The sequence below is a fragment of the Oryctolagus cuniculus genome, chromosome 1 (assembly GCF_964237555.1).
Source record: "Oryctolagus cuniculus chromosome 1, mOryCun1.1, whole genome shotgun sequence".
Classification (NCBI taxonomy): domain Eukaryota; kingdom Metazoa; phylum Chordata; class Mammalia; order Lagomorpha; family Leporidae; genus Oryctolagus; species Oryctolagus cuniculus.
The window spans coordinates 165,281,704-165,570,061 of record NC_091432.1 but is presented as its reverse complement, the minus strand read 5'-3'; the positions used below and the strand labels follow the sequence as shown (position 1 = coordinate 165,570,061).

The 288,358-nt window shown below is 40.6% G+C and overlaps 2 protein-coding genes across 13 annotated transcripts in view; both read left to right on the top strand.

Annotated features, from left to right (window-relative positions):
• Positions 1-78,798, top strand: part of RFX3 (regulatory factor X3) — a 340,088-nt gene extending 261,290 nt beyond the window's left edge. For 8 of the 12 annotated variants that reach the window (XM_051846162.2, XM_051846178.2, XM_051846183.2 and 5 more), the window contains 12 exons: positions 1-64; positions 6,314-6,433; positions 20,177-20,298; positions 21,874-21,986; positions 26,768-26,883; positions 27,364-27,518; positions 31,362-31,459; positions 34,662-34,811; positions 41,568-41,776; positions 53,945-54,098; positions 73,276-73,318; positions 76,742-77,709. The exon at positions 1-64 is cut by the window's left edge and continues 118 nt beyond it. In XM_051846162.2, the coding sequence (XP_051702122.1) occupies positions 1-64; positions 6,314-6,433; positions 20,177-20,298; positions 21,874-21,986; positions 26,768-26,883; positions 27,364-27,518; positions 31,362-31,459; positions 34,662-34,811; positions 41,568-41,776; positions 53,945-54,098; positions 73,276-73,318; positions 76,742-76,980 (1,583 nt within the window). In that variant the 3' untranslated portion in view covers positions 76,981-77,709. Of the gene's footprint in view, positions 65-6,313; positions 6,434-20,176; positions 20,299-21,873; positions 21,987-26,767; positions 26,884-27,363; positions 27,519-31,361; positions 31,460-34,661; positions 34,812-41,567; positions 41,777-53,944; positions 54,099-73,275; positions 73,319-76,741 lie in introns of all 12 variants that reach the window. The other 4 variants (XM_051846155.2, XM_051846152.2, XM_070051492.1 and 1 more) reach the window with 2 other exon arrangements.
• A 26,330-nt stretch (positions 78,799-105,128) lies between these two features.
• Positions 105,129-253,707, top strand: LOC138844224 (histone-arginine methyltransferase CARM1-like). Its single transcript, XM_070051464.1, has 2 exons — positions 105,129-105,335; positions 253,488-253,707. The coding sequence occupies exons 1-2, from the start codon at positions 105,158-105,160 to the stop codon at positions 253,673-253,675; spliced, it is 366 nt and encodes a 121-aa protein (XP_069907565.1). The 5' UTR covers positions 105,129-105,157; the 3' UTR covers positions 253,676-253,707.
• The last annotated feature ends 34,651 nt before the right edge of the window (positions 253,708-288,358 follow it).

Below are 288,358 nucleotides of genomic sequence, written 5' to 3'. Positions count from 1 at the left end.
CCTCTTTTGGAAAACTTATAAGGTCAATTTTTATGGGGCTACGAACCAGAAGATTGGGCACTAGGTTGGTACTGAAAATAAACTATTCTCTCTTTTTCAAATTTTCAGCAACTCAATACATTGCATAAGCAAAAATACTTGATTACATATAATATAGAAGGGCAAAAGAGAGAATGAGCTAAATTTATAAAACCATCAGGAGAAGGAAAGTTCACTATTCGGTGCACACTACTGAGCAAGACAGACGTGTTGTCCTAAACATTAACTGAGCAAAACTTTGAGAAGAGCTCATTCTCACACTACCTAGAAATTAGGAGACCAACCTGTTAATGCAAATTTACATATGGTTCTTTAAAATTTAGATATCACCATATTTGCTGATTGAAAATAGCCATACTAAAGATGATGAGTAAAATGACATAGTAAAAGGAAATCTGTTTTCTCTTGACTCTTATGAAGTTGTATTTAATTGTCTTTATAAATAACAATCTTAATTTGAATAGAGTAAGAAATTAAAGCTGAGTTTCTCATTTCCTTCTGGAGACCAATTAAAAATCCTTTGGTAAACTTGCAAAATACAAGTACTAGAAGTTCTTTGTGATGACTTGGTCTCATTTTACTTCTCATTATCGTTTTACTTTTTTTATTCTTGATTATAAAACCATACATGTAAGAAGGTAAAAATATAGAGTTCCATTGCATAGAAATCAACAATATGCAGAAATAACTTTTAGTTTATTTGTTTTTCTTCCTTTGGAAATAAAGTAGTATTTTAATATTCAAAATATGATGAAAAGAAAATGAAGAATTATGAGGCTCCATTTTTGTCTTTTCATGATTTTTTTAAAGATTATTTGATAGGTAGAGTTACAGACAGCGAGAGGGAGAGACAGAGGTCTTCCTTCTGTTGGTTCACTCCCCAAATGGCCGCAACGGCTGGAACTGCACCAATCAGAAGCCAGGAGCCAGGTGCCTCCTCCTGGTCTCCCATGTGGCTGCAGGGGCCCAGGGACTTGGGCCATCCTTTGCTGCTTTCCCAGGCCATAGCAGAGAGCTGGATTGGAAAAGGAGCCCATATGGGATGCTGGCGCTGCAGGCAATGGATTAACCTACTGCGCCATGGTGCCAGCCCATGTCTTTTCATGATTTTTGCAAATTGTCCTAACAAATATTTTAGATTGCTGGGCAGAAGGATATAAATACTTTTTGATATCCTAAATCTTACAGAAATCAAATAAAATATTAAAATAGAAATAGTATACTACGTGATCATTAGGTGATATACCTTTAATTAGTTATAAATCACATCTTTCAAGTATTTCAGTGAAGAGATTTCATTCCTCATATAGTAAACAGAGCCTTAGTAATTAATTCATTATATTTTTATGGTGAAAAGCAAAGTGAGTGTTGTAGGGGGGAAGAGACTGATCTTTTCCCCTCATTAAAAAAATAATTAGCAAGCAAAAAACATATAAATTTATTTAGTGGAAGCCTTCAGAAATAAAGACCCAAAGAAGCAGAGAAAACTGTATGTATGTTATGCTAATTCCCGTGAAGAAGAGTGTGCTCCGATGGCAGTCACCTGGGAGGAGCTGGCCAGGCCCTTAGGTTCCATTCCACTTCTCTGTGTCTCTGTGTCTGCAGAGGTAAGGACATTCCTTTCCTCCAGGTAAAGGGAGGCTGCCTTTAGAATGAGGATCCCAGACCTATTTTCAGAGTGAAATCAAGGTTTTATGGCCCTTTTCAAAAGGAGAGAAGAAGCATAGGAAATTTCTAGTTTTCACAGCCTGCTTCTGCTGTTAGTCAAATGCCAGAGTGCCATGTTTTGGTGTAGCATGTCCTGAACCCCATTACTGCATCTGATTTATGAGATTTGCAAGGTCTGTGTGAATTCAGAGTGTGAATTATTCCTTTCGGTTGCATTATAAGTGATTGTACAGCTTTCAGATTTGCTGGAGGTTTACTTCTCTCCTAAATATCTTTTCTCTGTATTTAAAAAGATAGTGTGTTTTAAATGGAAGAATATGATTGTCCATTGAGACTAAAGAAACTAGTTTTCATTCCCTCAAAAAATTCTTTATGTTTCTCTACTATTTTCCCCAAAAACCACAAAAAATTCATTATTTGGGGACCTAACCTACTATCTTCTTTGCTGATGGCTCATAGTCTGCTGGTGGAGCCAATATTTTGAAGTTCTGGGCTTTATTCAACATTCTGATAGCTGTATTGTCATGCTGCTTTTGTTACTGAAAGAGATTTCAGTGGGCTCTACTCAGAGGCTCCATTCAAACCTTGAAACATATAGTTAAAATAGAAAGGGACAAAATGGGGGTTGTTGAGTTTGTGAATGAGTAGAATGGCTACTCTCTTAAGTATATTTTGCAATATTACAGCTTTTACTTTCTGATCTCCCCACCCCTTCTCACTAGGTAACAATTATATCTCCTGTTCCTTTTAAAATTTTGGATAATACTTTAAGTTACAGTGGAAAAGCAAAGCCTAGAAGAAAAAGGAGAAAAGAAATGCTATGGGAGGGGTCAAGGGATAAACAAGTGAAATACTGTGAAAATAGAACTTTAGAGGAGAAATGTTGGCAGTGGCAAGATGAGTTCCCAGAGATTTCTACGATGAAAACAATTTAGGAATGACTTTCTAAACTTCAACTTTAGAACAGAAGCCAAATTGGTTATCAGTTATGATGTAAACTAAATCCTAATTTTTTTTTTAAAGTTAATATCCATCAGTAAAATTATCTGGTGAAACCATTCAAACCAGAGCCAGAATGTTTGTAAAGTTTTGGACTAAAGTAAGCAAAAATTATATAAAATCACGTTTCTTAAAGGCAAATCCAAAGATACTTTTCTTAGATCCCATCTCCAAATTATTTGCTCGAAGACCACATCCTTCTCTCCCCACCATTACTGGTGGCATAAAAAGGATCACTCCCTTCTAACCCATCCAGAATGCTAGTTGGTGAGAAACTAGAAAGAAACTGATCTCTCCCTCTATTTAAGATCTCACCAGAGAGACATCATTTTACTTTGTACTCTTGTCCCGTGATAAATGCTGCCTACTTCCCACCCCCTCTCTTCCCTACTGTCCTCCAGTTTGTATGGGAAAGCAATATAAATACATTGGTTTTGGGTTTGGGCTGTATTTTGTAGTGGGTTTTGAATACAAAATGTAATTGTACCTGTGGAAGACCCTTCCTTATAGGCATTAACTTTTCACACCTGCTTTCTTTTGTTAAAAACGTGTAGATATTCAGATGCTCTCTATTTTTGAAAGCTAGTTATGTAATATATTTTAATGTCTTTTCAAATATATAAGCTAATATGTTTTTCAATCTAGAAAGTAAAATTCTCTATTTTTACAAAACAATTAAATTTATATTTCCCATGAATTTCTTTTTTTAAACTTTTTAAAAAGATTTATTTATTTATTTGAAAGTCAGAGTTACACAGAGAGAAGGAGAGGCAGAGAGAGAGAGAGAGAGAGAGAGAGGTGTCTTCCATCCACTGGTTCACTCCCCAAATGGCCACAACGACCGGAGCTGTGCCGATCCAAAGCCAGAAGCCAGGAGCTTCTTCTGGGTCTCCCACATGGGTGCCAGGGGCCCAAGGAGTTGGGTCATCTTTTACTGCTTTTCACAGGCCATAGCAGAGACTGGATGGGAAGTGGAGCAGCTGGGACTGGAACCGGCACCCATATGGGATGCCGGCACTGTAGGCAGAAGCTTTACCCGCTATGCCACAGTGCTGGTCCCTCCCATGCATTTCTTTTTGTAAATGAAAGGAAAAAAAGCATGGAAAATGCCTTCTTGAAAAAATCTATCTTTAATTTATTATTTTCCCAATAATTTGCAAATTGTATTGTGAATATACTTTTGTTATTTCTAAGAACAAATGTGACTTAATACCATTGGTTGAACTCTTTAACACACAATTATTCTTAGGTGTTTAAATTTAACTGAAAAGTGATCCCTGTTAAATATAAGAGTGGGAATAAGAGAGGGAGGAGATGTAAAGTTTGGCACATACTCACTCAGACTTACCCCTAATGGTAGAGCTAGAAACGTGCCAGGGGATTCCAAATCAATGCCATCAAGGTGGCATGTACTAATGCCATATTACTAATCAAACTGATCAGTTTCAGTTCATAATTGATCATAATGATAGGATTTAGTGTCTACGGGATCATATAAACAAGACTAGTATCTGCTAATACTAACTGATAAAATGAAAAAGGAGAGAATGATCCAACATGGGAAGCGGGATACACAGCAGACTCATAGAATGGCAGATGCCCTAAACAGCACTCTGGCCTCAGAATCAGCCCTTAAGGCATTTGGATCTGGCTAAAAAGCCCATGAGAGTGTCTCAGGCATGGAAAGCCAAGATACTGTGGCAAAAAATAACCTAATTGGGGCTGGCGCTGTGGCTCACTTGGTTAATCCTCCACCTGCGGTGCCAGCATCCCATATGGGCGCCGGGTTCTAGTCCTGATTGCTTCTCTTCCAGTCCAGCTCTCTGCTGTGGCCCAGGAAGGCAATGGAGGATGACCCAAGTCCTTGGGCCCCTACACCCTCATGGGAGACCAGGAGGAAGCACCTAGCTCCTGGCTTTGGATTGGCGCAGCGCCAGCCATTGCGACCATTTAGGGAGTGAACCAACAGAAGGAAGACCTTTCTCTCTGTCTCCCTCTCTCTCACTGTCTAACTCTATCTGTCAAAAAAAAAAAAAAAAGATCTAAATGAAAGATCTCTGTGAGTGAGATGCCAGCAGAAAGAATGGACCATCAAAGAAGGAGGTACCTTTCTCTGAAGGGAGGAGAGTAGTTCCACTTTGACTATGGCCTTGTGTAAATAAACTTGGAGTTTGGGAACTCAGGAGGCTTCCATAGCTTTGGCAGCTCGTGACAAGAGCCTCGGGTGATTATTGACGTCATAAATAAGAGTGTCAATTGTTAAATCAACAACGGGAGTCACTGTACACTTGCTCCCCATGTAGGATCTCTGTCCATAATGTGTTGTACTATGTGAATTAATGATAAACTACTACTCAAATAGTACTTTATACTTTGTGTATCTGTGTGGGTGCAAACTGTTGAAGTATTTACTTAGTATATACCAAGTTGATCTTCTATATATAAAGATAATTGAAAATGAAAATAAATAAATAAATAAATAATTAAAAAAAGAAATTAGAGAAAAAAAGAACAAATGTGGCCTTTCTCATGGATAGGGAGGAATTGTGACAATTTTATTCCAGTTAGAAACTTGCCATTTTCAGAGTAATTTTTCCATATCTGTTTGATGTATTTTACTCAGCTTGCAAAGTGGATATAAATCATAAAAATAGAGTCTAATAAAATGTATTTCAAAGTCAATAAATACCTACTTTCTTTTGTGTTTTCAAAATATTAAATAATAAACTTCACACAGTAACTTATAATAAAGAAGTCATTTTATTTTGTCATCCCTAAAGAGAAAAATGTAGATCTGATCCCAGATATAAAATTAGTATTTTCCTTTTTCTCTATGTTGCTTTTTAATAAATTTATGTTAAATGTGCCACATTTTATCCTTGTATTGAATTTCTGTTGGCCTTAAACATTTTCCTACCATTATCCCTTCTAATTTAAATTTATAGTAAAGATTTGAGAATCAAATGTAACTCAAGTAGAATAAATAGACAATTTGCCTGATATTTAAGTATTTGTAAAAGTTTCTTAAATGGATTATATTTCACTTATTTGTTTCTCTTATTTGGAAGATAGAGAAACAGAGAGAAAGGGAGAAAGATGGATTGACAGAGATAGCCCATCTAGTGGTTTACTCCCCAAATGCCTAAAACAGCTAGCACTTGACCAGGCCAAGACTTGGAGTCAGAAATTCAGTGAATATCTCCCACCTGTGTCCCTGGGTGGCAGGCACCCATTTCTTGAGACTGCTGCTTCCCAAGCTGTGCATTAGCAGGAAGCTGGAATAGGGAGTAGAGCTGGGACTTGAGCCCATACTCTCCAAAAGGGATCTTAACTGTCGTACCAAATGCCTACCCATGTTTGGCCAATATTTAATGGAAAATTTATAGGGAAATGTTTTTCCTAGGTCCTTGAGCTGATTGATCCAGAATCTTATTTTGATTTTTCAAATGTTTTCACAATAAGTATATAGAAAAAGTAAATCATAAATATGTAACATTAATATGCTGCTATTACCTAATTTTTGGAAATGAGAAATTTAGTGAACATATTGTGTGATTAATGCTGGTTTTTTGTGTGTGTTTCCAATGTTTGTTGTTATTTTATGAAGAGGAAACTCCAAGTACCATTACTATGGGATTCGTGTCAAGCCAGATTCCCCTCTTAATCGTCTGCAAGAAGATATGCAGTATATGGCTATGAGACAACAACCCATGCAACAGAAACAAAGGTAGACTCTGGAATTATCACTGATATGTCAAACCTGTGTATTTCTTAGTTGTTCAGGGCTCCATTTTTCTGGGAAAAAAAAAAGTACCAGAATTCACAGTTGCGTTGCTGTCGTTGGCATGCTTCCACTATGGATCATTCTTAAATGTGATTTAGAATTTCAATGATCCTGTCTGTTTTCCAAATTTTAAAAAATTCTTCATCTCTCAGCCTGTTTGGCCCCTTTTAAGTTAAGTGTGACATCTCAGTCTGTTCAGACAGGAAAATAAAACATAGGGTGCATTCTCAAGCAAATACCAACTGGAGAAACTTGTTTCAGTATTCATGAGCTTCTGACTTGCTATTCTGTACATCTTTCAATTCATTCTTTCTGATACAATATGAATTCTTGCAGAATGTTTGGGACTTCTTAGATTTTCTTTGAATCCAGCTTTTATAGACATAGAATTGAGAAAATAGAGTGTAAGATATCTCACACATTCATGGATGGATGGATGGATGGATGGATGGAATTATAGTTCTTAGAAATAAAAAATACCCATGTCTAGTGTGGCTTCACAGCCAATGACAAAGTATTAATAGCCACCCTGTTTTCTATATAAGTCTTAGAGAGGTTAAATGATTTGGGCCTTCTGATGCCATGTAACTTATGTTACAATTTTAGAATAAAGAAAATGAAAAATCCCTCCTTCTTTACCAGCACAGCTCAGCCATGGCAGCAGTTATGATTTTCTCTTTCCACTGAACATACAGAGCTGGGAGAAAGAAGGTTCTAGCCATTGATCTGGAATGGTAGTTGACCTGACCAGATTGCACATCCATACCACTTTAGTCAGAGGCATTAGTTCTGATTCACCACGGGGCAAAGAACAAATCACACATAGTCCTTCATCTGTCATGGGCAGGGAAATACCTGGTTTGTGGGCCATATAAGGCCCACAAAATTATTTAGTCTGGTCTTGTAAAGGCAACCACAGGTTGGACTCAAAATTCAGTAAATTTATAGCAGGCTAATTTTTAAGTTGAATATTTTGTATAGCCTACAGATGATGTTATAAATATCCATATGCCCCTTGAACGAAAAAAGGTTACCTATTCCTGATTTAGTCGGCAAACACTGTTAGAAGGTGGGGGGGAACACGTGAGGAATTGCAACAACAACAACAACAACTAGGAATGCAATTGGGTAAGTGCTAAAATAAAGTTTTGATCAAGGAACTGTCCAAATACTGAGGAATTTTCAGCAAGCTTTGGGAGAGAGAGGATTGTGAATCTACACGGGGAAAGTGCTATTTGTGTTGGGATTTGGAGGAGTTAGAAAAATATTCAGGTAGAGGGAAAGCGTCCCCCAACCCCCGCACGGAGGTGAAGTCAGTCCATGATGGCTTTGATAAATAGTCCATGATTTGGTGAGGTAGGTGTTGCAGAAGAATTGAGGAGATGATCAAGTAGTTTAGTGACAGATGAGTTTTAAAAAGTAGTTTGGATTGTATATTAAAGGATTTGGTTGTATGTGAAGTTTGTAAATTTGTTCTTTGTGCAGAACATAGCTTTGAAGCTATGTAAGGCTATGAAGCAAAACAAAAAAACTTTGATTTTTTTCTAGAGAGATGACTTTTTGATTTTGGGCAAGACATATTTAATGGGAAGAGACTGGAGGTAAGGAAACTTGCTAAGTGGTTTTAATGCAGTCATAATTTCCAGTGTATGTGTTCCAGACTGAAGACTCACTTCAAGACTGGCTATTTTATAAAGGTATCTCTAGGGTTTTAGGTTTTTTTAATTTAAAGATACTCAGTTTTTTCTTTATAATTGCTGATCCTTATTTTTTGATGTATAGCCAGTGAAACATATTAAGAGTAGGACCTTGTATGGTAGGAGACAAAGTTTGTATGAGTGGTAATAAACTGCTAGTATCTTGGGTTATGATTATTTTTCTGTTTGTTGTAGCAACAGTAAAATAGCTATTACTTTCTGGTGTGAACTGTGCACTCATTTGTAGCAGTACCACACAAGGGAGATGATGCTGATATCAGGAAAAAGAAAACATTTTTATTAGGAATAGCTATATAGTCAGGCTTAATTATGAAGGGAAATTTGAGAAATTGGACCTACCACAGCTGAGGCCTACTTCTTCCTGTGATTTAACCCCTAAGGAACTCCAGCAAGTTTTCATTGAAATGTCAGCTTTCAGGGGACTATACTTTATTTAAAAAAAAAAAAAAAAAAAAAAAAAAAACTGAGTTAGGTAAATACACCCTTTTGCTTTCTGTGATCTCCTATGAGATTCTGGAGCTATAAAGGTTGATGATTCATGAAAACTTCTGCAGTCTCTATATAGCAGTGGTAATTGCTTTAGAAACAGGTACAGGCGGGGCCGGCACTGTGGCGTAGCGGGTAAAGTCACTGCATGCAGTGCCGCCATCCCATATGGGTGCCAGTTCGAGATCCAGAGGCCACTTCGGCCATCTGGAGAGTGAACCAATGGATGGAAGACCTCTCTTTCTCTCTGCCTCTCCTTCTCTCTGTGTGTAACTGTGACTTTTAAGTAATAAATAAATAAATCTTAAAAAAAAAAAAAAAAAAACAGATACAAGGGCCCAGTGCTGCAGCGTAGTAGGCTAACTCTCCGCCTGTGGTGCCAGCATCCCAGATGGGCGCCAGTTTGTGTCCTGGCTGCTCCTCTTCTGATCCACCTCTATTAATGGCCTGGGAAAGCAGTGGAAGATGGCCTGAGTGCTTCGACCCCTGCATCCATGTGGGAGACCTGGAAGAAGCTCCTGCCTCCTGGTTTCATGTCGGCCCAGCTGCAGCTGTTGCAGCCATTTGGGAAGTGAACCAGTGGATGGAAGACTCTCTCACTCTCTGTCTCTAACTCCCTCTGTCTTTAACTCTACCTCTCAAATAAGTAAATACATTTTTTAAAAAAACAGAAACATATAATATGGGTACATTTTAGAAATGACAAACTTCTTTGCAATATTAATAAAGTCTCCTGGCCGGCGCCGCGGCTCACTAGGCTAATCCTCCGCCTAGCGGCGCCGGCACACCGGGTTCTAGTCCCGGTCGGGGCGCCGGATTCTGTCCCGGTTGCCCCTCTTCCAGGCCAGCCCTCTGCTGTGGCCAGGGAGTGCAGTGGAGGATGGCCCAGGTGCTTGGGCCCTGCACCCCATGGGAGACCAGGATAAGCACCTGGCTCCTGGCTCCTGCCATCGGATCAGCGCGGTGCGCCGGCCGCAGCGCGCCGGCCGCGGCGGCCATTGGAGGGTGAACCAACGGCAAAGGAAGACCTTTCTCTCTGTCTCTCTCTCTCACTGTCCACTCTGCCTGTCAAAAAAAAAAAAAAAAAAAAAAAAAAAGTCTCCTTACATTATTTTCTTGGAGAGTTTACTTTCATTTTTAATTTTTTTTGAATTTATTTATTTAAAAGGCAGAGAGGTACAGAAATCTTCCATCCACTGGTTCACTCCCCAGATGCCTGCAACAGCTGGGGTTGGGCCAGGCTGAAACCAGGAGCCTAGAACTAAATCCAGGTGTCCTACGTGGGTGGCAGAAACCCAACTAACTGCTTGGGCCATCATTTGCTGCCTACCAGCGTGTTCATTAGTAGGAATCTGCATTGGAGTGTGGGTGTTCGAAGTATTGTCTTAACTACTGCACCAGATACCTGCCACAAGTTTGCAAATTTGCTTTATTATGAAATAGGAATCACAGAGAAAGAGAGACAGACAGAGAAATATATCTTCCACCTGCTGGTTCATTACCCAAATGGCTGCAGCATCTGAGGCTATGCAAAGCTGAAACTAGGAGCCTGGAACTCCATCTGGGTCCCCCACATGGGTGGCAGGGACCCAAGTACTTGCGCCTTCTTCCCCTGCTTCCCAAGCCCATTAGCAGGGGCCTGGATTGGAAGTAGAGCAGCTGGGACTCAAACTGCCACTCACATAGGATGGTATCACAGGTGTCAGTTTAACTTACTGTGCCACAAAGCCAGCACCAATTTGTTGATTTTTAAATAGTGATACAACTTTTTGCTTATGGATGGTGCTCTTGATGTGGTGCATTGTTAAGTGGTTAGGATCTTCCTTAGTATTAGTCAAGCAGCAAGAGGGTTGTGTTTCTTTGGGGCAGTCTTTCCACTGACTGCACTGATAGGCCTAACCTGAAGCCAGTTGCCACATCAGGACAAACCACTTGGATAGGAGAGAAACTTTCTTTCCATAAGTACAAATGTAAGGATCCTGGTCAGGTGCTGAAAAAGATGGCAAAAGAACTCATTATGTGATTTATTTTATGCTTCAAAAATTAGAAGATGATGATTTCAGAACTCAAATGATTCTACTTGAATATACACAAAGAAGAGACTGCTATTCTGTTGAAATGCAAGTAACCTGTGAAGGATTTAAAAGATTTTATTTCAGGATAATTGGATTGTTTAAATACCTCAAAGTTTATATTATGCCACCTCTCTGTGTGCATGTTCCATAGTGTAACTTTACATGTGTTACCATTTCTCACAGTGAAAAAAAATTCAAGAATAGGCACTAATTATTTTGTCAATTGAATTTAAGCTTTAGTAGTCACTGTATAAATATGTGTGATAAATTTGGACTTATAATAGTTGCAGGATCTATAGTTATTATTGTTTTATATAGATTTGCAATTTCTTATGTTCCTTTGTGTAAGGTTTTTTATTTGAAAATATGACAAGGCAGTAAAGGAAATTTCCACTTATCTACAAATTAGATTCCCAGTAACATTACCATATGGAGCATAGCTATGAGTCTAGAAATAAATGGAAATGGCTTCTAATGGAAAAGCGCCTATCAGGGAGCCTGTCGTTTCACTTAATTGAAAAGATGAAGCCATCCGAAGCCGTTTACCTACAATAAAGGAGCAGATTAGCCCTCACTTGATTCTGAGGCAATCATGGGCTATGACAGCTGGCAACAGGAAATATAAGTAGACAGACACAGTCTTTTCTTTATTTCTGGGTTATTCAGTACAGCAATGTGTGGCTATCCCGTTGAGGGACAATGTGCCTACAAGCCGTTGGGTGCTGAGTGTCACTCTCATGGCTGGACTGTAGTCTAACACAGTGTTATAACTGTTTCACAGGCTGATGGCAGTATGGTCAGTCAAAAAGAGGTCAAATAGCCTGGGTAAGAAAGCTGGAGAAGTTATAATTGTTTTATTGGTTTTATTTTTGTTTGTTTTGAGTGTCTACTATTGAACATATTTCATATTAAAGGAGTATTTGTGCTTAAATGAAGTAATATTCACTTTTCAAGGAAATTTCACATATGGACTAATATGCTATTTTAAACCACAAATCAGTTATTAAAGAGCAAATAGGAGATCAGTAGTTTACAGCTTGACAAATTAAATAAAAATGTTTGCTGCAATTTATTTTTAATATTTAAAATAAGAACATGGAAAGTGTTGGCACATATATTTTAGTTGTTCTTCCAAATCCCAGTAGCAAAAGTAATGGAATAGAGCCAAATGTTTTTGACAGTGTGCTTGGCTGTGTTTGGTCCCAGTAGCCATTCTGAAAATATTAAACTGCATTTATTATTTCTGAAATAAATACTGATACATATCAACAGTCAATTACGTACAGAATATGTCATGTCTTGCAGAAATATCACAGGATCATAGAATGTGAAAGCCAGAAGGACACTTAGAACCTATCTTCCATCTTCTTTTTAAACAATCTTTTTGAAAATTCATTTTCATTGGTTTGAAATGCAGAAAGACAGAGACAGACAGATCTTCGATCCATTTACTAGTCCCTCCCAAGTGCCAGCATCAATCAGAAGTGGGCCAGGCCATAACCAGGACCCTGGAACTCAACCTGGGTCTCCCACTTGAGTGGCAGGGACCCAAATACTTGAGCCATCACTTGCTGCCTACCAGGAGAAAACTAAAGATAACTTATGCACAGTCATGTATCACCCATTTTTGTCTTTAGTCTAAAAATTCTATCCTCAGAGACAATAACATTTTTGCAAATGAAATAAAGGGAGAAATTACATTTTAATGAGTATGTGTCAATTAAATGGATGGATGTTCCATTTTCTGCCTATTTGCATGATCTCCTCTCAGGAACTAGATTCTGTGAAAGAATCTTTGTGGGCACCAGGGGAAGGGAAAGAAGGATCGGAATAGGAAGGCTACTTTTGCTTTATGGTAGGCAAACCTGAAAACATGTATGTTCATAAGTAGCAAGGCATGAACTCTAAGAACCTTTGTTATCAGAAGACCTTTCTTAATGAAGAGTTCACAAGCTAGTGAAAGAATCCCGAGTTCAGAATTGGAAATAGGAATTAGAGCACAGCCTGCTTCAGTACTTGTGCAGAGTATGTGCCTTGACCTCATTGAGCCTCAGCCTTTCTTCTGCAAAATGGAAATTATTAGTTGACTTTTTCCCAAATTGTTTTCAAGATTAAATGGAAAAAAATGTGTAAAAGGCTTTGATTTTGTTTTTTAAGGACAAGCAAGGTCTCTCATGAAGGACCTTACAAGTATGTGTCTGTGTGTGTTTAATTTGTTCTCAGTTTATTAGAAAGACAGAGAGACATAGAATGACAGAGAGAGATCTTCCATCTGCCGCTTTATCCCCCAAATGCCTATAAGAGCTCTAACTTTACCTGTGTCTCCCTTGTGGGTGGGAGGGACCCAAGTACTTGAGCTGTCATCCACTGCCTCCCAGGGGCACATTAGCAAGAAGCTACATCAGAAGTTGAGCAACTGGAACTTAAACAAGGCACTTAGATGTTAAATGTGGACATCCCAAGAAGCGACTTAAGAAACTATGCCAAATTCCTGACCTGAAAATATTTTTTAAATATTTATTTATTTATTATTTGAAAGGCAGGGTTACAGAGAGGCAGAGGCAGAGAGAGAGAGAGAGAGAGCGAGGTCTTTCATCCTCTTGTTTACTCCACAAATGGCCACAATGACTGGAGCTGGGCTAATCCAAAGCCAAGAGCCTGGATCTTCTTCCAGGTCTCCCATGCAATTGCAGGGAATCTTCTACTGCTTTCCTAGGCCATTACAGAGAGCTAGATTGGAAGTGGAGCAGCCAGGACTTGAACTGGCACCCATTTGGGATGTCGGCGCTGCAGGTAGCAGCTTTACTTGCTATGCCACAGTGGCAGCCCCCAATTTTTTTTTTTTACAATTAAAAACATTGAAGTGTTAGATAATTATTATGGTTGTTATTATTAGACTGTGGACACTAGAGAAAAATCTTTAGGAATATTCTGGTGTTTTGGAGGTTTGGCTGTTTTTGTGTTCTTTGGGCTAGTGGTTTCCAACTTTGATTGTTGTTAATAGTTTTCATTCCTTTCCTAGACTGTACATTCTCTGGGGTCATTACAGAGCCATGCATCTAGTGCTGGTGGGTCCCTCAGGTACTGCTGAGAGTAGCAGGAGTCTAGTGAAAAGGTGATCAGGTGCCTGTGCACTTGGCTTTTGGAGACAAATAAGGAATCTGGGCACTGAGATATTTAATGTTCACTATGCCATTGCACTATGCCCTGATGTAATAATCATATTTCTCTTTGAAGACATGAGGATCATAAATAATCACAGCTCACTCATGATAAAACTAGTAATGTATGTAATGCTTGGTAATGACAATCATCACTTTTCCTCCTTGTGGTTATTTATTGGGCATGCAGATGTTCTCTAGCAAGCACTTTCTGAGGACACTTTAAGAAGTTAATGGAAAAATTGAATTAAAGAATAATGAGCACTTCCATGAACTTTTTGAAGACATCCTCATACATGGATGATCTCTTTTGGCAATTATTATTTACTGATAAGGAAACTGAGGCCCACTTAAAATTGTGGCATGCATGAACCTCACTATTTTTTCCTAGAAAACGCTTCAAATGCCTTTTTTTAAAAAAATTTTTGTTGATGTCCTGGCATCTGGTGGAACCAGATTGTCATCCTTCAACTAAAAGAAGGTAGGGAGGGATGTCCCTCTTAAATCTGTTTAACACAGAGGGCCAACTGTACATAAAATATCATGCATATTTGTAGCAAAAATATAACAGTTCTATTTATTCAAGCAAAAATCACTTCTAAGACAAGAAATTCATGAGATCAGGGAATCATGTATGCCTCTTTCATGTTTGCATCTGCAGCACGTAGTAGAGCACAGAGCACACTGTAAGTACTGTGTAAATTTTGATCAAGTGATTCAATCTGTAGCTCTCACTTTAGCCAACACCTTCAACTTCCTCCTTTCTCAGCTGCAACTACCTCATAGAGTTAATTTTTGTCCTTTGTTTACTCAATTTTAAGTGAGCACTAATGAAGAGATAAATATTCAGAGAGCCACCAACAGTAAGGGGAAAAATACAGAATACTTATCAATTAACCCTGGGGGTGGATGTTTGGAAGGCATTTAAATGTATTAAATGCTGTGTGATAGTCAAAGAGTGAGTTGCTATTCTTAAGAATGGAACTCTTCCCATTCACCATTTCCTTGGGATCCATCAGTGTTTCTATCACTTGATGCTTTTCAGACACCTAGTCATCTAAAGACTTTCTGGGATAATTTTTCCAAAGAGGATTGTAAGATACCAGTTTAAAGTTAGTAGCCTTCCGCCCTGATTTTGAGCTCAACATCTTGCTTCATTCAGGCTAGTTAAATGATTGTGTAGTTTCTGGAATTACAAACATGATAATTACTTTATTTAGTTGTGCAGTTTAGATTTTGCATTTTACATATGCATTTTTCAGCTGATTTGAAGGGCCTTATCCAAATGTTTGACTCCTTCCACTAGGTATTACCAGTTGAATGTGAAGGTAAATATATACCATTCTTTGCCTTCCATTGGATTGTTTTAGTATCTGTGCCTGTGGGATTATTGATAGGATATTACTTTTACAGGAGAGTTACAACTGCCCAAATCCTAAATACCAGCTATGACTAACACCACAGGGTAAGATTCCTAATAATTTTCCAAGTTTTCTGTATTAGTGACAGGTTTCATGTGTACACTCAGCTATTAAAGCACTAGAGTTTCTTTCATTTCTTAATCATTAACAACTTTAGCTCTGATTGCCCATGGAGTTGCAAGCTGTTAAAATTATCATTTGCTTCTTACTAATTTTGAAACCAAGAACTGTTTCTTTGCTTGATGCTGTGCAGGTCTTTCCCAGAGCACACACAATTCAAGAGCACCAAGAATCTACCATAAGAAAACCTAATCTAAAATAATGAATTTGTAAAATAAGTGGGAGTTAAGGAAGGGTAATACTCTTAAATACTAAAGAGTTTAGTTTTTTAAAGGATTCAACATGGAAGGGTTTTGTTAGTTTGCTTTTTTTTTTTTCAGTGGAAAGCTCCCCTAGTTTTTATGATTTAGAGTTTATGATGCTTATTTAATGAAGAATATAGAGAGGTAGAAAACCTCTAAGTTATGTTTCAGTGCAAAAAGGTCAGTTGAAATTCAAGCGGAGTTAAAATAATGTGGAATTTCATGTAAGTAAAATATAAAAAGCATTTTGGAAAAATTACGTTGGTATCTCACCTTTTAGAAACTGTACACCTACATTACCTGACCTATGGTAAATACTCAATAGATAAGTTGTGAATTTATTTACTGATGTTAAGAAAAATTGATGGTATGATAAAATGAAATATGTTAGTTTGAGCATTCATCCATCCATTTCAAGATATTTATTTATAGTACTTTCTAAATTTAGTGTATTGTAAAAGGCTTATTAAAAATTAATTTTCTCTAATTTAGTCTGTATATTTTAAGGAAATAGAATTTGTATCATAGTGAAATACTCCTGTGATTAGAAATTTATTAAAATAATTGGTTAAGTCTCATTTTTCAAAATATTATTGGATAGATCTAGGGTGAGCCTCAGCATTTGAATGTTTTGGAAGCCTACAAAGATAATGATAGGCAGTAGTTAGGTTCCTAAACTATGGATCTGTTACCTAGAGTCATTTATTCCAAAAAGAATCAGCTGACACAGGTATTTGTTTAGTCTATTTTTAAATGTGAATATTCTTGACTTCCTATTAAACTGCTTTTCTTTTTCTGGGAAGACCCATACCTCTGAAGTACTGGTAGAGATAGGATGCTTTCTTTAGGCAGAGGTTCAGGAGGATGAACATTTATCCTTTCTCAGTGCAGTGTTTTTGGTTTCTGGGGATTCCTTCCAAGCACCAACCCAGTGCCAGGTACTACTACTGTATGGATATGCAATTACATGATTTGTTACTAAAAGCAAGAAAAGAAAAAGTTAGCACTACTTGGAAGCTCTCGTATATACAGATTCAGACCATCAGTTTGGTCCTTAAGCAATATTCCTGATGCCATTCTTTGTGGCACAAATCCATTACTTTTCCCCCAGGCTTTTCTGTCAGGGGCACAAGATAACTTTCCAATTTGTAGGGGCTTTAATGCCAGAACAACCAAGAAGTGATACAGATGATTCATCATTACCCATCTTTTACCTTGCTACCCTTACTTTAATTCTTAGAATGAGAACAGTTTTCCAGTTCTGACTATACAGTATCTCCTTTTTTTTTTTTATCTCTACTTTGTAGGACAGCACTGACTTGTACAATTTCTCCAGAACGTCAGAAATTTTTATAGATTTACTAATTCACCAATACTTTATATAAATATTTTATTACTAATTTTAAATTTACATGACAAAATTGGGAGGTGGTAATATCAGTTCCCATAGACACCTTCCCTCAATTCCCCATTGACATCCCTTGGTAGTGTATTTGTCAAAATTAGTGCACCATACCCAGCTTCCTCCATTTTTTAAATCCAAGTTCCATTTATCCCTCCCTACCTCTAATAATCAACATTCTATATTCAAATTGAGGGGTTTCTTTAATTATTAATTTTAGTTCCCACAGTAAGGGAGAACATGTGGCTTACTTCATTTGACATGATGTCCTCCATTTCCATCCATTTCACTGCGAATGACAGGATTTCATTCTCTTTTTTTATAGTTGGATAGTACTCCATTATATAGACCATGTTTTCTTTATTCATTCATCTCATGATGGACACCTTGGTTGGTTTCATATTTTGGCTGTTTGTGAACAGTGCTGCTATAAACTTGGTGAAACAGCTATTTCTTTGATTAAGAGAGATCATGTCTTTTGAGTATATACCCCACAGTGGGATTGCTAGATCATATGGCGGTTCCATTTCTAGTGTTTTAAGAAATCTCCATATTGTTTTGTACAGTGGATGCACTAACTTAAATTCCCACCAACAATATCTAAGAGTTTTCCTTTTTCTACATTTTTTTCCTGCCTGCTGCTCTTGGTGAATTTTCCACCTCGAATGTAATATAGTATACCTCTAAATAGTGCTTCCCACTCAAAATCATTATTAGTAAGCACAATAATACATTCATGTCTGCATCTTGATTTTGATTTCTTACAGAAAATATAATATTTTCTTCCTTTAGGAATGTCTATGTTTGATGCTAACAGCTTTCTCCACTTGCTAAGGAATTAGATAATTTTGCTTATGGAGTTTAGGCTTGCACTTTGTGCAGGGAGACTGTAGTAGCTTCTGCCCTCTGAAAGTTTAAATTCTAAGAATATGTATCATTTTCTTTTTGGATTAAATTCCACCTGCCCTTCATATTCCTTCCTAGTAAGCACCCACAGCATTCTAGAGGCTGTGTACAACAAAGGAAACACAGTAAAATGTAGCTGGGCAAAGCCTCATCATTACTTCATAATCCCATATGCAAACTTAATATGATTGAAATCTATGGGAAGTATTTTCATTTTTCTCTTCTCCAGGGTAAGTAATCCCAGTTCCTTTAACTGCTTTGGTTTGAAGTCCATGCATCCAAACTTCATTGACGTAAATGAAGGAACGTGGTTAAACAATTTTATGCTATGTAATTAGTGATATAAAATTTCATAGTTGAAAACAAGGGAAGCTAAAATCAGATGAAACCTGGAATATATTGAGGAGGACAAGAAACTTCCTAAGTGAAGTAAGGATAAAATTGTTCAAGTCTGCTGGAACAGAGTACTGTCTTACACAAGAAGACAAAGCACTTGCCTCCCCACGTTTTTGTTTCGTTCTGTAAGGTAGAACAAAATCAAATACATTTAACTTTTCCTAAATGGCACTTTTAGTACATCCCAATACTTGCTCTTCTGTTGCCTCTTGGTATGGCCTCAACTGAAAAGTTTTTTTTTTTTTCATTAAATATAAAGAGCAGGCTTAACTTCTTGTTTATTATTACAAAACAGCAACCAGTATTTTGGTGATAAATGCCGTTACTAAAACTAAAAGCGTGATGAAGAGTGTTGTACACTTTTTTTGCTTCATCATCCTCTGGCTTTATCTTTGTTTTTCTGTAGTTGTAACATGGAATTATTATTACATGGAAATATTTCTAAATGTCACTATAAAGAACTTGCTAATAATTTTCTTTTCAGTTTCAGTTATCTGTTATAATTGATAAGGCTCAAGATTGAATCATTTTCTAAGGCAACCTGAGCATTGACCTGTGGGTTATTTTACCAGGCCTATTCATTGCATGTCTGTTGTCAGAATGCAGGCATCTTTGTGAATGTCCTGTTCACATACTAGGGACATTATAATTAACAATAGCTTCATGTTAATAATACAGTTGGATTACAGTGTTAGTGTAGGAATCAATAAGTGGTTAGGAGTTTAGGATCTTTTATATATAGATCTAATGAGAAATAAGAAAAGAGGGAAGAAAATAGAAGGACAAACACCATAATGTCAATGATAGAATTGCTACGTAATAAGCTTATTGTAGATTTTAATCCTTTTCATGCTGCTCTGTTATTTCCCAATTTCAAAAACGATGATAAATAAGTGCAATCTGAACAAAATAAGATATTGTAGTTGCTGGTTACTTATTTTGCATTTGCTTGTCCTAGGAGAGTTGCCCAGACTTTTTTTTCATACATTATTTCTCTCCCAAGAATTCCCTACTTCTTGCCCATGTGCTGAAACACATTTTCTCTATTTAGAGGTATGAGAAATACATAAGTTAGTATAACTAGGATAACTAGCTATTTTGATACCTTTTTTTTTCACTTTGGTAAACTAAATTAGTGGGTGGATTCTTGCATGCCCAAGTATTTCACTGCAAGGTGGTTTCTAGAGCTGGTGTATTTCCAGATGGGATAATAATCGAGAGAGGCAGTTACACTGAGGTGCGTGGGAAGTGTTTGAGACGTGAAAAACTAGATTATAGGATTTATAGGCTGATGGTATTGTAGAGATATAAATTAATTGAATACCATTGGTCAATATTTCTGATGCTGAGCTCTTAGATCTTGATTCAGATGAGAGTTCCAATGTGTTTCAGTTGTTTCTATCCTGATCCATTGGCCATTAAAACTTACTTACAAAATGTACATTAGAAGTGTAATTATGGGCATCTTTGCTGCTGTTGTCCCTAGAAATATACTGTAATTCTCTCATTCTTAGGTAAATTTATGAATTTTCAAAAATGGGTCCCTTTTCTGTGTCTCCTTTTTTTTTCTCTTTTCCTGATTGAAAAAAATTCTGCATCCTAACTTTATGAGAGTATCAAGAAAAAAATAAAATTTTCAAACTCTCATGAGACATTAAAAGACAGAAGAAAAAATTTGAATGCCTGGGGACTTTTGGGTAGTGCAAAATAGCAAGGAATAATTTGGTTTATTTGTTTTTTCCCCATCTAATGTTTTTAGGTACAAGCCTATGCAGAAAGTGGATGGGGTTGCAGATGGTTTCACAGGAAGTGGTCAACAGACAGGCACATCTGTTGAGCAAACTGTAATTGCCCAAAGTCAACATCATCAGCAGTTTTTAGGTATGTTAAGGTGTAATGCATTTTAGTTGCCATAGGATTTTTAAGAAAATAATCATAGTCATTTCTCCAAGTGCAATGTTATTATAGATGTTAATTACATAGAAAGGTTTTATTTTTTGGGGGGTGCTAAAACTATTCACATCATGTGATAGTTCTAATATGGAGCATATTTTTAAAAATCTCAAGTTACTTAGGCCTTTCTAATGCATATGAATTAAAGGCTCAGCTATGAAATTGTTTTCCAAGACTTATATTAATTGGCTTTTGTAAGCTAAATTGTGTTGTGTTTACTTGCATTACTAACTTCAAGTGCCAAAAAGAATTCTCATTTCCTGTGTATGAAGCACTTACACAAAGTCTTGGACTGGAAAAAATTATATTATAAAGAAGTAATTAATTATTTTACCTAGTTCACAGAATTTCCCGTTTTTGTGATTTTGTAGATGGTATACACATTTCTTATGGACACAGGAAGTATAACTTGGACATTGTGCATATTCCTGCCACAACCAAAGGGGCAAAAATGGCAGTTTAATTTAACTGGAAATTCTCTGAGCAATGAGCATGCATAATTTCTGTAACTAGATCAACATGAGAGAGAGAGAGAGAGGGAGTATTTTCTGTCAAAGAAAACTCAAGTTGAATTAGCTACTGAAGTTTAAAACATTATGGCATCATTTTCCAAACTAAAGACCTCATGTGTATCCATGTGGAAACTTAAGCTTTCAACAAAAATTTTAATTTCAATTTTGTTTTTATTTCCTTTATAATCTTAAAAAACATTCTGGATTATCTGGAGAACTAGAACTAAATACTGTTGTGCACTTTTAGTTTCTACATTTATGTTTGAATTTATGATAAGGCAGGCACCAAAGTGTAGTCTACTGATTATCCAGAGCTCATAAGAACAGAGCCTTAACTTGGTAAATTATGCTTTCATCCCTATGCTCTGTGTGGAGGAAAGTTTCATGGTCATTTGAATGTAGAAGAGTTAAGGGAGTAGCAGCTACCAGGAAGTGATGTGTAGGCCTGTCAGACCCAGCAGATTGTGTGCCGGCAGTCAATGTCATGTTCATGGTGTAAGAGAGAATTTAGTCACTGGACAACAGAGTCATCCCCATCACAGCAAATTAGTTGTTGTTAAATTTAATGTTGTTTTTGTAGTTTCCTTTGTATATATTCTGTAGCCCTTTAGGTTTATAGTTACATAAGAAGTATGAACATATTCAAGCTATATTTATTTTTATGTAGCTAAGTGATATAATAATAATAAAAGTAACTAAAATGGTATCAGCAAACTCAAGACATAAATAGGGGCTTGTGGTACCCTATTTCCAGTCGAACTGTAGTGAAAAGTTTGTTTATATACATTTCTTGAATGTATTCCCTCTATTGTTTTGTACTATTGAGGTTGCTAACTTTTGCTTGTAAAGTATTAATATGAAAAGCTTTTGCTCTTTGGACCTTTTATCTCTAATTTTTTTTTCTACGTAGTCTTCTTAAATTTTCTCTCATTAATCTGTAATTGGCAGTATCTGAAGTAGCTTTTTTTCTGTTGTGTTGTCATGGTAACAGATGCATCTCGAGCCCTTCCAGAGTTTGGAGAAGTTGAAATCTCTTCCCTGCCAGATGGTACTACCTTTGAGGATATCAAGTCACTGCAGAGTCTTTATCGAGAGCACTGTGAGGTAAGTCTTTTCAAACATAGTATGAACACATGCTAACTTTTGCCAGACAACTTGTTAAAACAAAATAATCAAGCTTATTCCTACAGGACAGAGGAAGTTAGCACTAATTCTTTTGAGCATTTCTATGAGCTAATGAATTCATTTTTCTTCTTTTCTTGTCTCAAAGTGAGAAATACAGCACAGTGAGAATAAATTTTAATCTCCATTTATTAAGCCTATCCTAATATTAATCCTTTGATGTAGCAATTCTTCTAGCTATTTATTGTACAGAAGTACTTACATGTGAGAGATGAAAAAAGTATACAAGGGAATTGGTTGCATTATTTGTTGTAATGCAAAAGATTGATTGTAATGTCAGTGTCTAATAAAGAAATGGATAAATAAAATATGGTACAGTTTATAAATTGGAAAACTATACAGCCATTAAAAAGAATAGCCAACTCTCAATCTATTGAAATAGAACAAGCTCCAGGATTTAATATAAAAGAACCAGCAAGATGCAAAATGCTGTGTGTAGCACATGGTCAGTCATTTGAGTGAAAGAAAGCATGTATGTACCTGTCTCCAAAAGGAAGAACACAGAAGTGTTAAAAACAGATGCTTTTTTTTTTTTAAGATTTATTTATTTTTTTTATTTGAAAGGAAGAGTTAGAGAAAAAGAGAGGGAGGAAGACACAGAAAGAGAGAGATCTTCCATCAGGTGGTTCACTCCCCAAATGGCCACAATGGCTAGGGCTGGGCCAGGTCAATGCCAGGAGCCCGGAGCCTCTTCCGGGCCTCCCATGTAGAGGCAGGGGCCCAAGCACTTGGACCATCTTCCACTGCTTTCTTAGGCACATTAGCAGGGAGCTGCATTGGAAGTGGAGGGGCTGGGACTGGAACTGGCGCCTATGTGGGATGCTGACACTGCAGGCAGCAGCTTAACCTGCTGCACCACAGCGCCGTTCCAAGTCTTAATTTTTCATCAAGCACCTTTTACCCTTTTGAATTCTACATCAGAAATTTGTATTTCTGTCACAGATAATTTCTAGAAATGTTTAATAAAGCACATTAGGTATTCCTTGGAAGATCATGTGAGGCTCTAGTGTAATTTCATTTTTGTTGTTAATTCAGGTTTCTTTTGGTGTTTTCTCTCCTGACTCTAACTCACCTTCTTGGTATGCTACTTTGAAATTGTCTGCATCCTCTAGGAGGTAGGCTCTCTCCAAGCCAGCATGTTAATATACCTGCAGCTCACCTGGTGGAGAGGGGATAATGGATTACAATAAGAGTTTCTTAAGTGCCTCTCCTTTTGAAAGAAGATTCTATTTAGAATTTAAGTGGCTTTATTCCAGGGGTATTTGTGATCTACTTAGGAGTAAAAGCTAATCCGTTGGATTTCCTGGGCAGTCCTCCCGACTGCTGACAATGCACTCTGCACTAAGAAGTCTCAGCTCATAGCATTCACAGATTTTTTCCCCCACTTCAGAACTAAGAATTGCTTTAGTGAACCTGAGTGCCTGTCAAGAGTGCTAGATTATTAACAACCAAGGGCAAGTTCTTTCCTTATTAACATAGCATGTGTCAAAAGTGTTTTTCTTCAGGTCCTGCCAGTTCCTAACATTTCCTGGAGGAATGAAAGCCACTCAGTGTTCTTTTCCCTTTGACTACTGTGCTTTTCCCAATATTAGAGAATTTCTGGTTTATACTTACAGGTACAGCTAAAAAAAATTCAATATATATTGTCATGATCATACTAAATAAAGATTTGTATACAGATTCTCTATAAACAGCTTTTCATTTCTGTGTGTTCAGCTGAACATTGCTTTAAGCAAACCAGCCTATGCAAATATAATTTTGATTTTTTAAGTTTCTCATATGTATGTGACGTATAATATAGAGCATGATTATTTATACTGTCAAGTATATGTATACAGCAGGATTATTTTAAGTAACAAATGCCACTGATAAGATGGAAATATTCTTTGGATTACAAAATTTTCACTAATGTACTGATTTTCAGTTATCAACATGTTCTGTATGGGGAGCTAGGGAAATGTAATTTGTGTTGGAAATGACAGTACATATTAAGGACCTGCTTTTGTTTTAGAGCCATTAGTGTCCATGATGTCTTTGTATGCGGTAGCATATACATGAAAGAATTCTAATAATTTTTTCTATCACACTTCCAAACTATTGAAATATACAGCCTGAATGACATATCCAGTCCTATAAAAAGTCATTTGCCCAAAGCTGGTTGAATATGGATTATTTTCATTTGTTTTTGCTTATATATTTAATCTGAAAATAATGGAAAGTATGTTTTATTCATTTGTAAAATTGACTCAAATGTGGCTTATGTGAAATGTCCCCCCCCCCCAGATTTATTTATTGATTTGAAAGGCAGAGTTACAGAGAGGCAGAGGCAAAGAGAGATCTTCCATCCGTGGGTTCACTCCCCGAATAGCTGCAATGGCTGGAACTGGGCCAATCTGAAGCCAGGAGCCAGGAGCTTCCTCCAGGTCTCCCACATGGGTGCAGGGTCCCAAGGACTTGAGCCATCTTTTACTGCTTTCCCAGGCCATTGCAGAGAGCTGGATGGGAAGTGGAGCAGCGGGACTTGAACTGGCGCCCATGTAGGATGCCAGGCACTGCAGGTGGCAGCTTTACCTGCTATGCCAAAGCACCAGCTCCAAAAAGTCCTTTTTAAAGCAGTTATTTGAGATAATTTAATTTGAAGAGATGCCAGATTTAAGATACATTGAAATTCCTTACATGCCTTATTATCTGTTTTTAGAGAAAGATTAATAGACTTACTTTGCCTATTATTTGGAATTCTTAAAATAAGTTTGTCAAAGCTATTTTATAACTAGTGCTAGTTTTGTAATATAAGGAACAAATGTAATTTTTCATGCAAGTTACTACTGCTTTTTTTTTTTAAAGGTGAGCATAATTTTCATCTGGCAGACTCAAAGGTTGAGATGTGCAGGTATTATGGAAGGTGTTAGTAGCTGCTTACCACTTTTGGAGGTGATTTCTTAGGATGGGCCTATACCACAATTAAGAAAACGCTATAATAATTTGCCTCTTGAGAAGGTTCTGGATTTGCCTGGGATGAGGGATAACTGTCTGTATATGCCATACTTCTATGGCTTGCAGTTGGTATTTTTATTATGGTGATTAATCTGACCCCTTCCCTCCATTATCCTTGTCCAATGACTTGTAACATTTTACACAGACTGTTGTTTAATATTAGTAATGTTTAGAGTGTTTTTAACATTAGTTATTCACTACAAGAGTGACATTATGAAGTTATCATTTTTATCATTTTTTTTTTGCCTGAAGTACTCAGATGCACTCTCCAGATAGCCCATATTTTCTGTCTTATGTGGATTCAGTAGCTCTTGTTGAGGCTGGTTTACCTATCCTGTCCTCAATGCTAATGACAGCAAACACATTATACTCTTTACTTCTCTCTCTCTTTTTTTTTTTTTTTTAATTTGAAACAGCTAGATAGATCTCTTATCCATTGGTTTTATACAGATGCCCACAATATCTAGGGCTGTGCCACACGAAAACCAGGAGCCTCAGTTCAGGTCTCTGACATAGGTGGCAGGGGCCCAAGTACTTAAGCCATCACCAACTGCCTCCCAGGGTGCACATTAGCAGAAAGCTGGAATGAGGAATGGAGCAGGCACTCAAAATGTTAGATGTGGATGCCCCAGCTGGTATCGTAATCATCATGCCAAACATGCACCCCCTTTTAAAAACTATTTTATTTACTTCAAAGGCAGAGAAACAATGCTTCTATCTCCTAGTACTCAAAATAATCACTGAGTCGTATGTTCTTTGCACAAGAAAGTTAGCCTTTGATTTTATGCCTACTTTCATCTGAAAGCCAGTTTACAAATTAATTGTGATGGCTGGATGAAGTTAAATATGCTCATCAAAACTTAATAAGGAAAGTGACAGATTTTAGTATCATAAAAAAAAGTGCCCTTGATATGCCTGGAATATGGTTCTAGAAGATAAAACTAAGGAGTAAGAGTTGATGAGGCCCCCAAAGTTAGATAAAGGGATAGTCTTAAAGCTGCTCTCTAAAGGAAGTGTGCACAGGTAAGATCAATTCTGTGATTTCAAATGGAATCCCCTGTGTAACCAATGCTTGATGCCTGGCTTGCCTTTTTTTCTGCCCAGAGGTGTGTCTGTCCTCTGAAGCCTGCTAACTTCATAGTTTCTATCCTAGCCTCTGCTTACCTGGGAACACCCTGCAACCAACCTGTGGTTAGAAGCCTTAGAGTTAATTCAACTGCAGCTCCATCTGCCACACATAAGCACCTCCACACCCTTCACTTCTACACTCCATGGTGGCTCACAGTCAGTTAACCCAGAGAGGACTGGTAGGCACCGAATCTGTGCTCTGTGCCCTTTTGGGTCTAAGAATAGGTAGAGTGGCAGCAGCCACGCAGACAAAACAAAGCAGTGGTTAAGGAAGAAAGAGAGAGAAAAGCAAGCATTGGAAGTGGTGGAGAAAAGCAAAGTGAGAATGGGCTATGAGACCATAGTGGATGGAATACAAGTTATCCTGCTTAATCTTTCACTGGGGAGTGATTTTTTTCCCCTTTTTTTTCCTTAGTGAGCCTCTATTTCCTCCTGTTGCAAATTTTAGTTGCATTTCACTGTATTGTTAACTTATGAGCCCACAGGAGGCCTTTGCCAGGTAAAGTCTCGTCATAGCAGGCTCCCTTCACTTATCTCCATAAGTCATTGTAAGGCAGTATGAATATTATTTTGTCTTGTAGGCAATATTGGACGTTGTTGTGAATCTCCAGTTTAGCCTGATAGAAAAATTGTGGCAAACATTCTGGCGCTATTCTCCCACGACTCCAGCTGACGGCACTACCATTACTGAACCAAGGTCAGAATCAATATGCTTTTCCAATTCATTTTCATGGCTGAGTAGATGCCACAGCTAATACATTAGAGATATGTATACCAGTTGTGAACCTTACTTGATAACATTAGTGATTTGATTGATGCTTTGGCCGTTCTAGAAATAAACCACAAATTGCTCTCTTGAGGTTTCAGCGTGCGTATATTGTTCCCATTTTTATTGACGTGGGGGACTGCGGTAGAGTTATTTCATCCTCATAGAATTACTATCATACCTGCGTTTCATACCTTCAGAAGATCTTAATGTGCATAGGCAGCTATGGGGGAGTGTTTTATGTATGTAGATATATATATATATATATATATTTATATCCAGCTGCTAAGGCGCCAGTGCAATAGTGGTGTAGTTATAACCTCAGTAATATTTGATAAACTATTTTTAAAGTCCATTTTCTTTTTTATCCTCATTTGCCATCTATTCATTTGCTACATTTATTCACACCAGCAATCTGAGTGAAATAGAAAGTCGACTTCCGAAAGCAAAGCTGATAACTCTGTGCAAACATGAGTCTATCCTGAAATGGATGTGTAACTGTGACCATGGGATGTACCAGGCTTTGGTGGAGATTCTCATCCCCGACGTCCTTAGACCTATTCCTAGTAAGTTAAATGCAGACAAGTATGGATGCTTTTGTTCTCATACATTCCACTTAGGAAGTTTTGGGAGATGACGTTGCAACCTAGAATGATTCTAATTTCATTTAGATTTGCCAAACAGGAAAACATGCAACATAGAATAGTGCATGAAAGCAGCCTAGAGCAAAACTGTAAAAGGGGAAAAAATATCTGTTTTCCAGTCTTCTATTTTCCTTTTGATAAAAAGGTCAAGCTGTAGATTTGACAGCCTGAATAAACCAATTGCAGGAATACTCCCAGGCCAGTCAGCCATGAAAAAATTATTCTACCACGGACACAGTCCCCTGTGAAAAGCCAAAAATTTTTGAAATCTCTAATTACCACATTTGCCCCTTACATGGTCACTTTTGATTTGAGATGAATTTATCTTGGTTTCCAGGAAAGTTGAGTACCTTCATAAAAGCATTTACTTTGTCCCTTATATAACTTTAAGGACTAGAAGTGCAGTTTCCTTTAACAATAATGGTTAAATGGCATTTCAAGAGAAAAATATAGGTAACTACACAAGCACTGTACACCATGAAGCAAGTGGGAATTACCTAGATAGGTTAGATTTTAACTGATGATGCTTTTTTAACTACCTTGTAGCAAGCAAAGCTATTTTCTGCAGTTATTTCTGGAACTTACAGATACCGTTGGAAACAGTTGAAACTATTCTACACAAATATTCTCATAAGCACACACTAGCCACTTTTAAAGAAAAAAATCACTCTATGCTGATATTAATGGAGTGATAGCGATCTTTTGGCCTGTGAAATTGGCAATCGTGTATTTCAGTACACTGTTCACAAGATGATTTGTGTCCAATTTTCTAAAAATATATAAACAAGGATTTACAAGGGGAATATGTTAACGTTTGTAAGCTTATAGTTTCTTGTTTCTCTAAATTCGATAGAGAACAGTGAAAGATGGATCCTTTCTTTTATTCTCCATGACCATGAATTAGATGCTTTAGATACTATATCAGTGCACACACATTTACATTTATGTAGGAATGAGTAAAAAGCAGTCCAGCTGACCTTGCCTTACAATATAAATTACTAATGTGTTGCACTCTGTGTGTACCAAGTTTCCTGACTAAGGATTGATTAAAAGTGACGTTGCCATCGAAAATTTCACTATATAAATTCTGTGCTGATTTATGTTCCTTAGTCTGATTTTCCTTGTTTTGCTCTTGCTCCTGGTATTCTGAGTGATGATGATTTCCAGAGATGTTAGAAGAAGTTGCATATGGTAGCTCATTAGCCTATGACACCTTACCACCAGCGTGCAATTTCTCTCGTGAGACATAAGAAAGGATGTCAGGGAGTGCTTTCTTTTTTGAGGCAAGTCAGCATCAGTATTCATTAACCAGTTCTGATTTTGCTTCTCTAATAGCATCACCAGAAGTTAACCTGGGAACATAGCAGTTCCCTAATTTAAATCATGTATCAATTTTAGTTCACTTTAAACTGCATAATTTTCACTACAGAGTACACTTGACCTTTGTCTTTAGTACATTTTGATTTGAAAACCAGTTTATTCTGTCAAATGATTTGTCTTTACATTCAGCAGACAACTGAACAGTTTTATTTCTGTGAAATTACCAGATGCATCAATGTACCACCCAACCAAGGACATCTGGAAATTTAATTCCCATTCCACAGTGAGACTTAACAAAACAAAACTAAAAATATGATTTAGATAGCTGTCTTCTGATTGTATGCATTTTTAATATTAATCTTGAGCAGGTTAAGACAAGTCAGCTTTAGAATAGATTTTAAATTCCAGGATTTCCATGGATGAGCCCTTAAAAGTGGTCAGAGTCGATCTACACAATTTTGATCTCACATGAATCCCTGTAGAGAAAGAAAACTTAATTGTATTTTTAAAAATCGTGTTTTCCTGGCTACTAGTACTTCACTCTACCATTTTCTATCCAGATGGAATTTCTTTTTTTAGCCAAAAAAAGTCTGTACATCACACTAATTTAAAGTCAGCTTAAAGCTACTGTATTCTAAAATACATTTATCTGAGGATGAAAAAAATTAAGTGTAAAGTATTGTATAAGAACTCAACTGGTAACAAATGTACAATTACAAGTATAATTAAAGATGACCTAGATTATCATTTAGTAGAAAAAAGTAAAAACTTACAATTATTTAGTGTGCAAAATACCTTTTTGTTTTATAATTTCCTTTGCATCAAACTAGTCAGGACAAAGTTCATATTAATTTTTTTAATAAAAGGAACATACATAAACAGGTTCTTGGGTTTTTTTTTCAGATTAAGTAATTGTTATTTATTAGCTACAGGAAAAATGGAATATGCAGATTACCTAAGTTTAACCTGGAACAAAATTTTACCTAGTTTCAAAAAGGTTATTAATTTTTTTTCACTCTTTCATTTCCATTCATGCCTGCCCTTCATGGTTCTAGTACATAATATAACAGAAAGATATTTTTCTTTCTTTTTTTCTTTATTGACTAACATAGGAAACTGTGGAGATTTCAAGATTAGTTCTCAAGAAATTTCTGATTCAGTGTTTCCAATAAATGATTCTCATGGTTAATAGTCTGTGTTTCTTGAATGCTTTTCCTATTCAAAATTTAGGTCATTTCAATCTTTTCTATCATTTTACCAGTGAGATATAGCTTTTTTTTTAAATGTTTTTGTTAATGGAATAGTAAATTTTCTATCTTTTGCAAATAACTTGATGGGCTAAATTATTTCTAACACCTGCTTTCATAAAGTAATAGAGAAGCAGGTCAGATACATTTGAGCATCAAAATAAATACCAAAAAATTTAATACTATCATTAACATTATTATTCTTTGGAGCCTTGGTCAAAAATACAGTTTCTCTGTTTCTTATTGTAGACTACAGGTTTTGGTACCACAGTAAAGGTAACCTACAGAGGTTAGTTTTGTGTTTTGGTTACTTCAACACTGATTAAATATCTAAAACTACTCGTTACACTGTGGAGCCTTGGGCACAGAGGAAATAAAATCCTGTGGCCTGAATTGCTTTTAACAACCTCAGTAAGAAAAACCCTTTTTGTAAAGTAGTAATAGTTATCCCTGATAACTAAAAATGCTTCTAGTCATTTTATGACCACCATAAAATCTTCTGTTATGGGACCTTTCACTAGTTCAAGTTTTAACTGATGTGCAGAGTTTGGCATGAAATATTTTAGGAATATATTATAAAAGATTGGCCTCTGTGACGAAAATTTCCTTGCATCGATCTTTTTGTCTCTACCTGCCAAGTGAAATGGAAAATAGTTATCCAGAATTTTCAAGTCAGAGAATTTTAATATTTACCTCACTTTTCAACTAGATAGTGATAACTACTCCAGTTCATAGGTTCTGTTTAGAATAGATGCAGACAGAGAAAGCTTTGTATTTGTTTTATTTTTAACCAAAGATGTAAAAATGGGCTTAAAAGTTTGAAAAATAATCAAGATGAAGAATTTATAAAGAAAAAGACTTAACCTTTGAGCAAAAAAATCTGTTAATGAAAAGAGTGCTTTTTCCATGCTAGGAAATATTCACAACTGGTATATGTTGCTTTAAGCAAAAATGTTTGAATGTTTTCACTTCCTAACAAAGTGTCATAAGTATCTGGGAACAAAATGCCTTTCAAGGAATTTTTAAAAAGCTCAGAGTATAACTCTTGAATGCTTTAAAAAGTTAGGAATAATGTTACAGCTTTGTTGATGAGGACACTATAATATTGAATGCTGTGTATGCATGTTTTCCCTTATTCTAGCATAGATTAATATTCTTTGTTATCCATTTTCTTCTGCTTTTATTCTTTCACATCCAGGTGCCTTGACCCAAGCCATTCGAAATTTTGCAAAAAGCCTTGAAGGTTGGCTTTCCAATGCCATGAACAATATTCCACAGAGAATGATACAAACCAAGGTACATTTTTATATCTTTGGTTTTTCTTTTGTGTTTAGGAAAGCAGTTCTTCAAATGGAGAATTATCTCAGACTCGCTCAGTGCGATGATGAGGATTGTGGAGTATTTAGCTAGAAATGGGAGTTCTAGTTGCCATGCTGTCCCCTGCTGGCCAGGTTGCTTTGTGGCAAGACTGGACAGATTCTCAATTTTGATACCCAAAATCACATTCATGGCTTTTTGTCAGTGACATATCCACTATGCAGCTCCAACAATATACTTGGTATTTCAGCTTAGGGGCAAAGCTAATAGTTTGAAATTCTTGTAGTTGGCAAGTCTCTTTGGAAACAGGTAGCTCCTGCATTGCCTTAAAGTCTGCTTCAGAGTATTCTCTCAGTAGCGCTTACAGAGGAAGGCAGTGTTTCATTGATTTGCCTGCCATGATTGTTGCTCTAGGCCATGCTGTCAATATATTAAGACTGTTTAAATTTGACTTTTAGTTAAAATTAAGTCAGATGAAAATTGAAGCTGCTCACACTAGCTGCGCTTGAAGTACTCAGCTTTTTTGTTGTCTGGTGATCGCTCTGTTGGGCAGCACAGATGCAGAGCGTTTTCATGGCTGCAGGAAGTTCTGTTTGGCGGGGCTGTTGTAGGGTATTACATGAAGGTGGATACACATACGAGAAAAAGTGCTGCTTGCCAGAGAGGAATCCTTTCTAATTTGCAAAATCAGTCATAATTGTAACAATACATCCAACAGCTAAAAACACTTCCCCTCCCAATGTCATGAAAGTGAATAAGGTAGCAGTACAAAAACCACATAGACCATCTCACTGACCACCACAGTTGATTTGGATGATTTGCTATGGCAGAAGGTGTTCTCTTCTCTTCTGCTCCTCCTGATACCCGTTTTCAGCTCAGCATGCAATCAATTAAGACAGTTTAACCTGACAGAAGAAATAGTATTCCAGTGTGGCCTCTGTAGTTGTAGGGTTCAAAATGCCTGGGTTTCTATCCCACACTTTAATGGAGTGGAGTTTCCATGCAAGCTTGAGCAGCTACTTAACCTCTTGAAAACAGAGTATGTGTGAAGTAGGGTGGTTTTGAGAACTGAGCAAGGTAATATATGTGAGGCACTTAACCCAGTGCCTTGCAAATAGCATGTACTTGATTAATATAAACCACAAAAATGGAAAAGCGCTCAAGACTCTTCCAAGGATATGTGAGCTTCCCCTACGAGTCCCATGTAGTCCCAAGACATCTCACTGCTATTGCAGAACAACCCCTCATACTAGTTGGAGGTCTTGATATAGGACCTCCAAACAAACATGCAGAAAACTATCACTGACATCAGGGTGGTGGAATAAAGTAGGTATTTATTGCAAAGCACAGAGCAAGCAGCCTGGCAGCTAGTGCTTAATTCCTGGGCTCTCCAAGAAGTTGGGGTGAAGGTTCTAATAGATTGTATTTGGATCTGAGAGGTGTGTGTTCACTTCTTCCCTAAGTTCCAGGTTGGTCAGTGGTGCTAGAGAGCTTCCTCTGATTGATTGGTGATGCTTGGTCTCCAGGGCATTTATGATGGGCTGCTGGGCCTCAGTTGGTCTGGTGTTTCCATGTAAGTGTTAATTACCTTCTGCCTCACACCTGGAATTTTTCTGCCTGGACCTGGAATTCTACTAAACCGCTCCAGACAATACTAGCCAACAGGGTTTTATCTCTTGGAAAAATATGTCTTGTTGAGTCCAGTGATTAGAACCTTGTTGGCATAGGTATACAACTTTCAAAGTTAAGTGAATTCCTTCTGATAAAGGACAGGCAAGGACACCTTGGGCTTAGGGAGACTGATGAGATTCTGGGTCCTGCCTTTACATTACAGGGGTGTGGTCTCACTGTCAGGGTGGAGCACCCTGTGCCCTGTGGCTATCCACTACTGCTCGGCCAAAACATTGTCCAATTACTTGTTTCAGGAATACCTGTGATGACTTAATGCAAAACGTACATTCCTGTAAATGTGGTAAAATGGTTAACATTTTTAAAATGTTGGAATCATTGGATCTACTGTGCATGTAACAGATTTCCATGAAATTAGGTATTTATCTAGACTTTGTCTTTCTTTCTTGCATTATCCTTGATATCTTCCACCATAAACTATTTCCTGGAGGGTCCCAGCAGGAAAGAAATGGTACATCCAAAGCAGAGGTAGATTGGGGTGGGAGGAAAAGATAACTAAAGAGATTTTAAGAAGAGTTGATTTCCAGAGGTGCCCATGCTAAAGCACCCCAATTGAAATTAGACTTAACCAGCCCTAAGTCTGAAAGGTTAAGAGATGAAAACCTTATCTTTAGAAAATCCCTTCCTTTTTTTCTCAAGGGCCGTGGTAGCCATAAGATAGGAAAGCAGACTCTGTCCAAAAAGAGAGAGCAGAGGTTTCAAGAAACAAATAATCTCTTTCCTCCCCTACCGTCTCTTACCATTACCTGTTGTTGGTCATACCCGGCTGGAAGCCAGAGGGCAAGAAAAGATATTACTGAATTTGGTTTAGCCTTTACGGACACAGCACAGGGTGGAGAAGATTGAAAAATAGCTTTTGAAGGGCAGATGGAGGTTTCCTGAATAGCCCCTTTCATGAAATTCAAATTAATTATAAAGAGTTGCTTGTCTCTGATACATTTATTAACAGTATAGTTGCTGATAAAGGTTATGAGCTCTTATTTCCTCTCAGAATTATCCAGGTTTTTATTAAATAAGGTAGTAAGAGTGAATCTGAATGGTATTAGTCTGAAAAGTATTTTATAATCCAGTTAAAAAGGTATGTTTGTGTATTTTGGTTTTCCAGATGTAAAAAAAAAGTTTTTATTTGCCTACTTTCTAATAGAGTGAAAAGAATGAAAAATAGTATTTTTTTCTACTCCCCTAGACAAAGTCATTTCTTGCTATGGATGAGTAGTTACTTACAAGATTGGTTTAATTAATGCTGCACTCAAATGTCAAAGAATGTGGGAGTTTGTTTTAATCTTGACCTCAACCTACTCAAAAGAAAAATAATACTTGGTTTAAGAGATTTAAATGCTGTAATTTACAAGTAAACTCGAACCAAATGAATTTCAAGTAAGTGTCAAAGAGAAGCATTTAAAATTTGGCAAGGGAAAAAAGTTTGAAGATTATGGTGGTTTCTTATACTGGAAGGAAAAAAAAACCCCAGCTTAATTGGGTTTCTTTGCAGGTTGCCGCTGTAAGTGCCTTTGCCCAGACTCTGCGAAGATACACGTCTCTCAATCACCTGGCCCAGGCAGCTCGCGCAGTGCTTCAGAACACTTCCCAAATCAACCAGATGCTCAACGACCTCAACCGTGTGGACTTCGCCAACGTCCAGGTACTCTGTCTCTTTGCAAAACGTATTTTTAAGTAAAGATATTCAATTTGTGCTTCTTAACTTGGATCATCTCATCTGTATGCAGGCATTTGTATTCACAGTGTCCTGAAAGAGAGGAGTTTTACTCAGATAGGACTGTGGTTTGTAGGTAGTCTACTGAGAGTTATAGTTCTAGAAGGTAGTGTATTATCTTACCTGGCTTTGCTGAATAATGCATGAGTAATGAAGATCACAGTCATTGAAATCAGGCCAAAAATTACACACCTCCATCTATCAGTGGGACTTTGGGCAAGTTACATAACTACTATGAACTTTCTTCACCTTACAGAATCCTATCTTGGATAGTTGTTTACATGTTTAGTAATTTTTACCATGACAAACACAAAGATATTTATGTTTTTATAGTATCCAGCTTTTCAAGAACTAAAAGAAACTCTATTTCAGAGTTTACTATAGGTTTCTATTAAACATTTATTCACCTGAAAAGAACTAGATATAGTCAGATTGTTTATTTTGATAGTTGCAAGTGAAAAAAAATTTAACTTTATAATCAAACTACTCACTACAACTTTATAGCTTTAAAAATAAAAGATCTAATGATGTTATTATAGAATTCCAGCAAATACTTTATTTCTGTTACTAAGGAAATGAAACTTATTGTTACTGCATAAAACAATGCTATTGCGCACCAGAAGCATAGGCAACACAACAATAAAATACATACACCAAACATAACTACAAATTTCAAACTTTTGGTCTTCAAAAGACAGCATTAAGAAAGTAAAATGGGGGAAGGCATTTGGTGTAGCATTTAAGAAACTCCTTGGCATGCCCACATCCCATATCTGAAATCCCAAATTAAGGTCCAACTCCACTTCTTATTCCAGCTTCCTGCTACTGTATACCCTGGGAAGCAGCAGCAATAACTCAAGTGGTTGGGTCCCTAACCCCCACAGGGGAGATCCTGGCCCCTGGCTTCAGCCTAGCCCAGCCTTAACTATTGCAGGCATTTGGGGAGTGAACCAGGAGATGGGGTATCTGTCTCTCTCTATCTCTGTTTCAGTGTTTCAAATAAATAAAGACAAACATTTAAAAAAGTGAAATGACAACTCACAGAATATGAGGATTTTTTTTGCAAATCATTTATTTTTTATTTCTTTTAAAGATTTATTTATTCAAGAGGCAGAGTTCCAGACAGAGAGAGGGAGAGATAGAGAGAGAGGTCTTCCATCTGCTGGTCTACTTCCCAAATGACCACAATGGTCAGAGCTGGGCTGATCCAAAGCCAGGAGCCAGGAGCTTCTTCTGGGTCTCCCATGTGAGTGCAGGGGCCCAAGCAGTTGGACCATCTTCCACTGCTTTCCCAGGCCATCAGCAGGGAGCTGGGACTTGAACCATGTGGGATGCCGGCACCATAGGTGGAAGCTTAACCTTCTACACCACAGCTGCAGCCTCAAATTATCTATCTTATAAATGACTTCTGTCAAGAATATGTAAAGAACTATTATGTATACCACAATAATAAAAAGATGACCTGATTAAAAAATGGACAAAAATCTAAGAGATGCTTCTCCAAAGAAACTATACAGATGGTAAATAAGTGTGTGAAGAGTTGCTCAACATCATTAGCCACGTTAAATTAAAGCCACAATAAAGGGCCAGCGTTGTGGCATAGAAGTAAAGCCTCCTCCTCCTGCAGTGCCGGCATCCTTGCAACTGCATGGGAGACCTGGAAGAAGCTCCTGGCCCCTGGCTTCAAATCGGTCCAGCTCTGGCCATTGCAGCCATTTGGGGAGTGAGCCAATAGATGGAAGACCTCTCTCTCTCTCTCTCTCTCTCTGCCTCTGCTTCTCTGTAACTCTGCCTTTCAAATAAATAAATAAATCTTAAAAAAAAAAATAATGAAGTCCCACTTCATATATGAGGGTTTTTTTTGTTTTGTTTTGTTTTGTTTTTTGACAGGCAGAGTGGACAGTGAGAGAGAGAGACAGAGAGAAAGGTCTTCCTTCCGTTGGTTCACCCTCCAATGGCTGCTGTGGCCAGCACACCGCGCTGATCCGAAGCCAGGAGCCAGGTACTTATCCTGGTCTCCCATGGGGTGCAGGGCCCAAGCACTTGGGCCATCCTCCACTGCACTCCCGGGCCACAGCAGAGAGCTGGCCTGGAAGAGGGGCAACCGGGACAGAATCCGGCACCCCGACCAGGACTAGAACCCCGGGGTGCCGGCACTGCAGGTGGAGAATTAGCCAAGTGAGCCACGGCGCTGGCCCTGAGAGGGGTCTTCAAAAAGTTGACAATAGGATGCATAGTATGAACAAACTGCATGAATTTAAAATTCTTTTGCACTGAGATAAATTTATCTTCTGATTCCAGTTTATCCACAAACTTTTTGAAGTGTCCTTTTACACTAACATTAGTTAATCATCCTTGTTTCTTTTCCTTTTCTGTTCCAAGTTTTACCATGTTTTCACAATGTCTTCTGTTTCCCATTCCGTCTTTATCACCCTCTCCTATTAATTTGGAAATGGTGCCTACTCCTACAACATTTATCTCAGTAAGACTGACAAATATAAGGCTGATGTTCTTAGAATAAAGTATAGCTTAACCTAGTGAAATTACATGTAAATGTCAGTATTACAGTACTCTAAGAGTTTGAAACTCCTTACTACTTCATTCTCTAAATCAATCTTTTCCTCATGCATTGAAGATAATTTTTTTTTAGTGTGTAGTTGGTCTTCTGCTCTCTTTAACTGATAGCGTTACAAATACATCATTCTCCAATCATGTACATGTACTGTTGTTCTTCTGCAGTGTTGACTAAATACTTTGGGTGACCTGAACTTACAACCTAGCTATTGTATATACTTGCTTTTTAAAATTTTTTTTTAAATTTTTTGCCAGGCAGAGTTAGACAGTGAGAAAGAGAGACAGGGAGAGAGTTATAGACAGTGAGAGAGACAGAGAGAAAGGTCTTCCTTCTGTTGGTTCACCCCCCAAATGGCCGCTACAGCCGGCACTGTGCCGATCCGAAGCCAGTTGCTTCCTCCTGGTCTCCCATGTGAGTGCAGAGACCCAAGCACTTGGGCCATCCTCCGCTGCCCTTCTGGGCCACAGCAGAGAGCTGGACTGGAAGAGGAGCAACTTGGACTAGTATCCGACACCCCAGCTGGGACTAGAACCCCAGAGTGCCGGCGCTGCAGGCGGAGGATTAGCCAAGTGAGCCACGGCGCCACGCCGGCCTATTGTATGTACTTGTTTGTGTATTTAAAAGGCATTCATATTTGAAAGTTCCTGACTACTTGTCATTTTGTATATAATTTTTTTGTAAGTTAAGAACACCTTTAAAGATCATTCTTAGGTTTTATTATAAAATTGAAATAACCAAATTCCTATCATGAGGAAAATATTTACATTGAACTCTATCATTAGTTTATTTTCAGTTTAGCCCCTACAACATTACCTTCCATAAGAATGCATAAGGGTGATACTGACAAATATGCTTAAAAAAAGGTTTATTAGAGTTTGATAAACCAAAATAATGTGCCATAGTTTTTTTTTTTTTTTTAAAGATGTATTTATTTATTTGAAAGTTGAGTTACAGACAGTGAGAGGGAGAGACAGAGAGTGGTCTTCCGTCTGCTGGTTCACTCCCCACGTGGCTGTGATGGCTGGAGCTGTGCTGATTCGAAGCCAGGAACTTGGAGCTTCTTCCAGGTCTCCCACATGGGTGCAGGGGCTCAAGCATCTGGGCCATCTTCTACTGCTTTCCCGGGCCATAGCAGAGAGCTGAATTGGAAGAGGGGCAGCCAGGACTAGAACCCAGCGCCCAATGGGATGCCGGCACCGCAGGTGGAAACTTAACTCACTGAGCCACAACACCGCCCCTCTGTGCCATAATTTTATTTCTCTGAGTTACATTTTAGGTCAAAAATGTTTCTTGGCAAAAATCTAACTCCCAAGTAAATAATGAGTCTGAACTTATGGTAAGAAATAAAACTAAATTCTTCCACAGATGCCTGTAAGGTTCTCCTTCCTGTTATCAATATACAAACCCAGAACAACCTCCCCTACAGTGGGTATAGAGTTTCCATTTTTTTAGTTGAAGAACTTCTAGAGATCTCTTGCATAGCAAAGAGTGCTGTGCTCTTAAAAATGGTGGAAGTGGTGAGTATCAAGTATTTTTTTATCAAATAAAAAGAATGCTTAGATGTTAATGAAAGAATAAAACACTACCTCCTATCGCTTTCTTGATGCTCAGAAATGTCCCCTGGGGGCCGGTGCCTGGGCTCACTAGGCTAATCCGCCTGCAGCGCCAGCACCCCGGGTTCTAGTCCCAGTCAGGGCGCCGGATTCTGTCCCAGTTGCTCCTCTTCCAGTCCAGCTCTCTGCTGTGGCCGGGGAGTGCAGTGGAGGATGGCCCAAGTGCTTGGGCCCTGCACCTGCATGGGAGACCAGGAGGAAGCACCTGGCTCCTGGCTTCGGATTGGCACAGCGCCGGCTGTAGTGGCCATTTGGTGGGTGAACCAACGGAAGGAAGACCTTTCTCTCTGTCTCTCTCTCTCTCACTGTCTAACTCTGCCTGTCAAAAAAAAGAAAGAAGGAAAAAAGAAAAAAGAAGTGTCTTCTGGGAGTCCTCAGGGACCCTTAAATTGATATGAAAAATATTAGAGTCATTTGACAGTGTATATTAAAAGATCTTAGCTATTCTTCTTATATAAATCTATCATAATAAGTGTGAATATAACAAAGATAAAGTTACAAGATTACTAATTCTAGCTTTATTCATAATAATAAAATGTAGGAGTCAACAAATGTCTAACTGTATGAAATTGGTGATATAATTATATATTAATGTAATGAAACAAATTAATTCACTGAAAACAGATACAACTCCACATTTGCCTCAGTAGAAAAATAGTTAAAATCTTTAAGCAGAGTATGTAGTTTCATATAATATAATTCTCTTTTATGTTAATATTTACATATGGATAAGGATAAATATATAAGCAAGTATAGTGTTGCATATATTACATATGAAGTTACATTTGTGTTAAAACAAAAAGTTTGTGTTAAAATGGAATTAAGAGGTAAGTTTATTTTGATACAAGAAAATTTTGAAATATATGCACATTTTTTCATTATACTATTTTACATGTTCTTTTTAAAGTACTTTGTATGAATAAATACATGTATTTTTATATGAATGTGAGAGCCTGAAGGGTTATATACATCAAGTAGCATTCTTTATTGTTGCAATTTTAAATATTCTAAATATTTTGTTCCTTTGACTTGCTTGTACTCTCAGTTTTTTCTAGCATTACATTTTCATGTACTTACAATATGTGAAAGTGATGTTTAGATGGTAACAGCTGAAAGAATTTATGATTCGCTAGACAAAAGAAACCAGACTAGTGGATCTCAGCCCCTGAGATGCAGTCAGAACCATGGATTTCCCTGGGGAAATCAGATAACCTGAGGGTGAGGCATTTTGCATTTGAAGTGCCTCCAAGTTGAAATGACCCTGAATAGATAAAAGTCTGTAGGATCAGGAGAGATGTGGAAACTCGGGATTGGAGATTTGAGATTTATTCAGTTGAAATTGGTAATTGGAATGAACTGACAACCATATAGAATAAAAGTTGTAGATACTTTTGTTTCCAGAAAAACACATACATACTCACAATATTCTACAGACAGACTTAAGACTTTTACAGACACATCACCAGAGAAGCCCATCTTGACAAAATTATCCAAACACATCTTAAAAATTCTTGTTAACTTTTATTTGTCAAATGTTATGCTTAGGGGAACTAAGGCCCACATAGATGGAATTAATTGCCAGAGGTCAGTTTGGTTGATCAAGACCTAGTTTATAATCCATATCTTCTGGCTCTCAGTCAAATATTATATTACCAAATAGTTGCATTTTGACCTTGAGAGAATATATTTTTAATCCTCACATGCATTGTAGGACTAGAATCATTATAAAATTTATGGCAACCACTGGAGAGTAGCTTTAAAAGTACCAGTTTGCATTGCAGCTGCTAACCATGAAGCCCCCCAGTCAGAATCAGGAGGAAAATTGCAAGAATCAAATTTCTTGGCAGGTAGCAATCTACATTTTTCTCAGAAGAGTTTTTGTTGTTGTTTTAAGTCCTGTGAATTAATTTGCATTTATAGCCTTGCCTTGAAAGCCCTTGAGATTTTTGTTCCCAATCCATAAGCTCCTACAGCATATGCTTCTACCTAGTACCATTCAGAATATTTGTTTCTGTTCTGCTCTTAAGAGATCGTTTTTTGGCTGATTGGACTTATTTATCCATCTGACTTACCTCAGGAATCTTCTCATGTGAATTTGGAAGTTTGGCCTCACAGGGTGGGGATTGAGGGTTAGGGGGAGACGGTATGAAAACTGAAGAAAATGAAAGGCTGCATACTGTAGGTTTGGGCTTCTAGTTTTGTTAAGTAATCACGTATTTTAGTCTTTTGCACAGTCTAGCTAATGTAGAAAAACCAGGTCATGCTTTTAATCCCACCACATCTCATGTACCAGAGTAAACAAAGAGAGGTAGTACAGCCCTACAACTGCCAAAGGTTTTTCCTTAACAACTGACAGGTAGGTGTTTATTTTCTCAGTTCGTTTATACTGTTTGATGCTTTTATTATAATTTCCCCCTTGTGCATTTCTTCTTCGTGCTGACATTCCGTGAGAAGATGCTGAGTTGAGTTTTGCTTTGCTTTCTGTGTTGTGTCCAGGAGCAGGCTTCCTGGGTGTGTCAGTGTGATGACAACATGGTTCAAAGACTAGAAACAGACTTCAAGATGACGCTACAGCAGCAGAGCACTCTGGAGCAGTGGGCCGCGTGGCTTGACAATGTGATGATGCAAGCCCTGAAACCCTACGAAGGAAGGCCCAGTTTCCCAAAAGCCGCCCGGCAATTTCTGCTAAAATGGTCTTTCTACAGGTAACGTCTTAGCTGTTCTGGAGATTTCTTCTCCTTAGTCTGTCAATAGGAGAGAGCCTCTCGGACAAAAGAGATAAGTGAAGACTTTAACTTGTGAGGACTCCTTGTTAGAACTGTCCTCAACCGAGCTCAGTGATTATGACAGCACGGAAACAAACCAAGAGATTTATAGAAGTAAACTTGGCTAGAATTGGAAATGTTCTTGCTAAAAGCTCTATGTATTCTCAGGTGTGAACATCTAGGATTCCAGTGTGGATAGTGCGCTCAGCAGTACTGTAGAGGCCACACTCCTTACTCTGGCAGCTTCCATAGTTTAAACTTCTCTCTTGAGGTCTTCATACCACGTTTCTTTGGTTCTGTTGTTCATTGATCTTCAAATTGTGCTCTCTACCCCACTAGCATCACTGTCACTTGGAAATGTATAAGAAATGCAGTCTTGGGCCCCCATCCAAAATCTGCACGAATCAGAATCTGTAAAGATCTAGCAGTCTGTATTTTTCTTTAAAGATTTATTTATTTATTTGAAAGAGTTACAGTGTGTGTGTGTGTGTGTGTGTGTGTGTGTGTGTGTGGAGGGGGGTTGGGGTGTGGCAGGGAGAGACTGAAAGAGAGATCTTCCATCCACTGGTTCATTCTCTGAATGCTGCAGTGGCTGGAGCTGAGCCTGTTAAAAGTAAGGAGCCAGGAACTTTGTTGAGGTCTCCCACATGAGTGCAGGGACCCAAGGACTTGGGCCATCCCTTGCTGCTTTCCCAGGTGCATTAGCAGGGACCTGAATTGGAAGTGGAGCAGCCAGGTCTCAAACCATTGCCTATATGAGATACCAGCATTGCAGGTGGCAGTTTTATCCAGTCCACCACAGCCCAACCCCAGCAATCTGTATTTTGAAGTGCTCCAGGTCATTCTAAGGTGTGCACATAACCATCTAGTTATTTTCTTAATTGTATTAATTCCAACTGTTTGATAGCCTTGCTGTACATGTTAAAAAAATTCCTTCCTGCTTCCTGAGACATATGAAATCAGAATCTTGGTAGACCAGAAGGGAATGGGGAGAGGGGGAAGAGAAATGGGTGAGTTGTTTCTTTGTTTTCCAAGGAACTATGCTGGTGATTCTAATGTACAGTCAATAATGTAACATAGCTTATTAATAATGTGAATCACCATTTGACTAACATAGTATAGAGAAAATTTATGTTTTTATAGACATAGAAGAAATCCAGGAGAGAGAGGCTTTCTGATTACATAATAGATGATGTAAAAAATTATTTATTGACCTTAATACTGCTGCAAGGTTTAAAAACGGCATTTATTAGCAGTGGAGGTCAGCATTGATAATATGCACACAGAAACACACATGATGGAATTGGCTGATGGAATTTTATTTTCCTAAGTTATATAAGTTCTGTTTTTTAAATGATATATATTTATTTATTCATTTATTTGAAAGACAGATATCTTCCATTCTCTGATTCAGTCCCCTATTGGCTACAACAGCCAGGTCTGGCCCAAGCTGAAGCCAGCAGCCAGGAACTCCACCTGGGTCCCTCATGTGGGTGGTGGGTACATGGGCCATTTTCTGCTAGTTTCCCAGGTGCATTAGCAGAGAGCTGGATCAAAAGTAGAGCAACAGGCACTGCAACATGGGATGCCAGCATCAAAAGCAACAGCGTAACCTGCTGTACCACAGTGCCAGCCTGGGAGTTCACCTTTTTAACACTGGCATTTGTTCTTGTAGAGTTTATTTTGATTCTTTAGTGAAAGAAAGCCCCACTGACTTGGGCTGAAAAGCCAATGCTATTTAAATGAATAGGTAATTCCTAGTTTATAACCCATGCTGCCATGCAAATATGAGAAAGTCATGACCACAGGGCATATCCATGACTGTCACTGTGGTTGCCATGTGAATGTCAATGGTGAGTCCAAAGGTGACTGTTAGAAGAGATGGTAGAATAAATTTATGAATTGGGCCGGCACCACAGCTCACTAGGCTAATCCTCTGCCTTGCGGCGCCGGCACACCGGGTTCTAGTCCCGGTCGGGGCGCCGGATTCTGTCCTGGTGGCCCCTCTTCCAGGCCAGCTCTATGCTGTCCAGGGAGTGCAGTGGAGGATGGCCCAGGTGCTTGGGCCCTGCACCCCATGGGAGACCAGGATAAGTACCTGGCTCATGCCATCGGATCAGCACGGTGCACTGGCCACGGTGGCCATTGGAGGGTGAACCAACGGCAAAGGAAGACCTTTCTCTCTGTCTCTCTCTCTCACTGTCCACTCTGCCTGTCAGAAAATAAATAAATAAATAAATAAAAATAAATTTATGAATTGGAAGTACTTGTGACCCCAGTAGGACCAGGATATAAGATTCCCACCTTGTTTTCATCGCTTTTGTAAAGATGGCACCAGAGCTCTTTGAATCATGATGACAGTTGCTTTGATTTTTACTATAAATGACTTATGTCTCCTCTGACTTGGCCTGATTTTTCTTTCTTTTTTATAATTCTCTGAAATTATTTTTTAAAGATTTATTTATTTGTTTGAAAGACAGACCTACAGAGGCAGGATGAGACAGAGAGAGAGAAGAGAGAGGAAGAGAGAGAGATTTCATCTGCTGTTTCACTTCCCAAATGGTCCTGGCCAGGCCAAAGCTAGGAGCCTGGAACTTCACCTGGGTCTCCCGCGTGGGTGCAGGGCCCCAAGCACTTGGACCATCTTTCATAGCTTTCCCAGGCCCATTACCAGGGAGCTGGATTGGAAGTGAAATAGCCAGGACATGAACTGGCAACTCTATGGGATGCCAGCATTACAGGCAGTGGCTTTATTTGCTATACTCTAACACCGATGAAGTGAAGGTAATAGATAAGCCACTTCTGTGTAATTGAGTTAAATTATCCCTGTGTCCTAATGCTTTCCAGTGTTTATCCCAGAGTCACATGCAGTGAAAGAAAGCCTGCTACCATTTTATTGTTGCTTTGTTTTGGTTTTTATACTGGTGTAATTCCATATTTCTGCTTCTCATCTATTTAATTCTTTGAGCTCACGTGAATTGAGAAGTTCACTACTAAGGTCTTTGACTCTGCCCAGCTGGTAGTCTACAGTGATGTCAGTGCTGGGTTTTGATCTAGGTGTTGATGAGAAATTTCATTTGCTCCTTGATACTTCAGGAAGGTTTGGAAAGCATTGTCATGGTGTCCTCAGAGTGTCTGTAGTAACAGTGCTAATAATGGTGGAGTTCAAAATTTTAATTTGAGAGCAGATCTCAGATGTTTTCCCATTCACTTGAAAGTTGGTATTTTATTCATCAGTTTTTTCCCCAGAAAATAATGACCATGGCCTGACATACATGTTCCATGAGTGAAGGGTAGAAGCAGGAATAACACTGTCCTAAAACGTGTCTGACCGAAGACACAGACATCCTCTGCATCAGAGAAAGCAAGGCTTTTGCTTTTTCCCTTCCGCTGTTTTCTTACATTGTTGATGTCAACCTTGCCCTTACTCCTTCCTGTGGTTTTTCTCTTTCTATATTTGGTTGATATCATTTTAGAAATACACCCCTGCAGCCTTCTTTCCACAGAGATCTGTTGCAGGTATCTTGAAAGGAGAGAAAATTACTTACTTGTGTTTCTTGTTCTCTGCAGATACACAAACCCAGTAGATCATCACTTGCCTGCCCTCTGTCCTCCCTGAGTTGGGGATAATTGGCTTGTTATTATTAGACACCATTATGGCTATTATTTTCATTTCAAAAAGACTCAAAGGCATACACTTCAGGGCCACAGAAGGAAAGGCACATTCAGACAAATGTGTCCCTCCTGCTGGTAGACCAAGTCAATAGCAGAGAGACTTAAGACCCTTTAATATATGAGCTGGTTTTCACTGAGGCATAAGAACATATTGAGTACTGAAAACTGCATTCACAGACTATCAGAAAAGCAGAAATACATTATTTTAAAAATGTTTTTGGCATCATAATTGCCAAAAATTTATGAGTCTATAAGTGCCATTGTAAATTCGGCAGTCACATTCATAGATCCTGCATCTTTTAGTTAATCTCCTAATTTCTAAAGTTCTGTGTATAAATTTACATGCACAGAAATCTAGAAATCTACTGGCAAAGGATCTTGGAGGTTGCATTTGGTATACTGCTGCACACACACACTCTGTGCCGAACAGGGGTCTCTCCTTGCTGAACCTGGCTTTTGAATGGCTAATGTTGGCTTCCTGGGAAGTAGGAAAAACAAGTGACTGCCTTTCCCAGATAGAAATAGCAAAGTATATGGGCCATTTCTCAGGTTGTGCATTGTGCATTGTGCATTGAGCATTCCTCAGGGTCACCCTGACAGTCATCCAAATATTCCATTTGTAAAAATGCCTGGAAAGGAGGGGAAGAGAACCACATTTGCTTGTACCCTGACAATATATAAATGTTCCAGAAACCAATACCTTGAACTCTGAGCACTGCTCAAAGACAGAGTTCACGTGGGGGTCACAGGTGTGATGTTTTCACCTGTCTTCTTAGGAAGAGTCTGATGCATGCTCCAATGTACAGAGGTGGATTGAGCATTAGTATGTATGTTTAGAGTTAGTGTATGTTTCAGTTTCCACACTGTAAGTTAGAAAGATAAATACACAAATGCATTTCTCATCCATTATAAAATAATTGATGTTTACAACTCTGATTTTAAAAGGAGTTGAATTCATGGTAACCTAGCAACATGAAATTAAGTGGAGTCAATTTTGCAACAGTCATACAGAAGTCTGAATCGGACAATAGGGTTCCAATTAAACTGTTAATTGTGTCATTTAATACTTGGTGTGTAGGGCAGAGGTCCAATACAGTGTGAATAAAGTACACACAGCATTGATAATGCAATTGAACTGCTTCTTTTCCAAACATATGACAATAATTTTGTGATACATTTATCAGTACTTTTAAAAAATAGCTATTATAATTGAAAACCAACAGATTTTTAGAAAAATTTCTAATAGAATTTGCTAGTGCATATTCATGTTATACTGAAATACAGTGGTTGCCTAATCATCCAAAGGTTTCTGAAACACCTTAATGAAATGCACAGGTCTTTTTGTGGCATTCAAGGCACTGCACAGTCCAGCTGCTAGTGACTTCCAGGCCCTGTCATGTGTCCCTCTCTGCTCACTGTCCTCCAGCCACATGGGCCTCCTGGCTGCTCTCTGAATACATTGGCAACCACAGCTCTTCACCACGTGTTCCCCAGGTTCATTTCCTCGCTTCAGCCCAGTGCCTGCCTAGCTATGAACCCCTCAGGATTTTCCCGATACCTAACTTACACTGCCTGCCCTCGGCACTCTCCGGCCTCACCCTAACCCATGGGATTTGTAACTACCTGACTTTGTATTTCCAATCTGCTTGTGCATTTACTGACTGTCCTTCTTGCTGCAGGTAAGCTTTTTTTTTTTTTTTTTTTTTTTTTTGACAGGCAGAGTTAGACAGTGAGAGAGAGAGAGACAGGTCTTCCTTTTTTCCATTGGTTCACCCCCCAAGTGGCCGCTATGGCCGGCTGCGCTGATCGAAGCCAGGAGCCAGGCACTTCCTCCTGGTCTCCCATGGGGTGCAGGGACCAAGCACTTGGGCCATCCTCCACTGCACTCCCGGGCCACAGCAGAGAGCTGGACTGGTAGAGGAGCAACCAGGACAGAACCAGCGCCCCAACCAGGACTAGAACCCGGGGTGCTGGCGCCACAGGCAGAGGATTAGCTTAGTGAGCGGTGGCGCCGGCCCTCTTTTTTTTTTTTTTTTTAACCAAACTTTTGCATGACTTACTCTAAAGCAAGACCCTGGAACACAATAAATATCTATTAAATGAGTAAAAAGATAATTGACTTTGCATTTCAGTAATTATATCAGAAAACTCCTCATTAGGAACATTTTTCTTAGTAATCTATGTGATTCAGGGTTATTATATTTTAAGATAAATAGAAAGCCCTAATATATGAGTCAGTAAATATATAAAGAATTTATTCTATGTCTATGATAGTTACCCTTGCAAAGGTTTGTTGGTATTCAACTGATCCAAGATTGGTTTCCTATATTATAATGAATGTCAGGTTTTAAAACAAATGTGCTATTTACTGAAGTTAATGTGTACTAACAGAAGAAAAACCTGTGATATACAGAAACTATACAAGAAATAAACTTAGCTCATTCATAATTTTACTATCCAGAGATAATCCCTGGTAAAATGTTTTCTTTTAGTGTTAATTGGAATCCAGTTGTCTGCCATAGAATATTAGCTTTCCTTTATATAATATATATAATATTATATAATTATATATTATATATATACTTTGCTTACATTTGGAAATCTTATATATATATTTTATATATAAAATATAATATGTATAGATTCCCTTAACATTTTTTATTAACATTACATCTTAAGGATTCCTCTCATTAAATATCCTCAGAAACAACTTTAATGACATCAAAATACTCCATTATATGTACTCCATATATATTTAAAGATTTACCTACTCATTACCATTTAGATGGTTTTCAGTTTTCTGATAAAATTTATAAAAACACTGTAATGATTACCTTTGTACACAGTTATATCTTCAGATAAATATGACAAGTAGTTTATGAATCTTTTAAAGAGACTAACAGCAGGGCTGGCATCATGGCATAGCAGGTAAGGCCACTCTCTGTTATACCAGCATCCTTGTATAAGTGCCAGTTCGTGTCCCAGCTGCTCCACTTCCCATTCATCTCCCTGCTAATGGCCTGGGAAAATGAGCAGAAGAGGGCCCAAGTGTTTAAGCCCCTGCCATCCATGTGGGAGAACCAAATGGAGCTCCTAGCACCTGAATTTGGCTTGACCCAGCACTAGACATTTCGGGCATTTGAGGAGTGAACCAGCAGACAGAAGGTCTCTCTCTTTCTGTTTCTCCCTCTCTGTAACTCTGAATTTCAAAATAAATAAATCTTTAAAAAAAATAAAGTGACTAATGAGGATTTGCATTGTAGCACAATGTGATAAACCACTTCTTGGAATACCCACATCCCTGGTCAAGTCCCATTTCTATCTCTGCTTCTGATCCAGCTGCCTGCCAATGGGCCTCTGAGGCAGCAAATGATGGCTCAGGTACTGAGTCCCTGCCACCTGTGTGGGAGACCCAGATGGAGTTCTCATATCTGGCTGTGGCTTGGCTCAGCTAGCATTGGCTGTTGCAAACATTTCAGTAGTGAGACCGCAAATGGAAAATACCTCTCTCTTCTCCCCCCTTCTCTCTCTCTCTCTCTCTCTCTCTCTCTCTCTCTCTTTCTCCTCCCTTCCTCACCTGCCTTTCAAATAAATAATAGTACTAATAGATTTTTAAATATTTCCATTTACTTAAGGGTAGGGATTTTTTAATTGTGTAGAGATTTTATATAAATGCACTCATATATTTTGTTTCTTTAGCTTAATATATCCTGCACATTTTTCCATATTATAACTTGTATGTTTACCTCATTTTTAAAAACTATTGCTTAGGGGGCCTGTTTTGTGGCACATCTGGTTGAGCCATAGCTTAGAATACTGCCATCGCATATCAGAGCGCAGGTTCTAGTTTGGGCTGATCCCCTTTCAATCTAGCATTCTTGCTCATGCGCCTGGAAAGGCAGCAGATGGCCCAAGTACTTGGGTTCCTGCCACCCCGTGGGAGACCCAGTTGGAGTTCCTGACTCCTGCTTTTGCCCTGGCCAGGACATACCTGTTGTGACCATCTGGGGAGTGAACCAGGAGAGGGAAGCTCACTCTCTGTCTCTCCTTATCTGTCACTTTGCTTTTCAAATAAATAAATCTTTAATTAAAAGAACAAACAGCTGCATAAAATCCCACATATAAATGGGCCATAATTTGTTTTGCATCTCACTAGTGGATATTTAGTTTTTCTACTTAGTTTCTCACTGATACAAATATTGCTGCAACCAAAACTGTCTTTGCACATATGTATAAATTTCTAGATTTGAAATTTCTGGATCAAAGGATTTGACATTTTACATTTATACAAATATTGTCAAATTCCCCTCCACCAAAGTTTCTTGATGATATTCTTACAGAGATGAGACAGTTGGAAAGTTCTATTCCCAGAACACACTAGGTATTTTAATCTTTTATGGTACCCTGTGTAACATGTGGTATCTTGCTTGACTTTGCTTTTTTCAATTCCAAATATGATTAATCATATTTTTTGCATATTTGTTAGCCATTTTTTCTTCAGGCTTCTTATTAAGTATTTTTTTGCTTTCTTCAGCAATACAGATGCAGGTAGGAGCAAATATTCTTCTGCATACATGGAAAATTACTTCAAGTTTGTATTAGTATGGGGTAAAATGTCGCATAGCATTTATTATGTTTGTATTTTTGTGTTTTATTGCACGGGGGCTACATTTTAATATTTTTCTGTAGATAGAAAACATTAAATAGCTGGTTTTTTAAAAAGATTTATTTATTTATTTGAAAGTCAGAGTTACACAGAGAGAGGAGAGGCAGAGAGAGAGAGAGAGGTCTTCCGTCCAGTGGTTCACTCCCCAGGTGGCTGCAACGGCTGGAGCTGCACCGATCCGAAGCCAGGAGCCAGGAGCTTCTTCTGGGTCCCCCACGTGGGTGCAGGGGCCCAACGACTTGGGCCATCTTCCTCTGCTTTCCCAGGCCACAGCAGAGAGCTGGACTGGAAGAGGAGAAGCTGGGACTAGAACCAGCACCCATTTGGGATGCTGGTGCTTCAGGCCAGGGCGTTAACCCACTGCACCACAGCGCCGGCCCCAAATAGCTGTTTTTTTTTTCTTATAAATTGTTTTTACAAATGTGTCACTGAACTTTAGGAAAGGCATGGATAAAATTATAAGCAGAATTTTGTCATATATCTTTGGCACATAAGTGAAGGCATTCATCTATTTTAGTGACTCATCAAGTTATAAACTTAAAGAATGTAATAAGATATTTAAGAAACAATTCACTAGAAATGCTGTTTAAGATCATGAAAATATCATTATGTGGCAGTGCAGTGGTGTGAGTAGTTTTCTTAAGATCACACAGTAGTCTTGCTTATCTGCAGGAGATTCATTCTGATAACCGCAGTGGGTGTCTGAATCCACAGAGTACAGAACCCTAAAGTGTACTGTTTTCTCCATCTTAAGCACTTATTTTTCACTGTGAGAATAACTTTTGCTATTTGGGGTATGACTGCCGAACTAGCTTGAATTTCTTTTTGCTTCTTCACAATTCCACATATAAAAAGTTTGTTCCTACTACACCTTGGCAATCTTAGCACACAATTTGCTTTCTTCCCTTAAACCCAAGAAGTTTCACCTTTTCACTTGAAGTACTTTATGGCTGCTCTTTAGGGTATCTAAATTGCTAGCATCACTACTCTTGCAATTAAAGACCATTGTTAAGTAGAATTAAGACTGCTGGACACAAGATCTGGAGTAGTTGATCAGATAACCAAGATGGCTGCTGAGTCTTCAAGGTCAGGTAGTGTATACAGCCTGCAGTACACGGGACAGAGGGACGGTTCACAGCCTGCTGCTTTGGGGGATGGAGCGGGGCAGCATGAGACTTCATCAAGCTGCTCAGAACAGCATTCTATTTAAAACTTAGGATTTATATATTTCTAGAATTTTCAGTTTAATATTTTTAGACTGCAGTTGAGACTAGGTGACTGAAACCTTGAAGGCTGAAACTTGAATAACCTATAACTACTACCCTTTACCTAACCTGGCCCCCTTGCTAATCCTTGAGCCTTAAACATTTTTATGCGGTCATTAAGACCACATGGTGGCCGGCGCCACGGCTCACTAAGCTAATCCTCCGTCTTGCGGCGCCGGCACACCGGATTCTAGTCCCGGTCGGGGCGCTGGATTCTGTCCCAGTTGCCCCTCTTCCAGGCCAGCTCTCTGCTGTGGCCAGGGAGTGCAGTGGAGGATGGCCCAAGTGCTTGGGCCCTGCACCCCATGGGAGACCAGGATAAGTACCTCGCTCCTGCCATCGGATCAGCGCAGTGTGCCGGCCACGAAGGCCATTGGAGGGTGAACCAACGGCAAAGGAAGACCTTTCTCTCTGTCTCTCTCTCTCACACTGTCCACTCTGCCTGTCAAAAAAAAATAAAAAAAAAATAAAAAAAAAGAAATAGGTCCAACAAATTGGAAGTTTTCTACCATCATCCTATAGTAATCCCCATTCTTGTTGCCATAAACAAAGAACAATGGAAGCATACTTTCTCTTACTTTGTATTTTTTTTTAACTTTTATTTAATGAATATGTTTCCAAAGTACAGCTTATGGATTACAATGGCTCCCCCCCATAACTTCCCTCCCACCCCCAACCCTCCCCTTCCCCTCTCCCTCCCCCCTTCCATTCACATCAAGATTCATTTTCAATTCTCTTTATATACAGAAGATCAGTTTAGCATATATTAAGTAAAGATTTCAACAGTTTGCACCCACATAGAAACACAAAGTGAAAAATACTGTTTGAGTACTAGTTATAGCGTTAAATCACAATGTACAGCACATTAAGTACAGAGATCCTACATGAGGAATAAGTGCATAGTGACTCCTGTTGTTGACTTAACAAATTGACACTCTTGTTTATGGCATCAGTAATCACCCTAGACTCTTGTCATGAGTCGCCAAGGCTATGGAAGCCTTTTGAGTTCACCAACTCTGATCATATTTAGACAAGGTCGCAGTCAAAGTGGAAGTTCTCTCCTCCCTTCAGAGAAAGGTACCTCCTTCTTTAATGACCTGTTCTTTTCACTGGGATCTCACTCGCGGAGATCTTTCATGTAGGGTTTTTTTGTTTTGTTTTGTTTTGTTTTGTTTTTGCCAGAGTGTTTTGGCTTTCCATGCCTGTAATACTCTCATGGGCTTTTCAGCCAGATCAGCGTGCCTTAAGGGCTGATTCTGAGGCCAGAGTGCTGGTTAGGACATCTGCCATTCTATGGGTCTGCTGTGTATCTCGCTTCCCATGTTGGATCGTTCTCTCCCTTTTTTATTCTATCAGCTAGTATTTGCAGACACTAGTCCTGTTTATGTGATCCCTTTGGTTCTTAGTCCTATCATTATGATCAATTGTGAACAGAAATTGATCACTGGGACTAGTGAGATGGCATTGGTACATGCCACCTTGATGGCATTGAATTGGAATCCCCTGGTATGTTTCTAACTCTTCCATTTGAGATTACTTTGTATATTAAAATCACAGTCACTTGTATTTAAGTAGTGTTCTATTCATTCATAAATTGATTTCATATCCCTTAATTCATTTTATCCTTGAAATAACAAAGAAAGCTAAAATGTTGCTTTAATTTTCACCTAAAAGAAATGCAATTTCAGGGAAATAGTCTGTTGGGGGTTAGAAATCAATTAACAAAGAGCCAGAGTCAGACTCCAGGGCCTCTGAGTTTCAAATGTACAGTGATGATCTGTCACCAGCCAAATTAAGCATAGAAAATTTGATATATTAGTTGCTTGCATTTGAACAAGGCTGAAAATGAAATAGAAAGCAAAATATAGTCTTCTTTTTTTTCCAGTTGCCTGATATTTTACAATTATGTGTTGCAAAACAAGTCTTCAGAATATCAACCTATATATTTGTAAATGTATGTCTCTTCTTTCTGCAAATCTAATGAGTAATTTAGTGTTCATAATTAGTCCTGATATCTTTTGAAAGAGACCACTATTTCAGCCGGCGCCGTGGCTCAATAGGCTAATCCTCCACCTTGCGGCGCCGGCACACCGGGTTCTAGTCCCGGTTGGGGCGCCGGATTCTGTCCCGGTTGCCCCTCTTCCAGGCCAGCTCTCTGCTATGGCCAGGGAGTGCAGTGGAGGATGGCCCAGGTGCTTGGGCCCTGCACCCCATGGGAGACCAGGAAAAGCACCTGGCTCCTGGCTCCTGCCAGGATCAGCGCGGTGCGCCGGCTGCAGCGGCGGCCATTGGAGGGTGAACCAACGGCAAAGGAAGACCTTTCTCTCTCTGTCTCTCTCTCTCACTGTCCACTCTGCCTGTCAAAAAAAAAAAAAAAAAAAAAAAAAAAAAAAAAAAAAAAGAAAGAGACCACTATTTTAAACATATTTTAAGAGGGAATATAGGTTGAACTCTGACCCTTGCCACTAATTGTCTACCTATATGTCTTTTGTCTTGGAACAGCTCAATGGTTATTCGGGACTTAACCTTACGCAGTGCTGCTAGCTTTGGCTCCTTCCACCTGATCCGTCTACTCTACGATGAGTATATGTTCTACCTGGTGGAGCACCGTGTTGCTCAGGCAACGGGAGAGACACCCATAGCAGTCATGGGTGAGGTAAGAGAGGCTAGATACACCATGGCCTACTGGAACTTTTTAAAAAGAAGCTGAGTCAAGCTTCAGTCTGAAGCTGTTACTAATTAAAATAGCAAATGAGACTCAGAGTCAGGTGGGGCTGTGGAGGTATTACAAGGTGTCCTTAAATCCCTCAGTACATAATACTTAAACGATTTTAAAATTGAAGATTGTTTCCTGTGAAACTTCATGGAATGTTTCTATATTTTATAGAGGAGTCTATGTAAAAGAAAATCTGGAGAATCACTAGGTGACAAAATTCCTGTTGAGTAGGAAATAAGCAAAAGTATTGCTTCTGATAAGGCTGAGGGATAGGAATGAAAAGGAAAATGTTAAATATGTATTTTGTAGATTGTTTCTCACAGTCCCCTAAAATAAAATGATTGCTTCTATTGTAGAAGGCTAATGATGATGAATGACAGTAACATGTTTTGGATGTTTGTATGTGCCAGGCACAGGTCTAAGTCCTTAATATGTGATAAGGCATTTAATAATTGCAGCTTTTCGAGATATTCTCTGCTTTACCCTGTTATATAGATGGTAGAGACATGAGATTGTTGCATAGCTAATAAATGATGAAGACTTTTTTCAAACTCAGTGTGACTTTCAAACCCATGCTTGAACCCATTTAACCACGTGATAAAAAAATTCTCCAGAATTCCTGGATAGTAGTCAAAATGTCATGTCTTCAAGCAGTGTCAAAAAGCTGAAATTCTGGTTAATACAGTGAGGAGTAGATGCAAATGTGTAAATGATTTAACACTGCATCATTTTGCTGTGTTGGGCTCACTTTATACCCTGCTGGATTATAACAGGTTAGACAATATCACACATGACCCAAAATAGTAAGAAGGGCATGTTCATTATTAAGCTATATATATGGACTTAAACTTTAAAAACAGTAAAAGTAAATATTATTAGATGCTTTCTGTAGTTTAATAAGTGGAAACATCAAAGTTTAAATAAAATATGTTAAAAAATATATCAAGAGCCTCCATAAGTTTTCAGTTATAAGTAAAATGTATGTTGAACTTACCCAGAATGTCAGTTGAAATATTTCTTTTTCTTCAAAACTCCTTTGCTGTATACTGATCTATATGTCTCTGCATGATGTTCTGCCTTGGTGATGGTCCTTAAATGTTGCCAAATGTGTGACATTAAGGAAAAATCATTGTAGCTTTTTAATTATAGATAGTACCTCTTGTGACCAAAACAATTTGGATATTCTAGATTTGATTTCCTCTTGCTGCCTGGTTGTTTAGTTGTCCTACTATCTTACTATTTTATTTGTTGTTGCAAAATATCCAGTTGGCCTGTAATTAAGAGACTGTAAAATTCTCAACCCAGGGTTAAAAACTTCTGAAGTGGACATGCCGTTTAGTATTTTTAACACAGTTGCCATCAATTTCAGATTATGCTTCAGAGTTTATGTGCTAGAATGAACAGGATAATTTTAACAGGGATTCTCATTAACACCATACAGCTGATCCAGATGCTTGGCCTTTGCTTCCCTTGCATCTCTAGGGAACAAAGGCAGCGGACAAGAGCCAGTCACACAGTGCAAAGGCTTAGTTTCACCTTGTGTGCTTGTGTAGGCAGTACTGGTTCAGAATTAAAATTGGCTGTGTAATCAATACTGCCAACTTAGTATCCTAATAGGTGTTCTTTTTTAGTACTACATGTAAAAATGTAAATGAATATGACAGAATACCAGGAGATAAAGAAATATGAATAACAATCTAAATGAAAATATGAGTTTTAAGATGCCAACTGTAAGATCAAAGCTCTAACACAATTCTTAACCCAATTTATAGGAAAATCCTTTGAGTTGTTGTGCTCACTCACTGTTAACCCAGAATGCCAATTAAGTCTAATTGTATGAGTTTGATCTCCCCATGAAGCGTTCATGCCTCATACACCTTTTGGCTGTCATAGACCTACTGGCAATGATTATGTTATCATATCTAAAATTCCTTGATTCTTGGGAAAATAAGGAAATCCAAGAAAAACAAAGAAAATTTTCCCATGTCCCCCTTATATGTTATACTAAGGTTGCCCTCTCTTGGCCCCTTAAACAGTTTCCATTTCCAAACACCGAATCCAGAAGTGCCTGGAAGCAACATATCACATCAAAAATCCATTGAAATCCATAAAAATCACCATCACCCTCAATTGTAACAAGTCGTTTTCAATCATCAGTTATAACAAATACTAAAGAAGTTGTAATTGTGGGCCGGCGCCGCGGCTCACTAAGCTAATCCTCTGCCTTGCGGCGCCGGCACACTGGGTTCTAGTTCCGGTCAGGGCGCCGGCTTCTGTCCCGGTTGCCCCTCTTCCAGGCCAGCTCTCTGCTGTGGCCAGGGAGTGCAGTGGAGGATGGCCCAAGTACTTGGGCCCTGCACCCCATGGGAGACCAGGAGAAGTATCTGGCTCCTGCCATCAGATCAGCGCAGTGCGCCGGCCGTGGTGGCCATTGGAGGGTGAACCAACAGCAAAAAGGAAGACCTTTCTCTCTGTCTCTCTCTCTCATTGTCCACTCTGCCTGTCAAAAAAAAAAAAAAAAAAAAGTAGTAATTGTGACTAATTATGGAGAGTTTATTAAGTACTTAATGAAATTAAACTTTGGATCCATCCCATAATGGATCTCTCTCAGCAGATGACTCCATGTTCCTCCCTGCTGATCATTCTACACACCTGAACATCATGTTGTCACCATAGTAGGTCCTTCTACTTCGACTCCCTGTCTCCAACAAATTACTGACCTTTTCCCAGAATTTCTTACAGTGCAGTTTATATTGTCTTATGAAAGTTCAACACTGACTGTGTTATTCCCCACTTAAACCTATCAGTGTTTTTTTTCCTTCCATTAGCTAAGGGACAATATTCTTCCCTTGGTGCACAAGGTCTTGGATGTTCTGGCCCTGCCTCTTCAATCAGCTTCATTCTCCAACTTCCTACTTCTTATGTTGCATTCAGAGTGACCTTTTTGCTGTTCTTATTCACCAGGTCTTTGTCATCTTTGGACCACTGGATGTGTAAATGGTCCTTTGTATCTGAAACTCTCTGCCCACCTTTCCTTGCCCATTCTAACTTCTACTTTATATCTTAAATGTCAGCTCCTCAGGGAGACCCAGTTCCTCCAAACAACTTTAAGATAGTCCTGTTCTTTCCAATTTGTGTTTTCACATTTCATTTTAGAACCTACCCAACACTAATTTCATGATTCTTTGTATGATTTGTATAATTGAAGATTTAATACCTAGAAATAATACGGAATTTTATGTTAGAAAAACTGAGTTCTACTTCTGGTTCTGCCATTTATAGTGGCATCATCTTGGGCAAATCATGTGTACTTGGGAGAATCTCATCTCTGAAATTAATTTATTATATATTTAACAAGTGCTTCTTGGGTATCTACTCCAGGCCAAACACTTATAATGCTTGGAATATAATTTTAAATGAACAAAATGGACTTGACCCTGCCTTCAAAGAACTTTCATTTTAGTGGGGGTTGCATACTCATTAATTAATACATAGCAACAAGTTCTGTTGGTGCCATAAAGGAAAAGGTCAGGAAGATAGAGGAATGCTTAAGGCATGAAGCACTTAATCTCACTTGGAAAAATCAGAGGAGGCCTCACCAATTAAATGAGGTTTGAGGTGAGAACTAAAGCATGAGTTCAGACAAAGATAACCTGGAGGTAAGGGGTGCAGACCAGCCAAGGCACAAGGAAACAGGCACAGGTCTTCTCTGAGATGGAGGGTGCACTACCAAGGGGAAGTTTTTCTGAGATATATTGGCTTCAAGCACTGGGGTGACCAAATAAGCACTGTCAAAGTAAACAAAGTAAACGGTTAGGAGGAAGAGTTAGATTAGAATAATACATCCAATATTTCACGTAGAACTGACACCCCACAGAGTCAGTGTGCCAGGCATTGTTCTGAGTAGATATAGATATAGATAGATATAGATAAATATTAAACTTACATATATACATATATTTATATATATTCAGAGTTTATATTTACATATTGTCATATGCATATATATTTATATATATTGAAAGTTTATATATACATATATTTAATAACTGACAACAACCCTATGAATGGATACTATTAAACCTGTTTTACCTATGTTGAAATGGGATACAGGGCCATCAATAACTTCTCTAAGTTCATAAAACTTAGAAGCTCTGAAATCAAGCTTTGGAGCCAAGCAACTGGCACTGAAATCTAAACTGTTGCTCTGCCATCTTATTACCTGTGACAGGCCCGAGTAAGATTGCTTCAGTAGTCAATGAACACAAACCTGCAAATAAGCATTTGTTTTGCCTTTATAGGTTTCCTTTGAGAGTGCTGTCAGACAGCTAAACAGGTCTAGAAGAAGGAAAAGGACTTTCTTTTTTTTTTTTTTTTTTCAGGCAGAGTTAGAGAGAGAGAGAGAGACAGAGAGAAAGGTCTTCCTTTTCCGTTGGTTCACTCCCGAAATGGCCACTACGGCTGGCGCTGCGCTGATCAGAAGCCAGGAGCCAAGCACTTGGGCCATCCTCCACTGCCTTCCTGGGCCACAGCAGAGAACTGGACTGGAAGAGGAGCAACCGGGACAGAATCTGGTGCCCCAACAGGGACTAGAACCCGGTGTGCCGGTGGCGCTGGCTAGGACTTTCCTTTTAAAGTAATATAAGTACCATTCATATGTCTTTTCATTAATATCATGCAATAAATAAACCTTAAAATTAATATTACTTATATTATTTGAGCAGGCTGAAGTGACTAGTACATGTTTTACATATAAATGAAATATATAGGCATGCAAAATATCCTTTTTGCATCCACTGTAACTCTTATCATTTCAGTTGTTGAAATGAAGACTACTGCATACAAGTACTAGAGCCCCCAACCTGGAAACAGCACCGTGCATGCCCCACTAAGTTTGCTTCTAAATTTCAGTGGTGTGTTACACTAATACCAACTAGTAAGCTCCCTAAAGCATCTCCAGTTCCAGACTTTCTTTTTTTCCCTAGGTTGTGGAAAAGGAGCAGAATTTATTTACTGCTAACATGTAATTTTCAAATTTTGATTAAAATATAATAAACATGCCTATAGGCTATCTGGAGAAATTTTATAAGAATAAAATATACAAGTTACATCTGTTTGCATACCTGTTAAATAAAAATTTTAAAGATCATAAGGCTTTCTGTGCACCCCTGACAAGAAAAATTAGCAGGAAAAAAATCCTTTTATTGAAACTTTTTGGCGCTTTAGAATCTATCTGGAAGTTTGTGGTTTATTTGCTCCCTCCAATTAAAATATACATAACCTATTAATATATTCACTGAATCTATAAAATTTTGATTGTTTTGTAAAAATCTGTGAAAAACATTTTGATATCTAAGCTATTAAATATATTTGTTATTTTATCATAATTTAATTATACTTATTAAATAGTAAACCATCTATATCATATGTTTTTTGAAATAAAAAATAAAAACCAAAAAGATAGATACTTGAATTTTTTAACTGTGAATATCAATGTATAAAAGATACTATTGCAGTAATACTTTTAGGGAAGAAAATTTAATAACAGGCGAGGAAGATCAACAGTAAAATGCCTTGGATTCATTGAAACTGATGTACTCAAAATAGAAGAAAAAATATCTTCAAAACCAAAAACCTGGGAAAAGGCAGTAACAATTCAGCAGGAAAGATTTTGGGATAAAAGCTAAGTGAAGGAGTTATATCCTGTAGAAGTACAGTCATTGTAAATAAGCATGCATGCTTAAAATAAAATCAAACCAAAGAAAAACACATTTCAGTGAGTGTTATTCTAGTACAGCTAGGGAATATGCTAGAATTACAATGAAAATGTACCTGTGCAACAATAGGCTGGTTACAATAGAACATTTTAAAAGGAATGAATTGTATTACACGTTGAGATAGTTTGCAGGATAAAAGCCATGTTGAAACAGTAATAGCGTGGCAAATTTAAAGAATACTTACCAAGGTTATATTGTGGATTGTTGTTTATAATAAAGCTTATGAATTTATTAATATTTTTCTAAATGAAGACAGACCTTATGATAATCCCTGAACTAGGTATTTTATATTCTTATTTAATATTCATTAAAACCTTGTAAAATATATGCTATTATCCTTATTTCACCAGTAAGGAAAACAGAGGTCAGAAGTTACCCCAAATCCAAGCTTAGCAAGTAGTAGAGCTCATTTTAAAAAGCAAGACTGTCTCACTCCAAATAGCCAAAGGGCCTACTCCACATTTTAATCATTTATTGAAAAGTTATCTGTATGGGGTTTCAGAATAGGGAGTATTTATTGTGTTAGTTTATTTTTACCTGTACTGTACAACTCCCCTTAACACACATACACACACAGATTCATTCTGTTTCTCAGTAGTGATAAGCAAGTCAAATGCCTAGGATGTAAGCTTTCATCATTTTGTTCAGGATTTCTTCTCTGCCATCCAGGAGGTCTCCTGATAGTCCCACCACCCTCCCTCCTTCTACTTTTGTTAAAGATGTTGAGAATATGCAAACTGCATGGGGTGTTAGTCCAGGAAAATTACAATTGGAAAGCTAAATCTGACATAAGACGACAACAAACGACACCCTTTAGCTCCCCTGTACCCACTCACAAAGCAGACTGAAATCAAAATTATTTTTCTGCACTTTGTAGTTTGGTTTTAGCTTTAAATCTGTTCCTCTGTATTAGCACAGTTTCTGACAATGTGAAAATAAGAGTGACATAGACTGCTTTTCTACATCTCATCATCCAAGTTGAAGAATTGCCTCTGTAGAAGTTGCCCCGTTTTTCCTCTCTTTTCTTGGCTTGTCATTCTGTTCGTTTCTTCCCTTACTCTGGGGGAAAGAATGTATTGACTTCGCAACCCAGGGCTATATGCCCTTTCCCTCTGGGATCTCTTCTCATTAGTCTCCTATACTTGGTTCTCTTCCCTGCTGGCTAAGGATTGTAACCTCTTGCTCATCCTCTTTAGGGAATGGAGTGCATTTTGATCATAATTGTGTAAACACAATCTACAATAAGTGCTCAAAAAGTACTCACTCACAGAAGGAAATACAAGAGCGTGAAGGAAGGACAGACTACCAACTTGTAGGACTTCTTGCCATGTTTAATCATTAATATAATGGGCCGGCGCCGCGGCTCACTAGGCTAATCCTCCGCCTTGCAGCGCCGGCACACCGGGTTCTAGTCCCGGTCAGGGCGCCGGATTCTGTCCCGGTTGCCCCTCTTCCAGGCCAGCTCTCTGCTGTGGCCAGGGAGTGCAGTGGAGGATGGCCCAAGTGCTTGGGCCCTGCACCCCATGGGAGACCAGGAAAAGCACCTGGCTCCTGCCATTGGATCAGTTTAGTGCACTGGCCGCAGCACACCCTGCCGCAGCGGCCATTGGAGGGTGAACCAACAGCAAAAAGGAAGACCTTTCTCTCTGTCTCTCTCTCTCACTATCCACTCTGCCTGTCAAAAAAAAAAAAAAAAAATCATTAATATAATGGATTTCTTCGGAAAACAAAGCTCCTAGACCAAGAAGTGCACCTTCTGCCTAGAGTGTGCCTGTCACTGTTTCAGAAAACCACTGTACCAAGTTGAGTTTTTCTAAGTGTTTAGAAGACAGAAGTTTCCCTGAAGAGCTTGAAATTGGAAAAAGAAACGAAGTTTAAGATTTCATAAGACATTTCAGTGGCTAAAATGGTCACTGTCCATATCCAGGAGAGAAATCTCAGCTCAGAGTCCTCGTCAGCAGGGCCCAGCACAAGGTGAATTGTTTAGCAAGAGTGACTGTTCCCTGGCTAGCTCCGACTGAAAGGCCGGGAGGTGTGGATTCCCTGGGTGGATTAGGCGTGACAGCTCCACCTGCTGGCCTCCACTGCACTCCATTACCCAGTGACTAGCTGATAGCGCTGTTGGCTTTGTAATTATCTTTATGGTAGTTTTGCTCTCCACCACAGGCAAACATGGTGGTTGCTGGCCTGCTGTTAAAGAATCAGCCCTTGTTTGAAATGGACACATTCTTAAATTTGCAAGAGTTGTTTTATGTGTTTCTTTATACCATCATTGTACTAAAATAGACTGCTGTAACATTTCATGAGACTGAGTGATTTGCTACAAAGTATGGCTCTTATATGATAGTACAGGCACTTCAAACATAATTCATGTTTGTTGTAAAGACTTTCCTGGTACAGAGAGAACATATTTTCAAACATCTACCTGCATTGTCTCTCCAGTTAATGATTTCAAAAAAAGGAGAGATGGTTTAATCAAAATTAGGGCATACTCCTCTGATGTAAAAAATTAGTGTATGATTTCCTGTTAGGTAATGTAAGTAACCTCAAGAGGAGGCAGTCTTAGTTTAGGAGCAAGGTTCTTTCTCTTCCACTAATAGTTTTATTTGCATAAAGCATGTGTTGCCAGGCACAACCCTAGCATTTACAGAGCACAGGGTACCATATGTCTAAATATTTTAAAAGTTATGAATCAAACTATAAATAAAATCTGTTCTATCCACCTACCTCGACAAATATGTCTTGATAACAACTTGTAAGGCAGGGTTTTAATTTAGAACTTCTCAGACTTCTCCATGTTCCATGCCAGAGAATGATGAGATAGAGACATAGCCAACCAATGACCTTAGCCTCTGCCCACCCCTATCACGTCTCTTCTCTTTTGCATCACCCCTCTTCTTAGACTGCAGGTATCAGTATGGTTGTACCTGTAGACAGTGCAGCCCAGTGTTCAAGTTTTGTTTGCTTCACCTTTCTTTCCGCTGAACACTGAACTTTGGGAAAAGACCTGCGCAGGCATGAAAAGGCACTCACGGCATTTCAGCAGAGAATTCTGGGTCTTGGATAAGAATACAGTCTGGGGGTGGGAGGGCAACATAGGTTTCAGGAAGGCAGATCCTCCTAGCTCTCCCCTGCCCCTTTCTGTCCCTCCTGCCTCAGTTTGCCTTTCAAATAAATAAACAACTATTTAAAAATAAGCATAAGGACTATTTCTCTGTAGGGCCATGGTAAGGATTAAATTAGATAGTTGAATGGATAGTCAGGCAGAAATATAGGTATATAGTAGGTGCCTGATCTTAGTTCCAGTTTCTTCCCTCTTCCTTAAATATATGTACTCTGAAGCTAAGTATTAATACTCCAAAGGATTGTCTTTGATTGCCTTCTACTCTGGAATAGACTTTTAAAATTGATTCTGCCTTGACAATCAAGTAACAATGTGCACAATTAGACCATGATATTTTGGACCATACAAAAATAAACTTGGAATTTGAGATTAATAAAACAGATAACATAAAAAGCATATGAAGCCTTTGATAATATGTATTGTATTGCAACAGGAAAAATAATATGCAAACACTGTTTGAATGTTGAGTCAAGTGATTCATGGAATTACAAAGAATCCAACAGCATTCTTTGGTATGTAGCCAAAGTGATAATCAGAGGCAAACTAATTCAATGCTTTGAAAAACACAACCAACAAAATAGAATGGGGAATGAAGTCAATTAGAAAAGAAAACGACAACATTAGTCAAGATGCATAAACATAATTAGATCTAACTAGACAGTCATAGCTAGACTTGAATTAATTCTTAACTAGTGGAAATGACTAGAAGATTTTACAAGTACTTGTGAAATCATAAATATTATAAATAGAATTTATACACATAAAAAGGTGAAGTAAGTACCAAAGAGACATTTTAGTGCAACAATAAGGATGGAAAACACTTCATAGAATTTCATAGTCATCTGTTCCTCCTCCCTATGACAGCTCAAAGATCTTTCCCAGAGGAAGTGATTCCCTGGCAGAAATGGGCAAAATGGATACATCTGCAAGTACACATACATCTTCTTCCCTGCATAGAGTATCGAAAGTACCACTGCTGGCAGAAGTGGTCTCCACCATGAACTAAGAATAGCTGAGGTCCCCTTCCCCCACCTCCCTGCCAAATAAGTAGTGTATTTTTAGTTAAAGCTTTCTCGGCGTTTTGCTTATCAGATGCTAATTATTGGTCCCAGATCAGCAGGAATGCTTAGGGTAATGTGGCAACGCGTGCTTTGTGAGTCCTGTGTTATACCCTGCCTGTGATCATGACCTGTGCCTCATTGTATGCCAGCACCTTGGCACCTGGCCTCGGGCTTCCGTATAGGATCAGTCTGCTCACAGCTGCCAGGCTGTGCTAACACATGCAGGTTCTCCGAATTCCTGGGGCGGTTTATGGAGCAGCTGGTGGCTCAGGCTATTCCTGAGGAAATTTTCCAGAAGCCCAGGGTGCATCCCCTTCCTTAGTGTGGAACTTTTCACATCAAAGGTGCTGGAGAGACCTGCATTTGGATGTGACCTTGGGGACTTTTCTGGCCCTGCTACCACACGGCTTTTGCTTTCCTCAGCTTTGACTTCCCAACCTTTCTCCAGAACAACTTCCTCATGTGCCACCGACAGCTTTCAGCTCTGTGACCCTGAACTTTGTAAATGTATGTGTGGTTTTGTCGGGGTCTCATGCCTGAGACTGGCCCCTAACCAGTAGGGGCCAGTGCAGACACTCCCCAACAAGGCAAACAGGAGAGGTAAGGTGGACGGGTCAAGCACACCACAGCAAGCACCCGTGAGTCTGTCAAAGCAGGAACCGCTTTGTTGAGGAAGTGTACAGGCTTATAAAGCTTATGAAAGACATGCGCAGTAGGGGAGCCAATCAGCGAAAAGGTCAGGCAGGCATGGGTGGAGCACGCACTGGGGCACCTTAAGCAAAGTATAGGAATCACGCACTGTCCACGTTTCCGGAACCAAAGCGGACCTATCCCTGCCAGTGGTCTGATCTTCCATAGCTTAACCGCAGCAGCCGCAGACACGCCCCTCGAACATCCACCAGGCGCCATATTGTGATGGAGATTTTAGGCAATGCCCAACATGGTTTCACCTTGAAATGCATGCTGTAACAACTTGCAGACTGATAGGAAGTGTACTGTGTATAGAACTCAAAGTCTCTGATTGAAAAATAAAGTACAAATGTCCTAGATGATATAAAAGAGCAGTTGGTTCCTGAATACCACTGCACCCCATCCCACCCCAGTGAAGAACACAAACAAATGAAAATGAATTAAAAAAAAAATGTTGTGTTCTAAACAATTCAAGGCACTTGCGTGTGTTTCCTCCATTAGTAGGGAAAATATTAAGGTCATATAGATTCACCCAGGCAAATGTGACAGTGTTTTAATTTTTTTAAAGACATTTATTTGAAAGAGTTACACAGAGAGTGGAGAGGCAGAAAGAGAGAGAGAGAGAGAGAGAGAGAGAGAGAGAGATATCTTCCATCCACTGGTTCACTCCCCAGTTGGCTGCAATGGCCAGAGTTGTACCTATCCAAAGCCAGGAGCCAGGAGCTTCCTGCAGGTCTTCCCACATGGGTGCAGGGACCCAAGAACTTGGGCCATCTTCTTCTGCTTTCTCAGGCCATAGTAGAGAGCTGGATCAGAAGTAGAGCAGCCGGGACCTGAACCAGCATCCATATGGGATGCTGGCACTGCAGGCAGTGGCTTTACCCACTATGCCACAGTACTGGCCTCTGTGACAGTGTTTTTAAAAAGACTTAAGTGTACATGGTAGGAGTATAATGGGCCTCCAAAGATGTCTACTCCCCAAATCCCTGGAACCTATGAATGTGTTAGATTATAGATGGAATTAGGGTTGCTAATTATTTCACCTTAATTAGTTCATTTTAACATGGGGAGATTATCTTAGTTTATCCACATAGGTGCAAGCTATCTCAGGGGTCCTTAGAAATGGAAGAGAGGCAAGATAGCCCCCGTCAGAATGATGCAGTGTGGGAAAGACTCCTGACATTGCCAGTTTTGGACACAGAAGGGAGCCACAAACCAAGGAATGTGGAAAACTGCTGGGAACTGGAAAAGAGAAGAAATAGAATTCTTTTATTTTTTTAATTTTTTTATTTTTGGGCAGGAAGAGTTATAGACAGTGAGAGAGAGAGAGAGACAGAGAGAAAGGTCTACCTTCCATTGGTTCACTCCCCAAACGGCCACTATGGCTGGCGCTGTGCCGATCTGAAGCCAGGAGCCAGGTGCTTCCTCCTGGTCTCCCATGCAGGTGCAGGGGCCCAAGTACCTGAGCCATCCTCCACTGCCCTCCTGGGCCACAGCAGAGAGCTGGACTGGAAGAGGAGCAACCGGGACTAGAACCCGGTGCCCATATGGGGTTGCTGCCGCCACAGGCAGAGGATTAACCAAGTGAGCCACAGCACTAGCCGTAATTCTTTCTTTCTTTTTTTTTTTTTTTAAATTTTTTATTTGACAGGCAGAGTGGACAGTGAGAGAGAGAGACAGAGAGAAAGGTCTTCCTTTTTGCTGTTGGTTCACCCTCCAATGGCCGCCACGGCCTGCGCGCTGCGGCCGGCGCACCACGCTGATCCGATGGCAGGAGCCAGGTGCTTCTCCTGGTCTCCCATGGGGTGCAGGGCCCAAGTACTTGGGCCATCCTCCACTGCACTCCCGGGCCACAGCAGAGAGCTGGCCTGGAAGGGGGGGGGCAACTGGGACAGAATCCTGCGCCCCAACTGGGACTAGAACCCGGTGTGCCGGCGCCGCAAGGCGGAGGATTAGCCTAGTGAGCCGTGGCGCCGGCCGCGTAATTCTTTCTTAAAACACAGCTTTGCCAACACCTTGAGCCCAGTAAGACCCATTTTGGTATTCTGGACCTCCAGAATTATAACGTAAGAAGTTTATGTTGTTTTTAGCCTGTAAATTGTAATTTGCTGTATCAACAGGAAGCTATTATGGTATAAAAGCTTTATTTCTCTGAATTAAGAGTGCTCAGTTACTCATTGTGCATTGTAGACTCTTCTTATAGTATATTGTTTTTTATTGTCACCTCTTCTTTCCTTACAACTTCCAACTAATTTCTCCACTGAAGTCCGTTTCTCCTTGAAAACCATCCTCATCTGGAACTACTCCGGGTTTCTTTTGCCTTCTTCTGCTATTGGGCTCTCTCCTTACATCTTCGTCTACCATCCAAACTGAAGCAGGCTTCCCCTTAAGGAAGCTTGGCTCATCTGAATTGGTAACACACATAGCCCTTTTCCTGATCTCTTGTCTTGCTACTTTCCATGCAGTATTTTCTCACCTCCTCTCTGTCTTCCCTTTTCACCTTCTCATTTGGACAATTAAACACCAAGTTTGGCATATTTCTGTATCCACGCATGCCAGCACCCAGAGGAAGTGGGTGGAGATTACTCTTGAAGTTGACTTCAAAGCTGACCCTTGTTTCTTTCCTTCTGATGGTCTTCAGTTGATGCCCTCTCTTAAAGCCTGTGGCTCTGTAGCCCTCATGTGTCCACAGCTTCTGTGTCATCTTCCTCAGAGATAAACCATTCTGTTCCTTCCTGTGTTCATGAGCTGAAGTCGGTACTCTATGGCCTCCCAAGCCCTCTTAGCCAGGGATCTGCAACCTCAGTCCACAGGCTGAATCGAGCACATGGCCTGTTTTTGTACATCGATTTTATTAGGACTGAGGCACACCACTCACTTAACCGAGTTTTTGCACTATGGAAGCAGAGGTGCATAACTGCAACTGTATCTATGGGCCAGAAAGCCCAAGGTATTTACTCTCTGGCTCTTTACCAAAAAATGTCTGTCAACCCCTCCTCTACACCATACTCTCTCCTATTTGCTGCCATCAGCTTTTGTATGTGTGTGTGTGTGTGTGTGTGTGTGTGTATGTAGAAGCTTAGTTAGCTGTTAGACTTTGATGACTTATATCTCAATAAACAAATAATGAAAGAAAGCCACCGAGATTGCATGTATCTGTAAATTTTTAATCTGTGTGGACTGCACGGGAGATGTCCTGCTGTTGACCTGACTGACCGAGAGGACAATTCTGTAACATGCAGTTCTTCTGGTGTCCTTTTTGGGAGACCAGGGCGGGACAGTGTAGTCAGAATGATTCCTGCAGGTCTGCCTTCTCGTTCTTGGGAGAAGATGATCATTAAGAGTAAGAACAACAATCACAGCAATACCAGTGGTCACTTGTTAAATGTTTCCTATGTGTCAGGCACAGTGTGGGTGTTTTAACTTGTTCTTTGTACACAACCAAATTAACGCTGTTGGAGAAGTTCTTTCTTTGTATTTTTAAGATTTTAGTTATTTAATTATTTGAAAGGCAGAGTTACAGAGAAAGGGAGAGACAGAAAGTTCTTCCATTTATTAGTTCACTACCCAAATGGTTGCAATGGCCAGAGCTGGGCTGATCCAAAACCAGGAGCTTCTTCTAGGTCTCCCATGTGGATGCAGGGAGCCAGTCACTTGGGCCATCTTCCACTGCCCTCCCAAGCCATAATCAGAGAGCTGGATAGGAAGAGGAGCAGCTGGGACACGAACCAGTGCCCATGTGGGATGCTGGCGATGCAAGCAGAGGCCTAGCCTACTAAGCCCACCCCAGGGAGAATTTCTGAGAGATTTGCTGAACCAGTTAACAAGTGATGGCTATGCTTGTAAAGAACTATGATACGGATAACCAAAGTGTAGTTGTGATTACTTTGATTACTTACTCATCCTTTCCCCCGACGATGGAGTAAATTCTTCCAACAGGGAAAGTGCCCTAGGGTGACATCTTCATCCTGATCCCTGTCTCTTTCCTTTCACCCCCCACCCCCAGGCTTGTGTCCTCAGCCTTAGTTTCTTAGCATCCTGTTGGCCCCCACCAGTTTGCTGTCTGGGCTCCCTGACTTTCATTGCATTGTTTCAGTGGGCGGGTATCATGGTACAAGCTGTGCCTTCCTCACTGTGACATCATCTGCTGTGAACTCCAATGACCAAATGTCCCTTCACTGCACCTTAGGACTGCATTCCCCTGTGTTGAGCCAGTTTCCTCTCGTGGCACCTCTGCAGAAGGGCAGATAGTAGGGCTCAGTGCGCTATAAGGAACTGCTCCTCGGTTGTTTTGTCACCAGTCAAGGTGACATTCAGGGTCTCTCTGGGGTCCTTCTGATTATTGCCCTGGCTGTACTGACCACTCACTCACATTTCAAGGCCTTTGCTAGTCTCATCTGTGCTTGTGGTCTGACAGACTCCCACTGCAGCCTTGACCACAGACTTTCTCAGTCTGCTGTTATCCTGGTTTGTTGATTGTTAGAACTCCTAGTCAGGACCTGGAGCAAGTGGTTTCTGGAATAGGAAGCCTTTCTTTGCCCATGGTCGAATCTAGTTTTTATTTTAGAACATTCTCTGGCATCAGTTTAGTCATTAACATCTACTCTCATATCTAACACTATTGTGTTTACTGTATCATGTGAGATAAGTGAGTTTGTTGTTTTTGGTCATCAAAGGATCAAAGCTCAACCTTGCCAAACTTGTTTTTTGGTGTGTGTAAGCAGCTAGAATGATGAAATAAAGGCATTCATTGGTAAATATAAGGGCTGTTCAAAGAGCTCTAGGAAAATTCATATTACAGAAAAACTATGCATGGATTTAAAGAATATTTTAAGCCAAAATAATCTTACCTTTTTATCCATTTTTTCCAGAGACTTATGGAATAACTCTTGTATTTATTCAGACTTCAATGTATCAGGCCATTTACGGGGCCCTGGGGTACATGTACAAAGGGAATACATGCAAACCCCATCCCTTACTGTGCTGGCTGGGGAGACATAGTAGATGAGGAAACAAAGCCTGCAGGCTGTGGTGGGCACTTTGAAGAAAGTGAGCAGGAAGCAGTGCTGGGGAGCGGTAGTGGAGGAGAAACATGAGATAGGGTGCAGGAAAAGCCTCTGCAAGGGGTGATATTGAGAAGGAGGCTTTGGAGAGGAAGTCTACTGTTTCCTGAGCCACAGATGTGCCTTCCAAATGGGAAGATGTCGCAGCAATGAAGAGTCGCCCCCTCCAGTCCTTTATGCAGCGGGGGAATCACAAAGCTAAGCTTTTCCAGCTCCTGGAGCCGCAACTTTACTGTACCCTCTGTACTTTCTTGTGAACTTCAGTTTTTTCCATACAAATCCTTTGTTTCATCTTCCTTTTCTGTTTCGGGTGTATGCTGGCCTAATGTAGGCAACTTGTCATTTGTCTGCTGTCCATGGTCCTGTCTTTGACTGCCCAACCTGAGTCTTCCCTACTTCCTGCTGCTCTGACCTGCTGCTCATGCCATAAACCCACACTCTTGATTTCTCCTTCAATACTTTGACCTTCTTTTTCTAAAATCCTTCTGTAAGTTTTCCTAGACTGCCTCATTTTCTGCTAAACAACCTGAACTTCCTAATATAAACAACTTATACTCGCCTTTGTATAGAGCAAGTATTCCCAAACTGATCTGACTGCTTCTGGCTGGCACAGTACCCAGCTGTAGTAAGCTTTCAATAAAAAATATTTATTGAATAAATAGGTGAATGAGCTGATTTTCCTAGTCTCACCCAGTCTGTCTGTGGATTTTAAGTGGTTTTATCCTTAACATTATATATATATATATATTTCATATGTAAAATATGTATTAAAAAAACTTTGCCTTCGAATATGTTGGGGTATTGACATCTTATTACTTCCTGACAGGGCATTTTTATATCAAACCTTTACTCTCTGTATTCTGTATGTGTAGAACTTGATTCTGAGTCTGACATGCAGTCACTGGTGGTGTCTCTGAAGTCCTTTGCAAGCTGTTCAGCAAAGAGGATAGTAGAGAACTCAGAGCTGAGAATGCAGTTGTGTTTATGTTAGTGATCTGGGTTGTTTTTGTTTCTAACATCTTCAGTTATCAAGTGTATTCATTCAGATTAGTAGAAACTTTCTGTGGAAACTCTTTGTATTAGGGAGGTTGTCATGTTTTCGGAGTTAAGTACCAAATAAGGTTTATTTTGAAGGAAATTCTCAAATATGTCCAGAGCTTGACTTAGCCACTTAGTTATATTATTTATTATTAATGGAAATAATAACTTAGTCATAAACATGTTTTCAACAGCAAGTGGAATATAGATTTATATCTCTAATCTAAAAATCTGAAACCCAAAATTCTGCAAAATTTGAAACATTTTGAGCATAGGCATGACAAGATGTCATGGGTCATAGCGAAAAGGTAAGCACATTAAAAATCCTGAATAAACTTACCCTCAGCCTTTGTGTGTAAGAGATATAAGAAACATAAATGAATTTCATGTTTAGATTTGAGTGAGTCCCACCTCCAGGATACCTCATTATGAGTATGTAAATTTTCCAAAATCTGAAAAAATACACTTCTGGCCCCAAACTTTTCAGATAAGGGGTATTCAAGGATAAATGTATGTTTAGCATCACTGTTGCTAACTTACTTAAGAGCTGTATCTTAAATGTTATTAAATATTCATTTAAAATAAATAAAAGTTTATTTATATTATATCAATGATCCTTCAACTCTGAATATTCTCTGAGTATAGTTCTAAAACATTCAAATAATACCAAAAATTGATAATTTCTTTGAGTCTTTGTTGCTTGGCTTACTTATTTAATTCAAAGAATCCCATAATTTGCTCTGTGATTTTTATTTAGACTAATAGAAGATTCTAACCCATGTGCTCTGGAACAACTTCAAAACACCTGTTCAATATTTTAGATTTTATATTATTTTACAAGTGAGATGTAACTATGAAGTAATGGGACAGACTTCCAAACAAACTTGTTAAGTCTTTCTTATTCGAGAGGCCCTGTCCCCTTCAAAACAGTCAGGTAGGAAGGCAGCAGATCTGTCCAATAATGCTTCCATGACTCACAAATGTTGTGGAATGCCTCTTTTTAACCTGTGTCTGAAATGTGAGGAAAAAAAATGAATAAAAAGAGACATTATTTTCAGTATCCTCAATTGTAGTAAAGGCCAATTTGATTTTGGTGAGTTGAGGAAATCATCTGAAGACCAAATATAGTAAATAAAATTTGAAATGTTGTTTGGAGTCACAATGAGATGTAAAAGTAACAAAATGGCTTTTCTTGAATGAGGCATAAACTAAACCTTCAAACTGATTGTCAAAGAGAAATTCCAGACCTCTGGACCTTGGAATAAGTATATGGACTCCCAAGGTAGCTACTATGAAGACCAATATGTGTTTAGGTAGGGAAAAATATGTGTATGTTTGCAAAATAAGATGTTTTATTTCATCTACCTTATAGATGAAAAAAATACTCCTATCATAGAACTATTTATGAGCAAGCTTCTGAATATAAGTAGAATTTCTGTCTCATCCTTTCTATAAGCCTGTGGAGAAATCTGAATTTCTATTAATGACTTAACCACTTTTTATTAAAAACAAAAAGTGATATTTACCATTTCACAAGTGGATGTTTTGCCATTTTACCTCACCTGATGGGCTTTGTTACCTGCTATTCAGATGTTTATTTAATGTAATCCATATTGTGAGACTCTCAAAATGTATTTTCTCACTGCAAAATTATCATCAAGCTATTGAGCTGAGGTGGAAGATAAGTTTTAAGCCATTACATATTATCTTAAGCTTTTTTGTTTGCATTAGTGCTGATCAGATTCCTTTCTTTTTTAGAGTGGGATCCTAGTTGCTTAGTAAATAAAAATATCAAATTATAAGATACATGTCTCAAAATAAAAAATTTATAAAAATAAATATGCTCAACTTTGAGATTTCTATAATGTTCTCATTTCAACTCATATAAAGCTTTCCAAATAGGGTTCATCTGAACCACCAGCCCGTGTTTCTCTGATGCAGAGACTCCATGTAGAATCATTGAGTGTGTGTGTGTGTGTGTGTGTGTGTGTTGGCGGGTGGGAGCAAGGCTAATGTGTCCTACTTGGTTGCAGCTTTTCCACATTTATTCTGCCAACTCCCTCTTCATCCAGGTCATCCAGGCCGTTGTAGCTTCATTGCTAAGTTGAAACAATAAAAAGTAAAATGGAGCAGAGAAAATTGTTAGCCTTCTGCAGAGACAGCTAAATTGTGACATTATTTAAGCTGTTCAAATCTGACAAGTTTGATTGGAAAATTATACGACCTGTGTAGTTAGAGATAAAAATGGCCACTAGTTTACAGTTTTAAAAAAGTCATAAACTGGTGTTTTTAACCACAGACTGATAGAATCTTATTTTATTCTGCCTGATCATAACTGTTGCACAAATGACTATTGTTTTACAGTTTGGTGATTTAAATGCTGTGTCTCCTGGAAATCTGGATAAAGGTAAGAATGGAAAATAAATGTATATTTTTAATGACTTCTGTTTGACTCAAATATTCTCCAAGAGAAAAATGGAGTGTATATCTGCAGCAGTCTGATTTTGTGAGGGTGTACAAATCCTAGCTGAATGTAACAGTCATGTCTTCGAGACTCCTGCATTGTATCTCCCTTTCTCTGCATCCCTGTGCCTTCCTTAGGTGAAGTATATTAAATGCAGGAAATTGAATTTAAATGCAGTTACAAACTTTTTTTTCTAAAACTTTTTGCCTGAAGTTCATTACAGTAAGAAATTACTTTTGATGATGGCCAGAGTCCTGGAGAAAAGAGATAAAATTGGGCCAGACATTTTTATTCAAGGCCTGTCAGGCAAAAGAAGATTCTTCAGCCCATTTACCTCACCAGTTCACACTTTCCTGTAGAAAAAGACCTCGGAGATGGCAATCATGTTTACTGTATAAGCAAGCTCCATGGTGGTACAGTTGAGAGTAACATGCGTACTTCTTAAGTTTTGACACCAGTATTGCTATTCTAATGTACAGTATGGTGTGGATACATGCTGTGTATTCCCAAAGAACCTCCCGACAACAGGACCACACAATAAAAAGCACAAGGAGGACCTGAGCTCGAGATAGAGCCCACAAACACTACCCAACTGAAAAAGCAGAGCACAAGCAAAGGCATCTCCGATAAAGATACAGGACAGTTTTAAACACATGCACATCTTCTAGTAAACACACCAGTCAACAGAGCACTATCTTTAAAAAGCAGGCATTGTCCTTGATGTTGACTTCTGGAGGCAGGGAGACAGGGAGACAGAAGGCTCAAAGACTGGGGAGAGCTACCATCAGTGCTTCCGGGTCAGGGTCGGTGGGGAGTCTCAGGAGAGTCTGTGAAGCCGTGCGGCACTGCCCTCCGGGGCCTAGTGCACCAAGATATTCAGTGCTCAGCGCCTGGGTCCTGGTGGTGGAAAGCATTAAGATAGCGTGAGCCAGCATCATTCTCATGTTAAGCTCCCTTAAATCTCTTATTTATTGTGTGTGCCTTCATCCCTGTTTTAGTCATATGCATAGTGACAACACAGGGAAATTAGAAAATTAGAGCTAAAAAAATATTGCTGCTGTAAATACAAACCCTAGAGCAGGGGTGGGGAATGTCTGGCCTGTGGGTCACAATAATTCTTTGCAGGCTGGTTTTTAAGTTGATAATTTTGAATGGCAGGTGAATGATGTTATAAATACCCAAATGGCCCTTGGCAGAAAAAAAAGGTTCTGCACCCCTGCTGTATAGGATTCCACCAAATAGCTCTCAGCAAAACGAATCACTGCTGATTCTCATCCGTAACTTTAAAGTCAAAAAGGTGGCATTGGGAACTCATGCTCAACACAAAGCAACACTAACAGTGCCCTGACTCCCACCCTCCCAGCCTCATCTTGGGGATTTCACGCCGGGGTCCCCAGTGGTGTCCTAGGAGTGTTGCTGCCCCGTCAGACACAGAACCACAGCCAGCCTTCTTTGGGAGATGCTGGCAGAGCTCCAGCAGCCCTCGTGTTAGTTTCTACAGGCCGTATTTCCACAACCCCAAGTAGGTTCCTAGGAAATGTCTCCAGGTCTTTGTAGGAGCGTAAAATGCCCACAGAGTTGCACTGCTCAGGAACTGGAAAAAGGTGTTGCTTTTGAGGCTCACTTTATGGTCTACACCCCAAAGAACCCAGAAATGGACCAAAGTGAAACTGACCTGGAACACTTCAGTTTGTTTACCCTATAAACTCACTGCCATGTCCATCCACAGTAAGGCAGTAAGGCTTGATTCACCCACCTGCTGGAAAATGATTTTTTTTTTTCCCTTTCAGTGCCTCTTTTGTTATTTGGCCATTTATTTCCCAGACATAGAAAAGTTTATGGAGAAGGAGCTAAGAAGCAGGGTGATATGCCCTCACCTCCTCGATATGACTGTGCTGTCCCCATTCACCCCAAGGCCTGGTACTCTTGGGATACAACCAACCTGGCATACTCAGTGCCTAAAGACTCAATGTTAAGTCTTAAGACTTTCTGTGGGCTTTGCCCACAAAATGAGGATTTTTTCTCCTTGATAATAAAAGCAATTGGCTCTGTTGAAAATTTGTAAAGAATGCAGAGTTAGAATCTAAAAGTAAAAACTCCATAGTCCCAGCTCCAAGAGACTACCACAATTAAGAGTTTGTATGATGATGCTTCTACCCATTTTTGGTTTATTTATAAACAGATGCAGAAACACAATTAAAGCTATCACACAGTTATGTTTCAGTTACACCCTCTTGATGAAGCCAATGTCTCCCCAAGGGATCGCTGTCCCTGCCCCACCCTTCCTATAGGTTTGTCCCGACAGAGTCTCATATTGTCAAGTTTATTCTCCTGAGGACAGATGGTTACCAGATGAAACAGATAGGCAACTTGTCTGGCCTCATCTAAGAATACTTCTTTGTTTATCAGTCTACATTCCAGGCCATTTCTAGCCAGTACACACAGGCTGATCCCAGCTCTTGAATCACACACACCATCTCTAGGACCTAGCTCCTGGTGACTGAGCACTGCACAGCCACACGCAGAAGTCCTTCTGCTCCCAATCTCTTTTCCCTAGAATCATTTTTGCCCCGTTTGATAATTAAAGTCAAGGAACCCATTTCATTGAAGAGCTGCACTGGCTAAGATTTCTTCTGGAGGTGTCCCCCAAATGGTAAATTAGACTCAGTACTTACTCTGATTGAAGAGATACACATTATACACTCACTATACCTGCTGTGCCACGGAGTAGCGTAGAATTGAATAGACAGCTAACAAAGTATAGAAATATTTTAGGTTTAGGTGAGGTGTTTGATGTGATTGTGTGTATACATTTTATCAACAATAAAAATATTTCTAAGGCAGGAATATATTCTCCACTGTTTCAGAATTATACCTCCTGAAGAGGTGTTCTCTACCAAGCACACTAAGACAGCTGTGTGTGAGCATTTTCTATGAACTTAGTGCTGCTAGAGAAAAGTAAATGACATTCCATTATAACTATCTTTTATTTAATATAAAATATATTTTTTATTTGAAAGAGAATCATAGAGAGAAGCAGAGAGAGAGAGAGGTCTTCCATCTGCTGGTTCACTCCCCAGATGGCCACACAGCTTTAGGAAATTCCAGAGGCCTTTATTAAAGAGCTGTTTACAGTGTTGACTACAAACTGCCAAAATAAACTATCTTTACAACATTTAAAAGAGTTGTAAGTGCTTCAGTACAGCGCCAACATGTTTCAATCCAACGAATCGCAGGGTAACCTCTGAGAGGAGCTAAGAGATAGCTGACTCACAGGGTGTTCCGGTGTTTCTGGAGCACATGTTGACTGCCCTGTTCCAGTTTGTCTTCTGCTAACAATAGTCTTGGTGTCACTTGTCTGTGCAGATGAAGGCAGTGAAGTAGAAAGTGAAATGGATGAAGAACTGGATGATTCTTCAGAGCCTCAAGCCAAAAGAGAGAAGACAGAGCTGAGCCAGGCCTTCCCCGTGGGTTGCATGCAGCCTGTTCTCGAGAGCGGCGTGCAGCCCAGCCTCCTGAACCCCATCCACAGCGAGCACATTGTCACAAGTACGCAGACTATCAGACAGTGCAGTGCCACAGGAAACACCTACACTGCCGTCTAAGGAAGACGCCAGCGCATTTCTCCATCTTACACTAGCCCTCTTGATACTGGGCTTACGTGGAAAATTCAAGAAGCCTGAAGGTCGACTGTTGTCAGATTCTATCTGTGCTGAACATTACCTTCTATGGAGTTGTGAAATGGAATGGGTGTATGTATTTTGCCAGGTCTTTTTTTTTTTTAACGTAAACAAATTATTTGTCTCTTAATAATAAGAGTCTTTTTCCCCCCTCCTTAGTTTCAGGTGTCGAGAAGGATTTTTACAACACTTAATGTCAATGTTTTTTGTTTTCTTATAATTAAAAAGTAATTTACATTTTTGTAGCTGAAAATATTTTATTGTTGATTGTTAGTCTTGGTGTATGATTTTATGTGTAAGTTTTAAATTAGATGCACTTCTGTGAAATATCAAAAGAATGAATTTCTTTGATTGACACTGGAGGCATGCCCATTTGGCAGCAGATGCATCAGATTTGCTTTTGAAAGGTGCTTGTCGTTGGACAGAACCGTAAGACACTATTTTGATAACTTTTTGGAGTATGGAAAAAGAATACAGAGCATTTTTATAATAGTGCTAGAGGGTTGGAAAGGTCATTTATTTTTCTCTGAAGAAAAATTGAGCTGTGCGTTTAGCAGTTCAGAGTAAATGACAGAATTGCAAGAGATTATGCTAATATGTACATAATTTGTGTACATAATTATTAAACCATGTTAACAATGCAAGCTTCCGTTAGACATTGAATTTTAACCATTATTTGCATACCAATTCCTCTGTTTAAAGACTACTGATTCTGTATTTGGGACCACTGCACAGATGCATTCTGCTGTTAAGTGGGGCAGTTAGTTAGATACTGAAGCTGAAAAAAATGACTTGACTTTTTTTTTTTTTAAGTGTACATGCTACTTATGCTGAGCTGGACATACAGGAAACCATTCCATTTGGATGACTTTCTTTTATTCCAGGTCATTTTTCCTAATAGTAGTTCAATATGCTGCTATTATAAAAGAAAATTTATAGAATGCAAGGAATGTAGCAACCTGCATATCGTTATTTCCTTCAAAAATATTTCCTGGTTTCTAAAGTACATGGATTTAAATTTTAACCAGAACCTGAAGGCAGTGTAACTGGCACACCTCACTGTTACTGATTCCCAATTCTGTAGGATTTGGATAGGTGGCTGGATGGACCATTGCCATTGAAGAATGTACATCAGGGATCATCGTACCTCGGCTATTACATGGTGCCTTAAAACAGAACTGAAGCTAAGGTTTAGTAAGGTTTATTTTGTTCATGTGAGTAACTCTTCAATCCATTTGACAAAGTGTGCCTGTCATTTTCAGATTCCTGAAGTTAGGACGGGTTACATGTTCTTCAAAGGAAATTTAGGGAAAACAAAAAGACAAAAATCAGTTTCCCTCTTTGAGTGACCATGAGCCTATTTTTTATTCTTAGAGCTGATTATTACTTGATTACAAATCACATTGCTTAAGGGTGTGAAATAGCAGGCTAGTTTTAATACCAACTTGTTACATAAATTCATCTATGTTTTAGACCATTCTTATCTAGGTACAGTTCTAGAAAGCTAACAAGATGAGCAGGTACTTATCGAAGTGCATCTTTTCAGTCTAGGCGTTTTTGTCTGTGTGTCTAGGTGTCCACATGCACACCTGGGAGCCGGTCGGGCAGGAATCTGCACCACAGTCATGTCAGATCCTGGAGAGGGTGCACCCACCCCTTTTAATTTTCATGAGAAGCCAAGGTTCTTCCAAGCACTCACATTATTAACGGCAACGACAGCAAAGGCACATCCATTCATTGAAATTGTTGTAAAACTCAAAGCAGCAAAAATAAAGCCAAAAAGACAAAAGGAAAGCACAAAATGATTTACAGATTATTGATGAGGCCTATAGTAAATTCAAGATGTTTATCTTTCCAGTTGTGTGGGGTGGGGTGGGGTGGGGTTCGGGGGTGGGGTTGGGGATTAGAAAGAAGATGAGCCAATCGGTGAAGTGAAAAATACCAAATGGCTTATCTGTTACTTGATTGCCTGAGACCACTCAAATAAAGATCCACAAAGTTTTTAATGTAAAATGTAAATGTTTTAGATGTAACTTTTAAGTGGATTCGAATTTTGTATTATACAACTGACTCATGTATTTGCAATCTTCATTGGCATCCTAGTATCACCTATACCTAAATGTCATTTAAATTAACATCCGCCTTTCCCCTCCCAAAAAGGTGACCAATAAGTGTGTGCCATCACACACACACACACACACACACAACATAGTCAGTTGAAAAAGGCCATGCATCTACTTAATTGTGCATTAGGAAATGTTTACAGGTGAAATTGAAATCAAAAAAATCTAGACACAGTCTTCATGTTGCCTCTCCTTTCTGATTTTTTCCAGTTTCTTATCTCTGCCTGCCGTCCCCAGAACTAAATGATATTTGTCTTGGACCAAATGTACTTACTGGTTTCATCTCGTTTATTGAATGACCGTACATGTGTCTGTTATCATTGCCTCCTTTAATTTCGTGTTGGATGTGTATCATCTAGGAGTCTGGTAATGACAGGCAAATGTAGACTCACGAGAGTTAGGGATTGGGGACCCTCCAGGATTCAGCATTTCTTCCAGTTGTTCATGGTTTATTCTGAATTAGGCCAGATTAGGGATTAACATATTATTATGTTTAAACCTGACTTAACAATAATATTGATGAATACTTAGGACTATTAATTCTTTGTGACAAGTCTAGATGGTTTTGACCAATACACAAAGAAGACCTTTGGTTTACGCTACTTCCACTTATTTGTAGTCCACAGTCAGACATGCTCACACATACACCCATTCAAGCATACACAGATATTTTCACCAATTTTGAATTTTAATTGTGAAATATATTAGAAAATATAGTAATTTATACATTCGAGTGAATTGGAGCAGTCCTGTGTATTGTACTTACTGAACATTCTAGTTCCAATTTTTTCATTTATTCAAATTTACTTTTTACATAGTACTAGACACTAATACCCTCAGGGTAGGTTTATTGACACATGATACAAGTACATATTTTAAGGACTTCTTGATCATTCTTGACATGATAGTCAAATACGAGTCATGAAGTGTATCTGTGTAAACCAAGTGCTACACTTTCTGTGAGGAAGAATGGAAGGAAAGAAGGTATCTAAGCTATTTTAAGTTTCTGAAAACTCTTTCCGTCTGATAGGATTGAGCATCATGGATATAGTTTGATCCTTGACATATACTTTGAGAATCATGCCCAAAATATTTGCATTTGTGAAACCAGTGAACAATAGGGTGGAATGGGTGAACCATCTTCTTGGAACACAGGGCTCAATTTTCAATTTTTTCTTTGGCTATCAAGTTGCTGGTCACTTTTTTTCCAGGATTTTCATCCAAACTAGGTTTGGACTGACTGTATAAGTCTTACTGCCTTTTCAGAAATCTGCTTTTCTTTCTGTGCTTTTTCTTGTACTGTATAGCACGGTTCATGCACCTCTCTTTAGGTGGTGTACTTTAAAACGTAAACTTTAGAAAATGATTTTAACACTGCATACCTAAAATTAGTAGTGTGCAACATTGACTGCCTTTGATTTGTAGTAGATGAGTAAAACTGAACACGTTCTTGTAGAATGCTGTCACAGTCATTCAGGAATGAATGCGGTTTGGGTACCGTGATCATGAACCTTTTTACGTGACGCACTGTCTACAAGTGCTAAATGCATTTTCAGATTTTTAAAAAGTCTTCAGATGATATATTTGAGATGTCTAAAATGATACTGTGCTTGAAACATTAGTGTAAGAGAATAAAAAGGTGTGTCACTGTGATGTTGGTCCTCCCTGTGTGGACACAAGTAGAAGGTAAAAACCTGGGCGAGTCTCCTTCATGTACAATTTGAGGCAGTGGTTATATACACAAATTTACCTTGGTTGTAACCTCTCCCCCCGCCCCAAAATCTTGGTGAGAAAATCGCAACCTCCCAAAAATTGAAATCCGAGCGTTTGTGATCTGTATGAATCATGCCGGAACATGGAGGGGTGGGATGCAGGGTGCTGGCATGCAGTGCTGTTGACAGTTGGGCTTGTAGCAAAATCAGAGCAACCTCCATGTCCATGGTTAGTACAAGTCAATGAATGGAATCCTAGTATTTCTGCAACTTTGGTGATTGAAAAAAAAAAAAAAAACTGGAATAGAAGCATTAATTCAGTGCTTAGTTCTAGTATTAGAAAACCCCTTTGATGTAATGCCTTGTATTAACCCTTTGAGCATTGTAAGATATACAATGGGGGACAAAAGCCTTTAAGATCATTTATTTAGACTTAGACCGGTAAAATATACTCTATATCCAAATGTCTAATAATGCTGGTTTTTTTTTAAGGGTGGGGGGGCGGGTACGAAGAGAAAGTGTTTCCGTGCTGAACACTTGCATTTTATATACAACACTTAATTTTTCTTCAAGAGGGCTTGATATATTTATTCCCAAATACTCACTGCCATCTAAGTAAGTGTACTGTTTACAGAAAAGAAGAAATCAGCTTTTCTAGCTTTCCCATCCTGACTCTAGAAAAGGAGGACAGACACATGGGCGTGTGTGCACCTGTGTCCTAACTGATGTCTGTACATTGAAGGTACCTAGATTGCCTTTACAAGGTATGATAAAGAAAGGGTTATGTTTCTCTTTTTTTTTTCCCAAAACAAAACAGAAGATTTCATTTATTTAGCTTTAGAAAGTACAAGTGTAAGTGAAGCCTTAGGAAGAAATGAGTTCAAGTGGATAAAGGGGAGCTGAACTCTTAGGGGGCAGTTAGGCTATTTGGAGTTCGATCGCTCATAAAATATTGTTTGGGAATTTCATACAGGGCATAATTTTACCTATGCTCCAGACTTTAATACTTTGTCAGAAAAATTTATATATAGATAGAATGGAGAGCAAAGCACTTGATTTTCTGCTCATGTGTCAGAAGATGCTGTGACTACTGCTTCTGCTATCTCTCAGTGTCAGTCTGCTTACACCATTGCTGGTGTGGGTCAAGGGAAGCCCATCCTGCACGCGGTCGCCTTTGTCCCCTGCGCGATGGACCGTGAGAGCAGTGTTGTCTGCAGATGTGCTTGCGCTGCCCTAGCTGGGGGCTGGTAAGAGTGTAATCTACCCCGATGTCTGCTGAAAGGACATCCGTAGCATAGTGCAAGTATACCGTAAACGTTGCTTTGTAGGCAGTTTAGGAAGTCAAACCATGCAAATTACTCATGTGTTAACATGCAATACTCAAAGGGTTTTAATTTAACTCTCTTCTTTTGAATTTTTCATGATGATTTACTGTAAATGCTTCTCAGTTTGCATGCCTTGATCATTGCTGCTAGTGATTTTATGTGCCAGTAGACCTGAGTTTAGTTTACCAATTTTACTTAAATAGTAAAAGCCACTTACAAAGTGACTGCCTAGGATTGATTTTTCCCCCTTTGTTTGAAGTAACTAGTAATATGTCTTTTTAAACAATGTATTTTGTCTCTTCTTTTATTTGGTTCTGGTATTGGATTCTTTTTACCCCTCCTCTTTTCTTTGCTTTTAAGATAAATTATGATGTTGGGATTGGAAGCCCTGAGTAATGAAATCTTTGGTAAGAATTGTGTATGTAGTTCAATAAAGAAGACAACAAATCTGTGTTAGAATTTTGATTCTGGGAAGGAAAAACAATTAGACTCCCATTGACTGTTCATAACTAAGTAAAATTTTCCTTCAATAAATTAGTATTTGTGATCAAACGATTGCCTTATTTTGACCTGCTAAACATAATTTTCAATGATCCAATAAAGGAGGTATTGAATTTAATAGTTTAAAAAGCATCTTTTGTACCAAAGCAAATTTTTTTCTCTACTCATCTCCATCATCGATTTGGACCTATGGTGGTGACCAATGCGTTGGTTACAGAAACTTTAAGTGAGTGCCTTGAGAAAACTTGGAGATTTGTGCCTGAGGTGGTAAACTTTTAATTAGGTTAATTGTAGTGCTTACCAATCAGTAATTCTACTATCACTCAGGGCTTTCGTACCTTCTAGGTAAAACTTCTTTCATTGTGTTTTTTTAAGATACTGTATTTTTTTTTAAGTGCCATCATTTAAATTTCACTTAGTAAGTGGCAGATTACATTATTCAGTCCCACAAGCACACAAACATAGTAACACTAGGAGATATTTGAACATTTATTTTACAATCGACTGAATATATTATGTAAATGAGGTAAGCAACTTTTGTAGAGATTGTATGTGTGAGATAATGTAATGTTCTTTTCCAGTTTTTGGACTACAGTTGAATAAACTTTTTAATTATTTAAAAACATCTTTACCGAATAACATGTGATGGTTTTTTGTATAATGTATTTGATTTTGTAAATACGTATTTCCTGATGTGATTTTTGTGAGAAATGCTAAATCTTTTAGTATATCATGTCCTCTCAAAATTGGCAGGAGCTAAATAATAGTTTGTGGGCGATTTGTATTGTGTACTGTACAATAACTGGGGAACTTTTATAATGATAAAAATATATATTAACTTTTAGTGTGTTGTTTAAACAAATGACTGGAACATACTAAAGATATTAGTAGGATTTTTCTGAATATTTCAGACTTGAACTCAGGCTAGCTTTCTTGTGTTTTTCAAAACAAAATGGTGTCTTGTCTTTTAAAATCAATAAATTTGTTTCCTTGTTACAAATACATTTGAAATGGTGTGGTTCTTCCCCACTCTCATTGCTGCCAGGAGGCTTGTCTTACTCCACCTCTGCTAGAGGGTAGTATTCTGTGTCACTCATTAGCACAGAAACAAAATTGTTTTCCTTTTTTGTGTCAAATGAAATTGGCAATATTTACACATGAACAGCCCAAAAAGAGAAAACAAAATTATAAGCCCAGCAGGGTACGAATCTTACCCTCAAAGAAAATTAGTGATCGAGTGCTATTTAATTTCAGAAGCTGTCAACATTTCCATTGTAAAGCCAGATTTTTGGATGTTCATAATGTGCTTGTTTTGTGTCACTTCTCATTGATATTTGGCACCAAGTTTCTTACTTAGATTGAAATAGCTTATTAGAATTTGTTTTAATACACTCAAGAAGATACCCTGCCCAGTTTTTGTTTTGAATTCATACAGGAAAATACATACTTCCCTGTCACAGCCCTGTGAGTATTGACAAACACACTCCGTAAGGTAAACGCCACAGCAGTCAAATTTGAAATTGTTAACTTTTTCTCCCTGAATCATAATCTTTTGGACCTTTTCCTAGAATATGGAATAGCCAATTCATTTGGGGTTTCTTTAAGAAAAAGACATGTAAGACAGAAAATATCTTTTGGAGTCTCCAACATGGTACCTTGATTTCGTGGTGGAAAGTTGCTTTCTAAAATGCCGACATTCTTACTCCCAGAAGCACTGCATTCATTCAAACTTATTCAGACATTTAAGCCAGTGACTTAGAAGTGTATCCAAGTAATGTGTTTTGATAAATAAAGGTGACAATTACAGCTAATACTGCATCATTTGGGCATTTTTATGTCACAGACATCAACACTAGTGAAATATTTGGAACTTTTGTATTTATTTGAATTCAAAGTTATTTGAAAGGCAGAGATAGAAGGAAAAAGAGAGATGGATTTTCCATCTGTGGTTCACTCCCCAAATGGCAGCAATGGCTGGGGCTGGGCCAGGCCTGAGCCAGGAACCAGGAGTGTCTTCTGGGTCTCCCACATGGGTACAGGGGGCCAAGTACCTGGGCCATCCTCTGCTGCTTTCCCAGTCCCATTAGCAGGAAGCTGGATTGGAAGTGGAGCAGCCAGGATGTGAACTGGTACCCATAGGGGATGCCAACAATGCAGATGGAGGCTTCACCTATTATGACACAGTGCCAGCCCCAGAAATCCTTAGAATAGCTTATAAATAGTATGTTTACTTCCTGGTTATAATATTCTTCCTGCCATCAGTTCTTATGATCATTTTCTTCTGCTTTGGGACGTAAACATTTCAAAACTTGAACTCAGCCTGAAACCAGAAAAATTTACCAAATCTTCATGAGCTGATTCACTTCAGCACCTATCTTGCCTTCATTTTGGTCTAAAAGTAATGCAGATTTCCCCTTCTTTTTGAAAAGTAAAAGAAAATGGTATGCGTTTAGACAGTGGGGTTCACAGAGAATGCCCCATCGTGGATCGTCACAGCCTCTTTGAAGGACACAAGCATTGAGGTGACTGTGGGGGAGGCTTTACAATTGACGTTCAGACTGGATTGGAAATCCTGGACTGTTTCTGCAGTTTGTGCCTATGCTTTGGTTCTTTATCAGTGGTAAACAATAAACCCAAGTATTTTTACCATCTTCCTGGATTATTGCACTCAAAAAGCTATGGTGAGGCCTTCAAACTTCGAAACCATTTTCACTCAGTTTTTATATTCAGTTTCCAATGCCACAGTGAAAATGCCCATCAAGGCTGAGATGGCAAAATTCAGTTGGAGTTTCTGAAGAATTGATTTTAAAGTTATCAGTGGAAATTCTTTATTTTAGTCTGTGTGTGCCATGACAGAAAAGAGCGGACGCGCTCATAGTGAGGAGAGCTGAATGGGCTGTTTGCTGGAATATGTTAAGAGATAAAGGAATACTTCTTTCTTTAATGATGAAATGCAGCCAGTACCAGTTCTGTTCATAGGAAGCAGGGGGAAAAGTCGGTTAAGCAAGTATCAAGATAGAGCTGCTTGGGTTGTCATTAGAACTAAATTGATAAGCACATCTTAGTACTCCCTCCATCCAATGCAGATTCCTGCTTTGCCAGGGGCTGCCTGATTCCACAGAGTCTTGTCTATACGGGTTTGTCACAATTTTCTATTGCCTATGGAGCCAGGACTCCAGAGAGGATAGGTTGTAGACGTGGTCCTCCTCGCCCCACTTATAAAACAATAACTCAATTTCCTTTTCATAACTGAGATCCAAAATGCTAATCAGTTCTAGGTGCCTCATGCTTTTTTGAAACAGTCATTGCTGGTTTATCTGTGCCAAGCAAGGACAGTGTTGTGGCAAAACACACATCCCTGACTGATCCTACTGGGCTGCTCACTGGTAAAACCAACAATAGAGTCATATGGAAGAGGGACTCAGAGTTTCCCAATCAGATTGCCTGTCTTCCACTGTGACTATGCCACCTGCTAACTATGTGGCCACAGAGTCATTTTCCTAAAGTTTAGTTTAGAGGATGGGCTTTGCAGTGCAGCAGGTGAAACTGCTGCATCGGATGCCCCCATCCCGTAGCAGAATGTTTAGGATGGAATCCTGCCTCCACTTCCCACCCAGCCTCCTGCTGATGAGCTCGGGAGGCAGCAGATGATGGCCCAAGTACTTGAGTTCCTGCCAACCACACATGAGCAACCTGGATGAATTCCTTGCTTCTGGGTTCAGCCTGGCCTAGGCCAGCTATTACAGGTATTTGGGGAGTGAAGCAATAGATAAAAGATCTGTCTACATCTGTCCTCTCTGTCTCACTGCCTTTCAAATAAGATGAAAATTGACAAATGAAAATTAAAATGTTTAAAACTCACTTAAGAGAAACAGGAGAATAACTGAATCTTTAAAAAAAAACACATAAAAATGAAGTTTTGTTTCATCATCTGTAAAACCAGGGTAATAACGGAACTCACAAGATAAGGGTGCTGTTAAGATGAAATGAGGCAACCCTTTCTCTGAAGGGAGGAGAGAACCTCCACTTTGACTATGACCGTGTCCAAACAAGATAAGAGTCGGAGAACTCAGGGGGCTTCCATAACCTTGGAAACTCATAACTGGTGCATAGGGAGATTACTGATGCCATAAACAGGAGTGTCAATTTGTGAAGTCAACGGCAGGAGTCACTGTGCACTTACTCCTCATGTAGGATCTCTGTCCTTAACGTGCTGTACACTGAGGCTTAATGCTATAACGAGTACTCAAACAGTATATTTCACTTTGTGTTTCTATGGGGGTGCAAACGATTGAAATCTTTACTTAATGTACACTAAACTGATCTTCTGTAAAAAAAAAAAAAAATTATCAATTCCCAACTTGACTCTCACTGGGATTAAACGTGACAATAGGTCTGATCTGATTTCATCATCATTTAAAAAAATCATCTATTATTTTTCACTTAATGTTTCTGTGTGGGAGCAAACTGTTGAAATACTTACTTAAGGTATGCTAGGCTGATCTTCTGTATATTAAGATAATCGAAAATGAATCTTGACGTGAATGGAGGGGGAGAGGGAGTGGGAAGGGGGGGGTTGTGGGTGGGAGGGACGGTATGGGGGGGGAAGCCATTGTAACACATGAGTCGTACTTTGGAAATTTATATTCATTAAATAAAAGATTAAAAAAAAAAAAAAAAAAGATGAAATGAGGCAACCCATGTGCTTGGCCAGGGACCAGTGAACTCTTTGGAAACCTAAGAGTATGCTTATCAGGACCCACTTTGCCCTGGTGGGTCCACGGGCGAGGGCTTGATCAGTGATTGCCATGGTGATGTGAGGGGGAATAACATTTTTCTGGGCTTGCAGACTCTCTGGTTTAACTAGTAAAGCTAATAGCCAACACTCCTGGAGTCCTTTCCACAGGTAGTTAGAAACACATGTTAATTACCCCACAAACCCTCTCAGTTTCTGTTACTAATACCCGCTTTCAGGAGTTCAGAAACAACTTGCCTAAGATTCAGAGTGGTGAAGCCAGATCTGGCCCTGGGCCGCTGGGTGCCAGAAGGCGTGGCATGCAGTTGCTCCTGGCTGGGGACGGGTTTTCCCCTGCAGGGATCTTTAGGAATAGAAACAGAAGTTTTTTGGTTCTCACAATGGGGGACTCCATGTGCTGAGGCTCAGAACATTGTATCACCAAGTACGGAGCTTCCACATGCTGAGCACTTGAGCTGGGGACCAGAAGGGCTCGGAGCCTGGTTCTTCTGATGTTCTCCTGTCTCCCACCCACTTTATCCCGCAGTGTGAATTGGAGAAAACTGAATTCCCCTTCCCGAAAATGGGACATAGAAATTAGATCTGCTTAGTACCATACTAAGCCATAAAACCAGGGAAGTTTTCCCTCTCCTGGAAAATCCATCAGCATTCCAGTGGGGTCCTGATACCCAAGAGGAAGGTGTATTACTCAAAGATGCCAAGGAAATCTGGACAGACAGGCCTTGCCATGGACTCCCATTAACTCATACGTTTCTACACAGCTGCCTGTTCTCCACAGAACCTCACATAAAAATACACAGCATTGCTCGTGTCTTTGGGTCCCTATTTCTGAAGCTCCCCTTGTTACGTCAAACGTTGAGTACACAAACTTGTCAATGTTTTTCTTGTTACAGCAGCATTCCCGGTGATTCTTAGGATGGGTGACAGATGATAACTTATGCCTGTAATACTGTATGATTCTGGACAGTGGTCTCTGTGTCTGTCGCTTGTTATTTTTTTTTAAAAAATTAAAAGCCAGCTAAAAATAATTTTAAACATCTGTAGGTGTGTAGAAAAATATCTGGAGGGTATCTATCAAAATGCTAACAATGGTTGTCCCTGGATGCATAGATTATGAATTTCCTTTGCTTCATTTCACTTTATGTAGCTCCTAGTTTTTCACAGTGCCTATGGAGTAGTTGTGCAATGGCTGAAAGTGAAGCAGAAATGAATAAATCCGATTTAATTCACCCCAAGAGGAAAACATGCAGCTTGGGTGAATAATTTAGCCTTGTAACTTCTTGAACGGTGTGGCCGTGGGTCCCCGGTCGTGTAGCCCGGTAGGTCGTGTAGTCTTTTCTCACTCCCGCAACCACTCCTCACCCACCATCGACTCGAGAGCCCCAGAAATTTTCAGTCATTCTGACACAACTTTGTTCCTGCTCCACTTCATTTCGAATTAATGAGTTCTCTTCTCACTGTAGTAGTAATTGCCGCGGCGTACTCTCGAGAGCACACCTGGCTGGCGGTGTTTAGCTCCGAGCCTCTCAATTGCATGCGTGAGGCTGGCAAGATTTGAGAGGAGATTGCAGAAGGACTCCAGGGGCCCCGGAGGCACTGACTGGGAGGGGGCTGAAAGCCGTACCTGCAAATATGTCAACTGCGCAGCCGCTGAGCAGGAGTGCTGGGGGTGGGGGGTGGGGGCACAGGTTTCCGGTTTCGGAAGCCTGCAAACACCGAGTCTATTCCAAAGGGTGAGGCCCCCGAGAGCCCCCTGGGGATGGATGGGGCAGGGGTGGGGTAGCCAGTGTGTGCCATGGAGGTTTACAAGCAGCACAGTTCTACCCAAGAACTAAGGAGAAATGGAAATAGCTGACTAATTCGCATTCCGGATTTGCCCAACTCTGACTAAACATTCAACGACGCACGTGGAGGTGGGAGGAGAGGGGTTTGGGCTGATGGTACAAGGTGCTAAGTTTTCCAAGCCATTTTTTGGCTTCTGTTTGGGGTTTCTGGGGAGGGGCACCGTGGGAAGAAGAAGGCACCTGCAGGCTGAGGGTTTGTTTCTGAAGGCTGACTTCCTTCTGATTTCTGACTCTTCGGCACTGTCCCTGAGCCCCAGCTTCTCTCTCAGGCCAGGACCTGTGGTCTCTGCACGTGGGGCATTACTTCAGGGGACTGAGCTCCTAAGACTGTTTCAGTGCCCCGGGGCGCTGTGCGTGTGGTGCCCAGGCGGGGGCTCTCCCACTTATGTGCCGCCTACGCCCACTTACTGACAGCTGTCCTGAAGGCAGCCTTCGGGGTCTCACTCTAGGGTGGGGACTCAGCACAGTGTTTCCGTTTTAAAGTTTCCCAGGTGAGTCCACTGTGCAGCCACGATGGAGCCCCACTCGGCACAAGTGTGGTGAGCTGAGAATGGGGCACGCAGCCTGGAAGAGTCTGCGGGGAAGAGTCAAGTTCCTGCTGCCAGTTTCCCTGACCCGGGACTCCCAGGTGCTGTCTCTGGAGGTCAACACTTTGATCCATTTCTGAACGCAACACGGCCGCATTCCATTACGTAGTATGAGCGTACCACGCTGTGTAATCACCTTACTAATGTGAGCAAACTCTTTAGGCAGTGAATATTCTAGTCTACACGTTTCTAGGACTTGAGTGATTATGAAGCAATGTTGTATCAAAAAACGTTTGAGGGGCTGGCACTGTGGGCTAAGTCTCTACCTGTGGCACTGGCATCCCATATGGGTGCTGGTTTGTGTCCCAGCTGTTCCTTTTCCCATCCAGCTCTCTGCTTATGGTCGGGGAAAGCAGTAGAAGATGGCCCAAGTGCTTGGGCCCCTTCATCCATGTGGGAGACCTGGAAGAAACTCCTGGTTCCTGGCTTTGGATTGGTGCAGCTCCGCCCGTTGTGGCCATCTGGGGAGTGAAGCAGCAGATGAAAGGTCTCTCCCGCTCTCTGTAGCTCTGCCTCTCAAATAAGTAAATAAAATCTTAAAAGAAAGACATTTGAGCTCAACTAATGAGGAAAAAAAAAATGCTCCAAATTTAGGAAAAGATGGATTATTCTGTAGTCACGGAAATAAAGAGCTACCAGGACTACCACATGAGTCAACATGCTTTTACCAGCCTCGCAGTCCTGCCCTTCTGAAAGTCAGCCAGCCAGAACTGCGCAGTGGTTCCGCCTCTAGCTCCCAGCCAACCAAGGCATCCTCAGCTGAGAAGCCAGGCTTCTGCAGGTGATGGCTGCCCCTCTGCTGCCAAAGCAACCCACAGAGGAATGTGCCTTAGCAGCCAGGTTCACTTTCATTGTAACAATCAATCAGTTCAGCTTAAAATTGTTTTATTTTTATTTGAAACACACACACACACACACACAGAGAGAGAGAGAGAGAGAGAGAGAGAGAGAGAGATGGAGCTCTCATCTGCTGGTTCACTCCACAAATGCCCACCATAGCTGAAGCAAGGAGCTCAGAACTCCGGTCTTTCACATGGGTGGCAGGGACCCAGTACTGTAGCCATCACTTACTGCCTCCCAATGCCTGCATCAGCAGGAAACTGAACTTGGGAGCAGAGCTGGGACTTGAACCTAGGCCATCCCATATGGGATTTGGGAGTCCCAAGGGTTGTCTCAAGCACTACACCCAATGCCTGCCTCAGTAAATTCAGCTTTGTCTTCATTACTGGTATTGTGTAACAGTCTCCTCCTTTAATTCTCAAATACTACATGATTATATTTCACATGTGCCTTTCTACACATTTGTATATTTCTTACACGTTGATTATATATATCTCAAAGTATGTTGTATTTTGAGGTGGACTGAAAGGATTCAGGGTAAACTTGTGATTTTTACTTAGATTCTGACCTTAAAATCTAACTTTCTTAGAAGATTTGATTCCAGCCGCTGTGTAGCGTCTTTAGACTTGCTGGGTGGTAATACAGGGTATTTTGAAATCTGGTAGATACTCTCCCCAAAGAGATCTGCCAGTTTACCCACCCATGATCATAGAGCATGGCACAAATAGTTCTCTGTCCTTTTAATAGCAATTTAACAAATCCTTTGTGAGTCTATACAGTGAAATAAGATATTCTTCATATTTTTATTTCAAATTTTCCAAACTGAATGGACATCAGTGTATATACACAAGTGTGTGTGTGTGTGTGTGTGTGTACTGGTGTTTTATAGCCTGTGGATTAAGCGATTTTTGAAAATGACCCTCAAAGATGATTACTTCTTTCAATTCTAGTAATATTCGTGGAGACACTAGAAAAGCTGCTGTAATCCACTTTTGATTATAATTGGCCTCCCAATAAATGTGATGTATGGCCAACTCATTTCACACTGTCAGAGAAACAATTCCTTCTTATTTGGAGAAAACCCCTCGATTGTTTTAAGACGGGAAGGAGGAGGAACTCTTTGATGGTACTGGGCTTCAGGTGGCTCTCTGCCCCCACTTGTCGCGAGCCTCCACAAGGCAAAGTGGCTTTCTATTTTCAAAGAGCAGCGATTGCCACTGCTGGAGCGCGCAGCCCCTCTTCACAGGTACCCGGGGAAGATAATTGGCAGGGAGCGCTGCAGGTCGATGCGCAGCACTGAGCATAACCTGTTCTGAAAGACCTAACGGAGCTGGGCTCAGCAGACTGCAGGAGGCTCGGCTCCCAGGTGACCATGCGCGACGCCTTCTATCCATGGCCAGCAGCTGTCTCCCTCCCAATGGGGAAGGGATGCAAAACGCCCTTAGTAAAAGTCTTGGCATGGTTCCTAGTATCACTGAGCACTTTCCTATGGGTCATTCCTATAGCTGCACCTTACGCTATAGAATCATGCCTGTTTGGGGATGGAAGCAAGCCTTAAATGATCTAAATGCATAAACATGACGAGAATCCAGGCCATTACCCCCTGGGTTGAGCATTATTATTGTTGTTTTATTAGACCCCTTTTGTAAGGTGGAGACCCCTGAGGCTCCCGGAGGTTCTGCGAGTACCAGCCTGTAAAACTGAGATGCTGGCACAGGTCGGCTCACTTGGACCCTTGTCTTTTGCACTATAACAAACTGAAAACTCTGGGGTCAGCAGTGTGGCACAGTGGGTTAGCCCACTGCCTGGGATGCTGGCATTTCATATGGGCACTGGTTTGAGTCCTGGCTGCTCCACTTCTGATCCAGATGCCTACTAATGCACCTGGGAAGGCAGCGGAAGATGGCCCCAGTACTGGGGCCCTGCACCCACGTGGGAGACCTGGAAGGAGCTGCAGGCTCCTGGCTTAGACTTGGTGCAACCCAGGCTGTTGTGACCATTAGGAAATGAATCAGTGGAAGAGAGACACACACACTCTCTCTCTCTCTCTCTCTCCTCTTTCTGTAACTCTTCCTTTCACATATATTTAAAAAAAAAAAAAACCTGAAAATGAAATATCTAAACACAGAAAACTGTATCTCTTTGGCATGTACTAGGAATTCTTTTCTTAGTATTGATATCCTTTCCCAAGTATAAAAAAAATCAGTGGTAGAAGGAGTGTAGGCCTCCAGTGCAAAACTACAGAAGATTTGGATTTATTTGAAAGTTTCCCAAACTAACGCTGGATTTGACAAACCGCACAAGCTCAGCAGGTTTAGCTGTGATTGCAAGGCTGAGGAAAGCCGTGTGAGCCGGCCCACTTTGTTTTGAGGTGTGTATAAAAATGATTGTAGGATTTCCTTTTATGGTCTGCAATTAGCGTGTGTTTGTTTTGTCTTCTTGTGCAACTTCTGCCTCAGGAACCGAGTTGTTTGCTTCTCCTTCTTCCAAGAAAACACACATCGCAGCCTGCCTCAACTCAGCTCCGTGCCTATTATGCAATTCCTATTTTTAACCTGTACAGTAAGACTGTCATGCTAATAATGTCCTCATACCAAAAATTAATTTTGAGCCTGGAAAGGTAAAAATGGATGTGCCCTGTGCATGTCAGTGTTCTTTCAGCCTAATTGAGCAATTTTTCCCCCAGACCATCATTAGGAATTTGACAAATGTGGCAGACCTGTTGGAGCCATGGAGCTGCAAATTTGCATTCTGCCTGTGTATTCCAAGATTCTGTCCTGATCACTGATTTACATTTTCCATTAAGAGGCAGATTGAAGGAAAAAAAAGAAAAAAGAGGCAGAATTCAAGGTAGAACAGGTAGTGTGTTTGAGGAAATCAGAGACAAACTAGATTCTTAAACGAAAGAGGACGGCCCCCGCAGGGCGTGGCTGAGCCTTTTCCTGGTAGGTAAGCATCCCGCTGTTAACCACTGGGCTTGCTTGCCTTTTCACTGAGTGGCTGCAGGGAATGAGAGACCTTGGTGGTTCCTCTGCTGCTGCGGCCTTGGCCTTGCAGCGGTTCTAGTGCCCGGTTCTTAATTACTAAGAATGCCTTCCTTTTCTTAATGTCTCACTTGGTTTCATTAATGAAATATTTTGTTTAGGTATCCCTTTTTAAGTGGACGTTTACTAAGTTTTTACCATGGCTCCAATATTGTCATTCATTTAACAAATATTTTGTGGTTGCTAGAACTGGGGTCAGGGTTATGGATTCAGTGTGGTATAAAACAGATGCTGAGGTTTGTAGTAGTGTGGAGGTGCAAGATGTGGACTTCTTTTAAAGGCTGAGAGACGGAGGAAGACAGACTGGGGATGGGAGGAGGGGAGAAGAGAAAGAGAGAGAGAAAGAAATTCCCCCACTCGATTTACTCCCCAAATACACATAACAGCTGAGGTGGGGGCAGGCTGAAGCTAGGAACCAGGAACGAGGAACTCAATCCAGGTCTCCCACGTGAGTATTAGGGACCCAACTACTAGATACATCACCTCTGCCTCCCAGCTGGTAGCTGGAAGCTGGAATCAGGAGCAGAGCTGGGACCTGACCCAGGCACTCTTATACAGGATGCAGCCATCCAAGTAGTGTCCTAACCGCAGCCCCAACACTGGCTCCAAGATATGCTAATTCAATTGTCACTCCCTCCCCAGTCTAGGGTTATGGCTCTGATGAGCACCCTGAGAGAAGGGGGGCGGGTTTGCAGGCCGCCCGGGAATGATTTCCCTGGGCAGTGTAGTTGCCTTCATGGGTTTTGCTGACTTACTCTTCCCAGCTAGTCTTTAATATAGGTTACCATCTTCACTGCGCAGATGACAAAGTGGAAACGTGCAAGTGGTTGAAGTGTTCTTTGTCCTACACCTGGGTGCTTCTACAACAAGCAGCTGTGAGTGAAAGGGACTTGCTGATGGGTGGGATAACAAGCATGGAGATGGGACCCTTTAAGATAATCCTATTCTTCGTCCTTTCTGGAAATATTATTCTGTCAACCTGTCCCTACAAAGATAAACATAGCTATTATTGTAGCTTTAAAATGATGTAGAAGCAGTTTCAAAATATCTGCTGCGAAACCAACTCACAAACGCTACAGGCTTTAACTGAGGGGTAGGGTTTATTGTCTTAGTTTGTTCCAGATGCTATAATAAAATGCCATAGATGGAGCAGTTCAGACACCACAGAAGTTTGTTCACAGCTCTGCAGTCTGGGAAGGTCAGGATCAAGTCCCGGGCAGATTCCGCCCAAGGGGAAGACCTCATAGGAAGGGGAAATTCAAAGACAATGAACGGTTTCCACGAACTGTTTGGAGCTGCTTTGTGCTTCCTGGTTCACAGAGATGGCAGTTTCTCTTCTCCGGGTGTTCTCACTTGTTGCAAGGAGGCAGGCAGCTTCCTGTGGCCTGGTTTGTGAAGGCATGAGCCCTGTGTAGGAGGTCTTCATCCTCATGACCTAGACACAACCCCCAAGGCCCCACTTCCTAATGCCCTGCCCTGGAGGGGCCAGATTTCAGCGTGTGAATTTCGGAAGGGACATGAACATTCAGCCGGTAGCAGTTCCCTCCCATTATCTGCACGCAGTTCATCAGCTGCCTGGAGTGGCTATGACAGCTTTCAACACACAGCCTGACATCTCCTGAGCTCAACACTCAGCGGCTCTAAGTGTGGCCCCTGGTAGACACAGCAGCAGCACTGGTAGCACCTGAGACAGTGTTAGAACCAGAATTAGAAATAAAAGTTTGTGGCTACTGGGCGAGCGTTGCTAGGGGCGGGCCCGGCAATCTGCATTTTGAGTCTCTCCCGTAGTTCTTAGGCATGATTCATATGAACTGCTCTTCAGAACGCAGTCTGGTGTTACTACTGGGCAAAAAGTCAATCTGCTACTGGATAATACTTATAAATGTGTCAATGTGGCTAGAGAAATGAATACATATTTGCAGTTATCCTACATAGACTGTTAGAGCTGGAAGGAGATATTAGCTAGTGCAGCAACTTTCTTTTCTGTAGGAAGAAATTGAAAAGGATATGACTACCTTAGTAAAATATATGCTGATGCAATTTTCAGTATTATCTATTTTATTCTTTCTATTGTGTTTGCTAATAAATCTAGTGATCAGCTGTATTCTGGTTTATGGTCAGTTGCTGAGAGAACAAGAGATGAGTCATATCATTCCTGCTTGGAGATAAAGACAGAATCTTGTGCATAGATCCTAGGCAAATCCATCACCTCTCTGGGGAGAATTCCAGGCCAGTGTCAGGGAAATGATACGCCGTAAGTGTCTTGCACAGGAGTCGCACCCTGAACTTGAATGTGAGTTCGCCGGGTAATATTAATCACGTTAGTTTCCCAAAATACTCTTCTTCATTTCCCAGTTTGTTTTCCCCAATCTGTTTCTTGTGTTTGTGTTCATCCCCATACAAACATATCTGGAAGTATAGCTGCTGTTTATTTATGCGGTAGATTTACAAAACATGCCAGCATGCCTGTGGGCATGAATACAATATAAATTGCACACCATAAATAAATGACAGAACAACAAAAACAAAAATACAGAAAAGCTGCAACTCATTTGCCTTTGTAACCAAGTTTTCTCTCGGCAGGGGAAATGGACACAGGTTGTGGAGCTACCTCTCCTAAAGTGAGTAGTACTCTATCTTTTCTTCCAATTAAAAAATCTGGCTTAATGGCAAGATTAGTTGGCTAACAGAAAACAGTTAGCAATAACTATTCTAAAATTATTGTAACTATTGCCCTCAGGTGTGTGAATATGATTTATTTGAGCTTTTCTCTTTTCTATATTTTCTTCAGTGAATAACAGCACTAATGGTAGATCCTCTCTACTGAGTGCTTGCTCCAGAGTCGTTTAATTATCACAATAAGCTAATAGGGTCATTGGGGGCTGCTGTAAAGACTTTTACAAATTCGACGAATCCAGGTAACTTCCTGGGCTGCCAGGCAGGATGGAGTGGGCTGGGGGTGGAGGCCAGCACTGCCTCTTCCAGAATCCTCAGCAGCCGAGTTGCCCTGCACGCCTAACCTTCTGTGGCTCCCATTCACATCTCCCTGGTGGGCACCAGCACTCCTGAGCATGGTCTTTAGATACAACGCTCTCTCCCAGGAGGCCAGGAGAGGCACCGCTGTGAGGGAGGCCACACTTCTCTCCCTTTGCCTGTCTCACCACTCACCACGCTGTAGGCTGCCCTGCACTGACAGAGCTTCTGTAACTGTAACTCCAGCTTAGAAGGACAGAAACAGGACACCAGATGAGACTTTGCTGGGGGCTAGGGCCATCCCCTCTGAGAGGGTCCCTGGGTTTAGTTCTGCCTTGGCATCCCTCATTACAGGTCCCTCCAACCCCCTACAAGACCCTCAGACCCTATTTTCAACCAAGTTGAGCCATCCACCTGCAGCCTTTTCAGAAAAACCTGACGTCTCCCTTGGGAGTTGGTTTTGCTTTAAGATTCATTCTCTTCCCTCCAGAAATACCTTTTCTCAGGGCTGACTTACGCAGGCTAGAATCGTGTCCCAGGAGATCCCGCGGTGCTGTCTGAGCTCATCTCTGCCTCCCAGGTTCCCGTGGGAAGAGCACGTGGGCAAACAGCACAGGTTCCAGAGGGGTTGGCCTGCCTCTTTCTTCGCTTGTTGACACCAGTGTTATTTGGCTCTTTCTGTTTTGTTTTTTCTTTTTTTTTTCTTTTTTGCCATGTATACCTAGAGGAGATTTGTAAATTCACTGATGATAAGTGCACATTTTACAGTTGACATCTAAAAGGCTTTCAGTTTAAATATTCACAAAAATATCACTTTCAGTGCATTTGTAATAGTAAAATTTTAAAAATAAAATTTATTACATTTTAAATGGAGCCAGTGACTCTAAATGATACATTTGATATTCATTATCATCTGTTATAAAGTATATGAACAAGTTCTTGTTTTGCAGTCAGAAATTGCATGTATTTTCTTTGTCTTCAAATCTTAGTCCTACTGTACCTCCTCCCTAGAATTCTATCCTAGTTGCAAAGTTCGTTCTTTCTTTCTTTCTTTCTTTCTTTCTTTCTTTCTTTCTTTCTTTCTTTCTTTCTTTCTTTCTTTTTCTTTCTTTCACAGGCAGAGTTAGACAGTGAGAGAGAGAGACAGAGAGAAAGGTCTTCCTTCCGTTGCTTCACCCCCTAAATGGCCGCTATGTCCGGTGCGCTGCACCGATCCGAAGCCAGGAGCCAGGTGCTTCCTCCTGGTCTCCCATGCGGGTGCAGGGCCCAAGCACCTGGGCCATTCTCCACTGCCCTCCCGGGCCACAGCAGAGAGCTGGACTGAAAGAGGAACAACCGGGACAGAATCTGGTGCCCCCACCAGGACTAGAACCTGGGGTGCCAGAGCCACAGGCGGAAGATTAACCTAGTGAGCCACGGCGCTGGCCCTTCCTCAATTATTTTATAAACAAAGTATTGGCTGTACCTGAATTTTGAACTATCTATAGTCATTTACCTTCTGTACACCTGCAGCAACATTTTGAATTGTATCTTTGTTACTCCAGATATTTAACAGACACAAAGTCAGGGTGAATGAGAGGGGCACGTTTCCTTGTCTAGGTGAGTAGGCAGTGGGAGAGTCTGTCCCTCCATGATGTTTCTCAGAAAGAGCAATTTTCGAAAAAAGTCTGTGGTGGTAAAGGATCTGAATTTATCATTCCTTGAAAGTGTTACCTGCTGGGTCCACGCACATCTTGGCGTGTAGACAGTAATTAGAGATCAGTCTTACACTCGACTCTCCCCTACCTCGCCTCTCCAGGAAAGTAGTAGATTGCAGTTTGCAGAAATATTCTATGAGGGATCTTAACAGAGTTCATAAAAATGCATGTTATCAAAAAATATGCAGGGATTTCAACTTTTTTTTGCACCAAAATACCTATCCGTCGATTCTGTTTGTCCTCAAAGTATTTCAAATACTCCTGTAATTTCTTTTCTAGGAAAGAAGATGAACATTCTTCTTTTTCCATGATGTTCCCCGTCTTTCACAACGTAGTCAGGCCTTTTCTGTCACAGGCAGGCACTAGTCACTGAAGCCTAGCTACTATGCCCTCCCCATGCCACCTCCTCCTCCAGCCCTCCTCTCAAGCTGTCCATCTCACCTGCCAGGAATAGGAAGTACGCCCACATCCTACACACAAAGGCTGGGCCTAAACTTTCAAGTGATATCTTGTAAGCGCTTGTGCCTCCCCAGGGGAGGTTCTGGTCCTTTCAGTGACTCATTGCAATGTGTTCATTGGTTGTCCCCCCAAAATAAGTGCACATCCTAACCCCTAAATGTTTAGATGTGACCTTATTTGGAAAAAGGGTCTTTATTTCCACTAACCTTCCTCCTAGGACAAAGTCAAGGTTAGGTTCCTGGGGGCCTCTGGTTTGCAGTTTCATCAATTGGTCATGATATAACCTTGTTTTATGTGTGTTTCTATTTAAAGACATTTGAATTGATTTATATTGTTGATTCATTAAATTTAAAGTCGTGGTCCACAATACTATAACTCATATCTGAATGAAGCTTATCTAACACGTATTTTTGCCATAATACACATTGGTCTTCTGGTGCTTAGTAACGCTGGAGAATACTGTAGCATCATGCTTGGGGACATTTTATTTGTTAAAAGTTTTACTTATTTATTTGAAAGGTAGAGAGAGAGAATCCTCCATCTGCTGGTTTACTCCTCAAATGGCCACAATGACTGGGGCTGCGCTGGGTTGAAGCCAGGAGCCTAGAACTCCATCTGGGTCTCCAACGTGGGTGGCAGGGGCTAAAGCACTTGGGCCATCTTCCACCAGCTTCCCAGGCACATTAGCAGGGAGTGGAAATGGAGCAGCCAGGACTCTAGCTGGTACTCATATGGGATGTTGGTGTCACAGGCTGGCCCCACGGTGCCACAAGTCTTTTTATTTTATTTGTGAGTGCCCTCAGAAGCATCATGTGTGTAAACATTTGCCCGATGCCCAGATTTTTTTTTAGAACATCGTAATTAATGTGGCTGCCATGCAGCTGGAGATAACACACATTGAAATTATGGGAAGCGAGCAGGGGCAGGTTTGTCTGAATCTCTCTGAAGCAGCGTCTGGCCCACGAGGCAGGGTCTGCCACCAGACACAGGCAGGGCTCATCAGAGGTGGATGTGCAGCTGTGGACTTGCAGTCCACTCCCAGACTGGGCTGCTGCTGCTGGTGGAAGGCAGGAGATAGACAAAGGTGCAGGTGCTGACTCAGCTCCACCCCCAGCTCTGGTCCTTCCCTTTCTCTCTTTACCCAGCACTGGTCTGAGGATGTCCGTTTGTCTTATTTATTTTTTTAAAATATTTTTTAGTTTTCTATGGGAGGCAGAGATGGAGTGCAAGAGTGCTCCTGTGCACTGGTTCACTCTCCAAATGCCTACAGATGAGGGTAAAGTCAGGAGCCAGAAACTCAAGCCAGGTCCCCCATATGTGTGGCAGGAACTTAACTACTTGTGCTAGCACTGGCTGCCTTCCCCAGGGCATGTTAGCAGAGAGTAAGAATCAGGAGTGCAGCTGGGACTTGGGCCCGCACACTCGAATGTGGGATGTGGGCATCCCAAGTGGTGTCTTAATGGATCTGCCACACTCTCAGCCCTGATGCTGTCCCTTTCGATGGTGAAGCTGGACTGAGCGGGGTTTGCTGCCAGAGGGCCTTGCAAATGACATTAATCAGAGGTACTTTTCATGTATTATAGGAGAAGGTAGATGGCAGAAAGATTCTCTCACAACTCTGGCCACAGATTATGTAGATTAAAAAGGCAATACTTTTTCTACTATATAGGTTGTATATCCTTTATCCAAAATACTTGAGACCAGAATATTTGGGATTCCAGATTCTGTTGGGTTTTGGAATATTTGTAGGTACATAATGATTTATCTTGGGAGTAGGAACCAAGTCTGAGCATGAAATTCATTTATGTTTTGTGTACACAGAGCTGGAAGGTAATTTTTAAAAATACATCCTTTTTAGTACAACTGTGTTTTGACTACAACGTGTCAAGTGAAGTCAGGTGTGGAATTTTCTACTTGTGACATCATGTCTGTCCTCAAAGGCTTTGTATTTTGGAGCACTTAGGATATTAGGTTTCAGTTTAGGGGTGCTCTACCTGTACTAAGGGTCACATTAGGAGGTGGCAGTGGTGAGAGTCTCTTGGGAAAATTGTGCATTGGGTGCTCCCCCTCACTTCTTGGAGGATTTACTCTGGAGTTTGGCTTGGTTTTCTCAAGACTTCCATTTTGTCTCAGCAAATGATTGGCAAAGCGCAGCCTCCCCTGGCACATGCCAAGGCTGGCAGAGAAGACACAGGAGCTCATTGGATGAGTCTGATCACTACTCTCCATAACATCCCACTGTGGGATGAGGCTGCTCTCTCTTCTCATTTTACTGTTTTGATTTAGAAAAAGAAGCTGTGGGGGCTGGTGCTGTCGTGCAGTGGGTGAAGCCTCTGCCTATGATGCTAGCATCACTTATGAGCACCGGTTGGAGTCCCAGCTGCTCCACTTTTCTTTTTTTTTTTTTTGGCATTTAAAAAAATTCATTTGACAGAGTTACACACACACACACACACAGAGAGAGAGAGAGAGAGAGAGAGAGAGAGAGAAAGGTCTTCCTTCTGTTGGTTCACTCTCCAAATGGCTGCTACGGCCAGCACTGCGCCGATCCGAAGCCAGGAGCCAGGTGCTTCCTCCTGGTCTCCCATGCGGGTGCAGGGCCCAAGCACCTGGGCCATCCTCCACTGCACTCCCGGGCCACAGCAGAGAGCTGGACTAGAAGAGGAGCAACCGGGACTAGAAACCAGTGCCCATGAGGGATGCTGGCCCCGCAGGCAGAGTGTTAACCAAGTGAGCCACAGTGCTGGCCCCAGCTGCTCCACTTTCAATCCAGCTCCCTGCTAATGCTCCTGGGAAAGCAGCAGACGATGATCCAAGTGCTTGGGTCCCTGCCACCCATGTGGGAGACCTAGACAGAATTCCAGGCTCCTGGCTTCAGCCTGGGCCAGGCCTGATTGTTGAGGCCATTTGGGAAGTAAGCTAGTGGATAGAAAGTCTCTCTGTCACTTTGTCTTTCAAATGAATAAATAAATAAATCTTTAAAAGAAAAAAAAACAAGTTTTGGTCATTGTGAAAAGAGAGCCCTAGTGACAGAAATGAAAGAAGTAGGAGACAGGGGTACTTGTTTAAAAAAGGAAGTTCAGAATAGATAGAAAGTCATATTCAGAAGTGATTCAGATAGGTGATGTGAGCGAATCTACCCTACACTCAATACACAAGTAGGAAGAAGTGATGCATTCTGGTTTTTGCTAGTGTTTGTGCCGGGGCCAACACTGCTCCAATGTGAAAACAACTAGTGGACGTAAAATGTTTGAGAGAGAGGAGTCTAAGAAGTCTTAAGTTTCTGCATAAGGTGGAGATAGATGAGAAAAAAGGGACAAGGGACATATTAAGTATTTCTGTGCTCACAATTCTGGGGATTCATAAGGGTCTTGAGCTGTGTCCATTAGGGATACTGAGACATGGCTCCAATTTCTGAATTAGATGTGGTGGTAGGTGCCACTCATGGACTGACTTTTGTTTAAGGACTTTCGTAGAGGATTTAATGCCACTTGTAAGCTGTGACTTTGAGCACGTTAGTTAATCTCTGTTTCCTCATCAGTAAAAATGAGAGTAATAGTATGCCCCTCACAGGGTGACAGGGAGGAGCAAGTGAATTAATATATGTAATTTCCTGAGAATGTGCCTGGCATGTAGTGAGCACTGTGAGTGTTAGAAATCATGATTATACCTTGTTTGGCCATCTCAGCTATCTCCCCCTATTGCTCATCTGTTCATCTCTCACTGACAGGTTGCAGGCTTGGTAAAGTTTCCAGTCTCCTTGGTAGATCTATAGAGAAGCAGGCATGTTCCTATGAGCCAAGCTGGTTTGGGGTTTGGTGAAAGGCTGGTCACGATCAGTGATTGCTTCAAGTCTATCAGTAAGGCCTGGAAGAAAGGGGTAAGACATCTGGTCAGTCTTCATGGAGTCTCTACATCTAGTCATTACCGCAGCTTAACCTTGCCAGCTTCATGGTGATGTCTTGTAATAGAAGCTCTTCAAGAATATTTTATTTTTATGTTTCTTTTCATTTTATTTGAAAGGCAGAGAGAGAGAGGGAGAGAGAGAGAATATGCTTGTATCCACTGGTTCATTCCCAAATGCCTGCAACAGCCAGAGTTGGGCCAGGCTGGAGCCAGGAGCCTGGGCCTTGGTTTGGGTCTCCTAACAAGATGGCAGGAAGCCATGTATTTGAACCATCAACTCGCTGCCTCCCAGGATGCACATTAGCAGGAAGGTAGATCTGAAATGGCTGAGCTGGAACTCAAACAAGACACCAAGATATGGGATGTGGTTGACTTAACTACTGAGCCAAACACACACCTCTGTGGTGAATCTTAATGTTTTAATTTTTACTCATTAGCTTAAGTTGGGTTTCTGTCTCCTACATAAGAAAGGTGTGCCATTACTTTTTTCTTTTAAATAACATAAGTCCAGTTTTCTTGAGAGTATGATGGGAATATTAAGATACTGCTGGGGCCGGTGCTGTGGCATAGCAGGTAAAGCCACCGCCTGCAGTGCTGGCATCCCATATGGGTGCCAGTTCGAGCCCTGGCTGCTCCTCTTCCAATCAAACTCTCTGCTATGGCCTGGGAAGGCAGCAGAAGATGGCCCAAGCCCTTGGGCCCCTGAATCTGCTTGGGAGACCCACGAGAAGCTCCTGGCTCCTGGCTTCGGATCAGTGCAGCTCTGACTGTTGTGGCCAATTGGGGAGTGGACCAGTGGTTGGAAGACCTCTCTCTCTCTTCTTCCCATCTCTCTGTGTAACTGACTTTCAAATACATAAATCTTAAAACACCTCTAAAGCAATATCTTTTTTTTTATCAGTTATCTTCCTCCATCATTCACATTTTAGTATAAATCAGTCCTGATCCAAACTCTTTTAGTTTCCAGAGTAACACCTGCTACCAAGTGAAGGCTGAACAGGTTTTCGGGATGGGAGGATAAAGAAGTTCAAGAGTTTCTTTGGGTAGCGTCAAAGCACTCTGTGCCAGCAACTGAGGACTTTGAAAAGGTAGGAAGAAATGGGGAGAGCAAGAAAACGCTTTGCGGAGGCTGGAGGCAGATGGCGGATGACAGGTGGTGACCCTGTGTCCTCCACACCAAAAAGCCTTCTGCATAGTTCTGCATCTCCAAAGAGCCTCTGACTCCGGAGGCCTCTCAGAATGTGGGCCTGGGGTGGGGGTGGGGGCGCAGGTCAACACGATGCGGGTTGCCGCAAAGTCTCCGTGGGAACTGGGACCTTGTGGATCCCGGGTCCCTCAAAGGCACGTGTTCTCCCAAAGTCAACCTGCTTAGGTCACAAATCGACCTCTCATAACTGCAGTGCGGGTGTAGACCTTGCCTTCTCTCTGGAATGGATTCTGAGGTCGCACACCAGAGGCGTACAGAAATCGCTGCAGGATGGGAAGTGTGGGGAGTCTTGGGGGGAACAAACGCTGCTGCCTTTCCCTGACCCCCTGAAGGGGAAGACAGATCGCTACCCACCTGGGTTTGGAAGCTCTGTCCTTTGGAGCTGGAGCCAGGCAGGCTGGCGAGGTAGCTAGGTAGTCAGGCATCAGCTCTGAGACCAGAGCCCCTGGCTCTCCCCGCCCATTTCCCGGGAACTGAATGACAATATAGCAGCAAACAAACTTTCCCTCTCAAGGTAGGTAATGGAAGAGGAGCGTGAGCCTATTCCTTGGGGCTCAGCCCGCTCCTCCCCACCGTGCCCTGGGGACCAGCCAGTGAGGAAAGAACTCAGCACTAAGGACCACTGCCCCAATGTGGGTGCCAGGAGCCCCCGGAGCCCTCCCCAGAGCAAGTGTCCACCAAGCCCAGAGATCTCGCCAAGCCCTTTGCGAGATCGACTCCCACGCCCGCAGAGAGGGTCCTGCGAACAGCAGGTGTCACCCTTTTGCTTCCAAACCCCAACTGCCTTCAGGTGCGTCGCGCACTCTCCAAACTTGGGTGTTGAGAGCTGCGGCCTCGCGGGGTAGCTGGGCCCATCTGCTCCCCGACAGCGCGTTCCCGTGTGGTGTGGGGTCGCACCTGTTCCTCGGCGCTGCCCCGGGGAACTGGCGGGGTGAAGTTCCGGGCAGCAGGTGTGTGCAGACGCCCCCGGGAGTCTCAGAGGCCGGAGATGGAACTAGCACGGGAGAGGGGGAAGGCAGCGTGAGATTCCAAGTCCCTCCTCCTCCCCCTCGCAGTTTCACGGCGGGAGCGGCGCGGCGCGGAGCTGAGGAGGCGCGGCTGGGGGCTACGCACGGAATCGCTGGGACCATGGCCTCGCCCTCCGCTCGGGCCCAGGTCCCAGCGCGCCTGCAGTACGGCGTTCAGCTGCTCTTCGTGACCGAGGAGCAGTTCTTCAGCGCTGGGCAACTCTCGCCTGCCAACTCCCAGGCTCTGCGGCTGGAGGTGCTCTTGGCAGAGGACGAGGCGACCGCGACGGTGATTGACGGTGAAGTACTGGCGCCACCCACGCGCGCGAGTCCTGCTCGAAAGTTGCGGCCCACGTGCGCGCGAGTGCGGTTGTAGGCGTGCGGTGCGTGTGTGGTTAGCTCGGTGTGCTATAGCAATGTAGGAGTGTGGGCGCACTTGTGTAGGAGCGCAGGTGTGTGCGCCGGCGTATAAGGGCGCAGGTGTGTGCGCTCGGCGCGAGTGATGAAGGCGCAGGTGTTTGGCCCTGAGAGGGTGTATAAGGGAGTAAGTGTGTACCCCAAGCGCGGTTACGTGGGGCCGCTGTGTCCGTACGGTGGTGAGTACGGTGGTGTTCGTCCGCCGTGTGCGTACAAGAAAGTACAGCTAGTGCACTTCTAGTATCGCCCAGCAGGTGTGCATCCCGTAAAGCTTGCTGGCAGGGATAACTTTCTGGTCCTATAAACGCCCAACTCGGTCCCGCTATATCTTTATTGCTCTCAGAGAACTTCGGAGCTGCAGGTAAGAGGCCTGGAAACTGGTTTGAGTCTTCAGTTGGAGCTGCCAGAAGTGAGGCCCAGAGGAGAATCAAGTTAGGAGCAGAGCAGGTCAGGAGCCCGAGTCTTCCTACTTTCTGGCCGGTTGTTTCCGGTTCCCTGTTCAAGACCACTTTGCAGTCACAGCTCCAAGTGTCTCGTGGGGGTGAAGTTTAGGGAGGACTGAGCAGGTGTATAGCGTTCTCAGTGGCTGGCATGGCCAAGGCCACGTCCTTTCGCCATTACTTGTTGGTTCAGGAAGTAAGTGTCACAGAAATGGTGCAAGCTCAGACTCTGGGCTGGGTGAGCTGTGGGCAAGTTAGGGGAGAGCTTCAAACCTTTGTGGGACCCCGGAACGTTCCGCGGGTGTATGGGAACGAGTAGATACTGGCTTGAAGAAATGTGGTGTGCATTTGGGCAGGAAATCTTGCGTTTTCTGAGGGTTTCACGCCCTGCTTCTAGCTCACTGAGTACGGCGTTCTGGCGGCTGTGGCGAGCAGAGCAGGTCTCTTTGATTTTTATGACTCAAGGCTTCCGTGGTTTCTCCCCACCCTAGCTTCTAAGACTGTGTAGCGTTTCAAGTTCTGTGCTGTGGGCTCTTGTGAGAATTTTAGGGGAACTGTCCTCACCGAAAAGTAGGATCCAAGCTCCTTGCTTTATTTTCCACACATTAGAACAGTGTCAGACGTGTTGTAGGAAATTAGTAAGTGGTGGCTGCAGAATGAAAGAATACCTTGGAATCTGTCTTCTGCCTTTACCGTAGACCAGGATAGGGGAGTCTTAAAAGAAATGGACTGTGGTTTGACTCTCTTAGGAGCTTGAGGCTTGGTAAGGGACCAAAAGCCTTACTCAGTTACTTGTTGATTTTTCTCCTTTGGAAGCAGGAGGGGAAAGGGAGTGGGTTTTAATGTTTTTCCTGGGATTCTGAAACCTAAGGTGCTAGAAAAGTGTTGTTTGCCCATTACAGTAAATTATTTTTGAACATCTGCAGTCATATACTAGAATTGAGATTGACACATTACCTGATTCCCATGGTGGTGTTTCCCACAAACACATATTTAGAGAAAAATGATCTGAGGTGCAGGTGGCTGGAGCTGTTAGCTCCCCCAAGGTTTACCCAGTTCCTGGGCTGTGTGGCCACCCTTACTCACAGAGAGGAATATGCTAGCCTTTGGTGCAGCAAACAGAGTCCAGACCAGGTGAGTGGGGATGGAAGAAACAAGCCGCAGGCAGGCAGGCATTTTTATAAGATTTTGGCTGAATTCCTCAGGAGATCCTCACTGGTAAGGAAGGAAAGGGCCCCCTCTCCTGTCCAGAGTTGTGTTCTGTGCCTGAATGTAGGTGTTCAAGCATGGTACCCCTCACAGAAGTTCTAGACAAACGATCCTAGAGGCTTCCTCTAAAGTAGCTCGTTTTACTCTGTGCCAGTGGGAGCCCTGTGGACAGTGGCTAGGTAGAGCAAGCTTAGGAAGAACTTCCAGTGAACTATTAGATAAAAGATGTGGTGTACTCAAATGTTGCACATTTAGTAGCATAGTCTTGAATGGCTGGGCTTTCTCCTTGGATGAAAAGCAGCCCAACTTTTTTTTTTTTTTAAGATTTATTTTATTTATATGAAAGACGGAGTTAAAGAGGGAGAGACACAGAGAGGTCTTCCATCTGCTGGTTCACTCCCCAGATGGCTGCAATGGCTAGAGCTGCGTCCATCCGAAGCTAGGAGGCAGGAGCTTCCTCGGGGTCTCCTACACAGGTGCAGGGGCCCAAGGATTTCGATCGTCTTTTACTGCTTTCCCAGGCCACAGCAGAGAGCTGGATCAGAAGAAGAGCAACTAGGACTAGAACCAGCGCCCATATGGGATGCCAGCGCTTCAGGACAGGACTTTAAACCACTGTGCCACAGTGTCGGCCGCCACCCCCAACTTCATTTAAATTTGATTAATTTATTTGAGAGACACAGCGAAACACTGAACTCCATCCTCTGGTTTACTCCCTAAATGCCTGAAGTGGCCAGGACTGGGCTGGGTTAACGCCAGGAGCCAGGAACTCAATGGAGGTCTTCCATGTAGATGGCGTGGGTCTGCATTCATAGGAAGCTGGAATTAAGAGTTGGACCTGGGTATTGAATCCAGGTACTGGACTGTGAGTCCCCAGCGTCTTAACCAGTGACTTAATGGTTAGGTTAAATGCCTGCTACTGCTAAACTTCTTTAATGGACTCTAAGAATGGGCCCAAGCAATCTGTGTTAAGAAATCATGCAGTTTCTAAGCTCACTTATTTAATAAGTAGACCCAGGAACAACTCTGCCTGGATTCAAATCCTGGCTACATTTAATGAATTATTCACCCTATTTAAACATTAGTTTCTTCTGTAAAACACAATTGCTAATACTGTGTTAGGATTAAATAAAATCCTGCATATACCATGTTTTGGACATGGCTAGTATATATCAGAAGCCCATTAAATGTTAGTGATTACTATTAATATTATATCTACTTTTGTTTCCAAAGCAACAGTCACATTAGGCTGTTCTGAGACTAGGATTTATTTTTGTGAAGATGTTGCAAAGGAAACAATTAAAGCTGGTAAATAATAACTTGGAAAATTTAAATAATCTCTTAGAATCCAGATTTCAATAGCTCGACTTGTAGAGAATGGCACACAACAACACAAATCAATTAGTTCTCATTTCAGGTTCTCCAAAATTGTCAACAATTTTATGAAAGGAACACACCAAGGGTCCAGTAAGTAGCTTCCTGTGGCTTGTGAATTCTAGAAAGACCTTCATTCTTGCCTGTTACCAGAAATGTTTTTAAGTGTCTGTCCTGCAGAAGCCTACCTGAGAGTATGCTTAATTCCTCCTTTTATCCCTGCGTCCTTCCGTAATAACTAGTGTATCCAAAGTACTGATAAATGTTTCCTGAGTAAATCAGTGTTTCAGTCAAGAGGTTTTATTTTTTATTAATTTGAGTGTATTTTTATTTATTTGAATGGTACACAGACACACAGACACACACACACACACAGACATACACAAAGGGGGATGGATGGGTGGAGGGAGGGATCTCCCACCTACTGGTTCACTATCCATATGCCTGCAATAGCCAGGGTTGGGCCAAGCCAAAGTCAGGGGCCAGGAACTCTGGGTCTTCAATAAGTGGCAGTGACTCTGACCTTCTCAGCTATGACCACTTGCCTCCCAAGGTGTACATGAACAGGAAGCTGGCATGCAGGGCAGGGCTGGAACTGAAACCCAGGCACTCTGATATGGGATGCAGGGCTCCCAAGTAGTGGTGTCTTAACCTCTGTGCTAAACATCTGTACTTATTTATTTTATTTATTTTTTTTATTTATTTTTATTTTTATTTTTTGACAGGCAGAGTGGACAGTGAGAGAGACAGAGAGAAAGGTCTTCCTTTTGCCGTTGGTTCACCCTCCAATGGCCGCCGCGGCCGGCGCGCTGCGGCCGGCGCACCGCGCTGATCCGATGGCAGGAGCCAGGAGCCAGGTGCTTTTCCTGGTCTCCCATGGGGTGCAGGGCCCAAGCACCTGGGCCATCCTCCACTGCACTCCCTGGCCACAGCAGAGGGCTGGCCTGGAAGAGGGGCAACTGGGACAGAATCCGGCGCCCCGACCGGGACTAGAACCCAGTGTGCCGGCGCCGCTAGGCGGAGGATTAGCCTAGTGAGCCGCGGCGCCGGCCTGTACTTATTTATTTTAAAGATTTATTTCTATTATTTGAAAGGTAGAGTTGGAGGGATAGAGAGTGAGAGATCTTCCAGTTGCTGGTTCACTCCACAAATGGCCGCAATGGCCAGGGCTGAACCAGGCTCAAGCCATGATCCAGGAGCTTCATCTGGGTCTCATTATGTGAATTCAGGGGCCCAAGTACTTGGGTCATCTTCCTATGCTTTCCTAAGCCATTTTTAGGGAGCTGGATCAGAAATGGAGCAGTTGGGAATCTAATCAGTGCCCCTATGGGATGTCAGTGTTGTAGTCAGTGGCTTAACGTGCCACACAGTGCCAGCCTATTTTTTTTTAAATAATGATCTCTGAGCAGGCAAAGCCAGGTTTAAAATGTTTATAACTGTGCAAGAGGCAGAGAGAGTGTCCCATCAGCCTTTTTGTTCAACATGTGCCTGAAACAGCTGGGGCTGGATTGTTATGAAGCTGGATGCTGAAATCTCATTCCAAGTCTTCCACATGGGTGGCAAAGACCCCATGACTAGAGGCATCACGGCTGCCCCCAAGGGTCTCCATTTGTCAGAGGCTGGAATTAGGAGCCAGAGGTGGTATCAAACCCAGATATTCCAGTGCGGGATGCAAGTGTCTTAACTGCTAGGCCAAAAACCCATTCCTTAAGAATTTTTAAATCTAGTTGGAATAAAATACTGAGCACTGGAGGGTGGAGAATCGAGTTGTTCAAAAATGACTAACACATTGGCATTACTTCCAGCCTAGGAGTGTGTTTTAAAATGTAGTATATTAATAGAAAATTTGAAGTATAGTAAGGTCAACAGATCAAGAGACAATTGCCATTTGAAAGTAAAGTTCACTGCTCACAGTGCCAAAGAGGACAGAGCTGCCTTGCCGTCGTGGGGAGTGCAGGTAGAGAAGCAACAGGGTGGGTCAGGAGATGGAGTGAAAGGGAAACTGGGCAGGAACCTTCATTCTGGCTTCCGTGGGAAGGAACAGTCGTGGCCTGCTAAGCAGGCATGGGACTGGCTAATCTGTATGATTTCAGCAGGGGCTGGAGTGCAGGTGCCATCTCTGAATTGTCTGGCACCTGGTCCTGGGCTGATCAGGGCAGGTGGACAACGGCTGAATGTTAGAACCTAAAAATGAGGTGGCTGGGGTGTGGACTCTGGGCTGGTAGGTGAGTATGGGAAAGCTCTCTCCCAGCTGAGTAGCTTACCATCTTTAAGAATCAAAGTACTCTTGGAGGGCAGGCCCTCAAGGGTCAGTAAGGTCCCAGTACAAAACAGTCACGACACAGGAAATGAAAGACGTGGTTAGTATCCAGGAGGCAGAGAATGCGGGAATATTCAGAAACAAGGAAGGATTTGGTGTACTTGAGTGGTCAGTGTGTCTGAAGCTTTAGAGGAGAGAGGGGGAGTTGTATGAGTTAGTGTTCTGATGATGACCCCAGCGTGACAAGCTGCCTTATGACTCAGTAACCAAAAATGGTGTTCTCACCAGGTTTGCGACCAGGTAGGGCTTGGCTGGATCATTGTCTTGGTGCTTCTGGTATTGACTGAGGTGACTCCATGGCATTGAGCTGGCAGCTGGTCTGGGCCAGTGGATCCGAGAGAGCTTCAGTCACCTGGGCTGGCTCCTGAGCTGGCGTGATGGTTAACTGTGTGTGTGTGTGTGGCTAGGCCATCATGCCCAGACATTTGATCAACATGGTTTTTGATGTTTATGTGAAGAGTGGATTTTTGTATGAGATTAACATTTGAGTTGGGGACTTTGAGTAAAGCAGTTACTTGCCCTGCATAATGCGCAGGCCATTCAAGGCCTGAGTGGGCAGAGTGACCTCCCTTGAGCAGAGATCCGATGTCAGATGGCCTTAGGTCTTGAGGTGTGACTCTGAGTTTGCCTTGAGTCTCCTGCAGATTTTGCACTGGCCAACCTCTGATTTGTGTGAACCTATTCCTTGAAGTAAATCTCTTCCTGTGTGTACACACATCCTGTTGGTCCCATTTCCCTGGAGAAGGCTCACTAATAGAATTGAGATGACTGGAAACTAGGACTGTCAATGGGAAGCCTACAGTTCATCCTCCACATGGCTTAGTTGCTTCCTTCCAGGGACTTCCATGGGGACTCAGGGTTCCCAGGCAGAGTTTTCCAGCAGGCATTGTTTTATGTGACCTAACATCAGCAACGCCCACCAATCATCACCCCTCATAATCCATTGGTCAAGGCAGTCACTACCAGCCCAAGTTCCAGGGAAGAGAATGAACACACCCCTCCCCACTATGGGTGCAGTGTCAAAGGATTTGTTTTAAGCTGTCACAGTTGGACCCCCCCGGTAGCTAACACATCTCATACATACACACCCCCAAACACACCACAAAGAACTTTGGAAGGTGCTGTAATAGCAGTCTTCTCCATCACAGTTTCTAAAAAATCTGATAGAAAGCATGGATTTTGATGAGTAATGCCATGGGCTTCCTAATTCTTCCCTCCTGAATTGAATGTGTCCCCCTACTGCTTGAAAACCAAGTAATCAAAAACAAAACAAAAAGCAAAAAATAAATAAATAAATAAAAACAGGAAGGGGCTGGGATGGGCAGGTTCCTGTCTTCGCTCATTGAGTCAAAAAACTACAGGGAGAGAAAGTGGAGTTCGGAAGAGGCCAAAACTGTGACGAGTACAGTAATTCTTGGTGGGATGTCTGTCATATTTGCATTGGGAAATGATTCCCTGTGAGAGTCATTGCAGAAGGTTAGCCTCCCTGGCTCCTTAGCACTAAATGTCAACATGCCCAGCTCCCATCCTGTGATTCTGAAGAGAAACCTCCATATGTGGCTGGCAGAACTCCCTCATAGGGGCCCAGAACAGGGAAAATGTGGAAACTATCATCCCCTGCCCTACAAACTGGGGATACTTGCTAACACCGCCCAGCCCAAACTGTATGAAAAATGTTACAGTCATCTTTGGCACAGCTGTCTCTCTTCCAAATAGAGTAAAATCTGACATTGCTGCCATTTAATCTCAGCAACTGTGTAGATAATGTTGCACTAAAGAGTTGCCAAAAAATGTGCTTTACAGCCAGAATCCTGCGAAGTAACTTCTTTGTCTTATTGTTCTTCTACTAAGAACAACACTTTATGATTTTGTTATGGATTTCCAAATATTTAATGCAACTAGCTGAGACCTTCACATAGACATGGTTTTGTGTTCCAGTCTTGTGGGATATGTATCCATGAAGAGAAAGAGTTTGCTTCCTCTCTCAGGCAGGAATGATACCTGAATGGATGGTAAATGAAGAAACCATTGAAAGCTCTTTTATGGCTGAGTCTAAAGACAAGTAAGTGAAAATAGTTGAAAAGGCTTGTTTTCCTGGCCAAACGAATAGTTGCACCACTATTAGTTGTATTCAGTTGTGCTACTGTACTTGTTGTATTTGGTATTGAGAAATAAACCAGTTGAAAGATAGATACTCAGTACAGATGAATAGGGTAAGCAATACACTCAATACTTACAGGGAATTTCACTTGGAAAAGAGGCAAGAGATTTTTCTGAGTATGATTGGTTGTCCCCTAATTTTGAGAGTTACTTCTTGAAACAAAGGTTATTTATTAAGTCGAGAAAAGAAAACATCATTGACATTGTTTTTTGTGTGTTAATGGACCACACAACATTTTTAAAAATGAATTTCTGGTGGGTATGTTGAAGGTGTACAATATGGCATTCTGATGTTTATACATAGTGAAATGGTTACTATCGTCAGGCCAGCTAACCTATCTGCCATCTTCTAAGCTTACCTATGTGTATGTATGTGAGTGAAAGGACACTTAAAACCTTCTTTCCTAGCAAAATTTCAGTACACAAAACAATCTTATTGACCACAGTTCTCATTGTGTACAATAGAGCCCAAGACGTATACTTACAGATATTTTAAAATATGCCAGTTAGAGAAGTGCAGATTAGAAACATCCTGAGGATGAGAAGTCCTGCTTATCCCTTCTTCTTTCTTCCATCAGAGAAGATGCGTGCCCGTACCTGGCAATCTGAAACAAAGTGGAGAAGGGAGCATATTGTACAAACACTTGGCTTTTCCTCTCTTCCTGCTCCTCTTCCTAGGACTGTCCTCCCTGATACATTCCCAATGCCTGGAGCTTCTCCTGCACCCCTCTCCTACCTTTGCTAGGTTTTCACCCTGAAGATTGGCTGATAAAACAGAGGAATTAGGTTTTCCTAGTGTGGTAGGGTTTTAATAGGAGACAAACCCTTGGCTTAGAGCAATGACCTTACATCCTTGAAGAAGATCTTTGGCTCAGAGATAAAAGATCTTTGGGAATCCCAAATCACTCTCAGATATAATATTTACTGCCATTAAGCTAAACTTTGCTTCCCCTTTTTGTTAGGTGCTAGATAGCTTATTACTAACTTCACAGTGACCTAGAGAATAGATAATGTTGACATTCTGTCAGTTGTTTCCTCCACGTATATTGTCCCCAAAACCTGACTACTTCTCCCTTTCCACGATGCCTTACTACACAGTTAGGCCATCTGTAGCCTGTGGTTATGTTGGACTTTGAGCCACAAACTCACAGTTTTGGGTTTTCCCATAGGATGAGGAAATGTTGTTTTCATTTTGGAGGGTGCTGGATCCTTCAGAGAGCTTAGCAGCCTTAATGAGAGGACGGAGGGACTAGCAATGCCACTCCTTGTGTATGTCACACAGAATTCAGATTTTCTAACCTCTAGGCCGGCCATCTAAAGTCAATTGCGTATGACCTTCTTCTTTTGCTAGTTGCTTCTCTCCACTCTATCCTCTGTTTCATAAGGACTAGGCTGGGAAAGTGGATGGATCAACCAGATCAAATTTCCCTATTTACTAGCTTTGTGACCTTGGAAGTCTGAACAGAACTGCCTGAACTTTAGTATTCTTTGCTGGAAATGTGGATAATTGGAACTTCACAAGATTATCTAAAAAATAAACAAGAATAATGAAAAGAGAAAATAAAATTCAAATTACTCCTGTTATAAGAGGAAACAGAGGGGCTGGCACTATGGTAAAGTTGCCACCTGCAGTGCTGGCTTCCCATATGGATGCCGGTTTGAGACCCGGCTGCCCCACTTCCGATCCAGCTCTCTGCTATGGCCTGGGAAAGCAGTAGAAGATGGCCCAAATCCTTGGGCCCCTGCACCCATGTGGGAGACCCAGAAGAAGCTCCTGGCTCCTGGCTTTCGATCACGCAGCTCTGGCCGTTGCAGCCATCTGGGGAGTGAACCAGAGGATGGAAGACCTCGCTCTTTATTTCTCTCTATGCTTCTCCCTCTCCTGCGTGTAACTGTGACTTACAAGTTAAATAAATTTTGAAAAAAGAGGAAACAGTCAAAATTTTAAAATTAATGTAGAAATAGGGCCGTCATTTAGCCTAGCAGTTAAGATGTACACATGTCCCATATAAGAATATCTGGCCTTGATTCTCAGCTCTGGTTCCTGATTCCAGTTTCTGCCTGTAGACCCTGGGAGGCAGCAGGTGACTGCTAGGGTCACTGGGTTCTGGCCAACCATGTGGGAGTCCTGGCTTGGATTCCTGGCTTCTGTCCGCAACCTCAGTCCAGTCCCATTCCTTGAGGGGTGAATTGGTGGGTGGGAGCATACTCTCTGCCTCTCAAATGAATCCGTTAACAATAATGCAAAGATGTTTTTTTGAACACTGATAAAAGTTGTCACTTTCATGGAGCTTACATTTGAATACAGTCCATACAGCATCAGAATATGTTGTGTATGCTTTATTTCCTCGAGGCTAGACAGGAAAACACATTTTGTGATCCTAACCAATTAGAGTATATAGGTCTTTCTCATTCACAATATGACAGACTTTTATATAAGTATATATAATTCCAGATGTTTTACATTTATTTTTTGTTCTATTCCAATGATCTGTGTCTTCACGTTTTAACTACAGAGGGTTTGTGGCATTTCAGTGTTTACCAGGGCTGCTTTTCTTGCACAGCTACTCTTTTTAGCGTTTTCCTGGCTTTTTTCCCATACAAATTCTAATATCAACTTATCTAATTCTGTAATATCAAAAAGCTTGCTGGTGGGCCCAGCTGCCACCTGCAATGCCAGCATTCCATATGGACTTTGGTTTGTTTCCGGTTGCTCCACTTCTGAGTCAGATTCCAGCCAATGGCCCAAGAAAAGCAGTGGAAAATGGCCTAACTGCTTGGTCCCCTGAAAACCACATGTGATACCTGGATGAAGCTTCTGGTTCCTGGCATCAGTCTGGCCTAGCTAGCTTTGGCTCTTAGGCTTCTGGTGAGTGAACCAGCAGATGGAAGACCCCTCTCTCCATATCTAGACCTGTCTTTCTGTAACTCTGAGTTTCAACATAAATAAATGCATCTTTAAAACAATCTGTATGCTTCTAGGATAGTGTTAAATTATAAATTAGGGAAAACCAATATCTTTATGAATAGGACAAAGTCTTTAAAGGTATTCCTACATTTCTGTTTCTATTAGGACTATTCTATAGATTACTCCCTGTGTTATTTGAAAATTTAGCACTGAACTAATTTGAAATATTTAATATTCTTTGTTTCTATTTAAATAAGTTTTCTCTTATGAAGTCATCACACTGTGCCCCCTGAAAACTAGTAATCATCTTATGTTAATTTTACATTCTGAAACTTTACTGAGTTCTTTTTATTATTTGAGAATGTTTTGCTTCTGTTTCTCTAGGGGTTTCCAACCATTTAATTGTGTCTTTTGAAAATACAGTTTTACTTCTTTTCCACTCTTTATCCCTGTAAATGCCTTAACCTAGCCAGGAAAAGTCTGCACAGTACTGCAGTTGGTAGGTCTATTCTCCTTGTTTCTTCTCTTAATGGAATCATCTCTAATGTTTTCCCATAAGCTCATTGGCCTTAAGTTATGTATATATTCTATTCAAATGAACATTGTCCAAAGAATTCTGATCATTTCTAGCAATATTCATATAACTTTTTTCTTAGACTGGTCAACATGCTTTATTATTTTACTAGACTTCTTAAGAATGAACCAAACTTGCATTCCCTGAATGAACCTCACTTAATCATAGTTAATCGGGTTTTTTTAAATTGTAGTGTTGGATTCTGTTTGCCAATGTTTTATTCAATAGCTCTGTATGAACATTTAGAAGAAATATTGTTGATAACTTTATGTGGTCATCAGTGTGCTTAGTTCTCAAAATGAATTGTAGTACTATGAAGTAAGTCAGACAGTGTGAGATCTATTTGGTCTTTGAAGCTTTGGTCAAAAATCCCCAGTGAAACTCTCTGGGTCTGGTGCTTCCTTGTGCCATAGTCTCCAGAGAACCATCTCTACAGCTTTGATGTTAATGGGCCTTTTCATTATTCTATTTATAACAGAATCCATTTAATTAGGAAATTGTCCATTCTATGTAGGTTTTCTGTTTAAAAAATTCAGTTAGTGTGGGGAGCAATCCGGACTAGACTAAGTTACTCGAATTAGGACTTATTCTATGCATCTGCTCTCCCACAATATGGCGCTGGGAGAGAAGTAAACAGCTTCCGCACAGCTGCCTCCAGTTCAACCAATTAACTGTAGGACTTGCTCCTGATTGGAGAGCAGCGTACTCAGCCGAGTTGGGATTGGCGGAGGAGGACTATAAAGGAGGAGAGAGACGGCATGCACCGGGAACATCTATGGGGAACATCTAGCTGAAGGAACACCCGTGCAGCCCCCGAGAGAACCGGCCGGCGGTGTGCCGCTCCCCTGCGGAAGTGGGGAATGCGGCCAGGGGGAACTGCCCTTCCACGGAGGTGGAAGGGATAGTAGCCAACCCGGGAAGAACCAGCAGCAAACCCGGGGAGGGCCGAGCAGACGAGAGAACAGCGCAGGGTCCTGTGTTGCTCCTCCACGAAGAGGGGGAGCGACATAATGGTGCCGTGACTCGGATAGGGAACTTAGGACGAATATGAAACTTAGGAGGGAAGAAATGACTCGGATAGGAAACCTAGGACGGATAGAAAACTTAGGAGGGAAGAAACGTGACTCGGATAGGAAACCTAGGACGGATAAAAAACTTAGGAGGGAAGAAACGGGAAGAAGTGGAAATTACCGGAGAGAGAGACTAGTAAATAGCCTAGGGAAAAGCCGGACGAAAAGGGTGCCGGAAGAAGCTATTGAAAGCCTAGGCATAGACTCGGATACGGACTACGGGGGGAAGCTGGGAGAAATCTCTAAGGTCGAAAGCGAAAGTGAAAGCTAGAACAAACAGACTCGGATACGGACTGTGGGGAGAGGCCAGGAGAAATGAGGGAGGAATATTGTTGGAAGAAAACTTAGGGAAACATACCGGGTAGAGAAAAATGTTAGGGAAATTGAAGCCGCGGGGGGCAGGCCGAGGCGGAAACGAAAGCCACTTTGGGGTTCTCAAGTTAGCCCGGGAATAGGGGGCGAAAAGTTGAAACTAGAAGCTGAGACGCAAGCCAGGTTGGGATCCGTCTGATTAGCCCGGGGAGCAAAGGACGGGAAGCCAAACCGTGGGGCGGAGACGTACGCTGGGTTGAATTCGCCAGGCTAGCCCGGGGAACTTAGATTGAATCCTAGTGGCGGAGACGCAAGCTACGCTGTGTTACTCGCGGAAGCCGCCGCGTGCAGAGAGAGCACGGGGCGTGAGTAGATAGGGAACGGGGCTGGCGTAGGCCGTGGTTCAGACGCGAAAGGGTTAAGCGTGGAGACCGCGGACCGCGCAAAGCCGGGAAGCCGCGCAGATGAGGCGCGGGCTGAAGCGGCTCAGAGCCGGCGAGGCGCGGAGAAGCAGCCTCGGGGCGAGGCGCCGGGAAGCTGCGCGGAGCCGTGAAGCTGCCGGCAGGGCGAGGCGCCGGGAAGCCGCGGGGATAAGAGAAAACAGAAGTTTAGAAATGGAATGAGAGCGGGAAGCTGCGGGGATAAGAGAAACAGAAGTTTGGAAGTGGAGTGAGAGAAATGGGAATGTTGGCAGATAGAAGTAAAATGGGAGAGATAGGAATGCCCGGAGATAGAGAAATAGAGAAAAATAAGGCCTCCCCTCAACATGCCAATTAAGCGCCAGCAAAGCTCGACCAGAGTATGAGCTGCAGGTCACCGAAGATAGGCACAAACCAACACTAATAAGTCTCCCCCACAATACGGCAATGAGAAGGCTTGGATTCGGTTTGCCTGATAGGTTTTGTAAACACCTGCAGGCAGTTCTAGCAGAGCAGAGCATGCGCTGCAGGGCACCGAACACAGGCACGCATCAGCGCCTAAAAACCTCCTCACAATGGCGAAGAGAGGACCCGGATTCGGTTTTCCTGATTGATAGGACTTGTAAGAGCCTGTGGCAACTCTAGCAAGTAGAGTAGAGTGTGTGCCGCGGGACACCGAAGACAGGCGCGTATCAACGCTAAAAAATAAAAAGAAAGGGGGATCTGTGGGGAGCAATCCGGACTAGACTAAGTTACTCGAATTAGGACTTATTCTATGCATCTGCTCTCCCACAATATGGCGCTGGGAGAGAAGTAAACAGCTTCCGCACAGCTGCCTCCAGTTCAACCAATTAACTGTAGGACTTGCTCCTGATTGGAGAGCAGCGTACTCAGCCGAGTTGGGATTGGCGGAGGAGGACTATAAAGGAGGAGAGAGACGGCATGCACCGGGAACATCTATGGGGAACATCTAGCTGAAGGAACACCCGTGCAGCCCCCGAGAGAACCGGCCGGCGGTGTGCCGCTCCCCTGCGGAAGTGGGGAATGCGGCCAGGGGGAACTGCCCTTCCACGGAGGTGGAAGGGATAGTAGCCAACCCGGGAAGAACCAGCAGCAAACCCGGGGAGGGCCGAGCAGACGAGAGAACAGCGCAGGGTCCTGTGTTGCTCCTCCACGAAGAGGGGGAGCGACAGTTAGTTTTTAATAGATCCAATGTGCTTCACAGACACAAAAAATTTGTTAATTTCATCTAAACTTCGTGAGGATTCTAACTTATTGTATCAAATTTTAATTATTTTCCTTTCTTTGGTTTACTTTTGAACATTTTTTTCGCTTTTTGAGTTAGGAATTTGTTACCCAAGTTTGTTTTTTTTTTTTTTTTTTTTTTTAAGATTTACTTATTTGCGAGGCAGAGTTATTGGCAGACAGAGAAAGAGAAGTCTTCTATCTGCTGGCTCACTCCCCAAACAGCTGCAATAGCTGGAATTGGACTGATCAGAATCCAAGAGCTTTCTCTGAGTCCCCATGCAGATGCAGGAACACAAAAACTTGGGCCATCCTCCTCTGCTTCCCCAGGCCATTAGCAGGGAGCTGGATCAGAAGTGGAGCAACCGAGACTCAAACTGGTACCTATATGGCATGCTGGAGACACAGGCTGAGGCTTCTATTACACAGCGCTGGCCCATATTCTTTCATTTTTATTGATAAAAAGGTTTCAGGCTATGAATTTTCCTCTAATCATTAATGTAATGTATCATATCATGTAACATTTTTCTTTCTTCATCTCCACTGGATTTAGTATTAGATGTAGAATTAATTAAATTCTAGTAATCAGCCCTTTTACTGAACATCATCCACTCACATTTTAATGGAATTTTAGTAGATTCTCAAGAAGGGCACCTGAAAATAAACTGCTGGCCTCTTGCATATTTAAAGACACATCAGTACTGCTCTGATGGTGGAAACACTTCACGTCTAATCTTTGAACAGGCAGGTTGTTGTTTTTGAATCTCTAAAACCAGCAGATTACTCTTAATTTTGTAAGGCATTTTGTTCCTTTTGCCTGGCTTCACATCCTAGCTCTACTCCCAACTCCAGCTTACTGCTATTGCACCTCCTGGGAAGCGGCAGTTACCCTCAAGCAGCTGGTACCTGCCATCCATGTGAGATCTGGAATGAGTTCCCAGCTCCTGGCTTCATCCTGCCCAGCCCAGGTTATTACAGGTATTTGGGGAGTGAATCAGCAAATGGGAGCTCACTGTCTCACTCACTTGCTCTCACTCTCTCTCTCCTTTCAAATAGCTTCATATATTGATTCTGATTCATTTTTCATATATATATATATATATATATATATATATGCATATGTACATGTGTGTTTGAGAAAGACTCCAAAAAGTTGGATCTTTTTTTGGGTATATTTTATTTCATTTTCTGTCTTAATCTTATTTGTTTTCAAATTCACCTTTTTGTTATTTTGATTGCTTTTATTTCTTTAATGTCCTCATTTTCATTTGAACTGATTCCTTGGGAAATTTTAAAATTAATCTTCATTCATATACAATTTAGGCTCCCATTTGTCCTGAATACAATAAACTGATTTTGGTTCTTCTTGCTTTTGCATCTACTTCTGCTCTTGGTTTTTAAATATCTATGTCAAAGCACTTTGTTTTTCATGTCCCAAAACACGTATTTGGGAATATTTCATTTAGTTTCATTTAATGGGTAGGATTTTTGTCAAATGCATTAGTTGGATTCTCTTTTTCACATTTTCATGGCAGTTATACATCACTAAGTACTGCTTGTACCTCTGCATTTCTGTGTACAGGGCTGGCTTGAGATGACTTCCTAGTTCAAAAGTTCTTCCATCGGCCGGCGCCGCGGCTCACTAGGCTAATCCTCCGCCTAGCGGCGCCGGCACACCGGGTTCTAGTCCCGGTTGGGGCGCCGGATTCTGTCCCGGTTGCCCCTCTTCCAGGCCAGCTCTCTGCTGTGGCCAGGGAGTGCAGTGGAGGATGGCCCAGGTGCTTGGGCCCTGCACCCCATGGGAGACCAGGAAAAGCACCTGGCTCCTGGCTCCTGCCATCGGATCAGCGCGGCGCGCCGGCCGCGGCAGCCATTGGAGGGTGAACCAACGGCAAAGGAAGACCTTTCTCTCTGTCTCTCTCTCTCACTGTCCACTCTGCCTGTCAAAAAAAAAAAAATCTGTTTTGAACTCTCCTCAGATGTTATCTTTCCAAGATTGCATCTTGAAATCATGCATTATTTTTAAATTTACTATTGGGAAAGAAATCTACCTACTGGTTCACATCTCAAATGTCCACAACAGCCAGGGCTGGGGAAAGGCAGAAGCCAGGAGGCAGAAACTGCATCTGGGTCTCCCATGTGGGTGTCAGGGACCCAACTACCAGAGCATGAGCAGGACGCCAGAATCACTTAGGGTCCAGGACTTGAGCCCAGGCCCTCTGACATCGGTGTAGGCAGCCCCGGGAGGGAATTAACTACAACACCTGCCCCTGCATGCAGCTGTAGGTTCCTCCCTGGTGTCAGTTTCCAGACTCAGCCAATCAAGTTTTTTTCCTTCAGTATTTTCAGCCTCGAGGTAGTGGCTTTAGATCCATCTCAGGCCTGCTGTTCTTTCCTTTCTGTTCCATGCAATTTTTCAGGGATTGCCCTTGTACATCATAAGAAAGCAAGAGATTTAGGATTTGGTGTTTATTTTTGTATTTGATCTTTTGAAGTTTGGATACTATCTTATTGTCATGCTAAGAACATGAGATTTAATTCTTATTTTGGGGTGGCTCGGGGAGGTTATGTTGAGAGACTTATACCATCACCTAGCAAATTAAAAAGTGTAATAACATTGTGGCACAACACAAAATATTTCTGTGACTGCCCGGTGTGAGAGCACTGCTTTTCCACCATTGTCGTCATACATACCCCAAACATGCTTAATTGTCTTGGAAGGGTTAGTGTGCAGTATTATACATGGAATGACATGGGAAGCTTGGGTATCTTAGAAGAAAGACAAGAAGGAAAGGCAGAATGTTGAACAGTTGTTACATGGTACACACGTGTCCACTAGGAGTCATGTGTGCGGTAGAACATGCGAGGTCTGGTTTCTTCTTGCTGAACATTATAAAAAAACAGACGGGATTCACAGCCCTTCCTGGCCTTCCCTACTCTGTCAGGCCTCAGTGCCTCGGTCACATGCCCCTTGTCTCATTCTGCTAACGTTGCATTATGGGTGTCTCTAATCAAAGCTTCATTCTATAATGTTGGAGACAGCTTAAAGAAACAACCAGAAGGATCATGTGAAGAAATGCAGGGGGAAAAGCACTTTTTCATAAGCTTGGGTACTCTGGTGTTCGAAGACTTAGCCAGTATAAGAGTTGTTATGACTCTAATGTCAAATTATCAACAGTAAGAACCATATAGAATAATGAATTTTTTGATTATTGGTAAGGTGGTCTAATGCAGACATAATTATTATAACTAATAATTGTAAATGAATAACTATCAGAAATTTAAAAATTACTATTACATTTCATAGCTTCCATACAGTATCAAACAACATGAAGTCTCTGTTGGAATCTAAGCTCCAGGCAGTTAAGTTTCATCTCTGGTTTCCTAAAGAATTTGACTTACTAGAAATCACAGGGCTTTGAGGCCAGCATTGTGGCACAGCAGTACAACCAACCCATGAGTGCCAGTTTGAGTCTCAGCTGTTCCACTTCCAATCCAACTCTCTGCTAATGCACCTGGGAAAGGAGTGGAAGATGATCAAAGTGCTTGGGCCCCTGTGCACTTGCAGCCCAGCCCCAGCCATAGTGGCCACATCAGGAGTGAAGCAGTGAACAGAAAAATCATCCAATCAATGAACTCTCCCACCCCTTCTAACTCTGCCTTCTCTGCCTTTCAAATAAATAAAATAAATCTTTAACTCTACCATTTGGGGCAGAGTTAGAAATGTGCCAGAGGATTCCAATTCAATTCCATCAAGGTGGCATGTACCAATGCCATCTGACTAGTCAAAGTGATCAGTTTCAGTTCACAATTGATCATAATGATAAGGATTAAGAGTAAAAGGGATCACATAAACAAGACTAGTGTCTGCTAATGCTAACTGACAGAATTAAAAAGGAGAGAACAATCCAACATGGGAAGTGGGATACAGAGCAGACTCATAGAATGGCAGATGTCCTAAACAGCACTCTGGCCTCAGAATCAGCCCTGAAGGCATTTGGATCTGGCTGAAAAGCCCATGAGAGTATTTCAGGCATGGAAAGCCAAGACATTGTGGCCAAAAAAAAAAAAAAACTAAATGAAAGATCTCTGTGAGATCCCAGCAGAAAGAATGGGCCATCAAAGAAGGAAGTACCTTTCTCTAAAGGGAGGAGAGAACTTCCACTTTGACTATGACCTTGTGTAAATAAGATTGGAGCCTGTGAACTCAAAAGGCTTCCATAGCCTTGGCAACCCATGACAAGAGCCTCGGGTGATTACTGATGCCATAAACAAGAGTGTCAATTGTTAAATCAACAGCAGGAGTCACTGTGCACTTACTCTCTATGTAGGATCTCTGTCCTTAATGTGTTGCACTATGTGAATTAATAGTATAACTAGTACTCAAACAGTACTTTACACTTAGTGTTTCTGTGTGAGTGCAAACAGTTGAAATCTTTACTTAATATACACTAAATTGATCTTCTGTATATAAAGATAATTGAAAATGAATCTTGATGTGAATGGAATGGGAGAGGGAGCAGGAGATTTGATGGTTGCGGGTAGGAGGAAGGTTATGGGGGGAAAAAGCCACTGTAATCCAAAAGCTGTACTTTGGAAATTTATATATATTAAATAAAAATTTTTAAAAAATTCAAAAAAAATCTTTAAAAAATTTCAGGGCTTTTAAAGAGATGGGTGATATCTACGAATTCTAAATGTGTTTGGCCCCATGAGAACTGAGCTAACCAATAGCACTGTGACATCTTTAAGAAAGAATTGGGGCAACAGGGCATAAGGAAGAGTGGAAAAACCAGGAGATTATTTCCAAAACATGAAGTGATGCTTTGAAGTAAGCATTACAAATTAGCCCAACTGCTTCTCTTTATTTGTCATATTATTTTAAAGTTCAGATACACGTTCTGATTAGGAAGAATTTGCTCCAGGAGTCTAAAATTAACTACTAAAAGCCAAGAAGAACATGTTTAACTTATAAGAAAGGTTATAGGCAGATTACCTCACTGTAACATTGGTGAGTGAATTTGATATAAAGCCTAGGCTCATACTTTCAGAGTAAAATGTTCTGGGAGCCGATTACCTGTACTCCTTAAAATTAGATCCTACTTTATCTTCCTAGAAATACAGCAACTGTTAAGACATATTCCAGACACCAAGAAGCTAAAGAGAGGGGCTGGCATTGTGGTGTAGCAGGTAAAGACACCACCTGTGACACTGGTATCCCATATGCGTGCTATTTAAGTCCCAGATGCTCCACTTTCCAGCTCCCTACTAATGGCCTGGGAAAAGCTAATTGTCTGGGAAAAGCAGATGGCCCAAAAGTTTGGGCCCCTGATACCCATACCAGATGAAGTTCCTGGCTCCTGGCTTCAGAGTAGCCCAACACTGGCTGTTATCTGGTGTGAACCAGCACATAGAAGATCTCCATCTCTGTCTCCCTCCCCTCTGTAAATCTGACTTTCAAAATAAATAAATAAATCTTTAAGAAAGAAAAAGACAATCATAACTATCCTTGGGGGTCAACAGATAAATATCATATAAGTTGGTCAAGAAAATGCCTTGCCAATATTCTCTGAGTAGATGCTGGAGAAAGAGTTGAACTGGGCCTTTGGGAGGACTGAGCTACTGCCCAAGGTCTTTATGCACTCATGAGGTAAAGTTTTAAATGTATTCCACCTGTTTCTTAATGTTGTTTTATAAATTCAAAAGTTAATATTCATTGTCTGTAGTGAACACGTGCTCTGCTCTTCCAATCTGAGATTCCTGAGATTCAAGGCAACAGAATTCAGATCCTGAAGGATCTGCCATCTATGGAAACAGGACAATACAACTTCCTTCTCTGAAGAAGAAAAAATATGAAATAAGAACTGAATGTCCTTCTAAGTGAACAATCACTCTTATCAACATGCAGTTCATGAAGCAATTCCAAGGACGTTTGGTTTCGCAGGCACAGAGAAGGATTACGAGCACTTGGATTCTAGACCCCAGCAGCTAGGTCTGCATTGCAGCCCTGCTCTTCCCTTCTAATGTGCTGGGCCAGTCCTCGAACTGGACCTCAGCCTCGTTCCAAGGGCAGCAGGATCGCTCACACTAACTTGCAGTGTTACACCTCTTGAGAACTACAGTGCCAGTCGCTGGACTTGGGTGAAGAGAAATGTGTACAATTCAGATCTACTTTCCTATTGACACCCAATGGGTTTTCATAAATATTTGACCTTCTGATAACTACAATCCAAGACCCAAGTATTCTCTCAAGTCCTAAAGAATCTATTTCCATCCCTTTTAAAATATCAACTCTTTACCCATGACTGTGTAAATGTCAGGGTTTGTGTCATACATTTTAGGTAAATATTTAAAACCACAAAACATAGCAAGTATAGAAAATAGCATTATCTTTCATGTGCCACTTGCTTATCCCCTAAGGTACAACCAAGCCAGTGAGGACTCCATCTCCTTCCTCTAATTCTATCCTCATCATCATTTTCCTTTCCCTCCTCTTCATCTTTCTCCTCTTCCATCCTGTATTAATTTGTTTCACTCTATAAAATTTCACTTTGATTTCTAGAGTTTGAAATAGCAGCTCAGTCTGTCTCCCTTGTGAGTGGCTTAATAAAAGCATTTCACATAAAGACATGAAGTCATAATAAGATGACACTGACAAATCCAAGTTCCCCATCAGGGTTCATCTTCTTCCTAAATAGGCGCTTCTGCCATTCAACTCCCCATAGTAAAGAACTAGAAGCCAAAGTACACCTGAGCTGCTTTTCTGTTTCATTGATCATTGCAGCTCTGCTGAGATTTTTTACAGACATTCATATACATTCTGTAGTCCTACAATTGAACTGCAAACATCCTGAGGGTTTCAGGGTAGGGCTACATCTGATAACCAGTTTAAAAACAAAGACTTCCTATGGTATTCAGCAAGGATCTGTTAGAAGAAAAAAACTTACTTTTCTCAAAGAGGCCTGTAGGAAATCTAACACAGACAAAAGCCTGCTTTCTGAATGTCAGGAGAAGGCAGGTTCCCTAAAAGGGAGACTCTGTTCAGTTCATGACTGATGGCAGGCAGGACCTCAGATAGTCTCCAGGATGTCACCCTCTGGATTCATCTCTATGCATAATCTCCTCCCCTCAAATGTTGACTGGCTAGTTACATCAATAGAATGCCATCAAGGTCATGGATATCATTTCCATGGTGAGGCTACCCAAGATTGAGACGTTGGTTTTGCCATCAGTCTGTCTGCCTCCCTGCCCTTCTTACTCACCACCCATCCCCTCCACTCCCCAGTTCTCCTCCTCTGATTTTCATGAAGCAAGTTGCCATACTGGGCAATCCCATGTGCCAAGGAAGTCATCAGGAAACAGCCAGCAAGAAACTGAGGCCCTTAATGATAAGCCTGGATACATGGCATAAGCCAGGAACCACGCAAGTGAGCTTAGAAGAGGACCTTCTCTATTCAGCTCTTGATATGAGATCTGAGATAGCTGGAAACTCAAATAAAAGCCTCATGAGAGATCCTGGAACAGAGGACCCGGCTAAGCCACATGTAGATTCATGACCACAGAAACTGTGAGGTCATCAACATGTTGCTTTAAGGCACTATGTTGGTGACTATTTGTTATACAGCATTAGATAATTCACACATGGCCATTTCCGCAGTGCCTTGAACAGTGTCTGTTTCATAGCAGGTGTGCAGTAAATGCTCTTTGCATGAACCAGTAAATGAAATGAATTCTTACTGCTATGTGAAGAGTTACAGAAAAATGTTCACAAGCTATTCATCACAACGCTGCAATGCATAACACAACTAGGGGAAGGAACCCAATCTTCTACAATGAATATTCTCATAAATGCGATTTTCTAAAACAAACATATAGCAAGTATACACAGTTTCTCCTAACAAACACGTTAAACCAGCCTTTCAGCTGTCATAGAAGGATCAAGGACAACTCAGCCATCATCATAAACTTTCTGTAGTTAAAAATCAAGGATCTCTGGAGAACTTTTTAACCCACATAGCGAAGAGACTGACCCAGAACTCAATTTTCATGATGAAACTTTAAGAATGTGCATCACTGTAACCTAAATAATCCTTTCACCTGACCTGCCTCTTTGTTCTTCATGCCTTTATGGTTTCGAATCAGAAAATATGCTTCAACCTTCCTACTCACATTCTCAGATGTGCTTGGGTCAACCTCTTTCCATCCTCTCAAGGTTTCTCTTTAAATATGCTTGTCATTCTGACTTGTTATTCTAAATTCAATTTTAACCAAGGGTATATTTCTAAAAGTACTTTTATTTGTTTCCAAGTTGTGAAGATTTCTATGAAAGGAAAAAAGCTGAACTACATGACAGCAGCTGTGGTAGAAGCAGCAGGTGCTTTGCCTGATGAGACTCCTTTCCGAAAACTTGACTTTCACACTTTGCTGAAGTAGGACCCAAACATGCAAAGAACCAGGATGGGAGTATATGCATACAGCTTCCTGCTAAAGCATCTGGGAGGCAGTAAGAACCTGGCTCCTGACTTCAGCTGGCAGGGCCCCAGCTGTTGGGGGGGGCACTTGGGTGGTGAGCCAGCAGATGTACGTCTCCCCCGCCCCCGCACTGCCTTTTATTTTAAAAATTTTAAAATAATACATACAAAGAAAAACTATAACTACATATGTGTTTCTTTGGTGTGTCAATTTCAGTTTTAAGAATTTACCCTGAAGGGTTACTTTTAACAATATGAAAACATAAGGATCAAGCTATTTCATTGCAGCATTAATTGTATTTCATAAAACTGAAAACCTGAATGCCAAAGTATTAGAGATAAAGTAAACTAAGTTACATACACACAACAGAGAGTTAGGCAGTTATAAAGTAAATGAATGAAGAAGATCTCTATTAATGACTATGATTTTTAAGATAAGTGAAAAAGTCAAAGTGGAAAAGAGTATAACCCACTAATTTTTATATAAGAAAGAGGGAGAAATAAGAGGATATGTACATCTGGGAGTTGACGCTGTGGCGCAGTGGGTTAAGCTGCTGCCTGCAGTGTCAGCATCCCATATGGGAGCCATTTCTAGTCCTGGCTGCTCCACTTCTGATCCAGCTCCCTGCAAATGATCTGGAAAAGCAGCAGAAGACGGCCCAAGTGCTTGTACCCTTGCACCTACATGGGAGACCTAGATGAAGCTTCTGGCCCAGCCCCAGCTGTTAATGATTCAAATAAATAAATCTTACAAAAATGTACATCTGAAGCCTTTTTTAAGAGTTTTATTTATTTGAAAGATAATTACAGAGAGAGAGGTCTTCCCTCTGCTGCTTCACTCCCCAATTGGCCGCTGTGACTGGAGCTGCACTGATCCGAAGCCAGGAGCCTCTTCCAGGTCTCCCATGCGGGTGCAGGGGCCAAAGGACTTGGGCCATCTTCTACTGCTTACCAAAAAGAGAAAAGGATGAAGAGAGACTAAAGACCTTGGTTACCTACAAGGAGAGGTGGGAATAAAAAGGAAAGGATAGACATTATCCGGAGTGAGAAGGCTGACATTTTGTTAGCTGTGTTTTTGGATGGCTCTGACTCTTGGAATGATACCAATGTTTTATATCCTTATTATAAATAAATAAAATCGGGGGCGGAGCCAAGATCGTGGAACAGTGAGGGCCCGCACCGATAGTCCGGGAAAAGGTAGTTTAATAAAAGTGGAGTTATGGTAGCCTCAGGAAAAGGATCAGGGAAAAATTGCAGAGGAAACTGTTCCGGATCTAGTGGCTGTGACTTGGAGGACCTACGGGGAGAGCAAGGTCGCCCACTGCGTGGAAGCCGAGCTGTGGGAGCCGCCGGGGCTGCCAGACCTGCCGGACCCGCTGGAGCTGCAGAGTCTGCGCGCCAGCACTGCAAGGGGAGGTGAGACAAAAAACCTCTCGGTAACCCGAGACATTGGTGGGGAAAGGCAGAAAGAGCCTGCAGAGAACGAGGCCTGAAACCCCATTGGGAAAAGTTCACCAGGCTGGCTGGAGGAGAGAAAAAAATCGAATAAATAAGGGGAACCGGTGCAGACATTTAGCCTCTCTCTCCACTCACCTTACAAAGTTGAGCAAGACAAAGGGCAGGTGCTATTTTACGTAAGTAAAGCGGTGTGCGCCATTTTGCATTTGTAAAGCGGGTGCCCCTCATTAGCCAAGCAGAAAAACCTGACTCTGGTAAGCAAAAGAATACCCACAGGGGCCAGATTTCATACATCAGCTACTCTCAATTCCACTTAGCTGTGTGGAATTACTTCCCAACTGAGTCAAAAAAAAAAAAAAAAAAAACAACAACAAAAAAAAAAAACAAAAAAAAACAAAAACGAGAGCGAGCAAGAGAACAATCAGGGTGAATCACCTTTGGCACACCCTTAACCCTGTAGAACCAGAATGCTCTGGCCACACCCATCACAGCCTTTAAGGATCCATCAAAAGCAGACAGTCCTCTTAATCTAGAGTCACAGTATAACAAGAAAAAACCAAAGAATATCTCCAATATGCCAAACAAACGCAAAAGCCGAGGTAACAAGAATAAGGAAGACACTATGATGCCCCCAAATGAAATAGACACCCCAATTCAAGATTATGAAGATGATGAGATAGAAGAAATGCAAGAAGCGGATCTCAAAAAATTGATAAGAACATTAAGAAGTTCTCAAAAACAAATTCTTGAACTACAGAAATCCTTAATGGACAAGATAGAAAATCTCTCTTGTGAAAATGAAATATTAAGGAGGAATCCAAATGAAATGAAACAACTAGTAGAACATGAAACTGTGATAGTGACGAGAAACCATAATGAAATGAAGAATTCAATAGATCAAATGATAAACACATTAGAGAGCCTTAAAAACAGAATGGGTGAAGCAGAAGAGAGAATATCAGACTTAGAAGAGAGAGCACAGGAAAATACACAGTCAAACCAAAGAAAAGAAGAGGAAATTAGAAATCTAAAACATATTGTCAGGAATCTTCAGGATACTATTAAAAAACCCAACATTCGGGTTCTAGGAGTTCCTGAAGGCATGGAGAGGGAGAAAGGATTAGAAGGCCTTTTTAGTGAGATACTAGCAGAGAACTCTCCAGGTTTGGAGAAGGACAGAGACATCCTAGTACAGGAAGCTCATAGACCCCCTAATAAACATGACCAAAAGAGATCCTCACTACGACACATTGTAATTAAACTCACCACAGTTAAACATAAAGATCCTAAAATGTGCAAGAGAGAAACGTCAGATTACTCTCAGAGGATCTCCAATCAGACTCACAGCTGACTTCTCATCAGAAACCCTACAAGCTAGGAGGGAATGGTGAGATATAGCCCAGGTACTAAGAGAGAAAAACTGCCAGCCCAGAATATTATATCCTGCAAAGCTATCATTTGTGAATGAAGGTGAAATAAAGCCCTTTCACAACAAACAGAAATTGAAAGAATTTGTCGCCACTCGTCCAGCCCTGCAAAAGATGTTTAAAGATGTGTTACACACAGAAACACAGAAATGCGGTCATCAATATGAAAGAAGGTAAACGAAGGAAACCTCACAGCAAAAGATCACAGGAAGTTCAAAACATATATTAGAAAATATCTTTGGCAAATGGCAGGGCAAAGTTACTACTTATCAATAGTCACATTGAACGTTAATGGCCTGAACTATCCAGTTAAAAGACAGAGATTGGCTGATTGGGTTAAGGAACAAAACCCATCTATTTGCTGCCTACAAGAAACACATCTTTCCAACAAAGATCCATACAGCCTGAAAGTGAAAGGCTGGAAAAAGATATACCATGCCAACAGAAATGAAAAAAGAGCAGGCGAAGCCATCTTAATATCGGACAACATAAACTTTACCACAAAAACTGTTAGGAGAGACAAAGAGGTACACTATATAAAGATTAAGGGATCAATTCAACAGGAAGATATAACAATTATCAATGTATATGCACCTAATTACAGGGCACCGGTTTATTTGAAAGATTTGTTAAGGGAGACTTAGACCCCAATACAATAGTACTGGGGGACTTCAATACCCCACTCTCAGAAATAGACAGATCAACAGGACAGAAGATCAACAAGGAGACAGTAGATTTAAACGACACTATTGCCCAAATGGATCTAACAGATATCTACAGAACTTTTCATCCTACACAGAAAGCATTTACATTCTTCTCAGCAGTACATGGAACCTTCTCTAGGATTGACCACATACTAGGCCATAAAGCAAGTCTCAGCAAATTCAAAAGAATTAGAATCATACGATGCAGCTTCTCAGACCGTAAAGGAATGAAGTTGGAAATTAGCAACTCAGGAATCCCTAAAGCATATGCAAACGCATGGAGATTGAACAACATGCTCCTGAATGAACAATGGGTCATAGAAGAAATTAAAAGAGAAATCAGAAATTTTCTGGAAGTAAATGAGGATAACAGCACCACATGCCAAAACTTATGGGATACAGCAAAAGCAGTATTAAGAGGAAAGTTTATATCAATAGGTGCCTACATCAAGAAATTGGAAAGGCACCAAATAGATGAGCTTTCACTGCATCTCAAGGATCTAGAAAATCTGCAGCAAACCAGACCCAAATCTAGTAGGAGAAGAGAAATAAAATCAGAGAAGAAATCAACAGGATTGAATCCAAAAAAAACTTTACAAAAAATCAGCCAAGCGAGAAGCTGGTTTTTTGAAAAAATAAACAAAATTGACACCCCATTGGCCCAACTAACTAAAAAAAGAAGAGAAAACACCCAAATCAATAAAATCAGAGATGAAAAAGGAAACGCAGCAACAGACACCACAGAAATAAAAAGAATCATCAGAAATTACTACAAGGACCTGTATGCCAGCAAACAGGGAAACCTATCAGAAATGGATAGATTCCTGGACACATGCAACCTACCTAAATTGAACCAGGAAGACATCGAAAACCTAAACAGACCCATAACTGAGACAGAAATTGAAACAGTAATAAAGGCCCTCCCAACAAAGAAAAGCCCAGGACCAGATGGATTCACTGCTGAATTCTACCAGACATTTAAAGAAGAACTGACCCCAATTCTTCTCAAACTATTCAGAACAATCGAAAAAGAGGGAGTCCTCCCAAATTCTTTCTATGAAACCAGCATCACCTTAATTCCTAAGCCGGAAAGAGATGCAGCATTGAAAGAGAATTACAGACCAATATCCCTGATGAACATAGAAGCAAAAATCCTCAATAAAATTCTGGCCAATAGAATGCAACAACACATCAGAAAGATCATCCACCCAGACCAAGTGGGATTTATCCCTGTATGCAGGGATGGTTCAACATTCACAAATCAATCAGTGTGATACACCACATTAACAGACTGTAGAAGAAAAACCATATGATTATCTCAATAGACTCTGAGAAAGCATTTGATAAAATACAACACCCTTTCATGATGAAAACTCTAAGCAAACTGGGTTTGGAAGAAACATTCCTCAATACAATCAAAGCAATTTATGAAAAACCCACAGCCAACATCCTATTGAATGGGGAAAAGTTGGAAGCATTTCCACTGAGATCTGGTACCAGACAGGGATGCCCACTCTCACCACTGCTATTCAATATAGTTCTGGAGGTTCTAGCCAGAACTATTAGGCAAGAAAAAGAAATTAAAGGGATACAAATTGGGAAGGAAGAACTCAAACTATGATACGATTCTTTACTTAGGGGACCCAAAGAACTCTACTAAGAGACTATTGGAACTCATAGAAGAGTTTGGCAAAGTAGCAGGATATAAAATCAATGCACAAAAATCAACAGCCTTTGTATACACAGGCAATACCACGGCTGAGAAAGAACTTCTAAGATCAATCCCATTCACAATAGCTACAAAAACAATCAAATACCTAGGAATAAACTTAACCAAGGACGTTAAAGATCTCTATGATGAAAATTAAAAAACCTTAAAGAAATAGAAGAGGATACCAAAAAATGGAAAAAAACTCCCATGCTCATGGATTGGAAGAATAAACATCATCAAAATGTCATTCTCTCAAAAGCAATTTATAGATTCAATGTGATACCAATCAGGATACCCAAGACCTTCTTCTCAGATCTGGAAAAAATGATGCTGAAATTCATATGGAGACACAGGAGACCTCCAATAGCTAAAGCAATCTTGTACAACAAAAGCAAAGCCAGAGGCATCACAATACCAGATTTCAGGACATACTACAGGGCAGTTGTTATCAAAACAGCATGGTACTGGTACAGAAACAGATGGATAGACCAATGGAACAGAATAGAAACACCAGAAATCAATTCAAACATCTACACCCAACTTATATTTGATCAAGGATCCAAAACCAATCCCTGGAGTAAGGACAGTCTATTCAATAAATGGTGCTGGGAAAATTGGATTTCCACATGCAGAACCATGAAGCAAGACCGCTACCTTTCACCTTACACAAAAATCCACTCAACATGGATTAAAGACATAAATCTACGACCTGACACCATTAGATTATTAGAGAACATTGGAGAAACCCTGCAAGATATAGGTACTGGCAAAGACTTCTTGGAAAAGACCCCAGAAGCACAGGCAGTCAAAGCCAAAATTAACATTTGGGATTGCATCAAACAGAAGTTTCTGTACTTCAAAAGAAATGTGAAGAAAGTGAAGAGGCAACCGACAGAATGGGAAAAAATATTTGCAAACTATGCAACAGATAAAGGGTTGATAACCAGAATCTACAAAGAGATCAAGAAACTCCACAAAAACAAAACCAACAACCCACTTAAGAGATGGGCCAAGGACCTCAATAGACATTTTTCAAAAGAGGAAATCCAAATGGCCAACAGACACATGAAAATATGTTCAAGATCACTAGCAATCAGGGAAATGCAAATCAAAACCACAATGAGGTTTCACCTCACCCCTGTTAGAATGGCTCACATTCAGAAATCTACCAACAATAGATGCTGGCGAGGATGTGGGGGGAAAGGGACACTAACCCACTGTTGGTGGGAATGCAAACTGGTTAAGCCACTATGGAAGTCAGTCTGGAGATTCCTCAGAAACCTGAAGATAACCCTACCATTCAACCCAGCCATCCCACTCCTTGGAATTTACCCAAAGGAAATTAAATTGGCAAACAAGCAAGCTGTCTGCACATTAATGTTTATTGCAGCTCAATTCACAATAGCTAAGACCTGGAACCAACCCAAATGCCCATCAACAGTAGACTGGATAAAGAAATTATGGAACATGTACTCTATAGAATACAGCAATTAAGCAATGAAACCCGGTCATTTGCAACAAAATGGAGGAATCTGGAAAACATCATGCTGAGTGAACTGAGCCAGTCCTAAAGGGACAAATATCATATGTTCTCCCCGATGGGTGACAACTAACTGAGCACCAAAGGGGAAACTTGTTGAAGTGAAATGGACACTATGAGAAACAGTGACTTGATCAGCTCTTGTCCTGACGGTTGATGTACAATGTAATACTTTATCCATTTTAGTATTTTTTTTGTTCTAGTACCTTTGGTTGAACTCTGTAATTAACACACAATTATTCTTAGGTGTTTAAATTTTAACTGAAAAGTGATCCCTGTTAGGAATTTGGAAAGCATTATGCTGAGTGAAATAAGCCAATCCCAAAGGGACAAATACCACTTGTTCTCCCTGATCGGTAACAACTGAGCACCAAAAAGGAAACCTGTTAAAGTGAAAGGAACACTGTGAGAAACGGTGACTTGATCAGCCCTCACCCTGACTGTTGATGAGCAACTTGATATGTTATCCCTCTTAGTATTTTTTTTGTTTTTTCTACTTAATATTTTTGGTTGAATACTGTAATCAATACACAATTCTTCTTAAGTGCTGAAACTTAACTGAAAAGTGATTGCTGTTAAATATAAGAGTGGGACTAAGAGAGGGAAGAGATGTGCAATTTGGGACATGCTCAAGCTGACTTACCTCAGATGGTAGAGTTCGAAACATACCAGGGGTTTCCAATTCAATCCCATCAAGGTGGCATGTACCAATGCCATCTCACTAGTCCCGGTGATCAATTTCTGTTCACAATTGATCATGATAGGACTAAGAACCAAAGGGATCACATAAACAAGAATAGTGTCTGAAAATACTGGCTGATAGAATAAAAAAGGGAGAGAACGATCCAACATGGGAAGCGAGATACACAGCAGACCCATAGAATGGCAGATGTCCTAAACAGCACTCTGGCCTCAGAATCAGCCCTTAAGGCATTTGGATCCGGCTGAAAAGCCCATGAGAGTATTACAGGCATGGAAAGCCAAAACACTCTGGCAAAAAAATAAAAAAAAAAAAAACAAACCAAAACAAACAAACAACAACCACCACCACCACCACACACCTAAATGAAAGTCTCCGCGAGTGAGGTCCCAGTGGAAAGAACGGGTCATCAAAGAAGGAGGTACTTTTCTCTGAAGGGAGGACAGAACTTCCACTTTGACCACGACCTTGTCTAAATATGATCAGAGTTGGTGAACTCAAAAGGCTTCCATAGCCTTGGCAACTCATGACCAGAGCCTAGGGTGATTACTGATGCCATAAACAAGAGTGTCAGTTTGTTAAGTCAACAACAGGAGTCGCTGTGCCCTTGCTCCTCATGTAGGATCTTTGTCCTTAATGTGCTGTACATTGTGATTTAATTCTATAACGAGTACTCAAACAGTATTTTTCACTTTGTGTTTCTATGTGGGTGCAAACTGTTGAAATCTTTACTTAATATATGCTAAACTGATCTTCTCTATATAAAGAGAAATGAAAATGAATCTTGATGTGAATGGAAGGGGAGAGGGAGAGGGAGAGGGGAGGGTTGGGGGTGGGAGGGAAGTTATGGAGGGGGGAAGCCATTGTAATCCATAAGCTGTACTTTGGAAATTTATATTCATTAAATAAACGTTAAAAAAAGAAATTAGATGACCCTAGGAGATATTGAGTAGAGTATGCATTAGCTGTATTATTTTTAAATTTTCTATAAATTTAAAATTCTTTCAAAATAAAATTTTTAGAAAACCTAAAATAAATAAATAAAATCAAGTCATACAGGAGTAAAACCTGACATAGGAACAAAAACAGGGAAGAAGTGAACTCAATTTCAATTGCATGTTCAAGTTCCCTGGGAGGGACAACTTGAGGAAATAAAATTTCTGTGATGTCTGGGCACTGGAGGCTTCACTTGGCCTGACTCTTATTCTGGTTGCCTTCTTGTCAGAAAGGAGCTAGCGTTAAATGAGTCGGGCACCATAGCTTCAGGTGTAATGTGCTGTGATGCCTGTAATGCCAGTGTGTGGGGAGTGAGAAATGGTGGTGGAGGAGGAAATGACATTCTAAAATCAGTGTAGGGCCAGGTGAATGTGTCCAAACGTTCTGCTTGCGTGGTTTGGTGGAGATTCAGTATCTCTGGTTATCTGTCTTTATTAATGCTTTACAGTCTGATGTAAAGATAGCAGTAAATAAAGTAGTAATGAGAATAACACTGATAAATAGATGGCATGTAAGACTTTTTGGGTTAGGTTTTTTAGCTCTGCCTTACGGAAATAGCTATCATTTATTGAATCTAGTTCAGAGTTTTTTAAGTAAAAAAAATTTACAGTGTCCAAAATTGACTAAATATAATGTGCTTTGTTTTATCTTGGGATGATGACTTTCATAAATTAAAAACTGTCATCACTGTAATCTGGGAAAATACTAAAATGTATATGACTTACTATTGAATGATTTAATAGTAAATAATGCAGATTGTAGGAAAAAAAATGATCAAGGAGACCTGTGCAGGAGAAGATTTTTTTTTTATTTTCATTTTAAAATGAGTATGTCCTTCCTTCCTTCCTTCCTTCCTTCCTTCCTTCCTTCCTTCCTTCCTTCCTTCCTTCCCTCCCTCCCTCCCTCCCTCCCTCCCTCCCTCCCTCCTTCCCTCCTTCCCTCCCTCCCTCCCTCCCTCCCTCCCTTCCCTTCCCTTCCCTTCCCTCCCTTCCCTTCCCTTCCCTCCCTTCCTTCCTTCCTTCCTTTCCTTCCTTTCCTTCCTTTCCTTCCTTTCCTTCCTTTCCTTCCTTTCCTTCCTTTCTTTCCTTTCTTTTCTTTCTTTCCAGGCAGAGTTAGAGAGAAAGGTCTTCCTTTTCCATTGATTCACCCCCCAAATGGCCACTACAGATGGCCACACACCTGTGCCATCCTCCACTGCCTTCCCAGGCCACAGCAGAGAGCTGGACTGGACTAGAACCCGGGGTGCTGGCAATGCAGGCGGAGGATTAGCCAAGTGAGCCAAGGTGCTGGCCAGAGTATGTGCTTTCTTTAGTTGTTGTTTTATAAAAATCACTGAGTAAAGACATTAAGGGGGCCGGTGCTGTGGCGTAGCAGGTTAATGCTCTGGCCTGAAGTGCCAACATCTCATATGGGCACCGGTTCTAGTCCCAGCTGCTCCTCTTCTGATCCAGCTCTCTGCTATGGCCTGGGATAGGAATAGTAGATGGCCCAAGTCCTTGGGCCCCTGCACTCACATGGGAGACCTGGAAGAAGCTTCTGGCTCCTGGCGTCAGATCAGTGCAGCTTTGGCTGCTGTGGCCAATTGGGGAATGAACCATAGGATGGAAGACCCCCCCCCCCGCCCCATCTCTGTCTCTCTGCCTCTCCTCTCTCTCTGTGTAATTCTGACTTTCAATAAAAATAAATAAATCTTTAAAAAAAGACATTAAGATAGTGTAGGCACCAATAATTTTTCATTTTCATTCTTCTAGGAGATTGTCCCTTAAGGAAATAAAACTGTTCCATATTCATATTTCATAGAGTTTATAAATCAAAATGTGGTAAGTTGGATAATGGTGTCCAAAAAGATATATGTCTGTGCTAATCTTCAGGATCTGTGAATAGAAACTTAATAGTGAAAGACTGGCTATTATTACCTAATACAGGAAAAGAGGTGGTTAAGTTAGAAATTTGGGTAGGAGGGCTTTGTCTTGGATCATCCAGGTGGACTCTAACTCCAATCCCAAGTGACCTTATGAAAGCTGGGCTGAGGGAGATGATGGAGAGGAGAGGAGGCAGCAGCGGGTGGCTTTGCAGATGAGGTTGGACTGCTGCAGTCACAAGTATAGTGATGCCTAGAGCCACTAGAAGCTGGAAGACGCAAACATGAATTCCCGTCAAAGGCTCCAGAGGGAGTGCTACTGCTGACACTTGACAAAATGAGTTGCTGTTGTTTTCAGCCATCCGGTTGTGGTAATTCGTTTCTGCAGCCATAGGAAATGACCGAATTCGGGCTGTGTTGTCTCAGTGTAATATAGGGAGTCAATTATATTTCTCTGAGTAAAAACATAGCGTAGTGTTCCCCTGAACTTTCAAATTGGATGTAGGTCACCTGATGACCATGGCTGACCACACAGAATTAAAAATTGAAGAAATATTTGTTCAGACAAGGATATATAGAGATAGTAAATACGCTTACTCTTGAGAAAGACATTTAAAAGAATTTCTGAGTGTGGGAAAACCTCCATACATTTTATGGTACAAAAAGTTCTGGATACTAGAAGTAATATTAATATTACTGTTAATTAGTATTACTATTAATATTTAGAAGACACTTACATGTGTCTGAGGCCATTACCAAGTAGACTGGATGGATTTGGGATGACATTTCTCATGGGTCTGTACATAGTATTTCTATGATCTACTTCAAATCCCCGGACAATCTGTGTGGTCAGTAATGCATCTTTACACTATGACCCCATATTTAGCACTGAATTCAGTTACAATTTATCAGAATTGACTGTCCCCACCTTCTACTACCACCCCTAGTGAAGCCATTAAACCTCTTTCTTTAAGGAACACGGTAACTGTTCTCGATTTTGCTGTGCTGCTTTCATCCCCTCATCGTTGGTAATTTATTGCCCTTGGGCAACCTCTGTGATCTCAACTTTGAATAGGTACTGAGCTATGCATTACCTTGGCCGGACTCCAGAATTTCTTTTTTTTCTGATTGTAAGAAGGTTTTTTTTTTTTTAACTTTTATTTAATATAAATTTCCAAAGTACAACTTTTGGATTATAGTGGCTTTTCCCCCCATAACCTCCCTCCCACCCACAACCATCCCATCTCCCAATCCCTCTTCTATCCCATTCTTCATCAAGGTTCATTTTCAATTATCTTTATATACAGAAGATCAACTTAGTATACACTAAGTAAAGATTTCAACAGTTTGCACCCACACAGATACACAAAGTATAAAGTACTGTTTGAGTAGTAGTTTTACCATTAATTCACATAGTACAACACATTAAGAACAGAGGGCCTACATGGGGCATAAGTACACAGTGACTCCTGTTGTTGATTTAACAATTGATACTCTTATTTATGATGTCAGTAATCACCCGAGGCTCTTGTCATGAGTTGCCAAGGCTATGGAAGCCTCTTGAGTTCACAAATTCCAACCTTATTTGGACAGGGCCATAATCAAAGTGGAAGTTCTCTCCTCCTTTCAGAGAAAGGTATCTCCTTCTTTGATGGCCTATTCTTTCCGCTGGGATCTCACTCACAGACATCTTTCATGTAGGTCATTTTTTGCCAGAGTGTCTTGGCTTTCCATGCCTGAGAAACTCTTATGGGCTTTTGAGCCAGATCCGCATGCCTTAAGGGCTGATTCTGAGGCCAGAGTGCTGTTTAGGACATCTGCCATTCTATGAGTCTGCTGTGTGGCCTGCTTCCCATGTTGGATCATTCTCCCCTTTTTAATTCTATCAGTTATTACAGAATTTGGTATCTACCAAGAGCACTCGATGACATCTAAAGCCTCAGTATCTTACTGGTTCATCCCAGGGACTTCACCTTTCCTTTAACAAAAAATTTCAAATGATAGTTGAATTTATAGTCACCATTTAAAAGTAGATTCAGCATGACATTGTTGAGTGTTCAGTTTTTAAAATTAGAGCCTTTGTTAGGTTGGTTCTTAAATTTTTTGTGACTTGGGTGGAATAAGGGCTGTCAGTTGTATCTGGAAAGTGAGGGAAAGGTTGCTCTAGTCCCTCTTGCCTCTACTTTCTCCCACTGTCGTTATTGTTCCTTCGATCTTAAGACTGAGTGTCTGTGATCAATTCTTGCTGCATCTGTCCTTTTTCTTCCATGAGTTATCTTTGATCACTCGTACTGTTTTTTAACATAAGGCGTTTGAGATGGTAAAATTTATAATTTTAATTTTTAAGTTTTCATGACAGTTCTTTGATCTAGTCAAGAACCTGGGCTCTTGATTCCATTTCCTCCCCTTTGACAAATCCACTGCTGGTTTCATTTCCTTTTTATTCTTTGGAGATTGCAAAATTCTTCTGTTTCATAAATTCTTTTTATCATTATTCTCAAATCTACTTTTCTGTCATAGCATAAACGTAGAAATAGGAGCAGAATTTTAAAAATAGATCTGGCTCCCAGGAAATTTGAAAGTAAACAAGCTATAAAACATTTCTTGGATCAAATGAGAAATATGAAAAATAAATTTATCTTGAAAATAGTGAAAATGAAAACAGTGTATTATAGTCTGTGGGTTTTAACTAAATTAATAATTAAAAGGAGTTTATGGCACCACATTATCATATCAATAAAAGCATCAAAAGTATAAATATTCCCCTCAAAAGTTGTAAAAATGGTCCTCAAATCAAAAGAAAACAGGAAGAAGGAATTACAGATGAAAGAAGCAGTTAATGAGTTAGAAAGCTGAAAACCTCGGCCGGCGCTGCGGCTCACTAGGCTAATCCTCCGCCTTGCGGCACCAGCACACCGGGTTCTAGTCCCGGTTGGGGCGCCGGATTCTGTCCCGGTTGCCCATCTTCCAGACCAGCTCTCTGCTGTGGCCAGGGAGTGCAGTGGAGGATGGCCCAAGTGCTTGGGCCCTGCACCCCATGGGAGACCAGGATAAGTACCTGGTTCCTGCCATTGGATTGGTGCAGTGCGCCAGCCGCGGTGGCCATTGGAGGGTGAACCAACGGCAAAAGGAAGACCTTTCTCTCTGTCTCTCTCTCTCTCACTGTCCACTCTGCCTGTCCAAAAAAAAAAAAAAAAAAAAAAAGCTGAAAACCTGAATGTATTTTCAAATTTTTGTTTTCTGAGGAATATCAATAAAAGAGAAACTGTTAGCTAATCTAGAAAAAGCAAAGAAAGCAAAAGTATACAAATTAGAATTGATGAAAACTGGATATTAAACAAAAGAAAGTTATAAGAAAACTTAAAAGAGTTTTGTACTTGTTTGAGAAAATAAAACCAAAAATACAAATAACAGAAATGATTTTTAAAGAGGGAGGAAAGGGTATGGTTATCTAATTAGAATCATTTCTATGTAATACATGAAATCTGTTATCTTTATATAAATAAAAATTAAAAATGGAATTTAGAAAATGAACCCCTTTAGAGGCAAAACACTGAAACAGAATTGTTACAGAAGAAGATGGAGGATATATTGCAAGGACATCCCTAGTAAAAGCAGATATCACAGGGGAAGTCTATCAAATTAGAGATCAGATAATATCAAGACCACCTAAACTATTTCTAAACAGGTTTTAGGCCATCTTCCAGATCTATTTCATATAAAATACTGATCATTGATCCCCTAGACTGATAAAACTTGCATTAAAATTTTTAGACCAATTCTAGGTGTGATTTTTTTTAATACACAAAATACTAACCAGACTCCCATGGAACATGACCAATAAGATTTCATTGTAAGAATATTACAAATTACAATAATTTAATTCATTATTTAAATGAACAAGGGGGGATAAAGATTGATCTTTATGATAGGAATGACATTAGACAAAGTTCAACACCACTTGAATATACTTAATGCCACAAAATATATGTAAAATGGTAAATTTTATGTTTTTTATCTCTTTTATCTCTCTCTCTTTCTATATATATATGCAAACCCACACATACTCTCCCACAATGAAAAAAAGACTTGAAAATTAATAGTAACAGGAATCACTTAATTCTCTACTGCATACCTCATACGATGCTATATAGCTGATACATACATCATATTATTTAGTGATTCATAATATTTTGAAAAATTAGCATTGTAAAAATCATTTCATTAATGTAAATAAATACAATTATTGGAATAAAAATTTCCAATAGAAATTCCTTTGTATTTTATTTAAGTATAAATTTTGAACAAAAGTTGATCTGTTGAAACCAGGAAAAAGCCAAGGATTCTCACTGTTTCCACTACTCTGTGGCATGTATGGAAGGCATTTGCCATTAAAATTAATTAGGAAAGCTGTTAATAATAACTAGAACATGGGGCTGGCACTGTGGCACAGCAGGTTAATGCCATGGCCTGAAGCACCAGCATCCCATATGGGCACCAGTTCTAGTCCCGGCTGCTCCTGTTCTGATCCAGCTCTCTGCTATGGCCTGGGAAAGCAGTGGAAGATGGCCCAAGTCCTTGGGCCCCTGCACCCACATGGGAGACCCAGAGGAAGTGCCTGCCTCCTGGCTTCGGATGGGCACGACCGTTGCGGCCATCGGGGGAGTGAACCAGCAGATGGAAGACCTTTCTCTCTGTCTCTACTTCTCTCTGTAACTCTGTATTTCAAATAAATGAAATAAATAAAAAAAAACTAGAATGTTAGAAATGGAGGGATAAAATCATCCCTTTTTATATCTGAAACACAGTAAGATCAATGGAAGGGCAACTACAAATAATCACAGAAATTCTTTTGGGATCAGGTTACAAAATTAACATTTAAAAATCAGTAGCCAATGTACATATACACAGAAAAACCAATTTAAAAATAAGCAGAAGACTCTACTTAAAATTGTAAAAAGTATAATAAAACATGTACATGGAAAAGCAATGCCCAAAACCTATGTGTGAAATATTAGAATGCTTTTCTGAAAGATGACATAACCTCCTTATACAAAAGGAAAGATGGTATGTTTTTAAAAATTTATTTGTTTGAAAGGTAGGGGGAGAGAGGGCCAGCGAGAGTGAGCGAGCTTCAGTCCACTGGTTCACTCCCCAAATGGCTGTAACGGCCAGGGCTGGGCCAAGCTGAAGCCAGGAGCCAGAAACTCCATTGTGGTGTCCTTTGTGGGTTGAAGAAACAGAATCAAGCACTCTGGCCATCTTCCACTGCTTTCCCAGGAGCATTAGCGGGGAGCAGGGTCAGAAGTAGAGCAGCTGGGATGTGAACCGGCACTCATCTGGTATGCTGGCATTGCAAGTGGTGACTTAATCCACTGGACAACACTGCTAGCCCTAAGATAATAGCTATATTCTTGTTAGCAAGGCTTGACATCATAAAGCTGTCAGTTCTCCCTAATTTAATGAGCAAAATTTAATACAAATCCAAAATCCAATTTGTTTTTTTAGGCTTTTTTTTCCCCCTAGAGATAGACAAATCCTTTACAAAGATCAGAAAAAATTTTGAAAGGCAAGAGCAATGAGTAGATGGGGACTGCTAGCACAGCCCAGCATATCACAAAGTTTTGATAACCGAAAGGGGTTTATATTAACAAACAGGCCAATGGGAAGGAGTAGAAAACCCATGATTTGGTCCAGTTACATATATAACTTTAATAACAATAAAGATGGCAGTTCAAATAATTTAGAAGAGATAAGTGTTGTTGGGATACTTGGATAGACATGGAAATGATAAAAACTGGATCCATTCCTGATAGGTACACAAGTTTAAACTCAGAGATTAATTACAAAATGGAAACCATATATATACTAGAAAAAATGGGCTAATTTCTCCATATCATGAGAATAAAAAAATTTTCAGTAGACTCAAAACTCAGGTATTATAAGGGATAATATCAATGTACTTCATTGTATTAAACACTTTTTCATGACAACACTTTATGAAAGGTAATAAGATGTGACAGTACAAAATCTTTGTACCTTACACTACAGATAGAGTTAAGTTTTCTATTATATGAAGAGGTGCTGCAGTAGAGAGGAAATAGGCTGTCAATTCAGGAAAAATGGGCTAGCCAATTCACAGAAGAAGATGCAAATGGATACAGTGTGTGAAAAGCTTAGCTTTGATCAAAATGAGAAATGCAGACTGAAACTAAACTGAGAAATTGTTTCTCATCATTTACATTTGGAAATAATTCAGGATTTACTATTGTGCTTTGTTGGCAATGATGAAAAGAAGCAGTCCTCCTATACGCCACTGAGGGAGTGTAAAGTGATATTATATAGACAGTTACTTCTAGGAATCTGTCCCAAAGAGACAGTGGTAAAAATTTAAAAAAATTTAAAAAGACTTAAGCCAAAGTTATTCTTTGCATCCCTATTTATAGTAGACTGGAAGAGCCAGTGTCATAAATAAATGTCATAAATAAAGGAGTGGTTGAATAAATAGTGCATCAATAAAGAGAAATACTACACGCTACAAATAGCATTCTCTCTTGCTCTTTCTCATGCACACTCTTCTGTGAGGTTATCTCCAGGATATATTGTTCAGTGAAAAAAAGTGAAGTGGAGAAAATTTGTAAAATAAGTATGCTGTCATTCATCTAAGAAAGTCAGGAATAGATCTTTGTACTTATTTACCTCCTGAGCTGGTCATTAATTAGATTTGTGCTTGTATTAAAATAATAATGGAAGAATAAATTGTAAATAAAAAAGCTATTCTGATTGTAATAGTGTACTATAAGTTTTCCAGATAATATTCTTTGAAAGATATTGTGGTAAAGGATATACAAGTCCTTTCTGTATTATTTTCTAGAATTGCATATGAATCCATAATTGTCTCAAAAAATATTTAATGGATACCACATAAAACATCATTTTGAGACTGTACAATACAAATTTACCTGTCATGCAGAGGATATACACTTAGAGTGGGCTGGCTGCCCCCAGGGGTTGGTATGCTTAACCTACAAAACAAGCAAATGAATAAATATTTACTTCTTTTATTTTTGGACTTTTATTTGACTTTTAACTGATGCATTAAATGTGTATTTATGGGATATTATATGATCTGATACATGTGTGTATTGAACAGTGTTAAAATCAAGGTAAGCATATCCATCTCTTCATATTTGTCATTTCTTTATGGTTAAAAACATTCAAAATCCTTCCTGCTTCCAGCTTTTATTTTTTAATAAAATACACAATATATTATCTGTAGTCACCTTACTACACCGTGGCACACTAGAGCTTCTATCTCTTTTCTAATTATAATATAGTATTTATTAATCAACTTTCCCCAGCCCCCCCCCCCCCCCCCAACTCTCCGCAGCTTCTGGTGCCCGACAGTTCCTGCCGTTAACTTCCATGAGATCAAATTTCCTAGATTCCGCATGTGAGTGAGATTGTGTAATACATGTCTCTCTGTGCTCAGCTTATTTCACTTAATGCAGTGACCTCCAAGTCCATCCAAGTTGTTGCAAATGCAGGAGTTTCTCTTTTTTAATGTCTGGCTAGTATTCCATTGTGTGTGTATACCACATTTGCTTTATCCATTGGTCAGTGGATGGACACTGAGGTTGTTTCTATTTCTTCTCTATTGTAAATAGAATTGCAACAGACCTGGGAGTACAGATGTTGCTTCAACACACTGATCTCATTTCTCTGGGACGTAGATCTTGTATTGGAAGTACTGGATCACTTGGTAGTTCATTTTCTAGTTTTCCTGGGTGTATTTATTTATACTTCTGTCAACATTGTACTGGAGTTTGCTTTTCCCCACATTCCTGCCAGCACTTGTTGTCTTTTCTTCTTTGAGAAAAGCCAATATAACTGGATTGAGGTGATATTGACTGTCATACTGATTTGTGTTTTGCTGATATTAGTGATGTTGAACATTTTTTCAAGTACTGACTCATTCATTTTCATGTTTGCCTTTGAAGAAAATATATGAATCTATTAAAATGGAATTACTTGATTTTTTGCTATGGAATTGAGTTCCTTATGTATGTCTGATTACTTCTCTCTTTTCAGATGTATGACTTGCAAAAATTTTCACCAAGCCATCGTTTGATTCTTCACTCTGTTGATTCTTTTCTTGTTTCCATTGCAGAATTTAAAGATTTATTTATTTGAGAGGTAGAGTTACAGAGAGAGAGGGCAGGATAGAGATATCTTCCATGCTTTGGTTCACTCCCCAAATGGCTGCAATGGCCAGAGTTGGGCTTATCTAAACCAGGAGCCAAGAGCTTCTTCCAGGTCTCATATGTGGGTACAGAGGCTTAAGCACTGGGGCCATCTTCTACAGCTTTCCCAGGCTATAGCTGGATTGGAAGTGAAGTAGTGAGGACTTGAACCAGCACCCATATGGGATGCCAGCACTGCAGGCCAGGGTTTTAACCCACTGCACCACAGCACTGGCCTCATAAAAATTTATTGATTAAAAATTCTCATTTGTCTGTTCTTGCTTTTGTATCCTATGTTTTGGGAGTCCGATTGAAAAATGTCCCAGCCTATCCCAATGCCGTGAAATTTCTTCCCCATGTTTTCTTCTATTAGTTTCATAGCTTGAGGTCTTACATTTAGATACTTAACTCATCTCAGTTTTTTGAACATGGTGAGAAATAGGGATATAGTTTAATTCTTCATTTCAATATTAAGCTTATAGAAGTGAAATTCACACTTTCAGATGTGATAACTTTGAACAGCCCTTGTCTCGACAATGGAGGAATAGCGGGGTTTTTTTTTTTTTTCATACTATTTGTTGAGCTCTTTACTTAGTATAGAGTTAAATTATGTGTGTACAGTTAATTGAAAATAGATCTTAGTAAAAAACAAGAATGGGAATAGGAGAGGCAGGAGGAAGAAGGGTAGGATAGCAGGCAAATGAATAAATGAACACAAAAAAAAGTGAGATTATCAACACTCACCTGTCATGTTTGACACTTGGTCGATGCTTAATATTTAGTTTGTTTCAGGAATGAATTACATATATTCAAGCAGACCATTGTATCTTCTTCCTTTATTCTTTTTGAAAGTATTTTAGCTAATATTAAATGAACTTAATTCTTATTTTCAACCACTTTATTTGGGAGAAAGGGTCAGAAATCAAGAGCACACAATATATGAACACCTACAGTAGTGCATGTGGTACCATCCATCACAAATACCTGCAATTTGGACTGATTTTGAAGATTTCTTTTTATTCCAGTGCTGCCTTTAGTAGAACCATTATTGGTTAAATCATAAATTTAAAGTATTTTCCCCCCCTCGGAAAATTTGTAAATGCCCATATAATTATTTTGTGGAAAATAATTTAGATAGTGATGAAACAAATACTGACTGATTGCAGATTTAAAGGAGGGTTGAACTTTGCAGCAGGTCAGAACGGCTCCACCACTCAGTAGCTGGACATACCATTTAAATTCTTCAGGCTCATTTCTCTTACTCATAATACCAGGATAATTTCAACAAGAAACTGAAATTATAAAAGGAAGAAGTACCCCATTATGTTCCTCAACTAATGGCTTAGATCAGAGTTCAGCAAATATTTCTGTATAATTTCAGATATTTAATGTTTTAGGCTTAGTGGACCACATGCAGTCTCTGGGGTTTGTACATTTATAGTCACTTTTAGCTAGAAATACCATGTTAGCCCACAGGCCATATGGACTCAGACTGTGAGTGACTTTGGCCCATGGGCTGTAGTTTGCCAACCCCTGGTTTATACCACTTAGATGTTTTTCATAGGATCCTGGAATACTGGGTCCCATCTGTTGATTTTCTTGTGTGTATCCTTGAATTATGTTGGATGTTTACTGAGTATGGCAGATACTTTTGATATTTCTTGTCAGGCTCACAACAGCTAAGGTGGAGGCTAAAACCTGATTGATTTGGCTGATAAGTTACAATAAAGCACTGTGGTTTCAGATAGTTTATTACTTAGGAGACAGTTAAAGGAAGAGTGCTTCAAGGCACCAGCTCTCTAAGTCCTCGTTCTACACACCAAAAGAGGATGACACCCAAACAAAAGAAGTTAGATGAGTGCGATATGAGGGGCAAGATGCCCTGTTGCTTGGTAGCCAATTCTTGATGTCATCGGGACAGTCTGAGAGTGCACAGCTATATCCCAAGAGGGGCAGAACCCAGAACCTCATACCTCCTCAGCATCTGGAGAGGATGTGCACTCTCCTCACAGCCTCCTAAGGCTGAGTGGCAGATAGCTTTAAGATACCTCCTCCCAAGCCTCCTGTCTTCTTGTGTTGTGGAGTGATCGGAGGGCATTCTGCCAACATGTAGATTAGTTGTAGAACAAGTTTTTGCCTGCAGGACCTATGTGGATGCATGCATAACTGTTATTGTGGAGGAGCCTTTCCTTACAGTTCTCCAACACTTTTGTTGACATAATCCCAGTTTTTATCATGCTACAGGAACACAGCCTCAAGAGATGAATGGTGATTGATGCAAGACAGGCACGGAAATCCCATTTTTCTTTGCCAGTAACTTATCCCAGGTTTGGCATATGACCTAGTTTTGACCAGTAAGATAGAACAGGAGACAAGGTTTCTGGGAAGAAATTTCTTTAGTGATAATGGTGGAAAGGTCATTACAAGGACTTCTGCTGCCTCTGTTCTTCCTGCATGAGTGTTACTTGTGTAATTTGTTAGGGTTAGAACTGCATCTGGCGCCCAATGTGACTGAGAGAGAGACAGTGTGTCAGACTCAGCGAGGTCCCCCCTTGATTTCGGCAAGTAGGCCCCTCGGTGTTTTGTGTGCTGTTCAGTTCTGTGAGGGTGAGCACAGAACCCCCTCCTACGCCCCTTTCCTTGTCCTTATCCTCGGTCTAAGTGACCCCAGGTTAGGCACACGCCGCCCAGAAGCATAACGTCGCTTCTCGGCTCCTCTTTTCACTTTCGGTTCACCTGCTGAATTCACATAAGGGACTGATCATCCCAGAATTCGGAACCAAGTCATCTTCCCTCACTCGAGAGAGAGGTGACACTCCGGAGACATCATGTGGGCATACGGCCTTGACCTAACAAATCAAGGAAGTCCCCCACTAAGCACAGGACATACTTATGATATGATACACCACTGTCTGTTCCTCTAATGTAGGGAATCCCCTGAATAATGCCATCAGCTGCTGAGGTGCTAGGAATTTGCTTTGTTATGGCAGCGGTGATGTGGGTGTCTTTCCTTTGTCTAGAGTTGGTGTGGCGCGCTGCTCTTAAGCGCTCAAGCATGGGAAAGATATCCCCTGTCAGAAACCCACACAGATTACCAAACATAATGAATCTGTGAGTGATAAGAGCCTGTCACTCCAGGCCTCTGCCTCACAGGCAACAGTTGATGACTTAGGGAGAGCTCGGACAGTGAAAATGACATGACAGCAGACAATGCAGCAATGCCTAGTCAGCCACCCCCCAAATATCCATGGTATAAATTTAGACAACCTTGAGGCAATAACCCATGCAAGGTCATCCCATCCATACCCAGTGAGGATCCCCACATTTGTGGCAGTCCCCGGGCACCCCAGGCTCTCAGGGCATCCGCTAGACCCCATCCCACCTGCATGTTTGCTGTTAATGTCTAAGAAGACGCAAAATTCAGGCCCTGGATTCCAATGCCATAAAAAGGCTTCTGCTAACCAAGGGCTGAGGATATGCTTGTGTCTTTCCAGAGAATGTGGGACAGCGCATTTGGGTACCAGCCAGAAACATCAAGCCTGCAACTGACAGCCAACCAGAACCAGCTGAACAAGACAGAGTCTGCCTTGTTAGTAGATGTACCTGCTACTGATTGTCAAGCTGCTGCACTATCATCCTACCCTGAGAAACTGCCCGTAGCCACATCTGCTACTGATTTATACCCCACTAGCTCTGGTCAGCCACTTAAGCAGCCCACAGCATGCATGCAGTCATGCCATTCCTGATTACCATTGTTCCTCATTCCTACCCCAATCTGAGCAAGCACTCCTGTGGTCTCCTGTTTTGAGGGCTGGTTAGTCAACGATGGGTAAGATCCCCTGGGGGACAACCTAAGACAGGCACAGTCACATATGGAGACCACATGGAAACGGGGTCAACAATGGTATGGCCAAGGATCATGCCTCCCATTGCTCAAAAATAAACAAAAAGGGGGAAATGGGGTGGAATGAGAAGGCCATGCCAAGATGGCCGCTGGCAAACAAGCGTCAGTTACTCAGGAATGGCTTCAGAAACCACCTGGGAAATCGCCTGGCAACAGGCTGTGATTGGTTGGGACATAAACCGCCCCTTGACTGGATTGGCTGCCTTGGCTATATAAGCTACTGTACCAACTGAAATAAACGAGTCTGCAGGCTGCTCCCCTCTTTACTGCTTTCACCCGACTCCTGGGGTCTGTGTGGTGACTCCATGCCTCTTGCCCCCACTGCGCTCCTCCTCTCAGAACGAATCTACAGGAACACAGCCTCGAGAGATGAATGGTGATTCATGCAACACAGGCACGGAAATCCCATTTTTCTTTGCCAGTAACTTATCCCAGGTTTGGCATATGACCTAGTTTTGACCAGTAAGATAGAACAAGAGACAAGGTTTCTGGGAAGAAATTTCTTTAGTGATGATGGTGGAAAGGCCATTACAAGGACTTCTGCTGCCTCTGTTCTTCCTGCATGAGTGTTACTTGTGTAATTTGTTAGGGTTAGAACTGCAGTAGTCAACTTGGCATCATAAGGGATGAGCCTGAGGGTGGCAATTGATATGTGAGTGTGGCAGATCAGAATGATGAAGAGAGTCTTAATCTCTTGATGACAGTAGTGAACTGCTGAATGAACCCTGGAGCTTTCGAACATATGGATTGCAACTGTAATAATTTTAATGCCTTTGCTCATTCTGTCATTTGCATCAGTTTTGGGTTGATTTTGGTTGATTTGTATCCTCGTTATAGGTCACATTTTCATACTTCTTTTCGTGTCTGCTATTTTTTTAATTGAATTCCAGATTGTGGGCTGAATTTTTTTGTGTTCCTATAAATATTCTTGAATTAGTTCTGGGTTTAGTTAGATTAGAAACAGTTTTTATCTTTATGGATTTTGCTTTTAAAGTTTGTTAGAGACAACCGGAACAGGCTTTAGTGGAGGGGTGATTGTACCCTACTACTGAGTCAAGACTTTGCTGAATTCTCAACTCAGTGTCCCTTGAATCGTGAAGTTTTCACATCTGACCAGTGGGACTAGGTGGTCTTCGTTGCCACGTGTGATCTCTGACCACTGGTTAACCTAACCCTGTTGGGTGTTTCTTCCATTGGCCTAAACCAGATTCCTCGTTGTGAACCTGAGTTATTACTGTGCTAACACTTTACACATTCCTGTGGTTCGTTCTTTCATTCTTCCTCCTTCCTTCCTCCCTTATCTTCCACTTCCTGGAATCTGGTTGACCCCAGCTGCCTTGGTCTCCCTGAACTCTGTCCTCTGCCTTCCTTAATGGGGCAGTTTGCAAAGGTCTGCTTACCTTCCTGCTGCCTGAGCCGCAGACTGGAAACTCTCAGGGAAGTGAGGTGGAGCGATGATCCTGGGGCGCACGCCACTTGTTTCCCAGTCTCTTATCACTGTTCCTTGTTGACCAACATTCAGTTTCTTGAGAATTAATGTTTTGTTAATTCACTTTTTGAGTTGCTATAGGTGGGAGCATAAATCTTGGAAAATGCATATTGGCTAGAAATCGAGGCTAACGGTTAATTACTTTTCTAAAGAAGGTTAATCATGGTATTAATGGGATCACATAGGTTTATAGTTGAGATACCTTTGCTTAGCAGCTGGCAGCAGATCACCCCTTTGTTTCCTGATTTATCGTTGTCTGGCTTTTTATAATGATTAGGATGGTTGCTTCCTTTCTAGCCGTGGAGATAGGTAATTATCTTCTAAAGAGATATTTAAAATATTTTTTATTTAAAGTTTTTTATTTAAGAGGCAGACTTACAGAGAGAGAGAAAGAGGGAAAGGGAGAGGAGAGATCTTTGATCCACTGGTTCATTCCTCAAATGGCTGCAGTGGCCGGAGCTGGGCTGATATGAAGCCAGGAGCTTCTTCCATGTCTCCCTCGTGGGTTCAGGGGCCCAAGCACTTGGGCCATATTCTGCTGCTTTCCCAGGCCATTAGTAGGGAGCTGGATGGGAAGTGGAGCACCTGGGACTTCAACCAACATCCACATGGGATGCCAGTACCACAGGTGGAGGCTTAACCTACTATGCCACAGCACCGGACCCGAAAATATTTTTATATTAAAAAAAAAGTCCAGTGTTCCTCATTCCCTGTATCAATCCAGTTTTCCATTTGCTATTATCTTTCTTCTTAGAGATTTCTTTAACATTCCTATGATGTTATAGGTGTGCTGACAATAAAATATCTGTGTTTAATTGTCTGAACAACTGTAGTATATTTTCACTTTTAAAAACATTCATATTTATTTTTTTCATATTTAATACTTTAAGGATGTCCCCTCAAAGTTTTCTGAACCATATAATTTCTGATCAGATATCTCCTGCATTCTTTGTTTCACTCTGTGGAATGCTTTTTTTTTCCTTCTGCCTGCTTTCTCAATTTTGTCTTTGACTTTTAACAATTTTTCTATGATGTTTTTAAGTGTTTTTTTTTAACTTTATTTAATGAATATAAATTTCCAAAGTACAGAATATTGATTACAATGACTTCCCCCCATAACGTCCCTCCAACCTGCAACCCTCCCCTTATCCACTCCCTCTCCCCTTCCATTCACATCAAGATTCATTTTCCATTCTCTTTATATACAGAAGGTCAGTTTAGCATATATTAAGTAAAGATTTCAGAAGTTTGCTCCCACATAGAAACATAAAGTGAAAAATACTGTTTGAGTACTAGTTATAGCATTAAATCTCAATGTACAGCACACTAAGGACAAAGATCCTACATGAGGAGTAAGTACACAGTGACTCCTGTTGTTGACTTAACTGTCGCTCCCCGTCTTCGTGGAGGAATGACATTAAACCCTGCCTAGGCTTCATATCCGAGTCACGGCACCATTATGTCGCTCCCCCTCTTCGTGGAGGAACGACACAGGACCCTGCGCTGTTCTTTCGTCTGCTCGGCCCTCCCCGGGTTTGCTGCTGGTTCTTCCCGGGTTGGCTACTGTCCCTTCCACCTCCGTGGAAGGGCGGTTCCCCCTGCCACATTCCCCACTTCCGTGGGGGAGCGGCACACCGCCGGCCGGCTCTCTCGGGGGCTGCACAGGTGTTCCTTCGGATGTTCCCCTTAGATGTTCCTGGTGCATGCTGTCTCTCTCCTCCTTTATAGTCCTCTTCCGCCAATCCCAACTCTGCTACCCACACGCCCAGTACGCTGCTCTCCTCCAATCAGGAGCAGCTCCTGCTGTTTATTGGTTGAACTGGAGGCAGCTGTGTAGAAGCTGTTTCTCCCTTCTCAGCGCCATATTGTGGGAGAGCAGATGCATAGAATAAGTCTTAATTCCAGTAACTTAGTCTAGTCCGAGTAGCTCCCAGTTGCTCCCCACACTTAACAAATTGACACTCTTGTTTATGGCATCAGTAATCACCCTAGGCTCTTGTCATGAGCTGCCAAGGCTATGGAAGCCCCCTGGGTTCACTGACTCTGATCATTTTTAGACAAAGCCATGGTCAAAGTGGAAGTTCTCTCCTCCCTTCAAAGAAAGGTACCTCCTTCTTTGACCCATTCTTTCCACTGGGATCTCACTCACAGAGATCTTTCATTTAGGTTTTTTTTTTTTCCCCCAGAGTGTCTTGGCTTTCCATGCCTGAAATACTCTCATGGGCATTTCAGCCGGATCCGCATGCCTTAAGGGCTGATTCTGAGGCCAGAGTGCTGTTAGGACATTTGCCATTCTATGGGTCTGCTGTGTATCTCACTTCCCATGTTGGACCATTCTCTCCCTTTTTTATTCTATCAGCTAGTATTTGCAGACACTATTTTTGTTTATGTGATCCCTTTGGTTCTTAGTCCTATCATTACGATCAATTGTGAACAGAAATTGATCACTGGGACTAGTGAGATGGCATTGGTACATGCCACCTTGATGGGATTGAATTGGAATCCCCTGGTATGTTTCTAACTCTACCATCTGAGGTAAGTCAGCTTGAGCATGTCCCGAATTGCACATCTCTTCCCTCTCTTGTTCCCACTCTTATATTTAACAGCAATCACTTTTCAGTTGTTTCAGCACTTAAGAAGAATTGTGTATTGATTACAGTATTCAACCAAAAGTATTAAGTAGAACAAACAAAAAAAATACTAAGAGGGATAACATATCAAGTTGCTCATCAACAGTCAGGGTGAGGGCTGATCAAGTCACCATTTCTCACAGTGTTCATTTCACTTTAACAGGTTTCCTTTTTGGTGCTCAGTTAGTTGTCACCTATCAAGGAGAACAAGTGGTATTTGTCCCTTTGGGATTGGCTTATTTCACTCAGCATAATGTTTTCCAAATTCCTAACAGGGATCACTTTTCAGTTAAAATTTAAACACCTAAGAATAATTGTGTGTTAATTACAGAGTTCAACCAATGGTACTAGAACAAAAAAAATACTAAAATGGATAAAGTATTACATTGTACATCAACCGTCAGGACAAGAGCTGATCAAGTCACTGTTTCTCACAGTGTCCATTTCACTTCAACAAGTTTCCCCTTTGGTGCTCAATTAGTTGTCGCCAATCAGGGAGAACATATGATATTTGTCCCTTTGGGACTGCCTTAATTCACTCAGCATGATGTTTTCCAGATTCCTCCAGCTTGTTGCAAATGACTGGGTTTCGTTGTTTTTGACTGCTGTATAGTATTCTATAGAGTACATGTCCCATAATTTCTTTATCCAGTCTACTGTTGATGGGCATTTGGGTTGGTTCCAGGTCTTAGCTATTGTGAATTGAGCTGCAATAAACATTAATGTGCAGACAGCTTTTTTGTTTGCCAATTTAATTTCCTTTGGGTAAATTCCAAGGAGTGGGATGGCTGAGTTGAATGGTAGGGTTATCTTCAGGTTTCTGAGGAATCTCCAGACTGACTTCCATAGTGGCTTAACCAGTTTGCATTCCCACCAACAGTGGGTTAGTGTCCCTTTTCCCCCACATCCTCTCCAGCATCTATTGTTGGTGAATTTCTGAATGTGAGCCATTCTAACCGGGGTGAGGTGGAACCTCATTGTGGTTTTGATTTGCATTTCCCTGATTGCTAGTGATCTTGAACATTTTTTCATGTGTCTGTTGGCCATTTGGATTTCCTCTTTTGAAAAATGTCTATTGAGGTCCTTGGCCCATCTCTTAAGTGGGTTGTTTGTTTTGATGTTGTGGAGTTTCTTGATCTCTTTGTAGATTCTGGTTATCAACCCTTTATCAGCTGCATAGTTTGCAAATATATTTTCCCATTCTGTTGGTTGTCTCTTCACTCCCCTGACTGTTTCTTTTGCAGTACAGAAACTTCTCAATTTGATGCAATCCCAAATGTTAATTTTGGCTTTGACTGCCTGTGCTTCTGGGGTGTTTTCCAAGAAGTCATTGCCGGTACCTATATCTTGCAAGGTTTTTCCAATGCTCTCTAATAAATTGATGGTGTCAGGTCGTAGATTTAAGTCTTTAATCCATGTTGAGTGGATTTTTGTGTAAGGTGAAAGGTAGGGGTCTTGCTTCATGATTCTGCACGTGGAAATCCAATTTTCCCAGCACCATTTATTGAATAGACTGTCTTTACTCCAGGGATTGTTTTTGGACCCTTGATCAAATATAAGTTGGCTGTAGATGTTTGGATTGATTTCTGGTGTTTCTATTCTGTTCCATTGGTCTATCCATCTGTTTTTAAGTGTTTTTTTAATTTACATTCTTTTTTCGTGGAATTTTTGAGCTTGTTGAGTCTGAAAAATTCTTATCCATTACCTTTTCAGATATGTCCTCTTCTTTTTATCTCCAGTTGTGCGTATTTTAAGCTGCTGTCTCTGTTCTCAGCTGCTCTGTTCTGTTTTTCCCTCCACTTTTTTTTACTTTATACTTTGTTTTGGATACTGTCAGTAGATCCATTTTATTTTATCTTTTTTATTTTTTATTTTTTTATTTTTATTTTTTTTGCCAGGCAGAGTTAGACAGTGAGAGAGAGAGACATAGAGAAAGGTCTTCCTTTTCCGTTGGTTCACCCCCCCCCCCCAATGGCCACTGCGGCTGGCGCACCACGCTGATCCTAAGCCAGGAGCCAGGTGCTTCCTCCTGCTCTCCCACACAGGTGCGGGCACCCAAGCACCTGGGCCATCCTCCACTGCCTTCCTGGGCCACAGCAGAGAGATGGACTGGAAGAGGAGCAACCGGGACAGAATCTGGCACCCTGACCGGGACTAGAACCGGGGTGCCGGCGCTGCAAGCAGGGGATTAGCCTATTGAGCCGTGGCGCCGGCTGTAGATCCACCTTATACTCAGTGTGATAACCGGAGTTGATTGATCTATATACTCAGATCTATATACTCAGTGATTGTTTTCAATGCTTTTTCAATGCTTTTCTATTACCACCTCAGAGTTATTTTCATTTGTATAATGTTTCATTTCTGGCATTCCCATTTGTTCCTTTTTACGGTTTCCACCTCTCTTCTGAAATTTCTCAACTGGTTGTGCATGTTACCTACCTTTTTCATTAGAACATTTAATTTTTTTTTATAATTTTTGATATAACTTTCAAAAAAGATTATTTATTTGAAAGGCAGAGTTAAGAGAGGTAGAGAGAGAGAAAGAAACTTCCATCCACTGGTTCACTCCCAAAATGGCCTCAATGGCTGGAGCTCAGCTGATCCAAAGCCAGGAGCTTCATCCGGGTCTCCTTCTTGGGTGCAGGAGCCCAAGAGCTTGGACCGTCTTCCATTGCTTTCCCAGGCCATAACAGAGAGCTGGATTGGAAGTGGAGCAGCCAGGACTCAAACTGGCATCCATATGGGATGCTGGCATGGCAGGCAGCGGCTTTGCCTGCTGTGCCACAGATAACTCATTTTTAATTTGCATTGTAGCCAAAGGCTTAATGCTGCACTAAATAAAGAGTTCCACCAGTGAAAAGTAAAAAGACCGTCCTTCAGTAGGAATATGTGCAAGGGTATAAACAGTAATCAAGTTAAAACATGTCAGTTTTTCTCATATACAGAAAATGTGTAAGTAATCACAGATCATTAAAACTAGTGTATCATTATTAATAATTTGACAGTGATATAAAGTTGAACAAAACTTTATTTGCAGCAATACTGATACACAATGGTGTTTTTTTTTTTTTACATTTAAAAAAGCTCCCACTTATGAGGAAGAACAGGCAGTATTTGTCTTTCTTTGTCTGGCTTATTTCACTCAACATGATGTCCTCCAAATGTATCCATTTTGATGCAAATTGATAAAATTCCTGTGTGTGTGTGTGTGTGTGTGTGTGTGACATTTTCTGTATCTGTTTATCGGATGATGAACATCTTGGTTGATTCCATATTTTCAATCTTGTGAACATTGCTTCTATAAATGTAGGGGTGTAAGTACCTCTTTCATGCAGTGTGTTCATGTCTTTTGGGTATATATCCAGCAGTGAGATTGCTGGATCATCTGGCAAGTCTATTTCTAGTTTTTAAAGAAATCTTCATACTGTTTTCCTCTGTGGCTGCACTAATTTGCACTCCTTTCAATAGTGCACAGTAGTTCTCTCTTCTCCCTGTCCTCACTAGTGTTTGTTAGTTTCTGTCTTTTGGATAATAGCTATTCTTCTGATAAGGGTATGTGCTATCTCATTGTTGTTTCAATTCCCTGATGGCTAGTGATGTTGAGCGTTTTTTCATATATTTGTTAGCCATCTGTATATCTTCTGTAAGAACTGTCTATTGAGAGCATTTCAGGCATGTAAAGCCAAGATACTGAGGCAAAAATGTCCTACATGAAGAATCTCAGTGAGTGAGACCCCAGTGGAAAGAAGTGGTCATCAAAGGAGATACTTTTCTCCGAAGGGAGGAGAGAACTTCGACTTTGTTTATGGCCTTGTCTAAATACTGATGGATTTAGTGGATTTAAAAATGCTTCCATAGCCTAGGCAGCTCACGTCAAGAGCCTCGGATGATCATTGATGTCATATAGAAGAGTGTTAATCGTTAAATTAACAAGAGGAGTCACTGTGCACTAAATTCCCATGCTGGACCTCTGTCCTTAATGAGTTGGATTATAACAATGAGTGCTGGTAAAAGATGTATCATTCTTGGGTGCTTCATTAAAATTAATTAAGTTTCTTTAAAAAAGTGAAATTAACTTCAAGATGCAATGACTTTGAACAGCCTTCTTCTCAACTGTTGAGATATATTTTTTTGTTTTGCTTTTGCCTTTTTTTTTTAACCATGCAAAATGTTGAACTCTTTACTTAGTATAGAGTTGGTTTTCTGTGTACAAAGTTAATTGAAAATGGATCTTAGTGGAGAATGGGACTGGGAATAGGAGAGGGAGAAGAGGAGGGGTGGGCAGATATGGTGGGAAGAATCACTGCATTCCTAAAGTTGTACTTATGAAATGTATGAAGTCTGTATTCCTTAAATAAAAGGTTTCTTTGGGGGAAAAAAGATATATGGTCCCCCAAATTTAAGTGTTAAATAAAAAAATACTGTCTCTTGAGAGATTCTTTGCTCATTTCTTAACTGAGTTGGCTTTTTAATTTTTGGCTGTTGCTTATATATTCTCGATATTAATACTTGGCCAGATAAGTAGCTTGCAAATAGTTTTTCCCATTCTGTTGGATATCTCTTCATTGTGTTTATTTTTTCCTTTGCCATGCAGAGCCTTCTAAATTTGATGCAATCCCATTGGTCTAGTTTTGCTTTTGTTGCCTATGCTTTGGGAGTCTTATCCAAGGAGTCATCCCCTACACCCATGTCTTAAAGTGTTTCCGGTACATTTTCTTCCCACAACTTAGTCTCATGTCTTTCATTTAGGTCTTGACCCATCTTGAGTTGATTTTTTGGTAATAGTGAGAGATAAGGATCTGGATGCATCCTTCTACATACACATCCACTTTTGCCAGAACCATTTATTGAAGAGATAATCCTTTCTTCAACGTATGGTCTGGACACTTTTGTCAAAATCAGTGGGCTGTGCATACATGGATTTACTTCTGGGCTCTTTATTTGATTACATTGATCTGTGTGTCCATTTTTCTCCCAGTGCAGTGCTGTTTTAATTAAGATAGCTTTGTAATGTGCTTTGAATTCAGGATTGTGCTGCCTCCAGCTTGACTTCTTTTTTTGCTCAGGATTGCTTTGGCTATCCTGGTCTTTTGTAAGTATATTTAATATTTTAATCACAGTTATTTAAAATCATTTGGCTGACAGTTCCAAGCATCTGGGCTGTGTCTGGGCCTGGTTTTTCTGATGCTTAAAACAGATCACTGTTTTTCTTTTTGTGGTTTTCAATCTGCTTTACATGCCTGTGTCACAGAGAGCATCTTTTTTCTATTATTATTGCTCGTTATCCATTGCAGTGCTTATAGTACAGACTGAGCATCCCTAAAATAAAAATCTGTGGTGTTTTGAGGACCCACAGCATGCTCCAAAGCTTTTAAATTTAGGAGCACTTTGGATTTTGGATTTTCAGATTAGTGATGTTCCATCAATAAAATCTACACAAATATCCCAAAATCTGAAAACCTGCAAAATCTGAAGCAAGGATTTTGCATGAGATATTCAGTCTGCGTGGTGTGAAGAGAGCTGATTTCTCAGTTCTGGGCAGTGTTGGCAACCTTTGAGTCCTTCTGAGTGCCAGGGCAGAACTTTCTAAGCTCTCCTTCCCTTCCTCCAGGGGCAGGCAATAGGTCCTTTCTACTTAGTCCATCCCTGTCTGCCCTCACAGAAGCCTCACTCTGCCTCATGATGGGGGCAGTCCCCTGTATAGCTGGGTTTCCCTCAGCCTCAGCAGACTTGGCTTCTGTCATGTAAGGACTTTGGTTGAGTAGGCTTCCTGCTCCTTGCCTAGTGCAGGGTGAGGCCTGGAGCTTTTTCTCCCCTAGCAGCTGGTAACTTGGGCGTGGGAAGTTTCCTCTTCCCTCAGACAGGTTGTTACACCTGTCAAATGAAGGCCAAGGTCTGAGTTTACCAAACTTCTTGTTCTTCCCCTTGGGGCCGAGGACTCTTGGTCCACGTGGGAGTACAAGTTGTGGTACAGGTGGGACAGCGGTTGACTCACAGATGGGCTTCCCCAAGTAATCCTGCTCGTCTCCAACCATAGGAAGCTCTGCCACCCCGAGCCGAGCCGTTAGAGAGGTGGTGGAGACTTTGGGTTTCCTGCCCTCCCTTCTGTCTGTCTCGTGAGCACCCTGTGGAGGCCCTTGGGAGGGGTTGGTGGGTACGTGAGGACTCCACGTGTGTCTGGGTCTCCCAGGGATTCCAAACTGCCATTCTCGTGCACCTGCAGTCTCTAAAATCACTCTGTTTTATTTTCCTTCTTGCCTTTAAAGTTGCCTTCTTTTTCTTCCATAATCTCCTGAGAGTGAAACTGTTGGTGTCTTCATTCTCTCATTAGAGGGATTGTCACTCTTTTGGATTCAGTCCATCTGGTTGCCTTGTAACCTCAACTCTTGAACTCTGTGTATGATACTAGGCTGAGTCGTGTTCTCTTATGGCTTTCTGGATCATAAACTCAGAATCTCTGGTTTATTCAGGACTGTGTCCCTATAGTAAACACACATACCTCTTGTTAGAAACTTCATTACTGGCATAAGTTAGACATGTGAAGTTACTTCTGTATGAGAAGATTGTCTACTTTGGCCTTCTGTGTACAAAGAATCTCAGTATTTACTCCTGGTTACTTCCTAGTGGTAGCATTTTTTAAACAATTGATGGTACTTAACTAGCAAATTATCTAACAGTAATTCAGGAATGAAAGAATAACCATGACAGAAAAGCTGTTACGGATAAGCTAGTACACAGAGGAACAGAAATAATTCCTTTTAGAGTCAGATAATGTCAATGTGTTAAAGTAAGGTGAGTAAATCATCACCAATTTAATGGTATTGAGGTTGCGGGGCCTTGAAGAAGCTTTGAGGTCATGAGGGATCTGCCCTCCTGAGTGGATTAATGTTTTTTTCAAGATACTGGATAATGTCTCAAGGGAGTGGACTAGTTCTTACAACAGTGGGTTGTTATCTGGCCCCTCCCTGGTCTGTTGCTTCCTCTCTTGCCATGTGCTTGCTCATACATGTTCCTGCTATGTGATGTCAGCTCCACTTGTGACACCAAATGTAGTCACCTGATCTAACTTCTGGCATTGTGAGCCCAAATGAATCTTCTTTCCATGTAAAGTACCCAACCTCAAGTATTTAAAACAGTAACGAAAACTAGAGTGAGACAGATTCTGATCTTGCCTAGCTTCCTTTCTCTGATTTGTTTCTGTTGATATTTGATTTTTGTGATTTAGTTACATTTGTTACTCTTTTTGGAAAACATTGGCTCTGATTTTGGTTCATTTCAGCAGTTGTTCCCTCCAACCTTATCTTTGCTCTGGGCTTTGCTGCTGACCCCGCCTTGTATTTCGAAGTCATGGGCTTCTTTAGGCAAAGACCTCTGAAAGGGTCAAGCCCTGTTCCCTGGCCAGGATTCCAACATAGACTAGGCCATTGGCGTGTCCGCCCTTTCCTCTGACAAGTCGCGTGTTTTTCTAGTGTTTCCTGTTGTCTAATAACATCTTTCTCTGGGATCTGGATTAGTCTGTATCTTACACTTCCTCAGTCACTCAGCTGATTTATGTTGATGTGTTTACGTGTATATATTTTCAAATGTTCCTTGTGTCAGTGGCATCTGTGTATGTCTCTGGTGAGTCATTAGTGAGTTATTTATGCTCTCTCTGTCCATGCTGTTTCCTTAGTAGAGAATAAATTCAGCACAGGCACCCTGGAAACATAGACCCTTCTAAGCCTGAGAGCAAGGCTCCATTTCATGCTACTTGGGAGGATGCAGTGGAACCTCTGTGCTTCTGATGCCCTCATTGTGAGCTGCTGTTCATGTTAGGCCCTTCTGTCACTGTTTGGAGATGCCTGAGCCTGGATGTACTAGGGGTGATAATGTGTTATGTAAAAGTTGATCTTAAAACAGACGTTCTGCAAGACAATGCAGATAGCAAGTTTGCATGTTAACTGTCTTTGTAGTTATTACCCTCTGCACCTTTTATTTTGGGACTGAAAGTAACATGTCCATAACTGCTTAGCCACTGAGGACTCTCATCATCACATCCATCTCTTAGAATACAGAAGACAGGGTTGTCTTCTTTGTCTTAGCTTGAACTTGCTACTTGTTGACTGTTGACAGGCTTTCAATATACTGCCTCATCCTCTTTTAATTCTATTCAGGAAGACTCTCAGTGGAATATGTATAATACAGTTATTTTGCTTTTTTCTTTTTCTGTCCAAACTTTTTGGTTTTCTTTGTTTGCAAATTTTCTCTTTCCGTCAGATTTCTCGAAGGGTGAATCTTTTCTTGGCTTTGCTGATAGCAGATGTTCTGGGTCATATCAACTACATCTTGGGTTATTTGAACTCTTTTGCTCTATGTAACAATTAAGTATCAAATATCGTTGAATAAAAACTTGTCCTAAAAATCCGGTTCTGTTACATAATCTGACATTTAAAATCCTAGTATTTCGTTGCCCTCAATCATGTCGTATCAATTCATACTTTAAAAAGTTTGCTGTGTGAATTAAGAAGGCTGTGTAGCAGAGGCAATTATTTGATTACCTCCCCTGTGCTAGGCAAAGCCTGGCATTTAATCTGGCTGAGGCCCACAGCCCACAATTTGAACAATCAGGGTAGTTTTCTGTAATTGCAATAAATCATATCATTAACCATGACAGACTTTTCCTCCCACAGATCTTTTTTTTTCCAGTAACAGTTAACTCCTGAACTCCTCAGGAAGGCCAGATTTCCCTCTATCAAGTGCATTTCATAGTCAGCTGGCAGAATATAGAGGCAGAGCCTGTGTTGGAAAAACACTGGTGTCCCAATCGCAGTGCCTGAAGAGGTCAGTCTAACTGTAAGAGAGGCAGGGCTCAAGTGAATGTGCCACACACAGAGGCCAACTGAAAGGATAATTTGTGCAAGGATTATCTGCTGCAAGACTGTTTACTTTTCTAAGAGGGAAACAGATGGAGATCAAGATGTGAGGCATACATATATTGTTACATTTTGGTCATTTATATAAAATACACCTGCTACTGTATTGTGGCTTCCTGGGATGAAAAATATGAAAAAAGAAAATATTTTAAAAGGAACATTTATTGCCACCTTATGTAAGCTCGTTTTACAATATGTCCATTTTGAGTAGGAATTGAAAAGGCCGACTGTATTCAAAGCTCCACCACCTGAAAAACTGCCCCTTCACGCTCGCCCTGGCCACCGCCTGACATGCAGCACCTTCAGGGTCTGTGGTTTCCAGCCACAGGCTTTTCTTTGTTGTTCAGTCTGTGTGTGCAAAGTTCTGCCTGTTCCTATGACAGATGAGAAATTGCAGTCTTTTTAAAGAATTCTTATTATTTATTTGAAAGGCAGAGTTATATATAGAGAGAGCGAGACAGAGAGTGAGATCTTCCATCTGCTTATTCACTCTCCAAATAGCTGCAACCGCTGGCTGACCCAGGCTGAAGCAAGGAGCCAGGAACTCAGGTCTCCCATGTGGGTGGCAGGGTCAAGCACTTGGACCATCTTCTCCTGCCTTTCCATTACATAAGAACTAGCAGGGAGCTGGATCAGAAGCAGAGCAGTGCTCATATGGGATGTCCGCACCTCAGGTGGCTTAACCCACTGCACCACAATGGTGGCACCCCTGGAGTATTTTTACTTTAACTTTGCTAATTTCACCTACTGATTTTTTTTACATTGTTGATGTTTTATATTTTGTCTTATATCTTTAAATCTCCTTTGCTTTGTCTCATTTTGACAAAATAGCATAATATTGTGCTTATGGAAATTAGACTGAAAACACTACCAAGTGCTGATTAGGATTTACAGAAAAAGGAATGTAATTGCAAATATCTAGATCCTTGATGATGAAGGAGAATGCTCCAGTGTCAAAGATCCATTGTGTCTCTTCAACTTGTTTTGAACTTTATTTCTGAAGTCAGTCTTGGGCTACTGAGTCTTATGTTGGCTTCATGGGAGGTAAATTCTTGAGTCTTGCATGACCCAAACTGTCTCTAATTTGTCTTCACATTAATTTCTTTAATTTTCTTTTTTTTAATTTATTTGACAGGTAGTTTTATAGACAGAGACAGAAAGGTCTTCCTTCCATTGGTTCATCCCCCAAATGGCTGCTACAACTGGCACTGCGCCGATCCAAAGCCAGGAGCCGGGTGCTTCCTCCTGGTCTCCCATGCGGGTGCAGGGGCCCAAGCACTTGGGCCATCCTCCACTGCCCTCCCAGGCCACAGCAGAGAGCTGGACTGGAAGAGGAGCAACCGAGATTAGAACCCAGCGCCCATATGGAATGCTGGTGCCACAGGCGGAGGATTAACCAAGTGAACCATGGTACTGGCCCCAATTTCTTTAATTTTCAGAAAAAGTTTGATTTATTTGAGAAGCAGAGAGATGCACACAGAGAGAGATGAGGATGGAGACAGAACATGCCCAATGCCCCTTCCCTTCAAATTAATTTCTGTCTGCAGTAACAGTCGAATTCTAGCTTAAGGATAACTTGTCTCAGACATTTCAGTGCATATCTCCATAGTCTTCTAGTATCCAGTGCTGTATTTTAGGCATGGAAAGCCAAGACACTCTGGCAAAACAAAACAAAACAAAACAAAAACCTAAGTGAGAGATCTCTTGAGTGAGATCCCAGTGGAAAGAATGGGGCCATCAAAGAAGGAAGTACCTTTCTCTGAAGGGAGGAGAGAACTTCCACTTTGGCTATGACCCTGTCTGAATAAGATCGAAGTCGAGAACTCAAAAGGCTTCCATAGCCTTATAGCCTTGGCAACTCATGACCAGAGCCTAGGGAGATTACTGACGCCATAAACAAGAGTGTCAAATTGTTAAGTCAACAACAGGAGTCACTGTGTACTTACTCCTCATGTGGGATCTGTCCTTAATGTGTTGTCCAATGTGAAGTAATGCTATGACTAGTACTGAAACAGTATTTTACACTTTGTGATTCTGTGTGGGTGCAAACTGATGAAATCTTTACTTAATATATACTAAATCGATCTTCTATATATAAAGAAAATTGAAAATGAATCTTGATGTGAATGGAATGGGAGAGGGAGCGGGAGATGGGAGGGTTGGGGTGGGAGGGAAGTTATGGGGGGGAAGCCATTATAATCCATAAACTGTACTTTGGAAATTTATATTTACTAAGTAAAAGTTAAAAAAAAATAAAATCTTTTCCCAGTTAGATGCAGTATTTTTTATTTAAGTAGCTAATCTGTTTTGTGTTCTCTGCAATACTGTGTGTTTCTTTCTATACTTGATATTCTGAAAGTTGATGATGTGTCTGAATTTTCTATTATTGTTTTCAAAGTCTTGTTCAGGATTTGGTGACCTTTTCCCCTTTGGTTCTTAGGACTGTTCATGGTAATAATCACCATGTTGCGTTTCAGAAATCGTCCTTGTCCATTACAGTGGTCTGTAGTGTCCTCATTTCACAAATACAATCTCCTGCTGTGTGCCAGCTTTTGCCTCACTGGACTTTAGTTTTAGAGCAGTTTGAGGTTCACTGCAAACTTCAGTGGAAGAGAAAGACTTCCCAGGTACCCCCTACTCCCAGCCCTGCAAATCCTCAGCTATTATCAACACCCCCCACCACAGTGGACTACTTCTTACAATTAATGAAGTCTGTAGTTTACATTAGCAAGTATCAGTGTATGTATTAGGTTTCACTCTGGGTCTTGTACATTCTATGGATTTGGCCAGATGTATAATGACATGTGTCTTCCATGGTAATGTCACTCTTGCTGCCCTAAAAGTCCTCTGTGCTTGGCAGAGGCATTGCATTCCCCACTCCCACCCCTGCCCCTGCCCCTGCCCCTGCCCCTGCCCCACTAACTCCTGGCAACCACTGATTTCTTACTGCCTATGTGGTTTTGCCTGTTACGGGATATCATATGGTTATAATCATGCTGTGTGAGCCCTTTTCAGAATGGCTTCTGTAGTTCAGTAATATGCATCGATAGCTCATTCCTTCTCAGGGCTGAATAACAGTCTATTGTCTGCTGCACCACAGTTTGTTTATTCACGCCCTGGAGGGCTGATTGGTTTCTTTCAGGTTTTGGCAATTATGAATTAAGCTGTTATAAACACCCATGTGTGGGTTTTGTGTGGATGTGTTCTCAGCTCCTTTAGGTAATTACCAAAGAGTGTGATTACTGGATGATAAGGAAAGGATGTATTTAGTTTTGCAAGAAACTGCCAAACTACCTTCCATCATGGTTGTACCATTTTTTTTTTTAATCTCCAGTACTATAAATGAGGTTTTTGAGATTTCCTACTGCTCGCCAGCCTCACCAGCATTTGATGTTGTCAGTGGCTGGATTCTGGCCATTCTAATAGGTATATACTTGTGTATCTTATTGTTTCTGTTGGTATTTCTCTGATGACATGATGTTAAACATCTTTTCCTGTGCTATTTCTCATGTGGTTATCTTTATCTGTGGTGATGTGGCTGTTAAGGTCTTTCATCCATTTTTAAATTAAGGCAGTTTTATTCTATTGAGTTTCAGGAGTCCTTTGTATATTTTGCATAACAGTTCTTTATCAGATTTTTTTTTTGCAAATATTTTCTTCTAGTCTGTTTTTTCCATTTTCTTGACAGTGTCTTTTATAGACAAAAATATTTGATTTTAACAGATTCTAGCTTATCAGTTCCTTTTTTCATTTATAACACTTTTGGTGTGTGTCTTAAAAAGTCACTACTAGGCTGCCGTGGCTCAATAGGCTAATCCTCCGCCTGCAGTGCCAGCACCCCGGTTCTAGCCCTGGTCGGAGCTGTGGCCTGGGAAGGCAGTGGAGGATGGCCCAAGTGCTTGGGCCCTGCACCCGCATGGGAGACCAGGAGAAGCACCTGACTCCTGGCTTTGGATCAGCGTGGTGCGCTGGCCGCAGCACTCCAGCCACAGCGGCCGTTGTGGGGTGAACCAATGGAAAATGAAGACCTTTCTCTCTCTCTCTCTCTCTCTCTCTCTCTCTCTCACTCACTGTCCACTCTGCCTGTAAAAAAAAAAAAAGTCATTACCAAATCAAAGGCCATCTAGACTTTCTACTCTGTTGCCTTCTAGAAGTTCTACAGCTTTGCATTTTATGAGGCCTGCGATCCATTTTGAATTAATTTTTGTGAAGGATGTAAGGTCTATCTATGTCTATATTATTTAAAAAAATTTTTGCATATGGATATCCTGTTGTTCTGTCACCATTTGCTGAATAAAGTATCTTTTTTTCCCATTGTGTTGCCTTTGCTCCTTTTCAAAGATCACTTCAGCATATGTGTGTGTTTCAGGGCTTTTTATTATGTTGCATTGAACTCCGGGTGTATCTTTTCACACCGTATTGATTACTGTAGCTTTAGGCCTAAGTTGAAAAAAAATAATTTGAATACATAGAAATTTTGAAAGGTGAGTATGATACCAGTCTCCACCAACTAGCTGAACCCTTGCTTAACATTTGTTGCAATATCGTTTTTAGTCTCTTTGTAGATATCAAAACTTCTAAAATGTTTGTTTCTGTTTACTGCATCATTGCTGTTTGTTCCGGCTTCAGTTGTCTGATTATTTCTCATGATTCTTTTTTATTGCATTGGTTTTTCTTGAAGATAGGATCCTTTGTGAGACTTTCATACTCTGCTTTTTAAGACTGGATTGTTGAGTGTACTGGGCTGGCAGGAGTTTTTTGTGCAGTGTGTATTGACTACTCTATAAGCGGACATGTTTCCTCAGCGTTCCAGTTGAATCTGCTTCCTTACACATCTTTCTCATCAATGAGAAGCCTGACAGTAAGCTTTGTGTAAGAGGACAACGTGTGTTGGCTGTAAGGCTTCGCTTGGATGTGGATATGAAGCATGCAAACAGCCTAGGGAATTCTAATCCATTTGCCAAATGAACAGACCACTTCATTGTGTTTATTGCTGAGCAAAGTGGTCTTTCCTCTTTTTCTCCTCCATATCTAGTGAATGGTTCCAAATTTATCTTCAATTGTATTTGCTTGTATCTTAAGTTTCTAAATTCAAGGCTGCTGATGAATTATTAAAAGATAACTTCCTCCACAAATAGAGGAAATATTTGATTCAGAAAGGGATGGCTTGGATATCAGCCTCTATTCAACCCCTTGTTGGGAACCCATGTGCAGAATACAACCTGCACACATGTACATGGTGGCCCTATCTATATACATGACCTAAGAGCCTTCCCCAGAGTACAGTTTGCTACTGAAGATACTTGAAAGGGTGAAGGGAGGCCGGCGCCGCGGCTCACTAGGCTAATCATCCGCCTTGCAGCGCCGGCACACCGGGTTCTAGTCCCGGTCGGGGCGCCGGATTCTGTCCCAGTTGCCCCTCTTCCAGGCCAGCTCTCTGCTGTGGCCAGGGAGTGCAGTGGAGGATGGTCCAAGTGGTTGGGCCCTGCACCCCATGGGAGACCAGGAGAAGCACCTGGCTCCTGCCATTGGATCAGCGCGGTGTGCCAGCCGCAGCGCACCAGCCGCAGCGGCCATTGGAAGGTGAACCAACGGCAAAGTAAGACCTTTCTCTCTGTCTCTCTCTCTCTCACAGTCCACTCTGCCTGTAAAAAAAAAAAAAAAAAAAAAAAAAAAAAAAAAAAAAAAGGTGAAGGGAGCTAGATGGAAGATTGCAGTGGCCTTTCTAGTGTCTACCCCAATTCTTTTAAGATTTATTGTATTTACTTGAAAGGCAGAGTGACAGAGGCAGAGAGAGAAAGATCTTCCATCCATTGGTTCACTTCCCAGTGGCTGCAATGGCTGGGCCAGTCTGAAGTCACGAGCTTAAGTTACTGTGCCATAGCGTCAGCCCCTACCCCAGTCCTTGCCTAAATATAACTTGAATTGTTCATAATAAGATTCCTCTAATGTTCTGAAATAATTTTTTCATTTGTCTAATAAGTAAGGGAGATCCAAAATTTCCACTGCGATCTAACTGTTGCTTAACCAGCTTTGCTGCACACGCCTGCATTTCCAAGGTATTTGTGGTTCCTTGAACACAGACTTCTCTTAAAAGGTCTATCAATTTGAACATAAGGCCTTATCTCTTTCTTTCCAACTGCTCTGAGAGATGTGTTTGCCTCCTCTGGATTTAGCTTGAGGTCTCTGCCTCTGAAAGTTTTCTTCACTGCAAAGACTCTGTGGATGACAGAGAATGGAGTGATTAATACAAATTGGTGTGGCATGCTACAAGGAGCCAAGGTGAACGTACTGAAGAAGTTGGACACAGGTAGAATCCTTTGGGCTGTGCTGAGCAGCTCTTGTCTTCAGTACACACGTTGTACACTGACCAAGCTGTCTGGGTTAAAACCTGACTCTAGCGCTTGTGAAGTAGGAGACTTTGAATAGTTTTGTGTGTCAGTTTTCAGGTTTTTCATGTGTAAAAGGATCATGATATTAACACCTGAGGAGGAATAAATGAGTTCATTTGAACAGAATTTAGGACAATTTCCAGCCCGTAACCCTACGATGACTGTTAGCTATTGTTGTTATTCTCAAAAAACAAACATGTATGTGATTTCTGTGAGTTAGTATAAATACTTCCGCTTATTTACTCTTGCCCAAATTTATGTTGGTAATGTTCCCTGGAAAGACATTCTACATTGGAAGGGAGGGAGAGAAGGGAAATTAGGGATTGTTTTTCTGATTTTATCTTCTGAAACTGATTTGAGACTTACGAGATTTTGATACAATTTGAGAATCTCTGTACAAAGCATTGTTTTCCCTGTTTCTTAACCCCTGTTTAAGAGCACGAGGACTCAGTACATAGTACTTTTGTGCCTGCTAGGAAATGATGCGTTGCAAGCCCCCAGATATATTCATGCAGCCTCTCTCGGCCTCTGGAGTTGAGGTGGACCTGCAGTATCAGAAATCCTGCTAATCTTGCTAAAAACCTACCTTCTCCAAGTCAGGATTCCAAAGGCGTCCTTATATAAAGGGCATAAAAGGATTTCATTTCAAGCATAGTTGAGTTGTGAAGGTAACAATGATGCATAATTGGTTTCACTGGAGCTATTAAATAAGAGGCTTTATTGATTTCATTGTTGACCACATAAAACTTGTAATATCCCTTCAATGATTATTTTATGGCAATTGTGTTAAAATAGCATCCAAAGCACAAATAGGAAAAAAGGGAAGATTTCATCTACAACTATTTTTTTATTGAATGCTGGCTTTATTTTATTGGGTGAAAGCTAGACTTGCTCGGTGTGTGTATATATACATGTTTTCCACAAGTATCACCAAGCATTGTGAATCTTAGAAGATACTATCTTCTAAATATATTTGGATCATGAAGCAGCATTTCCCTTTATCTCCTTTTGTCATTGTTAATTAAGATTTCCCAGTGGCAGCGTGTCTAATTTAATAACCTGAGTGTCTGATGCTTGAAAATATAATAAAATGTACTAACTACTAAATACTACTGTGATTTTATAATTATTGGTACAAAACATATTGTCACTAATCTTTGCTAATTAGATTTTTAAAAAAGATTTATTTTTGGGCAGGGCCAGGCCAAAGCCAGAAACTTCTGGGTCTCCCTTGTGGATGCAGGAGCCCAAGCACTTGGGCCATCTTCTGCTTGTCCAGGCTTATTATCAGGGAGCTGGATCAGAATCAGAGCAGCTGGGACTTGAACCGGCGCCCATATGGGATGCAGCATTGCAAATGATGGCTTTACCCACTATGTCACAATGCTAACCCCTAGAAAAGATTTTAATGAAGCATAGTCAGATGAGAACTGTAGCTCTGTTTGCATAGTTCATTGTAATTATCAATCATGAAATGTTTCTTCATGAGTATTGACTGATGGACCTGAATTTGTTTGAAGATGAAGAATATCAGTCAGCAAGTTCCCCTTACAGATTTTTTTTCTTAGTTCTGTAAAAATCACACAGAAACAAGTTTAGCAAAAGTCTCTACATCTTTTTTACTTAGGAAAATTTTTTATCATATGGCTCCTGTTAGCAGCCTGGGGGAGCATCCTAACAGGATTGGTGATTTTACTTGATGTTTTGGTGTAAATACTGCCTGAACCAAAATGTATGTATTTTGGAAAACCCAGTCTCTTCCCATACTTTATTTATTTTAAAAATTATATGCAATAATATAAATGAGAAATGATTAAAATCTTGGACTGGGATTCAGCAGGAAAAACATGGAGGAAATAATCAGATTCAAGATACATTTTGGGTAGGGGAGAGGGAGTGGGAGAGGGGAGTGTTGTGGGGGGGAGGGAAGTTATGGGGGGGGAAGCTATTGTAATCCATAAGCTGTACTTTGGAAATTTATGTTCATTAAATAAAATAAAATATAAATATTAAAAAAATTATAAAGGTTGCAGTATGGGATAGTGGGTTTTCCTTGTATGATATTCTGGTTTGAAATTTTTTTAAGAGGTAAACAGCATAACAAGATTATTTTTTAAAAAGTTTTTTTTTGTTGTTGTTGTTTAAAAGGCAGAGTGACACAGAGATCTTCCATCTGCTTGTTCATTCCCCACATTTAATAATGGCTGGGGCTGTTCTGAGCTGAAGCCAGGACCCAGGAACCCCATCCAGATCTCTCTTGTGGGTGGCAGGGGACCAAGTACTCGAGCCATCTTCTGCTTTCTCAGGTGCATCAGCAGGGAGCTGGATCAGAAGTAGAGCAGCCAGCACACTGATATGGGATCGTGGTGGCACAAGGCATGGCTTAACCTGCTGCACTACAATACTGCCCCCCAACAGTAGGATTTATTGAAAGACAAAAAGATAATGCACCTTCAAGCATGAGTGTTGGATCTCAAGAGAGAACTGCCTGGTTTGTATAACCTCAGAGAAAGGTAAAACTTGGCAGATGACGTTACCTGGGAATGTATACTTCCTTATCTGAAAATGCAGGTGTGCTTTTTGTGGCATTAAATAAGGGTTCACTGTGTAGCACATCACTTGCATGTTGTAGTGCTGAGAAAAGTTTTCCTCCCTATACCTTTTCCTCTGGAGAAGACTTTGAAAGAGTGATGCAATATACAGGGTCGTGTTTCTGTGCCTTTAGTCTTGTGGGAAGAGTAACTAGCCCTACAAGCATGGTAGGTGTTGGGCTGGGTTGGTAATTCAGAGCTTGCATGTGTGTCCCTCAGGGCTGCAGTTTGATCTTGGCTCTAATACTTACAAATTTTGTGTCTAGGGAGATTTTGAATCTCTGGGAGTCTTACTTTCCTGATTTGTAAGATGGAGATAATAATGGCATCCCGTCCTCAGGGTTTGATGGGCAGGGAACCTTTTTCTGCCAAGGAGCGTTTGGATACTTAGAACATCAGTCACAAGCCATACAAGATTATTGAGTTAAAATCCAGCCTGCTATAGATTTATTGACTTTTGAGTTCTGCCTGCAGAACTGCAGTTGCCTTGGCAGGGCCAGACCAAATGATTCTGTGGGCCTTATACAGCCCATGGGCCAACGTTGAAACATATGGAAGCCTCATGGAATAAGGGGCCTGCCCGGGGTGATCTCTGTGTCTTTGTATTTTAGTTTGTTACCTAAAATTCATGCACCCTGATGAAGCAGTGTGCTTCGCTCTTCTACCACTGAGTCCTGGTGTTAGTATCTGAAATTCTCTTAAGGTAAAATGAGCTTAACTCCCTTTTAGCAACCACTTAGACTATGCAAATTTCATAGGGATAGTTTAATTAGTTTGAATGGATTGTGACTGGTAATGGTATTGGATTTTTTTCCTTTTAATAGTGGTGGCAAAGAAGTTTGAAGGCAGGCAGAAGCCAGTAACAGGTTTTTCCAAGGAAAAATAACTCCACAAAGTTTCTCCAAAATAATAGTTTCCAGTAGTTTAGAGGACTCAAGAAAATAGAAGCTGTAAAATTTTGTGTGTTTCCATACATATTCAGGTTTTTCCTCTTTGTGTAGACCAAGTCCTCATGTATCCTTTATATAATCATTTCCCCCCAAACATTAATTGAACCATTATTAGGATCCAGATGTTCAAGTCTGACTCCTATTGGGATCTTCATGGATGAGAAAGAAACGAGAAGAGATGTACTTTTGGATAATGCTATGTTCTGTAGTAAGGACAGTGCTAGAGAAATGCGAAGATGTTATAGGAACATGAGAAGAGGCATCTGGCCTCCCAAGGGGAAAAGCAGGAAGGGAAACACTGAGGAGGTGCTGAGACGGACTGATTGGCATTCAGAGATGGGTCTGTGCTCCTAGCCGGGTTTAATATATGTGGGAAATTTCTGATTGTCACAGTGAATGGGGACTTGTGGTAGCTAGTTGAGGCCAGTGATGCTAAATGCCCTTCAATGTCCAGGATAATCCCTACACAGCAAAAACTGTTCCCATTATCAAGGAGAAACACTGAAGAATGGGGAAGAAAACAAAGATGTGCTTTGAACTTGTAGTATGTGTGGAAAGGAAGAAATGAAAATGAAAATTGAAAGTGTTCTTTTTCTGCCTGCTGCTTTCTGTTTGGAGTTTTGGCTCTGCTTCCAATTCTAGGTTCTTACTAAGGTGCAGTTGGTGATGGCTCAAGCACTTAGATCCCTGTCACCTATTGCGAGACTCGGATTGAGTTCCGAGACCATTGCTTTGCCCTGGCCCACCCCTGGCTATTGTGAGCATTCGAGGAGTGACCAGTGGATAAATATCTCTGTGTCTGTCTTTCAAGTAAATAAAAATAATGAAAATGTCCTGATTTAAAACTATTTTAAAAGTACTAGTATTGAAAAAACCATCAAGATTCAAGATGCACATAGTGTCATGATTCATTTAGTATTTAATATGCTTGCACTTTTGGTCAAATGCCTTGAACTCTGTGCCATTATTTTTATCATCTGGATAAGAAGGGATTCAGACTGGACTGTCTGACAAGCTTTTTGAGTCTAATATTCTATGACACTTCATGTGTATTAATCAGTGTGCTGCTTTGTTTTAAAAGGGAATGATTTGGTAGTGCAACTATGGATTGGATTATGGTTACTAATAGATGAACCACATGGAAGACCTAGGAACATAGGCATTTGATCCGAAAGTTATCAGAAGCATGGCTTAGCAAGTAAGACCACCCACCACCTGCAACATCAGCAACCCATATGGGAGCCAGTTCAGGTCCCACCTGCTACACTTCCAATCCAGATCCCTGCTAATGGCTTGTCAAAGCAGCAGAAGATGGGTCCAAATGCTCAGGCCTCTGTTACCCATGTGGGAGACCCCCAAGAAGCTCCTGGTTACGGCTTGGTGCAGCCCTGGCTATTGGGGCCATCTGGGGAGTAAACCAGTGGATGGAAGATCTCTTTGTCTGTGTCTGTTCCTCTTTTTCTCTGTAACTCTGACTTTCAAGTAAATAAATAAATATTTAAGAAGTGTGAAATGAAAATGCCAATGAGGTTATTTATGGAAATTGAATTTCCAGCACTCAGAGTTGCTAGTGTTTTTCTCCATGCACAGTGTCTCAACAAACAAAAGCCAGGATTTCTAACTCGCCAGCCTACTCAATACTGAGTTTCTGGTCTTTCTCTGGGATAATTAGTGGTCCAGTCCTCTCCTCGGTAGATGTGTTAGTTTTTATTACATTACCCAAACTGTTATAATGAGATAATCAGAAGAGAGCCATTTCAAGTCATTTGATGAATATTTTTAAATAGTAGTCACAACTGCATATGTATGACTTTTCTTTTTTAAGGTTTAAAGTTTTGTTTTTGTTAGAAAGGAAGGAAAGAAGAAGGAGCGAGGGAGGGAAGAGAGAAAAAGAGAAGATTTTGATTCAGGCCAAGAGAAATCCTTCCTGTGCTGGTTCACTCCCCATATGTGTGCAGCAACTAAGGCTGGGCCAGGCCAAGTCTTGGAGCCTTGGAACTCCGTCTGGGTCCCCTATGTGTGTGGCAGGTTCACGACAACCTGGGACGTCATTGCTGCTCTCAGGCTGTGTAATGCCAGGAAGAAGGAATCAGGAGCTGAGCAGGAGCCCAAACCTGGGCACTCATTTGTGGAATACCTGTGTCCCAAGTGGCATCTTCGCTACCACACTAAATACCCACCCCACAACGACTTTGCTAAGAATTGTTTGACTAAGCAATACCCTTTATGTGGCTTGAGGGTTTGGAAATGTTATGCAACCTATCTATTCTGTCATGGTCATACATTCACTTCCCATTTTCCTATTAGCATTTTAAAAATTGCATTCCTCCTGTGACCTCCATTTATCTTAAGCAGGTTATCCTGGCTGAATGGACAAGCTGCTCGTTACGGAGCAGTGGCCCTGTGTTCTGCTATCCTCACATTTATTTGCCAGGGTAGGTCCCTTGACCATTTGCTGCTGGTAATTTAAAATGGCTTTGCAGGATTGCTGGGTTTAGACTTGCTCTTTGCTTCTTTCGAGATATACTGGCTAACATTTGTGTGGATTGCTTAGAATGTTCTCTGCATTAAATAGAGTAATGAAATACCCCAGGAGAGTGACCCAACCTAGTACGTCTTTATACGTACGTCCTTATGCTGTGATTGCAAATTCACACATTGGTATTGTGCTAAGTGCTGCCCTTAGGTCATTTTCCTGAAGCCTCACAACCACCTCACCAGGAACACACCATCATCGTTGTTTTCTCATAATTATAATTGAGAAAATTAAGTGTATGCGGAGTCTCACGAGCTAATCACTACCAACAGTACATTCCTTGGCTGACTTCTACTTGGTGGTTGTTTAGAGGTGATACAAAAATATACTCCGATATACTCTGCAGCTATAGTATACTGTGCGACCTTGATATCAGGTTTTTGTGCTAATTTAAATTATAAGGTGAGTGAATGGCTTTCCTTGGATTAATTCACACTCGGGTCCACCTCGGTGTCATGAACACCAGGTGAAGTTTGACCATTGTGCTGTAAGAGCTTTAGATTTGGGGCTGGCATGTTCATGGTTTATTGCTAACACATCCATGCACATGCAGTGATGAAGTGCAGTGTGGCCCATGGCCCCTCAACTACAGAACGCGTGGCCACCGCTGTCTGTCCATTATGTTTTGTGGTTCTTCAATACTGAATGCTCCGGTTCTTTCCTTTGTTGTACCTGAAAGCGGCTCAGAAACTTGAAGTCTTTATTCCTTTCAGTGAGTGCTTGCAGATCAGCAGTGAGAGAAAAGGCTTCATTAGGTATTGTTTGTCAGCCTTTCTAGCAAGGAAGGGAAGCGAATAGGTGGGTTCAAGCGCTGTCAAGTATCGATGCTGGTTTGCTTTCACAGCAAACCTCTGTTTTCAGACTGCTTCAGTGTGTACCATTACCTTGACTCAGAACTCCAGGCAGTTTCAGAGTGGCTGATAGTCTCAGGGATGTAGTAAAATAGCACATCCGAAAAGCACTGTGGCTGATGCCGTATGCCACCTGCGCTCTCCACAGAAATCTCTTGGGAGTTTTCCCTCTTGTTGCCCTCTTACAAACAACCTTAAATCCTTATCAATTGAAGGTAGGAATAAAAATCAGAGAACTGTGTGCCCTGTTCAGTATCTTCCTCCTGCTGCGTGTCTGTTCAGTGTATACTGACTTCATGCACTTTTTCTTTAATAGGCTGCTTGGTAGCTTTCTCCTTTCTGTATATGCAAGTTGTTCTGAAGTTTTTGAGAACACTAAGTTATACAAGAGTATTTTTTAAAGATTTGATAGGTAGAGTGAGAGAGTGAACAAGTTTCCATACGCTGATTCACTTCCCCAGATGAGTGCAATGGCCAGGACTGGGCAAGCTAAAGCCAGGAGCTGTGAACTCAGTCCAGGTCTCACACATGGGTGGCAGGAGCCCAGTTACTTGAGGCATCGCTGCTGCCTCCCAGGCTCTGAATAGCCAGGAAGCTGGAATCAGATGCTGGAGCTGGGTGTTGAACCCTGGTGCTCTGATATGGGGGAAGGAGTCTTAATTGGCATTTTAACTGCAAGGCTAAACACCTACCTCTGTCTGAAGGTATTTTTAAATCAATGAATAGGAGGGGTTTACAAAAAGGAACAATAGTTTTCTGTTAAAAGAAAAGAAAACAAAAAAAGCTTTCTTGAATGTTAGTCCAAGTAACTGCATGATATTGTTCTGAGAAATGTCCTGTATACTTCTCTATTAATCTTGGGAAGAGCAGGATTCTTTGTTAATATATTTAAAGTTGCCTATCTTCACCCAAGAACCTACTTCTTGCTAGTGGGATAAGAGAAGCTATAGCTGTGGGAAAGTACAGGGCAGTCATGACTGACCAGCATGGCCAGAAGCTGGAGCGGAGTGCTCTGGGTCTTCTGTTCTTGTAGACGTTAACATGTGTGAGTCGGGGTCGGGTTTCCCGGAGGTGTCAGAGCAGCAGCCCTTTATCATCCTGGAAAACCATACAAATAGACTCCTGAAAATTAGTCCTAGCTTTTCTTTTAGAGTCAGTTCCAGGATAAAGACACCCACCCTGACATTTACTCTTCTGGAAAATTGTTTTGTTCCCAGAATCCTTTTATTTAAGGTATATAAACTTCATGCATCTCATAAAAACAACTTTAGGAACCTAACGATTATCCCCACTGTGCCTGCTCTCCCACCATTCTTCCTCCTCCCTCTCCTATTCCCATTCTTTTTTTTTCTAAGATCTATTTTTATTAACTTTATACACACAGATTAACTGTATACTAAGTACAGAGTTCAACAAATAATATGAAAAAATTGTTCCTCAACCATTGATACAAGGGCTGTTCAGAGTCATCACATCTCAAAGTGTCAATTTCACCTCTATGGATTACCTTTTAGGTGCTCTATTAGTTATCATAGATCAGGGAGAGCGTATGGTATTTGTCCCTTGGGACTGGCTTAGTTCACTAAGTATGGTGTTTTACAGTCTCATTCATTTTGTTACAAATGGCAGGATTTCATTGTTTTTTGTAACACTGTGTAGTATTCCATGGTGTACACATTCTATAATTTCTTTATCCAGTCTTCAGTTGATGAACGTTTGGGTTGATTCCATTGTGAATTGAGTTGCAATAAACTGGAGGGTACAGATAACTCTTTCCTATGCTTATTTCATTTCCCTTGGGTAAATTCCCAGGAGTGGGATGCCTGGGTCATATTGTAGGTCTGTATTCAGATTTCTGAGGTATCTCCATACTGTCTTACACAGTGGCTGTACCAGTGTACATTCCTACCAACAATGGATTAGGGTGCCTTTTTCCCAAATCCTTGTCAGTGTTCATTTTTTTATTGATTTCTGTATGAAAGCCATTCTAACAGGGGTGAGGAGAAACCTCATTGTGGTTTTGATTTGCATTTACCTGATGGCTACTGATCCTGAGTGTTTTCTCCTGTGTCTGTTGGCCATTTGGATTTCCTCTTTTGAAAAATGCCTGTTTAAATCTTTGCCCATTTCTTAACTGGGTTGTTTGGTTTGTTGTTGAGTTCCTTGAGCTCTTTATATATTCTGGTTATTAATCCTTTATGAGTTGCATAGTTTGCTAGTAAGTTATTCCATGCTATGAATTGTCTCTTCACTTTGCTGAGTGTTTCTTTTGCAGTGTAGAAGCTTCTCAGCTTGATGTAATCCCATTTGTCAATTTTGGCTTTGATTGCCTGTACCTCTGAGGTCTTTTCCAAGAACTCTTTGCCTATGCCAATGTCTTATAGGGTTTCCCCAATGTTCTCTAGTAATTTGATGGTATCGGGCCATAGATTTAGGTCTTGGATCGATTTTGAGTGGATTTTTAAGGTGTAAGGTAAGGGTCTTGCTTTATAACTCTGCATGTGGAGCTCTGTTTTCCAGCACCATTTGTTGAAGAGACTGTCCTTGCTCCAGGGATTGCTTTTAGCTACTTACCAATTCAATGACCAGTACAAAAATAAGAGTATGACTGTCTAGAAAAAGTGAATCAGTTGAAAAATTAGAATTAGGAGAGATTAGCTAGGTGACCAGATTCAAAGTTAATATACAATAAGGTAACAGTACCACATAAGAGAAAAAACATATCAGAGTCTGTAATGGAATAAATCCTATTCAAATTGTTGCTATCAATCTGAAATCCCTGGGAATAGACTTAAAACATGTCAAGGGGGTCTACATAAAGAAATCTTAAAACTTTACTAAAAACTATGAAATATTAGGGTAAATGAAGAACTATATAATGCTTTACATTGGAAAAATTATTATTTATGTTGATATTAAAATTTACTGCGAGCCATAACTGGTCAGTGAGAGAGAATTGATGTAGTAGCAAAAGACCTAAGAATCTAATTTCATATAGCATGATTATCATTTTGGGATATTGTGGGGAGGTATTGTGGATGGGAGTATATATGGAGGTTAACATATTTTGTGCAGGTTTGGCATTGTGATGCAGTGGGTCAGGCCCTAGCTTGTGACACCTGCATCCCATGTTGGAGTGCTGGGGTGGGGTGAGTGAGTCTGTGATGTTCTGCTTCAGATGCAGCTTCCTGCTAATGCATCCTGGGAGACAACAGATAATGGTCCATGTCTTCAGGCCCATACCATCCATGTGAGAGACAGAGATGGCAGTCTGGGCTCCTGCCTTCAGCCTGGTCCAGCCCTGGCTATTGTGGGTATTTGAGGAATGAACCAGAGGATGGAAGAGATCTCTGTCTTTCTCCCTCTCTGTCTGTCTGTCTCTCTCCTAATCAGTGTATGTGTTTGTGTATCTGTGTATGTCTGTATTGCTCTACCTTTCAAGTAGAAGAAAAAAAAGATAACGTGTTTTGGAATCAGCTAGGCAGGGATTGAGATCCCAGACCTGCTAGACATAGTGCCTTCTTGTTTTCTCCCCTCTGATAACATGGGATAATAATTTCCATGTCAGGAAGTGGAGCTGAGGAGTAAATGCTCCGTGGCATGCAATCAATAAATGCTGTGGTTAATTAGTATTTTCTCTTCAATGTTTGGAAAACTAGGCATCCTAGTTTTTTTCATAATCTATTATGCTTAAGATCTTTAAATGTGTTTTTCAGCCTGCATTTATATTATTACTGAAGATAAAACATTTTAACATTTTTTTCCTATGAAGTATTATAAAGAAATTAATGTAATATTTTTTCTGCCTCTATAATTCATCCTATCATTAACCCTATGAACTCTGTCATTTTCACCTGGGCTCTGGAGGCATGCTAGAAATGAGCTGGGTACTTCTATGATTCAGTTATAGGCAGTGTTGAGTCTGTGATTTACTGTACTGTTATCTGTTAGTGATCCTTAGTTGTAATAGTAGTCACTGTTAAAAATATGAAAAACACAAAAGTGTGGAAAATAAATTTAGAATGGACTGTAATTCCATCAGATGAAGATAATCATTAATATTCTTATGTTTTTTTCTTAATTCTTTTCACTGAAGTTTACATTTGAGTTTCAAGATTAATAAATACCTCCAGTGTAATTTTCATAAAAATACGCGTAAATTTTTTGACGGCTCAGTCTACCTTAAAATGTTTCTAAAATTTACCTGGTAGAATAAATAGGTGATCTGATAATATTGCTGATAATGAAGTCCTGTATACTGAGAACTCAGGCCTTCTCTATTGTGTGAACATGGTGTTTGCACCTTTTTTTTTTTGTTTTAAAAAAACAAGCTTGCAGTAAAACCATTGTTTCTTTTTCTTTTCCCCCGATTGCTGAGAAGATTCAGTTGCCAGCATTGCCTTCATCTATTTTTAAATTGTGAGAACGTGCCTCAGAGAGATGAGTATTTTTTTCATCTTTGAGTTCTCTTATGATAATTTTTACTGATGTGCTGATCTTGTGTTTGTCTGAATTTCTAACATATTATGAGAATGGTTATATAATCAACATTATACCATAGGCAGTAAGAGTTACATCCATTAAGGTTTTCCTAATTGGTCACTTGCTGAGAAAATTTTGTTATTATATTTGACATAAAGGACTAGAAGTATTTATTTCTACAAAACTAGGTTCTTAATGAAGATTTTCGTAATGGAATAAAACATACTCAGTATCTAATTGCTAATGTGGACAACTCTGTTTTTTAAGAAAATAGGTTTTAATCTATTTGTTAACAAAGATCTGATTTCAGAATCCCAAGATATTAAATAAACATGAGCTAAATAGACACATAAACCCACTCACGTATTGTGAGATGGAAAATGGGCCATGGAACTTGTTGCCATGATATCCACCCAGGAGGAATTCATTAACGTGGCCATTGGCTGATTAATCTTTAAGAATGTGTGAATTTCCATGTTTCATGTTTCCAATTCCAAATTCAGGTCGGTAGGGACTAAAATAGTTTTGGTAAATATTCTGTTAAATGAGAAAGAATTTTCAATCTGGTTTACCAATGTTAATAAGCTTATCCTGGCTTCTCCACATTAGAAATGATCTCTAAATTTATGTTTGAAAGGCTGTTACCAGGCAAAGTTACTTGAAGATTTCCATTTTCATGTAACAGTATTGAGTATTTGTGTGGTCTCCTCACAAGTTTCTTCTAATAAGGGGAGAAAGTACAAGCTATATCCCCATTTTATAGGAAGAAACTAGCTATGTAGAGAATTGCCTTGCCTAGAGTTAGTCATTTATAGTGGTACAGTTCATGTGATTGGATGATAGTCTTTTATTTCTTCCTACTGCTAATCATTGTCCTGATCAGTCAGCTCATCTACGCAGTGAGTCTGATGTAGATTATATATTTAAAAATCCGAGCGTAACCATTTGGCCTTCTGAGCTCTTTCCCCTATGGACAAGATATTCTGTACAGCATATGGCACAAATGTCATGAACTGCGTCAAATATTACCATCCCCATGCTTGTTGTCGCTAGTGATTCATCTCTTCTAAGGAACCACCAATAATAACAATGTTCTAAACATAATATAAGTCACAAATTTTCCATGAGAAACAAATCAGGTGAGCCTGTGAGAGCAGGTATACACAGAGCAATGTGAGGTGTGGGCTGACCTCATTTGGGAAGATGGCGATTCAGAGCACAGGTCCAGAGCTTGTCTTCATGGAGTCATGTTCAGAAAATTTCCTTTTCACTCTCTTTGCCATTTGACTCTTTTTATGTTTTAACTCCCTTTCTCTCCCATCTTGAGATTCTAAACCATGCACTCTGATTTAAAATGCCTAGTGGGAAATGTTACATGATTGTGTACCTTGATAGCTGTGATAATCAATTCTATGTACCACACACACAAATACCTTAAGGAGTTACAAAGAAGAAAAAAGGGCCGGCACTGCAGCATAGAAGATAGAGCCGCCGTCTGCAGTGCCGTAGCACTGGCATCCCATGTGTGTGCCGGTTCAAGTCCTGGTTGCTGTACTGCAGATCCAGCTGCCTGCTAATGCGCCCAGGAAAGCAGCAGCAGATGGCCCAAGTACTTGGGCTCCTGCCACTCACGTGAGAGACCTGGAATAAGCTTCTGGCTCCTGGCTCCAGCCTGGCCCAGCCCTGGCCATTATGGCCATTTGGGGAATGCACCAGTGGATGGAAGATCTCCTTCTCTCTCTGTAATTCTTTCAAGTAAATACATAAATCTTTAAGAAGAAAAAAAATAAATCTTATTAATATGAAAAAATAAAAAAAAGCAACAGAAGAAAATGCAAACAGAAGAACTGAATGACTAACAGGGAAAAAAAAAAAAAAAACTAATGGAATGGCAATAGTAAATCTTTCCGGGCAATATCATCGATGAACATATGTGGAAAACTCCTTGACAAAATACTGGCAGACTGAATTCACCAGGACATTGAAAGGACCATATACCATAACCAAGTAGGATTTATTCCTAGATTGTAAGGATGATTCAACATATATAATTAATGTCTTATAATACAGAATTAAGAATAAAATTCACATGATGTTCTCACTAGATGCAGAAAAAAGACTTGGCAAAAATTCAGCACTCTTTCATGATTTAAAAAGATACTCTCAACAGATTGTACCCTCTGTATATAAAGAAAATTGGAAAATGAATCATGATGAAGAATGGGATGGGAGAGGGAGTGGGAGATGGGATGGTTGTGGGTGGGAGGGAGGTTATGGGGGGGAGCTGCTATAATTCGAAAGTTGTACTTTGGAAATTTATATTTATTAAATAAAAGTTGAAAAAAATAAAGTATTTATAAGGTACCATAAATAAAAGTTAAGAGGAAAGGAGGTATTCTCCCTAACAATCTAATTAACAAACCAACAGGATTTAAAAATTTATTTTCCTTGCATGCTGTATTTTTAAAGTTATTCTCTCAGTTGATAAAACATGGTATAGTAATAGTAAAGTGTTGTGATGACGACTTAAAAAAAAAGATGCTCTCAGCAAACTAGGAATAGGAGGAAGTTGTATCAGGATAATAAAGGTCATATGTGAAGAGACCACAACTAACATACTCAATGGTGAAAAAATGGAAAGCTTTCTAAAGCAAGTAGGATGTCTGCTCTCGCCGTTTCTATTCAAGTTAGTAGTGAAAATCCTAGCCAGAGCAATTAGACAAAAGAAAGAAAAGGCAAAGGGAAAATAGAAGTAAAATTGTCCCTGTCTGCAGGTGATATGGACTAGTATGAAAGAAAACCATAAAGACTCAATTAAAATACTGTTAAAACTAATAAATGAATTTGGTAAAGTTTCAGGATACAAAATCAGCATACAAATCAGTTGTGTTCTGTACCCTAACAATGAACTACGTGAAAAAGAAATTAGGAAGACTTTTCTGTTTACAACAACACCAAAAAGAATAGCATAACTATAGGGATAAGCTTAACTAAGAAGGCAGAAGATTTTAATGCTAAAAGTTATAAAATATTCAAATAAATTAAATGATACAAATGGAAATGTACTTGATGTTCATGAGTTAAAATGCTTAATGTTGAAATGCACACACTAGCCAAAGTAATCTACAGATTAAGGGTGATCGTTATTAAAATTCCAAAGGTATTTTCCATAGAAAGAGAAAAAATATTTAAAATTTATACAGAACCACAGAAAGACCTAGAATAGACAAGTTCATCCTGAAAAAGAACAAAGGTAGAGGCTTCAGATGTTTTAATTTCAAAATATGTAATGAAGTTATAGTAATCAAAATAGAATAGTATTGGCAAGGGATAGCCATATTGGACAATGGATCACAATAGAAATCCCCCCAAAAAACTCATTTATGTTCAACTAATCTTTGACAACACTTCCAAGAATACGTATGAGGAAAGTATAGTTTTTTTTAAAAAAATTTATTTATTTGGAAGTTGGAGTTACAGAGATAGAGAAGAGGCAGAGAGAGAGAGAGAGAGAGGTCTTCCATCTGCTGGTTTACACCCCAGTTGGCCGCAATGACTGGAGCTGCGCCGATACTAAGCCAGGAGCCAGGAGCTTCTTCTGGGTTTCCCACATGGGCACAGGGGCCCAAGGACTTGGGCCATCTTCTACTGCTTTCCCAGGCCATAGCAGGGAGCTGGATCGGAAGTGGAGCAACGGGGACTCGAACCGGTACCCATATGGGATCCTGGTGCTTCAGGCCAGGGCATTAACCCATTGCGCCACACCACCGGCCCCTGAGGAAAGTATAGTTTTTAAACAAATGGTATTAGGAACATTTGATATCCCACTCAAAAATATGCACTTGGACCCCTATCTTAGACCATTACCAAAAGCTAACCCCTAGTTGATCAAAGACTTATCCAGAATATTTGAAAATCCTAGGAAAAAAAGTATAATAGGAAGTCTTCATGACATTGATCTTGGTAGTGATCTAAAGCATAGGCAGCAGCCGTAACAAAAAAATGTTAGGCATGCATATGGCCAACTAGAATAAGAAAAATGCTCAATGGCACTAATAATCAAGGAATTGTAAGTTAAAATCACACTGAGATATCACCCCACAACTGTCAGAATGCCTATTACCAGAAAAGTCAAAAGACAGGCATGTGTTGGTGAAAATATAGATAAAAGGAAACTCTTGCACACTGTTGGCAGGAAGAGAAAATGGTATAGTGCTAAGGAAAACAGCACCAGGATTTCTCATTTAGAAACAGAGCTATCGTATGATTCAGTAACTTCAATTATATATATCCAGAAAATTGAAGTTGGCATCTGAAGGAGGTACTAGCATTCCTGTGTTCTTTGCATTGGTATTCACAATAGGCAAGCTAGGAAAACAACCTCAACATCCACCAACAGATGTGTCGTGAAAACGTGGCATGTAAATATAATGGCTTGCCCTGTGGCCTTTAAAAAGCAGGAAATTGACACATGCTAAGATGTGGATGAAACTTGTAGACATTACGCTGAATGAAGTAAAGCAGAGAAAAAATGAATACTGCATGGATCAACTTTTGTCAAGCAAGATAAATAAGCTCTAGAGATGTGAACGACATTATGTCTGTAGTCAACAATGTACTGTTCTCTTAGAATTTGTTAAGTGGGTAAATCTCATGCTAAGTGTACTTATGGTGGAATAAAAGATCAAAAGAAACAGAAAGAAAAAAGCATTTGAGCTTATGTACAGCTAACACACAATAGATCATTAATACAGTCTTTATAACCTCATGGAGAAATCAGCCAGCAACTCCATAATATTTTCCAGGTTTTAAAATAGCTGTTTCCTCATTTCTTCTTTTTAAAGATGTATTTATTTACTTGAAAGGCAGAGTGCCAGAGAGAGAGAGAGAGAGAGACAGAGAGACAGACAGAAGGACGTACTCAGAGAGAAAGACCTTGTGTCTGTTGACTCCCTCCCTTGATGGCTGCAGGAGCCAGACCTGGACTAGACCAAAGCTGGGTACCGGGAACTCCATTCGTGTCTTCTGATGTCTCCTGCCATTTTTCACTGTCTTCCAGGTGCATTAGCAGGGAGCTGGCTCAGAAGCAGAGCAGCTGGTTCTCAGAACAGCACTGTGTTTTGCGATGCTGTTATCTCAAGCAGCAGTTTTGCACATTGTGCCAAAGCACCAGCCTCCTCTCTCAATTTTTTGATTATACCCAATATTTAGCTAAGATTTTAGTCTCAATAAAAAACTTTGTCTGTAGCTTTCTAAGTAGAGCTTCAAACGTCATGCCCCTAAAAAATCGGAGTGAGTAGTGAAGGATTTCCTGACACAGAAAGTAATAATTCTTTATATAGTTATTTATGCTATATAGCTGAGAAAAGTTTGCCCAGTTCTTCCTTTATTCTTATTCCTTTTTTTTTTTTTTGACAGAGAATACCTCCATCCACTGGTTCACTTCTAAAAGCAGGGGCTAGGCAGAAGCCAGGATCCCAAAATTTGGACTCCCACAGGACTCCCATATGGGTGGCAGGGGCCTGAAAACACGGTCATTATCCCCTGACATACTGGGTCTGCAACAGGAAGCTATATCAGAATGTATAGAGCAGCCAGGACTTAAACCAGCAGTCAGATTGAGATGGGAGCATCCCAAGCAGTGATTCAACCCGCTGTGCCATGATGCCTTCCCTGTCTTTTATTTGTAACTTGATCTTAAAGATGTCAAATGGTTTTTGGATCTTATTACTTTAAATAGAAAAAAATATATGGAGTGATATGGTTTTATTACCACACTTTAGCATTGAATTCAACTGACAGCTGGTCCAGCAAGATATCTAATTATTATTAAAACTGGCTGTGTCCCACAATCAACTACACATCAACCGGAGTAATTAGTTTTAACAGATGTTCTATGACATTTGTTTTATATCGAATAACCTGGTAAGAGATCAACTCAAGGACATGCCCAGAGGCTAATTTGTAACTAACTCATCTTAGTTCACTGGGAAATTACATTTCTCACAATTGATAATCCCTAGTTTGAAAACTTTCCAGGACAAAAATCACAACTGTGCTCTCTTGCAAAGAAGTGAGGGGCCCTCATCCTTTATACCTCTTTGCCTGGAAACAAATGCATAGTTATTTCTTCAGTATGTTGGCTCTGTCCACTGGTCTTCCATCAGCTCCTATGGTCCACCTTCTGTGAAAAGTGGAGTGACTTTTTCTTTGGTTACAGATTCTATTTAAGCTCTTCAACTGCCCATATCAAAACATGTCTGGCCTCAGAATCAGCCCTTAAGGCATTCAGATCTGGCTGAAGAGCCCATGAGAGTATTTTAGGCATGGAAAGCCAAGACTCTGAAAAAAAACAAAACAAAACAAAACAAAACAAAACAAAACAAAACACCTAAATGAAAGATCTCTGCGAGTGAGATCCCAGTAGAAAGAATAGGCCATCAAAGAATGAGGTACCTTTCTCTAAAGGGAGGAGAGAACTTCCACTTTGACTATGACCTTGTCTAAATAAGATTGGAGTCAGCAAACTCAAAAGGCTTCCATAGCCTTGGCAACTCATGACAAGAGCCTAGGGAGATCACTGACGCCATAAACAAGAGTGTCAGTTTGTTAAGTCAACAACAGGAGTCGCTGTGCACTTACTCCTCATGTAGGATCTCTGTCCTAAATGTGCTGTACAATGTGAATTAATGCTATATATAGTACTCAAACAGTATTTTATACTTTGTGTTTCTGTGTGGGTGCAAACTGATGAAATCTTTACTTAATATATACTAAATTGATCTTCTATATATAAAGATAATTAGAAATGAATCTTGATGTGAATGGAATGGGAGAGGGAGCGGGAGATGGGAAGGTTGGGATGGGAGGGAAGTTATGGGGGGGAAAAGCCATTGTAATCCATAAGCTGTACTTTTAAATTTTTATTTAATAAATATAAATTTCCAAAAATATTGGAAAAAAATGTAGGTCTCCCTTTTATTTTCAGGGCAGAACCTTGGTATCCTAATCTCTTTTTTTTTTTTTTTTTTTTTTTTTTTTGACAGGCAGAGTGGACAGTGAGAGAGAGAGAGAGACAGAGAGAAAGGTCTTCCTTTGCCGTTGGTTCACCCTCCAATGGCCGCCGCGGCCGGCGCGCTGCGGCCGGCGCACCACACTGATCCGATGGCAGGAGCCAGGAGCCAGGTGCTTTTCCTGGTCTCCCATGGGGTGCAGGGCCCAAGCACCTGGGCCATCCTCCACTGCACTCCCTGGCCACAGCAGAGAGCTGGCCTGGAAGAGGGGCAACCGGGACAGAATCCGGTGCCCCAACCGGGACTAGAACCCGGTGTGCCGGCGCCGCTAGGCGGAGGATTAGCCTAGTGAGCCGCGGCGCCGGCCCTAATCTCTTAAAGTAGTAACACAAGCATGAGTTTGTAAACTCAATAATGCAAAATAATGAGGAAGAGAATATCTAAAATGTTAGGTTTATCCCTTCTTCTAGGATTAATCTTGGATTATACCAGGTTATTACTAGGGAGCATTATTTGAGCTCTAGGAAAATAGCTTCTTCATATATTCGCAATTTGTTCTGAAATCCTCAGTCTCAGTTGAAAGTTGTGAATCAGCAGCTGCGTGAATCTTTCTTTGGTATTTCTCATGGGTGTGTGGAGGGTGTTGTCCATCAGGTTAGCCTGTGTTCCTCCTAGGAAAACCTACCGGATAAATTTCTTCATGTATCTCTGCTTTCCACGAGGACCTGTTTGTCTCCTAGGCTCTGTGTGCTGGGATCTGATTGTCTGTCTGCTTGTATAACCAGGCTTCCAGCCAGAGAGGAAGCTCTGAGACAGAAGTGAATGGCCCATTTCTAGCAAAGGTAGAAAAATATGGGATGTATGTCTATATGCTATTCCACCTTAAAGCAGAGACATAGAGTAGCCTGTTGCTTAAGAGGGTGACCCCTGTAGCTGAAAATCTTGAGGTCAACTGGCAGTGGTCCCCAGTTACTAATTTTGTGGCCCTGAGTAAGTTAATTTCTCAGTGATTTTTGTCCCAATTCCCCTATTTGTAGAAAAGAGCTTCTTACTGGTTTATTGTAAGAATCAATGGGTACTACATAAAGAAATTAAAATCGTTACATGTGATCTACATACACATGCGACATCATTTTGTTCTCCAGCCATTGTTCTCAGTTCACTTTATCTGGTCAAGTTATATATGTGTTTTTATTAGAATAACAACATACTCCTGCAACTAATTTTGTTGTTGGTAGAGAAATATTTCATAAATTGAAATGAAATAAGACTAATGCAATAAAATTCTAAGAATATACTTTCTTAAGGCTCAGCAGGACCCAGGGGTTCAAATAATGCCACTGCTTCTCACGTTTTCTTAGCCCTGATCTGTTTTAGTTAGAGTCAGAGTTTACTTTCTATCCTTTCATCTAATTATTCCATCCTGTAGGTTTATACAAAGGTAAGTTGAATTTAAATACCTTGACTCCACTGTATTCACTCAGAGGTTCTTCATTGAAGACCACACAAAATAAAGTGAACCAAAAAACAAAACTCATACACAGTAGACTATTTCAGGAAATTCAAAGGCTTTTGAGAATGAAGTAAAATATAAGTTGCTATATAATACATGACACCCATGTCTTCACATCTTGATTTTCTTTGTGAATTTTGTTTCCAGTGCTGTACAGTTTTGTTTTCTTAAAGCTAGAAGCATTATTTTACCTCTAGCATCAGAAAAAATTTCAGCCTCAGAATTTAAAAAGTTCCTTAACAACCCAAGCTTCCAATGAGAGCGTCAACATTCAGTTATGCAACTATCAAGTTTTTTATTCTCTACAGTAACAGGACCACTACATCTAAGACCTGCAGACACAGGCAAGTTCCAATTGGTAATGCATACTTGGTATATATAACCAGGCTGAGGTTGCATTGCATAAGGTGGAAAGCCATGCCCTGATGGCTTAATATTGTCTGTATTTAAATAAATGAGTTGCCATGTTTGTCATCCCAGGCTTATGATATTAGTTCTTTTTTTTTTTTAAAGATTTATTTACTAATGGGGGGGAGTCTTTTATCCACTGATTAACTCCATAGATGGCAGCAACAGCCAAAGCTGGGCAGGGCTGAAGCTAGGAGCTAGGAGCTTCTGGGTCTCCCAGCCTAAGCTGGGCAGTGCTGGAGCTAGAAGCCAGGAGCTTCTTCTGGGTCTCCCAGCCAAAGCTGAGCTGGGCTGAAGCTGGGAGTTAGGAGCTTCTTCTGGGTCTCCCATATGGGTACAGGGCCCAAGCACTTGGACCGTCTTCTGCTTTCTGAGGCCAATTAGCAGGGAGCTAGATTGGAAGTGGGACAACAGGGACTTGAACTGGCGCCCATACAGTTTGCTGCCTTTACCCAGTTCACGACATCTGTATCTGAAGGAGCCACATGCAATTCTTACATCCTTACATAAAATAACTCCAAAGTTCATAATGTGTCATATGTAAAAATATATGAAGAAAGTTTGCAGTCCTTTTTGGTAGAATTATTAATAATTTGAATTGCTACTTGGAAATTTTACTTTAATACAAATGTTACTATTTCAATTTTCTTCGCTTCCCTGTTTTAAAAGCACTTGAATAAAGAGGACTGCTTTATTCAAAACAACTCAAAATAGAAAGCCAGTAAGTTTCTCAGATTAGAACTTGACACATCCTGATAGAAAAAGTTTGGTAGAGGTAAATAATTACCTATTTTGACGACAATTATTTCAAACGAATCCCTAACTGGCTTTCAAAACAACCCTTTCAAAATTAAATTCTATGAATAGATATAAATTGGATATTCTAATGTATTGTGGGGGGGAGGTACAGCAGTCTTTATGGATGCTAACATGACAAGGTAGGGCTCCCTAAGCCCCTCCCCTTCTCCAGTGGGTCTGGGATGGAAACTGTGAAGAGGTTTGTTGGGGACTGAGTGGGGGCAGGGACTTCCCAGTGGCGGAGGGCCCCTCTGGTGCTCTCGCTGGGGTTGGTGGTTTGAGGGCTCTTACTCCTTGGAGGCCATGTGGACCCTGAGGTCCACCACCCTGCTCTCCAACTCCTCTGCTTTTCTTCTGTTAATTTCCTGTGGTCAGAATCAGTCTATCTTTTCCTCTTGAGCCATCTTGGATTCTTCTATTGCCCACCTTACCACCAAGCCATAGCACACATACACTGGAGAACTGAGGCCTCCACAGTGGGGCTGTGCCCATACAAAATTAAGGCAGTAGAGGCAGTAGTTCTCACTCTCTCTCTCTCTCTTTTTTTTTTTTTTTTTTTTTTTTTTTTTGACAGGCAGAGTGGACAGTGAGAGAGAGAGAGACAGAGAAAAAGGTCTTCCTTTTGCTGTTGGTTCACCCTCCAATGGCCTCCACGGCTGGCGCACTGCGCTGATCCAAAGCCAGGAGCCAGGTGCTTCTCCTGGTCTCCCATGCAGGATGGCCCAAGTGCCATCCTCCACTGCACTCCCTGGCCACAGCAGAAAGCTGGCCTGGAAGAGGGGCAACCGGGACAGAATCCGGCGCCCTGACCAGGACTAGAACCTGTTGTGCCAGCGCCGCAAGGTGGAGGATTAGCCTATTGAGCTGCGGTGCCAGCTGGCAGTAGTTCTCAAACTATAATATGTCTAATTTTTGTTTTTCAAAGTGCATTTTTAAATTCATATTTAAAAATATTTACTTATTTTTAAAGGGGGGTTACAGAGAAAGAGAGAAAGAGTGAGGTCTTCCACCTGCTGGTTCACTTTCCAAATGGCTACAGCAGGTGGAGATGGGCTGATCCAAAGCCAGGAGCCTGTAGCATCATCCAGATCTCCCACATGGGTGCAGGGCCCCAAGTACTTGGGTCCTCTTCAGCTTGTTTGCAGGCACGTTAGCATGGAGCTGGATCAGAAGTGGGGCAGCCACGGCATGAACTGGTGCTCATATGGGATGCATTGGTGCCCGCATGGGATGCCAGTGCTGCAGATAGTGGCTTAAGCTGCACTGCAGAGCCGGGCCCCCATATTTGTTTCAAAATTAGTATGTATAACAAAAAATCAAGACTATTAATTTAAAGAATTTAAACATTATACCCCAAAAGAAAGATTTCATGGAGAAATGAGATCCAACCATATCATATTCTGAGAGTCCCAAAAACAAATACTTAGCTAAAATTGGGATGTTTTTGAGATTACTTAATTAGTATTTTAAATCAAATGAATAAAATCAAAGGTCATAAAGAACCAAAACTTAAATATCTTAAGATGCTTTGGATACTAAAAATAAAAAGTTTTGTTCCTTTGAATAAATTGACACTTTTGCCCTATTCCTATGTGATATTAGCAATAGTAAAGTTTAGAGAATTATTCCTGCCATCTTGATTTTCAAAAGGTAAGCCATCAATGGATTTTGGCTTAGCAGTTAACATGCCAGTTAAGACACTTGCGTCCCATTTCAGAGTATCTAGATTTGATATACAGTTTTTCCTCCAACTTAAGCTTTCTGCTGATGCAAACCATGGGAAGCAGCAGTCATGGCAGAAGCAGTTGGGTTCTTATAATCCATGTAAGAGTCCTAGGTTGAGTCCCTGACCACTTGCTTTGGCTCTGCCTAGCTCTGGCCTTTGTTGGCCTTTAGGCAGTGAACAAGTAGACGGGAGCTCCGTATCATTCTCTTTTTTTTCTCTCTCAAATAATAATTAAAAAAAAAAGTTAACTGGGAATGATTTTCTTTGTGTTCATGTTACTTAGGTTTTGGTAAGCTTCTTGCATCTAAAATTCTGTCTTTTGCCATTTTTGTAATCATTCAGCAATTGTTTATTTGCATATCTTTTATGTCTCTTCTTCTGAGACTCAGTTTCTATATGTGGTGTATCATTGTGTATTTCCCCCAGAGGTCACCAATGCTTCTTTTTATAACTTGTGTATTTTACCCATATTGGATAATTTTGATTCACTTACATATTCACTTTTTCTGTCATCTTGTTCTAGTCTTATGTCCATTCTCTGAATTCTTTATTTCAGATTTGACTTTCTCTTTTTAAATTTGCTTTGCTTCTTTGGTAATTCCTGTCTTTGCATTTTTCTATCTTTTAATCCATTCCACTTATGTTTTCCTTATATCATCTAGCTTGTATAAGTAGCTGCTTCAAAATCTTTGCCTGCTATTTCCGCATACTTCTAAGATCATCTTAGGTGTTCTGTTTGTGGACTTTGCTTTTAGAACAGGTTATATTTTTCTATTTATTTATTAGTTGAATAATTTTAGGCTAATGACTATTATAAATTTTGTATTATAAAATTTATATTGTGGAAGTTTATAATGTTCTTCCAAAAATGATTATTTAAGTACTTGAAAAACACTTAGTTGCACCAATCAGCAAACTGTGTCATTTGTGGTCAGAACTACAACTCAGTTTAGTTCATTTTACTTCAGCTACATTGTTCACTGCTTGTCTCATGTCTTTGTGGATTAGCTATTGACAGGTAATTGCATGTAATTTATCTACAAAATTGGTCTCCCTCTCTGGCTCTCTTATTTCTGGGATTATCCCTTCAGTATCAGTTATCTGTGATTTCTCTAAATTGTATCTTCTTGGTTTGACAGGCAGAAATACTACACAGTTGTACATTCTCATCCTGTGTAACATAGACACATGCCTAGGCTTAGGGTAGAAGCTCTGAAAATGGCACATTGTGCCTATTCTTGTAAGGTCTTAGTCATGATCAGAAGGGTAACCTCATATTTATTCTGTGTTGCTGATGTGACAATATTACAATTGTATGCACAGTTCTAGCCATTAAATTATTTTTGATGATCTTAAGAGTTTGATCTAATTTTTTCAATGTGTCATAGAAGAATAACGGTGCTAATGGTAGAAAAAATACTGCTTATTTCTTGCCTCTTCAACATCATGCTCCTTGTAGTAATATATTGATCCTAATGTTTGTCTAATGGTTTATTTGCTTTGTTGTTAGAATTTTCCAGTAATATATGAAAATATTTTCCATATAAGACTTATTCTCAATCACATAGAAATCTTTGTGAATTGCTGTGTGCATTCATATGGTACTTAGCAAGAATTAAAGCCAATGAATTATAGGCATTCATATGATAGAAGAATTAAGGCCCACAGCACTGAAAAACAAGAGTAAGAATCCCTTAGTACCTTGAGGGTGCTAATACATGATCTGGGTCTCATTAATATCATGTTGAAGCCAGCTGAGTTTCTTTGCTGTGGAATCCTATTTTTATTGCAGGTTTTTCATTTGTAGCATGATGCTCATAGTAGGGGTAATCATGGTAGCAACTAACATTTATTAAGTGCTTTCAGTCTACCAGGTAACATGCAAAGGCTTTGTATTTACTATTTCATTTAATCCTCATAACTATTGTCACTGTCAAGACAATGAATGTATCACTCAGAAGGGAGTAGACCGAGACTTGAACCAAGAATATTTGCCTTCAAAATCTCGTCTTAATTATTTACCAATAATGGGCAACATAAGTGATGATTTGACTGTATTCCTTCTCACAGGTGTCATCTGTCTGTAAGCTCCATTATTGGGTCTCAGCTAAGAGTAGGCAAAATCTAGTCTCCTTAACTTTCAAATTAGCTTTCATATGTGAATAGTAGTGTTCAGTAAATGTGTGTTGAGTTAGTTGCTTATGTTTCCAGTTGCACTCTATCAGCTCTTCTGTTTAATCTGCCAGAGCAGTCCACTTTTCCTTCATAATATATTTTCATCATATTAAGTGATTTGTAAAATTTTACACATATTTGTGGGATATAACAGTTATGTGCATATATACAAGTATGATGATCAAATCAGGGTAGCTAGCATTTCTACCTCCTCAAAAAATTTATCATTTTTATTTGTTAGAAACCTTCAGACTTTCCTACTTATTTTGAAATATAAGTTGTTGTGAACTATAGTTACCTGACTGTGTCACTTATCTCCAGAACTTATTCCTTCTTATATAACTCTTTTTTGGTACCTGTAATCCTACTTTTTAAAAAATATTTATTTATTTAAAAGGCAGAATTACAGAGAAACACAGAGAGGTCTTTTATTTACTGATTCATTCCTCAAATGACTGCAATGACTGAAGCTGGGCCGATCTGAAGCCAGGAGCTTCTTCCAGATCTCCCATGTGGGTGCAGGGGCCCAAGCACTTGGGCCATCCTTTACTGCTTCCCAAGCCTTAGCAGAGAGCTGGATCAAAAGTGGAGCAGCTGGGACTAGAATTAGCGCCCATATGGGATGCCGGCACTGCACCACAGCACTGGCCCCTGTAATCCCACTTTGCTCTGGCCCTATTCCCCTAACTCTTTCTGAGTCTTCAGTTACCACTATTTCATTCTCTTCTATGTAATTGATTTTGTTAGATTCTACCAATGAGTGAAAATACGTGATATTTGTCTCTCTATGCTTGGCTTCTTTCACTTAACATGTTGTCTTCTAATTCTACCAACATCACCACAAAGGACAAGGTTTCATTTTCCTTTTTTATAACCAAGTAATATTCGTGTGTGTGTGTGTGTATGTGTGTGTATATGTGTATATATGTATGTGTATATGTATATATATACACACACACTATATTTTCTTTATTCATCCAATGTTTGGAATCTATATTGATTCCCTACTTTCACTGTTGTGAATAGTGTTGAATAAAATTTGGGGATATGTTTATTCATTTTCTTTGGACATATACCCTGTAATAGGATTGTTAAATCATATTTTAGTTTTATTTTTAATATTTTGCAGAGCCTCCATACTATTTTGGTTGTACTAATTTACATTTCCATGAACAATGTTTGGCAGTTCCTGTTTTTGAACCCTCAACGGTTTTTGTTATTTTTGTCACTACAGTAAAAGCAATTATAGGGCAGGTATTTTGAGTTAAATTGCCACTTGGGAAATACAGATTTCATATTCTAGTTCTCAGTTTGAGTCTTGGCCACTGTGTGCTTCTGATCCAGCTTATCATCAATGCACCAGGGAAACAGCTGTTGATGACCTGGGTGCTGGGGTTCCCACCATCTGTGTGGAAGGCTGGCTCCTGGATTCAGCCTGGCCCAGTCCCTGCTATTGTGGATGTTGGGGAGTCAACCAGCAGTTGGAAGATCTCTCTCTCTCTCTCTCTCTCTTGCCACCTTCTTCCCTCCATCTCTCTCTCCCTCTGTTGTTTTCCTTTTTATACAAATAAATAATAGTTATTCTGAAGTGAAATTATATCTCATTGTGGTTTTGATTGGCATTTCCCTGATAGCTAGTACTAGTAAGCATTTTTTTCTTAGACTTACTGCCCTTTGGATGCCTTATTTTAGGAATTATCCAGATCATCTGCCCACTATTAAAATAAATATTTTGGACTTTTTTCCTAATATTTTGCTTGATTTCCTTGTTCTGAATCTGTTGTTGAATTAGCAGTTTAGAAATATTTTCTCCTGTTCTGTACGTTGTCTCCCCACTCTTTTGATTATCTCCATTATAGCACAGAAGCTTCTTCTTTTTGTATAATACCATTTGTCTAGTTTTTTTTGTTTACTGTGCTTTGGGGAATCATTAAAAATTGTTGCCTATACTAATATTTTGAATTCTTCCTAAGTTTTCTTCTAGTAGTTTCACAGTTTAGAGTCTTCTCTTTAGACCTTTGAACCATTTTAAGTTGGTTATGGTAAGGATAAGAGATGGCTGAGGGTGTCAAGTCGAGTTTTAGTCCTCTATACACCGATAATTAGTTTTCCCAGGACCATTTATTGAAAATATTGTCCATTTTACAGTGTATGCTTTCAATACTGCTGTTGAAATCAATAATGTGTAGATGTTTGGGTTTATTTCTGGGAGCTTTATTCTTTCCCTTTGCCAACCAATGCTGTCCTGGTTACTATAGCATTGTATTAAAATTTTAAGCTGGGTATTGTGTGATGCCAGCAGTTAATTATTTTGCTCACAATTGATGTGGGCATTATGAATATTTTGTGGTTCACTTATGGAGACCAACTTTGCTGGATCATTTTTCTTCCAAGACTTTGATTACTTCTATATTATCCCATTCTCTTATGGCCTGTTAGCTTTCTACTGTGTGTGACTTGGCACTTACTCTTGTCCTTTACTTTTAATATTTTGACTTATATGCACTGGAGGAATTTTTCAATTGGGTCTACTTGGGGTTATTTGATCTTCCTGGATCTATATGTTTATTTCTCTTTAAAGACTTGGGAAATTTTCAGTTATTATTTTGTTAAATAACTTCTGATGTTCTTTCCTTTCTGTTTTTCTTCTGAAACACACTTCATGCAAATATTTGTTTTGCTTATTGGTATTTTGTGAGCTTTGTAGACTTTATTCTTTCTCTTAAATTATTTTTCTTTCATTGTAAATTATTTATTTAAAAGAGGTAGAGAGCTAGAGACAGAGAAATGGAGAGAGGGAGAGAGAGAGGGAGACACATACACACAGGGGGAGGGAGAGATAGAGAGAGAGAGAGAGAGAGAGATCAAGGTTGGGGGAGAAGGAAGGAAGGAAGAGAGAATATGAATATCTCACATCTGTTATTTCTTTTCCCAAATGCCTGCAACAGCCAGGCCTGTATTCTGGCCAAGCCGTGAGCCCAGAAATTGATCTGGGTCTCCCTTTGGAGTGGCAGGGATGCAACTGGTTGAGCCACCACCTACTATCATCACCAGGATGCACATTAGCAGGAATGTGAAATGAGAACTAGAACTGGAATTTGAACTCAGGGGCTCAATATGAAATGCAGGCAAATATCTGACCCCTGACTTTCCCTACCTTGTGATTGGGCTATTTTGATAGACCTATTCTCAAGTTCAAAAACTCCTTTTTCTTGATATAGTCTATTGTTGAAGCTCTCATTTGTACTTTTCATTTCATTGTTTGAATTCTTTAGCTCTAAGATTTATATTAGGTTCTTTTCAATGATTTCTATCTTTGCATTGACTTTCTCATTCATACTTTGAAATTTTCTTGTCATTTCATTGAATTGCCCATACTCTCTGGCATCTTGCTGAGTTGCCTTTGTATCTTTATTTTAAATTCTTTCTCAGGCATTTCATTGTTCTTGTCGGGGTCCATTTCTGAACAATTATTATGTTCTTTTAGAGATGCCATGCTTCCTGTTTGATTTCTCTTGTTTCCTACACTGATTCTGCACATCTGGTAAGTATCTCCTCTTCCAACTTCATGGAGTAGCTTCAGTAGGAAAAGATTCATTTTGTTTAAATGAAACCTAAGGTGTTGGTTGGCTAGATGCTTTGGCTTTGGTTCTGAGTCAGCTCAGATTTGAAACTTTCATTTGATTTCTTCAGCTGCTATTAAAATCTTCAAAGTCTATAAGATAGTGATGTAACTTTGCAGGGAATCTGGTTTTCCAAAGGTGTGTGACCACAGACCCTGTGAGTGAGTAGTGTTACCAGCAGCTGTGACACCAGGGATGCAGGGAGCCAGAACTTGTGGTGATTGTAGCCATGATCCTGGAAGTACAGGCCACAGAGGAGCCTAACTTTCAGCCCTCCAAGATGAGCATCAGTGGTAGCAGGGTGTTTGGTCGTGGCAGTCCATGAAGGAGCCTTCCTACATTAGTGTAATATGAGGGTAGTGCCAAGGGTTTTGGGGTTCTGATGGTGGCAGCTGTGATGGAGGAGCGACCTCTTGGTCCCTAGGACATGATGAGCTTAAGCAGCATGTCCTCTTATCACTGAGCTGTACTTTGGCAATTTTGGTACTGTGGGTGGGGGTCTTAATGTGAAGACGTTCTTTGGAACTGAGTAGTCATGTGGACCCAGACAGGTTCTTTCCGTGGGTTCAAAACATGTGAAGGTAGGGAATTCCTCTATAGTTAGACTTGACAGTCTACAATATGATGGGAATCACTAGGGTTTTCCTACATATTTTTTTTCCTAACAAAGTGAGGGTCTTATCTCAATACTCCTAGCCAAGGAGCCAGGATTGGTGTTGCAGTTCACCTTGTTCTTCCATGTTGACACCCATGCTGTATAGGGCTCCTGTCCCTCAGTCTCTGCTGAATTCTATTCCTGTCCCTCAGTTGCTCATCTCAAAGTTAAGTCAGTTCTTCGTTGTCCTCAATTTTCTTTGCAGTGGAGTTCAAGATAATTCTTTTCAGCCACGTTAAAATTCCACCTCTTATGTGATGATTTATCCAACTCTCTGCTGTGAATTTTACAAAACACTGCTTCCTTAGTACTTAACCTAATACCTGGTATCAGGATGCAGTCAATAAATATATGTTGTATAAATAGCTGTATATAGCCAGCGCCGTGGCTCAATAGGCTAACCCTCCACCTAGTGGTGCCGGCACACGGGTTCTAGTCCCAGTCAGGGCGCCGGATTCTGTCCTGGTTGCCCCTCTTCCAGGCCAGCTCTCTGCTGTGGCCCGGGAGTGCAGTGGAGGATGGCCCAAGTGCTTGGGCCCTGCACCCCATAGGAGACCAGGAGAAGCACCTGGCTCCTGGCTTTGCCACAGCGCGCCAGCCGCGGCAGCCATTGGAGGGTGAACCAATGGCAAAGGAAGACCTTTCTCTCTGTCTCTCTCTCACTGTCCACTCTGCCAGTAAAATAAATAAATAAATAAATAAATAGCTGTATATGTTTTTATGTGGTAGCATAGGGTGATGCAATACTGTGTTCTTAATACAACTTAAATTATGTTTGGTGTTTTGTATTTGATTATTTATTTTATTATTTTGTCTACCAGAGTAGATGTTTTAATTAGTGATGATCCTTTTCCAAAAGATCTGGTTAACCCCCTCCCAAGAAAGTTAGGTTTTTTGAAGAACTGTGTGTTTTAATAAAACGTTGATTTATATGTGATGTAATTTTAGCTGTCAGACAAAACATTCAATATTTTATACTGCTTACATGAATATTCATAAAAATATTTAAAAATTCTATTATATGCCAGGCTTGTGCTAGATTTTAATTTTGCTAATACAGATTAGCAAAATTATGACTGTGTTTCATAATTCACTGTATTTTCTGTAAACTATTGCTTTAATTTGTCTTTCATCTGGAATTTAACACCCTTTCTCTTGGTTATTATCTATTCTGTAAAAAATTTATAGAAGAAGAAGCTTTTGCATTCTCTCAAATCTTTGACAAAAGTATTATTGCTGAATCACAGTCCTCCATCTTTAAGTTCTGTTTTCATTTAATTCTGCTGAATTAAGTTGCAGTGTCCTGCTGGTGGTCATCAGCATAGCTCAAAACTTTTGATTTTGTCCTCAGATATTAAGTGACTCATCCCTATGAAAATGCATTGCTTATTAATGGAGTGGGCTCTAATAGAAACACTACTCTAACTGACTGGTTATAGGTACTCATACCCTGAATAGCTGGTAATCTCTGTAGATTCTTGATGGAATTTTTGAGAAGAGAATACAAAAGACGTTGCTCTTTTGAGCACTGTGCTGTCTGTAGCTGTGCTTCTTTGGCATGCACGTTTAAACCACCCATTGCAAATAAGCCAACTTACAGTTCTGCTGGCAAGTGTTGAGTTTCTTTTCTGCAACATTTCTGGTGGGTCATGAGTAGAGAGAGCTCAGAATGTCAGTGTGGTAAGCTGTTGGAGAAAAATGGAGTTTTCATAGAAACGAATAAAATAAATCTAGCTAGCAAACTTGTGACTAAATTCACTGTTAAAATTTCACCACAATTAAAGTGTATAGAAATCTGTACTGGGGCTGGCGCCTGCAATGCCAGCATCCCATATGGGCAGCGGTTCGAATCCCAGCTACTCTGCTTCTGATCCAGCTCTCTGCTATGGCCTAGTAAAGCAGAAGATGGCCCAAGTCATTGGGCCCCTGTACCCATGTGGGAGACCTGAAGGAAGCTCCTGGCTCCTGGCTTCAGATTGGTGCAACTCTGGCTGTTGTAGCCATCTGGGGAGTAAACCAGTGGATGGACGATCTCTCTTTCTCTCTCTACCTCTGCCTCTCTGTAACACTGCCTTTAAAATAAGTAAATCTTTGCAAAAAAAGAGAAATGTGTATTAAAGACTTTGATTCACGAAAAGACTCAATTATAAGATTGAAAAGGCAAGAGGTTTTAGTTTGGTTTTCTTTAGTTTTGTTTATCCCATGGTCTGGGATAAACAATAGATTAAAATATTCTATTTGGGATCTTAAGTTAAAAGACAACAACAACAACAATGAGGGAGTTGTTGGGAAAGAATGAAGGAAACCCAACAAAATTAATGAGGGAACTGTAGGTCGATTCTGAGGAGCCTCTGAGAGACTGTACAGGACATCCCACAGGATGCTCTCTCTGAAGGCTGAGAAAGCTGGATTATTTACCCACTATCTCCTGTACTCCATTTGTGTGGAATTGCTCCTGAGTGCTCCTTGGTAATGCTCTGGGAATGTCAGCTTCTAAGTAAGGAAACAGAGGAACTTGAAATAAAAAGTCGTTGGTCCTGACAGAAAGCATCCACCAAGCTACAGGTGATTTCTTGGCATATTCATTGCGGCCTGAGAGCATATAGTGCAGAAACAATGTGCTAAATATAAATCCAGTAAAGTTTTTATTGGGTTGGGTGTTAGTCACCACTTGGGATACCCACATCGCATACTGAAGTGTCCACTGGGGTCCTGACCACTCTGATTCTGAGCCAGGTTCCTGGTAGTGACCTGAGAAGCAGGAGGTGATGGCCCAAGACCCAGATGGAGTTTCTGGCTCCTGACTTTGTCCAGCCCTGAGTGTTGTGGTCATTTAGGGACTGAACCAACAAATCGAGGATCTCTCTCTCTCTCTCTCTTCTCTGTCACTCTGCCTTTCAGGTAAATAAATAAATTTTGAAAGTATAGTCTAGGCAGGTAAAGAACTTCTACAAATCAATGACAAAAGGCAGACAGCTCAGTAGAAAAATGGGCAAACACTCTAATATATTGTTCACAAAGGAGAATATCTACATGGCTAATAAATAAAAAAGAAAGACAGGAGACAAAAGGAAACCCAATCTGATTAGGTATTAGGGAAATGGGAAATAAAGCCACAGTAATATGTCATTATGCACACACAGAAGGGACAAATTTAAAAAGTTGACGTACAGGGCTGAGAATTGGAAGCGACTGGACCCCTCTTGCATTCCCAACAGGAGCGTGAATTGATACAACTTCTTTGGAAAACTGCTGGGCTTTTCAAACATATGCATACCTATCATCTATGTGTGGTTTATGAAAATTCATTGAGCTATATAATTACAAATTTTTGTGCTTCTTTTCTGTGTTATATAAGACATGGGGTGATACATTTTCAGAATTCTGTCTTGATGATGAGTTTTTAAATATATGTTGTCTGTGGGAGGGTATCTTAACATTCCCCAGCAAACTTGCATGCCTTCATCTAGAAAAAACAATGTTATCTTACTGTCAGATTTTCAGTGGAGCTGTTGTGAGAGACATTTATTGAACATATGTAGATGAGAGTGTGGTTCTAAAGGTCATGATCGTTCTTCGATGGCCCATGATCTCGATGAGTTCTGGGCTACAGGTAACATTTGTAGTCACTGCTGATTTCCTTGAATATGCTGACAGGATGTGAAGGATAAGGCTACGCATGCCGGAGGGTAAAGCCAAAGTGACTGCATCATGCTGAAGACTGCCATAATGTATTTCTGTCGAGAAGCATGCATTTTATATAATTAACTGTAACATTTTCCCCAAGAAATATTCCCATCTTTCCTGAGCATGCAGTTGTGAGTGGTTTTCAAGAGACAAGCATTCTTGATGCACGCAGATCATGTAATCTATAGAGATGCGAATTCTGTTTACTTAGTAGCAGAGGCTTTGCCACCGTGCTGACTTCATAACTGCACTGCCTTCGAGATGGAATGTGCCTTGCTATGAAACTCTGTACGACCTGTTACAGCATCATCGGCTGTGTTCCTCAAGCCATTAATCATTGATCCTCTTTGTTCTGTATATGCATTCCTTCTTTCATTTACATTACTTATTTGTAATGGAGTACTGTCACTCATTCATTCAGCTTCCCATCCATTTGTTCATAGTTGGTCAGTCACAGTACAAGCTTCTAGAGGTAGTCATAACGAGGGCAATCTTGGGACTGCATCTTGAGAGCTTCCAGTCTAGTAATAGAGGTCTGTAGTTACATACAGGTTTGAAATGACGTGAGCTAAGTGCGGACGACTGCTCAAAGTAAAGTGGTGAGAGAAGAGTGTGCAGTTCAACTTCTTGGGCCACGGAGGTCAGGTGAGATGAGATGTAGGGATAAGGAACAATTCGTTAATTAATTTTTTTTTTTTTTTTTTTTTTTTTTTTTTTTTTTTTTACAGGCAGAGTGGACAGTGAGAGAGAGAGAGAGAAAGGTCTTCCTTTTGCCATTGGTTCACCCTCCAATGGCCACCGCGGCCGGCGCGGGGTGGCCAGCGCACCGTGCCTATCTGATGGCAGGAGCCAGGTGCTTCTCCTGGTCTCCCATGGGGTGCAGGGCCCAAGCACTTGGGCCATCCTCCACTGCACTTCCTGGCCACAGCAGAGAGCTGGCCTGGAAGAGGGGCAACCAGGACAGAATCCGGTGTGCCGGCACCGCTAGGTGGAGGATTAGCCTAGTGAGCTGCAGCGCCGGCCCAATTAATTAATCTTCAATGGATCGATACTTGGATTGGATCTGGCAAAAGAGTAGTTTCCATGCTATAAAATATGAACAAGGCCTGTATATACATAGGATGTTACAGGAATTATTTAGAGTGAACTATAGGTAACTCCAAGTATTTTGTTATGAGTAGATCATAATAGGGAAGAGAATAGAAATTAAAAACAGAACTTGATACTGTGTACTCTGAGGTCTCAGAATCTTAGTGTTTTATACAACTCTTCATTGGCTACTTAGAATCAACCTTTGTAGTAGTTACCATCCTTACTATTTCCTAGATGAGGAAACTTGGGTTCAGAGGGCTTAAATAATTTGTCCAGGGGTCCGTGCCACAACACAGTGGCACGGTGGGTTAACGCCCTGGCCTGAAGCACTGGCATCCTATATGGGCACTGATTCGAGACCCGGCTGCTCCACTTCCTGACCAGCTCTTTGCTATGGCCTGGGAAAGCAGTAGAAGATGGCCCAAGTCCTTGGGCCCCTGCACCCACATGGGAGATCCAGAGGAAGCTCCTGACTCCTGGGTTTGGATCAGCGCAGCTCTGGCTGTTACACCAGTTGGGGAGTGAACCATCGAATGGAAGGCCTCTCTCTCTCTCTCTCTCTCTCTCTCTCCCTCCCTCTCCCTCTCCCTCTCCCTCTCCCTCTCCCTCTCCCTCCCTCCCTCCCTCTCTGTGTAACTCTGAATTTCAAGTAAAATGAATAAATCTTTAAAAAAATTTTGTCCACTATTTGATCATTGGTAAATCCAAGATTTGAATTCAACTCTTATGCCATATAACTTCAAAAATAAAAATAAAATAATATTTTGGAGAAAGAGATTGGAGACCCCAGGCCAATAAATTTGGAATCCAATTACATATATGATGCAGACTCTTTAAAGAGTCTTAAAGAGAGTGGTGACACAATAAAAAGAGAAAACAGTATTAGGACTGGCATTGTGGTGCAGAGGATTAACTCACTGTTTGCGATGCTAACAGTCCATATTGGAGTACTGTTTAGAGTCCCAGATGCTCTGCTTCCAGTACAGCTCTCTGCTAGTGCACATAGGCAGGCGGTGGAAGATGGCCCAAGAACTTGGGCTCCTGCCACCCATATGAGAGGCTTGGATGGAGTTTCTGCCTTCTGGCTGTTGCAGCCATTTGGGGAGTGAATTAGTGATTGGAAAACCAATCTCCTTCCCTCTCTTTTTCCAACCCTTCTCTCCCTCCCTTCCACCCTCCCTCTGCCTTCCAAATAAATAAATAAATCATTAATTAAAACAAGATGTTAGAAAATTCACTCACTATCCATGAGGAGGGTGGCTATTAGGGAGGCAATTCAAGAGGCAGGGAAGTCAACTATTGAGTTATATGCTCCCTCTCTTATTCCAAAATTAAGCTAAGGAGACTTAAAGAACTTTAAGTAAGACACAGTAAGAAAATTAAAAGGAAGAGAAAAAGAAAAGGGCAGGGATGTAAAATGGTTCTAGTATTAAGGCAAGAACGGTCAATATATTGTCCTTTGCTGTCTGTTTGCAAAGGGCATATCATAAGCTTAATTCTGAGTTTTTATCTACCAACATGAAGATAGAAAAAACAACCAGTTTGTAGTTACCATAAGATGTAGATAGAGAATAGTAAACAGAGGGGGAAATCATAGGAGGAAAAAAGGACATTTAATATACATCTTTCTGATGTTTTGGCTTAATTAGAACATCAAGGCTGAAAGCCAGTGTTTCATAAATACTATGTTTAGCTCAGATTTTAATAGCTCTCAGGCAGGAGACAGATTTGTGTTTCTGAATATTTTCCTTTTGTTCAGTCATCAGTGTAGCAAGTGAGGAGTCATATGGATTAACCATCAGCTGAGCGGGGCATGCAGGTGACTTTGTTTTATGAAAATGGTGAGTGGGGAGGGGGAAGGGTGCAGTGCCTGAATGGAACTAGTGTCTGTGTCTTATCACTTCCCATGCACTCAAGTGCATATGTTCTACTTGGAAATGAACTGCGGGGCTGGGGTTGAGGATAGAGACCCAAGATAGGATCAATATTATTGTAAGAAAAAACTTTCCATCTGTGCTAACATAATATGTGCAGACCAAGGGTTCTGCTCTGTGTAGCATGAACAAGTAAATTCTAGTCTGAAAAATCATGAAAGCAGGTACAACCAAATACTCACATAGTAAGGACTCACTAAAGCATCCAAGGCTTGGATTTGAGCAGAGCAACCTCCTAATGTGTCCCACAAGATGGTTGAAATGTAAGCCAATGTGGGGAGCAACTCGGACTAGACTGTTACTGGAATTAAGACTTATTCTATGCATCTGCTCTCCCACAATATGGCGCTGAGAAGGGAGTAACAACTTCTACGCAGCTGCCTCTCGCCAACTTGAGTGATGACCTGCAGGAGCTGATCCTGCTCCTGATTGGAGGAAAGCAGCATACTTGGTGTGTGGGTAGCAGAGTTGGGATTGGCGGAAGAGGACTATAAAGGAGGAGAGAGACAACATGCACTAGGAACATCTATCTTCCACGGAGGTGGAAGGGACGGTAGCCAACCCGGGAAGAACCAGCAGCAAACCTGGGAAGGGCCGAGCAGACAAAAGAACAGCGCAGGGTCCTGTGTCGTTCCTCCACGAAGAGGGGGAGTGACATAATGGTGCCGTGACTCGGATAGGAAACCTAGGCAGGGTCTAGTGTTGCTCATAATGGTGCCATGACTCGGATATGAAGCCTAGGCAGGGTTTAGTGTCATTCCTCCATGAAGAGGGGGAGCGACATAATGGTGCCATGACTCGGATATGAAGCCTAGGCAGGGTTTAGTGTCATTCCTCCATGAAGAGGGGGAGCGACAAGCCAAATTTACAGAATTAGTTAATAGATTCATAATATCTGGGATTCTTTGAAGCTCTTGTGGTTGCACTATTTAGACAGTGGAACCAACTATTTTTTTTTCTAAAAACTTGTTCATAACTGGGAAAAAAGTCTTGAAAAGTGGCACGATTACAAAGTATGGGGAAAAAAGTTAAATGTTTTCACTACTTATGGGAAAGTATAAATGGAATTTGTTCCCTAAAACCCAGATTCTCTCAATAGATTCATGAACATCAGAAACCAGAGTACTATACAGAGATTTTTAATCTGTAGCCAGTTGCTGCCTCTAGATGCCAAGGGCATTGACAGGAAAATTGCCAAAGTCTCAGACACACATGCATTTGTCTTTTAGGTTTCTCCATAAGTGGTAAAATGTATATTATCTTCTTTCTCCCTCACTCCTGGCAACCACTGATCTTTTTATTGTCTATAGTTTTGCTTTTACAAAATGTCATATAGTTGGAATTACACACTAGGTAGTCTTTTCAGACCAGCTTCTTTCTCTTAGCAATGTACATTTAAGGTTCCTCTGTGTCTCTTCAAAGTTTGATAGCTCATTTTTTTTAAAAGCACTGAATAATATTCCAATGTCACTTTTATCGTAGTTTGTCTATTTATCTGCTAAAGAGTGTCTTTGCTACTTCTAAGGTTTAGCAATTATGTAGAAAATTGCTATAAACATCTGGTTGCAGGTTTTTGTGTGAACCTAAATTTTCAGCTTCTTAGGGTAAACACCAAGGAGTATGATTGCTGGATTGTATGGTAAGAGTATGTTTAATTTTGTAAGAAACTGCCAAGCTGCTTTCCAAAGTTGCTGCACCATTTTGCATTCCCATCAGCAATGAATCAGAGTTCCTTTTACTCCCATCCTTACCAGCTTTTGGTGTGGGTTTGCTGGATTTAGCCATTCAGTAGGTAGCTCATTGTTGCATTCACTGACATTTCCCTGAAGATATGTGATACAGAGCAACTTTTCATTTGGTTGTTTGCCATCTGTGTATCTTCTTTGGTTAAGTGTCTGTTAAAGTCTTTTGTACATTTTTATAATCAAGTTTTCTTGTTAAGTTTTACTGAACAGTGAGTATTTTGAGTAAAAGTCCCAATATTAGATATCTCCTTTTCTCCTGCTTTCTTAATTTTTTTTATGTTTAAGGTAAAAAAATTTCATGTTTTTCATATATACAGATTTGGGAATATAGTGTTACCTCCCACCCTACCCTCCCTCCTGCCCATGCTCCCTCCCACCCTTCCTCCTCCTTCCTCTCTTATTCCCTCTCTTAATTTTTACAATGATCTACCTTCAGTTTATTTTATACTCATAAGATTAACCCTACACTAAGGAAACAGCTGAACAAATAGTAAGAAGAAAAAAACACTGGGCAAATATATCTTTTGCAAATATTTTCTCCCAGTCTGTGAATTGACTAATTTGACAGACTTTTTACTATTTATCTTATGTGAGTGCTACCTAAGGGCTTCAGCAAACGTCACACCGTGAAGAGAGAGCCAGGCTTTATGATGCTGACGGAGAGGCAGACATGCCTCATGGTACTCCACAGGGAAGGGGAAATGGGCATTGAGTTACTAAAAACAAAAGACTTTTTGAAAATTATACATATAATACACATTTGGAAATAATTTTATTGTTGAAAATAATTTTATTGTAGTTGAAGGCTCAGTCATTCATTTTATGGAGACTTTTTTTTTTATTCTGTGGACCACATTGTTGTATTATGAAGGAACTGATTTACTCATTAATATACAGGTAATTGTTTTTAACCTCTGAATTTTTAGATGCAAATAAGCATTTTTTCATATAAGTTTGACAGTTTTTTTCAACTGTTACTTTGTTGTAGCAGTTCTGCTGCAATGGGAAAGATTTTTGGAATTTTGAGTTAGTGGCTTTGATTGATAAATGACCAGATCTATAAAAAAGACAACTTGGCTTTGTTGGAGTCATTGCCATTTTAGGAAATGAAACAAATTTTTTTAAAGCAGAAAAGGGTTCTGTAATGCTGTGGCATAGTGATTAAAGCCACCACCTGTGGCGTTAGCATCCAGTGTGGACACTGGTTCAAGTTCTGATCCAACTCCCTGCTAATAGCTTGGGAAAACAGTGGGAGATGGCCCAAGCCTTTGTGCCCCCGCACTAATGTGGGAGAACTGGAAGAAAATCCTGGCTCCTGGCTTCAGATTGGCCCAGCTCCAGCTGTTGCAGCCATCTGGGGAGTGAATCAGTGGATGAAAGATCTCTCTGGCTCTGGCTCTGGCTCTGCCTCTCTGTAACTCTGTCTTTCAAATAAACAAGTAAATCTTCTAAAAATAGAAAGGAAATTTATAATGTGATTTTTTAAATGTTAAATTGTATACTTAGAAAGCTAAGAGAATCAATTGAAAGCAATATTAAGCATAATAGTAAAGTTAACCCACAAAGGAAATAAAAACTCTGAATGCATATGTTAATGGAAAAAATATACTCAGCTATAAAAATATCAGACAGTGATGAAGCTGTGAGGAGACTTAACATAAGGCTATGTGATAAGAAGCCACTGAAAAACTGTTTAAGATGGTATGGCGAAAACAACATTGTTCTCAACAGTGGACAAACACTTTTAAAAGTCATCAGATCTTCAAAGTGATCAATTTCAGTTCACAATTGATCATACTGATAGGTCTAAGAGTCAAAGGGATCACATAAACAAGACTAGTGTCTGCTAATACTAACTGATAGAAAAAAAAAAAAAAAAGGGAGAGAACGATCCAACATGGGATACACAGCAGACTCATAGAATGGCAGATGTCCTAAACAGCACTCTGGCCTCAGAATCAGCCCTTAAGGCATTCAGATCTGGCTGAAGAGCCCATGAGAGTATTTTAGACATGGAAAGCCAAGACACTCTGGCAAAAACAAACAAACAAACAAACAAAAAAAACCAAACAACCAACCAACCACCAAACCAAACCTTGTCTAAATAAGATTGGAGCTGGCAAACTCAAAAGGCTTCCATAGCCTTGGCGATTCATGATAAGAGCCTAGGGAGATTACTGACGCCATAAACAAGAGTGTCAATTTGTTAAGTTAACAACAGGAGTCACTGTGCACTTACTCCTCATGTAGGATCTCTGTCCTAAATGTGCTGTACAATGTGAATTAATGCTATAACTAGTACTCAAACAGTATTTTACACTTTGTGTTTCTGTGTGGGTACAAACTATTGAAATCTTTACTTAATATATATTAAATTGATCTTCTGTATATAAAGGCAAAAAATCATCAAATCTCAAAATGTCAATTTCACTCCTATAGATTACCTTTTAGGTACTCTATTAGTTATCACAGATCAGGGACAACGTGATATTTGTCTTTTTTTGGAACTGGCTTATTTCACTAATTATAATGGTTTCCAGTTACATCATTTTGTTACAAATGAGAGAATTTTTCCATTTTCTTAACCATTTGTGTGGTATTCTATAGTGTATGTATACCTAATTTGCTTTCTTCATGCTGTTTTTTGAACTCATTACTTGGTGGAGAGTTCATCTTATGAGTATAAAGTTAGCTGAAAATACATCTTTGTAAAAATAAGAATGGGAATAAGAGAGGGAGGAGGAAAAAAGTGGAAACATGTGTGGGAGGCAGGAAAGTGTGGAAAGTACCACTATGTTCTTGAATCTGTATATAGGAAATACAAGAAATTTATATATCTTAAAATTAAAAAAATAAGGTAGAAAATGCCTACCTGATAGGCTCTTCTTGGTCACTATTAAAGTTAGGTCTAATTGAGGGTGTTTATTTAGCAAAAGTTAACTCAAATATATGCTTATGATATGTGCTCTCTCTCTCTCTCTCAAGTAAGTTTTTAAAATTAGAAAATTCCTTGCAAATTCCTTACATGTTATTCAAACAAAAAGTGCATCAGTGCTTCTCACTAACTGAAAACATCTACTAATACCTAATATTGTTGCTCTGAGTTGTTTGTGCCTTATTTTTAGCCACTTCTATAAAAATAATCTACATCTTTATTAATAAAACTAGCCTTACAGTAAAAAAATATATGGCATGGCAAGGGAAGGCCTTTATCTGGATAAAAAAAAAGAGCCAGTCATGAAGAACAGGGCTTCTCAGTGTGAGCTTATAAATTAATTTGCATTGATTAAAGCTGCTAAGTTTATGGGAAACTGTTAGGCAGCAATTGATAAATAGTACAACTGAACATGTTAGAAAAATGGTTCTGGATTGAGAGACTTGAAGAGGCCAACCAGATTTCTGTTACACAAGATGAAGAGAATTTGAGAGGAAAGGTAGAGGTTATGGGGGGGAATATCAGGGGCATAGCACAAGGGAGTTGGAGACAAGGGAATTATGGGACTACATGTCAAATCAATGCATGACCTGGGAGGCCTGAAATTCTAATGCCATGTGAGGTCAGTGGGAGTTTGACGCATAATGGGATAGATCCCAACCATGAGCAAAATGGACAGTCAGCTGGAGTATTTGAGGCCAGTGGGTCCCTATTCTCTTGTACTGCTCCAGGTAGTGTGGTAACAAAGAGGTGAGAAAAACTTTCTTGGGAAACTGTTGTCCTCTTAGTGGCTGGGACCGTGAGGAAGTTCCTCTGAACTTCTGGAGGGTGGTGTGGTGGGATAGGAGAGAAGTTATCCTGTTGAATATGGGAGCTAGTAACTGCTTCTTCCTTGTAGTGAGTGTACAGTGGGGACAGACAGAATGTACTGAAAAACTTTGTAGACACTAAACGTAGCACTAATGTAACTGGCCTTAACTTATAAAACAGAAAGTAAATCTCCCCAGCATTAGCGTGCATCTCCCTGCTTCCCATCTAGCCGCTCGTCAGTCCACCATTTAAAACCCTTGGTGACTACAGCTGACATCAAACTTAGTAGTGAAACCCTGAAAACTTTGCCCCAAAGATGAAGAACAAGACAAGGATGTACACACTCACGTGTTCTATTCACATTGTACTGGGGACTCTATCATCTCATTTAGACCAGAAAGTGACATTAAAAACAGAGATTGAAAAGGAGGAAGTAAAATTGTCTTTGCATGTTCCTAAAAAATCTTAATCCACAAGCAGTTCAGAAAGTTAGCAGAATACATGATGAGCACACTGTTGCATTTCTTTACTATAACAGTGAACAGTTTGAAAATGATATTCAAAAAATGCAAGCATTTTTGAATGAAGAAATGTTTAAAAATAAATATAACAAAAGTTTAGGACTTTATACATGAAAACTTCAAAACATTCTTGAAGGAAATTAAATCAGACATAAATATTCATGGAAGACACAATGTTCATGGAAAGGAAGATTTAATATATAGATTACATTCTCAAAATGGGTACATTCAGTGCAATCTATCAAAAATCTGGTTGCCTCTTTTGCATAAATGTATAATCTTACCCTAAAATTCACTCAGAAACACAAGAGACTCAGAATAAATAAAACAGCAGTTCTTAAAAAATGAAATGGAAAGACTCAAACTTCCCAATTTCAAAACTTAAAACAAAGCTACAGCAGTCAAGACAGTGTGATATTGGCATAGGGATAGACAATAGGCCAGAATTGAGAGTCTAGAAATAAACCCTTGCATACATAGTTAATTGATTTTTGGCAAGGGCAGCTAGTCAATTGGGGAAAGCAAAGCCTTTTCAGCTAATAGTACTGAGACAACTGGATATATTCTTGTAAAAAAATGAATTTGGATACACTTATAAATAAATACAAATGAATGGGAGCTGGTGCTGTGGTGCAGCGTGTTAAAGGCCCAGCTGCAGTGCCGGCACATCCATGTGGGCGCCAATTTGAGCCCCAGCTTCTCCGCTTCCAGCCTAGCTCCCTGCTTGTTCGCCTGGGAAAGCATCGAAGAATCACCTGAGTCCTTAGACTCCTGCACCTATGTGGGAGACTCCGAAGAAGCTCCTGGCTCCTGACTTTGCATTGGTTCAGCTCTGGCCATTGGGGCCATTTGGGGAGTGACCCAGTGCATAGAAGACCTGTGTGTTTGTGTGTGCCTATGTTTGTACTCTTTCAAATACAATAAATATTTAAAAAATACAAGCAAATGAGAATCCTTAAAACAGATCACCCAACCAGCCAAACAAAAAAAAACCTCAAAATAGATTAAAAGCCTAAGAGTTATAATTCTAAAAACTTCTTTGAGAAAACACAGGGATAAATCTTTGTGGCTATGTTATAGGAAATGGATTCTTAAATATGATACCTAAGTCATAAGCCACTAAAAAATACTTAAAGTGGATTTGCTGCACATTATAAACTTCTTTAATGGTCATTTCTCCAAGGAATATATAAAATGGCTAATAAACACATGAAAAGACATGTATCATCATTAGTCAAAAGTTTGCATTTCTATCAAACCATAACAAGATAACACTTCATACCTAACAGGATAGCAATAATGATAATATGATAATAACAATAAACAAAAAGGAATAACCTATACTGGGGAGGATGTAGACAAATTGGAACCTCACACATTGCTAGTGAGAATTAAAATCGTGTGTCCATGGTGGGAGCCAGTTTACAACGGTTCCTTAAAAAATGAGGCAGACAGTCACCATATGACCCAGCAATTCCACTTCTAGATAATATAAACAAGAAAGCTGAAAACAGAATTAAAAGAAAGTTTATTTTGATGCAAACAAAATTTGAAATCAGTGCATGATTTTTCGTAATATGCATTTTCTTTGAGATTTTTGAAGATCCTTCATGTGTTCAAACAAATCTTATAAATGAATGTTCTTCATAGCATTATTCATGGCAACCAAACAGTGGAAACAACCCAGCTGATCTATAGACAAAGTGTACGTGAAAATCTTGAGAATCCCCATTTACTGGAAAATTATTCTGCTATAAATGTTAGTGAGATACTGCCTCCAGCTTTATTGTATAAGATTGCTTTAGCTATTTGGAGTCTCTTGTGATTCCACATGAACTTTAGGTTATTTCTTTCTAGATCTGAGAACATCTTTGGTATTTTGATTGGGATCACATTGAATCTATAAATTACTTTGGTAGTACAGATATTTTTATGATATTAATACTTTAAACCCATGAACATGAAATTTTTCCATTCTTCTTTGTGTCTTCTGTTTCTTTTATTAATGTGTTGTAATTTTCCTTATTGTAGAAATCTTTCACATCTTTGGATAAATTTATCGCAAGGTATTTAATTTTTTTGCAGCTATTATGAATAGAACTGACCTTCCTCATCCATGGCATTGTTTGTGTATACAATTGCTATTTATTTTTGTGTGTTGATCTTACATCCTGCAACTTTGCCAGGCTATCACAATACCAGATTTCAAGATATATTGCAGGGTAATTATAATCAAAACAAGCCAGTAATGGTACAAGATTTGACATGTAGACCAATGGAACAGATTAGAGACCCCAGAAATTAATCCATGCATCTACAGCTAACTAATGTTTAAAAAATGAGCTAAAATCTATCCCTCGAGAAAGGACAGTCTCTTCAATGAATGGTGTTGGGAAATTGGATATTTTCATGCAAAAGTGTGAATCAAGTCTCCTACCTTGCACGTTATACAAAAATCAGCTCAAAATGGGTCAGGGATCTAAACCTGAAGACTTTAAACTCTCACATTACTAGAGCAACACTGAAAGACATTGGCCTAGGCAAAGAATTCTTGGATAAGACTCCAGATTTATGGGCAGTAAAGGCAAAAATAGACAAATGGAGTTACTTCAAGCTAAGAAGCTTCTGCACTGCAGTGGAAACATTCAACAAAGAGGCATTCAACAGACTGGGAAAATATTTCATAATTGTGCATCTAGTAAAGGATTAATATCTAAGATATATAAAGAGTTCATGAAACTCAACAAGAACAAGCAGTCTAGTTAAGAAATAGCTTAAGGACAATAGCAGGCTTTTTTTTTTAAAGATTTATTTATTTGAGAGGCAGAGTTACAGAGAGGCAGAGGCAGAGAAAGAGAGGTCTTCCATCTGCTGCTTCACTTCCCAAGTATCTGCAATGGCTGGAGCTGTGCCGATCCGAAGCCAGGAGCCAGCAGCTTCCTCCAGGTCTCCCACATGGGTGCAGGGGCCTAAGGACTTGGGCCACCCTCTACTGCTCTCCCAGGCCATAGCACAGTGCTAGATCAGAAGTGAAGCAGCTGGGATTCAAACCAGTGCCCATATGGGATGCCGGTCCAGCAGATGGCAGCTTCACCCACGGTGCCACAGCACTAACCCCTGAACAGGCATTTTTGAAAGAATGCAATACAGATGGCCAACAGACACATGAAAAGATGCTCAGGATCACTAGCCATCAGGGAAATGCAAATCAATACCACAATGAGGTTCCACCTCACCCCAGTTAGAATGGCTCTCATCCAAAAATCAAGAAATAATAAATGCTGGTGAGGATGTGGGGAAAAGTTACCTTAATCCACTATTGGTGGGAATGCAAACTAGTACTATCATTATGGAAACATTATGAAGATTCCTCAGAAATTTGAAAATAGATCTACCATATGACTGAGCCATTCCACTCTAGGGAATTTACTCAAAGGAAATGAAATCAGCATATGAAAGGGCTATTGGTACCCTCATGTTTATTGTAGCTCAATTAGCAATAGCTAAGATATGAATCAACCCAAATGTCTATCAGCTGATGACTAGATGAAGAAATTGTTATAAACATCTCCTGGCAGTCTCTTACAACACCTACCATTCTCTCCAGGCCAAGCCAGGTATTCTTCCTCTGTCACCACAATCCATTTGTATTCTAATCCATGACATAGAAGTTGAAGCCATGAACACGATGAGGGCAGAACCCCCTCCTGGCTTCCTTGTTATCCTCTTGCTTAGCAGAACCTGGCACATTTACAGAGCCTTACCAATACCTGCTTTTCAGAATTGAACTTACACCCTCAAGTGTTCCTGTGCATTTTTGTGTAACATCATGTAAAAACTAAAGCCCACCTTGGGATAGCAAATTAAAATACAGAAGAAGTATCAGAGGGAAGCTAATACATGGGGCTCTAATGGCAAGTCCATTATATAAAATAATTGCTTCTTAATTTACCTTCTTAGGGGCTCTTTACAATATAAAATATTATCCACAGAACTGAATTTGGCAAAATTAAGGCATATTTTAATCTACATATACAAATGGTGTGTTTAAAATATTTTGGAGACCTTAAAAATATTGCAAACATGGTAAACATACAAAATAAGCATTTATTATTCTCTTTGTTGACAAATGCTACTTTAATACCACTCATACATATTTTTATGTATACAAGGGAGCTTCAAAAGTTTGTGGAAAGTGGAATTAAAAGACAGGCTGATCTTGGTGTGAGAAAAATTTGAACATCATGCATAGCTTTTTTATACACAAATTTTTGGAAATAGTATTTCAAATCTTGAATATCTAGTCTGAGGAACCTGGTTCTCACAAAATGACACAGTGATAAAAACTTTTAAGTTGAAAGTATGAAAGAGGAGAGAATAGGCAGAGATATTTTTGGACTGTGACACTTCAGCGGGTGGCTGGACACTCAGAATCTCTCATGTATACATAGGTATCAAGTTCTGGACTTGTCAGGAAAGATTACCGGTTGAGGGAAAGAACTCATGAGTAAAAAACGAGAGGGAGGATTGGGGAAAAGGAGGTCAGATTCAGTTAGGAAGAATAAATAATTCAGGAGCACTGTTATAATTCATTGTGACTGTAGTTAATACCCATATGATGTGTACTTCAAAATTACTGAGTGAACTTTAAATTCTCACCACAAAACAAGTACATGAGGTAATACATCTGTTACATAGCTTGTTTTAGCCTTTCTACAGTGTATACACATATCAAAACATTGTGTCATACCCCTAAAAATATACAAGTTTACTTGTCAATTTTAAAAAATGGAAAAGATACTTTTTGGGTAAAGAAGCTATTAACAAGGCTATTGGATCCAGTTAATATAATATGCCATGGCTTCTCAGCCTTTTGGTTAAGATCAGGTGTACTATGCCATTAAAGTCAAGAGGCTTAAAATATGTGCTAGTGATGATTTTCCTATAGTGACATATCTATTTCCATGGTCTAATAAGTTCATCATCAATTATCCAAAAAGAAAAAAGGACAAAAGGCAGGTGGTCAGGTGAGAAAACATCACAGTTCAGAATATGGCATGGTATGGTACTGAAGCTGAGTTTGGGAAACATGTACACATTCTCATTATGAATTTAGATTTCTGTGGAAATCTGTGAATTTTTAGGGAAATATAGAAACACAGACATAATCAGCCTTAATACTCTGACCCTTTAAGATGAGCTTACAGAATTCAGTGTCAAATTCCTTCTAATAATTCCGGACAGTGCAGAATCATTATGGTTTTAGTCATAACTGTAATTCATTTTCTATGATTTTCAATTCAATACAGCATTATTACCACTTCAATGCATATGGGAAATATGTTTCTCTATTTTATAGAAATGACTTTTATCATCTTTTCTTATTAAAAAACAATGCACGCTAATTACTGTAAAATAAAAAATAAATGGAAATAATCCAGAAGTTAACCCATACTTCTCCCTGGCAGGAAAAAAAAAAAATCTGTTCTTAATGCTTTAGTGCTTATGCTCCTGTACTTTTCTCTCCCCATAGCCATATATATATTTCCTTATGAGAATTGAACAGGAACATTTCATTCTCTTAACATACACTAGGAACAACTATGCATGTTAATATTTTTGCCAATTTCATAGTGTTCCTTTTTGTGGATGAAATATAATCTATTTAATTAATCCCCTATTGCTTGACATTTAAGATTTTCCAATTTTTCAAAGGTGTGAGTAGCACCGTGATGAATAGAATTGCAATTAAATCTTTCCACACAATATTTCTTAGATTCTAAGAATAAGCTTGCCAAACTGAAATTAATGGGTCAAGGGGCCTGATTATTTTAAAAGATTTCAACATATATTACCATGTTGCCCTTCCAAAATTTTGTCTCATTTCCATTCTCATCCTATGGTAGTGCTATTTCTTTGCATTTGAACCCACACTCAATAAAAACACTGGAAAATATTTTCATGAGTTTGGTAGGCGAAACCTGTTACTTAGCTCTTTGTGGATCTTCAAAAGTATTGGTCTTGCATTATAAATTGAAGCATATTTTCCTAGTTTGCAATTTGTGTTACGTTTATATTCATTACAGTTTTTAAGTTTATTTTCATTTTGTTTGAAAGGCAGAGATGCAGAGAATTGGATCTTCCATCCTCTGGTTCATACTCCAAATGTGTCCAGCAGCTGGGGTTAGGCCAGGCAGAAGCCAGGAGCCTGGCACTCAATCCTGGCTTCCATGGGGGTGCCAGAGCCAAGCCTTAGGCCATTACCTGCAGCCTCCCAGGTAGCCATTAGCAGCGGGGCTGGGCTTCCGCTGAGGCCCAGTGATATGTGAGCAGACATCTCAAGCTGAATCCATACTGCTGTGCACAGTGTTCACCCCAAGTCTGTGAGCATTTTAGGAAACTATTGCCAACTTCATTTGGTTTGTTTTTCATGACTGTTGCCTTTGGTATCATACCTGGAAAATGTATACAAAATATTCCACAGTCCAGGTTTGTATAGAAGTTGACCTGTTTTTTGTGGATGTGTTTGTGATTTTTTTCTATAAATAAATCTTTATTGATATTTTGAGAGAAATAATAGGTAAAATGTAATCACTTTCATTTCTCACATGTTCATTCAATTGTCTTCATACAGTACTTCAACAAATTATCCCATTGTTATTGTGTTTTGAAGTTAAAAATAATTCAAATTATTCTAAAACTTATAAGAACACATGCTGATCTAAGCATTTAAGCATTCTTCTGTGACTGTGTAACATAGAGTCTCTTAATACCTTTTATAAAAGAGCTCTTGATTCACTTTTAAAGTGAAGATGTAGGGCAAAATTGTCATTTGACTGTGAATTTGACTGTGACATAGCATCATGTCACTGTTCGCTCAAAGCTAGGTTTTCTCAGGAAGTTCCAAGACAAGATCCTCTACATTCAAAGGGCATTAGAAAAGCATTTCCTAGTTGTGAAAGAATATGGAAAATGTCCTACATTTATCAATTCTGGATGGCTTATCTGTTTATGTAGAAGACATTTAAAAGAATAGAATAGCCATATTTTCACTTCTCCAAAAAGTTTAATGCTTTTAAGGAAACCTGCAAATACCTTCCAATTCAGAATGTCTCTGCCATAAGCTATCCAGTTTGACTAAGAGCTGCTTTAGGTGGGCCATAAGTCTCAGAAAGGCTGGCCAGCGTTGGGCCTGTTCTCTGTTGGAGACTTGTCATTGCTGGTGTGTGCAAGTCTGTGAGGGTGATCCTGTGTGTAGATAAATTGGCAGGTAATTTAAGGCTTTTTTGAATAGATATTGTAAGCTGAATTAATTAAAAATTCCAACTGTGCAGGTTTTGATTTGCAGGGAGTGGATGATGTCAAATTTCTAATCTTAGATTGGCAACAAACTAGCTACAAGGCAGTGGACTAATTGCTGGACTCCATGGTCTTTGGATCCACATTTGATAAATGATGAATTGGTTGAGATGACCTGTAGTGTGATAGACAGCTTTAAAGTTAGAATGTTATAAAAAGAGTTTGATATAAACTTAAGACTTTGACTTTGAGTCATGTGGGGTGTTTTTTGTACAGAATTAATAGTTTCTATATTTTGTGACCATAGAGTTAGATTTCTTTTTTTAAGATTTTAAAAGATTTATTTGAAAGTCAGAGTTACAGAGAAAGAGGGAGAGACAGAATCTGAGAAAAATCTTCCATCTGTTGGTTCACTCCCCAAATGGCTGCAATGGCCTGGGCTGGCCCTGGCGCCGAGAGCTTCAGCAGAGTCTCTCACTTGGTGGCAGGGGCCCAGGCACTTGAGCCATCTTTCCCTGCATCTCCTAGGCCATTAGCTGGGAGCTGGATCAGAAGCGGAAGTATGCTGGTGTTCCAGGTGGTAGCTTTACCCTAGAGTTAGACTTCTAAGTCAAAAGTACTTTTAAAGATTTCTGAGTCCTTTATGGTAGAAATAGTTTCCTTTCTTTTAGCAACACCAGTATAATTTTCATTCTTTTATAGATGATTAGTTTTGTATTCTCTGGTTTTATTTATGAATTTCTCTTTAAGTAGATATCTTGATATTTCACTACAATGTATTAAAAGATGGAGTCAGTGTTCCTTTATCCTGATGGTAACTCATGCTTCTAGTATAATGATTCATGCATTCCATTTAAACAACTGTCATCCATCACATTTCCAAGTATTACTCCTGTCCTGTTGTTTCTATTCTTTTCTTTGGAACTCTTACTAGACATAGATTAGATCTTGCTGTGTCCACATTCTCCTAACTACTTTCATAGTTTCTATCTATGTCTTTCTTTGATGCATTCCAGAAGACTTCCTAACTAACTAGTGTTTTCAGTTCCTTAATTCTTTTTTTAATATATGTTTAATTTGTTTTAAAACTCTTTTGAGGGGATAAAGTAATGCTCGATTTTATCTAGGTCCTCTGCCTGAGTCTACAGAATGCCTGTACCATAGCCCAGAGTCTTATGGACCACCTTAGAAGAGATGATAAGATACATTCAGGACAATTTGACAAGGCATTGCATATAGTTACGGAGTTGTAGAGGGAGAGAAAAATTTTAAAAAGGCAAGGATTATATATGAAGAGATAAAAAGTTACTAATTTTTAAGAAATTCTGAAGTACAAGCCAATAGATTTTATAACACCAATCCTAAACAGATCAAATAAAAAATTTAGAGATATATTATACAAAATCACAGAAACTAAAGATAAAATAAGCCATGGGGTGATAAAAATACATGAATTTACATGTGTGCACAATGACATGTAACATAGCTGTTATGGCTTTGTTATAGCAAGTGATAGGAGGAGAAACCCTTTGATAAAGTCATGTGAGGGAGTATAACACACCCATTGGAAAAGATGAGACAGTTATATTTGTACTAATGTTAAATAATTGCCACAATGTATTGATAAGTTTTTTGAAGATTCAGGGTACGGAATATAGAATATCTTTTATGGCACAATGTACTAGAAGCTTCAGAATAGAATAAATGTTACATGTAATGGGCATCTGGCAGTACAGCTAAATATTTATTTGTGAGTGATAATGTATCCTTTAAGAGTACTCAGCTTATAACAAAGGTTGACTCTGGGGAGAGTGATTGGTGACAAGGGGTCAACCACAGGGGGAAGACTTACTTTAACTGCATGTATTTTTTCTGTCTTTTATATTTTGTAAAGCACTTACCTATTCCTTCTCTTGAATAAATAAAAAGCAAATTACTAACTTTCTTTTATTCATTGAAAGCATATCCTTTCTACTCCTTATACCCTCACTTCTTTTCCCCATAAAGGACATGCTAGAATACAGTATTTAAAGAAATACCTGCTAACAGAGGAGGGGTCTTTGTGTTGAGAGAGGAAGATTACTTTGTTATATTGCATCTCCTTTTGAAATATATTTTCAGAAAAGATAGGTTATAAAGTTCACTGTCTTGCTGTATGTTTCTAGTGAATATTCAATTTTTCTTGGCCCTGTTAATGTTAGCTACACAATTCTCTATGCAAAACATTTTTATCAAGCAAGTGATTATCTGTATACTTTCAGATGCCTATAGTTCTACTGCAGGAGTCCATAGTGAATTTTTTCTGTAACCATCCACAGACTTTGAACCCAGGACTGCGGTTACACCAGGCCAGTAGCAGATCCTTACTTAGACTTCTCCTTGTGGCTGCACATTTCTCACAAGTATATATGTGCTCCCATGTTTGGGTTAAGGTGTATTAACTGAAGTGGTTTGTAGGGGTACTGATTAGAATGGAATGCTTGGTTATATACGGGTTTGCCTTTCTCAGGACTGCTTTGTTGCTCAGCTCAATGTAGTGCCACTTGCGTGAAGTTTGTGTGGATGGTGGTTAATGAAGCTGTAACAACACAGCTTGCATATTCATTCAGAGTGGCCTCATCTCATCTACTAACTTGTACATCCCTTGAAGGACGAGACCAAGCTGTTTTTAACTTAGCATCCTCTTTGCCTAGCACATGGTAGATGTTTAATGGATATCAAAGTACTGTGAACTGTATATCAATTATATTATTAGACATTTCAAACTGAGATAATGTTTCAAGCATGAGGTCTCGGCTCAACCAAATTAAAGGTGAACCTAGAGCACATAATTTCTTACTTATAACCTTGGGAAGTTGTTTTAACACTTAGCCCCATCGTTCATGTCTCTAAAGTCAAAGGAATCTTGTGGAATAATAAGGATTAATGGAACTAATGCACATGTGTAAGCAGCTCGTCACCTATTAGCACTCAGTCAGTGGAGTCATTTTGCAGCAGACATCACAGTGTCATGGTTATTGGTGTTATTAATATTTAATAAAATTATAAATTTCAGGAAAATGTAGGGTGTTTGGATTGTAGACACCAAATGGTGCAGAGATTCCAAGTGTGATTTCCTTTGAACTGGACCTACCGGCACATCATGGTTATTATTGTGAAGTCTTTTCCAGTTATATTCTTAGAATGAATTTATCTCTTTCACTTAATGGCCATATGTGCATCTAGGACTAAACTCTAGGTCAGGTAATAACTGTTGCTTTAAAAATGTGGAAGTGACAGCCTGGGAAGTTGCTAATGTGTGGGTGAGCTGGTGCATCCACATAGACCAAGCAGAGTCTCTGAGGTGAGAGGAGATGACTGGCTTCTCTCTCTCTCTCTCTCTCTCTCTCTTTTTTTTTTTTTTTTTTTTTGACAGGCAGAGTGGACAGTGAGAGAGAGAGACAGAGAGAAAGGTCTTCCTTTGCTGTTGGTTCACCCTCCAATGGCCGCCGCGGCCGGCGCGCTGTGGCCAGCGCACCGCGCTGATCTGATGGCAGGAGCCAGGTACCTATCCTGGTCTCCCATGGGGTGCAGGGCCCAAGCACTTGGGCCATCCTCCACTGCACTCCCTGGCCACAGTAGAGAGCTGGCCTGGAAGAGGGGCAACTGGGACAGAATCTGGTGTCCCAACCGGGACTAGAACCCGGTGTGCCAGCGCCACAAGGCGGAGGATTAGCCTAGTGAGCTGCGGCGCCGGCCAATGGCTGGCTTCTAATACTACCTTCTCTGCTTTGAGGACAAGCACCTGAGTCTCTTGTAGCTCATCGCAACAAATTCTCTGCATCACAATTTCAGAAATGTTCCACGAATGTTGATTTTTTTTGGTAGGTATTCATTTATGCCATGATTCCTGCTAGTACGGTTTGAAGAGGATAGTAAAGATGCATAAAGAAGAGTAAGAGAGCACAGATCCAAGATGTCTGAGTAGGGAAAGGACATACTGATTAGGACATGATGAGTTATCAGAAAAACAAAGGAAGTATTGCATTCCCAGGGGACAGTTGGAGAGAAATTTTCAGTGGAAAACTTAACAAAGCATGGACTTAGCAGAACAACAAGGACAGTGTCCATACAAGCAGCAGCTGGCAGTACTCTCAGTGGAGAGTCACCACCGGCAGAGGGGAAGGTGAGAGGAGGTTGCAGTGACCTAGTACCGCTAGTGACCTTGTCTGACTTTGAGTCTTGCTGGGCCTGGAGAGCTGGTAAGGGGTGGACTGGAGGCACAGCATCCACTTCGCTCCATGGAGGGAGACCACATTGCTTCCCTCCCCTCCCCCACCAAACTGCTTGGTGTGCAGAGAGGGAAACGCCATCTTCTCAGAGCAAAGTGAGTGGAGTATGCAGCAGCCTGTGTACTACTGGTGATTTTTATTTGAGGGAGAAGTCCGTAGTCCCCTTTGATTTTGAGTCCAGCCTAGAGAACTGGCATGGAGTGGGCATCCGCATAGCTCCCTGAAGCAAAGCCACATTGCTCCCCTCCCCTTTTCCCACAGAAGTGCCAGACTCAGCACCATGAAGTGAGGGCAGGTGGCTAGGGTATCTGGGGATGGGGCAGCTAGGAAGACAGAATATGGATCCCCTGCACCATCTGACTGTGGTAGTGCTACGCTCTGTCATTGAGGGAATTCTGTGACTTTTGAGCTCTGCATAGGCAGGGAAACTGGGAACGGTGTGGAGTGTGGTTGAATCTATGGACACTTGACCTGGCTAACTCCAGGTCATAACTCCCAGAGTGCTGGGGAGGGACCTCATGGAGGCTTGGCACTCATACTATGGAACGCCTGGAATCCTTGTGTGGTTTGTGCATCTGAATGAATGGGATATGTGGGCATTGTGAGCTCATCCTAGGCAGTGAATCAACTGGTTCACTTTTGCAAAGACAAGAGCTGAGTCTGTGAACACACCAGCTAGAGTGATCATACCCTCCCTTTACTGACTGTGGCTGAAATCTACTGCACTCATCTTGTGTGTCACTCTGGACTCTTGCCCCACAGATGTTATCCAGACCTCCCTAGCCCCACCTCACACATACTTCAGGATATCCACTAAAGGTGCAGGGACACCACCAAGGCACAGAGGCACATACACAAGAATAAAGACTTCAGAGGAGACAGCAACTGCTGAGTCCCCAGATGCATAAAAATAAACATAGAAATACAAGAAACATGAATGAGGAAAATATGACCCCCAAAAGGAACACAATAACACATAAATATAAGACTGTGAAGATGAGAAGATTAATGAAATGTCTGAAAGATAATTCTAAAATACGATTATAAGATTACACAAAATGGGGCCAGCATTGTGGTGTAGTGGGTTAAGCTGTCACCTGCACCACCAACATCCCATATGGGTGCCAATTCGAGTCCTGCATGTTCCACTTCTAATCCAGCTCCCTGCTAATGTGCCTGGGAAAGCAGTGGAGGATGGCCCAAGTGCTTGGCCCCCTGCATCCACATGTTCCTTTTATATGCAATTTGCTTAAATTTTTTATCATGAAGAGATACTGTATTTTATCAAATGCTTTCTCTGCATCTATTGAGATATTGATATGGTTTTTAATTTTTCAATTTGTTAATGGATGTATCATGGTAATTGATACACTTATGTTGAACCATCCGTGCATACCAAGGATAAATACCACTTCTTCTGGGAGGATAATTATTTGATGTGTTGTTGGATTAAGTTAGCTAGTATTTTTTTGAGCATTTTTGCATCTGTGTTCCTCAGGGATATTGGTTTATAGTTCTCTTTCTTTGTTGTATCATTTTCTGGTTTTGTAATTAAGGTGATGCTGGCTTCATAGAAAGAGTTCCTTCCCCTTCGATTGCTTTGAATAGCTTGAGAGGAATTGGGATTCTTCCTCATTTAAAAGTTTGGTAGAATTCAACAGTGAAGCCCTTCAGTCCTGGACTTTTCTTTGTTAGCAGGGTCTTTATTACTGATTCAAATTCTATCTTTTTTTAATGATCTATTTAAATTCCCTGTGTCTTCCTATCTCAGTTTGGTAAATTATATATAATCTATTTCTTCTATATTTCACAATGTGTTGTTGTATAGCTATTTGTAATAATTTTTGATTCTCTTTATTTTTGTGGTATCAGTCACAGCATCTCCTTTTTTATCTTTCATTTTATTAATTTGTATCTTTACCCTTTTTGCTTTTGGTTGGTTAGGCCAGTGATTTAACAACCAATCAATCAAAGAATCGCTGTGTTTATTTAAAATAAAAAAGCTCTTCAATTCACTCATCTTTTGTATGGTATTTTTTATTTCAATTTTGTTTATTCTCTAATTTTATGATTTCTTTCCTCCTACTAATTTGGGATTTGGTTTGTTCTTGTTTTTCTAGGGTCCTTGAGATACATTGTTAGATCATTTATTTGATATCTTCAGATTTATTTATTTATTTATTGTGGGATCATCTATTTGATACCTTTCCAATTTCAGCGCAGGGTCTAGTGTCGTTCCTCCGCGAATGGGGGAGCTACAGAATTTGTTTAGATTGAATTGTTTAGATGTGTTCATTCTTTCTCTTCATTGTGGGACAGTTTAAATCATGTAGAAACTGCATCTGCCTCCAGTGTTTGATAAGATAGCACTCATAAAGTCATCTGGGCCCAAAAATTCTCTTGGAGGAAATTCTTTAGAGTCCTTGAGAACTTTGCTCAGAGCCAGGCCAAAGAGCCTTGGTTTACGTCCTTGGAACCAGTATTTAGTGAAAATGTAGTGTGCCTAAGGCACTAAGAACATGAATAAAGCATCTGAAGGAGCTTAGCAATTAAAAGTGTGGTAAGACTGATTCAGAAATAGGTGCTGAGCATGCATGTCAAGAAGTGAGGGTAATGAAAGAAGACAATTAATGCCTGGAAAGGTGGTGCTGGTGGACTAGAGGGACCCTGTACCCTTCAAGATGAAGACTAAATTAGGCTTTTCTGAGCAGCTAAGATGAGGTAGGAAAGGAGACGTTCATATGCCTGATTACAAATGTAAAATCACTTTGAAAACAGGTTCCTATAACTCAAACATAGAAACCTTGAAATCCTTTTCTCCATTCTTTTCCCCTTTCTTTTCACTTGTTAAAAGGAGCTACCTAATGCAGAGCATTATAATGGTCTGAAGCAATCCACATCAGGCTCAGTTTAAGCAAACCTGCAGTAACTTGGAGCCTTTGGTTTCCTGTACCTGGAATGCACACAAGAGGGCCCACCCCATGCCGGAGCTGCGAGGAGCAAATGAGATAAAGGATTTGAAAATGCTCAGCACAGATAGCTATCCACTCAGTTCTCCCAATTCTCTTCTCTATCAACAGTTGTTGTGACTCAAAATCACAGTGTTCCTTGTGTCAGATCAAAACTAAAACTCCTGCTACCACCCCCTATGCAGCCTGATGTTTTACCACTCATTTTCCCAACTAAAATCCTCACAGTGTGACTTGTTCCAGGTTCTAGCACATCCATTCATGACGTGCTCATTCACTAGCCTTTTATAAAAGCTGTTTACCCTGCCTTGGTTGACTTTGCTCACTTCTTTCCATCCTGGGTACCTGGCAAGAGTGCACTTTTCATACAAGCCTCAAACCTGGTGTAACATTTGTTACAAGAGATCTCCCAGGCAAATCAGCCTGTTTTTCTGGGGTACTGTAGCGCATTGGATAGGTATTTTTTTTTCTTTTTTCCTGGTGAATTCTCTCAGTGTCACCGGTACAGTTTATTTAATTTTGCATCCTCCCTTAGTGCCAGTTAACCGTGAATGGCTTGGAGTGGACACTCACAAATGGTAGTTGCAGCTACATGTGTTAGTGATTCCCAGACTGGAGCTTGATGGTGCCTGGTCCACACACCTGCAGGGTGCAAACAGAAATGAATCTGTGGACCAGTGCTCCCCACAAGACTTGTTATCTTATGCTTTTTGATCAGCAGCTACCACTTTAGTGTTGTGATAGCTGGTGAATCCCACCTTGAGCAGTTCTCTTCAGCTGTGAGACTAGAAGAGGATAGCTTATAGTCCCAGGAAATTGCAGAGCTTAGCCTGGTTATCTGATGAAACTACCCAGACAGGTTGTAGATCCTACAGTATTTGGTTACCTTGAAGACACATTCACAATGAAGTTAAAGTTACATTGAAGATGAGCAGTGTCTTCAGGGAAGTAGAAAGACTTTTCTATCCTTGCGGAGAAAAGAGGAGGCTACTTTTTTTCTTGATTTCATCATAACTGGGAAAAGATTTTTTTATGAACCCAAGAATCAACCCATTTGCCAGATTTTGAAAAAAAAAAGTTAACTAAAAATACCACAATAAAAAGTATTTCTTTCTTTCTTTGAAAGGCAGAGTGACAGCGAGGGAGAAACAAAGATCTTCCATCTGCTGATTTGCACTCCAAGTTATTGCAATGGCCGGGACTGTGCCAGGCTGAAGCCAGGAGCCTGGGACTTCATCTGGGTCTCCCACCTGGGTGGCAGAGGCTCAAGCACTTGGGCCATCCTCCTCTGCTTTCCTGGTCACATTACCAAGGAGCAGGATAGGAAGTAGAGCACCCAAGAGTTAAGCAGGTGCCCAAATGGAATTCTAATTTGCAGATGGCAGCTTATCCCACTGTGCCACAATGCCACCCTCTGCCCCAAAGTACCATATTTTTGATTGGTAGTTTCTTATCCATAATGCTCTAAAATTTCATTCCCTTTGTTTTTAATGTGGTTTAGGATGCTAAAGAGATTTCTGGGACTATATTGATTCAGGTGTTTAAATAAACATTTACTAATCATTTTCTATGTGCTGGAAACACTTGATGTGAATTTGATAGGAAGGGGCTGAGATTTACAAAAGGAAAAGATCTACTCCTTTTCCTGGAAATCCTTGCAACCATGGATCTGGCACCTCTCTCTTTCCTGCCTGGAGAAATTACAAGGACAGCTGTAGAACTGCTAAGACAAGCATTGAAAGAAATTTGAGGTAACAGTAGGTTCCCAGGGAAGCTCTGAGGGAGGTGGCGTGCTGTTTCATTGAAGCCAGGATGAAAAGCTACTTCCTTTTGATTTTGAAACATTCTGACAGAAGTGTTTAAAATTTCAATATCAAGTTAGGGTTAGTGTTTGTTTTTCTTCTCTTCGCTGTGGTTGTATGTGTAGGGAAAGAGGTAGAAGAAAAGTAGGAAGACTTAAAAAAAATCTTACAGAAGATCTGGAGGCCAGAGATAAGAGTTGTACTGGCTCTTTCATTGTGCTTTTAATGTGCAGATGTGAATAGGACTGACAGGTATGTGCTAGAACTGTTGAGATGCTGATGGGGGTTCCGCAAAACAAAATCATTCTTGGTTCTTGCTGTGTACCAGGTCCTGCAGCGGACTCACAGATGAGGAAGACACAAGTCCTACCCCTGGGGCAGTTTGACAACTGAGATGCACGTGGGAGACTCAGCTCAGTGCTGTGAGAGAGGGGCTGAGTTCTGTGGGTTTCTGAAGTGAGGCAGGCAACATGTGCCAGTTGGAGGCCATCAGAAACACTCCATGAGATTGGTGGCTTTGGAAGTGAATGTTGATAAATTGCATAATATTTTCAGTGAGAGAAAGGAGCTGTGTGCATTACTTCATAAATCCCACATATTCAGTTCCCACATCTACCGGTGCCATGATTATAAGCCTTTTTGAATGATAACTGGTAGTTTGTCTAGACTACGGCATGTGTTTTGGGGTGAAGGGTTGGTTGAACAGAACCAGGAAACTTGACCAGAAGTTGAGGGTGTGGAGGAGGTTCCAATTCCAGGAGAAAAGACTGTAGTGTGGTATTCGGTAGGGAATCATTGGAGGCTGGAGTAGAACATTTTAGTGATCGCACCAAGCTCTGCTATCTGTACAACGTCATGGCTGTGCAGTTGCAGTGCAGCGGGAGCGTAGAATGGGCAATGTCAAGTTCTTAGACTTGACACCAAAAACAGGATCCATGAAAGGAAAAACACCATGAACTAGACTTCATCAAAATTTTAGATATAACTCTGTGAACGATCCTGTTAAAAGGATGAAAAACCAAATTATAGAGTAGGAGAAAGTATTTGCGTGCTGTGTTTTGGACAAGGGACCAGTATTTAGAATATGTTAAGAACTCTCATATCTCAAGAGTAGTAAAAACAACCTGGTTCACAAATGGGTGAAAGGCATGAAGAGACATCCACCACAGAGAATATACAGATGGCAAGCAATCACGTGAAAAGATATTCATATCATTAGCCATCACTTAGATGCAAATTAAACCACAGTGAGACAGCACTACATAACTCTAATGTCTAAAATAAAAAATAGTGGCAACACTAAATGTTGCTGAGGTTGTAGAGAAATTGGATCATTTGCCTGTGGCTGATGGGAATGTTAGATGGCACAGTCACTCTGGGAATCATTTTGGCAATTTCCTGTAAAAATATATGTGCAATTACCATACAACCCACCGATGGCACCCTGGGGCATTTATCCCTGAAAAATGAAAACTGCTGTTCACACCAACTTGTACATGAATGTTCATAGCAATTTCAGTAGAATTAGCTCAAAACGGGAAGTGGTCCAGGCAGATAGTTCAACATTTAAATGGTGCAACAAAATGTGGTGCCTCCATATCACTGAATATTACTCAGCAATAAAGAAGAGGTGACAATTATTTTGTGCAATGACTTGGGTTAATCTCCATGGAATTTTGATCAAGTAAAGAAAATTCAGGGGGCCGGCGTGGTGGCGCACTAGGTTAATCCTCTGCCTGCGATGCCAGCATCCCATATGGGCACCAGGTTCTAGTCCCAGTTGCACTTCTTCCAGTCTAGCTCTCTGCTGTGGCCCAGGAAGGCAGTGGAGGATGGCCCAAGTGCTTGGGCCCTGTACCTGCATGGGAGACCAGGAGGAAGCACCTGGCTCCTGGCTTTGGATCGGCGCAGCACCGGCCATAGTGGCCATTTGGGGGGTGAACCAACGGAAGGAAGACCTTTCTCTCTGTCTCTCTCTCTCACTGTCTATAACTCTACCATAGTCAAAGAAAAAAATTCAGGCCTCAAAGGTTATGTACTGGATTATTCCACTTATCTAATATGTTCAAAGAGAAAAATGTGTACAAATGGAGAACAGATTAACAGTTGCCATGGGTTAGGAACTAGAGATGAGATGGGGAAGGAGATGGTGCACTTATACAGTGGCAACATGCAAGAGACTTGTGGTGATAGAACTGTTCAGTATGTTGTGAATACACAAACCAGCGTGAGTGATAAAACACACACACATACACACAGAGAGACATGTACTCATGACTACAAATAAAACTGAAGAAATCAGATTAAGATGAGCAGATTGTATCAGTGTCAGCATCCTTGTGTGATAGTATGCTATAGTTTTGCAAAATGATACCACTGGGGGAGACTGGGTTTCCTATTATTTTTTACAGTGATCCCAGTAACCTTTTCAATTAAAAAGTGAAAGGGTGTGAACTGAAGTTTTGACAGATTATTCTTTCCTCCGAATAGTACAATCTTATATAACACACTTGGACTGGGTTTTGTTGTAGGCAAGATCTTTATGAACATAACAGAACAGATCTTATTCTGCATGGTAAGTGGCCCTGAAGCTGCTATGAAAAAGAAAGTGACTAATGTGGACTCTTCTTCCAGTCCTATTGTTCTACATTGGTTGTGTGATCCAAGAAAAGTAACGTTGAAATCTGCACCTCAGTTTCGCCACCTGTAAAAGTGGGCTAGGTTATCTTTAGGGCCATACATAGCTTCAGCATCCCAGGATTGTAGGGCGGAGCTGCAGTATCTTAACCCTGTATGGTGCCTCAGTTGGCATCAGCCTATGGAAGCTTCTCTTTTTTAGACATTGCACCACCATCCTCCCTTTGTTCTCAAGTGCCCATCTTTTTAAGAACATTTTAAAAATTCATTTGAAAGGCAGACAGAAACAGAGAGATCTTCTATATGCTGGATCACTCACCAAAGGTCTGCATTAGTTGTGGGTGGATCAGGCGGAAGCCAGGAGCTCAGTCTGGGTCTTCCATGTGGGTGACATAGACCCAAGTATTTTGACCATCACCTACTGCCTCCCAGGGTATGCATTAGCTGGAAGCTGGATTTGGAAATGGAGCCAGAACTTGAAATCAGGCACTCAAATATGGGACACTGGTGCCCTAGGCAGCATCTTAATTACTGTGCCTAATATACACCCCTTTAATCTCCTGTTTTTCTTTTAGCAAGTAATGGCTAATTGCCCCCACCCCCCATATGTCTGTCCTCTTCTCATACTTGAGGTATTCAGGCATTAACCTACCTGGAAGTGACCTATATCTTATATACAAAAGAATCTTAGAGGAAAACACTAAAAAATGATTTTTTAATGCTGGAATTTCAGGCATCCAATCAAGCATGATTATTTTGCCTAGGGTATCTTCCCAGCTGGACCTGTCTTTTGTGGTCTTAGACGAGTTACACATCTGAGTGAGCGTCAGTTTCTTTATAACGTGGAGATACTATGACCTGCTCCAAATGAACTATTTAGGTGACATGCCCTGTGTATAGTATCTGTGCCATAAAGGCAGGCAAAGCAATGTTTCTAGTTCCTCCTGCTTCTTTCTCAAGTGACACTCTAATAATAGTAGATGATGAGATTAGCTTTACTCGCTTGATAGCAAGTGCAGTTACATCACATCCAATTTTCCATGTAATCAATTGAGTCTGCTTCTGAACACATTAGAAAAATATTCTCCCCTCAGTGTCTTTGTGAATCTTCACATTATCCAAGAATGGCAGGTGCTAACTTATCACAAGAAGTCGACTCTGCTTTTGAGTATAAGGAAACAGTCTGAATGGTCACCAGTTAGTCACCATTTATGCTATTAAAAACCAGTGGCCCTCTGTGGACTAGACTGAATCTGTTAAAAATAAAAAACTAAATAAAAAATTAGAAATGTATGCATGTATGTATGTATATTTATACTTACATAAACTTTTTGAAAATGCAAACTTAGTTATATTGACAGAAGGCAAATCAGTAGCTTCCTGGGCATGCAAGGGACACATTAGGGGCTAATTAATATGTTCATTATCTTCACTGTGGTGATTTTATGGTATACAAAAACTCACCAAATAGTATATTTTAAATAAGTAGTATCTGTGTCAATACTTCAATAAAAGTGTTTTTACTAAAAACAAAAACCTAATGCCCCTCAGTCTGACCTAACATTATCCAGTTCTTACTGTCAGCTGCGGAGGCAGATGGATCCCCTCCCCCAAAGTCTCCAGATGTGGAAAATGATGGTGCAAGAAGCAGCTATGGAAAGGTTTATTACTTAAGTAACTTAGATCCTGGGCACAGCAGGACAGGCCTCCCAGACAATCCCAAGTGGTTTGAAGGAGCATAAAGAAAAGAGAGTGACCTTGGTTTCTACTGGGGCCATGGTGGGGGAGAGCATGAGAATTCTCATGCATAGGCAGGGGAGCACCTACATGAAGCAGAAGCAACATCCAGGCTTTATCAGCTCACCAAGATATTAAACATAAAGGGCAGAGGGAGGGCTGAGGCCTGAAAGCTGTTGTCTGATCAACATTAAGAGCCAGAGTCAGGGGACTAGTGTTATAGCATAGCAGGTAAAACCCTGCCCATGTGGGCATTGTTTTGTGTCCCAGCTGCTCCAGTTCTGAACCAGCTCCCTGCTAATGGCCTGAAAAAAGCAATGGAAGATGGCTTCTCCTGCCATCCACATTAAAGAACTGGATGAAGCTCCAGGCCCAGTGCTGGCCATTGCTGGGGAATAAACCAGTGGATGAAAGTTACCTCCCTCTCTGTGTCTCTCCTTTTCTCTAACTTGGACTTTCAAGTAAATAAATCTTAAAAAAAATAAAAGAGCCAAATTCAGGGGCCAGCGCTGTGGAGCAGTGGGTTAAGCTGCCACGTGTGATACTGGCATCCCATTTCATAGTAGCGTCAGCTACCCCACTTCCCATTCAACTTCCTGCTAATGCACCCTGGAAGGGAGCTGAAAATGGACCAGATGCTTTTTCCCCTGCCACCCAAGTTGTAGACCAGGATGGAGTTCCTGACTCCTGGCTTTGGTGACTCTCATTCCGTGACATTTGGTGTCAGTCATTTGGGGAGTGAACAAGCAGATGGAATACGCATGCTCCCTACACTGCCCATGTTGCTCTGCCTTTCAAATCAACCAATCTTGTAAGAAAGAAGGGCCAGAATCAAACTCTTCTTAGTACCAGTGTTGTGAAAGGGTTCTCAATGGCTGTACATTCAAGATCAATATCATAGCTCAATGGCTCACAGCCACCTGTTCAGCCAGATGCCAGGGTAGCCAGACAAGAAGGAGCTTCCAGATTTAGTGTGCTGGAACCCAGACCAGCTAATCCCAGGCCTCATGGTCAGCTGTTGAACCCATGCTGCCTATACTAGACTTGCTTTTCCCTGTGGTGAGTTTCTCAGTGGGGAATCCTTTGTCTTTTCCTTTGGAGAAGCCTGCCCTCCTTAGTCCAGCAGAAATGTCCTAGTAATTTCGCAGTTCAAGAGAGAAGGGGTATGAGACGCCAATGCTTCTGTTCTCAGAATGTTTTTGACTTCCATGTAAATATGTCCATTTAGAGAAGAATTGATCTCACCGCACTTGTTGAGAACATAGCCTCTGGAGTGAGGCTTCCTTGCTTTAAGTCCTGGCTCCACCAGAAACTGTGTAATCTTGGGTTAGGCACTTAATCTCTGTGGGCCTAACCTTCCTAATCTGTGATGAAAAGGAGCTGTATAGCCCAATTCCAGGATTATATGAGATTATATACATGAAGGGTTTTGCATAAATAAGCACTAAGTAAATTTTATTAATAATTACAATTTCAATTTTATTCAGAATAACACATGATAGGAATGCAAAGCTTACAAGGAACAGAAGTTCCTTGTCCTACCCCTCTTCCCTAATCTGCTCCCTGGAGGTAAACATTTTTAGCTCACCTATTTGTTTCAATTGTTAATTCTATTTTCTAAGAATATGATTTTGCTGTTACTTGCTGGTTTATGTATTTTGGACATTCTCTCATGAGAATCTGGTGCTTTTGCAGCATTTCTAGCAGGTGGTTTTCTCTTCCTGCCCCTTTCCACAATGATTATATTGCCATGCCCTTGTGCTTAGTAGATAGTGTTCATTAGGGCTGCTACATCTCTTCTCTTGAAAATTTTTTTTGTTTTATTTGCTTTTTTTAGAAGGTGATTGCTTCCTTTTATTATTCATTACTCCAGATTCATAATAAATTTGCCAGTATTCTAAAGAACCCTACATATCAGAGATGAAGGTACTTCAAAGGTCATGTGAAATTGCAATTAAAAGATAAGTTTATTTTGGTATATGAAGATAAAGGCTTGCTAAGTTGATGGTTCTGGTAGACCGTGCTACCCTGAGAATCATTGAGTACCATTTTCTGGCATTGTATAGGCAGTTGCCCTGTCTGTATCATAATATGAGTCTTTCATGAACATCTTGAAGTCCCTTTATATTTCCTTGGAAGTAAGTCAAACCATCTACCTTGACATGGCTCTTAACAGCATTCTTTACCCATTCCTTAAACAATATCTCCTGTTTTCCCAATTCCTTTTCTTTATTTGTTAATCCTTCCTAGATTATTCTCCAGTAGTTTTCTAACTATATAGGAGGTTCTTTTCAAAAAATTACCTTGTATCTAAACATGCATTACCTTTTCTGTACCTGCCTCACTGATAGACTGAACATAGAAATCTAGGTTAAAATTAATTTTGTGCTATAATTTTTGAGGTTCTTCAATTTCCCTTAAGCTTCCAGGGTCACTAGAGAAGTCCGCTGTCACTTTATTTTCCTTTTCTTCCTTTTGCCGCTGGTTCACCCTCCAATGGCCACCGCGGCCAGCGCACTGTGGCCGGCGCACCGCGCCGATCCGATGGCAGGAGCCAGGTACTTATCCTGGTCTCCCATGGGGTGCAGGGCCCAAGCACTTGGGCCATCCTCCACTGCACTCCCTGGCCACAGCAGAGAGCTGGCCTGGAAGAGGGGCAACTGGGACAAGAACCCGGTGTGCCGGCGCCGCAAGGCGGAGGATTAGCCTAGTGAGCCGCGGCGCCGGCCTCCCTCTGCTTCAATTTATTTTCCTTTTCTATGTGCTCTCGATACTATTACAATTTCAGTTTTATTCCTGATGCTCTGAATTTCACGACAATGTGCTTAGATGTATGAACATGATTTTTCATTTATTATTGTAGATACTTAGGGAATCTTTATAACTTGTAGATTCATGTTCTTTAATTCTGAGAAATTTCTGGGTTCTTTACTGAATTCCTACATTGTTTTTTACCCTTTAGGACTCCTGTTGTTTGAATGGTGGAATGTCAACCATAGTTCTTTAATGCTATTCTGTTTTCTTTCCTCTTCTTTGTCATGTTTTCCTTTGTTCTACTTTTTAAGTTTTCCTTGACTTTATCATCTAGAAACACTTCTATATTAATTATATTCAAAAGCACTTCTCCATTTTTGTGTAAGTGCTGCTTCCTTGAAGTTCTAGTTTCTGTTTAATTTTTTCTCCTTGTTGTATTTCATTGCATTTTGAGAATACTTTGTCTCATTCATTTTAAAGTGAGGCCCAAAAAGAACTTGATGTTTTGATCATGAGTCAGACTTGTATGCTTCAATATTAGATCATCTGTCTGTACAAGTGTTCCTGATCCGTAAAAAATTACCACAATCTCAGTGAAAGCAGCACACATTTTTGTTTGTTTTTAGTTAATAGTTTCTGTATCTCTGAAACCCTGCACAATGTGACTTGGTTCTCTGCCCAGAATTTCATAAGACTGATATCAAGGTGTTGGTAGATTGAGTTTCTATCTGGAGGTTCTAGAAAATATCTGCCACCATGCTCATTCCTAATATTTGTAGATTCAGTTCCATGGTGTTGTAAGAATGTAATTACATTTCCTTCTGGGAGTCAGCATGGGGTTGTCCTCAGCATTTAAAAGCTAAATTGGCCGGCGCCGTGGCTCACTAGGCTAATCCTCCGCCTTGCGGCGCCGGCACACCGGGTTCTAGTCCCGGTCAGGGCACCGGATTCTGTCCCGGTTGCCCTTCTTCCAGGCCAGCTCTCTGCTGTGGCCCGGGAGTGCAGTGGAGGATGGCCCAAGTGCTTGGGCCCTGCACCCCATGGGAAACCAGGATAAGTACCTGGCTCCTGCCATCAGATCAGTGTGGTGCGCCAGCCACAGCGCGCTGGCCACAGCGGCCATTGGAGGGTGAACCAACGGCAAAGGAAAACCAACGGTAAAGGAAGACCTTCTCTCTCTCTCTCTCTCTCTCTCTCTCACACACTGTCCACTCTGCCTGTCAAAAAAAAAAAAAAAAAAAAGCTAACCACTCCCATTTCCTGCTTCCTCCATCTTCCAGCCAACAATAACCATCTCTGAATTCCTATCTCTGATCTAGAGATCTAGATGTAAAGAGTTCATATGATTAGGTCAGGTATAGCTAGATAATCTCCTTCTATCAAAGGTCAACTGATTTGGTACCTTAATTACAACTTCAAAATCCCTTCACAGCACTACCTAGCATTGTGTTATATTGAATAGCTGGAAGAATATGTACAAAGGTACTTCAGAAAGTTTGTAGGAAATGAAATTAACAAATGTTTATTTTGGTGCAGCACCTTTTTGAAATCTGTGTAAAAATTCTTTATGCATTTTCTGTGAACTATTTTCAAAGCCCTCTTGTATATCGACTGGGAACTGGAAATCTCACAAGCCAGTAATAATAGGCATTTCTGGTATTATGTAGTGTTTTGCCACCTATGACATGCTTTCATGTACCCAATAGTTACCCTGTACTATGACGTTTTGTAATAATGCCAACCAAATAATAAAGGGAATTAATTTCTTTTAATTCTCCATGTAATTTGTTATTGTTCCTTTGGTCATTCTTCATTTATGCTGAGACAACCTTCCTTTCCTTGTTTGTCTGGTAAACATTTACTTATTCTTTAAAAACTCAGCTCAAGTTTCATATACCTATTCTCAGTACTATTCTATTGAATTGCTTTTTCTGATACCAACTATAGTTTGCTTTGCCTAGGGAAGAAAGCAAATGTGATTCATCTATTCTTAGCAGGGTGTCCGGAACAGAACAGATATATTGTCAGTGGTTGTTTGGGGAACTAAAAAATGAGAAATTGTCCTAACCAGAATGATCTTTATTTTGCTTTAAGGAATACGCCTTAACTGCAGGTGTGCTCATGCAAGCATTGGTATCAGAAGGAGAGAAGTCATAAAGGTTTGTGATTTTAGGCCTGTGGAAGAGCATGTAGTTTCCAGATTTGAGTATTGCTCCTTGTTGAGTTGTTCTGGGAACTGGAATATAATATCTTCTGTATTATATACTTTTTTTTTGGCCTTTACCCTGTGCTGAAGAGTTCTGCCTTGCTTTCTGCAGTAAGTAGTAATTCTTGAGGTTAGTGAATTATATTGTATCCTTTAGTAGAAGAGTTTACCAAGTCCAAAGAAACTTTGATTTAGGGTGATTAATTTTTTTAAGATTTGTTTATTTATTTGAAAGTAAGAGTCACACAGAGAGAGGAGAGGCAGAGAGAGAGAGAGAGAGAGAGAGAGAGAGAGAGAGGTCTTCCATCCCATGGTTCACTCCCCAATTGGCCGCAATGGCTGGAGCTGCGCTGATCCGAAGCCAGGATCCAGGAGCTTCTTCTGGGTCTCCCACACGGGTGCAGGGCCCAAGAACTTGGGCCATCTTCTACTGCTTTCCCAGGCCACAGCAGAGAGCTGGATTGGAAGTAGAGCAGCCAGGTCTTGAACGGGTGCCTATACAGGATGCCGGTGCTTCAGGCCAGGGTGTTAACCCACTGTGCCACAGTGCCAGCCCCTAAGGTGATTAATTTTTGCCCCTGAATTAACTCAGGGATATTTTGTATAAATACAAATTTAATATAAATTTGTCCTAGAATATTTGGGAGGGGGGAAAGCTGGAAAAGCTCACTTTCAAAATAAAAATACACATAATCTTCATACTCAGAAATAACCACTGTTGTTTCCTATGTATACTTCTTCTTTTATTTATATGTGTAGATTCCCTATATGTCTATTTATCTGTATAATAGTTCATTAACATCCATTTAAGAGAAAGCAGAATGAAGTTGCAGGACATCTGAGAACATTAGAACCCAAAAAGAATCATTGGATCTTCACTGGATAGGAAACAGGTCAATTTGAGAACAGCAGCTAAAACTTGGATGCTGAGGTCACTCATAGCAGCTAACACGTGAAGTGAGTGGGTACATGAGGCTCATGAAAAGGCCTAAGGGCTGGATCACTGTAGATCCTGTGAAATCTGGAAGTGATAGAGGGCATTAAACAAATATGAAAAAACCCTTTGGCTACCTTGGCAAATGAGTGTGGGATCATAAGAGAAAGACAGGGCCCTATACTGAAAAAAAAAAAATGCTAAGATCAGTATCAAATTCAACAGGATAACAAAAAAAAATACAGCAATGATTTAAAAAGTGGAATAAGGAAACTAAATTTTAAAAACGAATAACAACAAAATTCTCACAAAACCCAAGTCAACAGATTACAAAGACCAGGAGAATGGTGTGACAAATTTGAACTGCAATGGTTTTCCTATGCATTCAGTACACATGTTTCTAAATCACCAAGAAAGAGGAAATTTTCTAGAGAAAAGTTTGTATTTTGCATGAAAGCAAGTAAATATATATCTTTTCTTAAACTATGAAATGTTATATATTTTCATACAGAAGCACACAGTGTTGATTTATAAAATGACATCCAAGTTGATGATGACTGTTTTTGCATGTCCTTCTGCTTAGATTTTTTAAAATGTACAGTCAGGAATTCATATGCTTCTTTACAAAGACAGAAGAAAAAAGAAAAATAAGAACACAAATCTTGGCTTATTAACTGGTGAGCATTTTACCTGATCAGAGACAAGATTACAGTGACAGCAACAATAGGGCCATCTAGTCCTCCAATGGTGACTACACCGTGGCTCTAAATACAAGTCTCGTACGTGGACATTTAATCCACAGCCCAGGGCATTTTCGTGTCATTTTCCAGGTTAAATGACTATTCTTTTCAAGATGTTGCTCTTTGGTTTAAATATTCAACCATTTTCAAGTATTTCACTACCATCTCCTTACTTTTTTTCTGCTTCTAATAATGGTGCTCAAATAACCATAAAGACAAAGTCAAATATTCCATTCTTCATCCATTTTTCAAACCCAAACCAAAAATTGCAGTATATTTTGAGGTACAACTTTTGACATATAAAAAGAAATTGAATCTGAAAAGGCAATACAATTATAAACAGGTGATTTTTTTAAAGTGCCCCCCAAAATTTTACAAGAACATTCTGCATTATAATCAATTCAGACAGTGAAAGTTAGAATGTTCCTTGTATGTGTGTATTGTCCATCACTGGATATCCAGATAAAATTAATGTTCTCCATAAGAGAAAGAAAATGAAAGTATCTTTAGATTTCTTGAAAGTAATAGTAGAGTCTCTAGTCTCCTCTTCCCCTTTCTCACTCCCCTCTCTCTTTCTCTCTTACTCTCCTTTTCCTTCTTCGCCCCTTCCCTCCAGTCTGCTGCATTTTCCCCAATAAACCCTTTCCCTTACTCTGGTGTTTGGTGTGTTTTTGACAGCCTAACAGAAATACGTAACATTGGTGCATTGGCCAGGAAAACCTTACATTGGTGATCCAGCATCCCCCAGCGACTTTGCTCTCCCTTTGGGGGATCTCTGAACTGCTCTGGGGTCCTGGATTTCTGCCGGTCACAAAACACACCTCTGGACTCCTCCATGCCACCAAATGCTCTATAATCTCCATCCACACATCAGCCTTCCAAATTCTGAGTTAAGACGTGGAATGGGAAATGCTCACGGCGACTCCTATTTGAGTTGTGGTCTACTGTCGTCTGCTTGTCTGCTACTCTCGTAAAAGTCGTAGTACTAGACACTAACCACAACTCCTACTTAAGGCTTTTAGTCTTTTAGTCTCTACGGACACTGTGTCTGGGCAACAGTGGGTGTGAGTGATGACTCAACCTCTGTTCCCCTTTTACAGGCTAAACCACGGGCTCCAGTGGGTTCTTGGGTGACGACCCTGCCTTCTGCTCCCATATCCTCTCATTAGTCAGACTGCCGGAATTCAAGGGAGGTTGCAGTCCACAGATCTGACTCTACAGGTCGCAATGGGAACTTTTCTCTGACCGTATTCCGTTCGATTCTTTAAGTAATATGGTCCCTCTCAAATTGGCTCTAGCCCTCAAACGCTGATGCCTCATCTTTCTCATGGCTCGTGTATGACCTTAACAGTCAATCAAAATTGGCCCCTCCATGGTGCACGTTTGGCCCTAAGGGATCAGCCCAAAGTAGTTTGACTCTGATATCATTCAAGATCTTTATCACTTCTGCAAGCGTTCAGGAAAATGGAAGGCAGTCCCATATGCTCAAGCTTTTCTATATTTGATCTAAACCTTCTATGTGTACTGCTCTCTGGCCGAGGTCCTATTGGCCTCCAAGGTTTCCACTAGAGGTCAAATGCCTAAGCCAAAACCTCTGCCTTCCACCTTCGTGGCCCCAGCTTTTCACTATCTCAGCCCACCCAGGAATTCAGACTTTATCTTAGAACCAGGCCTGGCCCAAAGTCTACACTCTCTGTCTTATCAGTTTGGGAATGATTGTCTCCATGCTTTCACTCTACAGCCCTTGTCCTCCAACTGGTCTTTTGCTTCTCCCTCTCTTGTTCTGGTTTTATCGTAAGAATAGCAAGGGAGTGGTGATCCCATCCTTTTAGGCTTCCTGCTTATTGAGAAACAAATTAGGTATCCCAACCTTCTGATAGCTCTTTTGTTTTATCATGAGCAAGCAAGACAGGAAAATCAGGTCTTCTGATCACTTCTTGTCCCTGGTGCATTGACCTCTGGCGCACCATCACCTTTGGGAGCTGTTGGCAGCTGCCTGAACTTTTGCTTCAGAAGCAGCCCCACGCGGCTGATTGACTATGATGTCATGGGCCTAAGGTGTTCTTAGGAAAAAGGCAACAGTAACTAGACACTGAGTTTGGAGGAATTTCTCTTTGAATCTAGGAAGATCACTACCTTTAAAAATATTGCTTTGTAACTTGCTGGACTTATTTTGCAACTTATTTTAAAAGGTTTCTGGGTAATCAGTACTCAATGAAACAGCAATGGGTAATTAGTACTTGTTTTAGATGAATGCAATTTTAATTTTAAATGAATTCAAATAGAGAAATATAATATGAGCATCTTAAGTCATTTAGGTGTAACTGCTAATTTAAATTGGGTAAAGGCAAATGCAATAAGTGCATCTAAATGTAAACTTTTGTATACTCAGCATGTTATATTCTATAAAAACTATTTGGGTTAGTTTATAAACTGTCTATGAAAATAGTTCAACATTGCTTAGAGTAACTCAGGCTGAAATTTGATTTGTTACCTTATTTAAAAATGTCTTAATTTGGAGATTCTTAACAGATTATTTCAAAATGTAAATCAAGGACATTGACAGATGGAAAACATCATAAGTATAGAAATGTAATCTATTTTCCTATGATAGAATTAGAAAAGTAATCTATTTTGTTCTCTTGATGTCTCTGTTAAATTCTAATTGAAAACAGCTGTTTTTATTAAGAGCTATGGGTTATTTAAATATGTGCTTATTTTCAAACATTTGAATAATCACCTTGTAACAATGATCAAAATTGGTCTATATTATGTAATGTTAAGGAATGTTAGTTTAACCAGATATTTTGGATTTTGAGCCTTCTTGGCATCCTTGACAGGCATTCAAAAAAAAAAAAATCAAAGTTCCAAAGAATTTGGATTCTGAAATTTCCAGTAAATTTTGAACTTCGGTTTTTCCAGTTTGGGCCCAACTGAAAAAATCAAAGGACATATAAGTCTCTCATCTTGTAGACACACCAACTAATCAGGCTATTTGGATTATATTAGAAGTACTATCAAGATGTGAAGTGGCGTTAAATTTTAAGTTTCTATAATATAAAATGCTACTGCTACAAATGTCTGAAAATTAAAAAGTCTAATGATCTGGTGTTACTAGACATGATGCTCATCTTAATGAGAAAGGCCCAGATGCCTAAAAGAGTTAAATGCTTTGTAAAATCCTATAGGTGCTTTAAAAAATACTGTGTGAGTAAGCAAGTACCTCTTGGTTAACGAGTTTATAATTTTAAATGTGGCGACTTAAAGTCTTTTGTCATCCACAGTTTTATATATCAGATTTGCTGCTCATAAAACTAAAGCATTGTTGGTTCTGTGTTTAGCTGTCCTATAGGTTCTGATGGATTTTCCCAGCCAATTCTATTGTATTCAGTACTTTGGGATGGCTTTGTAAACAGATGAAGCCAATAATGTATTACAGGTACCAACTGAGAGAAAGTATGGTTAACCGAAGTTACTAAGAACAGAAAGTAATTTGTATCAATTGGTAAATTAGAAATCAGTTAAAGAGTTTAAAAAGCTATTATTGAAACTGCTATATTGTTCTATTATGTTATATGTGTATACATATTGTATGTCTAAATGGGAAAATTTATTAAGAGTTTTATTTTAGTTGGCTTATAGCTAAGATTGCCCATAAATTTAAACTGCTAAAGTTAATAAGAGATACATTTTAATTCATGTGACCTGAATCTCTGTATCAGATGTTTTAAACTTGGTGGTAGAAAGAAACTAAAAATATTTTATAAGCTTGTGCTTGAATTTGTTGGTTAAACAAGCTACACCATGTTAGATATTTAAGAGATGTTTCCAAATACATGTATTCTTAAAATTTATAGAAGGTATTGGACCTTCTGGTAAATGTTTTCTTAAGTTGTTATCTAATGGTTGAAACTGTTTGCTAAGTTTTCAAGTGATATTGCTATTGTCAATGATCTGCGACTGGCTCCCTCATTTCTGTATTCTAAGTCCGACTTGTTCTCATTTCTCTATTCTCTTTGAGGTAGGAAACTAATTCTATTCTGAAGGACTCTCCAAGGTGCACAATTTGATTCTTAGATCTTATAAAAGGGATGGCTAACATTTTCTGTAATAGCATAGCCAAAATGAAAGCTTAAATTATAATTTCACAGCTAGATCTACTTCACCATCAGCACAGTAAACAGTGAAGACCTCCCTTTCAGACCAAAGGGAGAGAAAGTTTTAAAGTAAGGACGTAGCTTTCCTCACAGGCATTGTCTGCCTCAACATAAACCACTATATAACAGGCCTGTAACTATAGACTTGTAGTTTAGTCCACCAAGATTAGAGATGGGACTTGAGCACCTCCTTGACTTGCATCCTCTGGTCTGTTTTAACAAAAACCAGGAGGAAAAGAAAGGTAGGCATCAGAAGCAATGTAAAGATAGGTGGCAGGCTTATTAAATGTAGCTCTGTACAGTCATCTGCCATCAAGGAGACCTAACAGGCCAGTCCACTGCAGTGGCTTTCAATGTGGTAAGCCTGGGCTTCAGCAGAAGTCAGCTTATGAAGAGCCCTGGCAGCTCTGCCAAGAGTTGGATCACTGGAAATGGAACTGCCCTGGAGTCGAAGGTCGACCAGGTCAGAGCCACAGATCTTATTGGCTCTAAGCTGAAAAGCCCTTCACTCGGCCCAGCTACCAAGGTGACCACTGCTGCAGAGGGGACGGCCAAGTATGGTCAGCAACATTGCAGGCAGAACTGTAAATTTCCTGTTAGAGATGCCACCTGCGTTCACCTGGCCTGTCGCTCCCCGTCTTCATGGGGGAACGACACAGGACCCTGCGCTGTTCTTTCGTCTGCTCGGCCCTCCCCGGGTTTGCTGCTGGTTCTTCCCGGGTTGGCTACTATCCCTTCCACCTCCGTGGAAGGGCAGTTCCCCCTGGCCACATTCCCCACTTCCGCAGGGGAGCGGCACACCGCCGGCCGGTTCTCTCGGGGGCTGCACGGGTTCCCTTAGATGTTCCCCATAGATGTTCCTGGTGCATGCCGTCTCTCTCCTCCTTTATAGTCCTCTTCCGCCAATCCCAACTCGGCTGCCCACACGCCGAGTACGCTGCTCTCCAATCAGGAGCAAGTCCTACAGTTAATTGGTTGAACTGGAGGCAGCTGTGCGGAAGCTGTTTACTTCTCTCCCAGCGCCATATTGTGGGAGAGCAGATGCATAGAATAAGTCTTAATTCCAGTAACAGTCTAGTCCGAGCTGCTCCCCACAGATCCCCCTTTCTTTTTATTTTTTGGCGTTGATACGCGCCTGTCTTCGGTGTCCCGCAGCACACACTCTGCTCTACTTGCTAGAGTTGCCACAGGCTCTTACAAGTCCTATCCATCAGGCAAACCGAATCCAGGTCCTCTCTTCGCCATGTTGTGAGGAGGTTTTTAGGCGCTGATGCGTGCCTGTGTTCGGTGCCCTGCAGCGCATACTCTGCTCTGCTAGAACTGCCTGCAGGTGTTTACAAAACCTATCAGGCAAACCGAATCCAAGCCTTCTCATTGCCGTATTGTGGGGGAGACTTATTAGTGTTGGTTTGTGCCTATCTTCGGTGACCTGCAGCTCATACTCTGGTCGAGCTTTGCTGGCGCTTACCGCCTTAAATCAGGCAGACCGAATCCAAGCCTCCTAATTGTTGCATTGTGGGGAAGCTTTACTGATGTTAATTCGTGCCTGTCTTCGGTGACCTGCGGCTAGCCGCCCAGGTACTCATCGCCTCACTAATCGGGCAGACCGAATCCAAGCCTTCTAATTGGCATGTTGAGGGGAGGCCTTATTTTTCTCTATTTCTCTATCTCCGGGCATTTCTATTTCTCCCATTTTACTTCTGTCTGCCAACATTTCTATTTCTCTTTTACTTCTAAACTTCTGTTTCTCTTATCCCCGCAGCTTTCCGGCACCTCGCCCCGCCGGCGGGTTCCCGGCTCTGCGCCGCTTCAGCCCGCGCGCCTCTCTCATCTGCGCAGCTTCCCGGCTTTGCGCGGCTCGGCTTTGCGCGCTCCGCGGTCTCCACGCTTAACCCTTTCGCGTCTGAACCACGGCCTACGCCAGCGTTCCCTATCTATTCACGCCCCGTGCTCTCTCTGCACGCGGCGGCTTCCGCGAGTAACACAGCGTAGCTTGCGTCTCCGCCACTAGGATTCAATCTAAGTTCCCCGGGCTAGCCTGGCGAATTCAACCCAGCGTACGTCTCCGCCCCACGATTTGGCTTCTCGTCCTTTGCTCCCCGGGCTAATCAGACGGATCCCAACCTGGCTTACGTCTCAGCTTCTGGTTTCAACTTTTCGCCCCCTATTCCCGGGCTAACTTGAGAACCCCAAAGTGGCTTCCGTTTCCGCCTCGGCCTGCCCCCCCGCGGCTTCAATTTCCCTAACACTTTTCTCTACCCGGTATGTTTCCCTAAGTTTTCTTCCAACAATATTCCTCCCTCATTTCTCCTGGCCTCTCCCCACAGTCCGCATCCGAGTCTGTTTGTTCTAGCTTTCACTTTCGCTTTTGACCTTAGAGATTTCTCCCAGCTTCCCCCCGTAGTCCGTATCCGAGTCTATGCCTAGGCTTTCAATAGCTTCTTCCGGCTCCTTTTTCGTCCGGCTTTTCCCTAGGCTGTTTGCTAGTCTCTCTCTCCGGTACCTTCCCAGTTCTTCCCGTTTCTTCCCTCCTAAGTTTGCTATCCGTCCTAGGTTTCCTATCCGAGTCACGGCACCATTATGTCGCTCCCCGTCTTCATGGGGGAACGACACAGGACCCTGCGCTGTTCTTTCGTCTGCTCGGCCCTCCCCGGGTTTGCTGCTGGTTCTTCCCGGGTTGGCTACTATCCCTTCCACCTCCGTGGAAGGGCAGTTCCCCCTGGCCACATTCCCCACTTCCGCAGGGGAGCGGCACACCGCCGGCCGGTTCTCTCGGGGGCTGCACGGGTTCCCTTAGATGTTCCCCATAGATGTTCCTGGTGCATGCCGTCTCTCTCCTCCTTTATAGTCCTCTTCCGCCAATCCCAACTCGGCTGCCCACACGCCGAGTACGCTGCTCTCCAATCAGGAGCAAGTCCTACAGTTAATTGGTTGAACTGGAGGCAGCTGTGCGGAAGCTGTTTACTTCTCTCCCAGCGCCATATTGTGGGAGAGCAGATGCATAGAATAAGTCTTAATTCCAGTAACAGTCTAGTCCGAGCTGCTCCCCACATGGCCAACTCTCCTCCCAGGACAGCTAGGTAATGGAAGTCAACAGGGTGCCTTCCCCAAGGAGGTTCACTCCTCCCTTAGGATGTACCCTAGGAAGAGATAGATAAGTCTTGGCCTCATAATTTACAAGGCTTCAAAGCCCACCAGATTATTATCAGGCCCCTTCTGTCAGGTTCTATTTGGCTCTCAATCAGAAAACTTAGTTGTAGCTTAGATAGCACCTTTCTTAGGTTCTCTAATAATGACTCTGTCCTCTGTATCTAGCCCACTTGGGCCTCATTCCTTTGTAATCATAGCCTCTACTCTAACATCAGTGGTTCTACTCCTGACCTGTGTGTACTGATGGTCCTCTCCCCCACTTAATGTTGTATGATTGTTCAGAATTTCTCTACAGACAAACCCCGCTACCTGCAAAAGTTAAGTGGCCTTTCTCCCAGTTTTGGCTAGAGTCAGCTTTAAACCGCATCCATCAAACTGTCCTTACATGAGTCCAGAGACCCCACCATTTCCTCTCCTCTATGAAATCCTCTCATTACTTGGTTAATGCTACTCTTAGGATCATTGGTTGCTATTCTCACCCTGACTTTTATACTACAGTGTCTGTTTTAAGTGTTTACAGCAGGTGATATGGAATGAACCAAGGCCTTCAGCAACCAGGTGGTCAACCAAATGCTGCTACAGGGATATACTTGGCTCCCCACCCAGGAGACTGCGGCTTGAGACATCACCCCATGCCAGCGAAGAGTACCTCATCGCCCCATGACAGCAGAAAGTAGCTCTAAAGATAGATCATCATCCCTCTACCCCTCCTGGACTTTTGGGACTAATGTAATCCCATACAACTCCGGCTCTATAAAAAACAAAAGGGGGGGATGTTAGGAAACTGGTGCAGTTTTATCTATGGTGCGATCTACACCCTGATTTACATCCTATGCCCTGGCTCCCCCCGCCATTCCTGAAAGCCAGGTGGCCACATGGCCCAACCACCTGTGTCAAGCTCCACCCCCATCCTTATGGGATTCACTGCTCCTGCTTCCCTGCCTGCCCTCCGGCAAAGTTTTAAAAGGACCTGTTCCTGAACACATGGCTCTTAGCTTCTCTCTTCTCTCCTGCTCACTCTCTCTAGCCTCCTCTTCTCCTCTCTCACTCCCCTCTCTCCTCTCCTCTCTCTTTCTCTCTTACTCTCCTTTTCCTTCTTGCCCCTTCCCTCCAGTCTGCTGCATTTTCCCCAATAAACCCTTTGCCTTAAAAAAAAGAAAGTAATAGTATACTCTAGAAGACAATGAAATAATATATTAAAGATCCTCAGAGAAAGAAAATATGAGCCAAGGATGATAGATCCAGAAAAATTGAGCTCCAAAAGCATAAAAGATAAAGACAGTTATTGACATGCCAGAATTCAAGGATTATTATTCCAGGACCCCTCTGAAGGAATCTGTTAAAGAGTTTTTTTTTTTTTTTTTCAGTAAGACTTTCCTAAGGATGCTACAGGGAGATGACTTTGAACAGCCAAGAGGACTACAGCAATATCTATATAAGGACTTGTGTTAACGTAACTCTTAAATGAGAGCTGAAAGGTAATGATAATACTATACAATGGCTGTGTGACTGAACAGTGTAGATTTAGGATGATTTTCAAACAAAATGAGGAGGAACAGGATAGCCTTTTCAAAATAAGCAGAACAACCAAACTGCAGTTTAACAACTGATAGTTGATTGGCAGTGTTTGTGTTGCTTTTCTGGGAGTGCTGTGTGCTTTCTTAGAAGCCCCCACTGCAGCTTCCTTTGCCTGCTTCTCTTCCCATTCTCTTCATTTCTCTTCTGCTATTAATTTCTGGATGCTTTCAAACAGACTCAATCAATTTTGAGTGTTTCTTCTCTGTCATCACTCCAGCAAGAAAAAGCCTAAAATGTGGCCTTGCAAACACAAAATTCTACTTATAAGGTAATGCAGACAAAGAAGCTGTGACGATATCACTTATTACTAGTTTGTCATATCTCATAGAATATTTCATTATTAATATGATCAACATTGATGTTAGCCGGCGCCGTGGCTCAATAGGCTAATCCTCCACCTTGCGGCGCCGGCACACCGGGTTCTAGTCCCGGTTGGGGCGCCGGATTCTGTCCCGGTTGCCCCTCTTCCAGGCCAGCTCTCTGCTATGGCCAGGGAGTGCAGTGGAGGATGGCCCAGGTGCTTGGGCCCTGCACCCCATGGGAGACCAGGAAAAGCACCTGGATCCTGGCTCCTGCCATCAGATCAGCACGGTGCGCCGGCTGCAGCGGCGGCCATTGGAGGGTGAACCAACGGCAAAGGAAGACCTTTCTCTGTCTCTCTCTCTCACTGTCCACTCTGCCTGTCAAAAAAAAAAAAAAAAAATTGATGTCTAAATCCTACACTGTCCTCTCTTTTCACTCCTTCTTGGTTATGTTTGTTAATAACAGTAACTGCACACTTGTCTGTATAGATACTGCCTATGTAATAAATACTTAGTGATCCCTTTTTAGGACATGCAGTCCTTAGGCAGACTCTGTCTCGAGATAAAAAAAAAATATTAAGAAGTTAAAAGGTATGAAGGACTTCAAAAAAAAGTTAAAGGAAAATTGAATTGAAAGCTAAGCTTATTTTGGTGAAAGAGTTTTGAAATCCATGCATAAGAGAAGTCTTCAAAAAGCTGATGGAGGGGACTGGTGCTGTGGCGTAGCGGGTAAAGCTTCCACCTGCAGTACCAGCATCCCATATGGGCACTGGTTCGAGTCCCAGCTGTTACACTTCCCATCCAGTTCTCTGCTGTGGCCTAGGAAATCAGTAGAAGATGGCCCAAGTCCTTGAGCCCCTGCACCCATGTGGGAGACCTGGAAGAAGCGCCTGGCTCCTGGTTTTGGATCGGCACAGCTCCGGCCGTTACGGCCAATTGGGGAGTGAACCAGTGGGTGGAAGACCTCTCTTCTTTCAGCCTCTCCTTCTCTCTCTGTGCAACTCTGACTTTCAAATAAATAAATAAATCTTTTTTTTAAAAAAGCTGATAGAAAAGTATATGTTATAAGAAGCACTATGTTTGGATTTTGAAAAAGTTTGCATCCAAATAAACTCATCTTTTAATTTTATTTTGCTCTATACCTTTTAAAGGGTCCTCACAGAGTTGGCATATATACCATATTTTCAATAAATAAGTTCTATTCTGTCAAAGAATTTATATAAAAATTTTTTATCGAAATCATATTTTAGATTATGCATGATACCTTATCTTCTTGGCCAGCCAATAGCTCTCCTGTGGGAATTGAACTATTGCATTTGCAGCACTGTAGGGAGAGGGGGATGTACATATGTTGAGAAAATAGAGAATTACTGGTGAGGAGAAGCAAGGACAGTTCTCTTAACCTAACCCAGTGGCATTTTCCATGTTTGCTTGTCTAAATGGATAAAACCAAAGTTTCTTGGTGGGCCTCTGGATGTCGGTCAGATGGTGCTGAGGAGAGGATGGAGTAGCATCTGGATTTGCCATCTTTATAATTTTCTTTGAGAGACCTCTGGGAGAACAAGTGGCTTTTCATCAAGGAGGGAACAAGGCCCTGGGCTTTTCTAAAGCTGATTAAATTCTACATCCATGAACTCATTCTGCTTGGTACTTTGCTGCGACCAGCAACTCAGGCCTTGGCCTTTGAAATAACAGAGTATCTCTGATGAGAGCAAGTTCAAAAGCACAATGATTGCAGATACATAGCAGTAGCCAGCCTAATTGGGTCACTCAAAGGGTGAAATGAGATGTCTGGAAGGGGAAGTCAGAGTGTTCTGCAGTTGTAGTTATAATTACTAGTAGTAGCAATAATAACTTGGTAGAAATATTGATGCCCTGTACCTTCAGAGCCACGTACATTGGAAGGGATTTCACTGTTCCATCCTCCACCAATGCTGCAGTGTTTCCAGTGGGATCTGTACAGGTTCCACAATAATTTTTATTGTATTTCTTCATTTCTCAATTGTCCATTCTTTATACTTCTAAGGCACATTTCTCCATTGGGAATATATTTTCCTCTGAAATAGCTGTACTTTTATCTTGATACAATTAATGTAAATCATTTAGAGTGTTTGTTTTATGTCTTAATATGATCAAAGGATAGGAAAGGAAACCAACATTGGAAGTTGTAAGCTTAACACAAAAAAGCATGGGTAGATGTTCATTTCTATGAATAAATATGAAAAAGAAATTAATGATTCTATTGGATATGGTAATTCCTCAGTAAACATTTTTGAATGAATTACCAATTAATGTCATAAATAGAAAAACTAATGGAATAACAGCTATTAACAATGAGAATGTTATGAAATGCCTTAGTGTATATTTTGTTTTTATCAAATAAAAACAGATTTTTTGTTCAGTTTATAAAAGCTAGTAGTTACATAGGAGATTCCAGCAAGGAAGAACTCTATAAAGAGAAAACTAAAATTAACCTCCTGGGCACAGAAGGTTGAGCCATCATTTGCAGCACCTACATGCTGTATTAGAATGCTGCTGCAAGTCTCTGCTGTTTTGCTTTCCATCCAGCTTCCAGTTAATACATACTAGGAGGCAGCAGATGATGGCGCAAATGCTTGGGTCACTGCCACACATGAGGGAGACTTAACTGGAGTTCCTGGTTCCTGGCTTTGGTCTGACCCAGCCCTAGGCATGTGAGGAGTGAGAGTGAAGCAGCAGATGGAAGATCCCTCCCTTCCTCCCTCTCTCTCTCTATCCCTCCCTCCCTCCCTCCCTCCCTCCCTCCGCCACTGTGCCTTTCAAGTAGATGGAAATAAATATTTTTAAAATGACTCCAGATTTCTCCATTTAGAAGAAATCACTGATAACATTTTGGTGAATGTCTTTTTAAACAGCTTTCTATGAAAATAAATGCATTAAATTGATACTAAAATATTATACCTGCTGTCTGCAGCCTGAGTGTGGAGGTGCCATTGTTTTATTTAACTAACAGTGTGAGTGATGTGCTCTTAGATTCTTTGTATTTTCTAGCTGTAGTAAACTACTGTAATATGAATAAACATGTATTCACCCACCATTGGGGAAGTACATTAATCCAAGTAGAGTACCTTATAGAGAATATCTATAAAATGTTGATCCACCTGGATAGAATATATTACAGAAACATAACACTTTATGGTTGCAGCAGTGATCATTTAGTTTTCTCATACTCTCTCCCATGTCTGGTATAATTAGTATATATTTTGGAAATTCTGACAGGAGACAACCGGTTAGATCTCCTGTTCTTTCACTGATATTTCTTTGATTATTTCTGTGGCTTATTGCTTTTTTGCTTTTTTTCCTAGCAGCATTTGCTTGATGTCAGCCACCTATTCATCCTGCTCACTGACATTTCAGTAGGGATGCTTGTTTCTTATTTTTCATACTAATTGCATATTGGGATAGTAAGTATTGGTAATGTGTATTAAAGATATTTTCCTCACTTATCACAGCTTTTCAATTTTCTTTAAAGGCTTTATTTAAGGCATAGTAAATTTAAAAATTCTGAATGGTTACAAGTACTATCCAGATTTTTTGTAATGCTTAAAAGATCTTTGTTTCCTGAAGAAATTAATGACAGAACTACTATATGACCTAGCAATCATTTTTCTGAGTATATGCCACAAGCAACAAAATACATTATTCACAGTATCCAAGGTATGGATGCAATCCATATGTCTGTCCACAGATGAAGACAGACAGACAGACAGACACACACACACACACACACACAGAGGAATATTAGCTCTAGAAAGAAGATCTTGCCACTAGGAGCATTTGGATGAACTCAGGGAACATTGTGCCTGTTTTGAATATGTTTGTGTGTGTACACATGTGCTCATGTTCTACAGAGTAGATTGTTACATGCAATTATATATTTAATATAGTTTCTGTATTCGATTTTGTAAGGGAAAATGGAAAGCTTTCTCCTTTTAGGGGAATGTATAGAAACTAAGGTGTACTTTAAGAGAAAAAATAACAGTCCCTTAATGTTTGCATGGAATTTTAGTTCTTATTTTACTGTTATTGTTCAATCTTTATCACTAGCCTGTGAAAAAAGCAACTGTATTTTTATTTTACATAATAAAAATATGATTTAATGTGATTAATTGAAATTCATCAGTTTACTTTCAAAGATGAAACCAAAGCTCCAAGTTCATTGTCCTTTCCACTACACTATAACTCCCTCATTACCAAAAGGCTGCCTAACCTGTAAAAGGAAAAGTAGTGACTTATTTTCTAGTCATCTAAGTTCTCTCTCCATCGTGCTTACCTTTGCTCTTTGTGGTAGAAGGAACATGGCTTTGAAGTCAAACACGTGGGTTTCAATTCTGATCCTGCCACTTATTAGCTGTGCATTTGCATCCTAATGCTGTCTTTACCTAGGAACATTAGACAGTGATAGATGAGGGTTCCTTGAAAAGTTCAAGGAAAATATTTGTTACAAAAAAATCCCTAATTTTCCAAAATATTTTGCATCAAAATATGCTTAGTTTTTAATTCTATTTTCCATGAACTTCTCAAAATATTATCATACTTATAATAGAAATTTGTTACACTATGTCTAGCATACAGCAGATCTTCAGGAATTAACCAGAGAGGCCTTAGGTGGGCTCTCCTGGGATGGTGTCAAGAAATACAGTATTAGCACAAGCTGCATAGGAGTTCTAGATAACAAGACCCAGGACGTAGAGGCAAAAGGTAGTTGGAGTTAGTTTGGAGCCCTGAGTTAACCCACGTACACAGCACTGGTGTTTGGCCATGGTTAGGTTCAACTCTTTTATCTGTCATCTTCATATTCACCTACATTCCAGGAGGCAGTATATCAAGGATTGGACATGGCAGGGCTAGAGAAGATCAGAGAATGTTGTAAAGGCATGGGTGAATATTTTTACTGTGCTGAAGATGGATTTGGCTAATCCTGTTTTCTCTTCATTCTTTATAGAGAATGGCACCTGCATCCTTAAATGCTTACTCAACAGAGACACTGAGTGTTGCCGTGTGGGCAAGGAGTCCATCTTGATTGCTCGGGGGTATAGCACTGCTTTGCTGAAGTTTGAATCTCATGCTGGTAAGTTTTCTGCCTATCCTGATCCCCTGTCTTTGGCAAAGACAAATCCCATGAAGCACTGACATTCCCTTTTATTCCTCTGGTGGCTTGTAGAAGTCTGTGTCCTTATGCAAATTGCCGTCAGTTGATTAAGTGGTTTATAACTGCTTCTGCGTTTACTTGTTATCATGGCTGCAGAACAGTTCATCTTCTCCTGTGTATGGGAGCTCTTATTCTTATCCCTCCTTTTGATCCTGCTTCACCCAGAGCTGCAAGAGAGGCCACCAAGCATTGCCCACCTCTTAACTCCTCTTGCTGACTCTACCTAAAGCCGAGGTTGACGATGGAAATTCATGTTACCATGAATTCAGAAAGATTTCATCCTATTTTTTTGCCTTAGAATCACTTGTTCAGCATTTTTAGATTCTGAACAACAAAAGGCAAACCTCAAAGAAATAAACTAAGATACAACTAAAGTATTTTAAGAGGGTACAAAGTACCCCTCTGGAAAATTTTCAGCAATGCCTTCAGTCTATCTGAGAATCAATTGTCCTTCCTTTTTTTTTTTTGTTTGTTTTCCGAACATTTATTTTATATTATTGTCTACTTCATTGAAAATATTTTCATTCTTATTCATTATTTCTTTTTTATCTCAAAGTTTCCTCATTTTATTTTTAATAGAAACTTTTACTTAATAAATATAAATTTCATAAGTACAACTTTTGGATTATAGCGGTTCTTCCTCCTATACCTGCCCTCCTACCCCCAAACCATCCCACCTCCTACTCCCTCTCCCATCCCATTCTTCATTAAGATTCATTTTAATTATCTTCATATACAGAAGATCAACTCTATATTAAGTAAAGATTTCAACAGTTTGCACCCACACAGACACACAAAGTATAAAGTACTGTTTGAAGAAAAGTTTTACCATTAATTCTCATATTACAACACATTAAGGACAGAGGTCCTACATGGGGAGCAAGTACACAGTGACTCCTGTTGTTGATTTAACAATTGTTAAATTGTTATGTTGTCAGTGATCATCCGAGGCTCTTGTCATGAGCTGCCAAGGCTATGGAAGCCTCTTGAGTTTGCAAACTCTGATGTTATTTAGACAAGGCCATAATCAAAATGGAAGTTCTCTCCTCCCTTCAGAGAAAGGTACCTCCTTCTTTGATGGTCCCTTCTTTCCATGGGGATCTTACAGAGATCTTTTATGAAGGTCCTTTTCTGCCACAGTGTCTTGGCTTTCCATGCCTGAAATGTTGTCATGGGCTTTTTAGCCAGATCCCAGTGCCTTAAGGGCTGATTCTGAGGCTAGAGTGCTGTTTAGGACATCTGCCATTCTATGAGTCTGCTGTGTGGCCTGCTTCCCATGTTGATCATTCTCTCCTTTTTAATTCTAACAATTATTATTAGCAGACACTTGGTCTTTGACACTTAGGCCTATCTTTATGATCAGTTATGAACTTAAACTGATCACTTTAACTAGTAAGATGGCATTGATGCCTGCCAACTTAATAGGATTTAGAGTCCCAATGCAGGTTTTTATCTTTACCCTTAAGGGTAAGTCCGAGGGAACATGTGCCAAACTGTACATCTCCTCCCTCTCTTATTCCTTCTCTTATTTTTAACAGGGATAAATTTTCTTTTCTTTTTTTATTTATTTGGCAGGTAGAGTTATATAGAGAGAGAGACAGAGACAGAGAAAGGTTTTCCTTCTGTTAGTTCACTACCCAAATGGCTGCAACAGCTGGCACTGCGCCGATCCGAAGCCAGGAGCCAGGTGCTTCTTCCTGGTCTCCCATGTGGGTGCAGGGGCCTAAGCACTTGGGCCATTCTCCACTGCCCTCCTGGGCCACAGCAGAGAGCTGGACCAAAAGAAGGCCAACCGGGACTAGAACCCAGTGCCCATATGGGATGCCGGCACCACAGGCACAGGATTAAACAAGTAAGCCACGACGCCGGCCCCTCAATTTTCATTTAACTTAGATATAAACTGTTCCTGTTAGGAAAAGAAGAGCAGATTGGTGTTGCTTCTCACACGCACCAAAATGTAAGGAAAAGAGACACAGGACAGAGAGGAGGCAGAATACAACTTGCAGCCAGACAGAATTTATTCAGAGAAAACAAATCTGCAGAAGTCGACCAACTGCCATCAGCTCACAGACAGAACGTGTGGCAGAGGCCCCGACCCCAGCAGGCTGGTTCCCTTTATATCTTAGGTTGGCGGGGGAGGGGGAGAGGGAGGGGAGCAGAGATGTAGGCAGAGGTGAGCTTCTCCATACTGGGTCTTCAGGTTTGGCCCACTGGCTTCCAAACCTGAGGAAGATTTCAGGGATGAGATGGGGAACAATACAGGGTGTGAGATGGAACTGGTCCCTTGAAAGAAGGCAGAGGTAACCAGAAACCTAACATGGCTGAGGCTTATGGCCTTATTCCATCGGTTCCACCTCACTTAGATGTTAATCCAGCTCTGGGTTAAGTATTGTCAATGGTACAAACTCTCCTGTGTTTTAACCAAAATGTCCACGGCTCTTTCATGGTGGTTAAGTACCTGGGATAAATAAGTTAAACTTCTTGTTTCTAAACTGAATATGGTGTCAGCAAGAGTGTATCTATTCATCTGTTCATCCATCAATCTATCTTATTTTTATGATGCATTTCAAAGTAAATATTTCACAAATATATTTCATTGTGTTAGTGGTGTTTTAAAATTTGTACAAGTTGTAGAATGACTAACTCAGGCTTATTACATTCCTACACATTTTATGTTGAGAACACTTAAAATTGCTTATGATTTTGAAGAATACAGTACATTGCTATTATATATGAATAAATATATATATATATACACGCATAGTAACCATGTTGTACATTAGATCTCTTGAATTTATTCCTCCATTTTAACTGAAATTATATATGCTTTGACCACTCCCTAGAGCCTGGTAACCACCTTTCTACTCTGTGTTCCAGTGAGTTTAATGTTTTTAACTGCACGTCAGTGAGGTTATGCAGTACTGGTTTTCCTGAGCCTGACTTATTTCACTTAACATAATGATTTCTAGGTTTATTCATGTTGTTGCAAATGACAGAATTTCTTTTTTTCAAAGGCTAGGTGACATTCCATTCTGTATAAGAGTACTATAAAACATTTGTGGGAAAATGGAACTAAAAGGTGATTTGGTACCAAAAACAAACACTGAAATTCATGTGAAATTTTTTCATATTATGGTATTTTCACAAAATTGTTGAAATACCCTGGTAAATACACAACACTTTGTTTATTCATCCACTGAGGTTACTTAGATTGATTATGTATCTTGGCTATTGTGAAACATGGCACAGTGAACTTGGAAACACAGATATCCCTTCAACTTAATGACTTTATTTCCTTTGGGTATATTCGCTGTAGTGGGCCCACTAGCAGTTCTGTTTTTAATTTTCTGAAAAACATAAATACTACATTGTATAATGGCTGCATTAATTTACATACTCACCAACAGTGTACAAACTCTACTTTCATTGAATCTTCTCTAATACTTTTTATCTTTTGTCTTTTAGAAGATAGCCATTCTCAATGAAGTGAGAAGATATTTCATTGCAGTTTAATTTGCATTTCCTTGGTGATTAACAATGTTTAGCATTTTTTAAAAAGATTTATTTTATCTATTTGAAAGAGTTATAGAGAGACGGAGAGATAGAGAGATATAGGTCTTCCATCCACTGGTTCACTCCCCAGATGGCTGCAATGGCTGGAGCTGCGCCAATCCAAAGCCAGGAGTCAGGAGCTTCTTCTAGGTCTCCCACGTGGGTGCAGGGGCCCAAGGACTTGGGCCATCTTCCACTGCTTTCCCAGGTCATAACAAAGAGCTGGATTGGAAGAGGAACAGCCAGGACTAGAACCAGCGCCCATATGGGATGCCAGCACTGCAGGCTGGGGCATTAACCCGCTGCGCCACAGCACCAGCCCCAATGTTTAGCAATTTTTACATATCTCTTGGTCATTTACTTGCCTTCTTTTGACGATTGTCTGTTCACATCTGTTGCTATTTTTAACAACCAGGTTATTCATTTTCTTGCTATTGAGGTGTATGAATTCTACATACATTTGGGATATTAGCCCCATGTAAGATGTATAGCTTGTATATTGTTCTCCAGTCTGTAGATTGTCTCTTTAGTCTGTTGACTGTTTCCTTTGCTGAAGAGATTTTAGTTTGATGTAATCCCTTTTTTTTTTTTTTTTTTGTATTTTGCTACTTGTACTTTTGGTTCATACCTCAAAAATCATAGCCCAGACCAATGAGACAGAGTTTTTCCTGTAAGCTTTCCTCTAGTTTTACATTTTACATTTGGGCTTTCAAGTCTTACATTTAAGAGTTGGTATTTGTGTATGGTGTAAGATAAGGGTCCAATTTCATACGTCTGCGTGTGGGTATCTAGTTATCTCAGTACCACTTATTGAAAAGACTATCCTTTCTCCTCAGAGTATTCTTGACATTTTTGTCAAAAACTAATTGGCTAAGAATGCATAGAGTTTTTATCTGGACTTGCTACTCTGTTCCATGGATCTATGCATCTGTTCTTATGCCAGTACTCTGCTGTTCAGATTACCATAGCTTTCTAGGGTGGTGTGATTCTTTGTTCTTTTTGCTCAAGATCAGAGGAATTTTTAACCATCGGTAGTCCCCACCCACATGTATTTCAAGCTACATAATGTTACCTGGAACTCAAAATTTATTGGTGGTTCTTGTTGTTCCCCTATTTGAAGTTAAATTTATATGCATTGAAATATCAGTCTTAAGCATACTGTCATTCCCAAAATGTTACTTCATGTCCTTTTTTTAATGATTTATTTATTTATTTGAAAGAGTTACACAGGGAAAGAAGAAAAGGCAGAGAGAGAGTGAGATGTCTTCCATCTGCTGGTTCACTCCCCAGTTGGATGCATGGCCAGAACTGCACCAATCCAAAGCCAGTAGCCAAGAGCTTCTTCTGGGTCTCTCATGCAGGAACAGGGGTCCAAGGACTTGGGCCATCTTCTACTGCTTTCCCAGGCCATAGCAGAGAGCTGGATCTGTAGTGGAGCAGCCGGGACTCGAACCAGCGTGCATATGGGATGCCGGCACTGCATATAGCTTGTATAATGTTTACTCGCTTTACTGCTTTACTCGCTTCACCACAGCACTGGCCTTCTCATGTCCTTTTAAGTCATTTCCTACTCTCGTCCTTCCAGAACTACTCATGGTTCTGATTTTTTTTTTCAATATAGATTAGTCTTTTGTGAAACTTCTTATAAATGTAATCATTTAGCATATACAGTCTTTAATAAGATTGTTCATTGTGGGGCCAGCATTGTGGTGTAGTGGGTAAAGCCACTGCCTGCAGTGCTGGCATCTCATATGAGTGCTGGTTAGAGTCTTGGCTGCTCCGTTTCTGTTCCAGCTCTCTACTATGGCCTGGGATAGCAATAGAAGATGGCCCAAGTCCTTGGGCCCCTGCACCCACATGGGAGACATGGAAGACACTTCTGGCACCTGGCTTCAGATCCGCTCAGCTCCAGCCATTGTGGCCAGTTGGGGAATGAACCAGCAGATGGAAGACCCCTCTCTCTCTCTGCCTCTCCTTCTCTGTCTATGTAACTCTGACTTTCAAATAAATAAATAAATCTTTAAAAAAAATATCTTCCAGGCCAGCTCTCTGCTGTGGCCAGGGAGTGCAGTGGAGAATGGCCCAAGTGCTTGGGCCCTGCACCCGCCTGGGAGACCAGGAGAAGCACCTGGCTCCTGCCTTCAGATCAGCGCGGTGTGCCAGTCACAGTGCACCAGCCGTGGCGGCCATTGGAGGGTGAACCAACGGCAAAAGGAAGACCTTTCTCTCTGTCTCTCTCTCTCACTGTCCACTCTGCCTGTAAAAATATATATATATATATATATATATATATATATATATATATATCATTCAGTGTTATTTCACTCAACAGGATGTCTTCCAGTTGTGTCCATTTTGTTGCAAATGGTAGAATTCCATTTTTTATTTAAATAGCTGAATGACATTCCATTGTGTATATGTCCATATTTTCTTTATCCATTCGTCTGATGATAGCTTGATTCCAAATTTTAGCTATTGTGAACAGTTCAGTTATAAACAAGGTGTTACAGGTATCTCTTTATTAATATATTGTGTTCAAGACCTTATGATATTGCCATCTTTTTTGTGTATGTACCCAATAGTGGGATTGCTAGATCATAAGGCAAGTCCATTTGCAGTTTTTTAAGAAATCTCCCCACTCTTTTCCAAAGTGTCTGCACTATTTTACAGTCCCTCCAACAGTCTACAAGTGTTCCCTTTTGTCCACATGCTTTCCAGCATTTGCTTTGCTTATTTTGAGAACTGTCTGTTGAAGTGCTTTGCCCATTTCTCAACTTAATTGATTATTTTGTTCAGTTTTTGAAGTTGCTGATATACTCAGAATATTGATCCTTTGTCATTTAGGTGGTTTGCAAATATTTTTCCCGTTCTGTTGGATGTCTCTTCACTCTGTTAATCATTTCCTTTGCTGTACAAAAGCTTCTGAGTTTGATATAGTTCCATTTTGCTTTTGTTGCCTATGCTTTGGGGATCATGTCCAAGAAGTCATTCCCTACACCAGTGTCTTGGAGAGTCTCCCCATATGTTTTCTTCCAGCAACTTCATATCATAGGCTCCAGTCTTAAATTTGGGTCTTTGATATATCTTGACTTGGTTTTTCTATATGTAAGAAGTATGGATCTAATCTCATTCTTCTACATACATAACTCCAGTTTTGCCAGTATCATTTGTTGAAGAGATTATCTTTACTTCATTGTATGGTCTGAACACTTTTGTTAAAAATCAATTGGCTCTATGTATGTGGATTAATTTCTGGGTACTCTGTTATGTTCTATTGATCTATGTATTGGTTTTTATGCAAGCATCATGTTGTTTCAATTACTAGAGCTTTGTAGTATGATTTGAAATCAGGTATTGTGATGCCTGCAGCTTGATTTTTCTTGTTCAGGATCAGTTTGGCTATTCTGGGTCTTTTGTGATTCTATATGAATTTTAGGATTGCTTTTTCTAATTCCATGAAGAATGTTGTTGGTATTTTGATAGGGAATGCATTGAATCTATAGATTGCTTTAGGTACAATGGACATTTTAATGATATTGATTCTTCTAATTCGTGGACAAGGAATATCTTTCCATTGTTTGTGTCCTTGAGAATTTCTTTCATTAATGTTTGATAATTTTCATGATAGAGATCTGTCACTTCTTTGATTAAATTTATTCCTAAATGTTTGGTTTTTTTGTGTGTGGCTATTTAGAATAGAATTTCTTTCTTGATTTTTTGTGAATTCATCAGCATACAAAAAAAAAGCTAATTTTTATATGTTTATTTTAAATCTGCAAATTTACTGAAATGGTTTATTAATTCTAATAGGATTTTTAGTTCACTGTTTAGATGTTTCAATGTACAACACCATGTCATCTGCAAACATGGCTAATTTGACTTCCTCTATCCCGGTTTTGATGCTCTTTGTGACTTTTTCTTTTTTTAACTTTTATTTAGTAAATATAAATTTACAAAGTACAGTTTATGTATTACAATGGCTTCCCCCCCCCATAACTTCCCTCCTACCTGCAACCATCCCATCTCCCGCTCCCTCTCCCATTCCATTCACATCAAGATTCATTTTCAATTATCTATATACAGAAGATCAATTTAGTAGATATTAAGTAAAGATTTCATCAGTTTGTACCCACACAGAACATAAAGTGTAAAATACTGTTTGAGTACTAGATATAGCATTAATTCACATTGAACAACACATTAAGGACAAAGATCCTACATGAAGAGTAAGTGCACAGTGACTCCTGTTGTTGACTTAACAAATTGACACTCTTGCTTATGGCGTCAATAATCACCAGAGGCTCTTGTCATGGATTGCCAAGGCTATGGAAGCCTTTTGAGTTCGCCGACTCCAATCTTATTTCGACAAGGTCATAGTCAAAGTGGAAGTTCTCTCCTCTCTTCCTCCCTTCAGAGAAAGGTACCTCCTTCTTTGATGGCCCGTTCTTTCTACTGGGATCTCACTCGCAGAGATCTTTCATTTAGGTCCCCCCCTTTTTTTTTTTGCCAGAGTGTCTTGACTTTCCATGCTCTCAGGGGTTCTTCAGCCAGATCAAAATGCCTTAAGGGCTGATTCTGAGGCCAGAGTGCTGTTTAGGACATCTGCCATTCTATCAGTCTGCTGTGTATCCTGCTTCCCATGTTGGAGCGTTCTCTCCCTTTCTGATTCTATCAGTTAGTATTAGCAGACACTAGTCTTGTTTGTGTGATACCTTTAACTCTCAGACCTATAATTATGATCAATTGTGAGCAGAAATTGATCACTTGGACTAGTGAGATGGCATTGCTACATGCCACCTTGATGGGATTGTATTGGAATCCCCTGGCACATTTCTGACTCCACCATTTGGGGCAAATTAGACTGAGCATGTCCCAAATTGTACATCTCTTCCCTCTCTTATTCCCACTCTTATATTTAACAGGGATCACTTTTCAGTTAAATTTAAACACCTAAGAATAATTTGTGTTAATTACAGAGTTCAACCAATAGTATTAAGTAGAACCAAAAAAAAAATAATAAAAGGGATAAAGTATTAAATTGTACACCAACAGTCGGGACAAGGGCTTATCAAGTCACTGTTTCTCATTGTGTCCATTTCACTTCACCAGGTTTCCTTTTTGGTGCTCAGTTAGTTGTTACCGATCAGGGAGAACATATGATATTTGTCCCTTTGGGACTTTCTTAATTCACTCAGCATGATGTGTTCCAGATTCCTCCATTTTGTTGCAAATTACCAGATTTCATTGTTTTTTTTACTGCTGTATAGTATTCTATAGAGTACATGTCCCATAATTTCTTTATCCAGTCTACTGTTGATGGGAATTTGGGTTTATTCCAGGTCTTAGCTATTGTGAATTGAGCTGCAATAAACATTAAGGTGCAGACAGCTTTTTTGTTTGCCAATTTCATTTCCTTTGGATAAATTCCAAGGAGTGGGATGGCTGGGTTGTATGGTAGGGTTATATTCAGGTTTCTGAAGAATCTCTTACATAGCTGCTCTCATATAACTTTGAGATTTCCAACTTATTAGCTTATAGTTCTTCATAACATTTTCTTACAGTCCTTTGTATTTTAGTAGTATTCATTTTAATGTTTTCTTTTTCTTCTGTAATTTTGAGTATTTTCTTTTTTCATCTGGCTAAAGATTTATCTGTTTTGTTCATCTTCGCAAAAAAAACTAATTTTTGTTTTGTTGGTCTTTTTTAATGTGTTTTTAGTTTCAGTTTCATTTATTTCTGATCTGGTTCTTATTGTTTCTCACTTCCTGCTAATTTGGGGTTTGATTTCTTCTTGTTTTCCTAAGTCTTCCAGATGCATTATTAGATCTTTAAGATGTTTCTGTTTTTAATGTAATAACTTAATGCTATAAAAATCCCCTTAACACTGCTTTTGCCGTATCCAACAGGTTTTGATGTGTTGTGTTTTCATTTTCACTTATTTCAATAAAGTTTTTAATTTCCTTTTTAATTTCTTCAATAACCTATTAATCATTTAGTAGCATGTTTAATTTCCAATTATTTTTGGGTGTTCTGTTCTTCTTGTTGATTTCCAGTTTTATTCCTTTGTGGTCTAAGAAGATACATGGTATGATTTTAATATTTTTAAATTTGCTGAGACCTGATTTGTGGGCTAATGTTTGGTTTACCCTAGAAAATGTTCCATATGCATATGAGAAGAATGTGTATTCTGTAGCTGTTAGGTGAGATGTCCTGTAAATGTCTTTTAGGTCCGTTTGTTCAATAGTGTGTCTCAACTCTGATGCATCTTTACTGATTTTTTTTGTCTGCATGATCTGTCCATTGATGAGAGTAGGGTGTTGAAGTCACCCACTATTATTTTATTGGAGTCTCTCTCTTTAGGTCTAATGGTATTTTCTGTATATATCTGAATTGTCTTGTGTTGGAGATATATATATATATATATATTATTGTTATGCGCCCTTGCTGAATTGAACCTTTGTCAAAATATTATGTCATTTTTAATCTTTTTTATTGTCTTGATTTAAAGTCTGTTATAACTGATAGCAGGATAGTTATTCCTGCTTGCTGTTGATTTTCATTTGCCTGGTATATCTTTTTTCAACCCTCCACTTTCAGTCTGTTTGTATCTTTCTTTGTGAAGTGAGTTTCTTGTAGGCAGCATATAGTGAGGTATGTGGTTTTTATCCATTCAGCGAACCTAAGTCTTTGGGTTGGTAAATTTAATCCATTTATCCTCAAGGTTAGTATTGATAGATAAGATCTGAGACCTGTCACTTTGTTGATCTAATAATGATTCTATTTTACTTGCTCTATTAGTGAATTTTGTGATGATGTGTGTTTTTTTGATGTTTATTTCTAATGCAGGATGCCCTTCAGAATTTCTTGTAAGGATGGTTTGTTGGTGGTGGATTCTCTCACTTTTTGCTTAGCTGGAAAATGCTTTAATTTTCCTTCACTTTTAAAGGATAGCTTTGCTGTATGTAATATTCTTGGTTGGAAGGCTTTCCCTTTTCAGACCTTGAATATATCATCCCATTTTCTTCTGGCCTGTAGGGTTTCTGCTGAGAAGTTTGATGTTAATCTAATTGGTTTTCCTTTATATATAATTTGATGAATTTCTGTTATTGTCTTTGGAATTCTCTACTTTAACTTTTAACAATCTAACAATAATATGCCTTGGAGAAGACCTTTCATGATTGAGTCTATTTGGGGTTCTTTGAGTTCCCTGTATCTGGACGTGCATGTCTCTTTCAAGACCTGGGAAATTTTTAGCTATTATTTCATTTAGCAGGTTGCAAGTTCTCTATACCTTTTTCCTTTTCTTCCCCTTCAGGAATACTTATAATATGGCTACTTGGTTACTTAATAGCATCTCATATTTTGCATAGACTTTCTTCATCCTTTTTAATTCTTTTCTCTTTATTTTTGTCTGAATGGTTTATTTCAAAATTCTTGTCCTAAAGGTCAGAAATTCTACCCTCCAATTGTTTTAGTCTGCAGTTAAAGCTCCCCATCCTATTTTATTTCACTGATTGAAGACTTGCATTCTTGGCATACTGGCTAAGACAGGCATGAGACCCACCAATGAGACCCAGACCCAGGGAGGAATGTCTACACGCATGGCACCCTTGCTGAGGAGTAGGGAGAATATTTTATTGTTTATATACACCAAGCACCCAGAGCATGGTAGCACACACTGAGTATCTCTTGTCCAAAATGCCTGGATGCACTCAGAAGTGTTTCTGATTTTATAGTTTTTATTTATTTATTTGGATTTTGATTATTGGAATAGCTTTTGCTTGTTGAGCATTCCTAATCTAAATATCTGAAACCCCAATTGTTTCCAAATCTGAAACAATAGTGTTAAGTCACCATTAAAATGTTTCAAGTTTCAGATTTTATAGCTTTTAGGACTGGGAGCATTTGGAATTTAATATTTTTGGATTGGGGTGTTCAATCTATATAGGATATTTCATTTATGAGTCAAACTAGACACAAACACAAATGAGAGTAAGCTTTGTGGGAAAGACAGACATGAACAAATCAATTTACAATTTGTTATATAGTTAGGAGAAAATAGTGTTAATAGTGCAGGGTATTCCATGTGCAACTTTCTCAACAATTCAACTAAGGCCACAAGTCTTGGTTGACAGTAGTCTTTTGACTGCATGGTAGAGAAATGGATAGTGCTTCAGCCATTCAAAAATATCCTTGAACTTTAAACAGACAACACTGAATAAGGGTAAATACCAACCTCTCCATACTTTTCATTTATTATAGGACACTAGACATGTATTAGACAAAAATAATTTAAACAGGATTAGGGAAGAAATAAATCCAAATAGCAATAAACTAGAAATAATTGAGAAGTAATCTAAATGAATGTGAGTCCTCTGTCAGGATAGTTAGACTCACCCAGAAGCCAAGGGAGTCAGGCCTGGGCATAAGCAGTTTATCAGATGCACTTTCTAGAGTGCCACCTCGTTGGCCCCCATGAATAAGTCCAGGTGAGCCTCTTGGTGAGACCCTCATGTTAACAGTCAAGGACAAAATGTCATCACCATTTAAGAGTACTGTCTGAAATTCGATCTACAATAATAAAACATGAAAGTAGCCCTGCTTTCATAACAACTGGCTCTCTGATAAGAGAGAAGGCTATGTTTTTGGGTCAAATGTGGCATCTTACAGATCAGATTGTATAACAGTTGGGCCAGTTCAATAAAATAAGAAAGTCCTATCTTTCATAATGAAAATCAGGATGAGACTTATCTCAAGATATGACTTGAAATATTCCAGATGGCCCATTCCTGGGTGGCAGTGGGATCTTGATTGTCACTTGTCAGCCTGGTGATGACAGAAGTCTGTCTACTTGTATCACTACCTGTTGGCCACAATTGCTGGGTTTTCAAGAAGTGCTGTGCTTTCCTGGAATAAGAGGATGTGGAGTTTGAAATGGGAGGCTCTTGTGTTATATTTAGAAATGAATGTGGGGCCGGTGCTGTGGTACAGTGGGTTAAAGCCACAGCCTGCAGCGCCGGTATCCCATATGGGTGCTGGTTCAAGTCCCAGCTGCTCTTTTTCTGATCCAGCTCTCTGCTGTGGCCTAGGAAAGCAATAGAAGATGACCCAGATCCTGTACCTACATGGGAGACCTGAAAGAAGCTCCTGGCTCCTGCCTTTGGATCAGTTCAGCTCTGGCTGTTGTTGCCATTTGGGGAGTGAACCAGCTGATGGAAAACTCTCTCTCTCTCGCTCTCGCTCTTTCTCTCTCTCTCTCTCTCTGGCTCTACCTCTCTCTGTAACTCTTTCAAATAAATAAAATAAATCTATAAAAAGAAAAAAAGAGAAGAATTGAATGAACTACTACAAGTATCGGTAACTTGGAAAAAATATCTAACTTTATTGAAGAATTGACCTATGCTGATAATCAGGGCTACCACTGGGAAAGAAATGACCAAATATCCAAATACATCTGCATGAAGATTATTTCTTCCCTTCCTTCCTGCTTCAGAATTCTGACACATTGATTTCCAAGCCTGACTTGGTCTCCTGTTGTACAATCCCCTGTAATCTCAATGACCGCTGTGAAATTTAAAAAAAAAATACAGTTTCAATTCCTTGCATTTTATTAGCAGAGAGGATATGTAATTAATAATATGGGATGATGAACATTTAGGAATATTTTTAAAATGTTTAATTGTAGTGGACATTTAACATGGTGTTAATATGTCAGTGTCTCACATTGGAGTTGGATTCCTGCTCCAGCTGCTGACTCCCATTCCCTGCCACAGCAGACCCTTGAAGGCAACAGTGATGGCTGGAATGAAGTAATGACGTTCCTGGTGCCCGTGAGGGAAACCTGGACTGTGTTCTCAGCTCCTGGTTCCAGCCCTTGCCCTGCCTCAGATGTTTCAGGCATTTGGGGAGTAGATGGGCCCTCTCTCTTTCTGTCCCTCTCAAATAAACCAATATTCAGTTGATACCCTGACAGTAATACCTGTGAAACTTTGTGAGTGAGTTTGCACTGGATACTTGTAAGATTTTCTTGCTGTTTATCCATCCATCTATTCATGCATTAAACAGTTACAAGGAGTTTTGAACAAATTCATGGAACATGTGCATAATGAAAAAACTAGTCATAGATATCAAAATTTTTGTGCCTCTAAATAAACTTATCTTCTAATTTCATTTTCCACAATCCTCTGGAAGTACATATGAGAGCCAGTGCTATGCCAAACATTTACTTAGGTGTTGAAGATATAACACTGAACACATAGAAGCTTTCACAGTTTTACAGGTGACATTTTAAGGTAGTGACACAAGCAATAAATAAATGAACATACCATGAGTTGTATGGGTAAGTGCTGAAAAGAAAAATAATCTGTGATAAGAAGTCAGGAACAACTGGGGATTAAGTGTGTACTATTTGCAGGGAACTGGCTGGGTGAGTGGGACTGTCGTGGATAGGATGATATTTAAGTCAAAAACTGCAGTGAGAGTGGGTAGCAGCAATGTGTGTCCATACATAGCAGGGAACTACAAAGTCCACGAGGCAGGGTGTGTTTGAAAAATGCCACACAGTGGTAGGGGTTGATGTCAGAGAGCCAGAGACCGGGTCAGGTGAGGTGGTGAAGGTCTGGTGAGGATGTGGGTGTTGTGAGGGAGACAGGGAGCTCGGGAGGACTTGTAGCATAGACTTGACCTGGTCTCCAGTTTATACCCTCTTCGACTGGAATTCTCCCAGCCCACACCTGTGAAGGTTGCATGTTTTTATTGCTTATTCTTGTGTGTAATTAAGCACACCAAAGCTCACAGAGAGTATGGAAATGGCCCAATTGATAAAAACACAGGAGTGCTGTTCCTTCTGCAGCTTCCAGTTGCCTCTTCATCCTTCACTGGACTGGCTTTTGACTTTTAACATGGAAAACGCAGGTTGTTAAATGAGATATGACAAACACAGGAAAGCTGACTACAATCAAACGTTCACTCATTAAGGGAAACAACGGTAATGTAGGCTTATTCTGGGGTCATAAGTCATAGAAGGTTTTCAAAGAATTTCAAACTTAAAAAATGGTTGCATAACCTTAGCAGAATTAGGAATACCCTTTACACAGACTGACTAATGGATACTATTTTGCCATATTTAATTTGTTCTCTTATGTGTGTGCAGACATGTAATCACTGTAATTTAACTTCTGAAAGTGGCTTGCAAACATCACACTCCTTTACTCCTTTGTACTTCACTGAGTATCACTTAGGAGCAAGAATATTCTCTTATATAACCACAGCAGAGTTACCATATCATATGAAGTTAACATCTGTACCATCTGTACAGTAGTTATGTGTGATGTTTCATCAATTTTGTGAATTCTCCCAATAATGTTCTTCTAGTATTTTTTGTCTCTCTCATACGAGGTCAGACATTGCATTCATTTGTCATGTTTCTTTAAGCCTCCTTTAATCTGGAAGTTTTTTTTTTTATTTTTTTTTAACTTTTATTTAATGAATATAAATTTCCAAAGTACAGCTTATGGATTACAATGGCTTCCCCCCCATAACGTCCCTCCCACCCGCAAACCTCCCCTTTCCCACTCCCTCTCCCCTTCCATTCACATCAAGATTCATTTTCGATTCTCTATATACAGAAGATCAGTTTAGCATACATTAAGTAAAGATTTCAACAGTTTGCTCCCACACAGAAACATAAAGTGAAAAATACTGTTTGAGTACTAGTTATAGCATTAAATCTCAATGTACAGCACACTAAGGACAAAGATCCTACATGAGGAGTAAGTGCACAGTGACTCCTGTTGTTGACTTAACAAATTGACACTCTTGTTTATGGCATCAGTAATCACCCTAGGCTCTTGTCATGAGCTGCCAAGGCTATGGAAGCCCCCTGAGTTCACCGACTCTGATCATATTTAGACAAGGCCATGGTCAAAGTGGAAGTTCTCTCCTCTCTTCAGAGAAAGGTACCTCCTTCTTTGATGGCCCATTCTTTCCACTGGGATCTCACTCGCGGAGATCTTTCATTTAGGTTGTTTTGTTTTGTTTTGTTTTGTTTTCCAGAGTGTCTTGGCTTTCCATGCCTGAAATACTCTCATGGGCTTTTCAGCCAGATCCAAATGTCTTTAGGGCTGATTCTGAGGCCAGAGTGCTGTTTAGGACATCTGCCGTTCTATGGGTCAGCTGTGTATCTCACTTCCCATGTTGGATCATTCTCTCCCTTTTTGATTCTATCAGCTAGTATTTGCAGACACTATTCTTGTTTATGTGATCCCTTTGGTTCTTAGTCCTATCATTATGATCAATTGTGAACAGAAATTGATCATCAGGACTAGTGAGATGGCATTGGTACATGCCACCTTGATGGGATTGAATTGGAATCCCCTGGTATGTTTCTAACTCTACCGTTTGAGGTTAGTCAGCTTGAGCATGTCCCGAATTGCATATCTCTTCCCTCTCTTATTCCAACTCTTATATTTAACAGTGATCACTTTTCAGTTAAGTTTAGTTTTTCAGTCTTTGCTTTGTTATATGACATTGAAATATTTGAAGAACATGAACTAATCCTTTCCGAATTGGAGTTTTCCTCATGAAAAGATTGAGGTTGTGTTCCATAGGCAGAAAGCTATCCAAGTGCTCTGGGGTCTTTCTCAGGTACCACGCTAGAGAGCACTAACCTCTACCTACCCCTCATTGCTAATGCTAATTTTGATCACTAGGTCAAGGTATTTTGCATTTTCTCCATTGAAAAGTTACTCCTATTTCTCTCTTCGATGTCATTAATAAGCAATCATGCAAAGGCACTTTCAAATCATGCAAATATCCTGCTTCTCTTAAATAGCCTTTCCACCTCAAATTTAGTGACCACTTATTATTCATTTCTTTGAAAACTGTTTAGTTTGGTGGTGGAGGGGTATTAACCTTGGTTCCTGCAACCTTGCTAAATGACTTAGTTCTTAGGTATTTTTGGATAACTCCCCACAGTTTTCTACATGAATGGTTATATCATCTGAGGACACACACACACACAGTTTTATTTCTTCCTTCCCTGTCTGTGTACCTCTTCATTCCTCCCTCCCTCCCTCCTCTGACTTCCTGCTCTTCCCCAACTTCTCTTCCTTCTTCCCTCTCCCTAGCTTGCTCTCCTTTCTGGGCCAGCAAGGGCTTCTCCTACAGTGATGACTCCTGTGTTGATGAATTCAGGGGAAGCCCTTCATTAATAAGTGGAGGAACTTTCGTTCTATTCCCAATTGTTTGAGAGTTGCTATCTTAAATATACATTTTATGAAATGGTTTTTCTGAATCTATGGAAATAATTATGCTTTTTTAGTTTGTTAAAATGGTAAATTAGGCCGGCGCCGCGCCTCAATAGGCTAATCATCCGCCTTGCGGCGCCGGCACACCTGGTTCTAGTCCCGGTTGGGGCGCCAGATTCTGTCCCGGTTGCCCCTCTTCCTTCCAGGCCAGCTCTCTGCTGTGGCCAGGGAGTGCAGTGGAGGATGGCCCAAGTGCTTGGGCCCTGCACCCGCATGGGAGACCAGGAGAAGTACCTGGCTCCTGCCTTCGGATCAGCGCGGTACGCTGGCCACGGTGGCCATTGGAGGGTGAACCAACGGCAAAGGAAGACCTTTCTGTCTGTCTGTCTCTCACTGCGCACTCTGCCTGTAAAAAAAAAAAAAAAGGTAAATTAAATTTAATGATTTTTTTTTCTTTTTGAGTGCTAAACAACCTTGAGGGATGGGCGTTCGACTAGAAGTTAAGATTGTACTTGGGGTTTTCACCTCCTGTGTCAGAGCACCTTTATTTGAATCCTGGCTCCAATCTAATTCTACCTTTCTGAGTATGTGCAGCCTGGGAAGCAGCTCAGATGCCTGGGTTCCTGCCAACCACATGGGAGAGCAAGATGGAGTTCTCCAATCCCAGCTTCCACATAACCCAGCTTTGGCTGTTGTAGGCATATGAGGAGTGATCAAGTGAATGGGAGTTTTCTTTTTCTCTGTATCTCTGCCTCTGAAATAAATTAAATAATAAGTAAACAAAGCATTCTGAAAACCAACAACTCTAATTTCTGAGGTAAGCTTCATTGTCATGATTTATCTATTGCTGGATTAGACTGGCTAACATTCTCTGTGTTTATAGATTGGCTAACATTCTCTGTGTTTGTTAGTTACTGCTTGGTAGTGTTCTCACTGTTTTTGCTTCTTTGGTGTGTTAGTGTAACACTGGTCTTACACAATAGCTTGTGACCTGTTACCTATCTTCCAGTTTTGGAAACTGTATGTATAGAATTGTTGTCATTTCCTCAATATTTGCTAGAATTAGTGAATAACACCAACTACAACTTGAGTTTTCTTTGTGAGATTTTTTAATTGCAAAGTCATTTTCTTTAATACATAGAGGACTATCTAATGTGTCTACTATCATATTGAGTAAATGTTAATCATGTCTTCTGTGAAATTTGTCCATCTTTATAGATTGTGAGTTTAGTTGCTCTTAAGTTATTTGCAATAATCTGTTTTGTAGCTTTTATTTGTCTTGATATCCTCTATCTCATTTTTTAGTGGGTAATAGGTATTATCTCTTTTTTCTTTGTGCTTAGCCTAGCTAGAGGGTTAATAACTGTACTGCCTTTTCAGTGAGACAGTTTTGGTTTCATACATTTGTCTCTACATTATCCATTTTGTAGTTTACTGATTCTCTCTCTTATCTGTTATTTCCTTCCTTCTCATTACTTGTTTGTCTACTTTACCCTTCTTCCTCTTAACTTCTTCAGGTTGATGCTTAGATCATTAATTTGATCACTTTCATTTTTTCTAATAGTCATATGTAATTCTTTGTGTTTCTTTTAATACATGGCTCTGCCAGCATCCCATAAATTTCAGTATGTTTTGTTTTACTTGGCATATAACTGAAAATCCTTTTATGATTTTTATTCTTATTTAATTTAACAAGTCTTTGACTAAGAATATCTTTCTTGCTCTGTGGATTATTTGGAAGTCTATTGTTTATTTTCCAAGTATTTGTGGATTTTCTCTGTAATGATCTCTAGTGATGTTTTTGGTGTGAGATCTGAGATATGATTTTTATCAGTGTCTTTAAAATTTATTGGAGTGTGTTTTATGGCCCAAATATGGGTCTATCCTGGTGACTGTTTCATGTGTACTTGAATATGTGTAACTTTTGTGAGGGAAGCTCTTTACTTATTAGGTAGATCAAGCTGCTTGATTATAAATGTTTCATAGTTCAACTGTTCTACCAATTATTGAGACAGGAAGGTGGAATTTCCTGACTATAACTGGATTTGCTTATATTCTGTGTCCTCTTGCAGTATGAAAGTTGATGTTCCAATGGGTACATATGGGTTATGGCTGAGATAATTACTCAAAAAAGAAAAAGTAAGCACTCCAAGTTCCTAGGAGTTGTTTTTTATTTCTTTTCCCTTACGGGGAACACTCATACTTCACTTAAGCCCAGCTGAAGAAGACTGCTCCATGCTTCCCTGCTTTCCATATTTATTACAGTAACCATGTTCTCTGATCCCTGTTTCTGCTGAACGTGTGCAATATATCTGCATTCTACAGAAATATTTATGGATGAAATGACATAGTGTCTGGAATTTGCTTTAAGATGTCCAACTACAAAGAAAAAAACCTAAGTGGCAGTAGAGATTAGTTGACTGACAAGATCTTAATAAATTTGGAATGGAATTTTTTATATTTACCATTTTTGTGCATATTTGAAGATGTTTATAATAAACATTTTAAAATAATAAGTGGTAAAGTCAGAAAAATATAATTTGAATATTAAGAGCTACAAGGGAACAAATCTCATTTATGTATAAATCGATCAATCTACTGGTATCTAAGGACATAAATATTTAAGAGTTTTGGAGCTATTCAAAAAGTTATCTTACAATAGCACAAGAAGGAGGATGAGGGGCATAAGTAATAGAACTTGAAAATCTTTATAGTTTGGGTTTTAAATACATTTCACTAATAGCGCCTTCACAGAGTAAATTTGTTTGGTTATAGGACAGATGGTGCCTACCATCGATATCTGTATTCCCTTTATTTATTAAAATTGTTCCCAAATACTTAACTCTTTTGGATGTGCCAAAGAAACTTGTATAATGTAATAAGTTAACGTTAAAAAATGTTTTAATAGAAAAAATCAGTTAAATTTACTTATCATTAAGAAATTGTTAATGTAATATTTTGTTGATGATGTTAGAAAATTGGCATTATCATGTAACCCTGTGGAAGTAGGATACAGCCTCTACTGAGGCAATTTGATAAAATATTTCAAAAATAGAAATTTACATATCTTCAAAAATGTTGAAGTCTTATTTGAAATGCAGAAGATAGAGACTGGGAGGAGACAGCTCCCATCTGCTGGTGTACTCCCCAAATGCCCACAACTGCAGAGGCTGACCCAGGTTGAACCAAGGGCCAGGAGCATTGTCTCTGTCTCCCTTGTGGGTGGAAGGGACTGATGCATGAGCCATCACCTGCTGCTTCCTGGGGTAAGCATCAGCAGGAAGGTAGAATCAGGAGTGGAGTCAACTCACTCTGAGGCACTCTGATGTGGGAAACAGGTGTTCCAAGCAACTTCTTATTTTTTTTTAATTTTTTTTTATTTATTTTTTTTTTAATTTTTTTTGACAGGCAGAGTGGACAGTGAGAGAGAGAGACAGAGAGAAAGGTCTTCCTTTTGCCGTTGGTTCACCCTCCAATGGCCGCCGCGGCCGGCGCACCGCGCTGATCCGATGGCAGGAGCCAGGAGCCAGGTGCTTTTCCTGGTCTCCCATGGGGTGCAGGGCCCAAGCACCTGGGCCATCCTCCACTGCGCTCCCTGGCCACAGCAGAGAGCTGGCCTGGAAGAGGGGCAACCGGGACAGAATCCGGCGCCCCAACCGGGACTAGAACCCGGTGTGCCGGGGCCGCTAGGCGGAGGATTAGCCTAGTGAGCCGCGGCGCCGGCCCCCAAGCAACTTCTTAATCACTGTGAAACACAAACCTCTACACATATTTTGATATTATTTATAGGAACTTAACCTATGAATATACTCATAAATTGGGCAAAATAAAATTTAGAAGGTATCAACATGAAATCTTTGTTTATAATAGCAGAATTACTGAAAATTCATTTTTAGGCTTTGAATGATATGGAATAACATACAACTATTTTAAAAATATTAATCTGTGTATCAATGAAAAGAAGCTGTTGTTAAATGTTTTAAATGGGGTCACTTTATAGCACCTATCATTCATTTTTGTGGAAATATGTACACAGGGGGCCAGAGTTGTGGCATAGAGCGTGAAGCCTGTGACACTGCCAACCTATAAGGGCAGCAGTTCATGTCCTCGCTGTTCTACTTCCAATACAGATCTCTGCTAATGGCCTGGGAAAAGCAGCAAAAGACACAGCCTAACTGTTTGGGTCCCTGCTACCCACATGGGAGACCTGGAAGAAGCTCCTGGCTCCTGGCTTCTGGTTTCCACCTGGCCCAGCCCTGGCTTTTATGATCATCTGGAGACTGAAACAGCAGATGGAAGATCTCTCTGTCTCTCCTTCCCTCTCTCTCTGTAACTCCGACTTTCAAATAAATAAATCTTTAAAAAAATGTATTCAGTATTAAACCCTTCTTCCCTTCAGGAACTGTGCAAGATGTAGGGGATATATTTTCATTCAGTGATTTTTCTTTTTTTAAATATATTTTCTATTAATATGAAGAGAAAAGATTCCATATATTTCTTTTTTAAAAATACTTTATTTATTTTACTTGAAAGAGTTACACAGGGAGAGAAGGAGAGAGAGAGAGAGAGAGAGGCAGAGAGAAAGGGGCAGAGAGAGAGAGAGAGAGAGAGAGAGGTCTTCCATTCGATGATTCATCTCCAGATGGCCACAACAGCTGGAGCTGAGCCTATCTGAGCCAGGAGCCAGGAGCTGCTTCTGGGTCTCCCATGCAGGTGCAGGGACCCAAGGACGTGGGCCATCTTCTACTGCTTTCCCAGGCCATAGCAGAGAGCTGGATCAGAAAAGGAACAGCCAGGACTAGAACCAGCACTCATATGGGATGCCAGCGCTTCAGGCTAGGGTGTTAACCCACTGCGCCACAGCGCCGGCCCCATATTCCATATATTTCAAAGATGTAATTCTAAGAACATAAGGATATTTCTTCCTTCAGTCCTCCTTTCTGTTTTTTTTCTCTGAATTTTTGTAATAGCATATTTCAAATTTACTTTATTATCACAGACTTAGTATTCCATTAAGTTGTAAGTATTCAACAAGTAAAAAGTAGAATGACCACTGTTCCACAGGAATATAGCCAAGGGCTATAAATGATAATCAAATAGTGTCAATTTCACTCTTATACATTCAGACTTTTTTTTGGTGTCTATATATTAGCTACCACAAATCAGAGAAAATACATTATATTTGTCTTTTTGGCTCTGGCTTCTTTCACTAGGTTTGACAGTTTCCAGTTGCATCCATTTTGTTGTTAAAATATTTCATTCTTGTTTATGGCTGAGTAGGATTTCATCAGGTGTACATACCATATTTTCTTTATCCAGTAATCAGTAGGTGTGCATCTGGGTTGATTCCCTATCTCAGCTATTGTGAATTGAGGAGGGGTACAGACAACTCTTTTGTAAGCTGATTTCATTTCTTTTGGGTATATTCCCTGGAGTGAGATAACTCTGTCACACAGTTTTTAATGAATCTCCAAAGTGTCTTCCATAATGATTATAACAGTTTGCATTCCCAGCAACTGTGCATTAGTGTACTTTTTTCTCTACATACTCACCAACATTTATTTCATTGTTGTTTTGTTTTCTTTTGGATGATAATATTCTAACTAGGGTGAGGTGAAACCTCATTGTGGCTTTTATTTGCATTTCCTGATGACTAGTGATCCTGAACACACTTTTCATGTGTCTGTTAACTATTTGTATTTCATCCTTGGAAAAATTTATGTTCATGTCCCTTGTTTCTTAACTGAATTGTTTTGTTGTTGCTAAGTTTCTTATTTATTCTGAATATTAATCTTTTATCAAATTTATAGTTTGCAAGTTGTTTTATTCCCATTCTGTCAGTTGCCTCTTCACTTTGTTGAGTGTTTCCTTTGCTGTACAGAAGCTTCTTAGCTTGATGTAATCCCATTTATCTATTTTTAATTTTATTACATGTGCTTCTGGGGTCTTCTCCAAGAAGTCTTTGCCTAGGCCTTTGTATTGCAGTGTTTTCCTTTAGTAATTTGATGGTATCCAGTAGTAGTTTTAAATCCCTGACCCACTGTGAGTAGGGGTCTTGTTTCATACTTCTGCATGCAGAGATCTTGTTTTCCCAACGTGATTTGTTGAAGACTGTCCTTTCTCCAGGGATTGGTTTTGGCTCCTTTGTCAAAGAGTAGCTAGTTGTAGAGGTGTGAATTAATTTCTGGTTTTTCTATTGTGTGCCATTAGTCCACATGTCTATATTTCTGCCAGTACCAAGCTCTTATGATTATAACTGCCCTGAAATATGTCTTAAAATATGTCATTGTGATGCCTCCAGCTTTGCTTTTATTGTTTTAGATTGCTGTAATTGTTCAGGGTCTCTTGAGTTTCCATACAAATTTTATGATGATTTTTTTCAAGATCTGAGAAGAACGTCCTTGGTATTTATATAAATTGCCTTGGGTATTGTGAACATTTTGATGATATTAATTATTCCAATCCACAAACTTGGAAGATTTTTCCATTTTTTTGTGTTGTGTCTTCCATGTCTTTCCTTACCATTTTATAATTTTTGTCATAGAGATCTTCCACACATTTAGTTAAATTTTTCTCAAAGCATTTAAAATCTTTGTTGTATCTTTCCCTGGTTTTGGAAGTAAGGTGATGCTGTCCTCCCAGAAGGAGTCTTGCGCACTGTTGTTACTAGATACATGCCTCCCCATGCCTTCCCACCTTCTCACTTAAGGAGCCTCCCTTTCGTTCCCTGGTAGAGTGGTGATCCCTAAAACCAATTTGATTCATGGCCTCTCAGGAAATTTCACTATATCCCAGATCCACTGATCTTAGAGGAAAAGGCACTGAGCTATATTAAAGCTTTTTTATAGATAGAAATTTTTTGTACAATTAAGTTTTCACTGGTTTATTTGTCAAATCCCCTGAATATTTTTCTCTGTTCCTTTGAAGTTAGGTGTGGACTACGGCTTGCTTTACCCAGTGAATGTGAACAGAAGAGAAGTGTCATTTCAAGTTTTAGAAGCCATCATAGGTGGCCGGTGCCGTGGCTCACTAGGCTAATCCTCCGCCTTGCGGTGCTGGCACACCGGGTTCTAGTCCCGGTCAGGGCACCGGATTCTGTCCCAGTTGCCCCTCTTTCAGGCCAGTTGTCTGCTATGGCCCAGGAGTGCAGTGGAGGATGGCCCAAGTGCTTGGGCCCTGCACCCGCATGGGAGACCAGGAGAAGCACCTGGTTCTTGGCTTTGGATCAGCGCGATGCGCCGGCCGCAGCACGCCGGCCGTGGCGGCCATTGGAGGGTGAACCAACGGCAAAGGAAGACCTTTCTCTCTCTCTCTCTCTCTCTCTCTCACTGTCCACTCTGCCTGTCAAAAAAAAAAAAAAAAAAAGAATCCTTCACAGGAATCACCATGATCTTGTTTTCTGGCATCCACGATCCCTGGCACTTTCTAGCTTGGGTCCTTGGGTGAGGACTATATGAAGCAGAGGCCCTATAGTGGGCCCCTGAGATTTGAGGGTTCTATCTTACAGGTATAAGCTACCTGTCCTGATTTGGCCAGGGCAACTTGTTCATCTATTCACCCTGCTGTGCCATCAAACCAGGATGCAAGGACAATTCAACACCCAGAACGCTGCAGCAAATCTCAGAGGCAGGCGCCTTCCAGACGAGGAAAGAGTTCAGTGGTATTTGTGTCTAATCCATTCAATTCCAAGCAACAAAGTAGATGACAACACAATGCCATCTGCCAGCTCAAATTATTTTTGTCATCATAGAATAAAAGTTCTGTTTTAATATTCAGCAGGGAAATGACTTAATGCTGGTTGGCTTCAGGCAACTTTTTAAAAATTGCTTTTCCATCACAACACGCCCATAAAAACTAATAAAAAGAGCGAACATTTATTGATCATTCATTATGCTTCCGGGTCCTTTATGTCTCCTTCGAAGGTGATGAGATCAGTGCTATAGTCATCTTTGGTTAATAGACAAAGAAACTGAGGATTCGGGTGAATGATGCTTGTCAAGGTCGTTCACTAATACCACTATTGGGATTTCAAGCAGCACCTATGTGATTCCAGGGCTGCCACCAGCCAGCAAATGACAGAGGACACCCTGCTTCTTCCCTGGCTTTCTCAAGGCCCTGAGTTTTGCCCACTTGCATTCAGCCAGAACATCATCCTTTTCTGCTCTTATCTGTCCCTGTTACCTGAATTAGTTCTCAAGATTTCATCCTCCATATGACACTGACCAGCTCCTAATTAGCAGACACCATGCAGATGCCAGAGGCACAAGATCAATGAGACCCGGTCCTTACCCTGCTGGAACCCACACACTAAAGCAGCAGCCAGTGGAAATAGGAGGTAAGCCACGAATGTGAGCCACATGCATACACATTTTTAAAAAGCCAAAGGAAATAGGTGAGTTTATTTTAGTAATGTGTGTCGTTGAACCTAGTAAATCTGAAACATTATTTAAACATGAAATCATAAACATATTAATGAAATATTTTATATTCTTTTTATTTTGTGCCATATTTTTGGGATCAGCTCCATTTATCCTTAGCAGCACAGGTGGATTTGGGCCAGGAGCTTATCATATGTGGCTGGTAGCTTGTTGTGCAGCACAGGGGTAGCTGGAAAGATCCATGCAGGGACTGGCTATTACAGGTAATGGGGGAAATGAGGAGCTAGAGTGTCCACAGGGCACTGTGGGAGCATAACCAAGGGGCACTAAGCCCAGCCTGGAGCTTCAGGCAGGCTTCTAGGAGAGGATACCTGGGCTGGTCGAACAGAAGGGGGCGCAGTCTCAAGCGTTGTGTGAGAAGCCAAGGAATGTGGATATGATTTGCTTGGCCTTCTGCAGCTTTACAGCATCTTCCGTTTGCACTCGGTCATTGGGAACAGCAGCAGCCTTGAGATAGGCATTTGTAGCCAAGACTACAAGTTGCCATCCCATTCTATTCTCATATTCCTCACTAACAAATGTCCTTTATTATCAGTGGTTGCCATTAACATCTGCACCTGCCAGCCAGCCTTGCAAATAAAGATGGTGTCTGAAGTTGCTAGGTAGGTTTCTGGGAAATTTTCCTGAACAGGGACCGGTTTATATAGGACCTGTGCCATTTATCCGTTGGCATTTTTCAGCTTTTTAATGCCTGGTAGGTAGGGTGACCAGAAGCGTAGCGGTCACTTTGTGTTGTGAGGTACCTTGAACATGAGAAGTGTGCTGCAGGTACCAGAGGAAAAGGATTTACGGTCCTGTGACAATGTGACTGTGAAACCGCTACACTAGCCGTGGACTGCCTAATTCTGGATTTGTTTTATGTAAGAGAAAAACAAACTGCTAACCCATTTAAGCTACTGTGGGTATTTTTTGTGGTTATTATATGCAGGCAAACCTAATCCTGTCTTACACAGAATAGAAGGCTCACAAGTTAATTCTATTAGTTCCTTTTTACAGAGTAGCTCACCAATTCAGTGAGCAGATGGCAGTCACACAGGGAACAGAGGTGTCTGTGGCAAAACAGAAGCCCGGGCGCTAGCCCCCGAGTTTGTGCTGTACTTACTGTGCCGTCTTATTTCCCAAGGGTCTGGTTGCTGCTCCCTTCTCCTTCCTTTCACTGTACACTTCTAGGGCAACTTCCTTTAAAAAAAATGGATTTATTTTATTTATTTGAAAGAGTTACAAAGAGAGACAAAGAGAGAGATCTTTCATATGCTGGTTTACTCCCCAAATGGCCACAGTGGCTAGAGCTGCACAGATCCAAATCCAGGAGACAGGAGCTTCTTTCGGTTTCCCACACAGGTGCAGGGGCCCAAGAACTTCTGCCATCCTCCACAGCTTTCCCAGGTGTATTAGCAGGGGGCTGGATCAGAAGTGGAGCAGCTGGGACTCAAACTTGAATATGGGGTGCCAGCACTGCAAGCCAGGGCTTTAACCCCCTACGCCACAGCACCAGCCCCTGGAGTAACTTTCATACTGAGCAGTGGCCATAGATTACCACGATGTAATGAGTGACATCCTGCGTGGGGTGCCTGGGAAGAACTGCTTTGATGAAACTTGGTCCCAGCTCCTCCTTGGACTTGAGTATTCTTTGCCTTGACCAACACCAGCATGCCACGTGAGTTCTGGTTCTAGTCCTTGCTGTTCTGTTTCCAATGCAGCTCTTTGCGAATGTGACTGGGAAAAGCAACATAAGATGGCCCACGTGATTAGCTCCTACTCGCCCTTGGGAGACCCGGATGGCATTCCTGGCTCCTGGCTTCGGCCTGGCCTAGTCCTGGCCATTGTGACTGAAGAGTGAACCAGCAACCAGTGTTTGGAAGCTTGCTCTTGCGCACGCTCTCTCTCTCTCTCTCTGCCTTTCAAATAAATTTTTTTAAAAACTTACAGAACAAAACATAGAGGCAAACAGGTGACAGTCTCATCTCTCCTGAGCCTGCTACCCCAGGTCTGGTTTAGCCCTTCCAGGGCACCCCTGGGCTACTTCCCCATGTTGACTTGGCTGGGGAGAGAGAAGGCCAAACTAAGCCCGTTTCATCCTTGCAGCTGCTGAAGTGTACAGGCAATTGGCTCGCTCGCTCGCTCGCTCCCTCTCCCTCCCTCCCTCCCTCCCTCCCTCCCTCCCTGCTGTCTGTGTCCTGGCTAAAGCAGTGGTCAATTAGCATCTCCAGCAGAGGGTGGGGATGCTCCAATCTGTCACTGCTGCAGGTTTTTGAGTATTCTACAAAGGGTTCGGTAGGAAAGATTGTTTACTCAAAGCTAAATGCAATTTTTATATCTACAGAGCCCAGTCATCTGGAAGATCCATATTGCTTGCAAGTTGGCCAAATCAGTCAAATGGCTTATTGAGCATTTTCATTGACCTTTAGAACTGCCATTAATTCTACCTTTGCTGTCAACCAATGGTCTGAGCCAGAGGCCTGCCTCACTGGTTCCAGATGCATCCAAGCTGTAGCCATGGCGTTCAAGGTGGAGATGCTACTTGGATGACCTGACCCTCATCATTTCAGGATTTCTTTGGCCTTGTGTGCCAGTCTGTCTGCACAGCTGGGCAGAGATGTATGTTTCCTTCTTGCTCTGTCTGTGTCTAGAGCTGAATGAGCAAACCTTGCTATAAAAGGGCCAGAGAGTGAATACCGTAGGCTCTGTGTTCCATGGGCTTTGTTGCAGCCACTCAATTTTGCCACTGTAGCATGAAAGCAGACATAGACAATATATCAATAAATGAATGTGGCTGCATTCCTATATCACTTTATTTTTGGATACTAAAATTTGAGTTTCATATAGTTTTTCATTTGTCCCAAAATATTGTCACCTCCTTTTTAAAAAAAATTATTCATTTCATTGACAGGTATGGGGGGGCAGAGAGAGAGAGAGAGAGACCTTCCATCTGCTGCTTCACTCCCCAAATGGCTGCAAGAGCTGGGCCTGGGCCAGGCTGAAGACAGGGGCCAGGAACTCCATCTGGGTCTCTGACATGGAAGGCAGGGGCAAAATTCCCTGGGCCATCTTCCACTGCTTTGCCCAGTGCATTAGCAGGGAGCTGGATTGGAAGTGGAGCACCCGGGATGTGAACCAGCACCCAAATGGCTGGGGTGTCCCAGGCAGCTTAACCCACTAGGCCATAACACCAGCCTTCTCCATTTTTCAACCATGTAAAAACATAATAACTGTTCTTAGAGGTAGGTATTAGACTTCAGTTAAGATTCCCACATTCCATGTTGAAATACTTGGGTTCAATCCCAGTGCCGGTGGCTGACTACAGCTTCCTGCTAATTCTAACTGTTTCAATTACGTGGGTCCCTGCCACTCACAGTCCCTGGCTCCCAGTTTAGTCCAGTCCAGTCTCAGTTATTATAGGTACTTGGGGAGTGAACCCACAGATGGGAGCATTTTCTCTGTCCACTCCCCTACCCCAGCCCTCCTATCCTCCCTGCCTTTCTTCCTCTGTCATTCTGCCTCTCAAATAAATACATAAAATAATTTTAAAAAGTTATTAATTCATAGGCTATACAGAACTAGTCAAGGGGCTTTATATGGCCTGCAAGCCATAGTTTGCCAACTTCTGCCCTAGCAGCAGGGTATTCTGACTGTTAAAAACCTGGGTTTGGGTGGCGTAGACCCTGGTGCTCTCACTACTCACCTGTTTGACTTGACATCAGCTATTTCACCTTTCAAGCCTGGGTTTCCTCATTTACAAAATGAGGATTGTTTGAGCGCATACTGGCGAGTGAGGCCGCGGATTCAGTGAGATGAGGGATGTGATGTGCACGGTGCAGCTCGCTGGGGGGGTCACGGTGGGCCACGTGCTGGACCAGGCGCTAGAGGAGAGCCAAAAGTGAGCCAGACACAGCTGCACGCTCCAGGAGCTCGGGGCCTAGCAGGGGAGTGCCTTTGTGCTTCAATAACTGTCACACACGGCAGAGTGATCTTGGCCGCAAGAGAGGCACCACGGTGACAGTTTGTCATCTTGCTGTTTGCAGGACTGCTACTTGGGGTTTTGGAGTGCACAGGGTGTTCGCTCAAAGAGAAAGCAGGCCCACCTGGGACCGCCCCGGGGAGGCCACGTCTTGTGCTCCTGTGAATCCCCCGTAGCCCGCAACTGCGCTGCAGCATTTGAAGTCTGGCTCACTGCCGTCCTTGCCAGAGCTCTCAGCTCTCCCTCTGCTCACGGCAACCCGGCAGCCACAGAGGGCGAGCTCACATCTTTCGCTTTGTATGGCCGTCCCATTGAGCTGGTGGCAAGCAGCACCTCGTCATTGGTGACCTTCTGTTGAATGGGAGCTGCTCTGATAAAATGTCTGCAATCAATTCCTTTGCAAATGAGATGAAAAGTGTGGTGATTTATGCTTTGCTGTGTTTGCATTGTCTTCTGTTTAAAAATGGACCCTCCTCTTCCCTTATTCTTGCCAGTCTGGCCACCAGCTAGAATCCTGAGTTCATCACCTGGGGATCTATTTTCCTATCTTGAGTTTCAGGCTTCTACAACTAAATCATTAAAGGGAAAAGATAACACTGTTTTGTTGTAGATCACTGGAATTCCTATATGGCTATAATAGCATACAGCTTTCTAAATTTTTATGTATTATATATATATATATATATGAAGTGTGTAAATCATAGGATGTACTTCTGCAATGGTAATATTCAAAAGTGATGTTCAGACACCTGGAGCTGATCTTACCTTCAGAAACAGTTCATAAATCCCTTAGCAACAGGCCTGATGCTTTGCAGTGTGTTTCCTGAATCCACATCATCCACGCGTCCTTTTCTGTACTGTGTCTCTCATATCCTGTGCTGTTCCGTGCTCAGCTGACCAGGCACACTCTTGGATCGGGTATTTTCTAACAATTTCTGAGCCTTCTCCATGTCTTCCACTGCAGTGACTCAAGCTCAGGCCTTTGAAGTTAGCATCTCTCCATTCTTCTTTTGCAAACCCTTTAGGAGGGTCCTTTGATTCTAATACACTTAAAAATGCCAGAGCTGCCAGTTAACTTGGGAATTACTTCTCTTGTTTTTGCACTGTTACAGTTTCTATTCTGTTCTGTCCACTCTTTGATCTGCCTTTTGCAGTGATTGCCGGAAGGGTTTTTGAGGTTATTCTAGAATACTGAAGTGTGAAAGGAACTTCCGAGTTGAGGACGACACCAAAAGCTGACCTGGGCAGGGCTGCTGGGAAACATGCTTCCAAGGAGTGCTGTTCTCTTCCGAATTGATGAGCATGCTGTAAACGAGGGTTGTGCAGTACGCAACCTGTGTGCTGATACTTGGCTGCCCTGGCCCAGTGGTCTGGACTCGCTGGAGTCTGGTGTATATTCCTGAGGATACTGCCTAACTCACAGAGAAGACAGAGAAATTGGGGGGAGGGGAGAAGAAGACAGAGAAATTGGGAGGAGGGGAGAAGACAGAGGAGAGGAAGAGCAGAATTTGAAGGAGCTTCTGTCATGCCAGGCACTCTGCAGTGCACTTTATAGAGAGGAACTCTTCGAATGACTGAGCAGGACAGTCTGACTTGGTCATCGTAGCAGCAATTGGCTCCTATAATGTTCCAGTTTCTGTCTTGTCTCATGGTGAAGAAACCAGAAATAGGCTTGTTGCAACCTAATGAATTTTGATGGAAATAATCAACAAGTCAGCTAGGCTGTCCACAGCAGGGCCAAGGTTCAATGCGAAGAAAATTGTTACAGTGGCCATCAGACCCTTCTGGAAAACCCACACAGGCTGCCAGTTGTTCGAGGCGACAAACCCAACCTCACATTTAACCTCACATTATCCAGCAGCCTTTCTGTTTAGCTTTAATCTTTTCAATTATGCATAGCTCCCCTCCCCCCAACAGACACACACACACACACACACACACACACTCACTCACTCTGGAATACCAGGCCGTATCACTGCTTGCACACCGACTCCAGATCTCCCTGCTGGAAGCTTTGCTTCCAGCCCTTCCCCTCCCTCTTCCTCTCTGCTGATCCAAATGCCGCCTCCTTCCTCTCACTCAGTTTGCCTCCTCTAGGCGGCCTTCCCTGATGGAATGCACAGGGTTCTGTCTCCTTGGATCTGTGCATACAAATTACCACACGCCATCTGTGTGCGCTAGTGTTGTTTTGTGTTGGTTCTCCTGTGTGTCAGTCGCTCTCGCTCTCGCTCTGTCTCAACACATTCCTTGAGGGTGGAAGGCTCATTTCTAATTTTGTGCCTAGACCTCCTCCAGAGCCCCCACTCCTGTGCCGAGCACACAGCGGGTGATCAATAAATGCTTTTTCATAAGAAGCTGACTCACTGCCAGCGCTCTGGCCCCTTGGCTCAGCTTGTTCTGAGGCATGCAGTCTTCCAAGAAAAGCTGCTTTCTTGGCTTCCTTCCATCATCCTGGTAGGAATTTCAGTGCTAGGCCTTCAAAGACAAAAACTCAAGACCATCCTACCCTTGGGTAATAGTGAAGGAAACAGAATTCCGGTGGAGACGAGCCCTAGGGACCACCTGGATAAAATTCACACCTATGTCTAGTCATTTCCCTTTAGAAAAATAAGAGACTGTCTAACTGAAGCTAACACTTAGAACTTACGATGTGCCATTGTGTGTGTGTGTGTGTGTGTGTACTAGGTATCTCCATATACCGTTATGTATGTGTATATAAAATATGTATGTTTCTTCACCAGAACTCTAGGGCACAGGCATTATCGTACTCATTATACAAAGAACCGAATAAGGGCACAGGAATCCTCCAGCGCCACACAACTAGCATAGGGGAGAGCCAGGGCCGGGTGTCAGGTGGGCCGCTTTGGATCAGACCTCCCGGCCTTTGCACTCCATACTTCTACATTATACCTCTTGGGATTCGCTCAGGTCCCCGCTCGTGTCTGGGTGCATGTGCATGTGTCTGTGGGTAGACAGCACAGGAGCAAGTTTGCAGTGTAGTGTTTTATAAACAGGGTGCTCCTGTTGCTTTACTATGATAAATTGAACATCGCATAATTAATAGATATTTGACACACTGGGTACATTCTGGGCACTGCTTTGTCAAGCCCAGAAGAGTGGATCACTCATTTTCAGAGAACTGTCTCCAAAGAAGGAACTTCTGCAGCTACACATAGAAACCTCTCCTTTTCTTTGTTTTGTTTGTACTTGAGATCAGAAGCGTTTTGCTGCCTCACCAGCCCCTGACCCGGCTAAGGCCAATTTCCTGTTAGGTTACATGGATACGAGACACGTTGATTTCACCTTTGCTCTTTGTCTTCTCAGTCATTTTCAATTGGGGCATCTGCAGCTGATTCCAAGGCAGAACATGCCCTTCGGGGATGCCCTAGGTTTTAAAAGTTCCAGGTATATGTACTGCAGCTAGTGGTACTGGAATGAGCACTGGCCTAGCTGGTTTAACCTAGGAACACAGTGTCTGCATCTCTCTTCCCATACGGTGGGGATTGAAATAACCCTCAGCACTGGAAATTGAATTAAATGACAGCATAGATGCGAGATATTGCTAAGCACAGCCCTCCCTCGGAATGTGCTTGCTTGTTTTTGACCTTGGATGAGACTGGCAGCAGGAGGTACCTCCTTCCTCCCTCTTGATTGTTCTTTTGTGTTTCTCTCCCTGCATGCTCCTTTCCCCCAGCCACCGCCTCCTCCTCACTTTGGTTCTTGGGCAGCTGCTACTGTGAAGACAGTGCAGCTCCCATCTGCTTCCAGCATATGGGACCAAGGCTGTTGCTTCCAAAGTCCTCATGTTTGCTGTTCGGAGCAGGGTGGGTTATTATATGGAAAGTGAGGCAGCAAATTGCAGAGTAGTTTTATGTCTTCATGAACTCTTCATATAAGGCTTATGGAATCAGTTGATCCTTCTTCCTGTCCATGCATACACCTATCTACCCACATGCCCTTCTCCCAACTTCTGTCACAGAGAATTTAAATTTATTCACACATCTATATAATAAAATATAAATGAAGTTCAAGATCAGGGAAAATATAGAAAACACAGAAGGCTGAGGCCAAAAGGAAATTAAAACACAAATCTTCATACTAGAGGACTCATAAATATAACTGCCAACCCATGCTTTTGGCTCTAAGCATCCTGGCATCCAAGCAAAAGAGGAAGCAGGATCAATTTCTAAGATCCCCCCATGGCTGCAAGGGTGAAGCAATGGCAGGTGAGCAAAATATATCAAGCAGAGCTTCTCTAATTATCTGAAGAAAATTTTCCACGTGACTTCCCAGTAAGACTTGGAACATGCCTTCACACCAGGGTACAGAAGGACTTGGCATTCATTTAAGAGCTTTGTTCTCAATAGATTTCTAAATTTCATGCTTATTCTAGAGCTGAGTTTCAGTTAGAGCTGCTGGTAAGCCACACATATAAAGAACTGCTGGTATAGTTATAACAGCATACAGTGGTAACCAGTGTCCTTAAGTTTAATCCTCCTGCCTTTGGGCCTACATTGTCTCCCGTTCTACTTGAAGAAAGGACAGATGGATGTTAACCAGGAAGTCTTGATTCAACTATTGCTGAATCTGTTGGTCTCTTGGTAGAGCAGGGGGTGATTAGCTCAGTTTGTTAGGGAAGGAGGATAATACAGTGAATGCTGTGGGCATCTTTTCTGAGCAGAATAAGTCTTCACATTCTGAAGTCACATAGACCCTTACTAGGTGTAGGGATAGGTAAGGGGGGAGGGGATTGTCGAATCCAATCTCTTGCACAACTGAAGTCACATTGGAGGCCAATGAACAATACTGTATTCGTATAAAAATACGTTGATGAGTAATGATAGTGACTGATTGACCAAAACTTACCTAATATGGTCTGGACTTAGAGTTTTAAACTATATTAATGAATATCCACACAAAATACCCAAGTAAGGACATTCCCAAGAGACTCAGCAACATCTATAGCCTTAAAATAAACCTATCAATTGGTTGAAAAGAACACGAAACAGTGGCTATCATTATTTTTAGCTTTTATGATTTCATGGTGCTTATAAATTGAAGGGAAGTACTTAATACTCTACATTACAGACTTGCTGTCCACTGTGTTTTGTAATGGATCCTTGGATTTGGGAGGCACAGATTCAAATGCCTGAGGGACCCAGGCAGACCATGGAAATGCCTGAAGTGAGCTGGCTGCAAATAAGAGAAAACAGGGACAACATTGGTGACTGGAGTTTGTGTACCCATCTGAAAGATGGCCGTGGCTACTTCCCTCTTGCTGATTGCTGCCACACAGTAGGTCAGACCCAAGTGTGCCATGTCTTAGGTTTTAGGCAGAAATTCAGAGAATTTTGAAATACATATTGGCCAAATTGAAGCATTCCTATGGAATTGGTTTAGCCTTTGCTCATTCTGTAACCCACTAGACCACCAGTAGAAATAGGAAAGAGAAGAAGCGAAGAGATTAAG

What these genes read in the sequence shown, in the direction of transcription:
- LOC138844224 (XM_070051464.1), top strand. Translation starts at nt 105,158, where the DNA reads ATGGCCTCGCCCTCCGCTCGGGCCCAGGTCCCAGCGCGCCTGCAGTAC. An exon ending in GACCGCGACGGTGATTGACG is followed by an intron (nt 105,336 to 253,487) that starts GTGAAGTACTGG and finishes CATTCTTTATAG; the next exon opens with AGAATGGCACCTGCATCCTT.